Here is a 264137-nt window from a genome sequence, read left to right as displayed (position 1 = left end):
ATGGGAGGAACAGGAATTCTATCCCACAGGAGAGAAAAGGGGGGAAATGTACCTATCCCTCACTCTTTATGCCAGAGGGACAGGATGACTCCCCAAAGGAGTGCCCCAAGGTCAGAGGCAGGATGTGGTGGGTGGGGATGAGGTGTACAGAGCTTTAACCATATCCTCGACTCCACGTGCATGTACATAATTATCATTACAGCATGCACACTTCAGAGTCTGTTTTTTTCCCCTTGGCTTTATTGCTAAAAACCAGGATTTCTCAACTAATTGAGAAATTTGGATTAGATAATTCTCTGTTGTGGGGCTGTCCTGTGCATTACAGGATGTTCAGTGACATCCCTGGCCTCTACCCACTAGATACCTAGCACCACCTCCCCACATTGTGACGGCCAAAAATGTCTCCGGACTTTGCCTAATGTCCCCCAGGACAAGATCACTCCCAGTTGAAAACCACTGCTATAAACTGATCTAAAGTCCTCTTGGCAGCCTGTAACCCGGTTAGCTGGCTCTTCTCCCTTTGCTTTTCTTACAACTAGTTACCTAGGTTTTTCTAGGAGAGGATATATAGTCCCAACATGCCATTCCCTGAGCGTCCAGGTAGGGTTAACTCCTTTCCTTTTTTTTTTTTTTTTTTATTTATTTATTTTAAGAGAGAGAGCATGCCAGGGAAGGGCGGAGAGAGAGAGAAGAGAGAGAGAATCCCAAGCAGACTCCACTCTGTCAGCACAGAGCCTGACTGGGGGCTCAATCTCATGAACTGTGAGATTAGGACCTGAGCCGAAATCAAGAGTTGGATGCTTAACAGACTGAGCCACTCAGGAGCCCTGGGTTAATTTTTCTTACTGGCAGGTTTCCCACCACCCCCCCACCTCAAGTTTATTTGCTGCTATCCTTAGAAATAATTTTGAGAAATTTCCAAATGTAATACATATTTATTGTTGAAAATTGAAAAATACAGAAAAGCACAAGGAAGAAAATTAAAATCTTCCCTCTGGACCCCTTCCATAATCACTGATAACATAATTTTGGTGATTATTTTGACAGCCTTCTAGTCTTTTTCTCTCTCTTCCTCTGTATAGATTGTATGTCTGTCTACATACCTATGTGTGTGCATAAATTTTTAAGCAAAACCCCCTGTTAAGAAAATATGATTAACATTGTAACATGTCTTCTTGCTTTAAGTACCCGGAGTCCTTTGTAATGTCTCCTTATTTGTGCATCCAGAGGGCTCTGCCTTACTGCTCAGGTTCTGATCGCACTGATAAAGAGGTCACTTGCCTGTACCATTGTTGAAATACAGCAAATGACCTCTGTTCCCTGTCAAAGTATAACTTAAAGAACATTACAAACATGGCATTCCTACAACCGAGCACACACCCCAGATACATTTAACTTGTTAATGAGGGAATCAGCAGGATGGTAAAAACCAGTCCAAAGAAGAAGTGGAGGAAAAGAGGTTATACAATCCATCAGGAAAAGCATACTAAAATCAGCATGCTATGTTAGAGGCAAAACTGACTCATATTCTACAGGGTAATAAAACTGTAACCTTTTAGGTTATCATTTTTGTAGACAAAAATCATTTGTATCTCTACCAAACAAAATTCTACACAACCTTATAGAATCAGGGCCCCAGGCAAAAGGAAAGTTCAAATCAAACAGAGGGATTAGATAACAATATAATCCTGGGGTGGTCTGTTACGCAGTGTTTCAGTCTGCAATGAAAGGATGTGCACTTCTCCTTTTGCCTCATTTCAAGTTTGGAATCTCTTTTCTTTTCTTTTCTTTTCTTTTCTTTTCTTTTCTTTTCTTTTCTTTTCTTAAGATTTTATTTTTAAGCAACCTCAACACCCAGCATGGGGCTTGAATTCCCAACCCCGAGATCAAGAGTTGTACGTTCTTCTGACTGAGCCAGGCAGGCACCCTGGGATAATTTTTCTTAATATCCCTTCTTTTCTCTGGTTCCCCAGACAAATTCTATGCAAGATTTTCCTGAGGCAAAGTGGCCATGGTTTCTGCGGTCCCCTGGGCATCCCTCATCTTCCTCCCTTTTAACCTGCATTCTAAACAGGTGAGATCAGTCCCCAGGGACCTGGGTATTTCCAATTAGTCACTGTACCTGGCCAGATATAACTCACATACCACACATTTATTTGAAGTGTACAATCCCATAATTTCTGGTATATTCAAGAGTTGTGCATTCAATTTTGGAACATTTTATTCACCCCAAAAAGAAATCCTATAGCCATTAGCAGTCACTCCCCATTTCCTGCCAGCCCCTAGCAACCAGTGATCTACATTCTATCTCTATGTATTAGTCTTTCCTGGACTATATTTTCTACAAATGGAATCATACAACATGTGGGTCTTTTGTGTCTAGTTTCTTTCATTTAGCCCAATATTTTCAAGGTCCATGCATGCTGTAGCATGCCTCAGTACCTCATGCCTTTTTATGCTAAATAATATGCCATTGGATAGATATACTACATTTTAATCAGTCGATGAACATACAAGTTGTTTCCATTTTTGTCTATTGTGAAAAATACTGCTGTAAACCTTAGTTATAAGTTTTTGTGAGAACATATGTTTTCATTTTTATTGCGTATATACCCAGGAATAGAATTTCTTAGTCATAAGATAACTTATACCTCACCTTTATAGAAGCCGCCAAGCTGTTCTCCAAAGTGACTTTGTCATTTTACATTCCTACCCTCAGCGTAGGAGGGTTCCAGTTTCTCCACGTCCCTGTCAACACTTGTTATTATCTGCCTTTTTGATTATAGCCGTCCTAGTAGGTGTGAAGGGGTATCATTGTGCTTTTGTGGTCTTGCTTTTTTTTTTTTTTTTTAAGTTTATTTATGTAATTTGAGAAAGAGAGAGAAAGGAAGACAGAGAACCCCAAGCAGGCTCTGTGCAGAGCTGGACGCTGGGCTGGATCCCACAAAATATGAGATCATGACCTGAGCAGAAATCAAGAGTCAGACACTTAACTGAACCACCCAGGTGCCCCTGTGGTCTTGCTTTTTAAACTAGTCTTGCACAGAAAACAAATTCGCACACAATCAAGGAACCAAGCACAGTGGCCTCAAGGTTCTAAGCCTCTACTAGTGGGATGAGTCTGATGGATGAGTAAAGACTGTCCCGCTGAACCATCCTATGGAGCTGGCTCCCAAAGGGGCAGGACGTCTATACCAAACCCTACCCACCCAGGAGAGAGCATCTAGAATGCATGATCTTCTGCCCAAACATGGGTCGCAGTATCCTTCTGGTAAAAGGGAGGCGGTAGATGCCCAGGATTGTTGTGTGAGGTGAAAGAAAGGAAAAAGGCAGGCTAGGCCTGGGCCAGGCCCCTTCAACAATATCCCCAACTCTGCAAGGGGTCATTTGTGTGCTGGTGGGAATCAAATGACCTCCTTCACTACTGTCAGTCACACTATCAGGGTTACTGGCACATCCCCAAACTAAGTAAATATGTTGCCGCCTTTTGAAAATGTGAATACCTCCGGGAGGGGTAGGCATCTTGCAAGAAGTCAGTAGCTGGTTGTGAATTAGCTTATCAGATGCCGCCTCACACCCTGATGAGACAGGGCTTGGAGGAAGTGGGAGTTTTGACTCCCCAGACAGGGGAGGGGAGGAGTGGGAGGGAGCTGTGGTGGAAAATGGGTGACTCTGCAAGAGAAGTGACATTCCAGGCGGTGTGGGGGGGGGGGGGGCGGTGCAGAATTGGATAGATGGGGGGGAAGGAGCCTGCTGGGAAAAGAGTTCACCTTCATTCATCAATGATGAACAAAGACTGTGATTAGTTCATTGCATGCCACACGTGCTAAGTGCATTGTGCACAGTTTTTGCTTTATTCATTTAATGAGCACTCACAGAGCCCCATGTACTGTCACCCATCTCTCACAGGCCACATCTCACAGATCCTGTTGGCTCCCCCTAGAAAATGATTCCCCAGTCTGACCATTTCTCACCACCTCCCCGGCCACCCACCTCCTGTGTTGTACTGCAAATCTCCCGTAGGTCTCCCTGCTTCTGCGTTTGCAGTCAGAGCAATCCTTTACGAGACAACGTCCCTCCTGAATTTGAAATGCTCCAGTGGCTTCCTGTCTTTGTCACTATAAAAACCAAAGTCCTTGCAATGGTGTACAAGATGCTGCCTGAACTGCCTACCCTCTCTTACCTGACATCACCTGTCGGCCGGCTCAGCCACAGGGATCCGGCTGCTCCTCAGACATCTGCTCAGGGCCACTGCAATGACTTCAGTGTTCTGCCTAGAATACTGTTCTCCCAGAACCTGCCTGGCTTGTGCCCTCATTTCCTTGAGTCTCAGCTTAAATGTCACCTCCTCAACAGACCTTTCTTAGCACTCTCTCCTCCATCTAAAAGAACCCTGCATGTGCCAGATTGCTCACTGTCAGAAAAGAGGGTTACAAATATAGAAAGGGAGAAGGCTAGAATGAATTCTATGGTGATAGATTGGAATCAGAGAGATGGAGTGAACTCATGGTTTTCAATAGATACAGATATATATAGAAATAAATGCAGATGGAAATGGTGTGTGTGTGTGTGTGTGTGTGTGTGTGTGTGTGTGTGTGAACATACACATATTCTCTAGCTCAGTCCACTGGAGAAGGCCTGGGAGCAACACTCCAATAACAGCGAGCACACCTTATGCCCAGATCTTGACTTGTAAATATTATTCTCCATTAAAAGGAATCGGGACCCCTTGCAGAAATGGTTGATTCCAGGCCTGGGGCAGGAAAAGTACATGAAAAGCCTGGAACATTCTTTGTGCCAAAAAAATAAGAAAATGCTCAAAGTCTAGTGTAACACATCAAAAGGATACAGGAACTAGCTTGAAGGGTTTCCCAGTTGCCAATAAAGGACAGTTTGAATGCTGAAATAACTAATGACAACAATTGATTATAACTCACTGAATAAAATAGGAATCCACGAGTCCCTACCAACAAATAAATACAAAAGTTTGATGAGGACCAGGATAACGACACAGTTTTCAAAATACCTCCCCATAAAGTACATATTTCTTTAAAAAGGTAAAAAGAATCACTTAATGGTGCAGAAATCTGGCAGATGCTACCTTGGTAGTCAAGTGATTGAGGTTGATACTTCAAGTAATAGGACAAACAGAAATTGTCCATCATCTGATACGGTGCAGTGAGAAGTACACAGCATTATTTCTGTGATTATATATGTATTTTTCTGTGATAGAGATTACTTCTGTGATTACACATATATATATATATTTTTTTAATGTTTATTTATTTATTTTGAGAGGAGAGAGAGAGAGAGAGCACTCACCCTCTCCGTGGTGTCAGCACAAAACCTGACATGGGGCTCGATCTCACAAACCATGAGATCATGACCTGAGCAGAAATCAAGAGTCAGACCCTTAACTGACTGAGCTACCCAGGTGCCCTGCTGTATACATGTATCAAATCACTGTGTCATATACCTGAAACTAAGACTCAGTATATCTAGATTTAAAAGAAACATAACAGCTAAATGGCTCTGTGTTTCTGGAGAGGATGTTTTGGCTCTAAAGGACACTACTGGGGCAAATGGCAAAATTAGAATGGGGTCTATGAATTATGGTGTTGGCAGGATAACACAATTATTGCTCTAATTAGGATGAGTCCCTGCTTGACTCCACAATGGTTTCACCACTGCCACAGATGTCTAGTGTGCTTGCAGCCAAGACCACCTTACCCCAACCATCTCTGCCACTGTCACCTGTATTCCCTCCTCCATGTTCTCAGTGAAGTGATTGATCCCCACCTTAGGGGTGTGGAGTTTGGATGTTTTTCTTGGGCTTGGATTGTGCTTTCTGGGGCTGGCAGTTCATCCACCAGGACTTCTGTCGTCCTCTGTGCTCCCATGGGTCAATTTGCTGCCACGCTCACACATTCATAGGGACCTGGGCTTCCCAGGTTGTCTTCCAGTCGGACAGGAAGACTTCTGCAAGCACCCAGAAATGATGCATTTCCTAAAACAAAACATAGAGCTTGCAGGTGCAACATCTTTTGGTTTCATTGTTGTTGTTGTCGTTGTTTGGTGTTTTTTTATTCCTCGGTATAGCAGCTAGTATCTATTGGGGGAAATAAAATGCAGGATACCAGAGTGTATGTATATATTTAGCAGATAAGTTCTCAGGCCCGTGACAAATGCATAGGAAAAGAACTGGAAGGAAATACATTCAGTGCCTTTGAGTCTTTTATATTCAGAAAAAAAAAAAAAAACAATGTTTACAGGCTGTTGACTATCCTAGCCCTTCCCCCAACAACTTGTGGGTTAATGAGGGTTTTTCACCAGTTGGAAAGGGGTAGAGAGTAGGGCAGTAGGGTCTTAAATTGTTTGTAACCAAGGAGTCCACAGGGAATGCTGGATTCTCAAGTCTGGGGGTCTTTAAGGCTCCAGACAGGTGAATAGAATATGTTAATTAGGCTCCCACTGGCTGCACTCAGGCTTAGAATATTTTTTTATATTTTTTAAAAAGTTTACTTATTTTGAGAGAGAGGGCATGCACACAAGTGAGGAAAAGGGGCAAAGGGAGAGAGAGGGAGAGAGAGAGAGCAGTCTCCATGCCCAGCACCTGGCCGATTTGGGGTGTAGTCCCACAAACTGTGAGATCATGACCTGAGCCGAAATCAAGAGTTGGACACTTACCCGAGTAAGCCACCCAGGCACCCTGGGTTCAGAACCTTCTAAACAGATATCCCAAGCTGAGGAAGGATGGGGGCTGGAACATAAGGGGAAAAGCCCAAAATCCGGAGATTCCTTCATATTCTTTGCTTCCAACAATCAGAGCAGCTGGTCCTTCTGGAGAGCAAACTTTCCTACCTTAAAATAACACCACCTGCAAAGTGATAAGCAAATATCTGTGATTTCTAGGGGTGATAGACTCTCAGGTACAGCTCACGTGCTTTGTTATTTTTGTTTTTGAGCGTTTGCTACATCCATAATGGAAGGAAATGCTAAATTTCATTTAGAGGTTTGTGAATAAAGATGTAATTATTTCCATCCAAGTTTATGAACATATTCAGTCCTGAGCCACACCCAGGTCAAGGGTCCTGAGTTTTCACACAGGGAGTCTGATGGCCCAGAAATTACTCCAGCAAAGGACCTGAAGAAAGCCCAAGGAGGAGATGACACAGGCTTAAATCAGGGCAAAGGCTATGGACACCCAGATGGGAGGCTACAAGTAAGCTGCCGTCTAGACGGAAAGCCACCTGGTTTGGTGATGGAGGGGGCGTGAAAGATGATGGTGATTCTGGACAATTTGGAAGAGCAGTTAGGAAGAGATGAATGTTTGCAAAGTACAATGGCCTCACCATGGGTGTTGTACCTGCTACTATAGAGTTTAGCCCATTTCCCTCCAAATGCCTACTGCAAACTTGCAGAGTGGGCATGGTACCCAGATAAGTACCATGTACCCTCCAAAATGCCCCCTCCCCCATCACCTGCAACTCCAGGATTAAGGACCCATTGTGCAAGACCTCTTAGTCTGACCTTCCTTAAAATGCAAATCCCTTCTAGAGAGCTGTTATTCACATTTTAGCCCCAAAGAGTTTATCCATCCTTCCCTGAGAGTATTAGGAGAATTGGAGTTCACTGAGCTTCCAGGAATAGCTGGAATTGAGGGATGGGGGCTAAAAGTGTGCCCCCTTTCCCAGTCAGGCAACGCTGAATAAAAGGGGACCTCATTGACGCACCAGCCAAATATTTCTGTTTCTATCACTTCTAGCCTGGGCAGGCTGTTCCCCAGCCCTCCTGTCCCCTCACAGGCACTTTCTGGGTGAAGGGCAGAGTGGGTCACACTTTAAGAATAATTAAGAAAAAAAATCAAAAAGTGATAGCCCTAAGCAAGTGGTATATAAATGTACTCAGGTGAAGTGCAGTCAGTGGGAGCCTAATTAACATATTCTATTCACCTGTCTGGAGCCTTAAAGACCCCCAGACTTGAGAATCCAGCATTCCCTGTGGACTCCTTGGTTACAAACAATTTAAGACCCTACTGCCCTACTCTCTACCCCTTCCCAACTGGTGAAAAACCCCCATTAACCCACAAGTTGTTGAAGGGAAGGGCTAGGATAGTCAACAGCCTGTAAACATTGGTTATTTTTTTCTGAATATAAAAGAGGGGCACCTGGGTGGCTCAGTTGGTTAAGCGACCAACTCTTGATTTTGCAAAGGTCATGATCTCACAATTGTCAGATCAAGCCCCATGCTGAGCTCTGTGCCGAGCATGGAGCCTACTTAGGATTCTCTCTCCTGTTCTGCCACTCCCTTGACTTGCATGCACGGGCACACTCTGTCTTTCAAAATAAATAAATAAACTTAAAAAAAAAAAAGACTCTAAGGCACTTAATGTATTTCCTTCCAGTTATTTTCCTATGCATTCAGTACGTGCCTGTGAACTTACCTGCTAAATACATATACATTCTGGTTTCCTGCTTTGAAACTAAGCAAAACAATACACAAGAATGTGGGTTGTATTATGTGTCCTGACGGCAAAGGGCCTGGCAGGATACATACCAAACTGTGGGAACGTGGAAGGAAAAGAAGGGCAACTTTCACTCCTTGCCCCTCGGATCTCTGCGTTTCTTGGGAAATGTTTAGTAACTCTATACTACTGAATGAGTTTCCTATTGCCGCTGCAACAAATCACTACAAATTTAGTGGCATAAAACAACACAGATTTATGCTCTTGTAGTTAAGAGCTCAGAAGCCCAACACGGGTCTCCTTGGACTAAAATCAAGGTGTTGACAGGGCTAGCTGAATTCCTCCTGGAGGCTCTAGATGAGATTTCGTTTCTTTGGCTTTTCCCAGCATCCAGAGGCTGCCCACAATCCTTGGCCCGTGGCCCCCTTCCTTCTTTCAGGCAATCACACTATTCTCTGCTTCCATCCCCACATGTACTTCCCAGACTCTCCTACCTCCGTCTTCCTCTTATAAGGACCCTTACAACATTAAGCACACCTGGACGTAATCCAGGATGATCTCCTCTCCTGCATTTAGTCACATCTGCAAAGTCTCTTTTCCCAGATAAGGTAACATATTCACATATTCACAGGCTACAGAGATTAGGAAGCAGATATCTTTGGGGAACAAGGTTGGGAAGGTGGTGTTATTCTGTGTACTGCAATTATTCATGTAACTTAAAAAAATACTTATTAAAAATCTCATATAATAAAAATTTTCTCATCACTAAAAGTTCAGGATAATCATAATTTTTAGTGATGCCTAATGTTGAATTGTAGGGATACACTACAATTTATTTAACTGTTCCTGTAATTTGGGATATTTAGGTTGTTTTATTTTTCACGATTAAAGGTGATTTTCATGACAAACATCTTTGGGTCTTTTGGGAGGGGGTATATAGAATTAGAAAGGGATTGCAGAAATGGAGTTGGTGGCCAGAAAGGCCTTAGTTCAAATCCAGACTCTGCCTCAATTACCCACGTCTTTAGAGTCTTAGTTTCCTTAACTGCAAAAACAGGATCGTTACAACTCCAGTCTCAGGATTTTTTAACAGTTTTCTTGAGATACATTTCACTTACCATATGATTCACCCATTTAAAGTATAAATTGGGGGCGCCTGGGTGGCTCAGCTGGTTAAGTGTCCAACTGTGCTGTCAGCTCAGAGCCTGGAGCCTGCTTCGGATTCTGTGTCTCCCTCTGTCTCTGCCCCCACCCCACTCACTCTCTGTCTCTCTCTTTTTCTCAAAAATAAGTAAGCATTAAAAAAATTTTTTTAAGTATAAATTCAATGGGTTTTAGCCTCAGGGTTTTTGCAGGATTCAGTGATATTGAACACACAAATTGTCACCACTCTTAATAATTCTTTGCTCATAATTTACATTATTTCCTTAAGCTAAGTTCTTATTTTTTTTTAAATTTTTTTTTTTCAACGTTTTTATTTATTTTTGGGACAGAGAGAGACAGAGCATGAACAGGGGAGGGGCAGAGAGAGAGGGAGACACAGAATCGGAAACAGGCTCCAGGCTCCGAGCCATCAGCCCAGAGCCTGACGCGGGGCTCGAACTCACGGACCGCGAGATCGTGACCTGGCTGAAGTCGGACGCTTAACCGACTGCGCCACCCAGGCGCCCCTTAAGCTAAGTTCTTAGAATCAGCCATATAAGATAAAAGCCTATATGGGGGCACCCGGGTGGCTCAGTCAGTTAAGTATCCAACTCTTGATTTCAGCTCAGGTCATGATCTCATGGTTTGTGGAATTGAGCCCTGCTTCGGGCACTGAGCATGGAGCCTGCTTGGGATTCTCTCTCTCCCTCTCTCTCTCTGCCCCTCCCCTGCTCAAATTCTCTGTCTCTCAAAATAAATAAACATTAAAAAATAAGCCTATTAATCTCTCAAATGTTTTAGAAATAGACTTTGTGAAGATAGAAGGTGTTCTGAGGTCTTTAAATTTTTGTGGTGTGTGTGTGTGTGTGTGTGTGTGTGTGTGTGTGTATAGAATTTGGAAGCATAAGAGTTGGTATGAAATTGTTGGGCTATTTGACCCAAGATGCTGTCTTTCATTCCCCCTTGTGTAACCCTGAATCGTACTCAACCCCAAACCCACACCCACAGGGTAAGTAGAAGAAGACGATTCTGGTTCACTGTAACCTAACCCTGCAGAGCCATCCACCTGTACCTCTTCATATCCAAGGGAGACTCAATCCAGTGAGGACTGCATTTTACTAACCTCAATTGCCAATCTTAATTCACACCAAGGACACTGTATGGTGGGCTGGCAGGAAGTCTCCATCAATGCCATGGGGAGCCCAATCTACCCACCAAAAAATCATAAAAACATACTCTGTGTGGCCGTGGAAGTATAGGCTGCATGTTTCAGGGCTGAGTTAGTGAAGCGTCAGCCAAATCCAGGAGTGTGTTGCACCAGAGCGATGTGTGGGTGAACCCTCAGCATCCTGGCAGGTGTGAGAGCAGGTTACGTGAGATGGGTGTGGGTTAGGTGATGAGGGATGAGAGGAAGGTGCAGGGAGGGTGTGTGGGGTCAGAGGTAGGAGGGGGTGGAGGCAACGAATGGGGCCCCTGCAGGGGTTGGACCTAGTAGTCAGACCAGTGGTTTGGAACCATTTTTGGGTCACAGCCTCCTTTGAGAATCTGGTGGATGCTAAGGAAAGAATACACAAACATACACACATACACACAAACACGCAGTGACCCACACATTTTGCCTAGCATGTCAGGGGTTCCTGGAACCCAGGAAGCTTGTCCAAGGGCTAAGGATTTTTTCCCCATTTATTTATTATTATTTTTAAATGTTTTTTTTTTTTTTTTTTTGAGAGAGAGAGAGAGAGAGAGTGCGAGCAGGGGAGAGACAGGAGAGAGAGAGAGAGAGACCCAGAATCCAAAGCAGGCTCCAGGCTCTGAGCTATCAGCACAGAGCCCGACGCCAGGCTTGAGCTCACCAACTGTGAGATCATGACCTGAGCCAAAGTTGGATGCTTAACCAACTGAGCCATCCCGGTGCCCCTCCAAGGGCTCAGGATTAAAAACCTCTGGCCTAGACTGATTCACAGGGACTTGTCAGGAAAAAAATCAAAATGCTGTGTTAAGAGCTTGAGGACGTTTGTGTCTTCTTGTGTGAAAGACATTTAGAGAGGTTTGCAGGTTTTAGACTCAAATTCCAAAGTCCACTTACTCCATAAATGCTTTACGTATCTTCTTCCAGTTTTTGTTTTGAAAATTTTCAAATCCACAGAAAAGTTGCAAGCTCATGTGGTCTTCAACCATATTCTACAACTGTCAACATTTCTGCTTAATTGCTCCCCTCTCCCCACGAATGCTTGTGCTCTTGGGAACCCAGGTTTTTCTGGAGAACCATCTGAGAATAAGTTGCAGATGGTATGACACTTCATCCTTAAACACTTGGCATGCAACTCCTGAGATCAAGAGACTCTCTTGTATAACCACAATATAATCCTCACACTCATAAAATTTAACACTGATGCAGTACCATTATGTAATGTACATCCTATATTCAAATAGCCTCAGAAGTCCCATTCCTTAGGGTCCTTTTTGTTGTATTCTTTCTCCTTCCCTCCTCCCCTTCCCCTGCCTTCCCTCCTTTCCTTCCTACCTTTTTCATTTGGGATCAAACCCAGAATTACATACTTCATTTAGTTATATCTCTCAGGCTCCTGTAATCAAGAACTACTCCAGAGTTTTGTTTTGTATTGTCTTCTCTTGTGACACTCATATTTTTGAAGAGATCCAGGCTTAGCTGTTTCGCAAAATGTTCCCAGTTGGGATTTGTCTGATTGTGTCCTCATAATTAGATTCAAGTCAAGCATTTGGGGCAGATGCCATGTCCCTGCTTGGTGCCTCACATCACAGGGTCAGTCGGTCCCTTATTGATGATGTTAAATTTGACTGGTAGTTAAAGCAGTGACCTCCACTTTGTAATTAGTAAGTGATCTGTGGGGTACCGCTGTATCTGCTGAAAGCCTCTAAATGTGGCAAATGCTGGGTGAGCCAGTGGTGACCATAGAGACTTAGCCTTTGCTCTCATGCTGTTTTTACAGTGGAGGAGACAGAATTACAATTACAAAATATGCAGTTTTCTGAAGGATAGGGTGCTAAGATAGAGAAGTATCAACTCTACCATTTAAAGTGAAAGTGAACTCAAAGGGGCACCTGGCTGGCAGGCTCAATCCATAGAGCATGTGACTCTTGATCTAGGGGTTGTGAGTTCAAGCCCCCATTGGGCATAGAACTTACTTAAAAAAAAAAAAGAGTACAGATTTAAATTTAAAAATCCATTAAAAAATAAAGATTTAAAAAAAACCCTGAACTTAAAGAGAGGTTGGGAAAAATGACAGAGTAGAATTTTGAGCTCACCCTGTCCCACATTTACAACTTGATATAATCCACATCCAAGTAAATAAAGTGAACTTAAAGGTGAGACCGGAGGAGGAGAAAGAAGGCAGACATGGGAAGGTGGGGGTGGAGGAGGTAGAGGCAGCCCCGGCCAAAGAGCGAAAGGAACCAAAACCCGGGTATGTGGTGGTTATCAGGGAGGGAAAAGTGATAGGAGAAAGGCTCTGGGTCTGCTAATAATGATACTGAGCACTTAGTAACTGCTACACACTGTTCTAAGGGTTTTATATGGTTTGCCTTGTCTAAGTCTGTCCATAGCCCTGTGAAGGCCATTATTGGTTTTATGCTGTAAAATCTGTATACAGCACAGAGAGATTAAGTTATTGGCCCAAGGTCACCCAGTGTGTAAGAAGCACAGCTGGGATTCAACCTGGATGGATCCGACTCCACAGTCAAGAAGGAGAAGCAGGGTCTTACCTAGAAAGCAATATAGAAAAGGATTGGAGTCCCAGCAACCTGGGGCCCCGTGGGAAGTGCTGTTGATACAGAGTGTGGAAATGGGAAAGCAAGACAAAAGAAAGGCCCAGAAGATCAAAGAGAGAAGTGTGTTAAGGACTAAAAAGCAACATAATAAAATAGGACAAAGTTTGGTTGGCCACCTCACCCTCAATCCATGCCCAGCCCCTGGCCTGTCCCTTCAGGCAGGACTCACTATTCTGCTCTCTGTCCTCCCCAAAACAGGACATTTACATTGTCTCAAAGTATTTCCCCACAAACTGCTTATTAATTATAAAGGGAAAAACAGGAACTTTGCAGCAAGGAACCTGGCCCACTCCAGCCTAACCAAGTGACAGAAGTGAGCATTCAGAGGGTTTTTAGGGAAGACTCTGGAAGGGAATCTGGGAGAAAGTGTAAAAGAAGGGTTTTGTCAGGAAGGCCCTGGTTGAACAGAGAAGGGGAAATCTTGAGGCTGAGGAATACATGGGTGATAGAGCAGGGTCCACTGGAGAAACAGGGGATGTCTCTGGGAGGGAGGGAGAAACGTTGAGGCGGGGGGATGTTCTCCTTGTTAAGAGTGATTTGATGGGGACGGTTTGGTTAACAGGAGGGTCAGAACGGGGCGGATAAACTCTGGATGACTAGAAGGGGGAGAGCTAGGGGTAGGGGGTCTCCAGGACAGTCCTGAAAGGGCACACGAGGGGCAAGGCCCGAAGGCAGCGGTCGGTGGGTGGGGGAGACCTGGCGGCCAGCGCACCACGCCACACCTAGGACTGGCAGCTTTGAGGGCGGGTTCGGGGCGGCGGGCAGGCGGGCAGGGGCGGGGGCGGCGGGCGGGCAGGGGCGGGGCTGGGGGAGGGATCGGCACCGCCCGGCCGGTCCCCCCGCGCTGCAGGGGGCGCTGTGAGGCTGGGCGGCCCCGGGCCGGGCGGCGGCCGCTCCTAGTGAGCGCGGCCCCTTTTCCGGGTTTCCTCCTCCTCCTCCTCCTCCTTCTCCTCCTCCTCCTCCTCCTTCTTCGCCGCCGCCGCCGCCGCTACCCCTTTCCCGGCCGGCGGCCGCCGCTGCTGGTGCCGCCGCTGCCGCCGCCGCTTCAGGGCCGCGAGCCGAGCGGAGGCCGCCGCGGAGCGCGAGCGCCGCCCGCCCCGCCGCCTCGCCGGCCGCTCCAGGGCCCGGCCGGCTCGGCCGGAGCCCCCCGCGCCCCCAGCCCGCCCGCCCCCGCGGGCCTGGCGTGGCCTCCGGCAGCCGCTCTCTTTCTCCTCCTCCGGCGCCCCGCGGCCCGCCGCCTCCTCCGCCCGCCGCCCCGCGCCCCCCGCCGCGCCGCCGCCGCCCTCTGCGCCCCGCGGCGCCCCCCGGTCCCGCCCGCCATGCCCGGCCCGGCCGCGGGCAGCAGGGCCCGGGTCTACGCCGAGGTGAACAGCCTGAGGAGCCGCGAGTACTGGGACTATGAGGCTCACGTCCCGAGCTGGGGGTAAAGCCGCTGCCGCCGCCCCCCATCCTCGCCCGGCCGCCCCCCCGCCCCCGGCGCAAACCGCACTCGCCCCCCACCCCGCGGTCTGCCTCCCCCGCCGCCCAGCCGCTGGCCGGCGCTTTCTCGGGGCCTGGGGTGGTAGACAGACCCCCCCCCCACCCCCCCGCCGCACACATCCCCGGGTCCCTCTCCCCCCTTCTCCCCCCCTTGCGCACCCCACTCTCCCCCTTACCCCAAGAAATGCTTTCTTACTGAGAAGTGTAGGGTCCAGGGACCGGAGCCTGGTGGTAATGAGGGAACAGCCCTTCCTCCTTACACTTTTGGGTTTCTATTTGGGGTGGGCAGTCAGCAGCTGTCCTCTGGAGCTATTAAAATTCTCTGCCTTTTTAGTTTTTTGAAATGAGGCTGGGTGGGAGGAAACCTTTTAAAGACATCCACATTCTCAAAGCAGGCGCTGGCCACCTTTGGGATGTGAAGTATAATGCAGTTGCTGTGGAGCCCCAGGCAGAGGGGTACCCTCTGAGCCTCCAGGATAGATCCTTTGCTCACCCTTCTAGATTGGCCCAGAGCCGTGCCTTCCTACCTTGGCTCCCCAAGTTGTGACGGACCAATTAGGTTAGGAGCTGTGCGCAGTGAGAGGAGCCAAGTTTATGTTGTGGCTTTCATTTAGGGAATGAGTTGTGTCCTGATGTATGGATGCTTCCAATGCTTGATTAATGGAAACGGCTGGATGGGGGTGTAGAGTGGGCATAGGCTTGGTTAATCCCAAGTCTTGGCATTTATGTGTCACTCTTGCCTTTCACAGTAATCAAGATGATTACCAACTGGTTCGAAAACTTGGTCGGGGAAAGTATAGTGAAGTATTTGAGGCCATTAACATCACCAACAATGAGAGAGTGGTTGTAAAAATTCTCAAGGTGAGTGTCTTTTGAGTGACATTAAAATTTTTCCTCACTGGTTAGGATATAAACTCCCCCACATTCTAGAATGAGCAGTGCAAACTCTGGTTTTACATCTGTTCTGTCTGATGTCCCTTCCCTACTCACTCTCCCACCCATTTTCCTGTGAACTTTGAAGAAAGTATGTGGACCTGTTTCAAACCTAAGGATGATAGTTCAGGAACATCTTTGTTCCAAAATGTCATTTTGGGCTCCCAAAGTGAGAATTCCAAAGGGGCTCCACTTGAAATAGGTATTCAGAAGAAAGAAAAGCTTTTTCATAAAGAATCCATTGATCCAAGGGTTCCTTGAGCAGCGAGTTTGTTACCCTTGATGCTCGGATTACTCCAGAAAAAAAGTTGGGAAAAATGAGAGCAGCTCCAAAGATGAGTTTGAAGCTGATGTCTTTTGGCAATGCACATTTGTCAGGTGGGGTGGATACAGTGAGTCAGTAGTGCCTGGAAGGTTCATTGTTGCTTATCAAATAGTAAAGGTGAAATTGGGAGCAGTAAAAGAGTACATGCTAAAATTATAATTGGAACAAAACAATCTTAGTGTCTGGTTTAGTAGCCTAAGTTGGATAAAGACCTTTTGTCGTCTCTTGGGTGAAGACATGATTTTAATGAGCATGAGGAGTGGCTAAATTCTTTTTCAGATAACTGGTTAGATAGTTTTAATAATGTTTTATAGAGTGTACTAAAAAAGCCTTAGATTCTGTAGAGGGTCCTCATCATTGCCAGATCGTTTAATGTGTTGCACGTCATTTAGCAAAATACTGAAAAGAATGATTAATACAAGCACTTTTGCATATACAAGATTTCCAATGTGGCCATTTTGCAGCTGTGAATAAGGACATGGGATTGAAAAGCTGTTTTTGTGTCTTAAGGCCAGAGTTAGGGCAGCTGTGTCCCTGTTTAGCATGAGGGGTCAGGCTTACATGGTCTGAAAATCCGTTTTCAGGAAAGTGATCAGCTCTGTTTCTCAGTACCATCTGAGCCTAATGATGAAGAGGCAGAGTTGTAGTAGAGAGAAATAGGGAAAGTTGTCTGTGCCATCAGAAACGCTATGGGTGAGAAGTGAGGAATTGATACTGAAGATGTGGAGTTTGACCCCCCTCTTCCCCAAATGTGAATTGGACCTGAAAAGCCACGTGGTCTTTCTTATTATTTTTTTTTCCTTCCTTTACAAGCATAAATATTTAAAGAAATGTTCCCTTCAAAGAAGTTGCCTGGGGAGGCCATACACTTTTTTCCTTTATGCATAAGCATAAATGTTTTTAACATAAGCTGCTTAAAGTCTTTCCGGGAAGTAAGCAAGGAATTAGGAATATTCCTCTGCTATGCCTTTGGAAGAATGAACGGACTCCAGAACAATTTCAGAAAAATAATAACTTTTGTGCGATAGTATTTTTAGAATAAGTGTGTAACTTCCTGTGGTGTCTTTTTCAAAGGAATGGCCTTTAGGTAAATACAAAAGTGGCAGTGCGTTCATGCGAGAGAGAATCACATGATTCTTGAGTCGTCCTTCTACAGAACTTCATAGCATCGGTTGCTGGAGAGTTTTTCCTCTAAAGATTCACAGGATATGTTTAGGGAACCCAATATGTAAGGTGAAGGTTATTTTTACAGACAAGAAAACTTGCCTGCTACCACGATGTTGAAATGACCCTTAGCCAGAACTCTTTCCTATTTTTCTGCTCATTTTAGTGTTGGTTGGTAAGATCTTAATGTTGAGCACAGAATAAGTTCCAGTGTTTGGGAATAAGATTTGGGAGGCTCCTTTGATGCTGTAGCTAATGAAGTATTTCTTGTATCTTTTCCATACAAGTTCTTTTCAGGGTGCAGCCTGAACTACCTCTTTCCCACTGGTGCCTACGACACCCAGTTCTTTCTTTTTTTTCAAAGCCCTGTGGCATTTCTATCCAGATTTTGTTCTATCTGAAGGATGGGGTAAGGAACTACTAATTGTACTGTGCTTTTCTTGTTTTCACAGGCTGAATTAAAGTAGATTAAAAGTATTGTGTTTTAAAAAAGAACAAGGTCTTTATCCAAAGTGGTGCACCCCTATTCAGATAAGTTATGACTGATAATCTGCTGTTACGGTGTTTGGTCATCGGAAATTAGGTTCTGGACAGAGTGCCAGCTGCTCATAATTTGGAGGAATCTAGAAAAAACTTGCGCTTCATGAAAGGCCTACTCTATTTCAGCTGCAGGAAGGAACTTATAAGTGTACACGCAGTGACTGAGATACAGGGTACTTTCCCTGAGGACGGGGCTGTCTTCCTTTTTGGTTGATAACATTTTCCTTCAGTTCTGTCCAACATATGAGAATGGTCAGATGAACGACCACAGAGGAATTCTACCGTTTAATTTGCATTGGTAGATTCTTTCGTAGTTTTTGACCAGAACATATTGGAGCTCTTTAGAGGTTTTAGGAATTTAGAAGTTGGTGAGCAAAATTTCACTGTCTATCTTGAAGTGAAATTCTGAGGTTGAAATCTTAAAACGCTCCAATCAACAGGCGGGCTAAATCTTTTTTGACAGAAATTGTTTTGAGGGGAAGGGGGGAGGGTGGATGGGAAGAGTTGACCTAGAAGGGTAAGAAAGCCACTTCAGTGCTGACAGTTTCATCTTCTGATTCTGAAAAATCCATTTCTCAGTTCATTTGTAGGACTTCTTAGGAAGGTATACACAGAAATAAAAGCATTTGGCCCTTTTGGACAGCTTGTAGCATTTTGTGAGCACCACCTGTGTCTGGATTTCAGCCCTTCTTGGGATCCTTCAAAATAAAACTTTCGTAAATAGAAGTTAAGAGCAATACCAGTTGTAAACAAACGCGGCGTTTTGAACTCATGCTGTACTCAGTTGGAAATTCTCGTATAAGAGAGTAAGTTGGCAGTTTCTTGATGGTCTTATTTACGAAGAGGGGCAAATCCATGTTTTCCCCAGAGGTTAATCCTCAAGATTAAAACGACGACGGTAACGCAAATTTATCTTTGAAGTGTTCCTAGAGTATTTGTAGACGTTGTGAAACTCGTGTGCTATGAGGAGGTAGTGTTAAAGCAAGGATGGGAGGGCTGTGCCTGACACATCTTGTTGGTTACTTCATAGCGAGCGGGTGACTGTGTGGGTTACATGGCAGTGCCGTCTGCTCCATGCTGGTGCCCGGCTTTCTCTTTTGTTTCTGCTTTCTCTGCTGGTAGGTTTCACCCTCCGTGTCCTTTGTTAGGCAAATGTACCAAGACATCATCTTCCTGAAGCAGGACATTGGTATTAGTTTATCTAAGGTTGTTGTGATTTTGAGTCCCACCAATGTCATGGTGTAAAAGTAGTTAAAACAATATTATTAACATGGTACTAAACCCCAGAAATAATATAAATTTTAAAAATGATGTGAACTAATCTGTACTGTTCCTAACGAGGTTGTAGGGTCAGGGATTGAATTTGCAGTGAAACAGAATCATGAAATGTGGGAGCAGAGAAACCTTAGAACCCAAACCCTTTTGAGAGAGAAACTGAGACCCGGAGAGAGCATGAAGTTTGCTCAGGGTCACAGCGTGGAGCGCTAGGGTCCTCTGTTCCTGTCATGGAGTCTTGTAGATGTGAGGAGCAGTTAGGACAGTGGCTAATTATTTCTTGATGTGTTGAACTGTCCTGGAAGGATGGATGGACACTCACCAAAAGTCAGGTGTGGTTTCTAATGATTTGGGGGAGTTATTCCTCCGGAAGGAAATGCTAGACTTTGATGGGTTGCTGGATGGAGTGTGGAATAGCCCAGAGAGCTTTGGGACCCGGACAGGGGTTCTCTGGTTTGTAACTGTAGCTGGGTGTTAGATGCGTAACTGAAATGTTACTTTGCTCTCTTGGTTGGAAGCCACAATAATCAGTGTTTTTACACATTTTTAACCCCTACAGTTCCAGGTCTCATCATGACGACTTGCCAGGTTAGGGGGCCACCAGCTTTATCCCTCTAATACATTGGGGTTTATTGGAGGGTGAGCCGTGTGTAAAAAGAATATCTTGTTATAGAGTACCCATTTGCATGTGTAGAGCGTGGCTCTGGATAGTTTCTAGAGCCTGATTTTAGGATCTGCCACCTTATGATCAGGGTGGTATAGTGTTAAGTGCTGTGTAAATGAAGGTCAGAAGACTTGGATTCCAGAACCAGCTTCTTCATTTATACCCACTTGACTCTGTTTTCTTATCTAGAAGATGGATATACCTTTCTTGTATAAATCACAGTGTTCTTGGGAGAATTAAATGAGATATGGATAGGTGGGTAGGTAGACAGCAGTGGTTTAGTAATCTGCAAAGTGCTTCTTTCCTGAAAGTGGCCCTGGGAGTAGACTACCTGCATTCAGATACTCGTTCCCGACACTCAGATGCTCTGTGACCTTGAGCAGTTATTCAGACTCTGCCTCAGTGTCTTCATGTAAAATTGCACCAGTAGTTCTCATCTCAGGATACTACTAAAAGTGGATTAAATGTGCTTAAAACAGTGCCTGGCACTTAGCAATAAAGTATAGGTCCAATAATAATATTTCACTTGGGCCGCATGAATGATTTTGAAGGGCAAAATCAAAAGTAGGAAGGACTATACCAGTCTCTTGGTGAGATTCAAAAGGCCTGCTGTATGCCTTGCTTTTTTAAATCGACAAAAACAAAAATCCTGAGAATAAACAGTCTTGGGGAATCGATAATGTAATTGGAAAGGTGGGACTTGAAAGATGAAAGGAAGAATTGCTGTGAAGAAACAACGTTGCTCAGATGCTGTTTATATTTGGGTCAATTGCAGTGGATTTGAGAGATGCTCCCAAGGTAGTAAAATAAATGCTGTCATCTGGGCTGCACTTTCTTCCTTACCCTGTCCTGCATCCCTGGCAACCGTTGTTCATTGTGATTGTTTATTGAGGGTGGTGAAATTAATAGCTAAGTTGTGGCTGTGGCACTGGAATAAAAGTAATTCCAGATTTGGAAGTGCTGAGCTATCTTTTCACCTGTCTTGAATTTATTAATTCAGTTGTGCCTAGAAAGAAATTAAAATGGGACTTTGCCTGTTGACATTTGCTGGGATTTTTCGAGGTCCTAATTCTTAGGCCCTTTGTATGTGTTATTTTGCAAATTGAATCACTGTCAGGTGCTAGTAGTTGAAATCATGCTCAGATCTGACTTTTTAAAAATCAGCTTTGCTAAATAGGACAGATTACTGACTTTATTAACTTTTGACTTTCCAAGCGGCTCATCACTAAATTTGTCTTTTAAGTTTCTCAAGTTGGTCAATAGAGAGAGAGAGAAGTATCTTACTCTTGGATCACATTGAACAAGGTTTTCCTGAATAGCCGGCACTCTCCACCATATGGTCAGAAATCTTGGGGAAAGTTTCTTTCTTCCATCCTCTCTTTCTTTCTCTGTTTTTTCCCTCTCTCCTTCCCTTTCCTTCCTTTCCTTCCTTTCCTTTCCTTTCCTTTCCTTTCCTTTCCTTTCCTTTCCTGAGCTCATGCACAGAAAAATTTCAAATTGAGTTTTTTTCCTTTTACACATTCTTTCTAGGCGTGTGCCAACATTCATTTATTATTGAAACTTGATTTAATACTTTAATTGCTTTTTCTTTTCTTTTCTTTTTTTTTTTTTTTTTTTTTTTTTTTTTTTACCTTTTTGCCATTTTTATCTACTAGACTTTGAGTAAAAAAAATTGGTGTGGGGATCAGGAAACAGCTATAATCTGATTCATTTTGAATCTTTGAAACAGATATTCTCTGACTTGGAATAAATGAACCTTAGGTGGGAGACACTTTGTCTAGCAGGATGAAATGATGAGACTGTTATGGAAGTGTATGTATTTTCTCCGCATCATGTAACTGTGGGTGGATGAGTACAAACACTGGACTGCATGGTCAGAGCATTCTAATTTCTGTAAAATCCATGATCTATTTTCCATAGGATGCCAACGGTCTTCCTTTATAAATTCTAACTTTGTCTCCCGAATTCTGTTTGTAGAATTAAAATGATCACTTTCATTCCCTGGGAGCTTGTTGGTTTTTTTAGCTTCTGGAGCATCTCCCAGGTTCAGAAGAGTAAGCTTGAGGCTAAAGAGAGTTACCTATAGCCTGGTTCCTGTAGAGAATAGATGTCTGCACTTTGGAGGGGAGTGTCCTGAGCTGTCGGTCACTTTCCTTTCTTATAATCTCTTCGTCTTTTGTCAGGATCTGAGGACTTTAGGTGCTGTGTGAGTCCATTGTGCCACTTCAGAATTGCCCTGCTGTCCTGTCTCTAGGTGAGGAAGTTGTTGGACAGGTGACAGTTGGGCAGCAAAATATGCTTCAGGGCACCTAGGTGGCTCAGTCAGTTGGGTGTCCAGCTCTTGATTTCAGCTCAGGTCATGATCCCAGGGTTGTGGGCCCCTCGTCCGGCTCTGTGCTGAGAGCATGGACCCTGCTTAGGAGTCTCTCTTTCCCTCCCTCTGACCCTCCCCCCACCCCCCAAATAAAATTAAAATAATTTTTAAAAAATGCTTCACTTGCTCTGTAAGTTACCTTAGGACACAATGAAAAGATCCCTTGGTCTCAGCTGCATTGTCCAGGAAGTGTGCCTGCTTGACCTGTTGCTGAATAATAGAGCAAAGCAAGGCTTTACATGGGGCATTGTCATGAGACAACTTATTTAATGGGTTCCTCCTGTACGAATTGACTGTTAGGCAGAGAGGAAGGTTTTTGGTGTATCCAGATTTCTGGCTGTGGGGTATTTTTTCCTCTGTTACCATCCACAGATCTGTAACTGCTTTCCAGGAGTGGGTGACAACTCTAGAATTTTCTTACATTGAATGTAATGGTAGCATTGGCTGAATTTATAAATATAATTGCTAGCTTCTATTTTTCTTTTAACTTTTTGACAATTTTAGACTTAAAAGTTGCAAGAATTCCCATGTATCTTTCACTCAGATTTCTTAAATGTTAATATTTGCTTTTGCTTTTTTTATATATGTAAACATATGTGTATACGTATGTATATACACACATGATTATGTGCTTGAGAGTAAATTGCAGTGATGCTTATTTTATTATGCATTTCCTAAAGACAGAGACAATTCTTAAATAACCCACAGTGCTATGATCAAAAAATCAGCAATTCACATTGATACAGTGCTGTTAGCTAACTTACAGCCTCTGTTCTTATTTGCCAGTTGTCCATATCATGTTCTTTATAGTAAAAGAAAATCCCAGGTCATGTGTTACATTCGGTTGTCATATCTTTTAAATCTGGAACAGTTGTTCAGTCTGTTTCATGACGTTGACAGTTTTGAAACTTACTTATTTTGTAGTATGTCCTTCTCTGGCTATTCTCTGATCAAGTTGTACTTCATGTTTGAGTGCTTTATTTTCCCAAAGTATTGAGCTCCCTAATGAAAAAGGGAATGAATAAGATCCCTTAGTGGAAGTAGGAGAGACACAGTGGCCAGTTCTACTCCACTGGGAACCCTAACAAAGTGGAGCGGACGTGATTGTGGCAGCTGGCTTGGAAGAATACTGCTAGATTCCAGTCTCTCCGTCAAGCACCCTGTTAGAGGTGATGCAGGTGCTCTGTGTTTCATAATCTCCCGCTGTTTTGTTATGTGTTCAAAGCTGTAGCTTAGTGACCAACAAAAGATGACAGTTTCTCTGGGATATGTATTATCTCTCCCCGCCCCCACCACCCCATACATGCAGGCATTTAAAATCTTATTTCATTGCAAACCCATTTGACTCTGCCTTTGCTTTCATAGTAGTGTCTCCGTGATAGAATACTCCTCTTCCTTAGTTCCCTTTCACTCATAGCCACATTTGAGAAATGAGAGCGCAGTGGCCAGGAGTGAGGCCTGCAGAGTCACTGTCTATCTAGATCTGAGTCCCGCCCTTACTCTTCCCTGTTAGCTGTGGGACCTTGGACAAATGGCTCAGCCAGGCTGAGTCCACAACATAGGCATTTTGTGACTTATTACTAACTAAAAGCGTGAAAAGAGTAAATCTCCCATTTATTGAGTACTTACTACGTGCCAGTGTTCTAAGTACTTTATAAAACATAATTGGTTGTGATGTGTCACTTTTTCCAGAACTACTTTCATTCTTCAAATTCTTTAAGACAAGAAATAACACATGTAATGCTAGTGTTTCTAATTGAGATCTTTAAATTTTCTGTCCAGCAGATGGAAAGGTTAGCAGGTAGAAGTTTCCAATCAGTACTATATCAGAGATCAGTGTTCTCCTTTGCTGATCCGTCATCTTTTTTTTAGGAATGGGATCTGTTGGGTAGTTTTACTGGCTTTGTGCTGATGTCAGATTTTAGATGTTGAGGAAATGGGAGTGGCAACAGGAAATGGGAGCCAGCAGCTGGGAAACAAGTTTGTAACTTGATGTCAGTGACCTGGTCTTCACTCGTGGAAGACAAAATTACACGGAACTCATTGGTAGAGCAGGTGTCTCACCATTTTGTTTCAGTTTTTCCATTTGTGAGCGCATGATATACAGCTGTTCAGAACTATAATGTGTTCCATTTGGCAGTTATCTAGAAAGCATTTTATTTTTAAAGTATGACATGGGTGTTCAAAATTTGTAAGTGCCCTAAATGTAGCTGCTTAAAGATCTGACACATATGCCATATGAGTCTGTATTTAACTTAGTCTTAAATGTTCTTAAGGGCAGGCCCCGTTTTATCTTGATATTTATTTCTTTTCTAATTTAGACACACTCGTTTACATAACACCATGGTGTGCAAGATAGTGCAGCATCCACTTGATTAGCTGACATTGCTTTAAAATTTTATTTATTAACTTCAAAAGGAATCTCACTTCCGATTACTCTTGTGTATTTAAGCCAGTGAAGAAAAAGAAGATAAAACGAGAGGTTAAGATTCTGGAGAACCTTCGTGGTGGAACAAATATCATTAAGCTGATTGACACTGTGAAGGACCCTGTGGTAGGTGCCTGATGGTGGGGGGAGAAGGAGAAAGTGTGTGTGTGTGTGTGTGTGTGTGTGTGTGTGTGTGTGTGTCACACAGAACATCAAAATAATGAGAAACGTCATTACATAGTGGGAATGATCATGTTTTTCTTTACTACTGAATAATTTTGAAAACGAGAAAAAATCATGATGGCCCAGTGATAAAGTAGCCACCACCACTTTTAGGGAACCTAAAAGTGTGTATAGAAAAATCCCTGGCCCAGGTTTATTACCTCCTCCTGATTCAGCCCACAGATGTTCGCTGAATGTCTTCTTTAAGTGCCTACTTTTCTTCCGATTTTGAAAGCTTATTACCACCAATTAGCATTGTTGTACTTCACAATGTCAGCGTGACATTTGAAAATCTGGGTTTGGAGAAGGAAATACCGAATGTCTCCATGCGGACACCTGGCCCGGAGAGCTGGACAGATCACAGCCCCGCAGCCCCTTTGAGGAAGGCACCTTGCTGCTTCTCATACTAAGCTTTAATTCAGCATCCGCCACTGGGGCTCACATTGTACGTGCTGATACAACTAAACTATTTCTGTTAAATATACTTACTTTGTAGCCATTTTAGATGTACTGGTGTTTAATTTTGTTTTCACTTCTTGAGAAGTAACTTAACCCTAAGTGTTTATGATTAGCTAGAGTTTTTATGTTCCACTTCCTGCCCCATTTCTGTTCTTCACCTGTTCTGCCTCACCTGTTTTCCTGTCCTCCCAGGATAGCTTTCTGTTTGAGAGGTAGGTCTTTGCTTCTGTCTGATGAAGACATAAAGAAACAATGTGCTGGGGTGCCTGGGTGGCTCAGTTGGTTAAGCAGCTGCCTTCGGCTCAGGTCACGTCATGGTCTCACAGTTTGTGAGTTCAAGCCCCATGTCAGGCGCTCTTCTGTCTGCGCAGAGCCTGCCTCAGATCCTGTGCCCCTCCCCTGCTCTCTCGCTCTCTGTCTCAAAAATAAATAAGTAAACTTAAAAAGAAAGAAAGAAAGAAATGATGTGCCAACGTGCATTGAGTGCTTGCTGTGTGCAGACACCATTCTGTACGAAGCCATTCAATCCTCACAAGTTGAAGCACATGCCATCACGGGCCACAGTGTTACTTGCACAGATAAGAAAACCAAAGGCTACAGGGGTTCAGTGATTTGCTCAAGATTCCCCAGTGTTATTAAACTGAAGAGTAAGGAAAATTTTTCTTCTTGGACCCTCAAGACTCAGAAGAATGGTTGTCTGCTAGAATCTAATTGGCATTAAAAGTATATCCCAGGGGTGCCTGGGTGGCTCAGTCGGTTGAGTGTCTGCCTTTGGCTCAGGTCATGATCTCACGGCTCGTGGGTTTGAGCCCCGTGTCGGGCTCTGTGCTGACAGCTCGGAGCCTGGAGCCTGCTTCGGATTCTGTGTCTCCCTCTCTCTCTGACCCTCCCCCACTTGTGCTCTGTCTCTCTCTGTCTATCAAAAATAAATAAAAAAAAAAGTATATCCCAGCCTGATCAGCTCAGATTGATTTTATAATGACTCACTCTGAAATCCATAGTCTTTGAAAACGGCCTGCAGTGTGAGCCAGTATGTATTACTGTTACACCAGGAGCATCTTCATTTTGCTGCTGCTTTTTTTTTTTTTTTTTTTAAGTTAGTGATATTTATCTTACTGTTTTTGTAATTTGTTGTCTGAGGCATGTGTGTGTTTTATGTACTATGTAACACAAATCAAGATGGATGAAAATCAACAGGGAGCCCTCCTCCCCAGACCTGTAGGGAAATGGGCTTGCTCCCAGACAGTAAAGAGATCTGGTGGTCTTGATGAAACCCTGTCATCCTTGGGCTATTGAGGAAACCTTTGCCTATGGCTGCCGGGGTTGCTTGTTCTGACAAAGGCTTGTGTGCACGTACTGTGGCCTGTCTCCTAGGTAACTTCCACCTGCTTCCTTGAGCAAAACTTCCTGGCCATAGAGATTTCCAAGGTGACTTTCTTCCTGTAACCCTTTAAGCCTCTGCTTTTCTCCCAGTTTGAAAGCTTATTACTGCTAGTTAGCATTATTTTACCATAAGTAAACCTGACGTTTGAGAAATCTATTTACACAAGGAAATATTGGATATTATGTACTCATTGCATTAACGATTATAGTGCTTTAGAAATACTTGGTTATGCATGAATTTTGGGGGGAACATATCTACTTTGTACAGTCAGACATTCTCCGGTGGTCTCTAGCCAAGGCAGTAATTTCACATTATAGCTTGCTGATAATCATAGATAGTTTCCTTTTGGATCCTGAAAAGGCCTATGATAGATTCCCAAGACGTATGATAATTCTGTAAAATGCATCTGGGTTGCTAAACCAAGATGAAAACATGTCACTCCTTTTGTGGTTGGCAGACTGGAACACTGCAGAGTGTAAATCTTCACATGATGTGCCAGGCCCACTGACAGGTTGGTCAGAGGATTAAAAAAAAAAAAGCAACTTACGAAAAATGTCAACCATTTACAAAAGTAGAGTGAATAATATAATGGACCGCCCTGCGCACATCACTCAACTTTAGCAGTGCCTCAGCTTGTGGCCAACTTTGCTTCATCTGCCTGCCACCCACTTTCCCACCACCCACTGTCCCCACTTATTTTGAAGCAAATTCCAGACACACAGTCTCAAGAGGATACTTTCTTAAAAGGCTCTCCCTGATGAGTAAATCCCTCTTTCATTTAAGTGGGATTTGGGGATGGATGGGTATGACAGAAGCAAAGTACATTTATTGTTTGAATACTTATAAGGCATTACTATTCTCTCTTGCAGTCAAAGACGCCGGCTTTGGTATTTGAATATATCAATAATACAGATTTTAAGGTGCGTATATGCTTTTTCTTTCTGGCATGGGGGTGAGGGGGGGGTGGGGAGGTGGCGATAAATACTGTTGATACTTCAGAACACGAGGGGTTCAGGAAAAGTCATGGTGAGATTGGGAATTAACAAATTGGATTCCTTATAGCAGGAGTACAGGATGCAGAAAGTGGGTGGGGTTCTTGCATTTGGTGAAATTACTCATCACCCTTTGCCTTGCTTACTCTGAGAGTAGCTGCTAGTCTAAGCTAATGCCTCATCTATAATACTCCTGTTTTAGACAACATAGTTTTGGGTAGATACTTGATTTGCATAGGAATCTTCCGTTGCTGATAAGTCATAAACAGATATAGGGCTTACATAAAAAGAAGCAACACATGGGATTCAAGCTGTCAGAGTGTGTGTGTTCATGTACACTGTATACAAAGCAAATGACACAAAAAAGCTAGTTAAGAGACACTGTGCTTTAGAAAAACCTTATCTTGGGTTATTTACATTTCTTCTATTTATAATGCAAATTAATTTAGACTTGAAGTGTAATTCCAAAAGCATGGTTTTAAGCTGGTTTTTCATGAGTTTGTTTTTGTTATTATTCAAACACTGAAGCCTTAACTTCTGCCAAGGTTTTTGGGGCCAAACATTCTGGTCACGGTAGAACAGAATATGAAAACCAATATAAAAACAAAATAGTGGCATTGATTTTGAGAGGTGTTTGGAGAACTTTTAGGTGATTTATCATTCACTGTCAGTGAATGAAAGGGTTGTGGTTTTATTGTGATGGAAGTTAGGGGCAAAACCAAATCAGCAGTTGAAAGATGCTGGTATTAGGAGTGAAGCTTGTGGGTGAAAATAAAAGAGCTTTATCTCACATTTAATTTTTCTTAGGTAATCACTCTAAAACAACTTTCAGGGTTAATTTGTGGAAAATAAGTAAAAGTGGCTATTACAACTGATAAAACAATAAGCAGGTTTTATATACAGTGTAGCTTTTCCATATGTAACAAGTTCCCTTGTTAATGTGACTCTTCAATTTTTTTTTGTTAATTCTTTAATTTAGAAAGAGCCTCTAATGTGACTCCCTAAGGGTGAAATCAATAGTGAACTCATAAAAGTAGGATGTATGGGGCACCTGGGTGGCTCAGTTGGTTAAGCATCCAACTCTTGATCTCAGCTCAGGTCTGGATCTCAGGGTCATGAGTTCAAGCCCCACATTGGGCTCCTACTGGGTGGGAAGACTACTTTTAAAAAAAAAAAAAAAAAAAAAAGGAGGGCTACATTTTCCATTAGCATAGCAGTGCTTAGCTGCTAAAGTAGTACTCTGCTGATCCACAAAGCCAATCACACTTTTGCCATTGAATGACCCAAGTTTATCAAGGTGTACGTATATGAGTGGGAATGTGTATGCATTTCTTAATGAAACCAAACATTTTCCTAAATACAAAAGTTTGAAAGCTGGTCTTAATGAAACTTCATAGCAAAATGCCTAAGTTAAATGCTTCTGCTTCCTTAATAAGTTTTTACCAATTGGCTAGCCATACATATAAAAATTTCACTTCATCATTTTGTGTTTCTTGAATTGATGCCTGCTCTGTTGATTTAACAGCAGAAATTTTTAACTCCCTGGAGAAATCTTATTTCGTTTACATCTCAACTCTCAAAGAGATGTTTTAATGGCACACATTCTCTAGGAGCTTCCTTTAAAGAGATCGTAGAAGATTAATGTTATTTGAGGCTTGCATATCTGAAAACATTTCTGTTTTATGTTTCCAATTAATGTACTTGCCATGGCATAGAATTCTGGGTTGTAATTAATAATTTTCTCAGTTTTGAAGAGCTTTTTCCCTTATCAGCCCTGAAGCCATTCTGGTTTCACCTTATGTGATCTGGTTTTGGTTTTGGTTTTTCCTTTGGAATGCTTTTAGGATTTTCTCTTCAGCCGCAGTCTGTGAAATTTCACAAAGATGTTCCTTCGAATGGGTCACTTTTATCTTTTGTTCTGTGCACTTGCTGGGCTTTTTCAATCTAGAAACTCATGTCCTTTCATTTTAGAACAATATTTTTAACATTCTTTGATTTTCTTCTCTTCTTTGTTCTCACTTTCTAGAACTCATTCGAACGTTAGACTTTATTTCTTAGCTCTGTTCTGTTCTCTGAACTTTTAAAAGTAGTATCCTGTTCTTTTATGTAATATCTTCTATTTTCTCACTGAGAATATGTGGGCTTTCTCCCCCCCTCCCCCCCCCCCCCCCCCGCCCGCATGATGTTTTCTTCTTCATACTCTTTCTCAGTTTTTCTTTCAGATTCCTTTTTTTGTGCATTCTTGTTTTTTGTCTGTTATAGTTGTCTGAAATGGCACGGACTTTGTCTACTCCTGTTTTAGAGGACTGAAATTACTGATGACGGCTTGTCAACTCCTGTCTTGAGGTGGCGAACCTGGCCACGGGCATCTCAGCCTCCAGTGGAGGAGAGCTCTGGGAAAGTTCTGTAGACTTTCACGTAATTCCCTCATTTTTGGTGTGGTGTTTTAAACTTGTTTTCCTGTTTTCAGCTGAATCTGTTTACTCTCTTTCCTTGGTACCTGGGGTCACTGATTCCTGAGCCTTTCTGTAAGTTCTTTCATGTGAGGTGGTTTGTTTCCGGATCCCCTCCACTTTGGGCAGAAGTTCAGCTTCTTTGGTCTGCTGAGTCAGTTGGACATTTTTTTTTCTAGCTTCGAAATGTTGTCATCTCTTCCATTCTCTTAGTTGTGAGTGAATCCCCCCTCCCCCACCAAAAGCCCCATTCCTTTTACTGTTAATTTAGAGGAGCTTCAGGAAGAAGTATAGGGAGGATGTATTTGGTCTGCCGTGTTAAACTGGAGGTCCAGTGAATGTTCAAGCCCTGCCGTTTTAGTCTACTTAGAAGATCACCAAGCAGCAGGTAGCAGAGGTGTATTTCGGAAGAACAGATCATGATGAGACAGTCATTGTCTTTTCCGGGTGGTAGGACAGACCACAGATAGAGAAATCAGTTAGTTTAATGTCCTTTTTATTTTGTCATGTATCTGTCTTAATTCTAAAAGCTTGTTTTGTTTTTTTTTTTTTTCATTTTACTGTTAAGTGTATTAATAACTGGACTTAAGGTATCACCCAGGGGAGTTGGTCCCTGGTTTAGCATCCCAGGTGAATCAACAGGGATACAACCTGCAGCCTGTTGTTTTCAGTATTTTTTGTTAACACATTGATAATAAACTTTTATCTATAATTTCCTTTTATTGCAAACTCTGATTTTGGCTTCAGGATTATACTGACTTCATAAAATAAGTTGGGTAGTGTTTCCTTTCTAGTCTCTGAAAGTTTATATGAAATAAGGGTTATCTAAGTAGATGTCTTTTTGGGAGGGAAGGGAAGACTTTGAACTACACTTTTCCTTTTTACTTATTTATTTTTAAAGCTTATTTATTTTAAGAGCACAAGTTGGGGAGGGGCAGAGAGAGAGAAGAGTTGGACTCTCAAATGACTGAGCTACCCAGGCACCCCAATAATATTTATTATAAAAGTTGACCACTTTGAGTTTTATTTACATAAAGTTAATAGAATTTTCCTAGGGCTTAAAGACTGTAATGTGTTTGTAATTATGTTTTCCTTTACATTTTTGACATTATTTTTGCTTTTTCTCTTTTTTTAAAAAAGTATCAGTGTTGCTACAGAGGTCTTACTAATATTTTCATGGAAATGGCTTTTGGTTTTGCTCAAATGTTTTTGTTTTTTCTACTTCATTGTTTCTGCTCCTATCTCAATTCTTTCTTTCTTTTTCCCTTCTTTGCTGCTTTTCTTTCTTGGGTTTTTACGGTTTTCCCCCTAACTTCTTTTTTTTTTTTTTTTTTTTTTTTTTAATTTTTTTTTTAACGTTTGTTTATTTTTGAGACCGAGAGAGAGCATGAACAGGGGAGGGGCAGAGAGAGGGAGACACAGAATCGGAAACAGGCTTCAGGCTCTGAGCTGTCAGCACAGAGCCCGACGCGGGGCTCGAACTCACGGACCGTGAGATCATGACCTGAGCCAAAGTCGGCCGCTTAAACGACCGAGCCACCCAGGCGCCCCTCCCCCTAACTTCTTGAGTTGAAGTCCGCTCATTTCATTTGTTTCTTTCTTGATTTGTGGTGAGTGGGCTTTACGTGTGTGCCGCCCCAGGCACCACCTTAGCTGCTGCATGCTGTGATCATGGAGCTCATTTCCATGTAGTTTTCAGATTAGAAGTACAAAGTACTTGTGGATTTGAGTTTTTCTCCCCAAACTTTGTACTTGGAAAAATTTTAAACCTACTAAAAATCGGAAGGAGTGGTCAGTTAATGCCCTCATGTTATTCCCCTAGATTCACCGGTTGTTAATATTTGCCACATTTGTGGGCGTCTGAGCGCCTGTCAGTTGAGCTTCGGACTCTGATTATGGCTTAGGTCTTGATCCCAGGTTCGTGGGATCGAGCCCAGTGTTCAGCCCTGTGCTGAACATGGAGCCTGCTTAAGATTCTCTCTCTTTCTCCCTCTGCCTCTTTCCACTGCTGGAGTGCTCCTTTCTCTAAACAAACAAAAACCACCTGGGGGGGAAAAAACACTTAAAAAAACTAAAAATATTTGCCACATTTGATGTTTTCTCCACCCCCCCCCCCCCCCCCGCCCTTTATCTCTTTACTGAAATCCTCTTAAAGTAAATTGCAAGCATCATGATACTTCACTTCTAGATATGCTAGCACTGGAACTAGGCAGGACCTTTTTCCTACATGACAGTACTGTTAGTACAGTTAAGAAATTTAATATCTATGCAATAATGCCATCTAACACACAGTACAGAGTCCCTATTCAGAAGTTTCCCAGTAATTAATTATCCTAAGAATGCCCTTCATAGCTGTATGTTTGTGAATATGATGGAGGAACCACTTGTTTTTTTCAAAAAAATTATTCTTTTATTGTTGATTTATAATTTGGCTATCTTTAGGTCCAGAGGAACATGACCTACATAATGTTGGTTTTTGGAATTTCTTGATGATTGCTTTGTGACTTTAGTACATGGCCATTTTTTTATATCAAGTTTGTTAATTTAGTTCAGATCTTCTGTGGTCTTATTCATTTTCCCCTTGATACTTCGTTTTATGAAAGAGCTGGTTTGGTTGATTTCTCCTTGAAATCCTCAGTTATGCTTCGTATGTGTCAAAGTGATAATAAAAGATACATAGTGACACTTAAGAAAAAAGAATTTCCAAACAAAGGAATAGGAAAGGCCAGTTTCTAAAAGTGGAATGAACAGTTACAGAACACTCCCAAACTCACCATTTTCTCCAGAAAGTTAAAGTACCATTTGTATAAGAAAAAGTTTCTGTTGAGACCTGCTTCTCAGCTTTCTATGCCTTTGGAAGAGTATAAATAAAAACGAATAAAAGGGCACCTGGGTGGCTCAGTTGGTTAAGCGTCTGATTCTTGATTTCAGCCCAGGTCATGATCTCATGGTTCATGATTTCGAGCCCCACATCAGGCTCTGCACTCAGCACAGAGCCTCCTTGGGAATTTGTCTCTTTCTCTCTCTCTGCCCTTCCCCTATTGGCGCTCTCTCAAAATAGAATAAAAATAAACTTTAAAAAAACGAGTATGCATTTTAAGCAAAATCTATCATTTGGACATTTTAAAGATTGATAAGGCCCCCTGAATAGGCTGCCTTTTTTTTTTTTTTTTAATTTTTTTTTTTTTTAACGTTTATTTATTTTTGAGACAGAGAGAGACAGAGCATGAACAGGGGAGGGGCAGAGAGAGAGGGAGACACAGGAAACAGGCTCCAGGCTCTGAGCTGTCAGCACAGAGCCCGACGCAGGGCTTGAACTCACGGACCGTGAGATCATGACCTGAGCCGAAGTCGGCCGCTTAACCGACCGAGCCACCCAGGCGCCCCCTTTTTTTTTAATTTATATCCAAGTTAATTAGCATTGCAACAATGATTTCAGGGGTAGATTCCTTAATGCCCCTTACCCATTTAGCCTATCCCCCCTCCCACAATCCCTCCAGTAACCCTCTGTTTGTTCTCCATATTTAAGAGTCTCTTATGTTTTGGCCCCCTCCCTCTTAAAGTCCTCATATGAGTGAAGTCATATTTGTCTTTCTCTGACTAATTTCGTTTACCATAATACCCTCTAGTTCCATCCACGTAGTTGCAAATGGCAAGATTTCATTCTTTTTGGTTAATAGACTGCATTTGAAAAGGAAGCAGACCTATTTTGCTCTGTAGAGAATTTCTAAGTCACTCCCATAGAGATGGGCCTTCACTAGCTGATATCTTGAGGCCTTGTTAATGCTGTTAGAGTTTGATACAGAGATCTTCTTTATAAGACATTTTCAGATCATTAGTCATAACTTTGATTTGCTTGATCAATGATTTGTCCTGCTTCCTTAAATTTCTGAAAATATTAACCTTGGTTTTTATTCTGGATCTTGGGGTTGCACATTGATGCCAAAACAGGTGACAACTGCATTAAGCACCTTTCACTTTATATCCCACTCCCCCTGCTTTTTCTTCTCCCTACATGGGGACCCCTGGGATTTCTGGATACAGACCAAGTGAGGTGTGTATGTGAGGGAATCTGCCAGCTGTGTGTGCAGCGTGAGTTTGCTGTGTTGCTGATTCCCACCTGTGACTAGGAACCTTCCTAAAGTGTGTAGTCATCCTAAATGACAGTCACTGGGGATGGGGAACCTCGTCATGATAAACCTGAGCTATACCCGCAGTCCAAGGACCTATGGGTATATAGCAAAAGTGAGGCCCACATGGCCATTCCTTTCTGGGCGGTTGTTCTAAACCCAAGGAGATTTGGAGTCTGTTAATCAAATTGCCTTTTATTTTTTTTTTTCCATTGTCCTCCTCAGACCTTCGCAGGTTAATGAAAAGTCCTAGGAAATTTCCACCTTTAGCCCTTTGGGTAGTCCTCAGATAGCCCTGATTTCTAAGAAAATGCCTGTGTTTGAAGCTTTGGAACCAATGTAGGATTGGTGAATAGTCTTCCTCAGCATCTTTGTAATCTTCTGAGAAGCATAGGCCTGCTTTGTTTTTGATAAGTCACTTATTTTATAAAAGTATAAGCAAAGCTAACTTCCTGCTGACAATTTGCCATTGCACACAGCTGGGTAAGAAGAATGGAGGAAAAGTGTGGCTCATGTGAACTTTCCCTTTATAATTTGTCATAGACTCTTTGGACTTGTATTTCCTGGGAAACCATTTTAATTTTGTTCCACCAGTGAACATCATCGAAGACAAATGTTCATCAACTGCCTTCTGGGTACAAGCTGAGAACCACCATTCATGGGGTGGGGTGTATACAGGGTATGCTATTCCACTGTTCGGTTATCTTAGCACTTAGACTGTGGACCAGGTTGTACAGTGGCTTCTTGCATATTTGCGGGAGGGAGAGCAAAGAAGTTGAGTCACCAAGTTGGTGACTACCACCGGCCCCAGAACCCGTTTTTCCCTACCAATGTATGCACCTGATATGTGAGGGCGCTGGCATGAGACTTGAGGTGTGGGCAGACGGGAGCAGCCTCTTGGTGCTCACAGCCAGGTTAGAGAACCTTAGGTCACTGCTAGTATCTGAGTAGGGAGCATCAACTCCGGGGACGCTGCTGCTGTCACTGTCCTCTGAACACCCTAGCGGACATTAAGTAGCACGGGTTCAGAGAAGGAAGGGACCACTGTTAGCTTTGTAGAGACTAGATGGGATGGGCTTACTTATAGGCCAGGGGAGAGGGGCGGGATGTTAGAGATTTGGGAGGAGGTGGGGACACTGGAGAAGGAAGAATGGAGGAGGCAACCAGGTTTATTTGGTCTGAAATGGAGACAGAGCTGTGAAAGTTGGTCAGAGCCAGACTGTGGACCCTACTGAGTCCTAAATTTTAGGCCCAGGTGGTAAAATGTAACATGTAGTTGGGTCTCCTCCTATCCTGAGCTCCTGAGAAATGAGAGTAAATGTCGGCCTGTCATTCAGGACTCTGTAATGTATTAGGCCTAATACATTCATTCATCTAGTGGTTTTTGTATTACATAAAATTGATATTGGTTGGAGTAGCTAGAAGTACTATGTTGGCGGTCCAAGGACATTTATTATTATTATGCCTTATACCATTTGCACAGATGCTTGGTATAGATACCACGTGATACAAGAGGAATGCCTTCCACAGACAAAAATCCAAATGATAAAATAGCCCGTATTTGTTTTCCGGAAATAAAATATTCCAGCCCCCTCTGAGGGTTAGAAAATGCTCGCTTCACTTTCACAGTCTATTTATTGACATGAGGTTCAACTTGGTGTGTCTCTGGGAGGGATCTCCTTAATTCTCGAAGGAGGAGCTGATTTGACACCCAAAGAGATAGTATCTTTAGCCTGTGTCCATCCATACTGGTGCTGGGACACTGCCTGCAAAGTCTTCCCTGCCGTGTGGAGCTGGGGGACAACAGAACGCTTGGGTGTTTAGCTCCTGAGCAGAAGTGGTGGCGTGTTGGTGCCACGTGCCCGGATGCTTTCCTTCCCACCCCAGGTTAGTTTCCAGTAGCGGAGCAGCTCCCAGTGCCGCGGGTGTCCCGGTCCGTGTGTCCTCATTCCCTGTGCTGCGCTGAGCCAGCTGCTCCCGGAGACTGATGAAGTCAAATATTCTTGCCAAGCTGGGGGGGAGAATTACTCTCACTTATTAACAGGGAAAAACAAGTCCTGGTGTTCTTAGATGTTAAATTTGATTCTTGGCAGATTGTTTTTCTTAATCTTTTTGAACAGGGGTTATATTTACGTGGATCTAAAACTATAAAATGGTATGTGATTAAAAGTCTTATTTCCCTGAGCCCCAGCAGTCCATCCCCCACATGCATACATGTGAAACCATGTTTTATTAAGGTCTTCATATCATTCTTATGAATGCAAACAAATAAGGATGTGTAGTTTGGCTTTCCCCTCTTCCACAGACATGTTATATAGGCTTGTCACTGCTCGTTAGAGAGTTTCCCTCCATTGCCTGAGTCTTCCAATAAAGAAACAATAAGTTTAATAAAGGTGCACTGATTAGTTTTATAGACAGTGCTGCTTTGGACTGATGGGGAAAGAGCTCTGCTTGGAATTGATTACCAGAAATAATAGTATAGTTTCTGATGAGGTTCTGTGATGACTCTAATGAACCTGGATGTATAAATGCTACTGTCTCCTAGAAATTGAAATTTTGAAAAAACTCAGAGTGGGTGTTCCTTTGGATTATTGGTAATGAGAACTCTTTCCTGTGTCCTTTTTTGCCTGGAGTCATTTTCACTTCCTGTCACTCTTCTTTTTTTACCTCCAGCATCTCACTCCCCTGCTCCTCTCCTAAGCCTCTTACCATCTCCAAGGGCTATCGCAGTCACTTTCCTCCTGTTTCTGTGAGCAGATGCACTCATGAGATGTACTTACTGTGTTGCCACTTGCCACATGGGCTGATGAAATTCTTCAAGTCCTGCTCTCCACTTAGTTCTCTACAGCACACTGTACTGCTATGCTATGCTTGAAGTGTAGTAAGAATATGAGGACAGTTGGACAACTTGGACTTCGTTTCCGTAATAATGTAATTGTGGGTGTTGAAATCCTGGAGCATTAAACAAGTTTTTAAAAGATCCATGTTGGCTTGAATGTTTCCCTTGGAATTCCTTTTTTTTTCTTCCCCTTAACAAGAGACTGAAGTATTAGACCCTCATCTTTGGTCTTTGTCCCCATTTGTTCCAGATCAGATGGTAAAAATTCCTGGGATTCTTTAGGGACTTAAGTACTAAGTTTATAGAGAATGGTGACCAATGTTTGGGATGACAAGATATGATGAGACTAAATTAACTTTCTGTTTTCTGAAATCTGTTTCAGCAACTATACCAGATCCTGACAGACTTTGATATCCGGTTTTATATGTATGAGCTGCTTAAGGTAAGTGACATTCATAATAAGCAGTGGATTTTTTCAGGTGTATCCGTTAAAAGAGAAGTTTTTGGGGGGACAAAGAGATCTCAGACTCTTTCTTGATACTTAGAGAATTTAGTGAAGTGGGAGTTTTCTTGTTGTTTTTTAACTTACACTGAGATCTCTGTTGCAGGATCTTTACATAGAAACTTTCTCAGTGGAACTGAGAAAGATGGCCAAGTCAAGAGATACTAGGGACATTATACCAGAAATCAGAACCTCCTTCATAGCTTTTATTGGCCCTTGGGTTTTCTTTTTGCTGCTTAATTAATACTATTGGTTTTCACTGTATAACAAATCACCCCAAACTTAATGATTTTTTAAAAAATTGTTTATTATTTCTCACAATTCTGTGGGTTAGCTGGATGAGTCTTTTGGTCTGGGTCACCTTGACTAGAGCACATTGGTCCAGGATGGCCTCGTTCACATATCTGGGATGGCAGCTGGAATACCTCAAGGCTTGTCCTCCAGGGGTTTAGTCTAGGCTGCTTCTTCCCATGGTGGTCTCTGGCTTCTTAATAGCATGAGAGGGCAAAGTTTGATGTGTAAGCACTTCTCAGGCTTCTGCTTGTATAAATGTCTACTAAATGCCCTGTTGGCCAAAGCAAGTCATGGGCCAGGCCTGGGTTCAAAGGGTGGAGAGGTAGACTATTTGATGGAAAGAGCATTGAAGTCACAGTGTGGAGGGAATGTGTACTGGGATGGTAGGCATTTTCGGCCTTCTTTATCTTGCCATCTCTCATAATCCCCTTCCCAACCTACTCTTTGGCCCTGACTAACCTTGACGTGCAAGAAGAGGTGATGGATGGTCCGTCTTTCTAGGAGACTTAGTAATCCCAAGATGGAAATTCTGAAACACTAATGGTTGGTGGAGGAATGTTTTTTTGGTTTGTTTGTTTGTTTTAGTTTTTTTAGTCTAGGTAAACACTTAGGTAAAGAATTCTAAAAAGCTTTGTAAAATTGGATAGATGAATGGTTCCTAAGTTGTTTGGGGTCATGGATCACTAGGAAAACGTATAAAACCTCTCCAAAATGCCTGTATACATATACAGTATTACCTAAAGTCTTATGGGGGTTGTGGGTCTCAATTCAAGACCTCTGAAAGAGTAGAGATGACTGAGTTACTGGCATTATTGAAGAAAATTGCCAAGATTGAGTTTTGATGGGATTGCGAACAGTTGTTTGAACAAAATCCCAAATTAAGGCAAGGCTTTAGGGAGTGGGACTTTGAAGAACTGGCTGTGGGAAGTGAATGTGTTTTCTTATAAGCACTTGCGCAAACCACTTGTCATTGGTACCAAGGTGGTGGACTTAGGTGGATCACTCTTACAACTGATGGGTCTTTCTTTTATCAGTAAGGTCAGAAACATGTGAGGGTAGAGCTGGGTTTATCACACCTCTCTCCATGTCCTCTCCAGACCAGAACGAAGGCCTTGGTGGGAAGAGGTTTGCAGTGTTGTGGTCTTATGAGCTCTCAGGCTTAGCTCCTTTCCTGGAGGCCCTTTCCAGAGAACCCCATGCATTCACCCTATGAGAGCTATAATCCAAATCTGTCACTTGGTTATTTTGTTTAAGTAAGGGGTTAAGATTTTTGTGGTTTTCACTTAGTGCACACCAAAGGTGAAGATTTATAACCCAGCACAATTGTCCTTAGATCGGGTGAAGACATCCCAGTGGCACAGGTCTTCGCAGGCTGGTCATTCAGGTGGTTCTCTGTGTCTGATGTCCCTAGCAACTAGGCAGTAAGGGCTTGCTTTCTGTTAATGTGGCACACAAGCCCAGATGAAGCTTGAAAAATGTCTTTCATGCTTCATGGTCAGATAATATCAGATTCTAAACTGAAATAACTTCCCCAAGGAATCTAAAAGCATGTCAGTAACTCCACAGGGAGTCTGACCAGTGAAGTTGGCAAAAGAATTAATTCTCTTACTGTACTTGTTCAACTTTTGCTTTCCTCAAATATTTCTCACATCCCAGGTATTATGATCCTAATTAGTTCATTCCTTTGGGTGAAGACCAGGCAAAATAACAGAATCAACACTTGCTAAATTTTCTCTTCGGGTAAAAAAAAAAAAATGGGGATAGGGTAGGGGAAATATGTAGCTTCTCCCAAAAATGTAGAAGAAACTGAGGCTGAGGGCTATTGAGTCGTTGCTGGGTACACTGTCTGGTCTCCTGATTCGGATCCAGGGAGGTCTGTCCTCAGGAGCCCTGGTTTCATAAAACATTGCCACAAAGCCACTGTGGAATCTTGCTACAACTGTTGTTGTGAAACAAAACAAAGAAAAAAATTAAATTGAAGTAGAAGCTCCATAAATGAACAATTCTTAAGTGTGCAGGTTTTTGGATTTCACATAAGTAAAACCTTCACCCAGATATATGTGGTACTATGCTGTCCATTATAGTAGCTGTTGCCCACAGGTAGCTACTTAAATTTTCATTTCAATTTAAAGTTCCTTTGCTTAATCACAGTAGCCACATTTCGTTTATTCAGTAGCCTCATGTGGCTAGTAGCTGCCATATTGGACAGTGCAGATATTTAGAATATTTCTGTCATTGCAGAAAGTTCTGTTGGACAGGGCTGGTCAAGAATATTATGAGTACACCAAAAGGTCTCATGTGTCCCTTCTCTTCAGGATCCCCTCCTCTACCACCAAGTTTAGTTTTGCCTGTTTTAAACCTACGTATAAGAAACATCATACCCTGTGTCTGGGGGAAAGCAAGATTTTCTTGTTCCCAGAATACCAATCCTAGGGATCATTTTCTGACTTACGCATTCTCTCCTATGTAAAAATGCCTAGTCCAGTGGTTCTCAACCAAGTCAATTTGGCGATATGTGGAACCACTTTTGGTTGTCACGGTTTGGAGGAGTGCTACTGGCATCTGGTCGGAAGAGGCCAGGGAGCCTCGTAAACATCCTGCCGTGCACAGGACTGCTCCCCACAACCGGGAATTCCCCGGTCCAACACGTCAGTGGTGCTGAGGTTGAGAAACCCTTATTTTGTCCCGAGGAAAACTACCAAGAGCACTCAGTGCCAAGCACATAGTAGGTACCACAAGATGATGGCTGCAAGTATTGTTACCCAAGGAATAACATTTGAGTGGGCTGCAGTGCTTTTTGAGACCAGCCGAAGTGCCCAATTTGAAATTTATGGAAATAGATACTATGTTAGAAAAGGAGATTTAGAGCAAATTTTTGCATTCTTGAACACCAAAAACAAACTGCCTGAAGAAAAAACGGGCAAAAGATTTGAATCAACATTTGTCCAAAGAAAATAGAGGATGACCAGTAACACCTGAAATGTTCAACTTTGATGACTCATTAAGAAAATACAATTCGAATCCACAATGAGATCCCACTTCAAACCTGTCAGAATGGTCGTAATTACAAAGATGAACCAATGACCAGCATTGGCGAGGATGTGGAGAAAGAAGCCTTCATACGTTATTGATGGGAATGTAGAATGGAGCAGGCATTTTGGAAGACATTTAGGACATTCTTGAAAAGTCTGATGTAAACTAACATACAGCACAGCACATCCACCCCTAGAATCTGCATAAAAGAAATGAAAGCCTATGCCCTGTCAAAGACCTGCGCATGAATGTTCATAATAGCTAACGACCGGAAACAGCTCTGATGTCCATCGACTAGTGCGTCCGCACAGTGGAATACTACTCAGCAGGAAGAAAGTAACGGATGAATCTCAGCAACATGCTGAGCGAAAGAAGATAGACAAAGTGCTGTATATTGTATTTTTCACTTAATGAACGTCCAGAAAAGACAAATCCATAGTAACAGCAGGTTTGTGGTTAAGGCTGAGGTAGGGGGCAAATGGGAAATGGGATTGATCACAGGCAAGCTAAAGGAAATTCTTGGGAAGATGGTAAAGACTGGATTATGGTGATAGTTGTACAACTCTATAAACGTGCTAAAAAAAAAAAAAAAAAGTGTTGTACACTTAAAAATCTTACCTGCATACCATTCATCTTTTAGGAAGCAATATCCTCCCTTAGAGTAGAAATATAACGTAGTAATATCCTTCCTTAGAGTAAAAATGTAATGTTTTTTTTTTTAATTTTTAAAATGCTGATTATTTATTTTTGAGAGAGAGAATGAGACAGAGTGGGGGAGAGCAGACAGAACCCAAAGCAGGCTCCAGGCTCCAGGCTCCAGGCTCCGAGCAGTCAGCACAGAGCCCAATGCAGGGCTTGAGCTCATGAACCATGAGATCATCATCTGAGTCGAAGTCGGACACTTAGCCGACTGAGCCACCCAGGCACCCCCAGAATATAATTCTTAAAGGCCAACTGGCTCAGGGATTGTTTTTAAATTATTTTTTTAATGTTTATTTTTGAGAGAGAGAGAGAGAGTGCTAGCGAACAAGTGGGGAAGGGGAAGAGAGAGAAGGAGACACAATTTGAAGCAGGCTCCAGGCTCTGAGCTGTTAGCACAGAGCCCGACACGGGGCTTAAACCCACAAACCTTAAGATCATGACCTGAGCAGAAGTCGACGCTTAACCAACTGAGCCACCCAGGCACCCCTCGGGGATTATTTTTGAAGGAAAATACTAATACTAGAATACTTGTTAATCTCAAAAATCCACATGGGGCACTTGTCTAAAACATAAGCCATGTTGAACAATACGTTTAGATACCATTCTTCGTGTCCACAGGGACTCTTGGCATGGCATTTGAACCCCCTATGAGAAGTGACTCTAGTGGGTTTCCCAGATCTGTTTTTAAACCCATTGAACTAGACTAACAGGCTGATGTATGATTTCTGAGTCTAGGTGGCTGGTAAAGTGTTACCAACTACAAGTAGGAGGAGTGTCCAAAGTGTGTCTGTCTCCTTTTTAACATAGCCCCCTTTCCACCAGCTGCCAGCATAGTGGGCAGAGAGCAAGGGATATCTTCTGAGCGTGTTTATTCTCATCTGTTACAGACAGTAAGCTGCACTTTAGGAGATACTCAAGTCAAGCTATCACAAATAAGAATATGCTTGCATTGGGAATTGGTAGACGGTTTGCTTATTTTTTCTCTCTGCTTTCTTATCTAATAGGCTCTGGATTACTGCCACAGCAAGGGAATCATGCACAGGGATGTGAAACCTCACAATGTCATGATAGATCATCAACAGAAAAAGGTACCGTTGCAGCCAGGCAGCAACAAGTCTTTCCTCGGGAGGCTTACGGCCGAACAAAATGCTGGCCAGTACTGAGGTGGTACTGGAGACCCATGCTGTTTTCTTTGGCGGGCTTCTGTTACTTGTTAGTCTCCAGGGCTGCTTTCCACTTTGCATAAGTATAGTACACAAGGAAAGTAGACAGCTGAACCTAACTATAGTCCCTTGTTTATTTTGGTCATGGTTTTCTGGAGGACCCTGCAAAGAAACTACAGCTGATGGTTTCTACTTCATTTAATGACCCTCAGACCAATCTGCCTGGCCTCAAAAGTACACTTGGGTCCCTCCTTATTTTGATATTCAATTCTGGTTGTCCCTGATAGATGAGTAAATGAATCAGTTACTTAGATTAATGAGAAGCTGGAGCAGTGCTTTGATTCTGGACTGGGGTTGTATGTCCCCTACCCTTTCCCTTGTGGCTGGAACTTATAATGGAAGCTATTAATGATGGGGGAATGTGTTATACATGGAAGTGCTATGGAGACAGAAAGAAAAGCTTAAGTTTTATTGATCTAAAGAGAATGAGAAGCCCAGGATAATTTAAATTTTCAAAAAGAAAAAGCAAATAGGATTTTGAGTGCTCTGCTCTAGAAATGACCTCTTCCACAGTTGCTGAAAGTGTAATTTTTGCCAGTGCACTTGACGTTTTTTATGTGGCCCACGTAATTGTTAGCCAGTGTGATGGGGCCTTGTTCCAAGGCACAGGAGTCTAGAACTGCATGCTTTACATGTTTGATTTCTGTCATGTTTGTAGCTGCGACTGATAGACTGGGGCCTGGCAGAGTTCTACCACCCTGCTCAGGAGTACAATGTCCGTGTAGCCTCGAGGTACTTCAAGGGCCCGGAGCTCCTCGTGGACTATCAGGTAAAACTGTTAGCCAAGCACCTGTGCATTCGGGGTGTATTGCCTTAGTGCTTCTCCCCGTTTGCTGTTTATTTAGCAGTTTGGATATATTGAAAACCCCACCCAAAGTGATAATTTCAAATTTTTCTCAATGACTTTTTTTTTTTTTGCTTCGATTGTAAAATATGTGCAAAGGTCACCCTGAAGACTAGAAATTCAGATCTGAAAAATGCGTTTGTAACACCCTTCCCTGACAGGCCAACCTTATTTTCCTCAGATGTATGATTACAGCTTGGACATGTGGAGTTTGGGCTGTATGTTAGCAAGCATGATCTTTCGAAAGGAGCCCTTCTTCCATGGACAGGACAACTACGACCAGGTGAGCAAACACTAACTAGCCCCTCCCTGTTAGGGCAGAAGCCGAGAAAATGGAGTACTTTGACAGGGGTGATACCCTTGAGCCACTAAATATCGTTGAGTGTCTGCACATAAGTTTTCCTTCAGGGTAAAGAATTTCATGAAATTTTGTCTGTGGTTACCAGGTCCCCAAACATAACAGATAAAGTGACATTATGCCCAACTTCCAGAGTGAGTCTGTGAAGTCACGCACTCCTTGTCTAAATAAAACTAGATTCTAGTCCTTAGGTGATGCCTCTTGTAAACGTCAGCTTCTAGATTATTGTCATAAGTTGTTACCATTTTAAAGGCAGTTTGGAAATTTGCTTTCTGTGAACATCGTGTCCTTGTGTCTGCCTCCTGTCAGCCCCTGGCTCCAGTCTGTATCTGGTGTCTGGAGGTAGAGTGATGTGGAAGTCCCCTAATTCCTTGGGATAGCACCTCACAGGCTTGCAGTGAGCCCGGTGCTCAGTGATTTGGTCAGTTTGTTTTGTGTTTCAGCTTGTTCGCATTGCCAAGGTTCTGGGTACAGATGAGCTGTATGGCTATCTGAAGAAGTATCACATAGACCTAGATCCGCACTTCAACGATATCCTGGGACAGTAAGTAAGAGAGAGGGAGAGAGAAAGAGGGTTTTACCCCATTTCAAAAGTGGGAGTGTTGGCTGAAATCGCTGGCTGATCCTAGCAGAATTGAAACACACTTCTTTATTCCCATGTGTATTTTTTTTAACTTGTTTTTTGAGAGTATTTGGGCAGTGTTTACATGTGTCTTTCGGTTATTGTACTTCTTCAAGAGATAGTCTGTCAATCAGTAAAAAATTGAAGACAAAATCCTGTTACAGAAACCAGCTTTCTGGTACAGCATGTGCTTATTTTAGAAAGCTGTGCTTCTTCTAGGAGTAAGACTGTTACAGTTTTTCTTGTTCGGTGTAATGGATTTTCCACAAGATAGCAAATTTGAAAGCATATTTTCAGGTACAGTGGAATAGTGTTGAAAAGTAAATGTGTTGACAATATTCAAACAGTGGTTTATGGAACCTCTATGTTTCTGAGGCTAGCTCTCTAAATATTTCTGCTGAACAACAAAAATAACTCCCATCACCTCTGTGCCTCACCAAAATTGACTAAAAGCCTGAGGCATAAAAAGCGATCTAGAAAGGTGCCACAAACTAAATCAGATGTAGAAGTTAGAGCTAATTTTATTTATCAGTCATAGAGCACAGTTTTTATTTTAGGATGCTGCGAGTGTATTTGTGCGGGGGTGGGGCAGGTACCAGCGAGAATGAGGTTTCACAAGCTTGGAATCAGTGCATTATTCTAAGATTTTGTTGGCTTTAGCCCTAATGCATCAGGATCCTTGTTGAATTTAATCTCAGAATACTATTGCTTCCCTTTTTTCTCAGACATTCACGGAAACGCTGGGAAAACTTTATCCATAGTGAGAACAGACATCTCGTCAGCCCCGAGGCCCTAGATCTTCTGGACAAACTTCTGCGATACGACCATCAGCAGAGACTGACTGCCAAAGAGGCCATGGAGCACCCGTACTTCTGTGAGTCTCCAGGGACTGTTTTCAGGGGCATAACTTACTAAAGGAAAAATACTTCTCTTCATCTTTGAGATCAGTCAAGAGAATTCTAGGTATTTGTATTGAATCGTCCTTAGAATTTGGCCTCATTAGTTCTAGACCGTTGAGACAACTTTGCAGTTGCTCTGCAGAGGGGTTGCTTGTTCACTGCCTTAGCTCCCTCGAGTCCGGGAGGGACCATTCCCTGTGGCCCTGAGCTTATAGATCACAAGTATCTAAAATTTGTTTTCAAGTGTATATATTTGTATGGAAACCTAACCAAAGGTATTCTTCTCTTCAAAAACCAAGTAGTTAGTTAAAAGTGATAAGGTGACTGTAGTGTATTTTCAAAGAAAGAAATGAGTTAAATAAACAAAAGGAATTTGAGGAAAGGAAAGCAGGTATGGAAGGACTGCACTAAAATCTCACCTGCATTAAAGAATTTTTAGGTCTCGCTTCAAAGTGTGTGTATGTATTCAGTGCATGTGGTTGCTTATCGTCTGCATGCATACAGGCCTCCCCACCCCCCACTGATAAAGATGTCTCCAACAAACTTTCCCCTTAATTGTTGGCAACGTGAGATGATTTAGTCCAGGCACAGGGGAGACTGGGGATGAAGGTTACAGGACCCGTCTCTGTTCACTCTCTGAATTGAGAAGAAAACCTTCAGCCTGTCTGTTGCTTGGCCAGTATGCTGTCTTCCCTCCCTCCTCCCCTCCTCCCCCTAAGATTAAACAAATCTTACCTGAAGAAAATAAATCTTGAACCTCTTGGCCTGTAAGCATTAGTAGACAGCAAATTGGAAAGGTTTTACCCTTTGGTCTTCTAGACCTCAGACAAGTGCAACTCAGATGTCCTCTTTCCAGTTTCTGGCACAGGAAGCCGTTTTTACCCTTTGAGTTAAATTGAACTAAGAATTCCAGTGTTTTATAGTAAGTAATTTGTGATTTATTTGCTTTTCTGAATACACATCTTTTGTAAGAAAAAAAAAATGTTTCAAATGACTGTTGCTTAAAATTGATAGGTCTTCTAATGGCTCTTTCATTCTCCCTTTGCTCCAGAGTACTCATTAGCACACATGATTTGAAGAAATTGGGGGTTGGATATGACAGTATTCAGGGAAAAGAACACATAAGAAAATAAGTAGTAATTTTGAACAGTGGGAAGTTAGTGAGTCTGGGCCTCTGTTTTCCATGGGCCTCAGAGATTGAACTTGCCTTCTGAGGGAAGTGTTAAGAGTTGACTCTAAGAGCAAATTCCCCTGATTATTTTTCAGTGTCTGATTTTTCTATAACCTTAGATCTGTAATTTGTTTTTATTTTTTAATTTTTGAAAAAGTTTATTAGTGCAGGGAGAGGGAGAGAGAGAATCCTAAGCAGGCTCCACACTATCAGTGCAGAGCCCAATATGGGGCTCAGACTCACGAAACTGAGCTCATGACCTGAGCCGAAACCAAGAGTCAGACGCTTAACCATCTGAGCCACCCAGGCGCTCCTAGTTCTGTGATTTCCGTTGCCCTTCTGACTCTGTCTTCCCTGTCAGTCTGTCTATCTCACCGTGGAAGGGGTTTTGTCATGATGGTGTCTCCCACACTCTACCGGCCCTGATTCAGCTGACTTCTGTCCCGTTTCCTTGCAGACCCCGTGGTGAAGGAGCAGTCCCAACCTTGTGCAGACAACGCTGTGCTTTCCAGTGGCCTCACGGCAGCCCGGTGAAGTCTGGAAGGCGACGGGTAATGCGGCATTGATGCTTGCCAATAAAATCAACCAACCAAACACAAATTTTGAAGGAAACTACAATGTGATAAAAAGAAGTTCTAGTCATTCCTTCTAAATGCAAAGAAGAGTAAAGACCTAAATGTCAAAAAGAAAGAAAGAAATTCCCCAGTACTAGTTACTACAGGGAGCCGCCATTCTGGCAGTGTGACGATGCACATAGTTCAGGATTTGAGGGAACACTCCCTTTGGAATGCATGGGAGATGAGAGACTCGGAGTTGTTGTGCATTTGCGTTTATTTAACAGGAGACCGCTGTTGAATTAACCTGTTCAGTCAACAAGCTCTGAATATCTGACTTCCTATCTATTCCACTGTGGTCTGGGTTTCCTTTGGTGAGATTCAGGCTCAAGTTTTAGCAAAATGTCAGCAGTCTATACTGACACACCAGCCTCATTTACGAAAAGGAGATATTAAAACAGTGACAGTATTTTTTTTTTAAGCTCTTTTACAAATTCATGTTTTATGTATTTTTTTATGACATGAGCTCTCTAGGAAATGTACCTCATCCCTGCAGTTTTCTTCTAAGTGTATTCATTTGGGAGCAAACTGCAGTCACTCTCACAAGGGTCCCCTTTGCTGTCAGAAGGCATCACTTTAAACCTTGTGACGCTGTGTCCAGGGCCGTCTGTCTCCTCAAAAGTTCGATGCAAAGTGCATAACTTGGAGCTCACTGTAACCTTTGTTGATTTGCCTAACCATAAAACCTTGTTGCTGTTTTTCTGTGTAGCCTTTTTTTTCCTTTTGCAGCCTTGTAAGGAAAGCCTCACCATTTCCAGCACATACATCCGTGTGTGTGTGTGTGTGTGTGCGCGCGCGCCTATTTTAACACACCTCTCTGAAAGAGACTTTTTGGTCACAACCATAGTGAAAGCTGGAAAGTCAGTCTTCAGGCAGGCTGGGGAGGGAGAGAAACATCCTATTAGAATGTATTTAGGAAAGACCTGTTGGGTCAGAAAAATGTATTCTCCCCAACCCCCCTTTTTGCCTCGTTTTATCCTCATGAGAAGCAGTTTCCCTCTGTAATCAGGGTAACCTGCGTTTTTAAGCTCTGAGAGGTACCACGTGAATGTGATGGCAAAGCTGAGTCTTTCTCACTTGCAGGGACAGGTTGTGTGCAAGGCCAGCCCACTCCCAGGGATGAGCAGAGCATCATGCGAGGGGCTTGGTGAGGATTTGGAGCACATAGAGCAAGTGTCAACGCTTGGGACCCATGGCACTAGCCTTCATGTTAGCAAAGGAAGCTAGATTCTGCTTTAAAAAGTAAAAAATATAGGGCTGATGTCATTTTGGGGACTTGTCACCAGTATGCTTTGCAGGCAGTCCCCCCTCACCCCAGCTGCAGAGCCATGCCACAGCTGTGGGAACTTGACAGCTAGGCCAGAGCTGGAGGTGTCTACCCACATCATACTTTAGGATTTCTTTATTAACTATTTAATAATGCCATACATTTTTATAAGGTTAGATTGATTGTTTGAAAACCTCTGTTTACATTCCATATTCCAATAAAGTCATATTGGTATTGGTAGCAGGTCCGATTTCTACATGTAGATTCTGTTTTTGTTGTTTGGTCGGTGGGGATTTGAAATGCAAATAAAACTCTTACTAGAGTTGAGCTCACGGATTACAACTTAAAAGTAAGACCCCAAAGCCAGGAAATGCATTCAGTTAAGGTTCTCATGCCGATACTACCTGTCTGTGTTGCGCATTCTGTATATTGACGAGTCCATTTGTTCAGCCTGAAAAGCCAAGCCAAGACATGAGCTCTCAGCTGGACCTGTATTGGCACATCAGGCAGCAGAAGCCTTCTGATGTGCCCCTCTAGGCAGCACTGTTGGTGATTATCAGGGAGATGTGCCACTGTGTCTTTTTTGCGCCCCCTACTTCTCTCCCCTTTTCGTCACCCATTCTCTCCCCTTCCACTTTTTTTTTTTTTTTTTTTTTTTTTTTTTTTTTTTAAGTTGTCTGTCTGGACCAGGCAGGGAGAGCATACTGGAGAGTCCTGGTGAAGTAGCAACTCCATTTTTTCCGTTGGGTTCCCCAGAGGCATTGAAAGCATCTGGAGGAGTACAGTCAGGTGATGTGCTCCGGCCTCTCTCCGTTGATGATTTAGTAGATGCAAACACAATAACTTGCCTGTCTTGTGGCTCTGACACAGGAATCGTTCTTCCTTTTCGTGTATGCTTTACTTTTCTACCACCTATGCTCTTCACTTCTCTTCATGCCTTAGCATCGCTGAGTTTCAAATGCCTGCCCCTTTCTGAGTCTGGTCTTGACACTTAGCTGGTGGTTCTTTCCCAAACTGAAGTGAGTCCAGTCCAGACGTTTTCTCTTCTTTCCCATCTCCATAGCCATTCTGTGTCCCGATGTACCTAGCTCCTTCAAGATTTCAGAATGCTTACCTGGGTTAGGAGATGGTCATGGAGAGTTCAGGGTGTGGGGGGCAGGGAAGGGGAGAGAGGGGGCGGGGAGAGAGAGAGAGTGTGTGTGTGAGTCTGTTCTTCTATTTAGACTAAGCCAAGGTAGATTTGCCCACCCACTATCCTTTTTGATCAGCATGTTATTTCTTAAATTCATCTCAGTAATTTTTATTAGGCATTTTTTTTGCTTTGTTACCTTATAACAGGTTAAAAGTGCCTATGATAAGGACTTAGTTATTTCCTAAAGAAAAGCAAAAAATGTGGGGAACAGGGTAGTGTTACACTATCATCTCAGGTACTGCCTGTGTTCGACAACATAGGCCTGGTATGGTGAGAACAGAAAGTTCCTATGCCAAATACAGATTGGTCTGATTGACCGCAAGTGAGCATAAGCGCGAGGCTTTGCTTCAGCTGACGAGTCCCATGGCGAGAGCAGAACTGATGGAACGCCAAGTGATATTTTCATCTGCAGTTTGCTTGCTGTTCACTCTCCCCTGGATCGTATCAGCTGCCTGCTCTTGTCCTGTCCCTGTGGGAGGTGACTGGGTGGGAGAAGCCAAGTGGACAGTGCAGACAAGCGTTCTTGGGTCTTCTCACCAATTAGAGCAGTGCCAGTGGTGGCTCTTGGAGGCGCCTAAACACCGGCTGCTGCACCAGGCCTGACAGACATTCTCTAGCGCATCATTGCTCACAGGGCTCAAAGCTAGTGTGTTCCCTTGCAGAGAAGGAAGGGACTCCGACTGCTTGGATGGAGGAGACAGAAGAGCTTGTAATCCTGAGGGGGCTCAGCAAGGAGGTGGTTAAAGGAAAGGGAACCAATAAGAAAAACAGTCAAGGGATAGGTCTTGAGGAGGGAACATGACTTCTTCAGAGAGTCAGGGGTACCACCTTCATGACGTGGAATGCGCCCTGAGATGGGCACTGCCCCCTGGAGTGGTTCCAGCGCCGCTGAAAGGTGGCGCCCTCAGACAGCTGCTGAGTCCCCGAGAGAGCTGGCGGCCGTGGTCTCGGTCCGCACCTACTCAGGGAAATGACTTAGGTTCTCCCAGGTGCTGCATTGAGGATGGAAGCAAAACTATTTGGGAACACAAGCAGCAATTGGAAGAATTTTTATATATGCATTGAAGTGGTTCTAAGCCCACTTAGCAGTTTCCCTTAATGCCAGTTCAGACTGAGCGATTTGTTTAGAAACCTGTGTTCCTGCATGGGCACTCGCAGGAAAAAGCAAACTTCCCTCCTGCAGATAATAGGGGTAAGCTGGAGTTAAGTTCATTGAAATAGAAACCCTTCTAAAAGCAAAAGCAGGGTGCACAGGAGCACACGAGGAGCCAGAGGTTTTCAGTGAGCTTAATAAGTCTAAGGTGGCATAACATCCTGCTTCTAAAAATTAACCCCAGGGTGGGAATGGGGGAGGGGAGGTGGCAGTGAAACATCTGGCAGAGAAAACCAGTAATAACAAACACTTTTGAGCTCTATGGATGTGTTCATGGAAACGACGACAAGCAGGTGTTGTGGAGGCTGGGGAAAGTGATGTGATGGGTTATACAGCTGATGCCATGAGTACTTTTGTGTAGAGACTCAACAATGTGCTACAAATGTGATACTTAATCCTGAACTGCATGTATTGGGGATTGTTTGAAAAAAAAAAAAAAAAAAACTTTCGTTGAATCAATAAATTAACAGTTTTGCACTTGCTGGCTTTTCTTGCTGTAAATGGTGACTAAGAGGTTGGGACAGAAATCTGGACACCCTGTGGAAAGCTTGGATAAATCTTCAAGAACCGTGGAGCCAACTATTTCCTTCTGTTTGCAGAACAGCAACACTGCCTGGGTTGTGATCCCTTCCAAATGATCACTTCAGACACACTTGGCCACCTCTTTGTATCACTGGATGACTGATGTCTGATTGATGTGCTGCTGCCCTTAGAGGAAAGACAAGTGTCATGTGAAACCTTGTTTTCAAAAATAAAAATGTTGATAACCACCAGATTCCCAAGCGGGAGACAAGCCACTGCTATGAGGCCCTTAAACTTGTATTTCCTGTCTCTTGGGGGAGAGGAGGGGTGCACCTTGAACTGGAAAGATGTGTGTATGGGGGTTGCAGTTCATCACCACCTTCGTGTGGAGCTTTCCTTTATCAAGAGAGGTGGGACTAGAGTGGTGTCATGTGGGGCTTGTGCTGTTTCTTGGTACTTGCTCCAGAATCCCTCTCCTAGGCACCTACTTCTGGGATTGGCCCATTTTAGTGCACAACTTTAACCTTTGTGGCTGAGTGTTCTGCGTTTATGAAAACCTCTCCCCACGCCCATTCCTTGCACCAAGAGCGGGCACACGCTATTGTGTGTCTGCATTTGGCAGATGGTGGTGTCTTTAATTAGTGTGCTTCTCACTGATGGAACCCTCAGTGGCGCTGGACGCTTGGAAATCAGTTGCTGAAGTGCTTAAAGGCAAATAGTCCTTTCTTTCTTGAACCTCACGCACCATGCGGCCTTTCTCAAGAAAGGCCTTTCTTCCTTTACCCAGAGGAAGTTTTCATGAAGCTATGTTTCTGTGACAGCTTCCCAGGGGCACAGTCCTTTTCTCTCGATGTAGTGCCGATCTGTGAGACGTTGCTTCTAGAATTCTGCTGCTGGCATATCACCACCCACTTCACTGTGCTGGACATGGAAGGGAAAATGGGGTTTTTAGGCCATGCCTCACAGCTGCTCCCAGGGGAGAGTTAAAAATATTTGAGCTCCCTTTTTGCTCTTTGTTTATTAGTGGACTGGGCACTTTCCTGGTATAAATACAGTCCTCTGATTATTAGTCCCAAGACATCCTCGGTAAACGGGGTCAAGGCTGATGGGGACCCAGCGTTGGACTGTTGAGCCTGTCACTCAGCTTGCTCAGAACAGTCAAGAGGCCTCGGTGCTCCTAAATCTGCACTCTGAACCCAAGAGGCAGGGAGGAGACTCGGGCACACATGCTGTGTCCGGAGCTTTCCCCTCTTCCTCCCAGGAGCCTGCACCCGAAACCGCCTCTGCTAGTGGTGATCACGAGAGGAAGGAAGAGGGTATTACTCGAAACCCGAGACTGTAGAGTTAGTTCTTACCAGGTTTTCCACACAGTGGCGTGGGAGAGTCAAGCTTGCACACTGTTCCCAGCACTCTTCGAGAGAAGGAAGCCACAGGCAAGTGGAGGCCTGTCCTCACTCCGGGTCAGATTGATTAATGTCGTCTTTCCCCTCCTCCCATCTCTTTCCCCAGGTCTGTTGCGGTTCCTCCCACTTTTCCATAAGCAGAACAAGAACCAAATCAAACGTCTTAACGTGTGTAGAGCGCGATCACGTTCCGTGAGCAGACACAAAATGGTGGCAGGTTTGGCGAGCACGAACCAGACCAACCGAAGGGCAGCCCGCCACCGTATTTCAAACCTCACTTCTGAATGTAAAAGGTTCACACGCCTTTGGCTTCCTGTTGACTTCCTCCTGACCCAGAAAGCATGGGAAATGTGAAGGGTATGCAAAATGGTTGTTGGTTACTGTTGCTCTCCCGTGCCCCTTGACTCGGCCTGTGGCCACCTGTTTTTCCAGCAGACCATGTTAACTAGCCGACCACAGACTCCACAGTGGGGAACGGGGGCAATATATGGCATGACGGGCAGTTACATATTATAATTTTAAAAGTATATATTATTGAATAAAAGGTTTTAAAAGAAACGTATGGAGAGTTTTCAGTGTGGAAGGGGCCGTTAACCAAGACCCGTGGCCACAGAGGACTGAGTGAAAAAGAAGAGCAGGTTCTAGCCAGAGGAAAAGCAGGGGGAGTCCCAGAGGTGAGGAGGGCCGTTTTTAAGGACCCTGTTGACCAGGGATGAGAAGTTGAACAGGTATGGTGAACTAATCCTGGGAATGGGGCAAACCGCAGGTGACTCTAGTAGCCTGGGCGAGCCAGGAAAGCCATGTTTTGCCTTGACCCTTCCTTCTAATCCAATGACTAGGCGGTAAACATCCTCTCTAGTGACCTCCAGAAGATGCCTTAGCCCCTTCTTTGCTTTCCTTTTGCTGGTGTCTCCATAGTTCATTCCACTTCCCCATTTTGCCCCTCTTCCCCATGGTCCCTTCTGAAAAAGCATCTTAGCTTGGAGGCTGGTGGAGTCTGCTGTCCTCCAGCAGGCAAGGGTCAGGGGTCTCAGGGCCAGATCCGAGGGCTGCTTCTGGTGGCATTTGGAAGCTCCCGCGAGCTGGAGGAAAAGCGGCCCACTCCGCTGTGAGAGAGGGTGCAGTGGAAGCACCAGTTGTATTTGTTGAGTGAAAACAAAGGAAACCTGCTTTACACATGAGCCTTCCCTGGCTCCCTCAGGCCTGCCCTCTGAGGATAGCTGTGCCATGGGGAGGTGAAGGCAGCCATAACTGGGTGGCTGGCCAGCTTGGCCTCTGGCTGTGGCCTGCGTCCTCCCACAGCCTGTAGAGAGCAGGAGCAACGGGCAAACCCCGAGACCCAGGCGGCTCAGGGGTGCCCACTATTCACACAAGCCACTTGTTCCCACAACATTCCTTCTTCTGTCTTTGCTGCTTGTCCTGCACAGGTGACTGTGGGAACGCAGGTGTGGACACTCACAGTTTCTGAAGCAATTGTGGGGGGAAAGCAAAGAGGCCCCTCAGGGTCACCACGGCGTCACAGTGGCCCCTGGAGCAGCTTCTGTCGTATCCAAGCAGTTCCACAGGTGTGGGAGCCCGAGACAGTGCCTGCCCCCCCCGGCCCCCGGACACCAGCGAGGAGGGCCCGCAGGCCCACCGCCAGCAGACTTTGTAAGGCCGACAGGACATCGAGTGGATGGACTTGGGACTTTTCCAGCACCATCACTGGCTTGGTCTTCTCAAGCAGGCACTCTCATGCCGCAGCCCTTTTGACTCGAGGCTCTGCAGATTTCTCTTGGTCTCCCAGGTCTCTGGGACAGCATCTCAATACCTCATTATAACGAGCACGTCCCCAAAGCTCCTGAGGACACGGTGCTTTGTGTGCACATGTTTATCTACATAGCACGTTACCTCCGTGGTGACCCACTGGCATTTGAGGGCCTTCCCAGACCAGAAGGGGCTCTTCGGAGTAGATACAGTTGATTGACTTGGGAATTCTTAGATGCCACGCAGAACTCAAATGTTAGCTCCCCATTTTTCTTCCCAGGGTGCTCTCTAACTTCCCAGTGGGAAAGTCTTGTTTTCTGGAAACCCCTCAAGCATATCAGATGTTTCTTTTTTGTGGATGATTACTGTTGGGCGGAAGAGAGGTTGTAGAATGAAGGGAAAGGAGGAATTTTTGCTTAGGCTTTTTTGACCTTGAGAGAAGGGGACAAGGGACCTGCTTACCCAAAAACAGTCTATAAAGCTCATACACAAAGTGCTTGGCAATTCACAACATCAGTTCACATCTTTCAATGGCCCTGCTTATATTTGGATTGTTTAAAGTAACATTTATTTATTCTGATTACCAAAGTAATATATGCTCATGGTAAGAAATTCTGAAAGCCTTCCCTTACCACATGCCGCGCGCCCACACACACACACACACACACACACACACAAACACACACACACACACACACACACACACACACACACACTACTCTTTCCTCCCTTGGAGGTAACCATAGTTAATTTTGGCATATGTCTTGTAATTTACTAACATTTAAAAATCAACGATTTTTATTTTTACAGAAATGTAATCAAACCACACATTCTCTCTTTTTTGCAACTTGTGCTTTCGCTTAGTTGTGACAGTTTTACTGTTAGCATGTATAGACCTACCTCACCCCTTTTTGTGGCTGCATGGGGTTCCATTGTGTGACGTACCACAGTTGAAGCAATCCCTTCCTGATGAGAGACTTTTACCAGTTCTGTTACCAGTATTGCCGCAATGAACAAATCTGCACGTACATTTTTACACGGTATGTTTGTGAGGTAAGATCTTAAAAAGGAAAAACTGTGCTGTATGTTTTGTTTTAGAAAGGGCACTGCTATGATTCAGAGGAAGCAGTCTTCTCTTCCCTTCTCTCACTGGTTTAGGTTGGAACTGGGATGCCTTTAGTCATGGAATTCTTGTGAGGCTCTGTTAGGCACTGGGACATGATGCCCAGAGTCTTTGCGCTTTCCAGGGAAACAGGAATGTTTGAGACCTGAAAAAAAGAAAAGGTGTTGGCGCTAACATAAGAAAGTTATGAAATAAAAAACTAATAAATGTAATTACATGTCTTTCCAATCCTATGAGCTTCATTGTCATTTGCTTTAAAAAAATATTTTTCTTGGGGTGCCTGGGTGGCTCAGTTGGTTGAGCATCCTACTCTTGGTTTTGGCTCAAGTCATGATCCCAGGGTTGTGGAATCAAGCCCAGCACATCAGGCTCCACACTCAGCATGGATTCTCAATGTCTCTCTCTCTCTCTCCCCCCCCTCTGCCCTTCTTCCCCACTCGTGTTCTCTCATGCTTTTTAATACAAAAATTTTTTTTAATATTTTTTTCTTGATGCCTGGGTGGCTCTGCCGGTTAAGTGGCCGACCACCTCGGGACATGATCTCACAGTTCATGAGTTCGAGCCTCGCATCAGCTCAGTGCTGACAGCCTAGAGCCTGCTTCGGATTCTGTGTCTCCCTCTCTCTCTGCCCCTCCCCTGCTCATGCTCTGTCTCTCAAAACTGAATAAACATGGGGAAAAAAATTTTTTTAATGTATATACTTTTCTCTTGGGGCACCTGGGTGGCTCAGTTGGTTGAGTGTCTGACTCTTGGTTTTGGCTCAGGTCGTGATCTCATAGTTCTGTGGGTTCAAGCCCCACATTGAGCTCCGTGCTAGCAGTGCAGAGTCTGCCTGGGATTCTCTTTCTCTCTCCCTCTCTCTGCCCCTCCCCAACTCGCACTGTCTCTGTCTCTCTCAAAATAAATAGAGAAAAAAACTTAGCTTTGGAAAAATATGCATATATGTATTTTTTCTCATGATAATTAGTGAAGAGTCACAATTACAAAATCAAACAATTTCAAAAGCAGTTTTAAAAGATCTTTTCAAAAATTACAGGGAAAAACTTACCTTAAGTATGAAAAATGGCTACTATGGCTGCTATGTTTGAAGTGCTGTAGGGAAGCCTTCAAAAGCACGCAGGGACTGGCAGAGGGGTGGGTGTAGAATGGATGAGCAACACTGAGGAATAAAGAAAAGCTGTTAAAATGTGCATCTCAAACGCATTGTGAAGAAGTCAGACTCAAAAGTATACTTATTCCATTTATGTGACATTCTGGAAAAGGCAAAATGTAGGAAATGGAGAACAGATAAATCTGTGGTTGCCAGGGTTTAAGCATAGGAGGTGATAACACGAGGAAATTTGGGGGTTGATGAAACTTCTGTATCTTAAATGTGGTGATGGTTATATGACTTGGTGCCTTTGTCAAAACTGTACACCGGGGCGCCTGGGTGGCTCAGTCAGTTAAGCATCTGACTTCAGCTCAGGTCATGATCTCGCAGTTCGTGAGTTTGAGCCCCACGTCAGGCTCTGTGCTGACAGCTCGGAGCCTGGAGCCTGCTTCGGATTCTGTGTCTCCCTCTCTCTCTGCTCTTCCCCTGCTCATGCTCTGTCTCTCCCTTCCTCAAAAATAAATAGACACTTAAAAAAATTAAAAAAAACTGTACACCATATATATACACACACACACACACATATGTATGTGAGTTAAAAAATAAATTAAAAAAAATAACAATAATGTGCAAGGGCCCAACAGAGTCCCATTTGAACTTCACTCTCAGATGAGCAGCGGCCTCATCCGCCCACCACTGGCTCTTTCACTGCTATCTTCCGGGCTGAGGGTCGTCTCTGGGTGTAACCACCCAGGCCGGGACGCAGTGGTCCTCCATCTACCAGCTGAACACCCAACTTCAAGGCACTCTTCATCTTTACTCCCAGCTAAGGGGTGATTCTCCAGGCACAACTTTACCCACCTCGTTGCTATACCTTCCCATCTCGATCAGCAAAGAGGGGTGGGGCGTAAATGCTTCCTTGCAGCGTGTGAAGAGTCCCTTGTGTCTCTCGGAGGCCAGGTGCGCTGAGTTTCTGGGCTCTGACTGACCTGAGCAAACACCATCCACTGGGTTTTGGTATCTTTCAGTGCCTTTGCACACTGAAAGGGATGCTTATGGTTACTGGTGTTTCAAATAATATCTTAGTTGTTTTTCTTTTTAATGTTTGTTTATTTTTGAGAGAGAGACAGAACGCGAGCAGGGAGGGGCAGAGAGAGAGGGAGATAAAGAATCCGAAGCAGGCTCCAGGCTCTGAACTATCAGCACAGGGCCTGACGCGGGGCTCGAACCCACGAGCGAGCTGTGAGATCATGACGTGAGCCAAAATCGCAGCTCAAATGAATGAGCGTCCCAGGTGCCCCAATAATATCTTAGTTATTAAAGCTGTACATTTAAAATCTAATTTCTCTTGTGTTCTTAACATCAATTTACAAGTCTTGTTATAACTACAAAGTAGTTGGTTTTATGTATAAATACTTTTGCTAAATCCTTGACTGATGCTCAATCGATTCAAAACTTAATGGGTTAAACTGTAAATATTGCTTGTATGCTTAATCTAGTTTCCTTAGAACCATACATTTAATCACATATTTAATCTGTTTGATTTGTACAAACACTTCCAATATGAAAGACCTAAAATGAGATGAAGTCTTCCTAAGCATTCAAATACTAACATATTTAAGTCTAAATTCACAGATTTAATAAATAAAATCTTTTAATACTTAATACATTTTAAAGTTTAATAAATCAAAATCTTTTAAACATTTAATGTTTACACACTTAAAATTTTATAAGCATTTTAAAATTAAAATCACAGCTAATTTCACATTCCTTCAAGCATTGCAAATTAAATTCAAAGCATCAGGTTCTCCAATACATTAAGGCATCTTAAATAACAAAATATCACAACAATCAGAAACTTATTCCTCTATTTGACAAGGATTACTGGTATCATGGTTTTGATTTACTTGCCATAATCTGTGTGTGACATTCTACCAAGGTAACATTCTATCTGAACTCAGGACTATGATACATTCATAGTCAGAGATTCTGGGGTTGGCCAAGTACAGGTTGCTACTTCTGCAATGGTTATATCCAAATTTCTGGTTAACAAACTAAGCCCCTTGCAATAGTAATGGGATTTTCAAGACCACCCCCAGATCGCACCTCACTCAATGAGGGTCAGGATTTTGTTACCTTTTCTGAAACTCTTAATGGCCTGATACATCAACTAAGCTTCTGCACCCACTACCCAGATTGGAATCACTTCACTGCCTCTGTAAATTCTGCTTCCTTCTTTTCTTCTTTTTTTAACTGACTCGTCCACCTCATTATAATTACAGAAATCACTGAAGGAAGCTACTGATTAGCAAGATTTTTCCTGTATTTTGTCCTTACATAAATTCATGTTGATGAAGGGAAAACAATCTTAAAGAATGATAGTGTAATGCATTTTTCTGTGAGAGACATCTGTGGTTTTAGGTTAAGTTGGTCCACATCACCTTTGAAATGAAAGTATATGTCAGAGGTGATCATTTGACTCTAATCAACTCATTCATTCATCGTACGCCTGCCATGATGGTGGTCCTGTGTAGGTGCTGGGATACATGCACAGAAGAAGACAGTCTGTACCTGAAAAAAGCATGCCAAAATTAAGTCTACCATGGAGTCAACTCACGAATTCATGTTCTCCAAACCTTTGATCAAATCATCTATATTGTAGGGGTGTCTGGGTGATTCAGTCAGTTAAGCGTCTGAGTTCAGCTCGGGTCATGATCTCATAGTTGCTGGGTTCAAGCCCCACACTGGGCTCTGCGCTGACAGTGTGGAACCTACTTGAGATTCTCTCTCTCCTTCTGTCTCTCTGCCCCACCCCCACTTGCACACATGTGCACTCTCAGAATAAATTTAAAAAAAAATCATTCTTACTGTAGCTAAGGCCATGATCGCAATAAACTTTGAACCCCAACATAATAAAGAACTAAACACAGTTCAGGTAGACACTTACTGAGAATGGGTAGTTGGGAGAAACAAGCACTTTCGTTTTATTCATCAGCTTGCTCATTGATTGTCTATCTGTTCAAGGCGCTTAAGCCCATACTTGCTCAAGGTGTTCCATTTTTTTAAGTTTATTTATTTATTTTTTAGAGAGAGAGACAGAGAGAGAGAGAGAGAGAGAGAGAGAGAGAGAATCCCAAGCAGGCTCCACAACATTAGTGCAGAGCCTGATGTGGGACTCCAACTCATGAACCTTGAGATCATGATCTGAGCTGAAGTCAGACGCTTGGTTAAGCAACTGAGCCACCCAAGCACCCCAAGGTGTTCCGTTTTAACTGAGGAGAGTGCATGGTTAATGAGAGACATGTGAATAGGCAGATGCATTAGGTGAGCCCCAATGCAGAGGAGAAGATCTTTATTGGTGGGATGGGTCTGGAGCTGCTGAGAACAGGAGACACAGAACCTGTGCTGGGCCTGCAGTGACCAGGACCCCAGGTCCATGACTGATTCACTGATTCAACACATGCTTACTGCATTCCCACTTTATGCCAGCACGTTAGGTACTAGGAATACAAGGCAGACCAAATTCTTTCTCCCAGAAGCTCAAAACAGGGGAAAGGAGACAGCAATAAGTAACTATATAGACTATGAAGTGGTGATAAGTACTATGGAAAGCAATAATAAAGTGGGGTAGGAGGACAAGAAGTTGGGGTTAGAGGTGCCATTTCATGCTGGTTGTCAAAGAGGTCCTCTCTGAGGAGGTAGTGTAATGAGTTGAATAGTATCCCCTCAAAATTCATGTCCACCCAGAACCTGAGAAATGGGCCCTTATTTGGAAAGAGTGCCTTCGTGGATGCAATTAGTTTAAGGTCTCAAGATGATATGATGCTAGATTCAAGGTGGGCACTAAATCCAAATACCGGTGTGCTCATGAGAGGAGAGGACACGGAAGAAAGGTATGCCAAGATGGTGGCAGAGATTGCAGTGAAGCTCCACAAGCCTAGGAGCACCTAGGGCCATCAGGAGCTGGAAGAGGCAAGGAAGATCCCTGAACATTTTAGTAACAATCAAGGGATAAATTGTTTACCAGCCTAAAGCACAGTCCCCAGCAGTCGTCCAAAAATAACAATTTCATAGAAAAAAACTGTTTTTTACTTTCTACTCTAGTATGATCCACATATCCTCCCACCCCCACCCCCTGCCATGTCTGGAAATTCTGGCTAGATTGTTCACAGGGTTGATGTGAGGATTAAATGATTTAGGAAAGGCTAAGCTCTTAGGATGGTACCTGACACCTGATAAATGCTCGACTGACGCTAGCCATTTGTAGCCTTGTTGATGATGTTAACTGCAAACTCCTTCTCTGTCAGTCACAATACCCAGCACAGGCCTGAGCACAGAATATAATATTTAGGAAGATGCTCAGTGAGTGACTGGTCTCCAACACTTGGGATTTCTTCCACACTTGAAATAGCATAGCTTATTTTGTGTCTTTTTTAAAAATGTTCTAAGTATTAATTGATTTAGAAAAACAGCTCCACCAACTCTATTTTGTTTAATTTTATTAATTCCTGCTGTTACCTTAATGTTCAGGCTTTTTTGTTCGCTAGTGCATTCAAGGTGATTTTCCTGAGAGTACAGCTTTGCATCCCACAAGATACGCAGTATATTCATAGTGACCCTGTTAATGATTAAAGCAATGCTGTACATAAGGCGCTTAGCACAGTGCTCAGTAATGTTTGGTTGCTTTAACCTTACCCTGCACACGGCGGCCAGTCTATTTGACACTGGGGTAAGCAGTTGCTTAGCAAAGCCACCTTCTGCGTCTTTCTCCACTTTACTTCTGCCCTTGTAACTCCTCCCAGTCCTCCAGGGGGCGGGGCCAGGTCTTCACGCTCCTGACCCCACCCCGCCACGTTCCCTTGACACTCTTTGCGTGCTCCACACATTCTATACTCCTGTCTCCCTCCGTTTTCTAAAAGCAGCTCTGGAACTAGGATGAGAAAAATAGTCCCTTGACAACAGAGTTCTTTCCACAAGAAGGCGGGACTGGGGCGGGGCTTAAGACCGGAAGAGCCCGGAAGTCCGTGATCCTTGTGGCAGGATTGGGTCCCGCGTGCTCAGGGGCGGGTTAAGTGGGCGGAGGTATCCATTTTACACAGGGGACTGCCCACCGCCTCCATTTAAGGCGGGGAGAGGAGCGCGGGCGGCAGTTGCTGTGGTTTCCCAGTTGAGGTTACTTGTTTCTTTTGGGAGCAGAAACTCGGGGAGGTAGTGTCTTGCGACCGATTTTACCCGCGAGGGACTACAGATCAGGCGATCAGGAGCGCAGCCTGGCCAGGCCCAGCCCTTACTTTCCCTTCATCCCTTGGTGCCCATATCTAGGTCGGCTCCGGCGCGGCTGAGAAGGCCGCGGGCGAGATGTTCAAAAACACGTTCCAGAGCGGCTTCCTCTCCATCCTCTACAGCATTGGCAGCAAACCCCTGCAGATCTGGGACAAAAAGGTCAGGAGTTGGGGACAGCCGCTGGGCGGGGTGCAGGGGCCGCGCGTCCCCTCCTCGTCCGGAGGCTGGGAACGGGGTGGTGGGTAGTTGTGTAGAGTTGGGGCCTAGGAGTAGGGGAGGCCGGGCGGGCGCTGCTGTGACCTGTCCCCAGGCTGGCGTGACTGAGGTGCAAGGTAGGGGCGTCGTGTAAGCAGTTGGGGGTGCGTGTGGGGTGGGCGTGGCTGGGGTTTAAGTGTCCAGAGGCCATGGTGTGGTTATGACAGTGGTCCCTCTCCGCAGTCTTGATTTGCTCAGTCGGTTCCTCAGAAGCCTCGGTTTCCCTGTTTATATGGTGGGATAGATAGTACCCGTGTCATAGCGTGAAATGCATAAACTTACTTGAGGTTGCTTTGGGAACATGCAGATGAAAGAAGCTGCTGTTCACTGATTTCACAAATATTTACTGATACCCTGTTTTGTGCCAGGCACTGTGCTGGGCACAAGACACAGAGCTTTTGTTCCAGGCATCGTTATAGAGGCACAGCCAGAAGGCAGTTATGTTTGGATTTCATTCATTTGCTCCTTTCCTTCCAGTGATCTCAAACAAGGGAGAATTCGGGTGGCCTTTGGCACCTGCTCCACATTCAGTGCTACTTGGGGTCTGAACTGTGCCTTCTGTGCTTGATTTCTACATCAGGAAAATTGCAAAATGGTGATAAAGTTTTGTTTGGGTTAATAAGTTCAGAGCCAAGTGCAAGCCTCGTTATTTTTATTCCGGTCTCCCCTGGGTAATACTTTCACTGACCCCAGGAGATGATGACCTTGCCCACTTTTTGGAGATGTGGGGTAGGGCCATGTATGTCTAGCAGGCTGTGCGTTGGTCTGCGTTTTATTACTTGGTTATTTCATTGCTCACGTGAATTCCTAGTCCGCTGTACCCTTTTTTAGGGTAAGTTCAGGTAGGCAGTCTCTTGTGGAAGACAGGTGATTTTCTCAAGGGAGAATGGAGAGAAGTGGTATGTTGAATGGTATTTTATAGAGATAAATGTGGAATAATCTAAGTAAGCAGGTTATGGGTAACGAAGCCAAGAATCTTGGATTTCATCTCAGAACAGCTCTTTGTCTTCCTTATCCGCAAATGAGCGTTTGGGGCCACACGAGATTGATAGAGAACACCGATAGGCTTCTGCCGGTCAGGACTAGGGAATTCTGCATTTTGAGAGCAGCTTTGAGAGTGCTGCGTTCTTCATGTCATTTTTATAATAGTTGGCAGATCTGAATATAATGAGTCGCTTGGGCCCTATGCACATGCGAAACATCGAAGTCTCATCTTTTCACTATGCTTCTGTCCACAAGCCCAGTCTCATACCAAGAGTATTACACAGGAAAGCAGTTCCTTAGTTTTGTTCCCTGCGTTATTGAGGTTTTCAGTTCCATGGTTCTGTTCACATTGGAATAAACACTGAAACCTCTGAAACTGCATCTCTACACAGAGAACCTGGCCTGAATGTACCTGGGAACTTTGTAAGGATGATGGCTGCCCACCTGTGGCTGGGCTTAGTTTTGGGCTGTCAGGAGGCATGGAGGGAGTAACCTTGTGTGCTAGCTGAACGTGCAGTTACAACAAAAAGGTCAACATAAGGCTCTTGAAATAGAGAACGGGACCTGATCTAGGAGAGGTTTCTGGAGCAGGCCAGAGAACTTAGTAACACTGAAAGACTTGCAGAGGTAGGGACGCTTCAGCGTTTCGATTAGGTGAAACTTACCAGAGTTGTCCATTTTAACCTTTCTGGGCTTGATCTTTTTGTGTGTTTTATTTTTCAAATGCAGCTTTTTGACCAGTCAATATGTTTACACACGGAATATAAAAGCAAAGTAACCATGGTGCACTGTGTGCCTTAACAACGCCGCTAGAGGTCGGATGGTACCCTAATGACATAAACACGTGTGAAAACATTATTAGAACACCTGGCAGGGTTACTTGGACTAAATTAAACAGACCTTTTGGCAAAGAAAACATTTAGAATAACACTCATTTTAAGCAAAACTCTTATAATAGTAAAAGTTAATTATATTTCTACTTTTTGTATTTTTTTAAGTTTATTGATTTTAAGAGAGAGAGAGCGAGAGAGCGTGTGGGAGTGGCAGAGAGAGAAGGAGAAAGAGAGAGAATCCCAAGCAGACTCTGCACTGTCAGCATGGCTCCCTACATGGGGCTTGAACCCACAAACTTTGACATCATGACCTGAGCCAAAATTGAAAGTCAGATGCTTAACCGAGTGAGCCACCCAGGTGTCCTTCTACTTTCTGTGTTTGTGTCTAATGTTTATTTTTGAGAGAGAGAGAGAGAGAGTGTGTGTGAGCTGGGGAGGGGCAGAGAGAGGGAGACACAATCCGAAGCAGGTTCCAGGCTCTAAGCTGTCAGCACAGAGCCCGATGTGGGGCTCGAACTCACAAACCGCAAGATCATGAGCTGAGCCAAAGTCAAATACTTTTTGTATTTAGACTGAAATGGGTTTAGGGGTGAATCTTTTCCCCTGGGGCAAGGGAAGGAAAGGGAAAGGATAAGTTTGGGGCAGATCCATAGGCTTTGTTGCATGTGTGCCTTTTCTTAGCTATATTAAAGTCCTCAGGAAGTGTTGGGAATCCAATTCAGTTGGGGAAACAGTGGGAATTGATATACTTATCAAAGTATTGAGCAACAGTTAAATCACAGGCATTGTGTAGATTTGGGGAGATAAAAAGTTAGAAGACATTTTCCCTGCTCTTAGGGAGTAAGGCAAAGTTGTAGTAAAGGTAAAGTTCGATGGAGGGAGGGATAGACCATCCACATTTATCTAGAAATGACCCTGAACTCTGCCAGTAGTATATGGCTATTTTTGTTACTATTGTGATTTCACAAACTTTACTATTCTCCTTCCTGAGTTTATGGAGAAGAATTTCTATAGTTTGTTTTTTGTAAAGAGTAATCTTGGAAAAATTAAGTTTGGCTTCTGTTTGGGCTCTGGGTCTCCTTATGAGTGTGAAGAGTGAACGCCATATTCATACTAGTGAATTGACAGGCTCCATTTTTGTGGGTGTGCTTACTAACATCTGTAACATCTGCGTTTATCAGACCCTCTTTGAAGTTCATAGCTCCTGCCGCCCATCTCTTCCTTCAAATCTCAACTTAAACATTGTTACGTTGGGAGCTTAAGTTAGGTCTCCTGTGTATTCCTGTGGCCCTCTACTTCACACTGTATGGCAGTTGCCTATTTATTGTGTATTTCCCACTAGACTACAAGTTCCTTTAGGGGAAGAAAACTTTTTTACCTTGAAACCCCAGGGCTGGAGTTGGGACAGGGTGGATGTGCGCCCTGTCTCTGTCCTATGTCCTGTCTTGTGTAACCTTGGGCAAGCACTTACCTGCCCAGTTTTCTTATTTTGTAATGATGCCACCTCCTTCCATGATTATGGAGATTAAATGAAGGTTTATATAAAATGCTTGGCAACAGAGTTATGGCATACAGTATTAAATAGGGCAGGAAACCCAGGAATTTGCTCAAGAGTAAATAAGTTTATAATTGATGCCTAGGAATAGGAAATACAGTAAAGCCAGACTTCTGAAATTAGAATAATTTAGTCATTATAGCATGGCTTTCCCAGTCCAAAACCCTTAACGTGACTCTAAGGCCACACAGCACATGGTCGGGTGCCTGCTTAACCAATTCTCCAGGCTTGCCCCCCCCCCCCCCCCCCCCGCCCCACACCGGGTTCCCCTCTTAGACCTCCTACTGAACTGAAGGAGGTTGTGTTCTCTCACCTTCAGGCCTTTGTACCTGTCCCTCTGCTGGGACCCACCCTACCACCTCTGTTAGTCTCCAGGTTATAACACAAAGGCACTTCATCAGATTAAGTGAGTCTATATCCACTTGCCCCTCCAGGTTAAGTTCATTTATACCCCCTTATAGAGCCTCTACTTCCTTTTCATCATACCCATCGTTCTTGAAATTCATTCTTGAAATTAGCTTCTTAAAATCTGTATTCCTTGCTAGACTGCAAGCCTCCTGATAAAGACCTCTGTCTTTATCAAACCAACAGCTTAGGAGAAATTAGGGGTTTCTTAATGTTCCCTTAACTTCTGGAACCAGCAAATATTTCATTTATTAAAGGACTTTTATGTTTAATGTCGATATCACTTCTGGTTTGTAAAGAAAATACCAGAAGGTTCTGTTCCCACTTATGCCTGTGTAAAACATAAAATTTTCATATTTCAAAATATGTTTAATATCCTAAAAGTCTACTAGATGAGAATGTTAGTTCATACAAGTTTCTCTGTCTTTCTCACCTCTCACCTCGTCTTTCAGCTGCCGCTGATCCTCGCCTATTCTAAAACTAAATATTAGAAGCAGACGTTTTGTGGTTGTTGTTGGATAGTATTAGATTCCTTCCCTGTTCCTAATTTTAAAAATGAATAATCTCTCTCCAGAAAAGGAGTTTCCACACCCTCATTTTTAATTAGCAAACTTTCTTGGTACATGTTAAACTGCTGCGTTCCCGGTAGTAGGATCGAGGGCATTGGACATGAAGGTAGTATAGCTGGGTTTTTTTCCAGACTTTTACTGGATCAGCCTGATGATGTTTATTATTCTGAGTAATAGCTTTTACTATAATTGGGCGAAGGCATGGGTTTGAGTTACACTTGCCCTTGCAAGGCATTGCTAGGAAGAGACTGGTTAGCACTGCACTTAATTGCCTTTACTGTAACTAAAGGGTTGTTTGTATATGCCCAGAGTTTCCCGTGTGCTATCTGGAGAGTCCCTGTTAAGTGCAGCAAAGGGAGAGAAGCTTTGACCCGTCGGAGCCTGCAAGGCCCAGGCCTTGAGACAGAGCTATGCCCGGCTCTCCCCACAGAGGTCTCCCTCTGCCTGTTTTCTGACTTACATCCCGGCCCCTAGCTACAGGCGAAACTTTCCTGCCGACATGTACAGCTCTAATGGCTTAATGTAAATTGGAACATGTGTCATTATTAAGACTAGGATGCCAGATGGCTGAGGGCTCAGCTGTCTGCCAGGATAAGTGGGTGGAGCCAGAAAAATGAAAAGTGGGGGTAGAGAATGGATACAACTCATGTGTTATTTTTAAAACACTTGAAGAAATATGGAGAGTTGGCTAGCTTTCTCCCTATCCCAGTAGTACTTTTTTCCCCTCAGCTTGACCTTCCTCCCTGGAGCTTACATTGAAAAAAAAAAAAAAAAAATCAGTGTTCTTTATTAGTTGCCCCAGTGACCATGGAAAGCCTGGGAGAGTGATTGCAAGAAGGGCTTGAAGGTTCCTTTCCTGGTGTCCACAGAGGCTGAGAACCTTTTTGATTTGTTGTAGCCAGTAACCCGGGTTCTGCAGCTCCCAAAGTACGTCCATCTCATAGCTTTGGGGGTGGAGGGAGGGTGGGGATAGGGAGTTCTTGAAAAAAAATGTAAGATTGGCTTTGTTTATTTTTTGGAGGAATAAAACACTTGTAACCTACACCTTGATAGCGGGACTGTGTCATGAAGTAAAAAAGAATGAAAAAGTCAAAAACAATTGGCACTGTCTCATTTAGAGAGGGAAGTAAGATAAAACCTATTTCCACCATAAGCAATAAATACTGACCAGTTCACTTTATCTTCATTTCAAAGCCAGGCCTGCTTAGTGACCTCTGAACTGGAAGGAGCTAAGGAAAGGAAGTCAGTGCTTTCTGAGGTCACGTATCTTGTTGTATGTGTTTGTCAGAAGCAGGACTGAGGAGGGGGTTGCTTCCTGCAAGACCTTTACGATTTAAAACAGTGACGGCCAGACTGCCAAGGTGGTTGAGAGGCCTTGTCCCAAATTGTCCACCCCGCTTTCCCCTTGATCCTAGTTTTAGAGCCTAAAGAGGTTTGGGGAGGTGTCCTTTAAGTGCTCATCTCTCTGATTAATTGCACCCCCCACCCCTCTTTCCCAGTGAGTTTCGATTTGCAGCCCTTAAATAAAGGAGAAAAATCATAATTCACTAACCAATCAACTTAATTTGATTTCAGAACTCTGGCAGTTGGTGATAGGAGAATACTTAAAACTCCAGAGAGACCGGTGGGCATTCCTTTGAAAAAGCTGCCTTTTTTCCTGGTTCTCCTGGTTTATGGACTACGTTAATTAATTTTGTAAGACCGAAGTCCTGGAGTGTGGTGGTTGATGTGTTGCTGAGAGAAATTTCTCTGTAGGAAGTTTTTGAAAGTCTAGCTAAAAATGAGCTTGCCTCTGGGGCAGAGGCAGAAGAATACACAAAGTCTGTTTTGGCTTCCAGTCTGTTGGCTTCTGCGTGCTTTGTAAGGCATTGTTTTCTTCTGTATAAAGACTTGAATAGTAGCATTTGCTGGAGTGAAGTCATCTGCTAGAAACTTTGAGATGGGCAGAAGCAAATTTCCTAACATTTCCTCCCTGTGGAATCTGGCCGAGCTTTCTGGAGCGAAGAGAACATTCTCCCTGTGCTCTGAGAGACCTTTGGGGATGTAAGGTTGGAAGTCATGCTTTTAAGCAATATTGGATAAATTGCAACAAGTTGCCTTTTAGCAATAATTAATTGATACTTTCAGGTTAACCATGTCGATTGTTGCATTGTGTATCCTTTAAAGAAAGAATGAAGTTATAAAGAATAATTAGTTGTATGTTATCAAATTAGTGTTTGCATCTTGTTGGAATACCAGCCCCTCTTAGCAACATGACTACATCACGTTATTTGGAAATAATTTCGCATTTGATTCCTCCTTCACCAGCAAGTCCGTCTGTTTTCCACAGCAGCTGTGGGCTAGCAGATCGAGGAGGAATATTGCCATTTGGTCCCGAGTGTTTATGTGGGGAATGAGGTGGGCCGCATTGGCATGTGCTACACAGACCCAAGCCTTTGTGCTCTTAATCTCCCTGGGAAAGAGGCCCAGAACTCGAAGCAGGAGGGGAGCGGTGTCGCCAGCTTTGTTTGAGGAGCACTTCAATGTGACGTTTGTGTCTTAAGAACCCAAGAAATGCTGCATTGGCAGAGATCTGGGGCCCATCCACCCTGCGTTCAGTCTCTGATAATGGGCACCAAAGGCTGATTTGTGGGAAAGCATTCCTCATGCTGGCAGCCTCCCTGGCTTTGTGATAGACCCCAGTCTCTCTGGCTTCCTATAATAGTCCATGGTGGATATGTTATCCAGGAGTTTTTTTTAAATCCTCCTTGAATCTATTCACCCTTGCCAACTCTCAGGGTGACAAATTCCAGAAGTCAGCAAATATTTGAATGCTTAGTTTATGCCTCGCATAGTACTAAGCTTTGTAGAAGATGCAAATGATGCTTACTACTTGATCCCTACCCTTGAGCTTATACTTTTGTAAGGAGACAAGACTCAGTTACATCTCGCAGAAAAAGATAGGCAGTGATATCAAATGTCCCATGGGAACACCAGGCACACCTCAAGTGGATCAAATTCACAGTACCAGAGGTCAGAGACTGATGCCTAAAAACAAAATGCCGTAATATTAATAATCCATTTTGAAAATACAACTCTCAGTCAGACTTGACACCGTGTTCTCTATATGCAAGTCTACTGGAAAGCCAAAGGATTGAGTCAATACGACATGTCAATACAGCCATTTTCACTATGCCTGGAAAAAGATCACATGCTTTAGGTGCATCCTGTACCAAATCTTGTTGATGTTTTTCATGTATTAATCCATTCAGCCCTAATAGTCCAGCCCTGTGTCAAAAATGCCTTTGCGTTTCTCTGCTGTGTCCATATTAGGTGCTTAAGCGCTCATTGCTTGAAGGTAATTGTGCTTTCCTGAATATTTTAAGAGGGGAAATCCATATTGAATATTGATCTCTCTTCATATTGTACCTCCTACGTATGCAGCAGACGACACAGAACCATGTAGGATGAAGTGCTAAATTATATGGTCTAGGCTACATGAGCCAGACAGACAAATCAGAAAGAAGAGAGGTTGGTGTGGGCTGAAACGCTGAAGAAGGGTTTTGTGTGCAGCACCGATGAGACTTGAATTCTTTAAAAATTTGAAATTTAGGGAAAAAATAAGGAAGCAGGAAGTAGGAGCATTGTAATAAGCAGTGTAGAAGATAAAAATGATGCTTGATACTGGGGAGTAGTGCTCTCATTTTCTGGTTGCTGCCCTCCCAGTGGAGGTGCCCTTCCAGTGGCACCCAGGATTGGGCCTTTTTGACCGAAGAAGTATATAAGACAGTGTGGAAAGCCTGGTCATTAATCCTGACTCTGTCACTTAGGGTCCTCATTTGCACTGCCCGGATGTCAGTGTCCACATGTGTAAAATACCACCTACCTTATGATTTTTGTTAGGATTAAGTCAGAGAGTGTATATGAATGTTCCTAGTGCATAGTAGGCACTGAGTAAATGTTAGCTGAATCGAGTTGATTTCTTTTTCTTTTTTATGTTTATTTTTTGAGAGAGAAGGAGAGAAAGATTCACAAGTACACTCCATGCTGCCAGCACAGAACCCAACAGGGGGCTCGAACTCGCAAACTGAGATCATGACCTGAGCCAAAACCAAGAGTCAGACACTTAACTGACTGAGCCACCCAAGTGCCCCTCGAGTTGATTTCTTTGGGAAGAAATTTATCCTAATTTATAGATTGCCAAGTCACCTGCAATTCCTGTGGTGGCTGATGGGACCTTATATAGAGGTAATATCATGGCCTACTTACAGATAAGCTCAGTATACCGTGTCCCAAAGTTCTGTGTTATGCCCCAAGAGCTACTGTGGTTTTCTTTAAATGGTCCCATTCAGGGGCGCCTGGGTGGCTCAGTCGGTTAAGCATCCGACTTCGGCTCAGGTCATGATCTCGTGGTTTGTGAGTTCAAGCCCCGCGTCAGGCTCTGTGCTGACAGCTCAGAGCCTGGAGCCTGTTTTGGATTCTGTGTCTCCCTCTCTCTCTCTCTCTCTCTCTCTCTCTGACCCTCCCCCGTTCATGCTCTGTCTCTCTCTCTGTCTCAAAAATAAATAAAAACGTTTAAAAAAAAAAAAAATGGTCCCATTCAGCCTTCAGAATCTTAACAAAGTTGTTGCCAAATATTTCAGTCCTAATTGGTTTAATTTTCTTCGTTGTAGGTGCGGAATGGCCACATCAAAAGAATCACTGATAATGACATCCAGTCCCTGGTGCTAGAGATTGAAGGGACAAATGTCAGGTAGGTGGCCCCTCTGTTCACCCAGAGACCCGGTACAGCAGGGAGGCAGTACGTCATAGAAGTTAATAAGCACAGACTGTGGCACCGAGCGCCTGGTGTGGATCCAACTCACTGCTTACAGCTTACCTTGGACAAGTTACTTAACCCACAGGCCTTAGTTTCCTCATCTGTAAAATAGGGATAGTAACAGGACACCTTCCTTAGAGGGTTGTTGTGAAGATTAAGTAAGCAAATTGTGTATAAAGCACTTAAAGCCTGCTCAGCACATAGTAAGTGCTGTATATTAGTTATATTATTATTAATAAGTAACCAAGGCTGTGGGTGTGGGCGGAGGGATGGCACCGGTCATAGTAGATGGCGTGTGCCACTGTGTGGCTCTCTGTGCCACAGTGGTCCTAGTTTACGTTTTCTATCACTTGATGCTTCTCTTAGACCAGAATTGAGTCTTCTCTCACTGGAGGAAATTCCTCAGATCGCTGGCCTGGGTTTGTTTTCCAGGTTATTTTTTTGTTGATGTCTAGCCCTGTGTTCAGCTTTTGTTTCAGAGTCCAGCGTTGTGTTTTCTTAAGCATCAGCTGATTCAAGGATTGAGGATTGGGTGAGGTACCTGGCTCTTTTAGATCTGCTTTCCATCTTACCTCTTGGACCGAGTGTTTTTGCTGTGTGTACCACAAGGGAAGTGCTTACCGGTGTCTTCTCTCTCTGCAGCACCACGTATATCACCTGTCCCGCAGACCCAAAAAAGACATTGGGGATTAAACTGCCCTTCCTTGTCATGATTATCAAAAATTTGAAGAAATACTTTACCTTTGAAGTACAGGTTAGTATATGCACATGAATGTGTACACTCTCAGCTATACCATAGGGATAGCTCATCAACTTGCAGGAAAAAAAATAGCTCTGGGAAAGTATCTTTAGTCTTTTGTATATATTTTTAAAAACAAAATTTTTTTTTAATCTTTATTTATTTTTGAGAGAGAGACAGAGAGACAGAGAGAGCAAGGGAGGAACAGAGAGAGGGGGAGACACAGAATCTGAAGCAGGCTCCAGGCTCCAAGCTGTCAGCACAGAGCCCAACACGAGGCTCGAACCAACGAACTGTGAGATCATGACCTGAGCCATAGTAGGACGCTTAACCGACTGAGCCACCCACGCATCCCGTATTTTTTTTTTAAAGTTTATTTGTTTATGTTGAGAGAGAGAAAGCATGAGTCAGGGAGGGGAAGAGAGAGAGAATCCCAAGTAGGCCCTGCTCTGTCAGCACAGAGCCTGACGCAGGGCTCGAACCCAAGAACCGTGAGATCCTGACCAGAGCCAAAGTCTGACACTTAACTGACTGAGCCACCCAGGAGCCCCTGTATGTATTCTTTTCTGCTTCTACTACACACTTGATGCAGCCGTTATTATACGGCATAAATTTGGTATCGGTAGTCAAACTTTAATGCCAAGTTTTTAAAGAAGCAGTAGGCACCTAGGAAATCTGAACAACAGCTGTAAGTTTCAAAGCTTAAAGGTTAGAGTAGTGTCCATTTAGTACTGGTTATTGTTGGTCTCTGTTCTAGTATTTTTGATTTTTGAAATGGAAGAATGTTTATGAAATCATTCTATGGTCTGTGGGCCCTCGGGTGTGTCATGTGTCATAAGCAGCTGGTGTTGTCTTGGCAACGGACAAGATAAACTTGCTACTTCCGGGCCATCTGCGTCCAGTGTGACCTGTATCTGGTCTGTTTATTCTCCCTTGGGTCTCAGCCTTGGGAAACTGGGCTGTGGGAGTTCAGGCCCTTGTCTTATACCCAGGTCGTTTGCTTCTTCCAAGGTAGAGTTCACGTGACTCTTTTTTCTATATGTCTAATAGGTACTAGATGACAAGAATGTGCGTCGGCGGTTTCGGGCAAGTAACTACCAGAGCACCACCCGAGTCAAACCCTTCATCTGTACCATGCCCATGCGGCTGGATGATGGCTGGAACCAGATTCAGTTCAATCTGTCAGACTTCACACGGCGGGCATATGGCACAAATTACATCGAAACCCTGAGAGTGCAGGTGCTGGCTCCTTTTCTTGTGGAGTGCCAAACGGGAGAGGAGAGTGTGCTCTGCCTGTTCCTGGCTTGTGGCCCTGGTGACAGGACAGTGTGGGTTTTTGGCTAAGCTGCCCAAGTCACTGTCCAGAGGGCTCAGAGAGGTCCAGGCCATATTCAGGTGTCTGCTCAGATATAGTGGGAGAACACAGCAAGCAAAATATCCCTCTTGCCAGACTCCATCCCTAAGCCATGCTGAGGAGAGGCCAAAGAGATGAAGCTTTGACAGCCTCGTGGGAGGAGCTCTAGGAGAATCAGGAAAAGAGGAAGGGCAATCCTATTTTGTCTCTTAAAATAAGTCTTGCACCCACAGATCCACGCAAACTGTCGCATCCGACGTGTTTACTTCTCAGACAGACTCTACTCAGAAGATGAACTGCCGGCAGAGTTCAAATTATATCTCCCAGTTCAGAACAAAGCAAAGGTAAGCCAGCCTTCCTCGGAGGAAGGCCAGACGGTGAGTTGGGGGAGCTAGAAAGTGCTCTATTCTGAGTTGGGTTGCAGAGCCTTTCAGTGCTGACGTGGGGTCTGGAGTACCTTTCGTTGTAAGATCTTGGGTCTTCTTCCAACATCAGCACTGAATCAGGATCGGTCCTGGGAAATGTTCTGTGACTGTTGTCTCCACCTCCACAAGGTGGTCCTGCCTCTCCCTGGGCGGCATCCTGCTGCTTCCTGCTCACGGGCCTTCCTTGGAGAATATCTTCCATCCGAACAAATTCCTGTCAGCCCATCGGTCTCCTCTGACACAATGCTGGGTGCTTCTTCCATGCCTGCCTGCTGCTGACATTGCGCATTTCTGCACAGTCCAGTGTCCCCTCCGGTGTCACCAGAAAGGGGAAGGCGGGTCAGTGGCACTGACCATCTATTTTTCTGATGCCTCTTCTCTTTGTTTCTTTTTCTCCAGCAATAACTAGAACGCAACTCAAGGGATGTCAGACCCTGGACGTGGCTCTTAGTTTGAAAAGGAAACTAACTGGAGGACAATACAAAAAACAAATATTTCTATTAGTTTACTGTGCTGTGGTTCTTTTATCTACTACTTGGTGTCCTTTGTTGTGGACACCAGTGACCATGCCAGAATGCCATCCTCGCGTTGCAAGTGCCGTGGGGGGTAGGCCGGGCTCTGGTGCACGAATGCTGGACTTTACCCAGCTGCCTGCCCCAGTGTGTGGAGACACATTTACCAGGAACTATAGAATTAAAGATGTTCCCTAAAGCAATTTCAGACCAATATTTCTTCCTACGGTTTATTCGTTGTTTTATATATTATCTAAATATATGTATATGCTGTGTAATACTCATAATCTGGAAATGAATAAAATGCTATATTCTTGGTTTGTAAATTTGGGTTTTTTGTTTGTTATTTTAGAAGGAGAGAGAACATGAGTGGGGCGGAGGAGGGGTGAGTCGAGGGGGAGGGGGAGAGACTCTTCAGCAGGCTCTGCACCCAGCGTGGAGCCCAACGTGGGATGTGATCCCACGACCCTCAGATCATGACCTGAGGCCGAAATCAAGGGTTGGACGCTCAACCGACTGAGCCACCCAGGCACCCCAGTAAATTTGTTCTTAGTTTATTTTTTTAATGATATTTTTCTTTCCTTTGTGATGTGAACATAGAGCTCTTTCCAAAGCACATCCCATACGCTCATGCTGTGAAATATCTTGCGGTAAGCACTTACAGAACAAGACATCTGTACAGATACTGATTTATAACAACTCCAAGCTACACTAAATGGGGAAAAATGTGAACAGCATATGATCAGTAGAATCATCTTACTAGGCATTGGGGTCCAAGTCAAGCTTAAGACAAAATGGCATCTAGTCCAGATTGCTCTTAATTCCCTTAGGAAGTTGTCACATTGGAGCCCCACATGCTCTTTTGTAACCACACCTACTGTCCCTCAGCATTGGAGCCCATCACCAATGGGCTTGAATTTAGGGACTTCCTTGCCTTGAATTTAGGGACTTCCAGGAAAAGTGTTTCTCTAAACACTCGAATCACATAAGGGAGCTGAAAGCTTACCCCACACTCTCCCTTATACTGCTTCTTGGGCATATGGTCCCTCAGTGGGATGGCCAACCCCGGCACAAATAGTTATATTCACAGAAGTTAAACACCTCCATGATGCGACTACCCTGTGTAAAGTCGCTGGGGGGCGGAGAGGGGTGGGCAGGGAGGAAGCAGTTTAGGGGCAGAGAAGAGCATGGGCGGATGTGCTAGATCTTGAAGGATACAGTTAAACTAGTACAGTGACTACATCTGGAGACAATAGTTATTGTGTCATTTGTAGACTTTGTGTACTATAAAAAAATGTTTTTGAAAAGTAATGTAAGAATTTCAAAGTCAAGAACAAAAGGCCATTCTAGATACTGGGACCTCCCGGGGAATCCCCCCTGGGTCTGGTTTCGTCCCACAGGGATGACGCTGGAAGCGTGGGCACCAGCCACTTAGACTTCGGTGAGACGTAAAAACCGTGCTGACTTTGCTGTTGCCGTCACGGCCTTCTGTGAAAGTAAATGGCAAGAAGCGCTCCTCTCCACAACCCGTACCCTCCAGAGTGCGCTGCGGGTAAGCAGCAGACCTCTGCCGCAGCAGGGCCAGGGGTCTGGAGGGAAAGGTGCTCCGCTGCCACCTTGTGTGACTTGCCGAGTTTGCGTTTCTCCCCACAGTTGTCGAGCGCCTGACATTCGGGTGGGCCCAGGACAGCTCTGCCCTTTCTCTTCCTGCTAACGACTCGACTGGAGCCGCCTCTTTCACGGGTGCTGCCCCTCTGATGGGGTCAACACACAGAGGGCCGTCAGCCCAGGTAACAGGGCCAGCCCCAGTCACGTCTGAATGTTGTCCCCTTGTCCATCCTTAAACATAGTAGCATTGTTGTTGTTAGATCCCGTGGGCCTGTCCCCTGAGCCTTCAGGGTTATAGTTGGAATCCTCAGAGATGGGTGGCGGTGGGGTGGCCAGAGACTTCAACAGAGCTCCCTATCTCTGGTCACTGGACGCTGAAATCTTCCTTCCAACATGGTGTCTATTGTGGCCTGAAAGAAAGATGCTTTTGTGGAGGCAAGGAAACCCGGTTAACTTTTCATCTCTCTTCAGTGCCAGGCCATCAGGGAAGTGCTCCTGGAAGTCCAGAGAAACACAGCAACACACTCTCCTCCACACAGAGCCCCTTTCACCCCAAGGCACTTGTCAGACTATGTATGGGGATTACCTCACCTCCCTCTTTGGGGTGGAAGGCGACAGCTGTCCACTTCCCAGATGCTTTGCATATCCATTTGAGAGGAAGTGAGGGGGCGTTGGGGGTGATGGGGTGTATTATCTAAGCTGGACCCAGGCCAGTGTGAATTGTGGAACCAACGAGTGCATGGCCCCTTGCCCTCAGCTTTCCAGCTCATCAGGAAGACGGCGACAAACCATTAGGAGGCTGAGCACAGGAGGAAGGAAAGGACAGGCTGTGAGGGTTAGCGGCCTCCTTGGAGCTGGGCCCAGAGTGACCTTACAGTGGAGAAATTGAAGTGGGCAGGGTCGCGTTATCAGGCGCCTTGGAGGTCATGGTGTGTTTTAGAAGGAATTGCCTTCCAAGTGAGAGTGTTAGTTAATCGTCGTGAACTTGAAGGGACAGGTGTGCAACCATTCCCAACAGGATTCATCTTGGGTGAGAGCAGATCCATTGTGGCCCTTATTTGCCACTGGCCCACTGAATGATTTTCCTGTAGCCAGACTGGCCCCCTCCTGGGGTGTCTCTCAGGAAAGTCAGGCATGCCAAGGGACAGACCTCCAAGCTGATTTCCCCAGCACCTCAGCAGATTTAGCCAAAAGCCTCACTGAGAATTCACTGAGAAAGATTTTGGCGCTCTCCTTGTCTAAGCCCTCTCTTCCTCTTCCTCCATTTTACTGATGAGGATGCCACAGCCCAGGGAGACATCGGCTGGGACAAGGACCTGGATCACCTGACCAGTCACATGCCATCCCTGTCCTGCTTGCGTGGGCACTCCCCCTGTCCACCAGCATCCTGTGTGTCTGGGTGTGCCCTTTTTGTAGAGAGCAGTGAGATGTGAGAGAATGTCCCCCTGGGTGGCTGGGCCAGGCCAGACCCCACTGCTGGAGAGATCTCAAGGCCAGACTCGGCTCTGCCTCCACAGTGAGGCCTTGCCTGGTTGTCCCCTCGTGGCTGCATGTTGTCTTACCTTCAGCGCTGAGGTGAAGAGTGAAAAGCTTGTAGAGCAAAGGTTTCTAATTTCACTAATGGATCATAAAAGTAGCCTATGTTCATGGGAAATATAAACCACCGAAATAATATAAAGTCAGACAGAAGCCCCAGTTCCCATTTCTGATCTGAAGGCATTTGAAGGGGCTAGGCCAAGTTTTACCTGCTTTACGGGTATTTGTTTTACTGAATTATCGCAGCACTGGAACAGGAACCATTCTCATTTTACAGATGAGAAGACCAAGGCACAGAGATGAGTGTTCCTGAGCTCACACAGTGATGCCCCCCTTGGCGGAAGCAGATTTCAAACTCAGGCTGTTGAACCCCCGTGCTGGGCTCTTAAATCACTTGACTTCTTTGACCTGCTGTTTCCTCCTCAACAAAATCAGCCTGATGGGGAAAACACACGAAGTGTGCCTCAGAGCTGGGCTGGAAGAGATGCCTACGAGCGAGATGTGTTGTTTTCACACAACAAAAAGCTATACAGCAACGAAAAGGGACAAATTGCAGCTACAGGTGCAGCAGCAGAGGAAGCATATGACTCCCGTGCATGGTGAAGACAGCAAGGTACAGTATATCAAGGATGATTCCTTCTCTGTATGACTTAAAAAAAACTTCTTTAACGATTACTTATTTTTGAGACAGAGAGATAGAGTATGAGCAGGGGAGGAGCAGAGAGAGAGGGAGACCCAGAATCCGAAGCAGGCTCCAGGCTCTGAGCTGTCAGCACACAGCCCAACATGGGGCTCAAACTCACGAACTGTGAGATCATGACCTGAGCCGAAGTTGGATGCTCAACCGACTGAGCCACCCAGGTGCCCCTCCATTTCTATATGACTTTTAGATAAGCAAAACAATATATTCCAGGATGCATTTATAAATGACAAGCCATAGTGACAGCAAGGGGACTGGGTATCTCAGAACTCAGGACACTGTTTCACCCAGAGGTGGGGGATGCGGGTGGGAGGACGGGGGCATGAGTGACAGGAGAGGGGCTTCATGGAACTTCCAAGGACCACCAGTGCTTTATTTCCCAACCTGGGGAGTGTTTACACACCGATGTTTGCTTCATTACAATTTGAATTACACTGTGGAGTATATTCTTCTGATTATATTTCTCAAAAAAAAAAAAAAAAAAAAGTCAAATTTCGATTACTTAGCCCTGGCCTATTAAAATGCATACGCTTGAGGCCCAGCTCGTTAAAATGCAGATTTTCTTTCAGGAGATCTAAATCTGGCCGAGAAATCTGCATGTTAACACCTTCCCCTGGTGATTTGTGGTGTTTCTGGCACTGAGAAGCTGTTCCAAGAGCAAGAATCGATGCCATACCTGCAGAGAGGCCAGATGCTGGGAAGAAAGGAAAGCGTAAAGCAAAGCCCCTCTCAGACTTTAAGTTCCTTTGATACAAAATTCTAGTCCGGAACTTCCATCTCTGCACCTTTTCCAGGGCCTGCAAATACGGAGTCCTGTAATGCAAACCACGAGTGCCTCTGAGCTGTGGTAGGCACACTCCAAATCGCAAATCCGCAAGGCATTGCACATCTGGATGGAGCACGAGCCTTGGAAAAATTGTGCCTCTTGGTATCCATGGTGTCTGAAGCAAAGCAAAACAGTATGTGAAGGGTGGGATATGGAAACACGGTGGCTGGAGCCCCTTATTAAGGGGTGTCGAATGTCACTGACAGCCGCTGCCCTTCTACTGCATGAAGGTAATAAATGTCAACAGGGACTCTCACGAGTTCTCTCATCACTTGGGTCTCCCCCAACTCTCTTCCATCAAGTCTTAAGTTATGAATCCTCCTGGCAGTTGGGAGGGAATACAGTAAATTCAGTCGATATAGTAGAATAGGCCTGTACACACAGTAGCCCCTGGGTTCCAAGGCCCCCTCCTAAGCTGCCCCCACCCCAAGGCTGCCCTCATGTTCACTTGAAGTCTAAAGAACAGAAGCCTTCCAAGCCTCTTTTTTTGGTATTGGAAACCTACCTATGCCAACATGTCAGGTTCTTGGTGACTGTCAGGAGCCCCGCCTAGGAGAGGTAGTGGGAAGCCACAGTTCTCCCCCTCCGAGCTGGCTACCGGGAGGTGTGCTGCTGGGAAAGCAAATCTCAGACCCCACGTGCGACAGCGACTAGGGAGCACGTGAGAAAGACTCCTGCCACCGAAAGCTTGGCAAAGCGTCTGTTCGCTCTCTGCAGATGCACGTCCATGGGGAACAGGGGCATGGGTGGCAGGGGAGAGCAGAATCCCATGGGAATCTGCTGCTAAGGGTCTGCGGGTGGGGACGGGGGCAGTGAACTCCCTATAGGAGTTCCAGACTCAAACCTTCTGCAGATCTTAGGTGGTTGGGCCTGCCAAGTTCTCATGCCCCAAGTCTACTGGAGACAGAGGTACCTAGATAACACTTATGGCCACTCACATATTTGGACTGGATTCATTTCACCAACGACGAAGTTATAATGACAGGGAGTAGAGATTCATTCCCGGAGGTTGTGCTCACTTTGGTCCGTGTGCTGGCAGAGGGGAAGGGGAGCGGAGATACTCAACACAAGTTCCTTACCAGCCCCGGGCCGGCCCCGGCCCCAGGGAATCCCAGCAACCCCAAATAAGGGAAATGAAGAACCTCAAGCTTCTTTAGGCAGTGAACCCCACAGGGGCCACCAACCTTTGCTGTGGGAAGAGGGCATTAGCTGTCCCCTTGAGCCCCACTTGCTCGGGGAAGCTGTTGAGGCCTGAAGGGAGCTTCAGGTCATCTCACATTCCCCAGAAGGCTGAGTTTACATGGTGTGGGGAACCCAGGGTGGCTGCCACCTTCCCCTCCCACTGGGGGCTCCGTGAGCCCCAGAGGCACCAGGATCCAGAAGCTCTCCAAACCCCATACTTCAGGGATTTTTATGGAGGCCTTATCATGGGGATGAACCCAGGGGATGGGTGGGGGGAAGTGCTGAACATCCCAGGCTTCTGACCATGCTTGGTCTTTCAGGTCACCAACCCCTGTGCTGAAGGTAGCCAGGAAGGAGCCTGCCAAGAGTCACTTCATTAGAGCAAAAGATAGTCCCATCACCCAGGAAACTCCAAGGGATTTGGGAGCTCTGTGTCAGGAAACAAGGGCAAACAAGAGATGCTCCTAGCACCTTAACGGAATAGGAAATTACAAAGGTTTTAGGAGTTCTGGACAGGAGCTGGGTTCAAACACCAAAATATATAGTTCTTCTGCCATCATAACATCACATTGTAACAAGGAGTTCATGGCTGTGCTAAATCCCCTGGGGAGCCCGGCTGCAATTTTCTAGGTGCACAGACCTTTAAAAAATGAAGTCGATTTAAAATCCATGCTAATACAGTAGCATGAAGCTTCTAGCAGTCTGTGGCTATTTAAATTACATTTCATTTAATTTAAATTTAAAGGAAAATTCAATTCTTTTGTTGTACTAGCCACTTTTCAAGCGCTCTGTAGCTGGCTAATGACCACCATATTGGTCAGTGCAGATAAAGAAAATTTTAATTGGACAATGCTGTTTTAAATGCCTTCACTAAAACAATAAGGCTTTATCACCATCAAAGAAAAAATAGTTTCAATGTAGTATAATCGTGTTTTTAAGAACAGATTTGAACAGGCTTCCCAAATGTAATTGTGCATAAGAATCATCTAGGGAATCTTGTAAAAATTCACGTCTGGGGTGGGGCCCTAGATTCTGCATTTCTAGTAAGCCCACAGGTCATGCTAATGCTGCTGGTCTTTGGACCATCCTTTTGGGCAGTGAGGGATCACTGGATTAATTAAAAAACACCCAGGGTGCATTTTAGTGATGAACCTTGGGAATGGGAAGCAAGTTCGAAATTGCATCATGAGTGATGAGCATCATCTTTCACTCCTGGCCAGATACCTTGGCTGCTGTCGACTTCATTCAGATAGTATGTCTCAAGCCTAAATTTCAGGCCTATTGTTAGGCCCCGCCCAAAGGCCCTTTTCCCAGAGTGATAGGTCCTGGTGTCAGGAACAGCTTCCCTCTTAGGGCCCCATCAGGCCAAAAGGCCCCAGCTCCCCCGGGAATCAAGGCGACTTGCCATGACAGCTGCCGGGGACAGCTCCTCTCAGAACAGTGAACTGGATGCCTTGTTTCAGCCTCCCCGTTATTTCTTGTCTTTTTCTCAAATGTAAAAATAGAGAAGTTCAAAGCCCCCATATTCCCACCGCCCCAAGTTACCACCGTTACAATTTGTCACATATTCCTTCCAGTGTGTCCCGCGTATGTTGTTGATTCAGTGGCCTGAGATGAACATAGCCGCCGAGTGTTCACACCTGGTGTGGTGCTGGCCCCGTGACTTACCTAACTACGGGATGTGGCGGAGGTGATGCTGTGCCAGCTCTGAGGCAAAGTCTTAAGGAAGCCTGACAGTTTCTGGGTTTTCACTGTTGGAAGCTCTTTGTGCCCGGCCACTCTCCTGGAGTGATCATGTTGGCAACTGCGTGGAGAGACAGCCGGACGAGAACTGACCAGGAGGCCCAGCCTACGCGGAGACGCAAGGCCTCGGCTTGCAGCTGAGTGAGGCTACCCAGGTGGCTCCCAGCAAGACCAGCCAAGGGACTGCCCCAGAGAGCTCGGCCAAGGTGGAAGAACCAGGAGCAAATAAAACGGTACTGGTTTGGGGGCACGGGGGTGGTTCATTCAGCTGAGCATCTGACTCTTGATTTGGGCTCAGGTCATGATCCCAGGGTTGTGGAATCGAGCCCTGCGTCAGGCTCCATGCTGAGCTTAGGATTTTCTCTCTCTCTCTCTGTCTCTCTCTCTGCCCTCTCTGTCTCTCTGTCTCTCTCTCTGCCCTCTCCCCCGCTCATACTGTCTCTAAAATAAAATTAAAATTAAAAATACCTTCGTTGTTTTAAACCAGGAGGTTTTGGAGTGGTTCCTAGGTGGCCACAGTTTACCAGAACCTAAGTGACACAGGACATAGGTAATGGAAGCGTAGCCAGCCCATCCCCTGTAGTACCTGCCCCTTCCGGGTGCTGCCCCCTTATCCTCAGACCACAAGTGCCTTCAGGCAAGGGTAGCAAAGGATTAAATGAATTCACAGGAAGAGCAGGTAATATTTATTTACTGGCTAACATATATCTCATGTCAGTCCCGAAACATATATGAGGTGGCTTATCAAAAATATACGTAAAAGGGGCGCCTGGGTGGCGCAGTCGGTTAAGCGTCCGACTTCAGCCAGGTCACGATCTCGCGGTCCGTGAGTTCGAGCCCCGCGTCAGGCTCTGGGCTGATGGCTCGGAGCCTGGAGCCTGTTTCCGATTCTGTGTCTCCCTCTCTCTCTGCCCCTCCCCCGTTCATGCTCTGTCTCTCTCTGTCCCAAAAATAAATAAAAAACGTTGAAAAAAAAAATTAAAAAAAAAAAAAAAAAAAAATATACGTAATGAGGGGCGCCTGGGTGGCTCAGTCGGTTGAGCGTCCGACTTCGGCTCAGGTCATGATCTCACGGTCCATGAGTTCAAGCCCCATGTCAGGCTCTGTGCTGACCGCTCAGAGCCTGGAGCCTGTTTCAGATTCTGTGTCTCCCTCTCTCTCTGACCCTCCCCCCTTCATGCTCTGTCTCTCTCTGTCTCAAAAATAAATAAACGTTAAAAAAAAAATTTTTTTTTTTAAATATACGTAATGGAAGATTGTCTTCAAAGTTCGCAGGGTGAGGTGGAAGGGAAAAGGCCAAGGGCAGGAGGAAAATGCCACTTGCCAGGTGAAGGTCCGTGAGGACATGCCCACTCTTGTGTTTGTGTGGGGCAGGGGCTGTGAATGTGGCCTCGTGAGCCCGTGTGACCAAGACCTGGAGAAAGAAAGCAATGATCAGGCCTGCCCCAGGAAAGGGACGACATGGAAGGAGCCAGGAACGAGCCAGGGACCGCGCGGTGGGTGCGAGGAGCCAGCAGGGTGTAGTGGGCGGTGAGGGTGGCTCCAGGGATGGATGGTAAGTCGAGGCCAGACTCCAGCTCCAGCTCAGCACTGAGGAGCCCCCCTGAGAGAACAGCGGCCACTCGGAAAGTAGCAAGTGCCCTATTCCTGCACAGATGCTCCTGAGGTGGGCACTGCAGTGACAGCCCAGCCTTGGGGACTCAGCTCCGAGCATCCCGGGGCCCTTTCCGGCCCAGTCATGCCTCCCCTTGTCCTTCCGCCTGAACTGGCCCTGGGTGAGAGGTCACTGCTCAAAGTGAGGCCTGGCCAGTCCAGTTCAACTACGGGGTCCAAAAGAGCCCTGCATCTCCTCGAGCCGAGGGTGGTTCTGCCATTTCATGGTGTCATCCTTGCCGGGCATCTGTTCCCGTGAAAAGTACCATCACAGATGGTGTGCGGTCAGGTAGGAGCTGTAACTTCCAGCCTCTGAATTTTGTTAGGGGGTTGGGAGCTCAAGAAAGGCTCTACGCAGGAGGGCTTTGAGGGGCTAGGAGGCGGGGACACCGGGCTGTAAAGGGAAGGGCGGTCTGGGCAGAGGGAACAGCAGATGCAAAGGCCAGAAGTGAGCGTTCTGGCTTCCTATGTAGCAAGAGCATGCAGTTCCTCCACAGGCAGCAACCTCGGGCTTGGGGGTAGGCCCAGGACTGGCCACAGGTGGGCCTGGCTGAGGTCGGGCTGGGGGGGGGTTGCCGCCTTTCAGCTCCCCTGGTGCTCTTTGTTCATGGGGAAGAGGACTTCGTTCCGGGGGGAGAAGGCAGCCCCGGACACTGGGGCAGGTGGGCTCTCCTCACCCGATGCCTGTAGCTCTGGTCTCCAGCTCTGTGGGTTTAGGCCTGAGTGTAGGGCTGAGGGTCGGGGGCTCTCTGGTTCTGTTCCCCACCCCTAATCCCTTGCAGCTGTTGTCCTCCCCAGGAAGGACAGTTGTGTTGGAGGGAAGAGAAATAGTTATTTTGAGTTGGTCACTGGCTTCTGACCAGGGGACAACGGATGGCTGTGTTGGGGCCTGGCAACAGGGTGGGCTGGAGGGGCCAGAGCTGGGCCTGGCTGAGAGGGCAGCCCACATGATTAATTATGGGGGCTGCTGGGGAGCGGGACGTGATCCTCCCTGAGGCTGGGGCTGTAGAGACCAGCGAGGAAACAGGCTCGAGATCGGGGATGCCCAATACGGAGATAGCGTCTTGAGTGTAGTCTGGGTTAGCTGGAGGGGTGGGGAAAGTGGACACAGCCTCCCATATTGGCCCCTGTGCCACTGGCAACAGTGGAGAGGAAAAGGAGGTCCCTGTGACAGAGACTGGGGCTATGGGGAGGGCTGCCTGTGAGGGGCTAGGCTGGCGGGCAGCCTGTGGTCACTGTTCACCCCCTTTCAGGCAGACCTTCCCAGCACCTCCTTCCCAGCAGAAACCACGTTTGGTGGAGACCATACCCTCTGGTGGCATCTACCCTTCTTCTCCGTGGGATCACAAGCAGGTGAGAGCACTTTGGGGCAGAAGGAACCAAGCGGCCAGAGGTTACCCCCCCTTCCCTCTAGGGCTTACCATGGTGGGCTTGAACCCTGGCTCTACCACTTACCGGCCCTGTGAACTCAGGCCATAAAGTGGGCCTCCCTGAGCCTTCCCATTTACAGAAACAGGAATTACGATAGTGATAAGCCCCTCCTAGGGCTTTGGTGGGGATCCCCAGAAAATGGATGGACTGTGCTTAGGGCAGGACCCGGCACCCACGGGCGTTGTCATGGTGACTGTTCTTGCCCTGTTTCATCATCCTCACGGACATCATCAGGGTTGGCCACCCTCTAGGGGATCTGTGTGCCTGCCTTCACAGAGGGCTCCAGAAGGGGCTTCACGAAGAGGAGAAAGGAAGAAATCCTCACCAGGGAGGGAGGTGGAGGTTCCCAGAAGTGCAGGGAGGAGGGAGGAGCCCACTGGACTGTAAGCCCGGAGAGGGCAGGGCCTGCATCCATTTCTTCCCTGCTGTGTCCCCAGCACTGAGGACAGTGCCTGGCACAGGTTTGGTGCTCAGAGCACATTTTTTTTCAATGAACGGATGGACTTTTGAGCGGATCACTGCGTCCCTGGAATGTGAACCTGCCCTGGGCTTCTGGCTGGAGATAATTGGGTCCTGAATTGTTGACTAGTTGGTGATACAGGACTCAGCCTTCAAATTCCTGTGCCTGGAATTTGATCATGGAAATACAGAGAGCAGAGCAGTTAGCAGTAAGGGCTCAGGAAGCAGAAGTGAGAAATGGGGTGGAGTTGGTCCTTCCAAGGGCGAGGCAACCCGGGCCCCCTGGGGGAGAGCGGCTCTCCAGCTCCCAGGCGCCCCTCCATCTTCCCAGCTACTTAAGTGGTCAGAGGAGGGAAGTGAGAGGGAGGAGCAGGGTGCTCCCCCCCATCCGAGAGACCCTCCACCACAGGGAGCTCATTCCCCTTCATCTGCAGGCCCCTCACTGAGCCCTGCTATGCACTGGCCTTGGCACTTGGGGCCGGGCTGAACCACAGCCCTTCAGAGTGGCCTCTGTGGTAGGTAGGAATCCAGACAGGGCAAGAGGAGAGGGAGCACTTCTTGGAGGAGTCCATGTCTACTGTCTGCAGTGGTTGCTGAAGGGTGGAACAAGTTGGCCAGGGAAAAGAACAGGCAATGACTTTCGAGGCAGAAGGAACAACGTGGGCAAAGGCCCAGAGATTGGAGGGGGCCTGGCCAGTTTGGGGAGCAGCAGGACATTCCATGTGGCCAGACCACAAGTGGGGGTGGGGGGCGGTGAGGGATGGGGCAAGAGGGGACACCGGGTAGAATCTCCCCTCCCGAGTCAGAGCCTGCCTGTGCTGGAGTATCCAACCCAGCACTGAGAGGGGCAGCTGCACTCGCGTGACCTGTCCGCGGAGCAGAGCCAAGTGCAGGCCTCAGGGTTCAGCTCTGCCACCGGCTGGTTGTGTGACCCAGCAGCTGGGATGACTCCCCCATCTGCACAGTGAAGGGGCTGCCTTGGTGTTCTCTAAGGCCCTGTCCCTGGCTTAGAGGGTCCCTGGGTTGGGGGAGGGCACTGTGGGCTTCTGGACCTGGGGCAGCAGGATGCAGGGAGGGTGGCCTTTGTCAGGAAGCGCCATCCCAGGGGCCAGCGCTGTCCAGCAGGTGCTGCCAGCATTCACTCCAGGTCCAGGGATCAGGCTCAGAAGAGACAACGTCCCAATGGCTCCTGGCTGGGTGGCTTTGCTCTTCCCTGGGGAGACCCTGTCTACTTCCCCAACCACAGAGGAGGTCTGGGTTCCATGGTGCCGGGCCCTGGGCTGCCTGGCTTTTCAAGGACGGCTGACTCACAGCTTTGGCAGCCCTGGCTCAGCCTTTTCCTCCAGCTGAGGGCCGAGGGGGATTGAGACTTTCTCTGGCATCTTTCCCACCCCTAGCTGCCTGCCAGGTTCAGGCCTTTGCAGATGGGGCGAGGGTCACATTTTTATCTGGGGCTTTGCTTTCCAGATCCCAGGAGCCCTTTCCTGCACAATTTCACCTGTGTTCCTCACAGATGCACCTTCTAGACAGGTCTACTGCCCCACTTTGGTGTGGGAGGTGGGGCACTGAGGTTCCAGAAGGAGCAGGAACCCTGCCTAATGATACATAGCTGGGCAGTGTCAGACTTGCAGCTGTGAGGTGTAGAGAGCAGTTAAGCTGCCGCTCACCCCCCACCCCCACCCCCGTTCTCACAGAGAGGGCACTGTGCCTGAGGACCCCACATTGGATCCCATGCAACCTGCAAGGGAGGGTTTGGGCCACCTGAACTCCAGAGCTGCTTCCCAAGGGCATAGTCAAGAATGTTCCCTAAGGGCTAAGCCTTTCTCTCCTTGGGATCCGGCCAGGCAGGAGTGGGGAAGTAGGGAGCACATAGGTTAAATGCATGGCTTTTGGGGTCCACCGGCCTTGACTCTAAATCCCCAATTCTACCTCTTTCTCAGTGTATAACTTGAGGAAGATGCCTCGGTCCCAGGACAGAGAATCACTGTTCCTCCCTCGCAGGGTAGGAGGAAGGGTAAGTGAAATGAAATGATCTGTTCATGCACTCACAGAAATATTCAGCATCTACCTACAGTGCGTCAGGGGCAAGATAAAGGAAAGAAATGAAGAGAAGTTCCTTCACTGAACTTCCCATCTAGCTGGGGAGACTGACAGAAAAATGCAGATGTGATAAAGGATGAGGCAGGCTGGAGGTGGGGAAGGTGGGGAAGGGCAGGTAGAGCGGCAGAGCAGGCTCTCAGAGAAGGAGGCTGGGAAGAGCATTCGAGGGGGAAGGAATGGCATCACAGAGTCCCCAGGTGGGCTGCCCAGCCATTCAAAAGCCGGGAATGGGGCAGAGCAGGTGAGAAAGCGGTCAGCCATGGTGGGGGGGGGGGTGCTCAGTGAGGTGGGGTGGCTGTCCTCCCCTGTGACAGGTCTGCAGGAAGTTGGCCCTCACAGCCGTGCAAGGTCAGGGCCTGTGTGGACACAGGACGCGGCAACTGTGAGCCCACTTTCGACTGCCACAGTTTGAGCGTGGCTTTTCTCCTTTCCTGCCACTACTCAACCTCTGCCTCAGGTCCTTGGGCCCCGAGGCCTCCCCCACGGTGGCCTCTGACCCCCCCCCCCCCACCGGGAGCACAGCACCCCCCAGCTGCCTGCCACCGCCTCCTACTTGGGGCGGGCCGTGTGTCTGCTCTGGCCGGTCTCGGGGGCTTCACAAAGGCTCCTTTCACCAGAGGGCATCGTTGGGGGACTGGGCGGGGATGTGGTGCCCTCCTGCCCGTGGGCATAAAGACCCTCTTTCTCTTCTGCTGCACCAGCCTCTCGACTGGCGGGCGGAGGGGCTAGTGCGGGGAGATTCTTGTCCTTCCCTTTTAAAGTATGGGCGAGACTGGGGCCAGGCAGACAATGGTGGTGATTTACAGTCTGCTGGGCCCCAGGGCCGCCTGCCGGGGTGGCACTGATCAGCCAGCAACGCCGGGAGCAGAGTCGCGCACTGCAGGATCTAGGGGTGCCTGCCTGGGACCCCATAGAGGGGGTCCTGACTCACCAGCATAAAGTGAAAGGTCTGGGCTTGTAGTTTCAGAGCCCACACCCTCCCCCTACCAACTCTGCCTCAACTGGCCTCTGTTAGGGAGTCCTCCTGGCTAGCATATCCCTGGATTTCCCACCCCTAAGCCATGTCAGGTGTCTCGCAGCTTTGACATTCTGTGCTGGACAGACACCTGCCTTCAGAGGGAGCTGGGCAGGAAATGGGGAGCACATGAGGGACCACACGGGGACCATGAAAGCCCAGGGGGTGGGGAGGGGTCCCAGTCTGGAAGTGACTTGGAAATGAGTTGGGATGGGGCATATGGCTTTGCAGATGGAGGGGACAGGTGCAAAGGCCCAGAGGAAGGACAGACCCTCAGCTGAGATGTGCCAGTAGTGGGTGAAGGCACTCAGTGGGGGCAGGGCCAGCAAGTCTGGTACCACAGAAGGGACTTTATCCAGAAAGCCATGGGCCCTCTCCAGGGGTCTGATGTGAGCCTGCAGGAGGGGACCACAGGGGAAGAGAGAAGCTGGGAGATGGGTCAAGGAGTAAGGGAGGCTGGAAAGGAGCCAGTGGGGACCAATGGAGTGGTGGCAAGGAGGTGGCTGAGCCACTGACCCAACAGAAACAAGAAGGAGAAGGGGGCAAGAAAGCAAAGGAGAAAGCAGGGAAAGGGAAAGTGAGGCAAGAAGAGAGGCACCCAGAGAGAGGGAAATGCTGAGTGAGGAGAGAGCCAGAGAATGGACAGAGGGACAGGGGAGAGGAAGGAGGAGGAACATAGGTAGTAGCAGAGAAAGCAGGAGGCAGAGAGGGAGTGAGGGGGAGGGAGAAAGATCTAGGCCATAGCCAAGCAAAGGAGTGAGAGGCCAGAGGACTTCCCCCAGTCCTTACTGGCCTAGACCTTCCCCTGCCGGTGCCCCCCATGCCCTGCACCCCAAGCCCAGGCCTCGCTGGCTGGGGAGGGGGGTGGGGGCTAGTCTGTTCTCCAGCTCACAGAGGAGGAAATGGGGATGATCTGGTTGGATATAAGCAACAACTTCTTTTTTTTTTTTTAATTTTTTAAATGTTTATTTACTTATTTTGAGAGAGACAGAGAGAGCAGGGGAGGGGCAGAGAGAGGGAGAGAGAATCCCAAGCAGGCTCTGCACTCTCAGCACAGAGCCCTACGTGGGGCTCCATATCACGAACTGTGAGGTCATGACCTGAGCCAAAATCAAGAGTCCGAAGCTTAACCGCAGGCACCCGAATAAGCAGGAACTTCTTGATTACACAACAGAGCAGGCCCACAAGGGAAGTGGTCCCCTCATTGGGCCCCTGGCCTCCCCGAGGCAGGGGATTGGTCACCATGACCCCTCAAAAGACATGAACTGAACCGTGTTCCTCTGGGTTGACAGGACCCAGTTGTGGAGGACGATGGTTTTCAGATTGTCTGCCTCGGTTTCCCTCAATGAGGCAGAGGTGTACTTAGGAGCCTGGGTTCGATGATGGGGTGGGGGCAGGGGCTCTGGAGCCAAAGCTGGGCTGGTGACATGACTGTGTGTGCATCCAGGTGGCCTTGGGACCTTCTCCTCTCCACCCCAAGCCTTCATTCCAGGAAAAGGGAGAGGGGTGGAGGGCAGGACTCCACTGAGTGTTTCCAGGGAAAAACTGATCCTTCCAGAGAACAGGCGGCCACGCCACCTCCCCTCCCCCCTTCCCCCCTCCACTCCCTCCCTTTCTGGCAGAAGGAGCCCAGCAGCTGGAAAAACCATGCTCTGCTCCGGGCTCCCACCCTTAGCTCGGCTGAGCCCAGGCAGTCCTGCAGAGGGTGTGTGTGTGTGTGTGTGTGTGTGTGTGTGTGTGTGTGTGTGTGTGAACTTAAGGTGCAGCCCAAGTACAGGTGGGAAATGGAGGAGCCTGGCCGTCATCACCTGCAACCACAGGGTGGGAGAGGCAGGGTACGTCAGTAGGGGAGAGAACTGAGCCTGAGCTCATTTCCCGGAGCTTCAGTTTTGTCATTTGAGACATGAGTGTGACACTTGCCCTGCTTCCCTAATAGGGGCTGGCGTGAGGATCACAGAAGCCAAGGTGGGAAGAGCAGGAACATGTCCCTGAGCTCCCTGGACACCGGTCATCCTCACACCAACCCTTGAGGCAGGTGCTATTACTGTCCCCATTTGCCAGTGAGGGTCCTGAGGTCCTGGGGGGGTCTAGTGCCTAAGGTTGCAAAGCACAGCTGAGGCAGAGCCGGGATTGCAGCTTCCTGCCTGGTGGTCTAGGCGGTGGCCTGTTTTTCTCTCTTCCTTCCTCCAAGCATGAACTGAACCAGTTCTTGGAGGGGCTATCAGCACAGGCATACTCCCCTTCCTCTCTGTCTTCTGCCTGGCCCAAACCCTACCACAATTTCCCTGCCTTCCCCAGATAGGTCACTCAGTGAGCTAGGGATGCTGAGTGAGGCTTCTGGACACCCCTCCAGCCCCCACCCCGTTTCTGGGCATGGACCCCTCCTCCTATAGGCTGCTCAAAGGGACCCAGTCCTTCCTCAGACCCTCTCTCTGCACCCTGACTCCCTCTCCTCAGTGTAAACACCATTGCCTTGTGGCTGGATGACCTCGGTCCCGGAGATCAGCCCCTGGGTTGGTCAGGCTGGAGACCCAACCACCACCACCAGGGGGCAGGAAGCAGCAAGAATGGTGACCACTCCCCAGAATCACCTTTTCCCTGATCAGTTCACAACTCCCCTTCTCCAGACACCTGTTCATCCTTATCTTCTCTTCCCTCCATACTGATATGCTGCCCAAATTGTGGGGTTGGGGTACCCTAGGAATAAGTATGGAATCATGGTTCTGCTTTTATTTGTCACCTCGAGCAAGTGATACTACCTCTTAGGAACCCCATTTTCTCTATTTGTGAGACAGGTACTTATCCATTCATTCACATCCACCCATTCATCCATCCATCCACCCGCTCACCCACCCATCTACCCAACTACCCATCCATCCATCCATTCATCCATCCATTGATATGTATGGAATGCCAGGTCCTGGTACAGGTTGTGGAGTACTAAATGACTGCATGAAGTATAGATTTGTTATCATTTAGCCCCTATTTCCATAATTAACCATATTTCTGAACATCAGAGACCTTGATTTCCAATGAGCACAGTAAGCATAGAAAGGCAAAGCTTAGGCCAATACATATACTCACTTAGCATCATGCAGACTGTCAGCGGTGGCCACCCACCCAAGCCCATGATAACCCACCAGCACCACACTGAGGGTATCAGAGGACTGGCTGTTGGGACATTGCTGCCACCACCCGACACAGGCCATCAAGACCATCAGGACCATCAGCACGGCCCCTACAACCCAGGCAGGCCAGCCTCACAACCTTATACCACCGCAGCACGTCTGTCTTTGTGGAGGTATGGTTGTAAAACGGGGTGACCTAAAAAAACTCCTTTTTGAAAGGCTATTTTGAAGCTTCTAATATTTAGGCTCTTGCACAAACTATCTTCTATCATATAAATCTCAAAGTTGTCTTTAGGGTAGGGAGTAGAGCTGAGAGGCCCCTTGGCTGGGCTATGGGCAAGTCTGACGAGGCTTCCAGGAGAAGGAGGCATTTGGGATCCTGCTTGCCAGTCTAGAGGGGACTTGTATAGGGATGATGTCCAAGCCAGAGAGAGGAGCGGAAGGTGGACAGAGCTGGGGACAAGTCCAGAGCATCCTCTACACGGAGGCCTATGGCCTTCCCAGAGCCTGCTTGACGTACAGCCAGGCTGAGTAACACAACCACGGGGAGGGAGGTGGGACGCAACCAGGAGATGGGGCCCAGGGGCATAGTCACCGGGCCTGCTGGGAAGGCCTCGGGGCTGGGGGTGGCCCCCACCAACCGGGCTCAGGCCATGGACTCAACCAGTATCAGTCCTGAAGCTGCTGCCCTCCCTGGGCTCAGCTTAGTCTGTCAGATGCTAAGTTCTCTCTGGAGCCCAGTTCTGAGCTCTGCGGTACCTCAAATGCCACACCTGCCCTGGAGCGCTCACACATGGCATGGGTGCTGGACACTCCCTGAGGCAGGTGCTGCTCGTGTCCACCCAGGTCCCAAGGCTGGTGCCCCTTCCCTCAGCTGCTATGCTGTTGGCTGCTCTCTGCTCACCCCCATCCAGAGGCTGCCCTTGGCTGATGGGCACCACATTACCTGGAGATGCCCAGGAGGTTATAAGCAATGACTGACATGGGTGTATAGCAGCCCAGGCCCCGTGTCTCTGAAGTCCACGACATCTTTGGTGCCATTCATGCTCTAGAGTTCCTCGGGGGATCGGGTTGAGGCAAGCTTTCTCCCAAAACCACGTCTCACTCAGCTTCCTCTTCTGCCCTATTCTGCTTCCCTCCCTTTCCTGTGGATGGAAGCTCTCAGTAAGCCACTTGCACAAGAAATCCCCCCTCAGGCTCTGCTTCTAGAGAGCTTGACTTAAGATACCCACAAAACTGATCTGGTGGCCTCTCCTTTAGAATGGGGTATCAAGGTTTCGTGGGGGTGTATGGCCCAGTCTTGGGCCATAGGAGAGCCTTCCAGAAGATGTGACCTTTGAAATGGAGCCTGAAAGGTTGAGTAAGAACTGTTGAACTGAACAGCTAACTGGGGCTGAACATTTGATATATTTGCTATATATATATATATATATATATATATATATATATATATAATATAAATATATATATATATATATATATATATATTTGCCATTTGATATATCTTGCTCAGGGTGAGGGAGGGTGTGAGAGGCCAGAGGAACAATATGAGCAAAGGCCCTGAGACAGAAAAAGGTGGGACGTGTTCCTAGGAGAGAGGACCTGTGGCTGGAGGGGAGGAGCATGGAAGGGAGGTAGGAGATGAGACTAGAAGGGAAGTTGGGCCACAGCAGAGGGTTGCTGTCACCAGGCGGTAAGCGCAAGTCACTCAGCACCACATGGTGAATGGACTGTCATACTCTCTCTTGCTGAATCCAGATACAGCCTCACAATCCTCACCCTGCACCTGGCAGGCTCTATCAATCTACTGAATTAGCATTTGAGGTGACACCCATTTTCTGTCCTTGCCCCAGAGCAAGCCCAGGCTGGGTCTGTGATGTGACAAATGGGCCAAGTCCAGAGGCCGGGAGAGGATGGGCTCAAGTACAGTAGAGGCCTCCCCAGGGAAGCAGCCATTGTGGCCCATAAATAGGTTAGGCGGTCAGGAAACGGGAAATCCTGACAACACAATGAGGCCTGGGGCACAGGGGTTTCCTCCAGGCTGAGGGCTGGACGGAGGCTGCTTCTTGGGCCAAAAGCCTTGCTGAAGCAGGACTCCTTGACTGTTGGTTCCAGATGCCTGGCTCTTCCCACAGTCCTCAGGGGGACTCAGGGCCCAGCCTCACCCAACCCAGCCTAGACAGGGCAGCTGAGGACAGACAGGACAAGCCAGGACAGGCAGCAGAACCCTGAGGGAGAGCCATAATGGGCTCGGCTCTGGGCTGAGCCCAGCAGTGGGCGGTGGGGGGCTGTGGGGCAGCCAGGCCAGGGGCCAGGGGAATGGGGTGGCCCCAGAATCAATGGGTGCCCGTGCCAGGCCCTCTGATCCCCAGGAGCCTGCACACCTCTAACATCTGTGTTGGTGGACCTGTCCATGCCCCGGGTTCCCCAAGGGTGTAGCAATACCAGGCTGACCCTACCGGGACCCCAACAATGGAGAAATAATGTGGGTCCTCATTAAAGAAACAGGCAACCTGTAAAACCACGTCCCAGAAGAATTTTAAGAAAATCAAGTAATAAAACACAATGCCCTATATGATCTCCATTTTGTTAAAAAGCACACAAACATAAAAATCTCTGTGAATGTGTGTGTGTGTGTGTGCACAGAAGAGACGGGGAAGGGCCAACAACATGTCTAAGTGGTAGGTTTTCAGAGGATTTTATTTTCTTCTCTGTTCTTTTTCTGTATATCCTAATTTTTCTACAATGAACTTTGTAATCATAAAGAAAAACAAAAAACAAAAAACACAACACCCAAATCCGACAATGCCTCTTTTCTTTTAAGTACAATGTTTACAAAGACTGTTTAAAGAAGTTGGGGAATGTTGATAATCTAATGCTGAGTAGAAAACAGGATACAACATTGTATACATTGTATGTAAAGGACGAGCCACTCGGGGACAGGAAGGAAGCTCACAGGGCATCCAGGCCAACGGCTTTGACAGGGGCACTGTCATAGTCCCGTCCATCTACAGTATATGAGAATCCCCACACCCTCGCATACACTGGGTATCACTAGTCTTGAACATTTTTGCAATCCAGTGCTTGGAAGACAGTCTCATTGTAATTTGATCCGATAGGTGAAGGATTGAGTGTCATAATCTGCACATCTCTGATCACTGAGCTCTTTTTGCCCCCTAAAACATTTTATTAAGAAAATTTCAGCATACAGAAAAGTAGGAGGAATTGTACAGCGAACACCCATTTACCCAGCATGTAGTCCTACAATTAACATTTTACCAGGCTTGCTTTAGCACATATTGATCTATTCATCCATCAATTCTTATTTTGGGGGGCACATTTCAGAGTAAGTTACAGGCATCAGTACACTTCCTCCCTAAACACTGGAGCATGCATATCATTACCTGGAGTTCAATATTTGCTTAGGATTCTTTTTTTTTTTCTGCTTTCTGTAAAATGCTCGTAGGGTAATGCAAAAATCGTAAGTGTATCATTTGATTAGTTGTGACAGTGCATACATTTGTGTAACCCAGATCTCTATCATGATATAGAATGCAACCCCCAGAAAATTCCCTTTCATGCCTAACGAGTCAATCTCTGCCCCCATCCTCCAGAGGTATTTACATTTCCACCACAGATTAGTTTTGTCTATTCTGGAACTTCCTATCAATGGAACCCTAAAGTTTGTACTTGCTTGTGTCTGACTTCTTTCATCTCATATTATTTCTGTGAGATTTATCTAGGTCATTGCAATAGTTAATTGTTGAGTGGTGTTGAATAAATTCAGCAAATATTGCTTTATTATTGAATAGCATATTCAATATCCATTGTATGACTATCCAAATATATATTCTCTTATTGATGAATACCTGGGCTGCTGACATTTTTGTTTATGAATAAAGCTGCTATAAACATTCATATGCAAGTCTTTTTGTGACCCATTGCTTTCATTCTCCTGGGTGAATACCTAAGAAAGCAACTGAACCAGTCTCTTCCTATGTTTCCTAACCTTGAATATTTCTTTTGCCTATTTTTTTGGTCTTTTCTTATTGATTGGTAGGCCAGGAAACGCCAGGACAGGTATGATTAGTGTTGAACCCTAGGGATACAAAAAAATTTAAGACAGAGTCCCTACTCTCATGTCGCTCATAGCTTAGCAGCATAGACAGGCATAGACATAACCAGGATGTGATATGGTGGCTGCTATGCATTCATTTATTCCTTCATTTATTTAAGCTGTAAGTCCAGTCACGTCACTCCTCTGCTCAAACCATCTCTTGGCTCTGCCTCGCTCAAGGTAAAAGCCAACAAAGCCCTTCATATTCTCACTATCTAGTCCCCTAAACCTCTGACCTCACCTCCCACCATGCTGCCCTGTTCAGTGCGCTCCAGCTGTTCTGGCCCCTTGCTCTTTCATAAACCCACCAAGCCTGGTCCCTGCCTCAGAGTCCTTGTCCTTGAGAGTCTCTCTTTCTGGAACATTCTTCCCCAGATTCCCACACAGTTTATTTCCTTTATGTTTCCTAAGTCTGCTATAGCAAATTGCCACAAATTTGGTGCCCTAACAACAGAGATGCCTTCTCTAACAGTTCTGGAAAAACCTTTTTCCAAATAAGATTACATCTACAAGTTCTGGGGACTAGGACGTGGACATATATTTTGGGGGCCACCATTCAATCTACTATACTTCCCAATCCCCTTCAGGCCTTTGCTCTGATGCTATGTTCGCAGAAGGACTTTCTCTGGCCACATTCCAGCTCTCTCTATCCTCCTTCCCTGCTTGATTTTTCTTTCTAGTACTTACTCTCAGGTATACAGTTTGTAGTTTACTTATTTACTGATTTTTATTGTCTGATCCCCTAATAGAATTTAAGCTCCAGGATGATCGATTTTGGTCTGTATTGTCCTTTGCTGTACTCCTAATGCACAAAACCATTCTGTAAGCACAGAAGATGCTCAGTAGGTAACTGTTGTAAGAATGAGTGAATGAATGATCATACTGAGCACCAGGCTCTGCTTTAAAAGTTATTATTTTCTTAATGTTTATTTATTTTTGAGAGAGAGAAAGAGAGAGATAGACAGAGCATGAGCAGAGGAGGGGCTGAGAGAGAGAGAGACAGACACAAAATCCAAAGCAGGCTCCAGGCTCTGAGCTGCCAGCACAGAGCCAGATGTGGGCCTTGAACACACGAAGTGTGAGGTCATGACCTGAGCGGAAGTCCATCGCTTAACTGACTGAGCCACCTAGGAACCCCTAACTCTGCATTAAATAGAAGGATATAGACAGTAGGAGCACAGGAGGAGGGGAAAAAGCATTCTGTTTGGAGTCTTGTCCAGGCAGGCCTTGCAGAAAAGGGTATATTTGAGCTGGGGCAGGTGGGAATGGGGAGGTATGGGGATCCCCAGAAAGGGCAGGATCAAGACCCAGAACATGAGTGGGAAAGAGTGAGGAGCCTGGTGTGGCCAGGGTGTGGAGAAGGAAGGACAGAACGGAGAAACATGGTGCACTTGAGGCAGGAGCCAGGCAGGAGCCCCTTTAGCCTGTATCTCCCATCTGCTGTCCTGGCTCCCTTGAGCTCCCCACTGGAGACCCAGATTGACGGTCCTCTCCAATACATTCAGGCAAGAGAAGCCCCACAATTATTCTCAATGACATCTGTCAAGGTGCCTTGGTGCCCTGGTTGGCATTCCATTGGCTGTAAGCAACAGAAGGCCCATCTCAAACTGGCTGAAGCTACAAACGGCACTTAATTTGCCCTGGTATCTGAACGGTCCCAGGTGGATCTCATTTTAGGCTTGACTGCATCCAGGGCTCAAGGTGTCACCAATAATCAGTCTCCCCCTCTCTGCTGGGTTTTCCCTGAGTGGCTCTCAGGCAACAACCATGGACACACGCACACACACGCACACCTCTAACAACAGGAGAGTGGCCAGCAGCTCCACACTCACAAACCCAGGAGGAAAAGAGCCCCACCTTCCCAGAAGCAGCAGCCAAAGTCTACAGAAGACTTTCAATGGGGATCCTTGTTACTATCTGATTATCTTTGAACCAATTTCAATGGCCAGCAGAATGGTATCTGCTGATTGGCCAGGCCCGAATCATGTGACCAGCCTTTATCTGAGGGGCGGGGCCAACTCCACCCCAACCGCAGGGAAAGAGGATGGGGCGGGCGTTGGCTGCGATTCCTCCAAGGAAAATCCAGAAGCGGGTGTAAGGAGAAGGCGGAATGAGCTGTGGAAAGGCGCAAGGCCTGTGGCTACAACGAGATGAGCAGCTGAGGTGCAAATTTCCCTGCACCAGTTGCAACTCTTCCTTTCTCTTATTCACTCAAGAGGACACAATGGGGAGACACAGTGACAGGGTGAAGCAGAGGCTGTCAGTCCCCTGGCCTTTACTGGTCTAGCAAACAGGGCCAGCTGCCGGCTGCCGGTTCTTGCGTCTCTTTACCTGAGAACTTTCCGTGGCGCTGCCCACGCACGTAGTAAGTCAGAGCCGTGCTCAACCAGTTGTCCATGGGTGCTGGTGCATAGCGCCCAGCTCTCCACCTCCCAGGTGCTACCCCAGCCCCCGGATTCCTCCAGGAGGATAAGCTCTGGTTAACCCACAGTGGTAAACTAGCTTGATAACGTGCCCTTTACTTGGTCTTCCTTTCCCTTATCCTTTCTTGCTCTCGGACTCGTGTTCCTGGATGGCCAGCGATAGACCACCGTACTTTCCCTGAAATCCCAGTCTCCGGCCCACTTCCGGGGGAGCCCAAACTGACGCACTGGAGTACCCTTGCAGCTGCTTTCATCAGTTTTCAAAAGCAAATCACTGGCGAACTCCTGTTGAGACACAGCACAACGATGGGTGACGTGGAGTCCCCGGAGAGTTCCAAGCCTGGGGAGCGGCTGTTTGAGAAAAATCTTTCCTGCTGACTCTGTGGAGGCCGGTATGGAGGAGAGGAGGATCCTCGGGAGGGGAATCTCAAAAGGGCCTGAAACAAGGCTCAGTGGGGTGGTGGCTCGTGGCCCTGAAGGAAGGGGGGACCAGGGGCACTAGCGGGGAAGTCAGTAGATATGTCCTTGATCACACGCTGGGATGGTGCAGGAGTGGGGAAAGGAGGATGAACTGGGGCAACCTCTAGAAGAGCAATTTGGTGACCTTAAAAATGCACACATCCTTTGGTCCAGAAATGTCACTTCTAGGAAGTTATCCCCAAGGTAGACATGCTTGCACGTGTTGTTAGGAAATAGCACACAGAACAGAGGACAGCCTTCTATTTCCCAAAGAGAACAGAAACAAAAACAACACATCTATTAGGATGGCTATAGTCAAAACTCAGAAAATGACAAGTGTTGGCAAGGACATGGAGAAATCGGAACCCTGTGCACTGTTGGTGGGCAGGTAAAATGGTGTTGTTAATGTGAAAAAAGTGCGGGGTTCCTCAAAAAGTTAAAAATAGTTACCAGGGACTCCTGGGTGGCTCAGTCGGTTAAGTGGCCGACTCTTGATTTCGGCTCAGGTCATGATCTTGAGGTTTGTGAGTTCAAGTCCAGTGTAGGGCTCTGCATTGGCAGTGTGGAGCCTGCTTAAGATTCTCTCTCACTCTCTCTCTGCTCCTCCCCACCACTCTCTCAAAATAAATAAACTTAAAAAAAAAATAGAGTTGGGGCACCTGGGTGGCTCAATCAGTTAGCATCCTACTTCAGTTCAGGTCATGATCTCAGGGCTCGTGCCTGAGTTCGAGCCCCATGTGGGGCTTTGCACTGACAGCACAGAGCCTGCTTCGGATTCTCTGTCTCCTTCTCTCTCTGCCCCTCCCCCTCTCACGCTCTCTCTCAACAATAAATAAACATGAAAAAAAGGAGGGGGATTTGGACACATGCTACAATATAGTTGGAAGTTGAGAACGCAAGTGAAATAAGTATGTCACAAAAAGACGATTACTGTATGGTTGCACTCATGTGAGGTACAGAAAGTATCAAATACACAGAGACAAAGGAAGAGTGGTGACGGCTGGGGGAAGGGGGAGGGGGAATTATTGGGCAATGAGCATAGGGTTTCAGTTTTACAAGACGAACAAGGGTCTGAAGATGGATGACGGTGACAGTTTTACAACAAAGCAAATGGACTTAATACCACTAAACACACTTAAAAATGGTTACGATGGTACATTTTGTGCTATGCGTATTTTTACCACAATTTAAAATAATAAAAAGAAATGAAAAGGAACCAACCACACGTTTGTGGGCCAGCTTAGATCTGTAACTTTTAGGTATGTAGGTTAAATATTCGAATACTTATGTATTGAATAATGTTTTGACTTAGCTATACACATATTTTTAAATCACATATTAGCTAAAACAATACGTCACTTTAGAAATGTAGCTTTGTCTGTCTTATTTCATTAAATAATTGGGTTCTACTTTCTGCATTACAACTTCTACCCATGCATCTCGGTCATTTCTTTATCACTGCCCTGTGATCGCTATCTGTGTGTCCCCCTCCACTTTCCAGGGAGACTGCCATCTAAAAGTGTTTGCCACAGGCACTTAAGACCCTGTCCCCGAAATTTAACCCAGGTCCCAGCTAGCCATTTACAAAATATTAGATCCTGCAGGTATATTTCATTGCTTCATTTACATATAAAAAACCACACACATATTTCAGTGATTTTTCACAAAAAAAAACCCATCCGTGTAACCAGCATCTAGGTCAAGAAACAGAACATGCCCAACCCACCAGAATCCCCCTGACTCCCCTCCTGGCCACTGTCCCCCACCCACTGGCCTGATTTCTAACACTAGAGGTTGGTTTGGCCTGGGGATTTTTTTGTTCATTTGCTTTAAAGATTCTATTTATTATTTATTATTTATTATTTTTAGAAAGAGAGAGCGAGTGGGGGAGAGTGGCAGGGGTGGGGAAGAGAGAGAGAGAGAGAGAGAGGGAGAGAATCTTACGCCCAGCAGAGCTGGACACGGGGATGCAGGGCTCGATCCCACAACCCTGGGATCATGACCTTAGGGGAAATCAAGAGTCCAATGCTCAACTGACTGAGCCAGCCATGTGCCCCTTGACTGTTTTGTTTATCACTCCTCTTGACTTCATTTCTTTTTTTTTTTTTTTAATTTTTTTTTCAACGTTTTTTATTTATTTTTGGGACAGAGAGAGACAGAGCATGAACGGGGGAGGGGCAGAGAGAGAGGGAGACACAGAATCGGAAACAGGCTCCAGGCTCCGAGCCATCAGCCCAGAGCCTGACGCGGGGCTCGAACTCACAGACCGCGAGATCGTGACCTGGCTGAAGTCGGACGCTTAACCGACTGCGCCACCCAGGCGCCCCGACTTCATTTCTTTATTTGAAATATAGGAATCATTTTTTTTAATCTTATTTAGTGTGGTAACACATATATTTTGAAAAAGTTGCCATTGAAACCATTTTGAGGTGTACATTCAGTGCTATTAATTATATTCATGACACTGTGCGACCATCACCACTGTTTCCAGAGCTTTTCCATCACCCTAAACAGACCCTTTCATAAAGCAATAACTCCTTATTTCCCCATCACCTCCAGCCCCTGCTAACCTCTAATCTCTTTTGTCTGTAAATATCTCATGTAAGTGGAATTGTCCAGTATTTGTCCTTTTGTGACCGGCTTATTTCACTGAGCATAATGGTTTCGAAGTTTATCTGTGTTGTAGCAGGGGTCAGAACTCCATTCCTTTTATGGAGAATAATGTTCCATAAAGGAATATATATATGGACGTACCGCATTTTATCTGTTCATCTATTGTTCCCACCTGTTGGCTAGCTTGGCCTGCTTTTGAATTGTATATAAATGGAATGATGCAGCCTTTACTTCTTTATGTCTACCTTCCTGGGTTCAACTTTGTGAGATTCTTCTATGCCTTTACCTGTAGTTCGTTCATTTTCAATAGTTTATAGTATTTGTATGTTTATAACACAAGTATCCATTGTACTGTGGATGGACACTTGGTTTGTCTGGCTATCACAAGTAGTACCTAAAAGAGTACTTAATACTGTTACGTGTGTTTTTCAACACCACTAAACAGCTAACTTAATTCTGATCCCATCTACCCGGAGATAGCAGCAGATCCCAAGAATTAAGGGCTCAGTCCTGCAAGACTGCCCTCCCCCACCCCCTCAGATACTTACCTGTGCTTCTGATCCGTAGGCTATAGATCAGAGGTTCTGACAACCTAATCGGGTTAGATTAATTTGCTAGAGCTACTTACAGACCTCAGAGAAACACTTTACTTCCCAGATTGCCAGTTTATTATAAAAGGATCTAACTCGGGAAGAGATGCATAGGGCAAGGCTTGTGGAGGGGACGAACCTTCACACAGAAGTGCTCAGAACCCTGGCCTGGGGTTTTTACGGAGGCTTCATTATGTAAGCATGGTACGTTAAATCATTGGCGATTGGTGATTGAACCCAATCTCTAGCCCTTCTTCCTTTGCTGGAGGTTGGGGGTTGGGGAGGGTGATGGAACTAAATTTTCCAACCCTCTAAACCCTGATGGGTCCCCTGGCAACAAGCACTCACCCACAGGTAACCTGGGGGCTTTCCAAAAGTCACCTCATGAACATAACAAAAAGCACTTTATGGCTCCTACCACTTAGGAAATTCCAAGGGTCTTAGAAGTTGTGTGCCAGGAACCTTAAAGAAAATCAAACATATTTCTTATTATAAATCACAATAACACAGTGCTGCTATGAATATTTGTACACATGCCTTTTCATAAACAGGTGTATGCATTTGTGTTGAGTATATATCTAGAAGTGAAGCTGCTGGCTCAGGGAGCATGCGTATATTCGGCTTTCACAGATGATGCCAGACAGTTTTCCAAAGTTGTGCTCTTTGTGTCCCCATCAACAGGGTATGAGACTTCTGGTTGCTCCACAACCTGTCAATGCTAGATAGTGTCTTTTTTTTTTTTTTTTCATTTCAGCCCTTCTGGTGGGTAAATAGTGGTATTGCATCATTGTGTTACTTTATTTCATTTTATTTATTTTGAGAGAGAGAGAACGGGAGAGCGAGTGCATGTGAGCAGGGGAGGGGCAGAGAGAGGGGGAGAGATTGAATCCCAAGCAGGCACCGCACTGCCAGCACCAAAGCCTAACTCGGGGCTCAATCTCACGACCATGAGATCATAACCTGAGCCAAAATCAAGAGTCAGACGCTTAATCTGAGCCACCCAGGCACCCCTGGGGTATTCTTTTTTAATGAAGTGCTGACCGAGTTATTTATCCATTTTTCTTTGGATCAAATGCTTTTTTTCCCCTTATTGTTTTGTAGGAGTTCTTTATCTTTTTTGGATACAAGTCTTTTGTGGGACGTGTGGATTTCAAGTATCTTCCACTCTGAAGCTTCCTGTTTATTCTTTTAATGTGTCTGGTGAATGGGTGCTCTTAATTTTAAAGCTTTGCTTTCTAAAGTAAATTTTGAAAAGGTTTGTTTACAGTGTTATTTAACACTTACAACTGTGAAGTCATATCCCCAGGAAAAATACTAAATCTGTGTTAAATGTCTTTGCCTCCTTTTCTCCCCCTCCAAACTAATTCTGTTGGATGTCCACCATAAACATCCAAAATTAGAATGCCCTGAGGTCATTTCAGGCTATTGTGTCTTCTGCAAATAGTACTTCCTTGTTTAAAATAAAGGAATCAGAAAGCTTCAGGTAATGGGAGAGCCTTAATCAAAACCTGTATATAAAAAGACTCCTTTTCTGAGAGATTTGTTTGGAAGGAAAAAATGTATTCAGGCATGGCTGGTCTTCACAGAAGTATTCGCAGTTCCACTGCTGCAAAAGAAAAACATTGAAAATACTCAAATGTCCTAATTATGGTACCTTCATTCAGTGGAGTACTGAAGAGCCATTCAACAAAGGCAAGATGAATTTATGCATAAGAATATAGACCTAAGAAGGAAAAAGGCAGGGAGCAGAACGGTGTGTGTGAGAAACCATCTGCAAGCGTCCCTTGTGCACACACAGTCTGCTGGGAAGGAATCACACTGGTGGTAGGAAGGGAGTTGAGGGGTGCAGAGGTGGGGGGGCGGGTCAAATTATTGGCATTCAAATTGACATTCAAAATATTTTTCTTTTAACTCATGGCTATCTATTATTTATTCCCCCCCAAAAAAAAACTATTTAAAAATTTGAAAAATACAAAATAGAGAAACTTGAAAAGAAATAATACTTCCATCCTAGGAAAATACATGCAGTTGTTTTTGTCTGAGCCCCGAATGGTTCCCTTCCAACCCGTCAAACTTCCCTCTACCCCTTTGCTACTGGAGGGAGGACCAAGGAGAGGGCTAAATATAGGGGTGTCTCCCTTTGGGTTCTACTCTCAGCAATGAGGGACCACATGTGTGGCAAACTCAGGACCGACTTCTCCGTGAGGCACAATGGATGCAGTGCCTGAGGTCCACAGTTATTCTAGAGGCCTATGGAAATGTTTTAATTATTTAAAATCACTAGGAAAAAAGAGAATATAATCCATCTTGGATTATATTTGTCTTTATACCCATACAGTCATAAAATATAATTTTGTACAATTATGTGTATATAATTTTTATTTTTTGACAAGGAAGGGGCTCATGATGGCATAAAAGTGCCTAGAAAGTCGTAATGTGGTCCTAGCTACATAGTAAATACTTTAGGTTTGGGGAACAGATAGTCTCTGTTGTGACCGAACCAAGCCCGTGCAGCAGAAAACAACCATAGACAATACAGTAGAACCCCCACGCGGGAGGATATATATTAAGACCCCCAGGAGATGCCTGAAATCGCTGATAGAACTGAGTCTGCATATACTATGTGTTTTCCTATACATACATGCCTGTGATAAAGTTTAATTTATACATTAGGCATAGTAAGAGATTAACAACAATAAAACTGATGATAGAATAGAACTATTATAGCAAGTATTGAGAGTTCTATGAATGCAGTCTCTCTCTCATACCTTCTTGTACTGTACGCACCCTTCTTCTCGTGATGAGGCGAGATGATGAAATGCCTATGTGATGAGATGGAGTGAGGTGAATGACCCAGGCACTGAGATGTAGCAGGGGTAGGCTGCTGTTGACCTTCTAATAATTCCAGAGGGAGGATCATTTACTTCCGGACCGCGGTTGACCCCGGGTAACTGAGGCTGCAGAAAGTGAAACCACAGATAAGGGGGGACGGCTGTACACAGCCGGCAAGGAGTGGCTGTGTTCCAACAAAACTTTATTTACAAAAACAGGTGGGGGGGCAGGGTTTGGTCGAGGGCCAACCCTCGGCTGTGAGTGCCCAGTACTGCTTCTCGTTTGTTAATGAGTAAACAGGCTGAAGAGGGGGATTGCTATGAGGCCTGACGCCCGTCTGATGGTTGACTTTGGGTGGGTGATGGGGTTTCATACCGGCCTGGGGGTCAGTTTTCACGTCCCCCCTGCCCCTACCCTGTATAGTGACCTTGAGCAAACTGCCGTCCCTTGCCCGGCCCCTGTCTATAAGATGGAGGCAGTGTCTCCCATTTGCTGGACTATGAGGAGACAATGAAATGGGACAGAGGACATGGAAGGGCCTGGAATAGGAAAAGGAGATTCCCACTGGGCAGCTCAGGGCAGGAACTGCCAGCTTCCTGGAAGCCTGGCAGCCTGGCAGCCTAGGGAACGTACTTTGGCAGAGAAAAGAAGGAGGTGGGGGCAGCCAACAGCGTGACCCGAAACACAAACAGTCCCCAAAGAGAGGCCGAAACTCTTAGGTTGGTGAAAACACGCTTGTCAAGTTTTTGTCCGGCCTCAGCAAGATGAGGTGGCGGGGGGGGGGGGAGGGACGTGCCCCAGGCTGGTCTCCATTGGCAGTGGCCAGTAGTGGCTGGCAGGGACCTGGATGTGTGTCCAGCCAGAGGTTCCCCAGGTGCACCCGCGTGCAGTTGGTGATCAACCAGGACTCTGGCTTCAGAACTGGAGCCTGCACCCCAGCGGCCAGGTGCCCAGCCCCAGGGAGGGAGCTCCGCATTCCCATGTCTCTGCAGGGCTGCCCAATGGCCTGGTCAGGCAAGCTCTAACGTGACCTGGAAGGGAAATTTGTAAGCATGTATTAAAATAGACAACACAGGGCTGCCTGGGTGGCTCAGTCGGTTGAGTGTCCGACTTCGGCTCAGGTCTTGATCTCACAGTTTGTGAGATCAAGCCCCACATCGGGCTCTGCAGACAGTGCAGAACCTGCTTGCAATTCTCTCTCTCCCTCTCTCTAAAATGATAAATAAATAAATTAAAAAAAAAAAAATAGGGATGCCTGGGTGACTCAGTTGGTTGAGCATCCAACTTCGGCTCAGGTCATGATCTTGAGGTTTGTGAGTTCGAGTCCAGCATCAGGCTCTCCGTTGTCACCGTAGAGCCCCACTTCGGATCTTCTGTTCCCCTCTCTCTCTGTTCCTCCCCTGCTCATGCTTTCTCTCTCTCAAAAAGAAATGAAACATTAAAAAAATAAAAGACAACATACATTTCCAGGGATCTGGGAATTTGACCTTCTCTCCAGTGTATCAAACAGAGCCCTGGCAGGATACAGAATTCACTCCAGACAGGACAAGTAACATGTCGAGTTTTCATGACTTACAGAGGTGTGGCCAGTGTCACTGGACCCTACGAGGAAAGTTGAGGTACCAGACGAGCCCAGTGGGTTGACATTGCCACCCTAGGCCTAGAGAGCAAGGGGAGGGAGAACATTACCAGAGGCCATCGTGAGGGTCTGCCTGCTGGAAGATGTGTGCTCCTGCCAGAGACTCTGATAAGTGGAGCGGACACAAGCTGAGGAGGTGAAAGTACCCTGACCCCCCTCTCTTCCACCCTTCAGACAACAGCAAGCACCTTCTGTTGGTGCATCGTAACCCGAGGCCAGAGGGCAGGTGAGCCTGCTGGGAATGCAATCCCAGGGGCCAGGCTCCCAGGGCAGGTGGAGCCAAGCAGAAATGCATGTCGAGGGGCAGATGGAGAAAAGCCTAGAGAAATGCTCCTGAGGATGCACAAGGAGGAATGGACAGGAACGGTAACCACACCGTTGTCTGTAATATAAACACATTAGGAGCAACTTATCTGCGGAGGGAATTGTTCTAGAAATCGATTGCGCCCAGACGGTGTCAGTCACGGCGGGTACTGCTAAGCTGCAGAACTAACTTCACCCTTAAATCTTCATGATTTAACACACACAGTTGTGTTTGCTCGGCCTGTGTGTCCAGTGCAGGTTTGGGGCTCGGGGGGAAGGCCAGTCCTCTGCTCAACAAGAGGATCCGGGATCAGCCCTCCAGGAGGAGGGGGAGGGGGTTGAGGCCCTTCTGTGTGAGCTGCCTCTCCCCAACAGTCACACTTGCCACGTCTAACAGCCCTAAGTATGAAGGAGGTGGGCTGCCTTCCTGTCCACTCAGGGAGGACAGGGAAACTTGGCATCCTTGCCCCTAGTAGTCTCTGTGCAAAATGGATAGCAATGAAGAAGAATGAGCTTGATCTGTACGTGCTGACGTGGAAAGGTGTCCAAGACATGATATTGGATGAAAAAATAAGCTGTAGGACATTGCACACAATATAACCTTTCTGTTAAGCAAACAAATCAGTCATGAAACACATACGACCTCAATTATGAATAGATAAATATAGAGTATAAATGCACAGAAGTGGTCCGGGATGATGAACACCACCCTGAAGGAGCAGTTATCTCTGAGCAGTGAGAAGGATCTGGATTCTTGCCTGATCTGCAATGTTTTCACTTTATGCACAGAGAAAGAATGCATATAGTGCACATGAGTAATTGAGTGAGGGCTGGGACCTCTACCTTCCTCCAGGGACCACAGGACCAGGTCTGAGATCAGCTCTGCCACTAATTTGCTCAGGGATCCTGGGAAAAACCATGGTGACTTTTTGGGCCTCAGTTTCCCCACTAGAAAATAGACCACACGCTCTTGAAGGCCCCTTTCAGATCTGCTATAGGGCTAATTTCCCTTCTCCTTTCCCCTCTGTCTTCTGTAGTTTGCAGAAGAGCCCTTCCCCCCGCCCTCCCTCCCTGGTGCTACTGCATGGACGATTTCCAGAATCACCACCTAGACATGGTTGTATGCTATTCCATCAGAGAATATGCCACTTATTTAATCAACGTCCTGTTATTGGGTCCTTTGGGTGCTTCCAGTTACTCTCATTCCAAATACAGGTGAATGAACGTTTTTGTGCACGAAAGTTTTCTCATGTTTTGAAAATAGATTTCCTGGGGCATCTGGGTGAGTTCAAGCCCTGCATCAGGCTCTGTGCTGACAGTGCAGAGCCTCCTTGGGATTCTCTCTCCCTTTGTCTCTCTCTCTCTGCCACTACCCCACCCCTCTCAAAATAAATAAATAAACTCAAAAAAAGAAGAAGAAAGAAAGAAAATAGACTTCCTTAGTATTGATTCCCAAACTGCTCAATCTATTTATGAAACTAAACAAGATCATGTGTTTGCAAAGCCTTTTGTTAACTTTCAAGTTCACACAGATGTTGGGGGTGGGGTGGAGAGGGCTGCACATCAGGTGACCTGGCAGACCTTGGTGAGCAGGGCATTGTGACTGGGGATGGGTTGTCTGGGCTTCTAGAGCTTTCCCTCTACTTCTAAGTTGTATGTGACCTGAGGCAAGTCTGTCCTCACTGAGCCCCAGACTTTCGTGACAAAGAACTTGATTAAGTGACAGTTGTGCTTTGTTGTATTTTTCTCAGTTACAAATCACAGAAATTCCATCTTAAATGACTGACAAAAGTATTTACTGGCTCTCACAAAAAAAGTAAGGGTATTGACATCAGGTCTGGCTACATCCAGGGGCTCGAACAATGCCGTCTTTCTATCTTGTGTCTCTGTTCCCTTGCGTGCTGCTCCTTTGCATGCAGGCTGTTCCCACATACCGACAAAGGCCAGAGATGCCTTGGACCCCTGCCCGTCCCTAGTAGGAATGCAGGTGGGGATAGGGGATTCACTCCTCCTGCTTCCCACCCGCACTTACAGCTGGGGGGAAGGGCGGCCTTTCTGCAAGTTGTAAACTGAGAGTGGGAGAGGGCTGGCTCTTCAGATGAAGATCAAGGCATGCAGCCAAGAAATAGGCGGTGGGCACTGCGGGGCAACAGCACTGATGCCGCAGCAGTAAGCAGGGCCTCCTGTTGGCCCGTATTTAGGTCCACCATTGAGCTGATTTCCCATCTTACAGCAAGGGTTGAGAGCTCATGGAAGTTGCTGGACAGAGCTGGGCTCCGGGCCCTGATGTAGGACTTTTTCTGATTCACCGCACTACCCCTTCTCTGGTGCCCTTTTAAAATGTTCTTAGGACAGCTCCTGCTGTCCCCACAGCCTAGAGCAGACTGCTGGTGCAGGGTGTCTGTGCAGCTAGCCTCCCAATAAAATTATGGGTCCCCTTCTGGTATCTGGGGACAGCGGGGGGACAGGAGCACAGCCCCCTCACCCCCGACACCCCCACCCCACCCAGGAAACTAAGTTCTGTTCTCTGGGACCCGTTCCTCCATGGGTGATATCATCTGCACACAGAATCCCTTGTCTGCTGAATGTCTTCCTCTTCATTAGGAGCTGAGTAAGAGGCTCTGGTGGGGACTTGGGGGTGGGGACAAAGAACTTCATACACATCAGGAGAGGCTGGAGGGGGATTCTCTTTGGGCAGTGAACACAGCTGGCATGGGCATCCTCCTGGAACCAGCACGGGTCTTCAGTTCTACAGAGCTGAGAACAAACACTGACTTGGGCCAATACCTGTTTTTGTCCAGGCCTCAGTTTACCCATCTGTACAAGAGGGGCTTAGGCTGAGAACTCTGTAGCTCTAAAACTCATTGCTTAACAGAGGGCCACCTCCTCTTTGTCAGGCTGCTTGTCTCCTTTCTGTTCCTTAAACACACTAGACCTGGTCCAGCCTCAGGATCTTTGCACAGCCTATCCCCTCTGCCTAGGATGCTCATCTTCCTCAAATGTGAACCCCATGAGGGAGGCTCTCTGTGTTATTCACTGCTGGATCCTTGGCCTGCCTCCTGACATCAGCAGACATTTACTGAATAAATGAAGGGTCAAGAGCTTTGGATTCAGAAGCAAGTGGGGCGTGAGTTTACCACTGATTAGCTGTGTGACCTTGAGCAAATTCCTTCACCTCTCTGAGCCTTGTGCTCCTCTGGTATGAAGTGCAATCAGAAGAACTACCCCGTGGGGTTCTTACCAGGATTAACTACAGTAAAGTATATAATGGCTGGTGCAGTGTGAGCCCTTGAGAACTATTTGCGATAATTCTGGATGTTTCTAAAATATTATCTGTAACTGTTTTGCCACGGGTTGAGAAAACTCCTCTAGGGCATCCATAGAATGCATCCACCAAAAGAAAACCATCTGTGGACACAAAAAGGGGTTCAAGATAGACTGTTTACTTGCTTGTTTCATCATTATGGGCATATAATGCATGCTCATAAAAATTCAAGCAACAAAGAAAGTGAGAGTTTTCTGTATCTTATGTTTCTCATCCAAAGCTCATGCTATATTCAATGGAAAAGGCAGGTGAAAAAACAACATGCCTGGTATGAACTCATGTTTTAAAAATAAAATATGTTAATATATACTCATAAAGGGAAGCCTATAGGGTTTACATTCAAATGTTAGGGTTGTTTGGCAGGAGAGTAGAAATTGCTGGCATTTTTCGTAGTCATCTTTGCTATTTCTGTGATTTCCTTATTGTCCTTGATGGCTGACTATGTATTACCTCTTGCAATCTGGAAAAGCCCACGTAACAGTTAACTGAGCCTCCCCACTCCCCTCGCCTGCCACCATCTGGCTACTTGATTCCCAGGGACTCATGAAGATTCAGGTGTTCCACGTTGTCTTAGGCAGCATTACTGAGGCTTGGGCAGGGTGGGGGTGGGGGTGGCAGTAGGGAGGGGTTGTGTCAGAGAGAGAGAGCCCTGGTTCTCATAAATAGTTAAGGGTTGAAGAGATGGGTGTCTTGTGGTCATGGGGTTTGGTGCTATCCTAAGAAGACTCCTAGATGGGCAAAAAGAATGCGTTAAGCTAAGCACAAGTTTGAAACTCAAGTTTGGAACCCTGGCCATCAGTCGGGACAAAAATTGAAAAAACTAAAACCCAAATCAGTAACAGCTCACCATGTCTTAAAAAATAAAGGGAGTTTATTGATACATGTAACCAAAAGCCTAGGGCCCTAGAGCTTCAGGCATGGCTGGATCTAGGTGCTCAAATGTTGCCTTCCAGAATCTTCAAGGCTCTATTTTCCTCTGTGCTGTCTCTGCTCTGAGTCAGGCTGTCTACATGCGGTGGCAAGATAACCCATTGGCAGCTCCAGGCTCCAGTTCTAGTAGCTTAGCAATCCTAACAGACACAGGGCTTCTCTCTCACAGGGGCTCTAGAAAAAGTCACAGGGAGGCCCTGATTGGCCAGGCATGGCTTTTCTGCCCACCCCTGAACCATGAGCTAGGGTGCTGATTGGCTGGTCCTGGGTCACGAGATCATCTGGCCACCAAGGGGATGGGGTCAGCTCTACCAGAATCTGAGGCCTGAGAGGGAGGGAGGGGTTGTGCTCACAGGACAATGGCGGGGGGGGGGGGGGGGGGGGGGGGGCGCTGTTTGCAGAGGGCACAACTCCTCTCCAGGAGCTGTGCTCCGTGAAGTGCAGAAATGCCTTTTATCAGGAAGGCAGGATTAATCAAAGCACCCTGCCCTCAGCTCTCCCAAGGAGCAGACAAGGGAGGCCGACATGGGGGTGGGATGGGGGCAGGGAGAGGAGTAAAGGGTGTGTGGGGGGGTGACGGTGGTGGAGGAGGGGAGTCCTGTCCTGCCTGAAGACCAGAAGGCAGGGCAGTTCAGAGTTAACAAGGGGCTGTGGCTACATCAGCCCCCCTTCCAGACCTGAGTATCCCCATGGGTACAGAGAGGTTGATCTGACTGAAGCTGACAGGTTTTAGCATGGTGCTGTGTATCCTTGGATGAAATTATCAGGGAATAGCTGCCTCTCCCTTTCCAGTGACTCGGAATGATTTCTTAATGGAAATCTAGTTTATTGCTGTGATCCATGCTGGCAGGGAATGATACCATTTTTTTTCCAGGAGGGGCCTTTTAGCTTGGTTGTAAATGAAGGGGAGTTTGTAGGCTATTTCTGGCAAAGACTGAGGTGGGTGAACAATGTGGGGGTGGGAAATGTCAGGAGCCCTTGGGGAGAAACCTGAGTCAGGGTCTGGGAAGAAGGGCTGGTGCGGACAGCAAGGAGGGGCTGGGCAGCTGGGAGGGGAGCTGGTGGGACAGGAATGTCACTCCTCCCGGCACCTGTCCCCAGGCTTGGAGACCTTTGACCCCATCCCACAAACACTCCTGGAGAGAAAGGCGAGGAGGGAAGCCTCCTCAGTGCCATCAGGTACCTGCGTCTAAAATAGAGATATTAGTAGCAAACTATTGAGAGTCTGACATGGGCTGGGGGCTGTTCTAAGTGTGTACAGGGCTTCCCTCAGTCAAGCCTCACAAGTGTATGAAACAGGCATGGCTATTAGCCCCGTTCTACAAGTGGGGAATCTGAGCTCAGAGACATGAAGCACCTTGCTCAAGGACACTCAGCTGGTGAGCAATGGAATCACGATCAACAACTGGGTGCCTGTAAGGATGGGCAGGCTAGGCTTGGAGGCAAGCGATGGTCAGGACACTACTGCTGGGTGAGCCAGCGGAGGAAGGCAGGAAACTCAACTAACTTGAGGAAGGAGGGTAGGAATCTGGAAAAGGCAACCCTTAATCTGGGCCTTGAAGAATCTATACAATTTAGACAGGCTGAAATGTGCAAGGAAGAGTTTTCCAGTGGGAGGGAACAGCATAAACAAAGGCATAGAGGCAAGCAGGTGCAGGGGACATTTGGGACAGGACAAACAGCCTGGCAGGGTCTCCCCCAGTGCTTTTGGGTCCCAAAGCCACTTGAGCAGTGGGATGAGGGTGGTACTACTGCACCCTGAAAGGACCTTGAGGCCTGGAATCTCCAGCATTTGGGGGGACGGCTGCGGGATGGCTATCCCCAAACCACCGGTAGTTTCAACCCGTGAAACCACACAAGGGGGGAAGGGGGGAAAGCCTTGGGCCCCAGAGACAGGACTGGAGGATGCAGAGGCACAGAAAGCCTTGCTCCCCTTGGGCCTACGTGGAGGAGTCCGCTGCAGTCTGGGAGGCTGTGGATGGACAGGAAGCCGGCCATTCCTTCCGTGAGCCAGAGAATGGCCTCTGTGTGAGCCACAACAAAAAGGCTTTTCTGCCAAGTTGGAGGGGGAGGAAGAGGCCAGTTGGCCCCTGCCCCAGCCTGAAAGGGGGCTCTGTTGGTGGCCCTGGGGTCTTCGATGCCTAGAATGTATGGGGAGGGAAGGCCAGGGTGGGCAGAGGCCTCCTCATCCCTATCTCTGTTCTCCAGCAGCACCAGGGTGAGCTGGGCCTGAGCTGCCGTGCAAGACAATCTGTCTGGGTTCTTCTCCCAGCATGGCCATTTCCTAGCTGTGTGACTTTAGCCAAGTCACTCAACTTCTCTGAGCCCTGCTTTTCTCATGAGTAAACTGTAAGTGGAGGAGTATGCACGGCCACTGGGGTCGCGATTGCACACTGAGCAGTTGCCGAGTGCCGGGCACCATCACCAGCCCTGTGCAGCCATCCATCCTCCCTTCACTCTCCCAGCGACCCCCGGCAGGTCACGTCACTCCCTCCATTGAGGTGTAAGCACCCTCAGCCTCAGGCTGTGAAGCCCAGGATGTTTGGAGACTCAAACTCCAAGCTGTGCAAATGCAGAGGCAAGAAGCCTGGAAGGAACATGCCACACTGTCAACACTGGCCTGGGGAATTGGGTGGCTTATATTTTGCTTCTTTTTGTGTATCTGTTAAATCGTAATTATCTTACTTGGGAATCAGCAAAACGGGGACCGTGGGGCCCATGGTGAGTTTAGGTAGAGCCACATTAAACAAAACCAATGTAAAGATGCACGTTCCTGTTCATCCTGGTGGGGGAGGGGTGTCAAATTGCACCACTGGTCTCTCTGAAGTCACCTCGGAGACCTTCACACTCCTCAGCCCGAGGGACAATAAACGGGGCTCCCCAGATGAGCTGTTCCTTCAGCCGTTGGGTTTCTCTGAGATTTTACCAGAGAGCTCAGGGGTGCAAGTCTTAGGCAATTTCCTGAGGAGCTGAGGCCTCGTCTGCCAAGTCTTCCCTGGCCTGCGCCCTGAGGAAGAGCTCGGTGAGAGGTCTCGCATCCTCTCCTTTTTCGCCCCTGTGCCTCCACACCGCCCTCCACCCGCCTGGTGACCTCTGGGCTTCTGGGTGACCCTAAGGCTTCAGGCTTCGGGCAGACCTGGGTGGGGCCCTGTGGCTTCTGCCACAGAAAAGCTGACGAGATGGCTTCTGCCTTGGCCCTCCATGCTGACTGCCAGGGCCCCTGTGGTGGGGGAGCTCACAGGCCATTTCCTAGCTGAGCCCGAGAGGCCTTTGGGGCTTCTGAGGGCCAGAATTTCCTACTCTCCTCAGCCAGTTTTCAACACAAAGGGAGGAAAGGGTGGGATCAAGGGGGCTGGGGAAGAGGTGGGCAGCTGAGGGGAGGGTGGGGCCTGCAGCAGGTTGAAAGACCCTGTCCCGCTGTCGGTCGTGGAGGCCGGGCCTACTCCCTGGTCGGGGTGGAACCACACTAGAGCTGACCATTGCATTTCTGGAGGTGCAGGCCGGTACCTGATAGCTTGGCCCAGAGGATGGACTTGGGTGCAAGGCTTGCCAGCCACGCCCAGACCCGAGGGGCAGTGACACTCAGTCTCCTGCTGTCCTGGGCATTGTCTGCAGCCTGCCCAGCGTGAGATTTTCTGCTTCTTCAACTATGACAGGGGCAGATATCGGGTGCCCCCTCACCCTCTGAGCAGAGCAAGTGATGAGGGGAGCTTTTCAAGTGCAAAATGGCACCGCGTCCCATCTCTTGCCTCCAAGCTGAGTCTTCAGGCGGCCCAGAACCCAGTCTGGATGGGTGGAAGGACTGGGTGGCCTGGCCTGGTTTTCCCACCCCTCCTGGACACCCAGAGCCTGTGGGGAGCTGGGGTGCCCTTTCTCACCATGAATGAATGTCAAGTAAATGCTGTACTCCTTCTCTTTCCCACCCCGGCAGGGCCAATCCCGGTCCCCTGCCTCACCTTTCTCGGGTCTATGCAAGGCAACCACCCCTTCCTCTGAGCGCTGCCCCTCCCAGGGCCACTGGGAAGGAGCCACCATAGACCTGGAAACAAGGTCCCTTCAGCATGAGGGCAAATTCCCTAATCCCAGCCTGGACTCACTCCTGTCACCCGCAGCCCCTCCAGCTGTACGGTCCAGCCCTGGGCCTCTCACAAAGGAGGCCACACTTGCCGGCTGTACAATTTAATCAGTGCAGATTATTTACAGAAAGAAACATATGAGGGTGGACACTGACCTCCACCCCCCATCCCTTGGCTGGCTCTCCGGTTCTGAGGATGGAGGGGGGAGCAAGCTGCTGGACCTGTGATCCAGGTCAGCCCATGAGAACCCCTCCCTCCAGGGGCCTCGGGGATCTGGGTGGCAGGCACGCTTGCCCCGGGCTGAGGGGAAGCAGAGGGGACAGAGCCGGCTGTACAGTACCATTTCCACAGCAGCCTTGCCGCCTGCTTACTTCGGGAAGGAAAAGAAGGAGGAAGTGTCTCTGCCCTTAGGGCTGAGCCAAGGAGAAGGGGAGTCTCCGAGGCCACAATGGGCTCCTCTTGGGGCTCCACAGCCACATCCCAGTCTGCATGAGGGGATGAGCTGCTGGCCCCTCTCCACATGTCTCCCCCCCCCCCCCACCCCAGTGCCCTGGGGGACAGGGAGGGGAGGGGAGGAACCCCCGAGCCTGGTGCATGGTGGGCTGTGGGCACCCATCAGCCCCCTGTCTCCCTGGGGCCACTGGGACCTTGGCAGCTGGGGCCTGAGACCGGTGGGGTTCTGAGACCCCTGAGGACAGTGGTGTAGATGAGGGTGGGTGGGAAGAGGCCCAAGGAAGGAGCCCAAGTGGGTCATAGCTCAGAGAGGAGTGGACGGGGGCTAGAAGCCCAGCCTCGGGGGAGCGGGGGGGGGGGGGGTGGCGAGGCTCCTGGGTGGAGGGGCCGTGGCAGACCCCCTTTGGTCCTTGGTAAGGCAGGCCAGGAGGTGTGGGCTCAAGCGGTATGTGGGAGCTGGGGCTGTGGGCCCCTTGGCTGGTTGGGGGTGGGGTGGGCGTCTTAAGACACGAGAAGCCTCAGTTACTGGGGTTGAGAGAGGTGGGCTGGGAAGCAACCAAAACTCAACATGACTCATGGCCAGTAGGCTACCTCACCTTCCTGTCTGTCCCCTGTGGCCTGGGGCTGCCCCCGGGGAGTAAGCTCTTCCTAAGTCAGAGATTCAGGTGGGTGGAGACTAGTCAGGTCCCCCCAGTCTCCAGAGCTCGCTCAGGTTGAGGAGGGCCCCTCCAAAACCCTTCAGCTACTTTCCAACTGGGCCTTCTGACCCTCTGGTCCTCTGGCTGTGCCCGAGCCAGAGGCGGTACGGGGTGGGAAGGGGTGGGGTCGGGGAGGTAACCCCCTGTCCAGAGCAGAACTGCATTTAGAAAACTCTAACCCCTGCCCTGATGGACTGCTGCTCCTAGTCGGGAAAGTAGAAACAAATACTCAATTAGTGTGCAAAAAAAAAAAAGAAAGAAAGAAAGAAAAGAAAAAACCCTGGGCATAAATAAACAATGGGGCAGGGCTGGCAGGGATGTTGGAGGGGCCTGGAGGGGCCCCCACCCAGGGGCTGAGGGAGCCATGGAAGGCCCTTGCTGGGTGCCCCCAGGAGCCGTCTCAAAACCACGGGCACCGCCAGCCCCGGCCCCGTTAGCACCGTGAGGAGCCGGAGGGCCGGGCGCGGGGCGGGGTCAGACCCACTCCTGCAGCGAGCGCTTGCAGTAGAGGAGCATGCGCGGGGCGCCCTTGCGCTGCATCTGCACCAGGGCGTAGGTGAGGCCCAGGATGCAGAGGAGCAGCAGCAGCGGTGGCACCAGCACCATCACCATGTTCACTGTCCGCGTGACCTCCTCCATCTGCACCACCACTCGGCTGCCCCCATCCTCACCTGTCCCCTCCCCGAAGTCCCCCTCTCCGCCACCCGCGCCGGCCTCGCGGCCCTCATCGCCCTCTTCGCTGTCACCGTCCGCCCCGGGCTCTGCACCCCCATCGGGGTTGAAGGGCGGACGGGCCACATCGGGCCATCGGGGTCCCGTGTCCACGTGCTCTTGGCAGCCCATGAAGTCCCGCAGGATGGATTTGGGGTAGCCCGGCTCCATTCGCAGGCGCTCGTTGTCAAACTTCCAGTACTTGGTGCCCTTGTAGAAGTACGTGTAGGCTGCAGGGGCAAGCGGGGATGAGCGGTGTCAGGCCGTGCCCCAGCCGCCGGCCGGTGACCCTCAAAGAAGACCAGGACATGCTGAAGGAGCCCCAGCTTGAAAACACCCACCCTGGGGGCGCCTGGGTGGCTCAGTCAGTTAAGCATCTGACTTCCACTCAGGTCATGATCTCACGGTTGGTGAGTTCGAGCCCCGCATCGGGTTCTCTGCTGTCAGCACAGAGCCTCCTTGGGATCCTGTCCCCCCCGCCCCTCGCCCCCTCTGCCCTGCTTGCACACTCTCTCTGTCTCTCTCAGAATAAATAAAAACTTAAAACACCCACCTTCTCACTCGCTTGCCTGAGCATTTTCAGATCTGGCCCCTCTCAACTTATGGGAGCCAGACCTGGCTCAGAGAGGGGCAGGGTTTGGGGAAAGGACCTGACGGTGCTGCCTGTGCTTCCTGGCTGGGGCAGCACGCAGAAGGGTCTTGCAGCCTGCCGCATAAGGGCTACGGTCAGGGGGCCCTGCTACCTTGTCCCAGGACTGGCTCACCCCACACCAGAGAGGTCAATGTCTTGCTCAAGGCCAGCCTTGCACACGGCCAGCCTGCAGCAGACCTGGAGCAGAGTCTAACATTGCCTTGGATGGGCTCTGTGGCTTTGGGTGCTCTGCCCATGTCCCATCAGCCCCACGAAGGGCCAAGTCTGAACTATGAGTGAGTCTATACTCTGCTGATCACAATGAGATCAGAGTAGTTGCATGGCGATGCCGTCACACACAGATGCCACGTGACCTGCCTAAGCACTGGCAAAGTCAGTGGGGTCTCCCCTGAGCCTAAGAACCTGGAACCTGAGAACCAAGACTAATGGTTTTTCGTAAGTTTGCCAGAGACCCTGCTGGAGAAATAAAAGCCACAGCTCCCTGGTGCTTAGTTATAATGACAGAGGTCAAGCTTCCTTTCCAGGCAGGTAAGCGGGCACCTTGGTAGGACTCTTGCCCGCCATTGCTTTGAGCCAAGCTAACCCCCCTCAGGCTTCAGGCTCCCTGTGGGTTGCCCCGGAGGGAACAGGGTAGTTCTGAGTTCCTGCTCTGGACACAGGCAGACCTGGGTTGGACTCTCGGTTCCCCACAACTTTCTTGCTGTGGGGTTTGGGGCCCTTTACTCAAGCTCTCTGGTTTAGTGTGACTGTCTGTAAAGAGGGGATGGAGACAGTGCAGGAGGGACCAGGACGGTCATGCTCTGGAAGCCCCCGGCCCAGGGCCTGCCATGGCTGCGTCCCTCACACCTGCCATCGAAAGGCTGGGCGAACCCTGTGTGTGGAGGAGGGGATGGTGAGTGCTGGGCGGGCTGCAGGGGGTTGGCCCAGTACCTGCATCGTTGCTCAGGAAGGCCCCTTTGGGGGAGGTAGGGATCCCCTGCCACACGCTGATGGGCTTAGGGTAGCCGGGGTCTCCACGCTGTGTATCCTCATTAAAGCGCCAGTACCTGTGAGCAGAAGCACCGGCTGTGGTTCTCTGGGTAGGGGGGTTCGGCTGGGGCCTTCTGCCTTTGAGGAAGGCGGTGCTCACCTGTCCTCTTGGAAGAAGAAGGTGTGACCTGTGGGTTCCCACCAGATGGCCGTGTCGATGCGGTCGTAGGGGATGCCCAGGCCGTAGCTGGTCAGCGGTTGAGGGTAGCCGGGCTCTAGGTTGGCTTCTCGGAAGAGCCAGTAGCGGTCACCTGCAGGAGAAGAGGCGGGTGGGTGAGGACAGGCCTGGGGCAGAGGGGCGTGGGAGGGAGGGGACATGGGGAATGCTGTCCTAGGCTTACACATCCACACACATCCACTGCTGCACTTACCCCCCCCCCCCCCGCCCCACGTCCTTGTACACAAGACAGTGTAGGCACTGACCCCTACACACACACAAGACAACTCACTTGCACATCACACACACTCAGCACTCACGGGCACCTGTGACATACTCATTTACACACGTACAAGTCACTCACTCACACCTGTACCCACAGCACACGGTCACACTATAAATGGCCTGCACTCCCATGTGAACGTCCGCCCCCCCCCCCCCCCCCATACACAGTTCTTGTACAGAGGGAGGAAAGAGGGGGAGCCCTGCCTGGACTCTGAGCCCAGGGGCTTTAAGCGTGGGCTCAGGCCAGCTGGGCTGGGGACACAGCTGATCCACCGGGGGTGCCGCCCTTGAGGCCCTCCCCAGAGAGGCAGGCCGCACAGGGAGGGCCGGTGGCAGGGAGCTCCACTGTCCCTGCAGACAGACCACAGAAATCCTGCCCGGGAAGGCGGGGACGGGGGGGGCTCTGGTCTTATGAGGAGGGGCTGCAGGAGGCACAAGACGCAAGGAAGGAGGAGTCACATGCGGAGCCCCTGTGCTGCAGATGGACGCTCGCCTCCAGTCAGAGCAGCCGCTGGCCCCCAGGGGCCCAGGTCCTCCTGTCCCTAGGTTTCTGTCTCCTCCTGCCCCACCCCTGCCTTGACTCGGCTCCCCACACTGTGGACATGCCATGTAGCCCTATGCTCTCCTCCTCCTTCAGGCCCGCTGGGTCAGAGGCCAGGCCAGAGGTCAGGGAAGGGAGGCCGCCCTGCCCTCCCACCTACCCCGGCTTACCTTTAAAAAAGACAAAGCGTCCATCTTGGCGCTCGTAGGCAGCACTGATGTCACTGGGCAGACCACGCCAGAAGTGCCCAATGGGCATGGGATAGTTGTCCAGGACGCGGTTGTGCCGGACCCGCCAGAACCAGCGGCCCTGGGGAGGGCGTGGGTGTGAGTGGGCAGGGCAAGCTCACTCCCTCATACTGGGAGAGGCCCCTCATCTGGCTGCCTTTTCCTAGGTCAGGGAGATCCAGAGGGGTGGCTTGGAAAGCCAGGGCAGCACCCATAAGTGAGCCCTGGGCGGGGTGTGGACCCCTGCACTCGCTGTGTGACCCTGAGCAAGTCCCGTGTCCCTCAGGCTGGTTTCTTCTTGGTCTAGGGTCTGAGGGCTCCCCAGGGGCTGCTCAGTGAGGGAGGGGTGGGTGTGCTTGGGCAGTCAGGTGGGGCAAGGATGCAGGGGTGGGATGTGGGGGCTGCTCTCCTGCTCTGAGACGGGGCCAAGGGATCAGGGGAGACACGGGCAGGGGCCAGACCTTGAACACGAACATCTCCCCACGCAGCATGGCTACTGTGTCAAAGTCCCCGTCGCAGATGTTAGGGCCATACTGGTCAGGCCGTTCCGTAGCTCGGGGCTGGGCTGGGGGGCCCGGCTTTGGGGGCCGCTCCGGCTTCCCGCCTGGGGGTGGTGGCTGAGGGGGTCTGGGAGGCCGATGGTCTGGCCGGCCCGGTCGCCGGGGAGTCACAGTGGGGAGAGGCCGGGTGGGCTGTGGCTGACCATCCGGGGTGCCTGCAAAGTGGGGTGGGGTGAGTGGGAAGTCAGAAGGTAGCCCCTACTCAGAACCAGGGGACCCTGGGGCACCCAGCCCGGAGAGACATGTGCTTTGGTGGTGGGGTCTACCCAGGTGACGCGCCCCCCTGTCTGTCCACAGCTGACCCCTCCCCCACACCTGCCATCACCCTCAGGAGGACCTCTGTCCTCCATACAGCCCTCTCCTTCACCTCCCCACACTGGACGTGGGTCACTGTGGCCCTGAGGCTGCCCTTTCCTCCACTTCCCCTTGGGGACATTCCCCTCAGGACACCAGCCTGCTTTGGTGGACACATGCAGAGGGAAGAACATGGTTCTGTGTCCTCTGCCAGGGGCCCATCTTCTTACCAGGTTGCCGGGGACAGAGTGAGGAAGTATCTGTCACGTGCCCAGCAAGGCAGGTACCGCCAGCCCTAACAAGGGGCTTGGGGTGGTGCTGAGTGCAAGCCGGGCCCACAGAATCAGTCCTCAGGAGCCCTTACCACTGGAGGCCTTCTCGGGTGGGGCCTGGGCTGAGGGGGGTGCCACCTGCCTCAAAGCCACCGGGAAGTGATAAGCCAACAACACTCGCTGGCGAGCTTGGGACAGGCTTGGGTTGGGACTGAGAGTAGGAGGAACGAGATCTGGGACCAGGGCATTTTCTGTCTAATAAGAGTATCAATGACACTGAGGAGGAGAGGAGCGGTCTGTGAGGGGCCTTGGAGACCCCAGTCTGGAGCCACCATGAGGGCCCTAGAGTCGGCCAGTCCTGCGTGTGACTTCCAGCACCATCACTCACTCCCTGAGCGATGTGGACAAGTCACTAATCCTCTCTGGGCCTGTTTCCTCATCGACACAACAGGGAGAGCAGTGGCACCTATGCCTCGTAGGGCTGGGAGTTGAGAGCTGGAGTGCAGAGCCCGTTGGCCGTGCCCACGCTGCCTGCTCACCGTAGAGCTGCTGGATGCCCCGGAGGTCGTCCTCGGGCAGCTGGAAGGTGTCGGTGTCCATCCACTGGTAGAATGGCGCCATGATGGCACTGGGGTTGCTGGAGTGCTCCAGCCCCAGCGCGTGGCCCAGCTCATGCACGGCCACCAGGAAGAGGCTGTTCCCTGCAGTGGGGATCGGCCGGGGTGGGGGTGGGGGGGATGCACAGTCAGCTTTGCCCTGGCCCAGGCCCTGCGGGCTGAGGCCATCAGAGAGCTGGCCCTTCTGCCATTCTCAGAAGGGGCTGAGCTGCTCTGACTGCTAGGCCTCAAACTTCCCCATCTGAGAGGTGGGTAAAATGATCCCTCCCTTTCCCTACCAGCCCTTGGAGGTCATGGGACAACAGACTGAGATACTGAGGGTCAGTGCTCTGGAAAACTGCCCTGGATGAAGCTCTCCCCTCCCAACCCTGTCTCTGCTCAACTGGGTCAGAGGGCAATGCCCAGCTCCGGCTCTGCCTCCCCTCCCCTGCCCCAGCCAGGTGTTCTCACCATGCAGGTCGGTGCTGGAGAAGGTCCAGGGCTCATCTGCATCGAAATGGGTATCCCCGCCCAGACCAGGGCCAGGGAAATAGGCGTGGGCCAGAAAGCCCCCTGTGCCATCAAATGGTGAGCTGTCGCCGTGGAAGCCAGAGGCAAAGAGTACCATGATGTCAGCCTCCTTCTGCCTCCGCAGCCGGATGTCTTCATAGGGCACCTCCTGGAAGACCAGGGGCGTGGCCTGCTCCCACACACGGAAGGCCCTTCGCACTGCCTCCAGTGAGTGGTACCATCCCAGCTTCTCTGTGTAGTTCTGGATGCTGCAGTGGGCAGGGAGACCAGGGAGTGAACCCAGGGCCTACTGGGTCCGCTGTCCACTGCTAGCACCCACTGGGTGGGGGCGAAGACACATGGTCACAAGGAACATGTGTAAGATCTGAGCTGGTTCGTGGACGGTGCCCATCAATATCAACTACTAGTTTATTCTGATGTGAATTTGAAAAAGACAACTAACATGTCAAACCCAGGAGTTCATTAGGATATGGCTAAATAAGGTTGCATTGTATTCAGTTAGCTTAAATAAGAAAACCACTAATAAGAGTGCTATGGAGCTAAGAGAAAGAACTAGACAGTTTGATACAAATGGCTGAGGTTTAGGAAACACAGGCCAAATGGCTCTGATGATTGCAGGGTCAGGCTGTCCTAAGTTCAAGGCCGGGCTCTAACATAATCTATGTGACCTTGGGCAAGTGACTTAAGTGTTTCTGAATTTGAGTTTCTTCATCTGTAAAATGGGGAAAAGGAGAGTAGCGCTCTCATCTCGGGGGCCCTGGGAGGATTAAATGAATTAGCTCATGTAGAACATGGGCCTGGAGTCTGCACGTGATAAAAGCATGATGAGGCCCATTATTACCCACATAAATCAGATTAAGCTTCTGTGTGCTGGACAGATCTCCTCCCTTAAAAGCTGTTGGAGCCATGAAGTCACTCTGGGGGCCTAGGGTCTAAGTGGCCGCGGGAGCCACTCTTCCTCAGGAGATAGAGCTGCGGGTAGGACTGTGGAGGGACTAAAACAAGAAGGGGAGCCCTCAGGGACTGCCACATGGCTCAAGGCTCAGGAGGCTTTCTTGCCAAAGGACTCAGCAGAAAGGAGGAAGGTGCCTGAACCAGGGTTTTTGCAGGGGACTTGCTGCCTGCACACCTGACAGCTGCCTGGATTCCAGCCCTTTCCACCCTCACCCCCAACCCCTTAGATACCTGAAGCCCCGTGCCCTACACTGTGGGGGCCCCCAGTTTGTACTGGTACAGGAGCTGAGCTGTGAGGCCGGCCCGGCTGCTGGCGGGTGGGGAGCGGGGAGGGAAGGAGGATAGAGCGGAAACAGCTCCAAGGGTCCTGACCTTCACTGGGGGAAGACTGGCCAGGGTGTGCGGCCGATCTTGTCAGCGTGGGAGCAGAGTCAGCTTGTCTATGTTGGGCACCCCGGGGTGGGCTTCTGGGAAAGGAAGCTTTCCAGACAAGCCCACTGGGAAGCCTGAGGCCTCAGCCTGGGAGAGGAGAGGAAAGAGCGGTCTCTGGGCAATGCCGTGGGAGGGACGCTACCACGGACAGCCATGGTCCCTACCTGAAGGTCAGGTGGTGGTTATTCCACTTCCTCCCAGTGAGGGCATAACGTTTCCGCCGTCGCCGCAGATTGGCTTTCACGCGCACCCCGAACTGGTCTGGCACCCCGCAGCGGGGTCGCTTCATCCACCTGGGTCATGGGCACGGAGGGGTAAGCCCAGAGCCTCTCCTCCACACGCCTTCCTGCTTCGGCTCTGCCTCTTCCAGGCAGTCCACCCTTCTTCCACCCTTTTGCCTTGGGCCCCCAGCCACCCTTTGCATGGGTGTGGTGGCAGTGGGAGACTCTCTGCATTTCTATTTCCTCATCAGAAAAACAGGCACACTGACCTCAGCCTGGAAGACTGAGTGCCCGACAGAGGCTCACCTTTGTGGAGTATCACCAGTATCACCCAGGAGTGGGAGAGTTACCCCTGAGGCCCTCTGTCCTTGCTACGTTACGCTCACGTACGCCCAAGGATGTGACTTTGGGTCCCATCACCCCTGTCAGATTCAGAGCAGAGCTGTGGCCTAGTGAGGATGTCCCATCCAAGGCACATGCTGCTGGTCCTCCCCATTCCTGTGCCTGTGGCAGACATCACTAATCAATCCCATCCTCCTTGCTGCCCAGCCAGATTCACCTCAGGAGCTTTCTCAACACGAGTTTTCAGGTAGCCAATCCCAACCAGTCCGAACTAGCATGGAAGATCAAACCACTCGCCATCTCTTATCTAGGTCACTCTATTCCGGAAACTCCACCTGCCAACCCCTTTTTTTTTTTCAACGTTTTTTTTTTTTTTTTTTTTTTTTTTTTTTTTTATTTTTGGGACAGAGAGAGACAGAGCATGAACGGGGGAGGGGCAGAGAGAGAGGGAGACACAGAGTCGGAAACAGGCTCCAGGCTCCGAGCCATCAGCCCAGCGCCTGACGCGGGGCTCGAACTCACGGACCGTGAGATCGTGACCTGGCTGAAGTCGGATGCTTAACCGACTGCGCCACCCAGGCGCCCCTGCCAACCCCTTTTCAGGGCAAGCCGGGAGGGCAGGTGCCAGTGGGGTCTGGGAAGGGCCCCATGGAGGGACTCACGCCTTGGTTTCTTCGTCAAGCACGCCTGTGACCGGAATCCCATAGAAGCGCTGCATCTCGGCGAGGGCTGAGGCCAGGATCTGGGCAGAGCGCATGGTGGACATGTGGCGGCTAGGCTGGGGCAGGTAGCCGTAGAGCCTCAGCCAGTTCTGCAAAGGACAGGCCACAACTCGGTCGGCACGTCTGGCACTGCTAGTCCCAGACACGCACAGCCTGCAGCCGCCCACCGCCCACCACCTCCGCCATCGCTCTGTCGGAGCCACCGCCGCCTCCTGCTAAAGTGACCACATGAGCTTCGGTGCTGCTCTGCCTGCTTCCACCTCCTATGGTCTGTTCTCACACAAGAGCCAGAACAACAGGCCTTTACAAGTCAGGTCTGGTCAACCTTCTGGTTCTGCTCAGAATCCTCCCGAAACTTCCCAGCTCAGAGTCAAAGCCAGTTCTTACAGGAGCTGCCAGGCCCCTCACTACCTGCCCCTGCCTCAGCTCTTAGACCTCACTCCTCCCACCCCCCACAGGCAGTCATGCTCCTGTCTCAGGGCCTTTGCACTTGCTGTTCCTGCTGCCCAAGTGCTCTGCATGGCTCACACCCCCATTTTCTTCAGTCTGTGCTTCAACCCCGCCTTACTGGAGGGGTGTTTCCTGACAACATAATGTTAAAAGAAGACATCCACTACACCCTGCATCCCTTCTCCTTCCCTGTACTTGTGACCATATGACACATTATATATTTCCCTCAGGTATTTATTGTTTGTCTTCCCCCATTGTTTGTCCGTGAGGGCAGTCCACAGTTGCTGTCCTTATTGTCGGACTGGGCACACCAGGGTGGGCCCCCTACCACTCCTGACAGACCGCTGGGGATTCAGAGGTTCAGAACCTCTTGAGGCCTCACCAAGCAGGAAAACCAGCCCCTTGGGCTACTCCCTGACGAATCCTAGGCCTCCTGGAAGCAGAGCAGATGGATTGGGGCAGCCCACCTGGGGCCAACAGGGTGGGCCAGGAGGCCTGAAGTCCAGTCCCCGCTTTGCCACAAACGCTTTGCTCTTTCTGGGCCTGAGTTTTCTCAAGGGACAATGGGGTTATTGGGGTCGTGAGATTTGAGAGAGACAGCCCTGGGAAGTGCAGCTGGCACGCAATGGGGGTACCCGTCCCTTTCCAGAGTCTGCTGGGCGGGCCTTGTCTTCTCCTCCATCTATCCATCTGTCCATCCATTCACCCACCGCACCCCTCCTGCCAAGTCTTTCTGAGTACCCTCTCTGTGCCAGGTACCATGCCAGCTGGGGGCTGTGGAGGACCACGGGAGAGGGGTGCTGACCTCCAGGGGTTCACAAGCTCCCTGGGGAGACCCACTGTACCCAGAGAGGGAGGGATTCACACCTGCAGGCCTGTGAGCAGATAGGACCGTCACAGTTGCAGCTGGAGGATGGGATCCCCGATGAGCCAAGCTGAACTGGGGTAAAAATTCACCTTGGCCATGAGAGCATAGTGACCGCCATGGGAGGCTGGTGGGTACAGAGGCCAGGGACTTCTGTGGGCCTTGGCCACACAGAAGTGTCCTTTACACCTTTCCTGGCCCACCCTGGGGCCTCTGGGGCCTCCCCCTCCCCTGAGTGAGGGCACCTGAGGCCTGCTCTCTGGGAGGCTCTGGAAGGTTAAGACCCCATATCAAAGTCCCATAAGGCAGGATGATGGCCCGATATGGTGGCTGCTGTGGACCAACAGCCATGTGTCAGCTGGCCAGGGCCACGCCCTTATCTGTCTGCCACCAGTGTCACATCCAACTCCTCAAGCACTTGCTCCCTCAGTGCCCCCCACCAGTCCCCGGCACGGCTGGGCTGCCCACATAGCCAGCTCGGCAGTGCCCAGGTTACAGCTGGAGGAAATGGCTGCTGAGTCAACGAGGGTGGCAGACAGACGCCTGGCCCCAGCTTCCAGGCCTCCCGGGCCCTGGGGAACTGCCACAGAATAAGGCAGAGACATGGAGGTGGGAAACAACCGTCCGCTCTGGGAACAGATCTGGGGACAAATTGTGGCCCTGCCACTTCTGCCTCCCGGGCTTCAGTCCGTGGTCAGTGAAAACGGGTGCTGTGCTAGGACCTGCCTCACCTCCTGGGTTTCTGTGAGGGTTAAGCTGGGAGTCCACACTACTGCTTGGCAATGTGCCGGGTTGGGGAAAGTGCTCAATAAATGTAATATTAATGACAGAGGCCTGTCTGGTTGTCCGTGGAGCCGCAGCCTTTTGCCTCCACCAACAGAGCTGGAGGGTCCAGGCTCCAAGGGGGCCTAAGTGCCCGGCAGCCTCAGGTGAGGGCACAGCAGCGGCCTCCCCCATGGCCTCCCCCACCAGCCCTCCTCACTCACCCCTCTGGCCCAGGGCTCCTTCCCTCAGCTCCACCGGACACTGGCGGTGCCGCGGGCACCCTCCCTGTTCTTCCCAAGCACGGGAAGGCTTTCCTGAAGCTGTGTGTGTGAGGGGCAGGGCGGGAGGTCCACACCCGTAATGGACAGTTTCCCTTAAGAGGCATGGGGAGACCTGGAAGGCAAGGCCAGGCCGCTAGCCCAGCTCCAGCAGCCAGAGGAGGTGGGGGGAGAGGTGGAGCTGCCCGCTGACAGATGAGGTCGCCTCTACATCACCTATTTGCATAAGGTAAAAATATCTCACTGGAGCGCAATCACAGGCCACCAAGGGGCTGATTAGCGGTGTCTGCAGAGTGACAGAGGGAGGGCAGGCAGGGGAGGCTCAGGCTGGGGCCCTGGGGAGGGAACGGGAGGGGAGCTGGGCCTGTCTGCAGTGAACAGCTCCAGGGCCCAGCACAGCCGATGGGGCTGAGGGGCCCTTCAATCCTGGAGGCAGCTCGGGGGGTGATGGGAAGGTCCCACGGGTGCCTGCGGACCCTCCTCCGCACAGACAAGCACCCTCTGGGTCTTAGGGAAGCCAAGAGCTCCCATTTCAATATGGGCCAAGCCTTGAACCCTCAATGCCCTCGGCCCCTGCCAGGATGAGAAGCCAGGCTGAGAACCAGCGGCCTGTGAGGGAGGGTGAGCAGATACGCGGCCTGGGCCCAGAGCAGCTGAGCCCCAGATGACAAGGCGAAGAAGCTGACGGAGGCTGCCTGACTCTGGCAAACTTGTGTTCGGGGCTGATTGCCAAGTGCCAATCAGTCTACACCCCCTGTAGGGCTGTGGGCTTCTCCTCTCCCCTGCGTCTGGGAGGATGTTTCTCTCCACCCTACTCCTACTGCTGGACTCAGTGTGACAAGTCCAGGAGGGGAAGATGCAGATGCAGAGGGAAGGGGGCATGGGGCAGGGGTGCACAGGTGGGTGGCAGGGGCTGCTTGTGCCCTGAAGTCCCAGCTTGCTGACAGGCTCTGCTGCCACGGGCCAAAAGTGGGTAGCAATTCCCAGGGTCGTGACTGGCCTCCCAGTCTCAAAGCTGGGGAGAGGCTGTGTTCAAGCCCCTGCCGCCCCGACTGGCGACCGTAAAGACTGTCCTTTATACAAGTTGCCGCCTTTCTTTCCTTGTTACCTAGATTCTCACAGGTGGGGTCAGCCAAGCAGGTAAAACTTTGTTTCTCAGGTGGTGAAACTAAGGCTCAGATGGGTCAGGGAGCGGCAAAGTAGAGAGAGCTCCTCCATGAGAGCCGCTGTCCAGTGGGAGGCCGGGAAGGTTCTGAAGAGAGCTCTAGGGTCCACACAGAGAGACCCCACCCACTCCAGTTCTTTCACAGCCATTTCTTTCTTAAGCTCCAGACCCCACCCCGTGAGTACGTATAGATGCTTCAGGTGCATGTCTAGCCCCAGGTGCGGAAACGTGGGGCCATCAGGAGTCGGAAGGGGGAGATTCTTGGGCCCCTGGCTCCTAGGTGAGGCCGTAAACACAGTAGCAGAAGGTTGAGACCCTGCTGTGGGCCAGGCAGCCTACTCTTATCAGCCCATTCAAAGCTCACAAGTACCCCATCCCATTATACAGACAGTGAGGCTCGGAGACGGTGAGTGGCCCACCCAGGGTCACACAGCTGGTCTGGCTAGAGCTGGAGTCCATAAGCAGTGCAACTGGCCCACTGCCTGTGAAGTAGCACCAGCTCCTCTCGGCCGAGGAGCAGTGCCCAGGACAGCACTGGGGGAGGGCATCTAATCCTCCCCACACCCCACATCTCTGGCTGGGGCTGGGCGCTGGGCCATGTCAGCAGGGCTGCCCACCAGGATGGCTGAGACAATGCCAAGCCAGGCCTGCAGGGAGGGTACGTCTGCGAAGGAGCCGCGGATCAATACTGTGCATTAAGCCGCCGTAGGGGCGGGGTGAGCTCCCCTGCTCTGCTGCCCCCACAGCCACCTCCCCGGGCTCAGACGGCTGGGGCCCCTCCCACTCAGCCTTATCGGCCTCTGTGCGATAAAAGCCAGTCTCCGCTGGGCTCTGCTCCGTTTCTGTCAGCCACAGCTCTCTCTGTAGTCCAGGCTGACCCTGGCAGGGTCGCCAGCCAGGCACAAAAGGCGTCTTGTCAGGGCTGCCAAGGACAGACCCAGACCTTCCACGGTGTGAGGTCCTCATCGTGCCCGTCTCCCTTACCCTGTATCCCAGGCTGTGGGCTCTTGGGAGCAGGCCAAGGCCTCGCTTGGCTCTGCACTCCCAGTCTTGGGCACGGAGCCGGCGCTGAAAGAGATTTGTGGTCCCGGGGAGCCACAGACCCTGCAGACGCAGAGCGTGCACCCTGGGCCCATCGGGCCCCCCCTCTAGGGGATCCGAGCTGGGAACCCATTCACCGGCAAGGTGACCCAAACAAACCCGAGACTCATCCAGCCTTAGGCTGGAGGGGACCTCAGGCCATCAAGTCCGGCTGCCTCCCTGAAGCCTCTAAGGACTATAGCTGGGCCCATGACTCATCCAGCCTGCACCCCGGCAGAGATGGGGTGCCCACCGCCACTGAGGTAGCCCATTCTGTCTTTGGGCATCAGTGACTGTTGGAAAGCTCCTCCTCAGGCTGAGCAGAAATCTGCCTCCCAGTGACACCTGTTCCTTGGTCCTGACTGCTTGTCCACATAACAGGCCTTTGAGTGATGGAGGGGGGCTTATTAAGCTTCTCTAAGCTCCCGTTCTGCTCCTTCTTTGCAAAATGGGGTCGATATTACTCCCCACTGCCACACAGGGATGGCGGCACAGATGACGCAGACCCAAGGCCAGTGAAGAGCGGGGGCACTCCGCCAGCCCCCCTGTCCTTGGTGTGTCCTTTACCCTTCAAGGTAGCACAATTCATACCTAAGCAGTTCCAGAAGAACATACTTGCTTATTTGGGGCTCAAGCTGACCCCCTCCACCACTATGTGAAAGTTGCAGTTGGAGAAGGGGCTCTGGGTGGCTGGGAGAGTAGGAGGGCTGGGGGATTGTCCAGCGAGGCAAGCAGGAAGGAGGTGGCCACCTGAGTTCCTGTGCTCCCTCGCCCTGCCCCTTCCCAGTCTGCTCCTGCAATCCTTAACCTGGAGGAAGAGCCAGACGGTCCTTTGGCCAGTGGGTGGGGTGAAAAAACCCTGTTTGCTAGTGGTTTCGGGGCTGGCTGTGAGCCAGTTCTTAGGGCCTCACCTGGAAACTCTCCTGTAGATGTTGTCCATGTAGATAGGGCTGTTCATGGGGTAAAGCCTGGGTGGCTGGATTGGCGGGGGTGGGAAGGGGTAAAGGCATGTGTGGCCCCATCTCCACCCTCTCCTTCCCACCTGGCTCCAGCCCAGCCGGCTCCCCATGGCATGGCACCTTGCAGCCTTTAACCCAGCCTGCGGGCTGGGAGCTCAGCTCCAAGTCAGACCAACTGGGTTCAGAGCCCAGCTCTGCCACCCCCTGGCTGGGGAATCTGGGGCAACTTCTCTTACCCCCTAGTCTCAGTTTCCTCTTCTATACAGTGGGGTAATGATAGTCCCACATTTGCAGAGTAATAGCAGGATTAAATGTGAAAATGCTTACAGAACATTCATAGGCCGTGCCTAGGATGTAACCAAGTAGGTTGAAGGTGCTCAAAAATAACACCTGATCCTCACTGGGCCTCATGTGAGGACCAGTGGGCACAGCGTTCAGCATTTTACACGCAAATGCACCGAATCTCCCCAGGAACTCCATCCAGTAGATGCTATTAATATTCTCATTCTGTAGACAAACTGAGGCTCAGAAAGGTTTTGTGACTCGCACAACAGCAAATGCCACTTGTTTCTCATCGTTGCTGTGTTTGGCTACCACTTTGCAAGTGCTTCTTTTATGCCCAGTGCCACGCTCATAAATGCTCAATGTGAAGCTGGGCTCTCACTGCTCATGGTGGCAGTCACTCCTGGGAGGACAAGGTAGTTCTCGGGGCTAAGAGCCAGCCTTGGAAAGCTGACCCACACCCTGGTTTCCAGGCTCTGGAAGCTGGAGCATGAGATGGCAGTAGGATGAGAAGCATCTTTGAAGGCTGGCTAATGGCTGCTACCCAGGTCCTCATCTGTCTGTCCAGATATCAGAGATTGGGTTGGGTCTTTTGCTCATTTCTTGCTGTTCCCACAAAGGAAATGGGATCTGGTAAAAGTCATCCTTTTCTGTCTCTCTGACCCAAGCCCAGCTTGCATACCTATGCTGTTCTTGCCTGGGGGTGCAAAATCTGTGCTACCTCCCCCAAAGGGCCCAGCCCACAGCCACTGGTCTCCAGGCATCCCCGGAACCAGTGTCCTTCTGGGGAGCAGCCGGCCTCATTTGTGCCCTGACTCAGGGAGGCTCATCCAGCTAGAAGGTATGTATGGTGTGCTGCAGGCTTAGATAAGTGTTCATGATGCCACCTTCAGGACCCCAGGGCCCCACGTTCACCTGTGGAGTCCTCCCAGGACCCTTTGTAGTGGAGAGACCCCAAGCAGAGAGCCCCTGACCCCTCTCTGCTTCTGCTGACTCAGAGAACACATCTCCATGTCCAAAAGCATAAGCTGGCCATGGAGCTTGGCCCCCGCCTCCGTGGCCAGCTATGCGAGCCACATAAATCTTGAGAGGATACGGAAGATGCCAAACGTCTTAGTCTATCCAGACTGCTGTAACGAAAATACCATAAACTGGAAAGCCTACAACATTTATCTCGCACAGTCCTGGAGGCTGGCAGTCTAAGATCAGGGGGGCAGCCCCGGCGGGTTTTGGTGAGGGCTCTCTTCTGGGTTGCAGACTGCCGACGGCTTGCTGTGTCCTCACATGGCAGAAGGGGCAAAGGAACTTTCCTGGGCAGCAATCTCACTCATGAGGGCCCCATCCTCATGACCTAATCACCAGAGTCCCACCTCCTAATACCATCATCTTAGGAGTCGGGTTTCAACATAATGAATGGGGGGGGGGTGGTGGTGGAAAGTATGCAAACGTTCAGTCTAGAGCACCAACTGTAATCAGTGGTGACCCACAGCAGCCACTACAGCTGGCCTCGGGCAGAAGTCAAAATCCCAGCTGGGCAGAGGTGATGATGGCAGGGAACATGTGGTCCAGGAACAAAAGGGGCCAGAACCAAAAGCTTGGAAGGGAGGGGCTTTTCCATGCCCGGCAGTGTAGCCATTCTGAGTTGGCGTCAGAGAGTATAGGCCGTGAGGGCTGCAATTCTTTGGGGCATCTGGCTGTGTTTCTATGTTTCTTCTGCTCCTTGGGGTGGAGCAAAGGAAGGCCTTCTTGTCCAGGGCTCAGAGAGGCCAGGCCAAGCAGATACACTGCTCAGACAAGCACATGCCAGGCTGTTCTCTGCATGGAGGCAGCTGACTGACTGGACCCTGGGGCGGCCCAAACACAGGGGACCTGACAAAAGGGCTGGAGGTGAAGGGCATGGCCCAACTGGATGCCAGGTCCCTGGCTGCACCCATCAGCCCAGTTCTCTCTGGGTTTTGGAACAGAGTATGGGAGAGGAGTGGTCTGTTAGTAGTCAGAGAAGAGACTGAAAAGCAGAGATGCGAGGGAGGAGAAAAGATTCAGCTTCTGCAGGTTCCCGATGACAAGGCCCTCACATGAACCCCTTTCCGTGAGGGTGGGCACAGGGACCCTCTGCAGTTTCTGTTTCACATTTAAGAGAGGGTACTAAAAAGAGAGCACCAGTAGGGCCCCCAGGGGCCAGCATGGAAGTGCGGGCAGAGATTGGAACACAAGGAGCCTGGGGCTTTGGCTTGCCAGTGAGACCTGAAGGTCAAAACCAGAATTCAAGGTGACCTGCACCCCTCCTTTTGCTCATCTGCTCAGCCCCCACTCAGGGGCAAGGGAAATCTGTGGGAGTCCACCTCTGTTTACCTGGGTGTGTCCAGGTTTTAGTGGCAGTACACCTGTGAACTCTGGCAGCTGAGTCACTCCCATGGGGCGGGGCTCAGAGCCTGAAGTTGTGCCTAAAAGGAAGCAGTCGGGGCATGGGGGGAACCAGAGATTCTCTGGTGAAAACCAAAGGCACTTAAGCAGGCTAGGTGCCACAGCCAGAAACGGCGGGACTGAGATCCATAGGTGGGGGCTGGACTCTCGGGGAGGGAGTCCAGGAGCGCAGCGGGCACCCCACTCAGGCAGGGCCGGGGCCTATGCAGGGCCTGGGTCTATACAGCCATTCTGGGCTGGAGCCTGGGACTTGACATCCAAGGGAGTGAGTGGGACAGGGCAGAGTAAATCAGTGGTGGCTTCCCCAAGAAAGAGCCTTCTCCAGGCTGAGGCCTGGCAGGTGGCAGGTGGCCGGTGGCCGGTGGCCGCCAGCTCCGAGCACATGCCAGGCTCCCTGGTTCCTTAGTCTGGTGAAACTCCTATGGTTTCTGTCCTGGGAGAGGGAGGGGAGGGGAGAGAGGCTGGCCTTGACTCAGTTGCCAGGCTGCTCAAAGAAAGGTCCAGCCATGACCCGACCTGAAGTCTGGAGCTATGGGGGTTCTGGGGTGAGGACCAAGAGCCCTTCTTCAAGGGAAGGAGGCTCTCTGTACACAGGGTGTGGGCCAGGCCCAGGAGTCTCCCCCATGCTGGTGTTCTGATAGCATGGGCCTGGGGACAGTTCTCCCACGGCTTCCTGGCAAATGGGCTGATTGCTTAAGTCATTTGACTTTTTGGTCCCAGATCTGGACAGACTTCACAGACTCCAAAGAACAACCTTGTACCCCAAAGCCACCTCTAGTTGTTGGGACAGCCCACCTGTCTCCAGCCGTCCGTCTACTTTGGCTTCCAACATCGAGGGTCCTTCCACCCTCCAGAGTCTCTTCCAGCAATGACCTGACCCAAGTTTTCCCCCAGGAGAGGGGCTGCAGGCCAGTCACAAATCTCTAGCCAGTGCCACCACAGGCTTAGGGCCATGGTCTGTGGGCACTCAGGCCTGACAGTGCAGGTCCTGGGGTATGGGGACTCCCTCAGCTGGGATAGGAGGGTGTGATGGAGAAGTAGAAGCAAAGAAAGGCCCTTCAAACCATAGGTCCCAGCGCCCCAGCTTCTGGCCAACCAGGATGCCAATTCACAGACATGGCCACCAAATTCCAGCTTGATCCATAACTGCTTCCTGTGCAGAGAAGCCATTCTTTTAATTTTTAAAAATGTTTTATTTATTTGAGAGAGAGAGAATGAGAGCAGGGGAGGGGCAGAGAGTGGGAGACACAGAATCCAAAGCAGGCTCCAGGCTCTGAGCTGTCAGCATAGAGCCCTACACAGGGCTCAAACTCAGGAACCTTCAGATCATGACCTGAGCCAAAGTCGGAAGTTTAATGAACTGAGCCACCCAGGTGCCCTGCAGAGATGCCATTCTTAAATAGACTATAAACTCCTCAAGGGTGGGTCTATGACTTGCAATCCTCTGGTCCTCAGCTCTACAGAGCAGTAGGTGGGTCCAATAAGCACTCTCCACCCAGTACCTGGATGGGGGTCCCCACCAGCAGAAGCTGCATATAAGCCCCTGCCTGCCCGCCTGTGTAAAATGAGGGGCAGCTGGACCAGCCCGGTCTGGGATCCCACTCCACCTCCTGCCAAAGGCCTGGCTCCCTGTGGCTTGGCCAGGCCAGGCCAGGGAGGGAGGGCAGAGCAGGTGGGGAACTGGCTGGAGGTGTAACTTGAGCCGGGAGGAATTCCCTGCCCTTCCTCCATGCTTTTATTAAAGTAGGGCGGGGAAGGGCAGGCTTCCATCGGAAAAATCTCCCAGGCTGCCGGGGGAGGTGGGGAAGCCGCCGGGAGGCTGGGAGGGAGCACCGGCCCGGCTGCAAATAGAAGGCACGCAGCAGCTCCGGCTGCGAGGCTCCAGGCCGGCCCAAGGGCACCGAGGCCCCAGCCTACCGGAGCCAACAAAGAGGCGGGTCTCTCCTCTTACCGTCTCACTCCTGTCCTATCTACCCTCTCCTAGTCCCGGACTGGGAGTGGGTCTTATAAGTCGGGACAGAACAGACCCCGCTTTTGCTGGGGCAACGGAGCTGGTGCCCTCACTGTCTATGCTCAGGAGGACGGCGCTGGGCGACCCACAGAGCCCGCGTGGGGTATTGCGGGGGGATGCAGGTTGGACCTCGCTCTACGCCAGGAGGCCGCGCCTGGTCACCTGCCGGACCGATCCGGAGACGGTTTTATCAGGCGGGCTCCTGGTAAAAACACTTGCGGAGTCTGCCCTCTCCGACGTAGGGGCACTAGTGGGAGGAAGCCCCGGGGGAGACTGGGTCTCTCTTGGACCCACCTGGTCGTGGAGCGGTTTCCGCGTTAAGAGCCCAAGTAAGTCGCCAAAGCGCCCCCGCAACCGGAGACTGCTGTGTCGGAGGTTCTCACCCCTTCGCCCCCTCCGGGCCCGCTGCGCGCACGGCTCGCTGTCACCCAGACCAAGGGCTACCGAGGCGGGAGCGCTGCCTGCTCCGCCCGTGGTCCCCCCAGGGCAGCCCCCTCCCCACTCGCAGAGGACGTCACGGCGCGCCCGCCAGGCTCTCGAGGAATCGGCCGCCCGGAGAGAGGAGAGGAGGAGAGCGAGGGCTGGGGGCAGCAGAAGCGACTCCTGGGACGCGGGCTGGGGCGGATCAGTGTCCGGGGTAGGGGTAGAGAGTGGACACGAGCCCTACGCCCTCCAGGATTTGGGATGAGGTGCGCCGCAGAGGGCGAGCTGGGGAGAGGCAGTTTGCCGGGCCCCATTCTTCCCCGCCCCCCATCTCCCGGACGGGGGCTCGTCTGCGAGCCCTCCACCCCTCTCCCCAGGCTGCGGGCGTGGCTCCCTCCCTCCCAGCCCCCGAGCCCCTAGCCCGCCGCAGAGGGGCCGGGCGGGGGTCCTTACCTCGGCATTGACTTCTGCGTCCTCCGCCGCTGCGCCGCGGCCCAGGCAGCCCAGAAGCACCAGGAGCAGCGGCAGCAGTCGCGGCCGCGCCGCCGCCTCCCGGCCGCCAAGGAGACTGCCCGCCCAGCCCGGCCGTCCGGGCGCTCTCCGGTCGCTGCCCATGCTCTCGGCGCCTAGCCCGGCCGGGAGCGCTGCACGCAGGGCTCGCCCGCTGGCCGGCGCCGGGGCCCCGCACGCGGCTCGGAAACTTGCGACGCTCCCTGGCTCCCCGCCCGGCGGGCGCGCGGCAGACCTCCTGGTCCGGGTCCCCGCCGGAGCCGCTTAGGTCCCCTCGGCAAATTCCCACGCCCAAGGAGAGGCGGGCAGGGCAGGTCCGGGCGCGCGGAGCCGGCCCGCGGGGGAGGTGGCCGGCCGGAGCCGCCCGCCGCGGGGTCCCGCTGCCTCGGCGCCCGGGGCCCGGCTCCCGAAAGCAAGCGCAACTCCTGAGCCTTTGTCTGGCTCAGCGCTCCGGCCGCCCGGTCCCGCGGCGCCCCCTGCGCGCCCAGCTCCCTCTGTCCATGCCCGGGGCCGGGTGCTGCCCGGAGCGCGCGCCTCCCGCCCGGGGACTCTGCTCGCCCCGCGCCCGCCCGGGCCGGGGTCCCCGCTCAGTCCCGGGAGGAGGCGCAGGGAGCCGGTCGGAGCGAGTGAGCGAGCCAGGGAGCCGGCGCCCGACGTCCCCGGCGAGTTCGGCGCAGCTCCGGGCGCTCCCAACCCTCCTCCCCGCGCGCCGCGGCCGCCGCCGCTCTTAAAGGGCCAGTGCTCTCTCTGCGCGCGGACCCGGGCGAGGGCCGGGGGCGGTACCTCAGCCCGGGGCTTCTCTGCAGCAGGTGCCGAAGGTGGAGTCGGACCAGCGGCCCTTTTACTCTTCCAGGAAGGAAGGGATCCTTGCCTGCCCGCCCCCGTCACTCCCACCCTTGCTTTTGGAGAGCAGGTTTGACACTCCCCTCCTCCCCAGCGACCCCGTAGAGAGAGAGAGGGAGCTAGGAGGAAGGACGACTCTTCTTTCTTCCACCTGGCGGGTGTGTGGGGCTATAAGGCTGTGGTGGTCAGGAAGGAGGAAAGAGGGACCCAAGAGTCCTGTCTTGGGGTGGAAGTGGAGGGGGGAGATAAAAATCTAATGGTTTGTTGGCCCAGGTCTCTTCAAATCCTCAAGATGTCTTTGGCCCTTGAGTGACTCTCCTCAAGTTACCAGGTGAGGTTGGGTACCTTGCCTGGGCAGTGTGGTCAACAGAACACAGGTTTCAGAGGGAGGCAGTTGCCCTTTTCACCATTGCCATTTACCTGCTGCCTCCTTATCTGGAATGTGGGGCAAAGGTCGGCTGAGGGTTGGTATGTTTGGGCTGTTTCCACACATTAACTGTCCAAGTAGAGGACACTGTTTTGTGCAAGTGAAATGTAACAGTGTGGTTCCTCAAGGTGATGGGCCAGTGGGCAAAACTTCTACAGCACAGAGCTGAAAGTGCTAGATTTCATTCTATTTCAGGAGCAGCTTGAGATCTACTTGGTTGCAGAAGGCCTGAGGTGGTGCGGGGGCCTTGGAGGTCTAAAGTCCCCAGAGGCTGCGAATCCAGACCAAGGGCAGTCTGGGTCCTAAAACTGGCCCCAGGGACTGAGACCTTCCCTCTCTGCCACTTCCTCACCCTGGAAATGGGAACCTTCCTTACCTGAGGGCAGGTTTCTCTAGAGTAAGCCCTAGGGTGGTCCAGCAGGCCTCACCTCCAGGAACCAGACAGATCAGATCAGATCCCAGATCAGACAGAGATCTGGCTGAGCTTACAAATGGCCTGTTCAGAGACCTTGCGGGTGAAGAAAAAGACCACTGGGAAGGCAAACAGAAGTTAAACTAGCAAAGATAGATTTTATCCAAAAAATTATTGCAATAGGAGAAGAGAGATTCCAGTATAGAACTGGACCCAGTTCCAAATACAACCAGAACAAGGGGGTAGTTTATAGGCCAGGAGCAAGTGGAATGGGAAGGGGTGGGGATTGGTGGATGGGAGATGACTAAAAGGAGACGTGGAGTCTGGGGGATCTGGCTGAAGGCAGCCAGGGTGATCAGATATTACCTGGGGAGTAGTAGGGATGAGAGTGTGATAAGATCTCAAGGGTGGAAAATTCTAGATAAACTAACTTAGCAGAATTCTTGCTAAAACTGGATTCTAGAAGGAAGTACACAGAAGGGCCTGGCTGGAAAGAGGGTTCATGGGATCCTGACAAAAGTTTGGTCAAGCAAAGAATCTTAGAAATTCTTCTTTCCTCATGTGGTCACCTTTATTTGTTTAGAGCCTTGCTGACAATAGATAACTGCTGTCCTGTATGACCCACAAGACATTGAATGAGAGGGATACCTTGAAGACAAATAGATGAAGATTAGAGACGGGACCAGTATGTGTACCCAACTTCACAGATCTTCAGAGATCTACCAGAAGCCCCAGTGCCTGTTGTCCTTGGCAGTGTGAGTGCAATGACAGTGAAACATTTCTTCATTCACCTCTCGGCCCTTCCTGCTTGTGGCAAAGGTGTCAAGCAGATTGCTGGGGATGAAGGCATAGTAGTTGTGTCTGACCACTGTGCAAGTGTCTCCTTCTGTAGCCAGGGTCACATCGAGGGCACTGAAGTTGAGAACAGCCCACGTGGGTTTCTTGTAGTTGGCTAGTCACTGATCCGGAAGCCCATGCTGAGATTATCCAGGGACGAGGTGAATGGCTTCAGTAGCAACGAATAGGTGATTCTGTTGTTGAATCTAACCTCTTGAGCCAGGTGATAGATTTCTGGGGATGGTACCCCAAAAGTGGCAAACGTCTCCCCAAAAAGTCGTGAGGTCCTGGATGGAACATAGGCCCAGTTCTGTAGTTGTTTTTGTGACCTCACCTTCCCTGGAACTGAGCTCACCTATGGGGGGATCTGCAATGTTGTGAATACCTCTTGTTCTTACAGTAAGAGTGAGGTGACCCTGAGGGAGGGGGTGATTGTTTTAGAGATAATTTAAGAATGCAAGGAGATTGTAGGAAATAGAGTAAGATGAAGAGATTGGTAAGATCAGGAAAGTAGCAAGGCGCCTGGGTGGCTCAGTCGGTTGAGCGTCTGACTTCAGCTCAGGTCAGGATCTCATGGTTGGTGAGTTTGAGCCCCGCCTCGGGCTCTGTGCTGACAGCTTGGAGCCTGGAGCTTCTTCAGATTCTGTGTCTCCCTCTCTCTCTGCCCCTCCCCCACTCATTCTCTCTCCCTCTCTCTCTCTCTCTCTCTCTCTCTCAAAAAATAAATAAATAAACATTTAAAAAAATTAAAAAAAAAAAAAAGATCGGCAAGGTAGCAAGATCTGGCCCAGTTGGCAGGTAACACCCAATAAGCTTGGGTTCCCCAGAAAAAATCAGAATCATCGGGAATTAGACAGCGGTCATAGAAATAATTATCTGGTCACTGAGGATAACCAAAGCATGCTAATTTTGAGGATGAGGAAAAAGATTTGTCTGGAGGTGGTTTATGGTGGTTGGGCTCCCTCTGAGAAACTAGGTAAGAGGAGCATTGGGGACATTTTCTTTCATATGAGGGATCTCCAGGGAACCCTGTAGTGGCTGAGGCGGAGGTTATGTTGGACTCAGTGATGGCTAGGTAAGTGTGACAATGAATGTACATTCTCAGAAAGGCGCCCGTGATAAAACTACAATGGAAAGGACAGGACCCTTGTGAGGATAGACTGGAGTAGGTGTGGGGTTTTCTCAGAATGCCTAGTTGCAAGGTTTAAAATGGTGGCGGGGGAGGGGCACCTGGATGGCTCAGTCAGTAAGCTTCAGACTCTTGGTTTCCTCCGGGGTGATGGGCTAGGGTCATGATGATGCCAGGCCCTGCGTCAGCCTGGGGCCTGCTTGGAATTCTCTCTCTAGCCCTCTCTCTGTGTTCCTCCCCTGCTCATGCTCTCTCTCCCTCAAAATAAATACATAAACAAACTTAAAAAAAAATTTTTTTTTTAAATTGCCACACCTTTATGGTTTTTCCAGGCTTATGTTTCTGGCAGTTGAGGTAAGGGGCAAGTGCTTGGTCAAAATAAAAGCCAAACAGTCCAAACCACCGTTTGTCTACTATATCCTGCATTTTGTCCCTTTCCATGTGAGCTGTGTTGTTTAAACCACACACAATGACTCGAGAGATAAACTTGGGGCCTGTGGAGTAGACGTCTTGGTATTTCCAAAGTCCACCCGAATGGCTAAAATATCCAACTCTTCCCCATCCAATTCTTTCTGAGTCTGAAGCTTTCCTTTGGGCCATGTGGATTTCTTTCATGATTTCCTTAGGAGTCATCCTAAAATAGTTTTCTCTCTCACAAGGGAAGGTGAATAATCCTACCAGGGATCTAGGTGCTCAAAGAGGATACAAGGGTGTAGTCCCAAGGCCTGGAAACTGCTTGGATTTCTTGGGTGGTCAGGGAGGAGACTGCTAATTTAGCATACTTATCAGTCAATCTATTTCCTTAGGTCTCCTCTGAATTTTCTGTACATTGTCCCTCAGTTTTTACCATGGTAATCTGCTGGGATAATAACAATGCCTCTAGGGGTGCCTGGGTGGCTCAGTCGGTAAGCGTCAGCCTTCAGCTCAGGTCATGATCTCATGGTTTGTGAGTTTGAGCCCTGTGTCAGGCTCTGTGCCAACAGCTCAGAGCCTGGAGCCTGCTTCAGATTCTGTGTCTCCCTCTCTCTCTCTGCCCCTCCCCTGCTTGCACTCTGTGTCTCTCTCTCTCACTCTTAAAAACAAATAAACATTAAAAAAAAAAACAACCCAAAAAACAATGCCTTTAGAAGTCTTGCTATTTGGGGTCCATTTTTGACTGGGGTATTGGCTGCTGTCAGGAGTCCCGTCTGTTTTGCATACCTGAATCATGTATTACCCCAAAGGCATAGCAGCTATAAGTATATGTTAACCTTTATTCCTTCTGCTCTTATGCAAGCCACAGTAAGAGCAATTAACTCAGCAACCTGGGCTGATCTGACATTTGGCAGGGCTCAGTATTCTAGAGGTTTATGTTGATCAGTGATGGCATATCCAGACTGGAAGGCCACATCCTCCTTCCAGAGGTAGGAGCCATCGAAATGAAGAGTAAGGTCAATGTGTGTGGGGGGGGCGGGGATGGGCGGGGGGTGGGGGGTTCTGATTAACCTCACCTAGGACGGGACCAGGGTCTAGTGTTAAAGACACCATCGTGAGGCATCTCATTAGTGGGTAAGGGAAGAAAGGTGGCAGGGTTTTGATGGTGATGTTTGGTGATGTGAGAGAGAGAGAATAGTAAGATTTCATAAGAGGTAAGTCAAGATGCAGAAAAGTACTATGTGTTTTCATCACGCAATAGGGTCTGTGCAGTAGGAGGAACATGTATATCGAGCAGATGAGCTAATGCTAAATCAGAAGTAGGTCGGACAAACTTGATGGTTGTAGCCACGGCTTATAGGCAAGGTACATATGTCTTAGTCACTGGGTCGAGGTCTTCCATGGCCATTATGCTTTTTGGACAACACTCTGAGAGCATGACCCTTTTGTTCATGCACAAAGAAAATGGCAGGGAGTAATTGGTAAGCCTAAAGGTGGGAAATGAAAGTAGAGAGAGAATCCTCAAGGTTTTCAAAAGCATCTTTGGATAGGGGGCCCCAGACTTCTGGGTCTGAGGATGACTCCTTAGTCATGACATAGAAGGGTGAGGCAATCATAGAGAAGGTAGGTATATCTGCATCCTACGATATCCCACAAGACCCAAAATACCTATCAGTTGTCGTCCTCTTTCAGGGAGAGGAAAATGTTGCATAGGGGCGCCTTGGTCTGTGAAGATAGTTTTTACCCTACAGCTGAAACACCATGACCCAGATGTCAGACGCACAAAGAGCATAGCTGAAGTTTGTCTTTAGCCACTTTGTGGCCCTTTCTTGCTAATGCCTTAAGAAGGTAACTGTCAGAACGTCGAAGGAAGTCATCTCCATACTGGATTAAGGTGGAGTCTTCTGGGAATTTTAGTTCCCTCAAACTGCCATGTGGGGTGTGTGAGAAGTACTAGGAGCCTCCGCAAAGCCTTGGGGCACAACCGTCCAGGTACATTGGTGGTTATTTCCTGGGTAAAGGCACACAAGTATCGGATTCCTTACAAAGGGGAATTCTAAACAAGGCGGAACACAAATTGAAGACTGAAATATTAGGGGTTGGAAGGAATAGCAGACAGGATAGTGTTAGGATTAGGAACCAAGACAAATCTGGGTTTAACTGTTTTATTGACAGATCTTGGATCTTGGGCTGATAGTTTTGCCTATTTGGTTTTTTTTTTTTTTTTTAATTTTTTTTTAACGTTTACTTATTTTTTGAGACAGGGAGAGACAGAGCATGAACAGGGGAGGGGCAGAGAGAGAGGGAGACACAGAATCTGAAACAGGCTCCAGGCTCTGAGCTGTCAGCACAGAGCCCGACGCGGGGCTCGAACTCAGGGACCGTGAGATCATGACCTGAGCCGAAGTCGGACGCTTAACCGACCGAGCCACCCAGGCGCCCCTGTTTGGTTTTTTTTAATGGCCCAAATGGGAGTATTACATGGATTAGAAGTGGGGATTAGAAGTTTTTTTTTGTCTAATAAACCTTGGATTATTGTGTGGGGACCCTCAAGTCCTTCTAGCTTTAAGTGGTATTGAGGAATCCTGGGGAGGGGCATGGAAGGATCTATTTCTACCTTAAGGGGTTCTGTATCTATATGCGTCCCTATTAGTGGAGTTTTGTGGGGTTTTTTGGTTTTTGTTTTCGTTTTTTTCCATAAAGAAGAAGGAATCCTGTCTAATAGTTGATTTAAATAGTCAGTGACACAGGTATTAGTTGAAGGGGGCAAAGGACCCCCGGGAAGTCAGACACAGCTATTAGGGGACATAGACATGAAGGGGAGGAGTCAGGGAGCTGTAGGAGGAGTCCTTCCAGCGCAGGATAAACTTTTATATCCCACCTCATGAGAAGATTCCTTCCTAACAGCCTTCCGCGGCCGCAGAACTGAGAAGAAAGTAATGCTGAGCTTTAAGAGGTCCCATGGAAATATTAAGGGGTTGAGACAGAGACAGTTTATGAGGTAAATTATCAAAACTCACCACTGGTAAAGTTTGGTGACTCCGAGGAAGGGGGGCAGGGGACAATGTGGTGCTAAGGGTAGAATGTGTTGCCATGGGGGGTCAATGAGAAGTGTGGTGGGTGCCCTTTAACGTGGAGGGTTATTTCTCCTTGTGAGTTTGGTGGCAGTTGAGGGCACTGGAGGAGAGTCCAGCGTTTTCTGGTGAGGAAGGGACTTGGGCTTTTTCCCTCCTCTTGAAGCCTGGCACTCCCAGACCCAACAACCTTTTTTTCTTACAATTTCAGCAAGCGTTTTGATCAAAGGGAGATCCTGATTTCAGAATTTGCTGTAGATTAAAAATTTCAGGTCCTCCTGGCTGTTTTAACTGCAATACCATAAGCTTGCTTTCTGGATTTCCCAGTGTTTTTGAACTAGTATGTTCTTAATGCTGGGCTAATGTCTGGCACTTACACATGTCTGCCTTTTACCAGTTAATATTATTTTTCTGGAATGTGTCATGGAGCTCTAGTCTGAGACCGTTTCCAAAGCTTGTGGCCAGAGCTGAGGCTGTTTGGAAAGGCAGGTCCAGCCCCGAGTGCTCTTTCCATGTTGTCTCTGATTGATGGTGATCATTAGGCACATTTAGTTCCTTTGTTTATAACTTTGAATACATGACCAATCAGTTTTGGTGAGAGAGACCTGAGGGATGGCTTCTAGTAATTTTTCTTTCCTCATTTTCTAATGGGAATTAGGGGTAGTCTGAGACCCTTGATGGCCTTCGGGTAGGGTGTTCCTTTGGCCTTTCCAAACCGAGGGGTGGCATCGCCCAGGCCAAAAGATAGGTGGATAAGTTGATGTAAACCAGGGAATCTGGAGAGCATGCTCCCAGAACAATCCTAAAGTATTCAACACATCTTTTCCTTTTCTTTTGGGAATTAAGAGAGTCCTTGATGATGACAGATGACATGTTAATTCTGAGATAAAGGTTTAAATTGGTTGCACCCTGCCTTCCTCCGTAAGAGATGGGCGTGCACCTTACAGTTACAGGGCGTTGAAGGACTGGGGTGGTCTTGGTGAAGAACATTTTGGGAGAGCATGATGGATATGAAGGAGAACTAGGAGGGGAAAATGGGGGTGCTGTGAGGAGTTCTAGGGGGTTTACCGAATCAGAACAAATTTTCTGAAGACATTGTTTAAGAAGTTCTATAGTTTGAATGAGGTTCGAATCATTTAGTTGCTGTTCAGCTTCATACAAGTGAACAAAGCAGACCATTGTGCATCAGAGACTTTTGTTCCTTTTTGCCCTAGGGCTCCCCTTAGGTGGACTAATTTGGTCCTATCCCAAGAGCCCCCCAGAGGGCCCATTGTAGCTCAAGAGAGTTTTTAGTAAAGTTTTGCTAATGAGAAAGAAAGCAGACAGTATTCCGCTGTACAAGCATATAGTCAGCAGGAGTTTGAGGAGAGGTTTCAGTTGGTTGAAAGGCTCCCATATTCTTCTTCTTCTTCTTCTTTTTTTTTAAACATTTATTCATTTTTTTGAGAGACAGAGAGAGAGAGAGAGAGTGAACAGGCATTTGGGGGCAGAGAGAGAGACACACACACACACACACACAGAATCCGAAGCAGGCTCCAGGCTCTGAGCTGTCAGCACAGAGCCTGATGTGGGGCTTGAACTCACAAACCGTGAGATCATGGCCTGAGCCAAAGTCGACTGCTCAGCTGAGTCACCCAGGGCGCCGCCGCCTCCTCCTCCTCCTCCTCCTCCTCCCCTTCTTCTTCTTCTTCTTCTTCTTCTTCTTCTTCTTCTTCTTCTTCTTCTTCTTCTTCTTCTTCTTCCCCTTCCCCTTCCCCTCCCCCTCCCCCTCTCCCTCCCCCTCCCCTTCCTCCTCCTCCTTCTTCTTTTTTTAAATGCTTGTTTATTTTTAGAGAGGGAGAGAAAGCATGAGTGAGGGAGGGGTAGAGAGAAAAGCAGAGACAGAGTCCCAAGCAGGCTCTGTGCTGTCATCAGTGCAGAGCCCAACGCAGGGCTTGATCCCACAAACTGTGAGATCATGACCTGAGCCAAAATCGAGTTGGACGCTTAACTGACTGGGCCACCCAGGTACCCCAAAAGCTCCTATGTTCTTGATTAATGAACTTTATACTTATGAACAGAAATTCCTGGGATTCTAACCCAGCCTCTGTTCCTTACAGAATCTAGCCTTTTATAATCAGAAAAGCCTAGGACTAACCCAGCCTCTGTTTACCCAGGACTCTAACCCAGCTTCTTACAAACAGCTGCTTGGTTGGGACTCTGACCCAGCTTCTAGAGTTTATTCAGGATCCTGAGAATCAAAATCTGGCCTCCCCCTTCAGGGGACGTTTATCTGGAGTGGTGGATTCTAGAGTAGGATTCATCATCAAATACCCAAACCAGCAAACAGACTGGAGACAAAAGGTCTCTGTGTGTACCACGAAGCCTAGTTGTCATGTCTAAGAGTCCAGTGGTAGTTCAGATTTGGGTCACAGCGCCAAAAACCATTAAAGAGAAACCGAATTGGATAGAAGTTAAAGCAGTGAAGATAGATTTTACTGAAAAACAAACAGACAAACAAAACCAACAAAACAAACTATTGCAATAGGGGAAGAGACTTCAGTATAGACCTGGGCTCAATTCCCAATACAACCAGAACAAGGCAGAATTTATAACCAAAGAGCAAGTGGGGAGGGGGGCATTGGTGGATGGAAAATTACTAAAAGGAGACATTAAGTCTGGGGTGGGTTCTGGCTGAGGCAGGCCAGGCAGGCCAAGATCAGATATCACCTGGCGGGGGGGGGGGGGGGGGGGGGGGGGGGGGTAGTGGAGATGGGGAGTTTGATCAGATTATCAAGGGTGGGGATTTCTCACTAAACTGATTTTGCAGGTTTCTTGCTAAAACTAGATTCTAGCAGGAAGTACACATAAAGGCCTTAGTTCTTCAGGGAAAAGGCTGGGACAATTGTGTCCATTTCTACTCCCTTTTCTATGGGATCCCTCCTTTGAGAAATGGATTTCTAAATGGTTTTAAAAGTTGAAGTATAGTGACACAATGCTATATTAGCTTCAGGTGTAGAAATAGTGATTCAACGGGTCTATACATGTACTATGCTCTAAATTTCTAAAGTTTTTACTCTGAAATGTATAGTGGTTGTCAGAAATGGACAACAGGCTTATTCTTGGTTTAACTGAATGCATTGCAATCTTTCACTGTATTTATTGCCAATCAACCAATTAAAAAAGAAGGGTTAGAGGGGCACCTGGCTGGCTCAGTAGATAGAGCATGCAACTCACATTTTAAGTTCAAGCCTCATGTTGGGTGTAGAGATTACTTAAAAAAAAAAAAAATCTTTAAAAAAATAAAAGAGTTTGAGTTTAGGATGTTCTTAGTAAAGAGAGGGGCCCAAGAACCATCTTAGAAGCCAGACAGCTTGGTCATTGTTTTTTCTCCGTTGGAGGTTCCTCTCCTGGGGTAAATCCTACTTAAGGAGGAGGCATCCCTTGTGACTAGACCTTGAAGCTCCTGATATTTGGATTCTGGCCCCTACAGGCACCTCTGGGCTTCCAGGTGGGTTTGTCCATCTATCCATGACATGGGTCTGTGGTTCTGTCAGATCTGGCTAGCACCCAAGGCCTGAGGGGACTGGCAGGACAGACCCATGTGGGCCCTAGCCTTCAGTCACCCAGCTTTTTTTTTTTTTTTTTAATGTTTATTTTTGAGAGAGAGAGAGTGTGAGCAGATGAGGGGCAGAGAGAGACACACATACATAATCCAAAGCAGGCTCCAGGCTCTGAGCTGTCAGCACAGAGCCCAATGCAGAGCTCGAACTCACCAACCAACAAGATCATGACCTGAGCTGAAGTCGGATGCTTAACCAACAGAGCCACCCAGGCACCCCCAGTCACCCAGCTTTAAACATTGCCCACGTTTTGCTAATATCATTTCATCTAGAACCGCCCCCTACTCCTTTTGTTTTCTTGGAAACTTTTGAATTAAAGCACAGACATGTGGTTTCATAGCAGTTTCACTCTGAGACCCTCAGGTGCCATGAGGGTCTCAAACAGCTGGGGATTAGAAGCCAGGCCTGGGGGCTGCCCAAGCACTAATTTACCAGGCAATCTTCAGCGAGCTGTTTCCCCTCTTTGGGTTTGCCTCCCCGTTTGTACAAGGAAGGTTCTGGCTCAGGTAGTGGCTGTGGTCCCTCAAAAAGGCAAGGCGCTGTGGGTTGGAACAAGGCCCAGGCCCCCCCACCCCCAACCCCACCCACCGTGGGCCCTTCAGGCTCCTGGTACCAAGACAAGGAAGAAACAAACAAGCCGAGGTAATTTCCCTCTTCCTTGGAAACAAAGCTGGGGTGGTCTGGAGAGGCGTGTGGAGAGAGCCAAGAGTGCCAGGTGGAAATGGGCCAAGGAGGCCTCGATGATCACTTCCCTGCCCTGCAGGGAACATCTGAGGACACCGAGGCCAGATGTGTTGATTTTGCACTCTCTCTGGTGTGATAAAAGCCCCATCAAGAGCAATCTCTCTATTCCGAGCCAGCCTGGGGAGGGGTGGCCCCCGGCCTGTGCCGGTCTCGTCTTCTGTCTTCGAAGCACATCTCCTCTTATGGAAGAGCCCCAGCTGCTTCTGCACTGTCAGCGGAGCGCTGGTGAGCGGGCGGCTCCAGCAGGCACACTCAGTGTCTGGGCTCCCGCCAAGCCCCTGACGCCCAGCCTTCTGCCCAGCCTCCTGCCTGGCCTGCCGACCCTCCCCCCTCAGTGAGTCTCCTACTTCCTTCCTCTGCCACCACCTGCCATTCCCCACTGAAGAGCCCTTTATTGATCTTGGCCCATTTCTCAAAGTTGCCCTACTGTAATTCCATCCGGGCCACATCCTCCCCTGGGACCAGCCCAGCCAGTCCTCTTGGGTTTGTTCATGGTGGTGGGGCTCTCCTGGGGAGAGCCAGTGCCCAAGATGGGGGAAAATCAGGTGGTCTGTGCCCACAGAGCCTGCCTTGAAAGAGGCTGGCTTCCATGTTGAAATCGGAACGTGCAGGAAACCGGGTGACTCTGCTTGCACTTCCCAGTCTGACAAGTGCGAAGTCAGGAGTGGGGATCCTGCTCTGCACACCCTGCTTGCCCCCTCACCCTAAGCATCCAGACACAGAGCCGGTAGCGGTAAGTGTTGGCTGCACAGCAAATTCGCTGTGTTCCCTGCATGCCAGGAAGATGCCTGGCTTCTTCGGCCTCTCCAGTGTGACCTCAAAATCCAGCACTGACTGAGCAGTCGGAGTTGAATCAGCAGATCAGTGCAGTGGGGTTGGGGAATCACAGGATGGGATTTCCTGCGTGTCTGGGCACTGAGGGGGAACTTGCCTTGGAAAGTCCGGAGGTGCAGGAGGCAGAGCGGGAGCCAGAGTGACAGGTCCCCTTGCCTCAGGCCTGGGGTGGTGGTGGTGGTGGGGGGCAGAGGGTTGTGTGCACAGGGAGAGCAGTCCTGACCAGGAGCCCCAGGGCAGGATCGAGGTCAGGGTGGACCAGCGGTAAGACATTTAACCTGTTTCTCTGTCCAAGTGGAAGAGTCACTCCTCCCCATCTTACTTTTCAGGGTTGTCACTGGGAGAACAGATGACATGACCCTAGAAAGGGCTGCATTAACAGCAGTGTCAGGTCTGAATGTCACTGACGAGGGGTGGCCGCCCCCCACCACAGGCCAAGCCCTGGGCCGGATGTGGTTTGTGCTACTTATAGGCCCAGCAGGCCGGGTGACCCCACTGTCATTTGACTGAGGCTCTGTCAATGCCTCTCACAGCCACCTTAGCAGTCATAACGGATTTCCAAGAGTCCCTCCACACCGTGAAGCAGGCTGGGGCAGGCGGGGGCAGAGGAAAGTCCTCTTTTCACCTAGTTGAACAGAAGCAGTCCCAGACAAAAGCCAAAATTAAAATTGCGATTTTCATTTGTTGAACATAATTTAAGACTACCACATAAAAATATCTCTTTATCCATCACCAGAGATCCAGGTGACAACCAGGGAGGACTGGCCTTTTGCTCTGGTGAAGGCTTGATGAAAAATAAAGGCCCTGGGTGCCCCCTGACCCCACCTCCACGGCCCCCTCGGAACGCCTGCAGCCCACAGCAGGCAGCTGAAGGCAGCGGAAAGAGAACTTTGGGGGAAGGCGCCTCGCTGCCTCTTTGGGAAAGCTGATGAGAAGCCAGAGGTCACAGAGCGTTGGAGGCCTGGCTTAGAGCCACCAGCCAGGCCAAAATGAAACATCTGCTCACGTCTCCCCAGGCACCTGGCTGGGGGTGAGTGGGAGGCAGGAATGGAGAAAACCGATGTAGAACCACAAATTAGCACTCTGTACCTTGGCCCTGAAATGCCCTCTGCTGGCACAGGAGGGGTGAGACTAAAAATAAATAATAAATAAAAGTGACACGCTTCGAGGAGGGAGGGTGACAGACCCATTCAAGCACCCTGTGTCTAGCTTGAGTGGGGAAGAGCCAGGACATGATGGTTTTAAAAGCCCTGGTGGAGGCCAAGGGCATCAAAATCCAAACAGCTGAAGGGGGAAGGGTGTGGGAGAGGGGCCATTTGTTGGAGGGGCTGCAGTGGGGATTCTGGCTGAGTCTGGGCGGGCTCATCGGGTCACCCTACTTTCTTTTGTGCGGGGCAGGTCCACAGACCTAGAACTAGGAGGCCCAGGCTGCCCTCTACTGGTGGTTCCTGACAATGACCACACGTACCAGCGCTGGACCGGCGACCCAGAAGGGCCAGGAGAGAACCAGCCCCCAGGGACCCGGGCACCCAGAGACCGTGGCCAGGCCCCCCAGTGGGAGGCTGGGAGCATCCCCATGGACTGGAGCAGGCTCTTCCATCTCCACCCAGCCTGCAGAGGGGCCTGGGACTAGGGCCTCTGGTGCTCACTTCAAAGGCATCGAGAAGAACTTGTGCCCAGACTTGCAGCGGACCTGCTCGGCGTGCACACGCAGCACCATCTCGGAGTCTTCAAACTCGTCCACAATTGTCTTCCACCAGGAGCCGAGAAAAGACAGTCACGTTAAAGGGAACCGGGGACCCAGAGGGCACTGGAAGCCAGACCAGCCTACTCAAATCCTTCAGAGGTTGGGCCCGGTGGAGGGAGACTGAGGGCCGTGCAGGCTCTAGGCTCTGCGCTTCGGTAATCTTGTGAGGTCAGTCCTATTGCCCCAACTTGGCACAGGAGGAAAAGGGTGCTCAGAGCCCCGGATTATGAACCCAGTAGAACTGGAATTGGGGTCGGATCTGCTGGAGCCTGAAACCAGGGCTGTTTGCCCCCACAGCATGATTAGGCCAAGGGCAGACGTGGCTGCTTGACGATGGCCCAGGGGCTGTGTCCCTCCTGCACATGCTTTGTTTGGCTTGCGACATGTTTTTTTTTAAAAAATACACATTAGTTCCACATAAAAATCTGGACTTCTGGCCTCCCTTGAAAAACAAGTGCTAGCAACACTATGTCCGCATTCCCACACGACAGCCCTTCCCCGCTCTCTCCTCTGCCGGAGGTGGTGTATTAGCAACTCTGAAGGCACCGACGGCAAAGTGAGACACATCACCTACTTATCAAAATACAAAAGCTCCCCGGGTGGACGTTCCCTACGCCTGGCACGTTTCACTCGTTTCCTACACGAGCCAGGCCCCTGTGGGCACCCAAGCCCTTGGCCTCTGGGTGAGGGGCAAGGACTTCGGGAGAGGCTTCTGGCATTCTCTCAGACCAGTGTTCTAGGGTCGTGCTTCTCAAATTTTAACGTGCACGCAAATGCCTAGACATCTTGTTCAAAGGCAATTCTGATTTCTTAGGTCTGGGTTGGGGCCAGAGAGTCTGGATTGCTAACCGGCTCCCAGGTGCTACAGCCACGGGACTGCCCTTCAAGCAGCAAGGAAAGGTGAGGAGGCCCCCTCCCCAGTCAGCTATTTCTAGGGATTCTGGTTTGCACGCCTAACCCTCAGGGCCCGTCAGCTCCCCTGCCATTCCCGGCACGCATCCCGTCACCCTCTCAGCACCCTCTGTGCTCCCGTAGCGGGAATTCACCTGCAGCTCCCGCAGGCACTGCCCTTCCAGCTGGAGACGCGCGTCACCCACACACCAGGCCAGACTGATGTGGAAGGAGGGGTCCTGCGGAGGAATAGCAGGGAGTAGGCGGTCACCTGGATGCCTTGGCAGGTCCGGACATGACCGTAGATCTGTCACAGTGTTGTCACAGGATCCCTGCTGGATCCCTGGCCTGCTTCATGAGAGACCAGACCCTCAGTGTTGATCCCGAGCACCCTCTGCTGATAGAGAAAACAGCCCTGGGCTGGCGCTTGCTATGGGCTGAATTGTGTCCCTCCCCCCCCACCCCCAATTCATATGTTGAAGCCTTAACCCCCAATGTAATGGCATTTGGAGGTGGGGCCTTTGGGAGATAATTAGGTTTAGAGGAGGGTATCAAAATGAGGTGCTCATGATGGGGTTCATGCCTGTGTGAGAGCAGAAAGCTGGCTTCTTCTCTTTCCTCTGTATGAGGACAAAGGGAGCAGACAGCTGTCTACAAATTGGGAAGAGAGTCCACACCAGAAATGGACCATGATGGCACCTTGATTGTGGACTTCTAGGCTCCAGAATTGTGAGAAAATAAATTTCTGTTGTTTAAACCACTCCATCTACAGTGTTTTGTTATGGTGACCTCAGCTGACTAAGACAGTCCTGTTCTGAGAGGCTTTCCTTTACACAGAGTCATTAGATCTGGGACATGGAAGAGAACGCAGGCTCCAGCTCTTTTTTCTGTCTAAAGATTTCAATAGGTGACATACTTTCTAAGATGAAATGACAAAAACTAAAACGTCTAAAGTTATAACTAATAATCTCCACTAACACTCATGCTTCTATACGTCAGCATGGTTTTAAAAGACTGTATCAAACCCTTTAAAAACCTGATACTCCATTTGGAGTTCAAGTACCCCTGGAGGGCACAGGGCGAGGGGCAGGAAGGCATGTGAAGCTACAACTCTTCCTGGTGAGTCAGTTTTACTAAAAAAAATTTGGGAGAATTACTACTTCTTAAAAAATAGATAAACACGGATCCATATGGAGTACAATGGGTAAGTCTTGTGCAAATCTAAGATATAACAAAGATTTGTAAGAAATGTTGGACTTTCCATGGGCTGCACCTGATTACACCTCAGACCCCTCAACCCCCCCAGAGGTGTGTCCCCTGAAGACTGGCATTCGGGACACTTCACATGGGCCAGTTCTGGAGGGCTTGCTTCAGTTTGCCTCCAACAAGGGCTTCTTTAAGGATGGTTTTATTCCAGTTCTAGGTGGGCTGGTGGAGAAGAAAAGGCTGTTACCTGGTAGAAAGTGGTGAGGTCAAATTCCTCCATGACTCTGTCTACCTCTGAAACCAGGTCCAGGAACTGGGCGTGCCCTGAGGTGACCTCGAGCCCAACAAACGTTCTGGGGAAGGCAGAAGTGGAGACAACACGGGCATGAGATGCAGCCTCTGAGAACATAAACCATCCCCGCTGGGGCAGAGGACGTGAGAGAAAGCAGTTAGGTCGGGGCCACAGGTTCTTGCCCCATCTCCTGGCTGGCTCTTTCCTCTGTCTGTAACCCTCCCCCAGGGTCTCACAACCCTTCAGGACCGCCTTCATCTCCCCCTGCCATGTCTACAACCCCCAAGCTTCTGTGGCCCTGCTCTCCGCCATCGCATCACTCCTGAGTCTGGACCCTTGGCTCTTGGGTGCCAGCTACCCTCCCCTCAGCTCTCAACATGCTCTCGTCTTTAAAAACCCTCCTGTGAGGGTATATCTTCAGCCACCCCCCTCCTGGTCTCAGTAAAACTTATTAGTTGACTTGCCTACTGTCACTATCTCTAATCCATTACCTCCCAGCTTCAACCCACTCCACCACTTACGGAACACGGTTGGCTCATTCAAGCTTCATGACTGCCCACTGATGGATGTATCAAGGACAGGCATGTGACAGTGTAGAAATGAGAGGTCACGGAGGTGAAGGTATGAGCTAAACGTTCAACTGGAGACAGAGCTGGGCAGGGGCCCAGGTTTTCTTCCAGTGGCAGGCTTTTGTTCACTTTACCAAGATGTTTTTCTCTACCTCTGTCCCTCCCCCCACGTTCCTCTAGTTATTTTTCTTAATGAATGGTTCAGATTTGGGAACAGATGCTTTTATAGTCATAGAGTTGGTTAAAGCATAAACAAAGAAAAAATTGGGGCAGACAAGGCCAGACCCACCTTGTTTTCTCTTGGTTGGTATAAATCTTTACCCGGTTGGCAATAAAGAAGAATCTGGAATTTAGAAGAGGAAAGACCACATTTCAGAAAGAATAATTTTAAAAAATCAGAAAAAATTTATATTTAAAAAAGAGGATTTTGAAAATACAGTTAATTCATTTCACACTTCATTTTGTTACCCTATTATACAGATGATATAACTGAACACTAAAATATTAGAGCAAGATAAGACCTTACATAATCACCCAGTTAAAGTTAACACATAGCTTCACTCAGATGCTAGCAAAAATTTTATCTTATTTATTTTTAAAATATTTTAATTTTTTTTTTTTAATTTGAGAGAGCATGCATGCAAGTAGGGGAGAGGGGCAGAGAGAGAGAGAGAGAGAGAGAGAGAGACAGAATCCCAGGCAGCTTCCACTCTCAGCATGGACCCCAACTGGGGGCTTGGTCCCACCACTCTGGGATCATGACCTGAGCTGAAATCCAGAGTTGGATGCTCAACTGACTGTGCCACGCGGGAGCCCTTAAGATTTTATTTTTAAGTAATCTCTACATCCAATGTGGGGCTCGAACTCACAACCCTAAGATCAAGAGTCAACTGAGCCAGTGAGGCACCCCAATATATCTTTTTGAAATTATCAAATATATTTTATTTATTTATTATTATTAAAAAATTTTTAATGTTTATTTATTTTTATTTTTGAGAGAGAGGGAGAGAGAGAGAAAGACACAGGATCTGGAGTGGGCTCTGCGATGACAGCAGAGAGCCTAATGTGCAGCTTGAACTCACTACCCATGAGATCATGACCTGAGCCGAAGTCTGACGCTTAACAGACTGAGCCACCCAGGTGCTCCTTTTTTATTTCTTTAAAGTAATCTCTACACTCAACATGAGGCTTGAACTCACACGAAGTAGGAAACGCCATGCACCAGCAGGTGAGCATCAGGGGGAGCCAACTCCGTGATCTAGGCGCTATTCTCTGGTCCCAAAGTGAGCAAGAGGATAACGTTCATCTGTGCCCCCTCAGGGACCATTATCTCTTGTAATGGCCCTTGGGCCAAGTTTCCAGAGGTCCCAGAAAGGGACTTGTCCAGTCAAAGAACCACCGCATGCAGGGAAGCCCAGGGCCACGGCTTCTTGCCAGAAGTTTTGTTCACTCACAGTCTTCACAGCCCAGATGCAGGGTGCCAACAGGTCATTTTTACCACGAGTAACATGGCCCCAAACACAGCTGACATTCCACCTTTATCCAGAGAACAGAGCTGGAAGCAGGGGAATGGTAGCATTCTCACGGAGAAGGGGAAAGGGTTTTGTTAACTGTACTCACAAACGGAGAGCATGTTAGCCAAGTCGGACCAATCAAAGTCATTCCCGTGACTTTTGCTGAAGCCATTAGAAAAAAGGGCTGTCTCCCCCGGCTGGTAGACCAGCAGCCCCAAGTTGCCGGTAGCCTTCTTTGCCTTTGTGAGAATGAAGCCCAATGTGGAGAGGGCCTGAGCTAAAAGATGGTGACAGTCAGGTGCCATCTGACATCTGCTGGTCACCCCAATCCACGCATACATGAAGCCAGCACTATTTTCAGCTTTTTAGTTATAACAGCCTATAAATTCCCCCTCCCCCTCCAGTTTAAGCCACTTTGGGTTGGATTTCTGGTACCTGTGACCAAGAGAGTAGTGACTAATATACATATTGCTCAATAAATTTGGTGGCGACAATAAAAAAGGTCAGGGGAGGGAATCGAATGAGGCAGAGAGGAGTTTTAGTTCTGATTCTCAGGCTGACCTCCTCCCTTCCTCTTCTGGCCCTCAGAAAGGGCTGAACCAAATGGGCAGTTCCCTACCTGGGCAGAGTGCATCTATGGAATCCCTGGGCCTAAGGCCTCCTGCATTGTGGGAGTGAGGCTTGCGCTAGAAGATTTCTGTGCTTCTCTCGCCCATCTACACAACGAGGCTTTTGGTTAACACCTCATTTAAGAAAGGCTCTGCAAATAAAACCACCACTTGGATGGCTTCTTAGGCTCCTTCCAGAACCAACATTTAGAGGATCCCTCTCTCCTCCTGTTCATTGGCTCAGCAAACATCCACTTGATGCCTACAGTCAGCAGAGCACCTGGAGGAGAGATGCAGAGGATTCAGAGAGAAGTCGCATTCCTGGGCCTGCAGGCGCTTGGCTCCATAGAGGGAAATGGACATGGCAATGACTGGGTATGAATGAAATAAGCACAAGGGTATGCGCCGCCAGAGCATGGGATGATCCCTGGGACTGAGGAACTCTGGGGGAGACGCCAAATCGCGGAGCCCCAGTGAAGGAGCAGGGCTTTGAGCTGCCCAAGGGAAGGAGGAAAGGCTCTCTGGTAACAAGAGGAGAGAGATATGAAAAGGTGAGGAAGAAAACTTCTTAGGCTGGCAGACAAAACCGGAGGCAGGGTTCAGTTCTGATCCTTTGCCAAGTGCCATGCTGCTCACAGGTCCCCTTGGAGGCAGCCACTACCGCTCCTGTGACCTGCCCACAGGTAAGGACTCGAGTTTTCCAGAACTTAGGTCACATGCCCAAGGTCGCTCACGATGAGGCATATGGCAGGCGGCTCCAGAAGATGTGCAGCATTCTAACCTTTACGTCTGGCCTGCTGGCTGGGGTAGTACCCTCCACACCTGCCCACCCACAGGAGCTGAGGACAGGAAGAGGAGCGTGGAGAGGAGGTGAGAGGCAGATGAAACACTGGGCACTCACCCCTGGAAGGAGGCCATGCGGTCTTTCAGAGCCTGCACGAAGGGGAGGATCCAGTGATGCCGCAGAACCACGCTCTGGGACAGGCTGAGGTGGAACGCCTCCATCCGAACCAGCCGGGGGACGTAAGTCTGTGCGCGGGGCAGCAACATGTCGAGCATGTCCAGGAACTCCTCCTTGGCTTCATCTGGAGGGAAGAGCGGATAGGGTGGGCCATTCTCTTAGCCAGGGTGGTGTGACTGAATGAAGAATCCCAGAAGGCAGAGGAAGGCCTTTGTTACTCTGCGTTTTAGGAGAAAATGACTTTGAGAGCAGCCTAGCTGTATGTATTTTAATAAAATTTTAATATAATTTAATGGTTAAGGAAGTAATACACATATGCCCATTGTAAAGAATTTAAGTGAAAAAGGAAATATGCAGGGGTGCCTGGGTGGCTCTCAGTCAGTTAAGTGGTAGACTTAATTTTGGCTCAGGTCACGATCTCACAGTTTGTAAGTTCGAGCCCCACATTGGGCTCTGTGCTGACAGCTCAGAACCTGGAGCCTGCTTCGGATTCTGTGTCTCCCTCTCTCTTTGTCCCTCCCCCACTCATGCTCTCTCTCTCTCTCTCAAAAATACACAAATATTAAAAATAACTAAATTACAAATATGTATGTTACAAAATTGTGTGTTGTAAAATGTACACTCTCAAGAACAGAACTTTTATTTTATTTATTTAAAGCATTTTTCTTTCTTTTTTAGTAATCTCAATGTGGGACTTGAACTCACAACCCCAAGATTGAGTTGTGTGCTCTTCTGACAGAGCCAGCCAGGTGCCCCAAGGACAGAAACTTTAAGAGATGAGAAAAAAAGGAATATGTAAAGAGGTTCTAATATTTTTCTTCCAAATGGATCATCTTGACCTCTCCCCCAAGGGGAATACACCCCACTTTCAAGATCACTACCCTAGGTATCCAGATTGCCAAACCTGGATGCCTATCTCCCCAGCCTTTTGTTTTATTTTAAATGCTTATTTTTGAGAGAGAGAGAGAGAGAGAGAGAGAGAGAGAGAGAATGAATGAGCAGGGAGAGAGGGAGAGAGAGAATCCCAAGAAGGCTCTGCACTGTCAACACAGAGGCCAATGCAGGGCTCGAACTCATGAACTGTGAGATCATGACCTGAGCCAAAGTTGATGCCTAACCGACTGAGCCACCCAGGCGCCCCTCCCCAGCCTTTTCTCAGTGTATGTACTAATGTATGTATTTTATTTGTTGAAAAGATGACAGTGTACCATTCAAACTGTTCTTCCACTGGCTTTCTTCATATAACATGATATGCTGGATGGCCTTCCTCTCAGTGCAGAGGGCAAGCTCATGATTACAGCCCCATAGTTAATCCATAATCACAAACAGCACTTTTTATCAAGCCTCCTATTAGATGTTTAGAATCTCCTGATAAACACTTAGAATGCTCCTAATTTTTCACAAAGACAAACATCACTACAATGACCACCATTGTATGTTCGCTTTTTTTTTTTTTAATCAAATGTATGACTAGAGCTGCATGGTTAACAGTCTGCTCACACCCAGTGCGTTACTCGATTTGTCCAAATGGCTTGCTGAGTAGGCAGTATAGGAATCATTCTCATTTTGTGGATGGGGAAATGGAGGCTCTAAGAGTTGACCTGATCTAATGCAAAATACTAAGAGCCATCACTTACTCTGTGTATGGTGCTAAGAGCCTGACATAAACGATCTGATTCAATCTTCACAAAAGTCCTAGGAGATATGTGTTCCCCATTTTAGAGATGAGGAAACTGAGGTTCTAAGAAGTCCAATAACTTACTAACGGGTACCCAGAGCAGTGGGTAGTAAAGCAAGGTCTGACTCCAAAGCCTGGGCATTTTTTGCCTGCCATTCACTCATGAGGGCTGGGAGGAGAGGGGAACTTGACCCCAGCACATCTAGGGCCCTCTTAGAAATAAACTGCCAGCTGCAGCCACACTCTGGGATGGCCTTCACACTCTGTCCTAGACCCTCCCTTGGTCACCTCCTCATGAGTGAGAAAACATACCCAGGGTTAATAAAAAATATTTCAGGCAATGAATTTGAAACTGAAACCGAGTTTACAGAAAAATTCCCCAATTCTTGAAACTTGTTCTCTCTCTGCTAAGTCCATCTCTCTCCTACCATCAATGTCAGAGGTTTCTGGTTTCTTCCTTCTGGTTGGGGCCAGCTTCCTCCCATCAAGAGGCACCTATCAGTCTCAGCCACTCGTCTTTTACACGCTACTCACACGGCACGTAGACGTGGGTGGCCCAGTTGCCCCGCTCGTGGGGGAACGTGCGCACCCGGCCCCCATGTTTTGCACTGTCATCTTCAGGCCCCTCCTCGGTGCCCAGGAACATGTGCAGCACACTGTCAGGTACTGGCAACCTCTGGCTGGGAAGGGGGCTCTGGGCACTGCAAGAGAAAAAAGGAAAACGAGCACATTTATCCTCCTAGAATTCTCTACCGCTGTACATATAAAAGTTGTAACCCCTTATATGGGATGACTGTGTGCACCTACTTCCCACCAGGTGCTGTAAGCAGCTTCCAGATAACCACAAAGCTCTTTCCCCAGGGCTGTCTCACGGGTCGCTCACCAACCCCAGGAGGTGGTTCAGAGGTCACATTCCCTAACTGGACAAGACTGAATTGCGGTAGCACTTCTTAGCTTTGGGGTCTTGAACAGGTCATGTGCACTGTGTGGGCCTCAGTTTCCTCATCGGTGAAGTGTACCTGATAAAGCTATCGTGACATCAACCCAGATACTGCTTGAAAGGCGCTCTTCAAAGCACCAAGCACGGCACTTGAGAACTGAACCTCCACGAAATAAAGGCTTCGACGGTTTTGTTCACTGCCGAATGTCCCAGTCCTGAGCCTGGCCCCGAGCGGGTGCTCAATGAGTATTTACTGGATGAATGAAAACACTCTCCGAATGAGGAAACAGACCCAGGGGTGGTGTTGTGGTGCACCCCAGAGGCGGTGGCTGGACCCGAGCGCATGTTACCTGCCTCCTAATCTTGGCCTAGCCAGGAGGGGGCACTCTGGGGCTTTGTCCAGGGCTGTCCACTGGATCCTCCTTTCCCGCTGCTTCTCTTGCCCTATCCTGGAGAGCCGCCCCGCACCATCGCCCCTTCTCCCCAGACGCTCGGGTCCCGTCGGGGTGTCGCGCTAACCAGCACCCTCCCCCAAAAGACTTCTTCGCTCCTTACCGAGGGCAGCTTCCAGCCCCCGGCCGCGCCTGGGCCCCGGCCTTGGCCTCATCCTCATCCTCCGAGCTGCTGCTGCTGTAGCCCACCAGGGGCGCCGCACTCATTGGGCCTCCTCCAAGACCAGAGGCCGACTCAGCGATCACTCGCACCCGGAATTCCGCTGCGCCGGAAGTGCCCTCCAGGGGCGGGGGCCGGGTTAGCACCGCCTCGGGGCGGGGCCTGGAGGGGCGGGGTCCGGCGGGACTCGGGCGAGACTCTACCACCGACACCACGCTGCCTGCCCGATTGCAGCGCCTGGACCGCTACCTGGAGCCTCCCGGAACCCCACCCCCCAGCCTTCGTGTGCCCATTTCACAGATCGCTCTGGGCCCTGACCTCTCTGTCCGTTGCTCTGTCTGCAGCCATCCGCGACCAGACCTCCCAGCCACGGACGGCCCCTGGGTCAGCGGTCAGTGCCCTAGATCCAACGGAGATGGAATCAGAGGTCCGGGAGCGCCCTCCTCAAGCGGGTCCAAAGGCCAAGCTCCAGGGACCCGTCCCCTAAGAGCAAGCTGAGCAGTCAGTGGCGGGTCAGTTCCAGAAGATCAGAGGGTCTAGGAGGCCTCTCTTCTCAGGTGGTGGCGTCGGGCCCCCGGTCGGGCCGCTGGAGCCTCCTTCCCCTGAGGCCAAACAGGTTGGTCGGAAGAGAGCGCCCTCCCTGGGTCGGCTGAGGAGTGCCGACCGGGTAACTGGAGAGCCACCTCGCACGCCTGACTGTCCGACCCAGCCTGGCCGCGGGGTCCCCAGCAGGGGGCGGCCTCGCTCCGCGCCGCCCGCTCCTCCCGCAGCCGCCGCCGCCCCGGCTGCCGCTCCTCCCCCGGCCCCGCCTCCCTGGCCCCCGCGCCGCCCGCCTGTCCGCCGGTCTCTGCAAGGCCGTCGGTCCGTTCGCCCGCCCTCCCAGCGCTCCTCCGCCCTGGCCCCGCTATCTCGGCCGCGCACGTCGCTTCCTCGGTCCCGGCCACCGCTAGCTGGTTCCCCGCCCCCGGGCCGGCCGCCGCCGCCGCTACTCGAGGCCGGGGATTGGCAGTGCGCGTAGGCCGCGCCGCCGCCGCTGGAGCCGGAATAAAGGGGCAGCCGAGAGAGCAGCCGGACGCCACTCGCCCCGCGCCTGACCCCGCGGGCGGCCTGGAGCAGGTGAGCAGCCGGGGCGCCTGGGGCTGCGTCTGGGGGCTACTCCCGTGCCCGCCGCACCCCTTTCCCAGCCAGTCCGCCCGCCCCCCCCCCCCTACTTCCCCCCCACCTCCGGCCCGACCCGGCGGCCTCCTGGGCCTCTGGGCGCGTTGCTACTAACCGGGCCCAGTCTGCGGCCCTGGGGCCTTCCTCGGGCTCAATCGCCCTCGGGGCCGGCGCTCTGGCCGTAGCGGCCTGGCCATTCTCGGTGAGGGCTGACAGGAGGCAGCCCAGCTGGGCGGGTAGCAGTGCCCGCGGTGGGGAGGTGATCGCCTTTCATTCGGTTTCCCAGGGAGGAGGAAGGGCTGGCTTGGGACGCAGGTGGGGGCCTCCCTTTGCCTCCTTTACACTCGTCTCTCTGCGGAATTATCAGGCCTCCGCGCTGTACCTTCCTGGAAAGGGCAGGGGTGGGCAGTGCAGCTGGGGGCCCAGGACCGGGGATCCTGGTTCTGGCAGCCATTCATAACGGAAAAAAAAAAAAAAATCATCTGGGTTGGCGCATCCGGACCTAGACTGCGCTCAAAGTAGTCCCACTCCCCACTTTCCTGGGGGAGGCTTCCTACCTGCTTGCTCATGCAACCTGCTGCTTCGACCCGGAGCAGCGACTCCTTTCCTTCTTTCCTTCCCGGAAGATGCTGTGGATGACAGTTTTTCCCCCGATTCTTATGTTTCTTTGGCAGAACAGTTAGAAGCAGGGCTGGCCTGTGAAGGCATCCCCCCCTCCCCCCTCTTTTTTTTTTTTTTTTTTTTTTTTCTACTCTTTCCCTCAGGAGAAAACTTAGAAACTTTTTGATGTTTGAGGCAGAGGAGCTGGAAACCTGAAAGTGGGTTGCCTGTAATTCTAAAAGTTCTTCCCTCTCACTGTTGTTACCTTATGCTGCCACAAAGTGGTGAGTTAGAGATTTGCCTGGGCTGGGTGGTCTTTACCTTCCATTGATAACCCAAAATGTTATGTATGGACTTGGAGCAAGGGAACAGGGCTGTCTCTGGAAAGGTTGCCTTTTCCAGGTTGTCCTGGAGAGAGGAGAAATGCTCTGTGGTTAGCATGCTACTTCCCACATTGTAGAGGCAAACTTTTAATTGCTTACCTTTTCCTCTAGGCCTTCCTCAGATTCAGAGGATTCAGGAGTTTTTGGTGCTCAGGCAGATAACTAGAGTGGGGGCATGTTCTGCTGTGGAGACCTCCAGGCTGGGTGGGTCTACAGCCCTATCATCTACCCCCCATCTTACAGTGGCTAAGGTCTCTGCCAGGCCAACCAGACTGTTGTATGGAGAAAGAACAGGCATATCGTCAGGATAGAGGGCCTGGGGAATACTTGAGAGGGATGTGGTTCAGTCCCTCACAAAAGAAGGTTTTTGAGATGCTCTTCGGTTCCTGTAGCTGTTTTAAATAGTGACTGTGAGGCTGTTTGCTGTTGGGCCCTCAGATCTGGGAGGCCTGGTTCTCTGTTCCGGCAGGCTATTATCCTGAGCACCAATGTCCTGGGTTGAGATTGAGGGCTCTCAGGAGCTGGAAGGCCTCAGGGAGTCCTGCACCAGTGCGTCTCTGCTTTTATCTAATATATTGGGCTTCCAAGTAAGAATCTATTTGCAAAAAAAAAAAAAAAAGAAAGAAAGAAGAAAAAAAGAAAAAGTTATGCTGCTAAAATCATTTTGGCTTAACGGGTCAGTCTTCCCCTCCCTCTTCTTTGGAGCATGAGCAGAATTTATGACTTCTTGTATTATGGGAAGATCATCCCAGCCCCTTATCTGTGAGACAGCTGACTGAAGAGGGCTGGTCATAGGCTGGGGAGCTGGGAGGCTCTCTGCTGGAGGAGCTGAGCTGCCAGCAGACTTCTGTGGACTTGTGTGAAGAGAGCACATCTTCCAGCCCTGAACCTCTATCCCTTCCCTGATGTGGCAATGGTATGGCAAGTGCAGGCAGAACAGGGAGAGGGCCCAGGGACCAGCTGTGTATCTCTGCCTTGAGCTCACGATTTTTCTCTTCTCTACAGAACCAATCATCGGGGAAGGGCAGAGCCTTTCTGGCATTGCTGGCATCCTGCCTCGAAGAGCCCCCTGTCCTGCAGGCAGAGCCTTGTAATCTATCTTGGTTAATGACTTGGGCGGTCTGACCAGTCCCTCTTCCGTGCCTTGTCTGAGGTTTTTGTCCATACCTGATCCCAGGCAGCTTCTGTCTGGGTTGGATCACCTTAAGTGGGAAACTGAAGCCATTACTCTCCAAACCCTGTTTCATCCTCCCAAGCATGTCGGAAAGCTGGCAGCAGCCACCACAGACGCAGCCACAGCAGCCTCAGCCACCACAGCCTCAGCACCATGCAGAACCGCCGCCGGCCCTGGCTGAGCACGCGCTGCCCCCAGGCTCAGCTGAGAACCCCCTGGGCTGTGCTGTCTATGGCATCCTCCTGCAGCCCGACCCGGGCCTCCAGCCCCCGCAGCACGCGCCCCTGCAGGCAGCCGGTGAGCCGGGCCCCAAGTGCGGTGTGTGCGGTCACGACCTGGCACACCTGTCCAGCCCGCATGAGCACCAGTGCCTGGCGGGCCACGACCGCTCGTTTCAGTGCACGCAGTGCCTCAAGATTTTCCATCAGGCTACCGACCTGCTGGAACATCAGTGCGTGCAGGCCGAACAGAAGCCTTTTGTCTGTGGCGTCTGCAAGATGGGCTTCTCGCTGCTCACCTCGCTGGCACAGCACCACAGCGCACACAGCGGCACCGGTGGCCTCGTGAAATGTTCCATCTGCGAGAAGACCTACAAGCCCGCCGAGGCCGCTGAGCCCGCAGCCACCGCTGCGTCGGCGCTGCCCCCGGCAGCCGCGCCGCCCACCGTGGCTCCCGCCGAACAGGCCGACAAGCCCTACAGCTGCTCCATCTGCCAGAAGCCCTTCAAGCACCTGTCGGAGCTGTCGCGGCACGAGCGAATCCACACGGGCGAGAAGCCGTACAAGTGCACGCTGTGCGACAAGAGCTTCAGCCAGTCGTCCCACCTGGTGCACCACAAGCGCACGCACAGCTCCGAGCGGCCCTACAAGTGCGCGGTGTGCGAGAAGACCTTCAAGCACCGCTCCCACCTGGTGCGCCACATGTACGCGCACTCGGGCGAGCACCACCTGTTCCGCTGCAACGTGTGTGAGCTGCACTTCAAGGAGTCCTCCGAGCTGCTGCAGCACCCGTGCACGCCGAGCGGGGAGCGGCCCTTCCGCTGTGGCGAGTGCCAGAAGGCCTTCAAGCGGCCGTCGGACCTGCGGCAGCACGAGCGCACGCACAGCGCGGAGCGTCCCTTCAAGTGCGATCTGTGCCCGATGGGCTTCAAGCAGCAGTACGCGCTCATGCGGCACCGGCGCACACACAAGACCGAGGAGCCCTTCAAGTGCGGCCTGTGCGAGAAGGGCTTCGGGCAGCCCAGCCACCTGCTCTACCACCAGCACGTGCACACCCTCGAGACCCTCTTCAAGTGCCCCGTGTGCCAGAAGGGCTTCGACCAGTCGGCCGAGCTGCTGCGGCACAAGTGCCTGCCGGGCGCGGCCGAGCGGCCCTTCAAGTGCCCCGTGTGCAACAAGGCTTATAAGCGGGCGTCGGCCCTGCAGAAGCACCAGCTGGCCCACTGCTCGGCAGCCGAGAAGCCTCTGCGCTGCACTCTGTGCGAGCGCCGCTTCTTCTCATCCTCGGAGTTCGTGCAGCACCGCTGCGACCCAGCCCGCGAGAAGCCACTCAAGTGCCCGGACTGCGAGAAGCGCTTCAAGTACGCGTCAGACCTGCAGCGGCACCGGCGGGTACACACGGGAGAGAAGCCCTACAAGTGCCCCAATTGTGATAAGGCCTTCAAGCAGCGGGAGCATCTCAACAAGCACCAGGGTGTGCACGCCCGCGAGCAGCAGTTCAAGTGTGTGTGGTGCGGCGAGCGCTTCCTGGACGTGGCCCTACTGCAGGAGCACAGCGCTCAGCACAGCGCGGCGGCTGCGGCTGCGGAGGGCGCCTACCAGGTAGCCGCCTGCCTGCCCTGAGTGCGCGCCTTGGCCCCTATCCTGTCCCCGCCCAGACTCCTCGCATTGAGCCCTCTACCTGGCCCGTGGTCTGAGGCCCTGGGCCTTGAGTGACCCTGAGGACAGATGGCACTGGGCAGCCAGGGGGTGGGGGTGGGGGAGTGGGGACCTGGAAGTGGGGGAGCCAGATTGCTGGGGCTGGTCCTGATCCCACAAACCTCTTTCCCATTACAAGATTCCTTTTCTTGAGAGCCATCGGCCTCTCTTGTCTCTGGCGGCCTGGAACCAGGCTGGAAATCAAGTGGCCTGTCTCTACCCTGCGGAGGGATTGGTGCCAGCCCAACCTTCCCAAACTTTTCAGCCTAATTAGAAACCAGATAGTTTCTAGGAAGGAGGATGGCCATCGTAGGGCCTGGGAGAAGGGCCAGACCCCATAGGTGGGTTGGATGTAGGGCATCCTCCTTCAAGTTGCTGTTTGAGGGAGAAGGCCAGCTTTGTGATATGGTCCTGGGGACCAGGAGGTGAGCCACAGGCCTGTTGGTCTGCTCCAGCTAGGGGTGATGTGCCCTTCTGGTTTCTGATCGTGAGACATAACAGGAGGGCTGCACGTCTGTGAGCTGGGTATGCCTGGAGAGAACTGGCCCAGCCCAAAGGGAGGAGGCAGAGAAGTTCTCCTGTGACACATTCAGCCAGGGACAGTGCCATCCACAGGGAAAGGAGGAAAGGCAGCTTTTGTGCTGAGGGCTAATCCTGCTGTTCGAGAAGTGCCCCTTCCTACCTTTGCAGCATAGTTCCAAGCTCTGGGGAATGTGTTCTCGGCCAGACAGGACCGCTGATGTGAAAGAAGGGGATCGTTAGACCACCTTGGTGCCTGGGAGGAAGCAGGGCCAAGTGCATGATCTTACCAGTGGATGCAGACAAGTGTCCTCCCCCTTGAAGGTGTGAACCAAAGTGTCAAGGGCATGGCCCCAATCAGCTTGCCTTTGCTCTGCTTCTGGGCCAAGACCAGGCCTGGGCACCGAGGGTGGGGGAGGTGAAAGGACTCTGATCCCACAGTGCTCTCCCAGCCCGTGGGCACCCTCCCCATCAGTCTGGCTGTTGGCCTGGACCCCAGGGGTCTTGCACTGCCAAGATGCCCTGGACAACATCCAGTGACTTCCAAAGCCAGAGCATTCCCTCCTGGGGTCCCTCTAGGTCTCTGGCTGACCACCAGGGCTCATGGAGTCAAGGGTGTCTGGGGCAATAGGGAGCAGGCTGGGGAAGAGGGTTAAGGGAACCAGTAGGTGGCTGGAGTCGACTGAGATCGCTGGCCAGCGATCTCCTCCCCTCCTTGGGAAGCCCAGAGGACTTTTATTATCAAAATGATTCTTTTGAACCCGGCTGTGCCCCTGTGCTCTACCAGCCTTCCTCCTTGGGTGTGGGTCTTGAAAGACTTTAATCAGTGCTTGCGCCAAGGGCCCAGAGGAGCAGAGAGGCCCCCTTGTCTCACTGTCACCTTGAGAAGGCTGAAGAGCCCACATCTGCCTCTTCTATGAGACTGGGCTCCCTTCCTGTGCCTGCGGAGAGGGGCTGGTCCTTCCCCTCGGTGCTGGCTCTCCGTCACAATGCCTCAAAAGACATGGAACCCAGGCCGACCATAGGCCCAACTGCTCATTTTCCCCCCTTTCCTTTTGCTTTCTAAAAGCAGTTGTTATACTGTTCATAACATTGTATAGTTTAATTTCATGTCATTTTGGATCTTCTATTAAAATGTGAAAATTTGGATTTTTAAAAAGAATGACTCCATTTTAGATAGCCCCTTTTGATGTTAATATATAGTGAGTCCAATGTATGCTTTAGAAGTAAAGACATTGACCATCACAGACCAAAGCACTGCTTATTCTGGTCATTTTTCCATTGGGGGATGATGGGACATGGAGAGGGAGAGAGAGGTGTGCAGGCCTGGGTGGTAGGCTTGGGGCTGTGACATAAGGCTGGGTTTGAATCCCAAGTTTTGAATGCTCTGGTCACACAGCTTTGGGCAAGTCACTACACCTCTTTGGGACTCAGTTGCTGCATCTGCAAAATAGGGAGGTAACCCTTGCCTTGCTCAGTTGCTGTGAGAATTAAAGGGCCTCACGTGTGGAGGCCCTGGTGGGCAAGCTATGAAGGTGCTCACCAGGGCCCCAGGGAATAGGTCTGCAGCCTCTTGGCCTCCCCAGGGGTCTAACTGCAGCTCCTGCAAAGGGAGCTGGGCTGTGAGGGACGGGCAGCTTGTGGATGGTCAGAAGCCAGGAACCTGGCCTCAGAAGCATGAGCGCTTGCTCAGCCCCAGGGGAGAACCAGGGCTTGCCTGGGGCAGCAGTGGCCCCAGGCAGATGCCCTGCCCCAGAGGGTTGCCTGCTCTCACCCTACTTGTACTCACCCTGTCACATGGCCATCTGCATGTCCATGTCCCCTCTCGGCCTTCCAACCCACCTTTCTTCTGTTCCCCTGCCCCAGTGTCCCAGTGGGCCAGCTGTGACTTGGCTCCTTCCATTTCTCAAGGGCAGGGGTAGAAGGGAGAGAGGGAGAAAGCCTGCCCAGGTCTGGGCATCTGAGAGCTGGTGGAGGGTGGCTAGCTGGGTGACCAAACACCCTGCCCTGGAGGTGGGGATGGTGAGGGCACAAAGTCAAGAGGACAAGGAGCTGCCCGGGCCACAGGAGACTCAAAACTGTGTGCAGAAGTCTTAGTAGAAAGGCCAAGAGGAACCTCAGATGTGACCCAGAACTAACACTCCCCTTGTCCCCTCTTTGTGTGCCCATGGGAGGACCTCCCTTGAGGAGCCATGTGGCCCTTCCTGCAGGTGTCCACCTGTCAGCAAGAGGACACCCAGGCCCCTTGTCTCTGTGCCAGGTTTGAAGCCTGGTGTCCTTTCTAGCTGAGTGACCTTAGGCAAAACCCACCCACGTTGCAGAGACTCCTGGAAAGCACTGGCATGTGTTTGGTGCTTAATAGCTTCAGGTTGCCCTTCCTGAATGGAGTGGTCTTCATGTGCCTTGGGGCAGGAGGAAACCTGGCTGGCTATAGCTGAGCTCATGTGGGGCCTATGATGACGTTCTCTTCTTCTGTCCCCACCCCCATCTCTTCACACAAAACAGCAGGTCTCCTAAGGCTCCCACCTGGCCCTCAGCCTCAGGGCTGTGGTGACACCCTGTGTCAAAACCAGGGCATTGAATGGAGCTCGGGAGCCTGGATGTATGTCCAGGTTCAAGTCCTAGTCTTTTGATAAAAAGTGACCCCAGGCGTTTGTTGACTGCCCCTCCTGGGGCCCCAAATCCCCATCTGAAACAGAGGTCTTGACTCTGATCTCTGAGGGTCCTTGGAGATCTGACACTCTGATTCTGGGAAGGTGATAGAATCAACCCGTGTCCTCTTTTCCTCTGCCTGCCTCTCCTGGCCTCCAGCCTGCTGTCCTGCTGCCTCAGTCTGGCTTCAGTCATAAGTGACAGAGACAGGATAGACTGGCGTAAGCAACTGCCCACTGCAGCTGACCGCACCTCCCACCTACTTGCCCAGGAGCCCCACAGCCTCCTGTGTCCCACAGCTGATGTGAGCCTCCCTCTTGTAGAGCATACCGTTTTCGGGAGGGCACTCCAGACATTGTGATTAGGGGTGTGAGCTAACACTACCTCCTTTAGTCTCTGGGCAGTCATTCCCTTTGCCCCAACCACTGACAGGATAGGAAGGGGGTGGTTGCTTGGGGTGAGAGGTGACACCTGGATGACAGAGCTGAGAGGAACAAGAGGGAGAGGCCAACATAAACCCCCCGTTTTGGAATTAGTACCACCCCACCCCCCACCCCCTCCTGGGGACAGATGTGCTGCACTGGTGGGGTGGGGCAGAGGTGGTGGCATTCTCCCAGGTCCTAGAAGTCATTGCCAGGGCAGGCTGGGCCCTCAAAGATGACTTTCGTAGGAAGCCTGTCATCCCAATAGCTTTGTCACTCTCCCACCGAGTGGCTGGCTGTGGGCTTGGCCCTGCACAGGGGTGGGGGGGGGGGGGAGGGGGGGAAGACCCTGCTCTCTGGGGGTGGAGCCTGTGCTCGCAAGCCATGGTGACAGTGGTGTGGTGTTGTGGTGAAGAGCACCACAGTCAGACCTGGCTAGAGTCCCTCTCTGCCACTCAGCAGCAACAAAGCATTGGGCAGGTGGTGGGACTTCTCGAGCCTCATTTTCCTCATCGGTGAAATGGAGCCAGATGCTGCTGTCCTCTGGGTGTAGGGTGAGGGCACAGTGAAATGGCCTGTGTGGAGGGTTTGGCATGTAGCGGCCACTCAGGAAAGCAGAACAGTGGGAGGCCAGAGGCCGAAGGGAGCTGGCCTAACTCTTCCATCTGAATGTCGGGGCTCTCCCCACCCCTACACGCCATGCCACTCATAAGACCCTTTTCTTCTGCCGGCTGGTCACAGCCTCATATCATCTCCATGAGATGGGCAGGATGCACTTGAGTATGCCCTTTGGGCTGACCCCTGAGATCCCAAAGCCATGCATTTGGTGATGAGAGAGGCCTGGAATTGTGGGGTCTGGCCTGGTGGGGAACAGATAGAGAGGCTGGGACAGCCCCCGGCTCTGAACTTCACAGGCCTCGAGCTCTGGCCACTGAAGCCTGGGGCTCTGGTTCCAACCCACTCTTTGTGGGCCAGGAAGCCAGGCACAATGGCTGGGACTGGTGCCGGCACCCGGTCTGGCCAGGGCAGCAGGAAAGCTCTTCACCATCCGGCAGAGGGGGCGGCCGGCCCTCTGGTGGGCCCTTGACTCCCAAAGGGATTAAAGCTGCTGTGTTCTGTCTCCCCATCCGTGCAGAAGCAGCTCCATAAAGAGCCTAGGCCTCCTCAGACGCCTTTGTGGAAACCTCTGTCTCCAGTCCTCCGTCCTGACTTTCTACCTCCCCACCTCATTCCCTCTTCTGGAGCAGGCCTCAGCCAGGACCATGGGCTGCTCAGGCTTTGGACGTTTGCCCGGGGCCTCCCAGCCTGGGCCAGGCTCGCCTGTGATAAGTTCCACATCCCATCCTCAAACGGGTGCTTTCTTTGTTCCTTGAAGGTCACGGCTCCAGGAAAAGCCTTGGCCGCTATTGATTTTCACGAATCTACCAAGATTCCAGGCCCAGAATGCCCAGTCCTCCTCAGGGCCCTGAAAAGGAGGTCAAGGGAAGGGGTGAGGATAGGGGGTGCCCTCGGGGTCTCCCCCTTCGCTGTGTGTGTGCAGCCCCAAACCTAGGTCTGCATTCCTGCCTCTGTTCATCCACAAGCATTACCAGTGCCGGCAGCTTGCTGGGCACTGAGCGGGTGCTGCAGGGCATGAGACTGAAACTTCAGATGAGGGACTTTTGAGGTTTTCATGTATCAAACGGTAGGGTCAGAAATGTCAGAGCTGCTGATTTTTAGCACAAAATATCATATGTGAGTCCTCCCTGACCCTTGATCCATCCCCATTGCCAGCCCCAGGCCCTGGGTGAGGATGTGTATTGTGTTACTTTGTAATAAACACAACTATTACTTTGTAGTAATTGTTTCATTTAGTCCAGATCTGACTGTTGGTGTTGGGGGGCCCCAGGCCCCATTCCTGAGCCCCGCGTTCACTCAGAGAAAAGGAGCCACCAAGTGCAGTATTTCCTTAGAACCAACTGTGGGCCAGAGGCTAGGAGTCAGTCCCCCCCCAAATAGCTACCGTCAGGTCCTCATGGTCTTGGGGAAGACTGGGGGGGGGGGGGGGGAGAGGGGAGGCCTGGAGGGAGCCCTGCTTGGGAGAAATGGTAGGATTTGGTTAGGAAGAAGTGCAGAAAGCATTTCAGGTAGGATGAAGGCTTTGAACAAAGGGCAGACAAGAGCCTGCTGTGTTCAGAACAGCAAGGAGTCTGGTGGGGGGGGGGGGGGATTGTGTTGGGGTAATGCCTTGAGGCCCAGGGCCAGGGAGGTGGGCTGGGGACTGGCCAAAAGACCTGCAGGTGGGGCCATGGAAGCTGGAAAGCCTCCAGGGCAGAGGCCATAGGGAGGATTTCTAACGTGATTGATTGATTGATTGATTTTTTTTTATTTTTATTTTTTAACATTTTTATTTATTTTTGAGACAGAGAGAGACAGAGCATGAACAGGCGAGAGGCAGAGAGAGAGGGAGGCACAGAATCCAAAGCAGGCTCCAGGCTCTGAGCTGTCAGCACAGAGCCCGACGCGGGGCTCAAACTCACAGACCGCGAGATCATGACCTGAGCTGAAGTCGGACGCCCAACCGACTGAGCCGCCCAGGCGCCCCGATTGATTGATTTTTAAATTATTGTTTTCCCAATAGAAATTATTTAAAAAATTTTTTTAATGTTTTATTTATTTTTGAGACAGAGAGAGACGGAACGTGAGCAGGGGAGGGGCAGAGACAGAGCGAAACACAGAATCCGAAGCAAGCTCCAAGCTCTGAGCTGTCAGCACAGAGCCCAACGCGGGGCTCGAACCCACAAACCGTGAGATCATGACCTGAGCCGAAGTCGGATGCTTAACCGACTGAGCCACCCAGGCACCCCTAATGTGATCTATTGATGAGTAAAGAGCCTCCTGAGGCTGAGAGGGCTTTGAGGCCAGGACACAGTGGCCCCAGGTTGGGTAGGAATGGGGCTTTTCCCATCTCTTGGCCTCTGGATGGGGTTAACAAATGTGTTCACCCCCAGGAAGCCCCCTCTGGTTTCTTCCCCATTCTTGGCTTGTATCTCTCTCATCGCAGAAAGGCGGTGGAATGTGGTGGCTGCAGGCTCGAGGGTCAGGGATGCTGGCTTCAATTCCCAGCTCTGCCAATCACCAGCAGTGTGACCTTGGGCCAGTCATTTAACCTCCCTGAGTCCATTTCGTCATTCATAACACGGGTTTAAAATTACCCATCTCATGGTGTCTGCAAAGTGCTTACTTCATACATTATCTTGTGCTTAAAAACTAGAAAGTGCGGGGGTACCTGGCTGGCTCAGTCAGAAGAGTGTTTGGCTCTTGATCTTGGGGTCCTGAGTCTGAGCCCCATGTTGGGCATAGAGATTACTTAAAAAATAAATAAATAAACTTAAAAAAATAGAAAGTGCATAGCGAATCAGGCTCGTTGATGCTCATCTACTCTGTATTTTCTTCATTCTTGGGCACATGTTTTTATGCCTATGGAATCAGGATTCAGTGTATACCTGGTGGGCAAGAACCAAATTAAACTGCTGGTGTGGGTTGCCATTCACAGTGTCTTGGGCTTGAGGAACGTGGCCTAGGTGTGCCCACATTCTCACCTTCTGCTTTCAGGTTTGAATCAGCTGGGCCTGCCTTCCTCCTACTAGGACTAGAAGCACCTCACAGGCAGGGATGGCATCTGGTCTGTGTCTTTCCCACACCCAGCACTGGGTGAGACAAGGCCTCAAATATCTGCTGGGCCAAATTCCTGGAGGGCCTTGCCCAGTCATTCAGTGTCAAGGAAGCAGGGCCAGGAAAAAACTCCCAGGGACTTGATTCTCACTGGAATACTGAAGCATGCCCTCTGGCTGTCCCAAGACCCACACAGGGCAGGACTGTTGTGATGTGAGCTTTGGGCAAATCTATCCATTCTCTGAGCTGTCATGCTGGGGGTGGCACTCAGGGCTGCAGAATGTGGCTCTGACACCTCACGAGGTTCTGCCTGTGGCTTCCCAAGGTTCAAGCCAGGTGGACTGCCCTTTGGGCTTGGAGGAAAGGGTTTCTTCCTGCATGAAATGGCAGGAGGCTGGGTGCCTTCTGAATAGGCCCTCAAGGAGGCAGGGACTCTGTGATCTGCTTACTTCTTCCTGTCTGCTCCTCCCCATGTTCCGGCTCTGTTGTCAGCAGAACCCCACACATGAGGACAGACAGACACCATGGTTCCTTACCTCGGTATAAGGATAGTACCCATCACCTCCACCCCTAAAAGAAATTTAAAAAAGCCTAGTGTCTGTAAGGCAGCCTCTGTCTGCATTATCAGACAACAACACAACTCATCTCCTTGTTTTTTACCCAAGATTGAATAAAAGACTTCCCATTCTGGGAAATAATTTATTCTACAAATCTTGAGTGCAAACTATACATGAATACCGTGTCAAATACTGGGACTTTCTTTGAGTCCTGAGCCCTGGGTTTGGCTGGAGGTGAATGACTTCCTGATCTGGGCCTCAGTTTTCCCATCTGTGATATGGGATAGCGTTGGTTCTGGTCGCTTTGCAGAGTGTTTATAGAGCATGAGGTCTGGAGGAGATAAATGAGCCACATGGCATTGTGTTCGGAATAGTGTAATATAGGCTCCAGAAATAAGAGGCTGGTAGTAGTCTTTAAATTCCTTCCACATGAGACCTGGCCTGCATGCAGTAGGTGCTCAGTAAATATTAGTGGAAGGAGATGGGGAGGGTGTAAGTAACCTAACCTTTGTGGACGCTGACTCTCCAGAAAATCAGATGACAACAAGGAGCCTCTCCATGAGAAAATGTATATGTGGGTGGACACATCATTTTGTTCACAATCTCACAAGGTTCATGGATCCCTGAGGTTCCAGATCCTAGCAGCAGAGTCTTGTTCAAACAGTCTTTGAGCTGGGTGGCTATTTACCTGATTGGGATCTGTCCTTGCACACTGCCCACCAAGTGGGATGTGGATGGGGTATCTAGAAGGTCTGGGAGCTCAACATTTATCTTGGCTCTCTAACCATGCCAGAGACACTCTTCCTTAACCCCTTTGAATTTGGTTATCCTGGCCCTGGCCCAGGACTGCCTATGGCTGGCCCCAGGACATTGTGCTTTCCTCTCTGTAGTTTGGACAGATGAGGGCTAGTCCTGAAGCTCTGTGGATAGAGCAGACAATGCTTGCTCTACACCCAGAGGCTGCCTCTAGGCCACCAGAGCCTGCCAGGCCCAGAGAAGCCCCCCCAGAGTATATTGGTATGGTGGAAGCTTTTGAGAGAGGTGTCTAACAATCCCTTTTGACCCGGGCCCAAGTTCAGCATCTGAAGTGGAGGGAGCCTGGTTGTGAGGCTGCAAGCAGGGGATGGGGCATAGGGAAAACCCATTTTGCAGGCAGGTTATCTCTACACCTCACCCCTGGCTGAGCCCTGGGGCTTAGACTCTGACTCTCTACCTGGGGTCATGAGACAGCTTTCTCCAGGCTCCCACCACTCCTCAGGAGTTGGCAGGAGACAGGTAAAGGTAGGACATCATCATCCTGAGGTACTGACCCTTCTCCCAGTCCGTACAACACACACACACACACACACACGTGCCTGATTCCTTCCTGGGGGAGCATTAGGTTTATTTCCAGTCTGGCTGAACTCTTAGGGAGATGGGTGGTGCCACCATACTCGCTCTGTCCTGCTGGAGAACCGGAGATGGCATAGCCCAGCAGCCTGAGGACTGGCTTCCTTTTCACAGATTAATGCCAGGGGGTCAGGTAGTTGACACGACTGTGGAGAGAAACAGGGGTGAGGCAGGGGCCTCCAGGGTGTCCTGGAAAGTCAGGCTGTCCTTCTCTAGGCTTTTCCCCCAAACCCGCCACCCTGTCCTCGAGGCTCTGAAAACACACTTTCCATCCTGCCTTTCTATGGCTCAAGAGCCTTCAATGGCTCCCTGTTTCCTTTTATTTATATATTTTCAGTGACTCTGCTTGACTTTCAAGCCCCCCCCTCCCCCGCTTTCACTTTGCCTCATCTTTTGTTTCCCATTGATTACGAATAATGTACTGCTTTGCTCATTTTTCAAACATTTAGTGCACCTGCTCTAGCAGGCACTATGTAGCAGTAAGAAGTCAGAAAGCTTTCCCTTGTGTGTGCACAGGGTGGGCGAGAGAAGGCAAGCTCTCCAACGATAAGTATAATGCCATAGTCTGCATGCTGTCAGATATGCGTGCACATGTGGTGAGCGACCCAAGGGGGTTTAAGCTAGAGGGGAGAGGCAGGGGATCAGCAAAGACTTCAAGAAGGATGGAACATCTAGGCTGGGCTTTCAAGGGTGGGGAGGAATTTTCCAGGCAGAGAGGGAAGGATTATCTAGCCCCAGCAACAGCAGCAGCAAAGGTGTGGAGTGCCTGGTTGTGCTGGTCCTTTGGATGATACCCAGGAGTCTGGTACTGCTGCCGTGGAGGGAAGGGGGCTGGGTAGGTGGGAGATGACCAAATGATGAAGATGTCTGAATACCTTGCACACTCCTGCTGGGAACACGAGCCTCAGCCCTTACCACCTATCCACATCCTGGAAGGCAAACTCTCAGTTCTTTCCATCATGTGTCTTACGTGCCTGTTTAGTCTTCCAGCCGCTTTCCTCCCTGGTAAGCCCTCCTCCTTTTGGCCTAGTCTGAGCCAAATCTGGTGAGACAGGCACCCTACTCCCCCCCACCCCCCAGCAGGCCATCCTTTTGCCTGGCGAGGATCTCTTAGGAGGGAGGCAACTCAGTCCCCCAATATCACCCAGGAGGTACCAATCCCTTGGTGCGAGGCCCCGTGGGTGCAGTGGGGTCTGAGAATCCCCAGAGTCCAGAGGCGGCGGAGGCACAGCCCCGACGACGGGCGAGTGGCTAGGTGCGAGCAGGGGCGGGGTCACTCCCCTACCTGTAGATTGAGCCGAAGCGTCGGTAAGCATTCCTGCGAAAAACGGAGGAGGAAGGTAAGCCCGAGGTGGGGAAGGGCGACCCTATCCAGGAACCTCACTCCCATCTCCAGAAGCGCCATCCCACCAGAAGGATTACTAAAGTCCACCCTCGTCCCACCTAAGACCTCCACTCCGAAAGGGTGGGGTTGCCAGGGGGGACTGGGCGACAGGGTGTTCCGCTTGATAGGAATTAAACACCCATTCATTTTGAAACTGCACTTTTTTGGAGGTGTATTGGAGCCCAGCAGTTCTTCCCAGGTCTCACAGTTTCAAGAGTCACTAACTGTACTCTGAAGAAGATGGCCATGTACTCTGAGGCCCATCCTCCTTCCCTGAGGTATGGGGTCCCGGGGTCTGTGCCGTCACTTACAGGGTGTCGAAAGGCAGGGGCTTCTGTCCGTAGCGGTCCAGGCTGGGGTTCTGGTTGAGACAGTACTGGCGCAGGGCCAGAGGAATGGGGGGCCCGTGAATCTAGGGGGACACTGACCCCCGCCCCCGCCCCGCACATTGCTCTCTGCCGGAGATCTTAGCCCTGGGGACTGGGAAACCCTGCCTGGGCGTACTTTCCCCTCCCCGACCCCCGTGTTAGCCTCTCCTTCCCCACCCCCTGGTCCCCAGGGACAGGTCAGCGCGCAGCCCTCCTTACCCGCCAGTTCTGGGTCACCTCGGGCTTCAAGTACCGCACCGCGTAGCCACTGAAACTCTCCACTGCGGAGAGACCGCCCATCTGCAGCCCCCAGCCCGCCGCGGACAAACTCCGCCCCCGCTCTTACCTGAGCCCGCCCCTAGATCAAACCACGCCCACACACTTGTTATTTGAGCCAGTCCCGCCTCCCCTGCCCCGCCAGAACAAGCCCCGCCTCCAAACCCTGCTCCAAGGGCCCCAGACCCAGCCCTGCGCGCAGTCTCCGCCCCAATGGCGTCCTCTGGCCTGGACCTGGCCCCTGCCTCCTCCACAAGACGAACGCCACCTCCCTGTCCCTCAGCCCATTTCGGTCCCGCTCACTCTCTGTGCCCAGCTGCTCCTCAGCTTCCCCGCTGTCCTTGCCACAGCCCACCTGATGCCGCCGCCCGCCCCCCAGCCGCAATTGGCTTCCCGGGTCTCTCCCGCCTTATGGCATCCTCCGCGCCCAGTAGACTGACCCCTCTTGTTCAGGCAGGGCAACTTGAACTCGCCAGCCGAGGACACGAAGCGGGACCAGTCCTCAATGGCGCGAGTGAAACAAGGCCAGTCCACCCGGTTGATGCCCGGCGCGATGGGTACCAGCTTTCCCTCATGGCACCTGTTTTGGAGTCTCCGGCCGGTTTCGGTGATGTCCTGCCGGGCGATGGGAGTCAGGGCCGCGTGGTAAGTGCCGAAGCCTGGGGGGCGACCCAGACCGCCCCATAGACAGGAGCTGACAACTTGGCCCATCTGACCCATGGGCCTGATGGAGGGCCTTGAAGCCCCTAAAGGAGATGGGAAGGGGGAAGGGCCACAAGCAGGCAGCTGGAGAACCAGAGGTACTTGGGGCTGGGCACAGGCAGGGCCTTCACACCGTCTCCCCTGAGCAAACCCAGGGCCAGAAGCAAAGGACACTCACCAAGCACTGCAGGGGTTTATTGGGGACACCGAAAAGTGTGAAGTAGGCGTTGTCAAAGTCATCTGAAGAAGAAAAAGGAGGGAAGAGGTAGGTATCTCCTCTACTTTGGACCCGAGTCCTACTTCTGGGAATTTATCCCACATTACAGGTACACAACTGGGAAATGATAGGAGTAAAAGATCTACCCATTTCAACATTGTTCATAAGAGAAAATCGCCGGGAATAGCTCAAGTGTCTCATGCAAGGACTTGTTAAATACACTCATACATCCTCGCTATGCAGCTACTTAAAATAGGAAATTCTCGATACAAGACCTCCAAGGTGCAGAAGAGTATATGCTGTATGCTACCTTTTGCTTTAAAGCATAAAACTGAGGAGATTGGAGGCAGAGAAGAATATACATTCAGGTCATCACCTTAACCATGTCATCAAACTTGGCATCACGAATAGCAGGATAACAACATTATGTGCCTCCTGCTGAAGCACTATGGCAAGCATGCAAGATTCTGGCCAGCAGTGTTTTACCTGGTTAATCAAGCCTCCCCATCCAGCTTCTCGTTTACAGAAAACAGTCAAGGTAAACAACACCCTAAGGAAACAATCACTCGCATTCACAATGTAGGACTGTCTATCATGTAACTATTTTGAACTCTAAAAAGTCGATATGAGGGAAAAATGGAAAGTGGGCAGACTATTTCAGACTGAAACTAAAGATATGTAACACCCAGTTGCAATGCACAATCCTAGATTGCAGTCTGGTTCCAGAAGGAATTTTATTTTATTTTATTTTATTTTATTTTATTTTATTTTATTTTATTTTATTTATTTTATTTTATAGTTTTTTGTTTTTGTTTTTGTTTTGTTTTTGTTTTGTTTTTTTGAGAGAGAAAGAACACGTGGGGAAGGGCAGAGAGAGGGAGAAAGAGAATCCCAAGCAGGTTCCAGGCTGCAAGCACTGAGCTAGATGGGGCTCAAAGTCACGAAACTGTGAGATCATGACTTGAGCAGAAACGAAGAGTTGGACGTTCAACCAACACCCAGCTGCCCCCAAAAGGATTTTAAAGCTATGAGATATCTTTAGGGGTCATTTGGGACATTTAAATATAGACCACATATTATGTGTTAGGGAATTATTGTTAACTTTCCTAGATGTGATAATGGTATTGTGTCACAGAGGAGGCTGTTAGCAGTAGGAGCTGCTTGTTGAAGAGTGTGGGAGAGTGTGAGTGTGTGTGTGTGTTAGAAAGAGAAGAATCAAATATGGTAATACAGTGCCCGAAGCAGGTGGAAGGCAACCGGTGTTCATAGTATTATCCTTCCAACTTTTCTCTATGTTTGAATACACTCATAGTAAAAAGTTGGGGAGCAGAAGTATATATATTTGTATTTGCATTAATAAACAGTGGAAGGATACATTAGGAACTAGATGGACACCTGTAAATCAGCAGAGGTGGAGAGTGGAGGCGGCGAGGTGTTAAAACGTACATTATTACAGCATTTTGAATTTTGATTACTTTTATTAAAAGCATATACTTGCCATAAAATACATATCTAAATCAAGAGCGTTCCCTAAAAATGTAAATTGCTGGTTTCCAAGAGCCTTCCCACACAGCAGTTAGTGGGAGCCCCATGGCTGATCCCTCATAGAGGGACAGGTGGGGGGGCCCCACTTCACCTTTCATCCCTCCCTCCTCCCCACCTCCCCACCCACCTCTGGCATGTCCCATCTTGGCCCCTGCAGGGCTCTGCACGGGACCTCTGGAGGTCTCCATTGCAGTCTCTGACACCCTCACCCCACCTGTCACCTCAGCTGCAACCTGGGCCTCATTCCAGACTTCCTGCTCTTGCTCGGCACCCACTCTGTTACCAAATCCTGTTACTTTATCTCCTAAATACCTTCCCAAACCCTCTCCTGTGGCCAAGACACTGTCACTCCTTCCTGAAGACTGTGTTCCCTCCCGGTGTCTTAACACCCACCCCCCTTATCCACCTCTGGTCCCTCTGGGCCATCCTCCACCCCCTCCCCACCCCCAGAATGCTCAGACCTCTTTTCTGCTTCAGGTCTTCAGAGGTTCCTCTTTCTCTCCCAAGTCCAGACCCCTGAGCTTAGCAACAGGGCCCTTTCTGAGCTGTGCCCTTCTCCCCTCCCCAGCTCCTACTGTGATCACCAACCTTACCCTTTGGCCCAACCAACCCCCACCCCCCAAGTTCACCCAACACCTCCTGCAGCTTTTCTTTTCCAGGCCCCTGTACATGCTGTTCCCTCTAGCTAGGACACCTTTGCTTCCCCGCCGCCGCAGCTCAGTGTCAGGCACCAAGCAAGTGCTTAATAAATGTGTGGAAATGAATGTGTATTCCTTCCTTCATTCATTCATTTATTCATTCATTCATTCATTCACAGGCACCCCCACCTCCACACCCAAGCCGCTCAATGGATGAAGACTTACTCCTTGGGCCTATGCTGCCTTTTCACCCCAAAGACGCTCAGGTCCTCCTCCCATTCACGGTAAGCGTGAGGAGGCTATTCCTCTTTTCCATCTGGAGAGCAGGTTGGGCAGAAGCTGTCATTATTGCTTTTATTATCACTCCTACTACTACGACAACTGACTTCTGCACAGCTCTCTCTCTCTCTCTGAATAACAACCGCCACATTATTGTTGCGCACGTACTACGTGCCGGGCACTACGAGAAGCACTTGCCGGGTACTAAGTGCTTCTCTTGGCTTGTTTTAATCTCACGATAACCTTGCGAGGCAGGCGCTGTTATCATCCCCGTTTTCCTGATAGGGAAGCAGAGGCTCAGACCTAAGCAGAGCTGGGACTAGCCCTTTTAACGCTTTCATGTGCCACCAACGGCCTTGCCCTCTACCAGGGCTCTCCTTGAAACCCTCCACCCACTCCTTTCCCAAAGGCCCAGAGGGGCCGCGGAAGCCAGCGGCAGCCAGGTGGCCTGACCTTTGCGGCAGTAGGTGGTGGACCGGCAGTGCTCATCCGAAAGACAGGCCCTGACAGAGTCCATGTCCATGCGGCGCAGGCTGGGCAAGGCCGGGTGGTAGAGCTGCCGCTTCACGCCCGCCAGCTGGTTGCGCGTCCGTGCCACCGGCAGCAAGATGGCTGGGGACGCGTACACGTGGGTGGAGCCGTCCTCCCAGGGCACCAGGTCGACGATGCGGGCCATGGCTGGGGAGCAGAGACACCCCGACCAAACACCCTCCTGTGGGGTAGCGCGACCTTGGCCGGTGCGGATTTGTCTACTCGCCCAACGGTTATGGACGATGTACCCTCGGCTAGGAGCTCCCCATGTGGTGTCAGGGACACCCGGACTCACGCACGCATGCGCAAACACACGACGTGCTCAGGGCTCTGGCAGGTGAGCACAGGGTGTGTGTGGTTGGGAACGGTCTAAAAGAGGAGGCATAAGAGTCTTCTATTCTTAAATAATGATCAGGAAGAAGCAGCAGCAAGTGGGTTCAGAATTTAGCTCAGTCTGCCTCTGGGTAGCTAATTATGGACTTCTGGCCTTAGCTAAAGTGCCTGGCATTTACTCAAAATTCTACAGGGAGACACAGGAAAGTTTTAAATAAGGGGAGAGGCATGAACTACAAGAGATATGAACTACAAAAGCATTGCTGGTTACTCAGTGCCTCCCTTTTTTTTTTTTTTTTTTTTTAATTTTTTTTCAACGTTTTTTATTTATTTTTGGGACAGAGAGAGACAGAGCATGAACGGGGGAGGGGCAGAGAGAGAGGGAGACACAGAATCGGAAACAGGCTCCAGGCTCCCAGCCATCAGCCCAGAGCCTGACGCGGGGCTTGAACTCACAGACCGCGAGATCGTGACCTGGCTGAAGTCGGACGCTTAACCGACTGCGCCACCCAGGCGCCCCCCACTCAGTGCCTCCCTTTAAAGAGCGGCTATTCCCACAGCCTTTCGGTCATTTAAACGTTAGGAGAATTTGTTGAGCCGGCTTGCTTTCTTCCTGACCCAGTTACAGGTGCGAGAGGGAGGTGGGCGGTAAGTGGGTAGGAGGAACAAGGACCTTGGACCATGGAGGAGCAGGGAGAGGGCAAGGTGACTGGCCTGAGGAAGCTGTCTTAGGGGGTAGGCCTGCATGGGGAGGATGGGGAATGGGGCAGGGAGAAGTGGGGGGGAAGGGACACACTGCTCCTCACCCACCAACAGTGGCTACCTTGTCTGCAGGGCACAGGCCCCAGATGCACAGGCCTACGAGGGTTTTCTGCTCTTCTGACTACTCAGTGGGGAGAAGAGGCAGGAAGATGGGCTGGCCTCAGAGCCTTATACAGTAGGAGCACAAAGGAACATTCTGCAGAGACAATGCCCACTGCAGCCTGATTGTGAGGACGCCTGCTCCTCGGCAACCCTGGCAACTGTAGGCTCTGAGGAGAGGACCCAGCTAGCAAGGGTGCTGTGAACTGGCCCCCGCTTTCAGCTTTCCTGAAGGTTGCTGTCTCCCAAGCCTTAGCACAAGCCAGGCATGTTGAGAAATGTCCGAAAGGAAGTGGGCTCCCTGGAGGCAGCCATACGAGGGCTAGCCAGGGCAGGCTGTGTGATCCTGGACTAGTCGCTGTCTCTCTCTAGGTTTCAAGGCTCTGTGTTAGGCAAGACCCTAGGTCCTGCCATGCAGGGCGACTGTGGGCTCTCCTGGAAACCTGAGGGCACTGTCCTGCCTGCCTGCCAGCCCTTGGGTCTCCAAGGGTGGTGATTAGCAGTGGCCAGTATCCAGGGTCAGCATAAAGGGATCAGGGAGAGTGGTGGCCTCAGCAGGATAGGGATTAGCAGGTGATATTCTAGCCCTGGCCCACTGGAGTCCTGCAGCCTCCCTCCCTCCTTCTCAGGAAACAGAGGTCATGAGTGCCTAAGCCCAGCACTTGAAAGCCCCGGTGCCTGCCCACCATTCTGGTCACAACCATTGGTGATGGATCCCACATGTGAGGAAACCCTGGGGAGAGTCTGACTTGTTTGCCTGTATCGGCATATGCCCCACATACACCTGTCCAGGTGCTGAGAGTGACAGGTCCAGAGACCCCTCCTGTGAGGTTCACGCAGGATTTGGCTCCCTACCTGCTCCACCTCCAGGGCTCCATACAGCCCCCAGACAGCATCCCCCAAGCCCTACTCCTCAGAGAAGACTTTCCCGGAGTTGAGTCTACTCACCACCCCACCCCCAGTTTATTTTTCTTTTAACGTTATAAAATATAAAAAAATACAGAGAATGCATAAATATAGAATGTAACTAATAATTTATAAAGCGAGAGCTCGTGTACTATTATTCAGGTCAAGACAAGAGGTACTACTTTGCAAAACTGATTAGCAGCTTCTTAAAACATGAAACATAAAATTACCATATAACAGCAATTTTACCCCTAGGAATCTTCCCAAGAGAACTGAAAATATATAGGTCCAGGCAAAAACTTACATGCAAATGTTCACAGCAGCATTATTTCAAACAGCTAGTAAGTGCAACAACCCAAGAGTCCATTGACTAGTGAGTAAATAAATTCCACCATGGAATACTCAAGAATTAAAAATTATTATTGTTTATTAAAATTTTTTTATTGTTTATTTATTTTTGAGAGAGAGAGAGAGATACAGAGCACAAGCAGGGAAGGGGCAGAGAGAGGGAGACACAGAATCTGAAGCAGGCTCCAGGCACTGAGCTATCAGCACAGACACCGACACGGGTCTTGAACCTGTGAACCATGAGATCATGGCCTGCACCGAAGTCAGACGCTTAACCGACTCAGGGCCCCCCAAATTAAAAAAAAATTTAAGTTTATTTACTTATTTTGAGAGAGACAGAGACAGTGTGAGTGGGGGAGGGGCAGAGAGAGAGGCAGAGAGAGAGAACCCTAAGCAGGCTGCATGCCACCAGCACAAAGCCCAATGCAGGGCTTAAACTCATGAAACCATAAGATCATGACCTGAGCCTAAACCAAGACAGATGCTTAACCAACTGAGCCACTCAGGCACCCCGGAATACTCAAGAATTAAAAAGAAATGAGGTATTGATATATGCTCCCATGTGGAAGGTCCTGAAAGACATTTTGCTAAATGAAAAATCAGACAAAAAAACAGTCTGCTTGTTGTATGATCCATTTATATAAAATGTCCAAAAAAGGCCAATTTTAGGGGACAGAAAGCTGATTAGTGGCTGTCAGGAGCTGTGGCTGAGTATGGGGAGTGATTCCCATGAAGCATGAAGGGTCTCATTGGGACAACAACGGCAATGTTCTAGAGCTGGATGGTGCAAGTTGCAAAGCTCAGTCAATTTACTAAAAATCATTGAGCTGTACAGTTAAAATGGGAAAATTTTATGGCTTATAAATTATACCTCAGTAAAGTTGTTTTAAAAAATTGATGCCGGCTAAAGAAAGCAAGAAATGATGCCAGCCCCTAGAAGCTTCCACCTGCTCCTCCCCAGTTCCAACCCCCTGCAAGAGGTAACCGCTCTCTGGCTGCATAACGTCACCACATGACTGCTGCTTTTCTTTTTCCTCTTACTACCTACGTGTGCAGCCATAGACAAGACAGGCTCATTTTGCCCCTTTTGAACTTTGTATATACGGACATTGGGGTCTTTTGAGCCTGGCTTCTTTTCCTCCATACATATGTGCACATGAGGGTCATCCAAACTGGTGTGTGGCCAAAGTTTGCTCATGTTCCTTGCCCTAGAACCCCTTACTCTTCCCCCAGTCACATCTGGCTTTGCCCACTCCCCAGGGGCTCCGCTGCCTCCAGGTTGCTCAGCCCAGGGAGGAGGGCACAGACCAAGCCTCACTCATGCAGGGTCCCATGCCATTACTCCTCCCCCAGTGCCTCATTCCCCTTGGCTTGCAGCATGCTCGCTTTCTTCTCTTCCATGTGCCAGAGGGCTCCAGGGGCCATCTTTGTCCCCTTCTCTTCTTTAGTTGCATTGAATTTCCCAGGGGTTCTGAATCTGTGGAATTGTCTGAATCTGTTCTGAATTGTGGCTTTACGCACCATGTGCAAGCTGAGCTCATGAGTCCAACATTTCTTTTCTTTTTTTAATTTTTAAAGTTGATTTATTTATTTTGAAAGAGACAGAGACAGCATGAGCAGGGGAGGGTCAGAGAGAGAGGGAGAGAGAGAATCCCAAGCAGGCTCTGCACTGTCAGTGCTGAGCCTGACGTGGGGCTCCGACTCACTGACTGTGAGATCGTGATCTGAGCAGAAACCGAGAGTCAGATGTTTAATTGACTGAGCCACCCAGGTGCCTCTAACATTTCTATCTCCCCAAACTCCAGACACACATGCACAGCCCTCGCCAGCTACTGCACATTTCCACTTGGACGTCTCTCAGACATCTTACCAAAGTAAAGTTCATGATTTCCCCTCCCCTCCAAACTCTTCCTCCCACCTCCCAGCTCCAGGCTTCCTCTTTTGGGTAAATGGCACCACCTGCCACCCAGTTGCCCGAGCTGCACCCTCAACACCTCCCTTTTCCTCTCCCTCCCCTTTCTCTCTGCCTCTGCCACCCACCAGCCCAAGCCGTGTCACCTCTGCTTGGGCCTCCGTCCAGCTAGAGGCGAGGGTGAATATCACCGATCTCACCAGCCATTGCTTGGAGGCCGGGCAGAGTTGAAGAACTTGCTGTCCCCAGCCAGGGCCTGGCCAGAGGTGCTGTGGGAGGAGCCCTTATCCCCCGCAGCCTGGCATATTTATGGAGGACACACAGGGGCCACCTTGAGCTCCGTTATTGCTGTTGGCCCTCGCTGGCAGAAAGAACATCCTCCCATGCCAGCCACCTTGGGGAGTTGCATAACAGGGGCCATGCACGAGGCTCTGGGGAGGAGTGATCGCATGGGACTGTGTGTGAGTGAGGCTTGGTCTGTGGCTCCCTCCCTGGGCTGAGCAACCTGGAGGCAGCAGAGCCCCTGGGGAGTGGGCAAAGTCAGATGTGCCTGGGAGAAGAGAAGGGGGTTCTAGGGCGAGGAAAATGAACAAACTTCGGCCATACACCAGTGTGGGTGACCCTCATGTGCATATATATGGAGGAAAAGAATCCAGGGGTCATCCGGTCATAGAATGATTTGTTGCTCTGCAGGCTCCTGACCAGTGCACATGCTCACCGCACATCAGCTGGGCAGGTGGTGCCTGGCCCCTGTTCAAAATCATTATGGGCTTTCCTGGTCCATCCACTAAAACCCAAAGTCCTTACCATGGCTTACGGGCCCTACGTGATCTGTCCTGGCCGACCTCGACCTCATCTCCCACCGCTCTTCATTATACCCACTAACCCTCCGACCCCTCCCTGTTCCTTGGGTGCATCCAGGCTCATTCCAGCCTCAGGACTTTACCCTTGCAGTGTCTTCTGTCTGGAACACGGTCCATTCAGCTCTTGATTTTCATGACTTGGCCCAAATCTCCCCCTCTGGATGGAGGCCTGCCTGCCCTCCTCCCACTGACACACTCGTGTCTCTGCCCTGCTTGTGCACACTGCTGGGCACACAGGAGGAGCTCAGGAGATGGTGTGGGTGACCTAGTCCCCATCCCTTGCTGGCTACCCCTCTCCTCTACTCTCACCCAGTTCTTGTCATCTCGCTGAGCCCTTCTTCACTGGGCTGCCGTCCCTGTCTCCCTGAAGATCTGTCTCCCTGCTAGGGCCGGACCTCAGTTCGCGGGGCTAGCTCACACACAGTCAGCCATCCCTCAGTCCTTGGGTTCTTCCTAAAGGCCCAGCTCTGGGACCACGGCCGACCGGACAGAGCCCAAGACAGGGGCTACTGAGGTCCTGCCAAGCTGCAGAAGACTCTGGGCCAGAGAGACTCTGCCTGAGTCCTGGATCTGGAGCTGGAGGGCTGGGGTGTGCCTCCTGCCACTGCTGACTGACAGTTGACAAGCCTCTGCCACCTAGAGTCTCCCAGGATCACATGGGGACATCAAGCTGTTATTCTCCCACCAGCCACCCTGTGGCTTGGTCAAGGTATGTGGCAAACTGGGCCCCTGGAACCTGGGGAGGTCCCCTGGTGACTCATGGTGTCCCAAGCAGGTCCACGTGGGGCTCCTTCCCTGGGACCTAGATCCCTGCTGGCCCCTGGAGGGTTGCTGCTGGCTGCCTGGGCCTGGAGCTCCTGTCTTCCACCACCACCTCCCCACCCCTGTTCGGCCCCTGCTAATCCTTTGCACACGGCACCACTGCTGCCTATTAATCCCCCCTGTGTCTGAGAGACCGGCCGCAAGTGTCAGGGACAAGGCAATTCCTGGCTGGTGGTTGGCATCCGAGCAGGTAACTCGGGATGAAGTGGTGGCTGGGTGTGGACCCCCCATGTTCTCCTTCTAGCAAGGCATCTAGACTTGGAGAATAGGGCAAGGCAGGAAAACTGGGCTTCCCTCTCTGCCTGTGGGACTCAAACCTTAGTGAATCTTCAGAGGCAGCTTATGACATGCAGATTCCAGGTCCCGCAGAGGGTTTAGAGGGGCATAGGAACCTGTATTTTCCCTAGCTTTCCAGAAGATTCTGAAAAGCTGGTGATCCCAGCATCATAGTTACCCTGGGCTCTGAAGTCACCCTTCCCACCTTAGCCTCCCTTATCAATGTGGAATCAGCAGGGCCATGCAAATATTTCCATCCTGGAGGAAATGACTGGGTCTGAGGGAAGAAGAAAAATTGGGAGTGGGGAAAGCTTCCCTAATCATTTCCAGGAGGTTCAGAAACAAACTGGGAAAAGGTTTGCAGGACTGGCCTGCAGAAGACAACCCTGGGCAAATGTCAATAGCACCGGAGGTGGATGTGAGACACCTGGAGTCCAGCGGACCTGAATGTAACTTGGCTTGGCTGCTTACCGGCCGGGTCACTTTGGGCAAGTCTACTCCTCTCTCTGTGCCTCTGTTTCCTGAGCTACAAAGTGGTAACAATTATTTGCCTGAGGCTGGTGGCAGGCAGGGAGAACGAGGAGGAATGTGATCAAGGGTGGAAGACACGTAGCTCAGTCTTGCCTCAAGGGGCCGGCTGGGGCTGGCTGGGGTCGGGGGAATCCTCCATCCTAAACACATGGCCTTGGGCTCTACCAACCCTGGGAATCACTGTGTCTGTGTCCCCACCCAACAAGGAAATGGAAGGCCGGAGAGGTTCATGTCTGGCTCAGGTTCACCTTTTTGGAGGCGGAGTCAGGGATCTGATTTCCCACCCTGAGCTCTGCCCCTGTAGCACAGCCTCTCCCAGGACAGCTGGTGCTGAGGCCAGAGCGGGGGCAGAAGTCGGGGCTGTGAGCAGAGGGCAGGAGGCACAGCCAAGGGGCTGTGGGGAACGGGCACTGGGGCATGGATCCTGGGCCCTGTGCCTGTCCTTTTCAGCCTGGGGCCAGTGTCCTTGGCAGAGGAGGGACAGAGAAGCACTCTATCATGTTGGGCATCTCCCCAGAAGGGCCCTTTCAAGGGTGGGAGTTTGCACCTACTGCCCTGTGTGGTGCCACTGGGCCAGGCCATCCTGCGGGATTTAGTCATAAGAGCGGAGGCCTCCCATTCCCAGAAGATAAATGTTGCCAGAAACTGTACCCATAGAAGGTAGGGCTGAAATATCACAGTAAATCTTGAAAAAGGATTTAATTGTCATTTTATCTTAAAATTATTTAAATCATGAAAACAGGTTAATTTTTATGTTAAAGCATTTTCCGTTCATATGCTATTCACAATGTGGTTTTTTTTTTTTTTTAACGTTTATTTATTTTTGAGACAGAGAGAGACAGAGCATGAACGGGGGAGGGTCAGGGAGAGGGAGACACAGAATCTGAAACAGGCTCCAGGCTCTGAGCTGTCAGCACAGAGCCCGACGCGGGGCTTGAACTCATGGACCGCGAGATCATGACCTCAGCCGAAGTCAGCAGCTTAACCGACTGAGCCACCCAGGCGCCCCACACAATGTAGTTTTAAAAATCCATGTTGGGATCGTGCTGAATGTGATATTCTACAATTACTGTTCTTGCTTGACACCAAATAATAGTCATAGACATTTGTTAAGTGCTCAGTGTGTGCCTGCCATGTTCTCACCAGTTTATTTTATCCTCACAATGATCTCCATGAGATAGGTACTCTAACATCCCCATTTTACAGACAAGCAAACTGAGGCACAGAGAGTTTAACTGATTTGGTCATTCCTGGAGTCCAGAGTATGTACATCTTTCCATATTAGTTCAAACTGATCCACCTTTTTTTATGGCTCCATGGTATTCCGTATCAGACGTATTGTAATTTATTTAATATGCGTTTCTCTTACAGGTGAACATTTAGGAACTTTCTAATAACCAGATCCCTACAGGTAAATATTTGGGTGTTTTTCATCTTTTGCTATAACACTGTTGTGACCAAGCTTTTTATACACATGTTTTTGGCCTTAGTATCTCTATCAGGTGAATACCTGGAGGAATAATTTGCAAAAATGTTTTTAAAGATGAATGAGAGAAAAGGGAAATGTGTGACCCACCTAAGTGGCGCCCAAATGGTGGGAGCAGCAGCGGACACCCTGGGGAGGCCTAAGAATTCTGTCTCCTACAGGCATCAGGATGTGGAGCTGGGTCCAGAGGGTGCTGCCTCAGCCCCCAGGGACCCCCCAGAAGACAAAGATGGAGGAGGAGGAGGAGGGGGCAGAACCAGAACCGGAGGCGGAGCTGGAACCAGAGCCGGCACCTAAAACAGCCCTGAAGGAGGCCGAGCTAGGGGACGAATCCCTGGTAAGAGGCTGCAGCCATGCTGGCCTTATGGCTCCGGAATTCCCAGCTTGGGTCAGCTGCCCCCACCCCGGGGACCTTCTACGAGGGGACTTGAGCACGTCCAAACTTGCCAGTTCTGCATCCCATCCGTTCAGGAGCCTGATGACAACTAGTTCAGAAGCTCAGTTAAAAAGATTTGATTTAGCATCTGATGGATGCCAGGCCTGTGCACTGTGCTAGGAGCGTAATGGTGAATAAGACATTGCCCATGGGGGTCAGCAGACAAGTACCAGCCAGGTCATTCTACCAGGAGACAGAGGTGATGAGAGAATTTGGGGAGCTCCAACACTGGATTCAGCTCTCCCCTCCCAGGAGGGCCAAATGAGTATATCAGACAGAAGTATGCGAGCTCAGAGGAGGGAGAGAATCATTTTAACTTTGGAGAGTGGAAGCTGGTGGGGTTTGCTCCTAGACACAGAGGGTGAGCCCACTTGTGACTGGAGATGGTGAGGCGGGGCATGCCTCGTAGAGGAAGGGCTTGTCCTGGGCAGCACGGGGTATATACAGGAAACAGTGACCACCCAGGTAGAGAGTTTGTGTGCATATGTGTTTGCACGTGCACACATGTATGTACACATATGTGCATGCCCTGTGTCCTTAGTGGTATGTCTGTGCATACATATGTATTAGCAAATTGTGTGCACACAAACACATGCACGTATTTACATGTATTTGTATGCACACGTGTATGTCACATGCCTTGGTGTGTCTGTAGGGTGTGTGGGGCATGCTATAAGTGTCTGAGTGTGTACATGTATATGTTTCTGAGTTTGTGAATGTATTCATGTGTTTGTGTATGCACGTTTGTGTTTCTGTGCATGCATGTGTGTATGAACATATTTGTATGTAGCTGCATGTTTGTATACATACATATTTTATACATCTGTGCATGCAGGCTCATGTGTGAGTGTTCAGATGCAGACCTTTGTACGTGTAGGCATACATGCATATGTGTGGGCACACATGTTTATTCATCTATGTGTGTATTTGATTGTGTGTTGATGTACATTTGAAATGATGTGTTTGTGAATATGTGTTTGTATGTCAGTGCATGTGTATGCGTGTAGATGCCCCTGCTTATGGAACTGAGCTTATATATACGTGCATGTATGTATACACAAGTATCTGTGTGTGTGTATATATGCAAATGTATGGGAGTGTGCATATGCATGTGTTTGTGTGTCTGTACACTTGCAGGCATTTGCATGTGTGCATGTCTGCATGCACGCACGTGTATATATGAATATTTTGCATGTGCCTCTATGCACATGCATGTGTATTGGGGCATGTATACATATGCAAACGTATATGCACATGTGCTTTGTGTCTTCCATATACACGTGCATGTATGAGCAGATCCACTTATCTGTGCATGTGTATGCACACACCGCTGTGTTACTGCACGTGTACCTATTTGTGCTCATGCATGTATGCATCTAACTGCACATATATGGACATTTATGTGAGCTCATACATTTACATGTATAATGAGTGTGTGTGTGTGTGTGTGTGTGTGTGTGTGTGTGTGTGCATGTTTGTACACGCACATATGTGCACGCAGCACTAGGAGCTGCAGCTACAGAGGCAGATGAGAGGCAGATAGCAAATGCTGAACTGCTACCCAGCTGCTCCAGGGGAGTGGCAGGTTTGGCTCCCCCAGGAGAGGGATAGCTGGTGGGGGGGTCCTCTCCCCTCCCTCTCCCCTCCCTCTCCCCTTCAGTTTGCCTCAAGGCTTCATAAGTGTCTCCAGTGTTCCTCTCTGTTCTCAGACCACTGGAGTGGGCAGCTTCCTGGGGGAGGTGATAGGCTTGGGGCTACCTTGGTAGGGGGGCACCTTGGATGTGGGACCCATGGTGTTGTGAGGGAGGAAGTGTCCCAAGTAGAGGGTGAAGCTGCTGGGATTTACAGGGACGAATGTGAGAATAGAGCTGTTTGGTCCTGTGGGGTGAGGGGGTCCTCAGTGGGTGGGTTGAGGGCTGCCCCTACCTGAACCAGGCTGGTCTCCCTGAGGGCTTACGTGGTCCTGTTTGAACCTTCCAGCCACCGGAGGAGCCATTTGAGGGGGAGGAAGTGGCTGCAGCTGAGCCAGGCCCTCAGGGTAAGTGCTGGAAGCCCAGGCTGGCAGCACCAGCAGCAGGGAGGAGTATGTTCTCTCTCAGGGCTTTGCAGAGTTCATAGGCCAGCAGGCCCATTTCACAGATGAAGAAACTGAGGCTGAGAGAAGTTGAGGATCGGGCTCCTGGGGACTTTTTAGCTGAGCTGAGCTGGAACCCTGGCCTTCTGACTCCCTTGGGGTTCTCCTCTTTCCCCTACCTCTGACTTGACCTCCCTCACAGGGTAGACCTCCCTAGGTACTCTGAGGCTCCAGATCTAAGTATGGGGAATTCTTTTCCAGAAACCCAGGAGGCTGCCCCTACTCCACCCACATCCCTCCAAGCCCAGGTTGCTGTGGTTCCCGAAGTGAAAAGGTACCACACCACCCTTCCCTCTCCTCGGGGCCAGCCCCCACCCCCCAAAAAAACCAGGGAGCCACTTGGGGGTGGGGACCAGCACTGTCTCAGGTCTCCACTCATTCACTGGCAACTGCCCAGAACATCTTGGGAACTGGCTGAAGGGATCCTCAGGCAGAGGCAAGGATCTCCTGGGCCAAATGGGCAATGTGACCAAGAGAAACAGAAAATAGGGGCTGGAGCATTCTCAGTGCTTGGGAGAAATGCAGACCCAGTGTGGCCAGGGCTTCTGATTTTCCCAATGAAGCCAGAAATCCAGACTTTCATGTAAAATCTCCAAGTTGGCTCATTTTAGACCATCAATGCTTATCCAAGTGAGCATATCTTTTGGGGGTTGGGGGGAGCCGCTAGCCTCAGGCAGTGAGTCTGTGACCCTCATATTTAGGCTGCCCAGTCTCAGCCACAAGGAAAACGCCCCACAGGAAATCCTTAACCCTTCTGACCCTTTTGGAGCACATGACGTATGCCTAGTGTAGGATGGGACCTCCTGGAGCCAGGCTAAGCAGGAAGCAGGATACTAGAACTTGGCTGCTTTGGACCAAGCATCTGATGGGAGTGGGCTCAGGATGGTACTGTGCATACCTGCCTTGCCAAGGTTTGGTGTCTGCCATTTTCCAGAGTTGGATGTAAGCCTTGGGGGAAGGTGACATATCTGAAGCCTCACAGTGGGGAGACAGACATTTGGGATTCAACCCAAGTTCTTTAGGACACCAGAGAGTGCCACTCGGATTAGGGAGGGGCCGGGGACCTGAGGGCAAACTCGGATCTTTGTCCCTCAGCACTCCCAGTGGCTGGGTGCTGACCTGGCTCAAGAAAGGCATGGAGAAAGTTGTCCCACAGCCGGTCCTCAGCAGCGGGCCAGCCCAGACCACTGCTGCTGGCTTGGAAGGCCCCACCCAGGTACTTGTGGGGGTGGGAGCTGAGGTGGTTTTGGTGGGGAAGGGCAGGGTGGGAGGCCATTGGGTCTGGGTTCTCTGCCCTCACGTGTCTGTCTGTCCTGGCAGGCAGGAGCACAGATCCCTGGGCAATGCAGCAATGGGAGCTCAGGTAAGGCCAGGAGGCAGGATGGCTTTTTGGGGGTGGGACTAGGGGAGCTCAGGCTGGATCTTGCCCCTGTGGAGAGCTCACAGGCTAGGAACTCTCATCTGCCTGGCTCTGGATTCCAACCCTGGTTTGAGTGAAGCTGACCAGGAGACGGGGTCTGGGCAGGCCTCTTGCTGCTGACCACCTTTCTTTCTTCTGCAGATGGACTCGATGTGGCCCCTGGGGCCCAGGACACTGGGTAAGTCTCCATCCCTGAGCAATGGTTTGGCCCCTGAGCCTCATCTATAGTGTGTGTGGTTGGGGGAGCTGTGTGCCCAAACCTGAGGACCTTGTGTTCAGGACCACATCACCTCAGTGTGTGACCTTGGACTTGCCTCTCATCTCTTCCAGACCACACTCTTCTCATTCTTAAAATGGAGCCAAAGGGCCCTGTGCTTCCCATGGTTTTTTGTGCTGATTTCTGGGAGATGCTCCGGTGGGAGGCCATGGGGAGAAGGCATGGATGAGTTCCTCATAGATGGGCTCGTGTATGTGGGCATTGTATGGAGCCCAGGGGCAGGGCTGGGACCACTGTGGGGGACATAGGGGTACCTAGGTTGGCCTCACAGTTGGCAATAGCTTTGTACTTCTTCGACTTGACCAAGGTAGGTGGCTGTCTTGTTATTAAGGGTGGGTGAGGACTATGGCAAACGGGGAGGCCATGTCCTTCTCTAAGAGGGCCGCGGTCAGCTCCCATTGCCTCTGCCTGGGAGGAGTTCAGGCCCAGTGTGACCAGATTCTCCAGTTTTTTAGGAGAAGCTAGAAATTTAGGGTTTTATGGAATATTTAAATTTTAGATGTTGCCAACTAACTGAAAAGTTTTCAGAATACTATGGGCCCCCCAGATAAGCCTGGAACCTCCAGTTTGCAATCTCTGCTGGGGACCCGGAGTCATGTATTCACCTTCATTCACCCCATTCATTCATTCCTTCCCTTGTTCATTTGTTAGACTGCTGGGTTCTTGAGTGCAGGGACTTTTGTCTGGTCACTGCTGAACCCTGGTGCCTGGCACAGGGCCTGCCATAAGGAGGGGACTCAGCATGGAGGGGATGAATGAATGAGTGTATGTGATTGCACTCATTCATTCATTCATTCATTGTTCCAGTCACTGTAGTCTATCTCTTTTTGTCCCCTGGAGGCTGCCCAGATCAGGGGTCCCCAGGGGCCACTCGGCTGACTCATGAGACCAGTAAAGCAATTTAGGATGAAGTCCCCCAGAGAACTTGCCAGCTTTCTTTTGGGGCCATACCTGGGGGGATGGGATCTCCTGGGACAATGGGTTCCCCCTGAAGAGGGAGGGGCTGCCTGGAGGCCAGATGGATCTGGGACCCATTTGCCCCAGGGCTAGCTATATAATTTGCGGGTCCCAATGCAAAATGAAAATGCAGGACTCCTTTAAAAAAATCACTAAGAGTTTAAGATTGTGACAACCGCATGAATACCAAAAGTGGGCCCTTATAAGTATGGGGCCCTGTGTGACTGCACTGCTCACAGACCCATGAAGCCAGACCTCTCTGTGCCAGGCACAGGGAGTCCCCCATGCTGTGTTCAGGTCCCCAGGCAGCTGCTGTTTCTCACCTGGGGCCCAGGTGGCCAAGGCTGGGCCTGCTGTTCCAGGCTTGGTGCAGCCATAGGTCAGAATTTGGGGCTGGCAGAAGTTGCCCCACTACCTGAGACCCTTCTAGAGTATACAATACAAGGTCCCCACTGTGCAGAATGGGACCAGAGGTGAGGAAGGACTGGTTGAAGCCTGGGATTCCAACAGACATTCAGGTCAGGGTGATTAGGTTGCTTTACTGATCCCTGTCCCCTTTGCAGGCCTGGGCCCTGGCTGCTCAGGTGGCTTGAGCAGAATCTGGAGAAAGTGCTGCCTCAGCCCCCCCAAAGCTCCAAGGTAAGTGGAGGAAAAAGGGGGAGCAGGCAGATGACCACCTGGGAGGGTTTCTGGGTCCCAGAAAGGATGTGTGTAGTTCAGCAGGCTATCCCCAACCCCAGGGACACGTAGAGGGAGTGCTGTCCTCCCTGGAGGGTTCTCCTTGATGGAGAGGAGTGACTGCGAAACAGCAAGCAGATTCGTGGGGAAGGAGGGGGCCCCCTGCTGCCTGCCCTGGGGACCACTGGCTGGGGAGGGAGTGCACAGGGCTCACTTTGCTCTGTGACCTCACTCCCTGTCTCTGATCTAGGCCTGGGGAGATGAGCCTGCAGATGCTGCCTTGGGCCCAGGTACAGGGAGGGGACTGGGGAGGGCTGGGCTGGGGGTGCCACTGGGCCCTGAGGGATCCTGGGGGGGGACCTTAGCCCTCACCAAGGCCAGGGAGGGGTTCAGGGCTTGTGGGGGCTGGGCTGTTGTGGTGGGCCTTGGAACCCCTCCCCAGTGCAGGCTGGGAAGCCAGTGGTGTGGGACCGTCCTGTGAGGTCTTGACAAGCCCCTTGAGCTTCCTGGGCCTCAGTGCCCTGTCTAATGAGAGGCATAGTTGTGGTTCCAAAGGGCTCCTTACTCAGTCCTGTTGGCGCCTGGGATCTGGTCCCCTGTGCCCATGAGCATGGAGCCCTGCTTTGTCATCTTTAGACTCCTGCTCTGCCTGCTGCTTAGAGCCCCCAGGACCCCCTTTGGAAAGGGAGCCCATGCTGCAGGCCCCGGAGAGCCCCAACATGCCCACTGCTGGCCCCCTGGAGCCCAAGGAAGAGCCAACTTCAGAGCCCCAGGCCACCTTCCATGCTTCCTCCTTGCCACCTGCTGGGGACCCTGCCAGGTGAGCCCCCCAAATGTCATGCCTTCCATGGGGAGCAGGATCAGTGCTTTGCCCCAGCCCAACACCCAACACTTCACCGAACATTGTTTGGTTTTTGTTTTGATAGAGAGAGAGAGAGAAAAAAAGAGAGTGTGAGCGGGGGAGAGGGGCAGAGGGGGAGAGAGAGGATTTTTTTTTTAATGTTTATTTATTTTTGAGAGAGAGACAGAGCATGAGTGGGGGAAGAGCAGAGAGAGAGGGAGACACAGAATCCAAAGCAGGCTCCAGGATCTGAGCTGTCAGCACAGAGCCTGATGCGGGGCTCAAACCCATGAACCGTGAGATCATGACCTGAGTCAAAGTCGGACGCTTAACCAACTGAGCCACCCAGGAGCCCCAAGAGAGACAGGATCTTAAGCAGTCTCCATGCTCAGCACAGAGCCCAACACAGGGCTTGATCCCATGACCTGAGCTGAAATCAGGAGTCTGATGCTCAACCGACTGAGCCACCCAGGTGCCCCCAGACTAGTTTTTTAAACTTTCAAAGTAACCCATGCACTGGGGAGAAAATTTAAAGGGGTTTCTGGGGTCTCTTCCCATCAACAGCTCTCTGCCATTCAACACATTTTCTACCTACAAACAAGCTGGGAGGACATTTCTCCTTCAAACCAACACACGGACCAGACAACAGCAAACTACATACCCTGTTCTGCATTTTGCTTCCTTCACCAAAAAGTGCATCTTAGGGGCACCTGGGTGGCTCAGTTGGTTAAGTGGTTCAGGTCATGATCTCAACGTCTGTGGGTTCGAGCCCTGCGTCAGGCCCTGTGCTGACAGCTCAGAGCCTGGAGCCTGCTTCGGATACTGTGTCTCCTCTCTCTGCCCCTCCCCTGCTCGAGTCTCTCTGCCTCTCTGTCTCTTAAAAAATAAATAAACATTAAAAAGTTAAAGACAAAAAACACATAAAAAGTATCTTAGAGGTGGTTTTATCTGGATTGGTCTGCTTCACTCTTTCAACTGTTTCGGAGTACTCTATTATAGGGTGGTACCAGCTTTTACATAGCTTGTTTCTACTCTTTCACTGCAATCAGTGGCTTGTACAAGCATCATTTCACTCACATGCAAGTAAATCTGTAGGGCAAATCTGAGAACCTGGCATTGCTGAGCCAAAGGATGCATGCATTTAAAATCGGGATATGTGTTGCCAAATGCTCCTGCCCTGGCAGTGTGTGAGACACCTGCATGCACTTCCGGGGTGGGGGTGGCAGAGTGGGTGCTGAGCTACCTGCTGGGGTCTGAGCGGTACCCAGAGGGAGGAGGGCAACAGTCTTTGAGGCTAGAGACCTGGTTCTGGTCTGCCTTCTGGTGGGCTTGCTGTCTGCTTTGGGAGGGACCTGACTCTGGTCTCAGTTTCCCCGTGAGCCCCACCACTTAGACATGGCCTGCTTTCTCCCATTTGCAGGTTGATGGCTTGGCTCCGGCACAGGCTGGAGATGGCCCTGCCGCAACCCGTGCTCCATGGGAAGGCTGGTGAGCAGGTCAGTGCTGGGCTGGGGGCAGGGCCCTAGGGAGTGGTGGGAGGGGCCTTGCTGAGGCAAGGACTGATGGGCTGGGGGAGGAGCTCAGGCAAGGATCTATAGTTTGAGGGCGGGGCACCGAAGGCACGGAAGGCACCGAAGGAAGAAGGGAGGCTGCGGTGAGGGCCTGGGGAAACAGCCTGTCTATCTAGTCAGCTCACGTTTATTCCACGCACTTTCCCTGAGGGGCTGCGGCCACGGGGCTGAGAAGTGCTGGCCCAGCGTGCTAACCAGGAGGCCATAATCAGTGGGGGAGATGCTTCCATGGAGGGAGCAGAGAGGATGTGGGGTACAGAGGAGGACCCCCACCACTGCCCCCCAGCATGAAGGAAGGCTTTCTGGTGGAGGTGGCTTGCAAGCTGAAACCTAGGGAGAGGTAGGATGGGGGTGGTGTAGGAAGAGCCCTTCGGACAGAGGATCAGCAGATGCAAAGGACCAGAGACAAGAGAGGCCAGGAATGTTCTGGAAAGAAGTGGGGCTTGGGGCTTATAGGAAGCCAGAGAGCCCTGTGTGCATTTCTGAGAACCTAGGACTCTAACATGGATGGGTGGAGGGAGCAAGTCCTCTGTCACCTCTTCTTCCCCCTCTCCAAGAACCTGGCACCTGGTCCTTCTCTCTTGGGGACAACTGTATATCTTTTTTTAAGCTTTATTTGTTGACTGGTTTTTTGTTTTTTTTAAATGTTTATTTATCGATTTTGAGAGAGAGAGAGAGAGAGCATATGTGGGAAGGGTAGAGGGAGAGGGAGAGAGAAAATCCCAAGCAGGTTCCATGATGTCAGCACAGAGCCCAACATGGGGCTCCATTCCATGAACTATGAGATCATGACCCGAGCAGAGATCAAGAGTCAGACGGCTTAACCGGTTGAGCCACCTGACAATTGTCACCTGGAACTGGGAGGCGAGAGGCCTGGTCCCAGTCCTGGCTTCGGTAGGAGGTGGGCAGAAATCCTCAGGGCCCCCTTCCCTGCAGGCCGAGCCTGCAGGCTCTGTGTCCATGTGGCCTCTGCGGGTGGCTGAGGAAACACAGCTTTGGAGTTTTCCAAGAGGATGAAAAGGGCCTGGTGGCAGGAACATTCTGTGGTGAAGATGCCCCCACAGAGAGGAGGGGCCCCCTCGAGTACGGGGCTGGGGCAGGGGAAGGTGTGGTGCTTTGGGGAGAGGCCTCTCCTGCAGACGGAGCTTTGAGACAACCCTCCGGGGAGGGCTGGGAGGAGGTTTTCCCTACATGGAGAGTGGAGAGTGGAAGGTAGGCCGCTCAGGCAGGGGGCCCAGCCTGGGCAAAGGAGCTGAGGTGGGACCAAGTGGTGACCCAGGGAGGACAGTGCCTGGAGCACTGGGCGAGCTCTGAGAAAGGAGGGGGGGAAGCAGACCAGAGAGGAGCCGGGAGCCACGGGACCTTCTGCCGGTGTCCTGATAGGGGTGAGGAAAGCCCTCTTGCCCCTGTGTGTGCCGGGAGGGGTGGTGGAAGCAGGGAGGCCGGTGAGGAGGACACGGCATTTTTCTCCCCATGCAGGAACCTGATTCCCCTGTGGCGTGTGACGTGCAGACCAGTAAGTGACACCTTAGTGGGTCCTCGTGTGTGTCTCCGGGAGGGTTGCTTGGTCTGAGTGCACAGTGGGGTGGTTGCTGGCGAGGCCTGAACTTACTTGGGGGCTACGTTTGGGGCCTCCTGACCTGGAGCTGAGAGAGCCCATGTCCTGCAGGCCTCATCTCAGGTCAGCCCGGCCAGGTAGCCAGAGCCTGGCCCAGGGCCACTTGGTGGCTGGGGAGAGACGTGGTGGGGACCTGGCTTGCCTTCCAGTTTCTACCCAGAGAAAACAGTTGTGAGGCTAAGTCGGATGGATCCCCTTCCTCTGGGAACACCTAAAGAGAGCTCCCCACTTCCTCCTGGGCCAGTGGGTTTGGCTAGGCAGAGTCCCGGTGGAGGGATGAGGGGAGAGGCGTGGGGGTCTCCCTGGAGGAACTAGATCCCATAAACTCCAGCTCCAGTGAGGCAGGAGGGTTCCCCTTACCTATGGGTGGGGAGGGTTGGGGAGGTGTGTGCCGCCTTTTATCCCAGCCCTGCACTAGTACTGAGGGATCGACTGAGGCTAGGAGGAGAAGGCCAGGGTCCAAAATCTGTTCTTCCTCCATTTCATGGCCTAGGGACAAGCGTGTGGTGTACAGGGCATTCATTCATTCATTCATTCATTCATAAAGGTCATGGAAGGCCAGCTATGTACCAGGCTGGTGATAAGTTCTAGAGGTGAGCAAAGCAGAGTTGAGGGCCACTGGGTGGTGGCCCTATTCCACCCTGGACACAGGCCCTCAGACCATGGTGGGGTCCCTAGGACCCATGTCCTAGGCTAGAAAACCCTAACTCCGCCAGGCTGATGGTGGTCTTTTTGAGCACCCTGAGGGTGAGGATGGCCACCATAGCCTAGAGCACGGACCGACCAGTTAACCATGCAGCGGAGTCTGGCAGAGTCTGGCAGAGTGGCCATGGGAGGAGATGGAATTTGTATAATGGTGACAACGTTGTAAGGGGTAGGCATCAGAGCAGGGTTTGCTCAGCCTCGTGGAGTCTGCGCAGAGCAGGGACCCCCATGGCTGTTGGGGCTGACAGAGGTACAGGGATTTGCCCAAGGTCACAGAGCAAGTTGTCACAGAGCGGCGACTAGCATCCACTGGGCCTGGCAGCAGTTGTCAAGGTTAAAGGAACAGAAAATGTTTCCTGGAGCACAGCTTCTAGAGTGGGGGCCACTGAGAGCTCTGAAGACGGAGCCCCTGGCCCTGTCTCCTCCTCTTCTCTGCTCCTCTGGAGGAGGCAGGGTGCTCAGCTGGCTGTGGACAGGACCTTCCCGTGACCCCGGAGTGTGTGGCTTGTGGGTGGGGACTGGGGCAGTGGGGCCAGGAGCCCAGTGTGTTAGCTCCTCAGGTTCTGACAGAACAAAGGACCACAAACTGGGTGCCTTTGAACAGCAGAAATGTGTTCTCTCACAGTTCAGGGTCCAGAAGCCCTAGCTTGAAGTGCTGGGGGGTCGGCTCCTCCTGGTGCTCTAGGGAGAAATCATCCCATATCTCTCTCCTGGCTTCTGGTGGTTGCTGGCAGTCCTCCGGGTCCCTTGGCTGCTAGCTGGCCTCCAATCTCTGCCTTTTCCTCCGTGTCTGTCAGATCTTCTCTCCTTCCTCTTATAAAGACACCAGTCATGGATTTAAGGCCGGCCCTAAATCCACGATGAGCTCATCTTGAGATCCTTAACTAATGACATCTGCAAAGATCCTATTTCCAAATGAGGTCACATTCACAGGTTGTAGGGATCAGGACTGAATATATGTTTCGGAGGGACACGATTCAACCCACTCTATGGGGTGACCCTAAGGGGCTGGGGCAGGAGTTCCCTCTCCTGCTGCCAGCTCTACCCCCTGCCTCCCTGCCCTTTCATTCATTCACGCACCTGCTCATTCATTCCCTCCGCCTGCCCACCCAGCCACCCACCCTTCTGTCTTGTTTCAGGCGTGGCAGCAGCGGGGGGCCTCTGAAACAAGAGAGAAGGGATCCTGGGAGAGCGCAGATGGACAAACGGACGGATGGATGGAAGGAGACAAGGGTGCCCTGAAGACCTGCAGGGGAGGGGGAAGAGGTGGCTGTTGACCCCATGCCCTCCTTGAACAGTGACCCCCCTGCCGCTCCCCACACTCCCAGGCTAGGTGAAGGGAGCCAGTCCCACAGCTGCTTCTCTGCGACCAAAGCCGGCGCCTTTCCACGGAAGCAAGAAGGGCAGCCAAGGGCAGCCTGTGGGACTCAGGCTAGACAGCAGGAGATTTTCCCACCAGAAGACTGTGGGGAAGCCCATGGAGGACTCTCTTTGAGAGGTCGCCTGCACAGCCCTCAGTGAGGTGCCTGACACACAGGCGGTGCCCCAGTGGGACACAGTTTCTCCCAGAAGAGGATCCCCTTAGGCTAGGCTGTGTTCTCTCCCTCGAAGAGTTTGGGGTCCAGCAGTGGACAACGGCACATGCCTTCGGTGACATTAAAAAGCATAAATTAGCACATCAAAGCTGCGATTGCATGATATCTTTGCTTCAGATGAAGCTAAAATGAGTACTTAGGTTTGAAAAGTGGTTGAGTTAATGTGGCCCGTGGTACTGGGGTAGCAGGAAGGAGGAGTTTGCCAGGGATCCTGATCCCCAGCTGGTCCACAGATGTCTGTGTTTGGGGCAAGGAGTGATTTTAAATATTAGAATTAGTTGCCAACATCTAAAAACAAGGTGGCTTTGCATTGGATAAGTCTGGCTTCTCTATAGCAATTATAATAGACCCATGCTGTGCTTCTGAGGACACTCCTGAGGGCAAGCAGCACACGCCCCCCCTTCACCTATAATACCATCTCCCTGGCTACCTAAGCCTTTGACTTTGAGACCCTTCAGGTCCCCAGTTGGCAGTGAGGGGAGGACAACCCAGGAGAGGGAATAAAGTGAGCAAATGGCTGGAGGTGGGAGAAGGAGAGTGTTGGGTACCTCAGCAAATCCCGAGTTTTTGATGCAGAAGTTAAAGCCAGAAAAACTGGGGCCTGGGATGCCTGGATGGCTCAGTCGGTTAAGCATCCAACTCTTGGTTTCAGCTTAGGTCATGCTCTCACGGTTTGTGAGATTGAGCCCCAAGTCAGGCTCTGTGCTGACAGCTCAGAGCCTGCTTGGGATTCTGTCTTTCTCTCTCTGTCTCTCTTTCTGCTCCTCCCCCATATACATGTGCTCTTTCTCTCAAAATAAATAAATAAACATTGGGGAAAAAAAAGGGTAGGGCCTGATCTTACAGGACTAGGCTATAGACAATGGGGAACCACTGAAGGTGGTTGAGCAGGGGAATGACTTCACAAAGACTACCCTGAGGCTGAGCAAGCATTGGAGGCAGAGAAAGCAATGGAATCAGGGGTTCTTGAGCTTTGGGCCACATCCAAAGCATCTAGGACCCAGGCATGCCAGGGAGGATAAGCCAGAACTTGGGCTCTTCCGGCAACCCAGGGTCTGGTGCGGGCCTTGACCTAGAATTTATGCCTCCCGTCTCCCTGTTTGCTGATCTTGGAAATAGGATCTCCTTCCTCAGATGCAATTGATGACCTTCACTCCTGGAGCCAGAACCCCATTCAGTTGCCCTGAGGGACATCCTAGGCTGGCAGAGATTGCTGGCCAGGAGGTGGCGGGACAATGAGAGACTCCAGGAGCAAAGTTTCAGCCCCAGATGGAGCAGGAGTTTCCGTATGAGCTTGAACACCCACAGTGCTTCAGTGGCCCCATCTGGACCCAGGGGCAGGGCCCTGAAAAAGCTAGGGAGCTCTGACTCCCCCTCCTAACGAGAGGGTCTCAGGGCTCCACCAGGCCTGCAGGGAGCTCTGCCACTGGATCTGTGTGGCCGAGTACCCCGTGCCTGCCCTTCCCCTCTGGTACCCTGGCCACCAGCCTCTTCTCAGAGCCGTAGAATCTCTGGCTGTAAAATGGGGATTGTATAGGGCATGGCTCAGAGGCCTGGCCCAGAAATGAAAGGAGGAAAAGCTTGTAAAATGCTTCCTCACTAAACAGTATTTAAAAAGAAAGCGAGGATGTAAACAAAGACGGCATCAACTCTTCAGGACACCAAAGGCTGGGGTCATGCAGTGCCCAGCACGGAGCGGCCACCCATGCCAGGAGGCACTCGGGCATGTTTCTCGCCTGGGGTAGCACACCAGGGAATCGGGAGTCAGGAGACCTGGCAATGCCTCCGACATCCTTTGTGGCCTTGGGCAAGTCATTAGCCTCTCTGAGCTGGCTCTGTGCTTTATAAAATGGCGAGAGTACTATTGTCACCATGCTGTCACCATGCAGGGTTGCTGTGAAAGCTAATGAGCTCACGAGCCAGGGGATGTTTGTTCTGTCTCCCGTATGCCATTTGGGGACTTGTACCCCAAGTGGCTGCTCAGGGCAGAGATGCTACACCGTTACTGGATGGCAGTCTAGAATGACACGTGTGACATGTCCCACCACTGGATTCGGGGCCACGCTTGGATGAGCCTCCCCGGTCAAACCCCAGGGGTGTTTGTAGGGCTGGAGGGGCCAGGACCCGCGTGGAAAAGCCTAGTTCAGGATGCATGTAGGGGATTTCCCTGGAGGGCAGGCGGGTGCCTCTGTGTGAGGCAGGATAATGTCTGTACCTGGAAGCCAGGAGGCAGGAGCAGGGGAAGACAGCTCTTGGGAAACGGACATCCCTGTGCCTGGCACATGGGACACACCTTGTAACAGAAGCTGTGAACCTGTGTCTCAGTTTGCTCATCTGTAAATGAAGAAACAACATAAAAGAAGGAAAATAAAATGGGGGGATAACAATTATTCCCACCTCAAAAGGTTGGTTTGAGGACTAATTGATTTAATCCATGTATATCATTAAGCACAGGGCTAGGAACATATAAGTGCTCGATAAATGTAGCTGCCATTATATTATTATTATTTTTTCTACACCATGAGCAATACTTTCCAAAGTCACAGGATAAGACTTCAGACCAACTCCCATTTAAAGTCACTATTCATAATTTCATGCTTGGCTTAAGATCACCAAGATCCTGGAGCTTTTTGGGAACATCTGATATCTAGACAATCTCTTCTCTTCTCCCCTTCCTCTTGACTACGGGGGACTTAGGTTCCTGATGGGAGTCCCCTGCACCCACTTCTGCCGAGCTCACAGCCCCACACTGTTTGCACTGTCAGGGACTTGAGTACGTGGAGAAATGGTGAAAATGACAGATCCTATCTGAAGGTGGGACCATCTCTGCCAGAAGGTCAATCCCCGCAGAAGCTGGAGCCTCTAGGCCCAGGAGGGAAGGACTGCTAGAAATGGGTGCTGAGGTTATGAGCATTTGGTATGCTGTCACCAGTGGGTGGCATCTAGAGAACATGCAGGAGGCAAGCTCTCTCTGTGTTCCTCTGAACATGCCAGGTCACCTTGCACCTAGATGTGCCAAGGCAGACCCCAAGCTTGGATCTTCCGTATCTCCTATGATGTTGTGGTTAGAAGCATTATTTCTGCTTCTGCACAAACCTCCAAGAACGGGGGCCCTAAGGAGACACAAAAGCTAACTGTAATTGAAGCTCTATCTCAAAAGGAAAAAAGGGGGAAAATGACCAGAAGGAAACAGGGTGAATGATCATGGGCTTCAGCCTGTCACTTTAGCACTGATCTGGCTGCTAATGGTCCTGTGGATAATGGTGCTATTTCTGCTGCTTGGCTGAGAGCTGGCCCATGGCTGGTGATGGCCAAGGCCCCCTGTGTGGTCCCTGGGACTCAGAAGCCCAAGCCCACTCTCCCCTGTGCCCTGTGTCCCCTGCAGTCTGCATCCTCCCTGGAGGCCAAGAGGAGCCCGATCTTGTCCTAGAAGAGGTTGACCCTCACTGGGAGGAGGATGAGTATCAGGACCGGGGCACCAGTCCGCAGGGCTCAGAGGTGGCTCCAGCTTATGAAGAGGAGAATGAGGCCATGGAGGAGATGCCCAGGTGGGAACCAGAGAAGGCCCTGGAACAAATGATCGTTTGGAAAGATAACAGGCACATGGTACAGAATCCCAAAGGTATCAAAGGACATAGAACAGGAGCCAAACTTGCCTCTACTCCTTCCTCCTCCTCCCTCCCCCAGACATCCAGTCCTGTCCCTGTGAATAGAGACAGTAGCTGCCAGTTTCTTCTGTGCTGGTCCAGGGAGTATCTGAGCATTAACAGGCATGATTCCTTTTTTTTTTTTTCCACACAAGATAGCATATCACATGCACCTATGTATCTGCAACTTGCTCTATTCATTCAACAATATACCTTGAGGCGTTTCCACCTTCAGTGCATAGAGATCATCCACAGATTTTTTTTTTTTTAACAACCGCATAGTATTCTATTGTGTGGATGTGCCAGGATTTATATACATTTGTGATTGCGAAATTTTGTTATTGTAAACAATTTTGCAACAAACACTCTTGCACATGCACGTGAATAGGCCTGCAGGATAAATTTGCAGAAGGGGGGTTGCAGGGTCATTGGGCATGGGAATGGGTACCTATGGTAGTGATTACCCACTTGCCCTCCGTAGGGACATAATGATCTTTGTTCCCTCTAGCGATCTTGGTGATAACCCCTCAAGCTGTCAGGTCCTCAGGCCCATGACATACGTTGTAAAGGTGGGGAAACTGAGGCCCAGAGAGGCTCAGAGGCTGACCCAGGGTTGCCACTAGGATGGTGGAAGCTGGGCCAGGCCCCTCATGCCGTGGAGAGGCCTTGCTGCTAGAGGGAGCCTGAGGTTGCTCAAGTGGGGTTCCCCAGGTCAAGTCTTGGTTGAGATTTTCGGGTCTGGTTTCAGGGGTCATGGGACCTGAGGTGGACTGGGGGTGGGGCTGCAAGTGGGCTCACCTCCTGCTTCTGACCTCAACTCAGGGAGCTGCCCCAGATTCAAGAGGAGAGAGAAGATGAGGAGGAAGATGGAGAGGAGGAGGAAGAAGAGGAGGAGGAGGAGCCTAAGTAAGGCACTTGTGTGTTCTCAGCCTCCCCACAAGGGATGGCCCAGGGAGGGGTTACAGTGTGGGACGGGGGGCTTTCAGGGTGGGGGAGCTCCTTCCTTTGTTCTGTGCTGTGTGCTGCTGCGTACTGACCAGGGAGGCTGGGGAAGCTGGGGGTCCCCCCCAGCATTCATAATGACCCGAGACTCATATTGCCCACCCCTTAAGACCCTCCCAGATGCTTATACACGCACACAAACACCAGAACACAGCCTCCTCGGGGTGGGGGTGGGGGTTGTTGTGCTCACTCCCATGTCCCTAGATCCTACAACAGTGCCTGCTATAGCAGGCGCCAAATAAATGTCGGCTGAACGCGTGGATGGATGAGTGAATGGGCCCATGCGGGAGGCTCACAGCCCCTGTAATTAACCAAACCAAGGCATAGGGCTGTGTCTCCCTCCACACTGTCCATGACGGTCCCATGGATGCCTTTGAAGGCTGTTCTGGATTCTGCTCTTCTGCCCATTAATGGTTGATTCTCCACCCACATCCATAAAGATTTCAACAGGAACACACAGAGAAGTCAGTTAAAAGAAAGGAGATCAGAAACCACTAATAGTTATAATCATCAAACTACATCTTAATTATTGAAACCACTGACAATCATTCTGTGACACAATAGAGGTGCTAATTAGCACAGTGGCAATCATATCATAATATATAAATTCATCAAACTGACATGCTGTATGCCTAAAGTTCACACAATGTTATATGTCAAACGTATTTCAATAATTAAAGACTGAGAGGAAGGTGTTCAGCAGTGCGGGACAGATGGGGAGGGCGGTGCGTGGGGAGATGAACAGCAAGCAGGCAGTGGGGCCTGAGCGTGGAGTCGGGGGTGAGAGGTTGGAGATGGAACGTCGGGAGTCTGGTCGTGTGGATGGAACTGGAAACCGCGGGGCTGGAGGAGATGCTGGGGGAGCCAGTGTGGACAGAGGAGAGGCCCAAAAGCCAGAGCAGAGCCAGGGAGATTCGAGGAAACAGAAGGGCCTGGGGAGGAAGTGCCCGTGAGGAGGAGGGGGTACCAATGAAGAGAGTGGGGGACAAGAAGAGTGTCCTGGGGGTTTCGAACAGGGGGGAGTGGTTTGCTGCCTTAAAAGCAGCCTGCATGTCGGGGGGACAGTGACACTGCAGCTGGTGGACATGGTGGGGAGATGATGCTTCAGAGGCCGGGGGCCAGATTGTGAAGACCTGGGACTTGCTTTCTCAGGAGCAATGGGGAGCCATTGAAGGTTGCTGAGTGGGGAGATCCAGACGTGATCTGGCAGCTGCACTGTGGGGAGACTGAGGCAGGGAGAGCCGTGAGGAGGCTGTCATCATGGGGCAGGCCAGACTGATTGCATCTGTGCCTTGCATTATTCCCTGTCCCTGTCACTCTGCTCTCTGTGGTGCCCCCTGGCCCACACCCTTCTTCGCTGACTTGTCCCTCTGGCCCTGGCCTGAGGCACGGGCTCTGCTTCTCCTGGCAGAGTGACCTGGGCAAGTGCACACTGCACAGAGCTTCTGCCTCCGAGTCTGTGGAACGGGGATACTAACACCCCTGCGAAGCGGTCACGGGCCAGCTGTGTATGGGGCATATTCGGACCTTGGTCACAGTGAGCGCCCCATCAAAGGTCATTGATGTTCTCATCCCCGCGGAGGGTTACTCTCAGTCCCAGTCGGGAAATAGTTATACCACGAGACAACACAGGACTTCAGGGCTGGAGGCCTGCTCCGTGTCATCTGCTTTTAGTCCACCTATCCCTTGTTCACATGGAATTTTTTCATCCTTGGCAGGAGACCACATGGCTACTTGTTTGCCTCCAGTGATGGGGAGCTCATGACCTCTTGAAGGCTGTCCATTCCATCCATATACACCTCTGATTATGAGATGATTTCTTCCACCAAAAATAAACGTGCTTCCCTATGGTTTCTGTAATGTGGTCCACATTCTGCCCTCTGGGCCCCCCAGAGCCAGGCTGCTCTCACTGACCTGTGATAGCCCGTCTCCTGGGTGAAGACTTAGGTGCTGCCTAGATTTGTTAGTGCTGGTTTGTTAGTGCTCATGGTGGGGAGTTGTCCCCTGACTAAACCTGTGTGCCCAACACAGAGACCTGAAAACCCCTTTAAATGCCACTGCTCCTGAACTGAAATACCCCCCGAACACCAGTGATTTAGTGTGCTCGCACACATGCACTAACTACATGCATGTTCTCAGTGCACGGTACACGCAGGTACATGCACACATATCTGCACATACACACCTACACGGACACAGACACACGGGCTGGGCTGGGCACACACTTATATGTGTGGGTGTGCACACAGTCATACCCACGCACAGCCTGCATATGTGCACAAGCACATTCAGCACACTTGTTCACGTGTCCACATGCACAGGCACATTGGTACATGCTTGCACATAGGCACGCTGTGCCCTGTGTGCACGCCCATGCACACAAACACACGTGTACAGTTACCCACAAGTGCTGCACACACATACATATTCATACAAATGTTTACCCAGAGTTTCAAACTCAGGGGACTTTTGGGCTCCGGGGCCCTAGGTAGGGACGCGGGCACTAGGTGAGAGGGCTGAGTGATCCCAGGGCCAGGGCCAGAGGGTGTCAGGTGTGGGCAAGTGGACTGGGCTGTCACTGACTGGGGAAGGATGCTCTTGGCCAGCTTTGCAGAGGCACAGGGGTTACTGATGACGTGCGCGCGGGCCCTGGTAACAGGCAGATGGTCGCCTAGCGACCTGGTCTCTGCCGGCAACAGCTCGGCTTTTCCTAGCAACCGCAGCCTTTTGGTCCCCACCTGCCCTCCCTGGGGGCATTTCTGCAGAGTTCCCCACCGCCTTCACACTCCCTCAATCTGATTAGAAGCAGGAAGGATCAGTAGCTCATCTGCTACCCGAGCCACACTGGCTCCAGAGCTGGCCTGGCAGGCTCGGGGGCTGGACCGGGGCTCTCCAAGTTGTCTACCTGTGGGCACCCGACATGGGGCTTGGGATGAATACCATCGCCCCCAGCTGAACTCCTGCGTCGTGGGCATTCTTATCGGCCAAGACAGCGAGACCCAAGTAGGTGGCTGCTTTGTCCTAAGGGCTCCCCTTCTTTCTTTCAGGGTGGGGGTGCCTGGTGAGGACCTTAGCTTAGGGGCACAGCCTGCCGGGGAACTTGGGGGAGGAGGAGCAGGAAGGGCAACTCTTGGCTACTCCCTGCACTTTTAACTTGGATAGCTGGGTGGGGAGGTTCTCCGGGATGCCCACCTCAGTGAGTCTGTGTGATCCTCCACTTGGAAATCTCTGGGATTTAGGAAGTTTCTAGAAGTTGATGGCCTGCTGCTTCTGGGATGGGCAAGAGGGGGCCTTGGGCACATCGCCGACCGGGAACAACATGGCTTTGGGTACATAGCTCCCAAACAACCCCTGGTGGTCCTGACAGGGCCACAGTAGGGCTCATTAGGTATCTTGATAGCTGGAGATGTTTGTACAAGAGGCTCCCCAATCCACGTGGGTGATTCATAACCCTGCAGGACGCTCCCTTCTCTAGTTTTAGTAGCAATCATGGCAAGAACAATCATGACAGCAGCTGCCATTTGAGTAACACTTGTTTGCTATGCCAGAGTCTGGGCACCTATTATTAATCCCATTTCACAGATGGGAGAACTGGGGCTCAGAGACAGTACCCTGTATGTCCAGGGGTGCACTGCCAGCAAGGGCAGAGTTGGTACCGAAGCAAACACTTGGTGGCCCAAACGAGGGGAATTGCTCGTTGGTGTTGATAGATGGAGGACCAGGAACAACACCAGATATGGGAAGTCTTTTCTGACTTTCATGAGACTCTCACTGGCCCTTCTGACCTCACTCAAATCTGTCAGGCCGTGCAGCCTGGGCAATTCCTCCCTATTTGACAGATAAGCAAACAGAGGCAGCCCGAGGGCTTCCCAGTGATGTGTTCAAGGCCATACAGTGATTTCCTGGCCTGATTCTGGAATGAGCAAGACCTCCCTGGACTGTGGTAGTTCACTTCCCGGGCCTCTGTGTTCTGAGAACTGGGAAGGGCGTAGTTCCCACCATACTTTTAGGGGCCTAAGCACATTTTAATTTTTTTTTTTTCAACGTTTTTTTGTTTTTTTTTTTTAATTTATTTTTGGGACAGAGAGAGACAGAGCATGAACGGGGGAGGGGCAGAGAGAGAGGGAGACACAGAATCGGAAACAGGCTCCAGGCTCCGAGCCATCAGCCCAGAGCCTGACGCGGGGCTCGAACTCACGGACCACGAGATCGTGACCTGGCTGAAGTCGGACGCTTAACCGACTGCGCCACCCAGGCGCCCCATAATTTTTTAAAAAATCAGACACCAAAATGAACTTTTCAATGGAAGAGAATGTTTGAACATATGAATCTTCATATAAATGCAGTCAGAGAATATGATTTTTATTTTACTTTTAAGGAGGAAGGAGCCCACAAAACCTTAAAGTGCCCAGGCCCTGTGAAAGTCATCATGTGCCTTGCTTTTGTGACTCAAATCTCTTTAAGAAAATCTGTTTCTTCCTGGGCAGAGTGGGTAGTATGATTCTGACAGTTGAGGCCCCTTTTGATGGAAAGAGCTATGTAATGAAGGGAAATGAAGTGAGTTGGGTGCTCAGGTCTCAGGACCCTGGGCTTATTCCTCCGTGTCACGTGGAGCAGAGGCAGGCAACCAAGTATTACGGACATGGCCTTGAGGGTCAGAGACACTTGTGTTTTATCCAGGCTTGCCTTGTGCCAGCTGTGTGACCGTGGACAGGCCATCTGCCCTCTCTGTGCCTTTGATTGCTAAGCTAGGACCAGTCACAGCCCCGGCCTCTCAGGGTTGTTTGGGTGAGGATATGGGGAGCGACAGCCCATGGGGGCTGCTGTGACAATGTGATTGCCGACTGATTCCTGCTGCGGTCTCCAAACCGACTGGGGCTGCAGTTCTGTCCCCACCTCCTCACCCACTTCAGGAGGGCTGAGGCTTGGCCCTCTGGGGAGAAGGTAGTGAATCCAGGTTTTCTGGATGCCAGAGAGAACACCCTCTGTGAGCCCTCGCTGACAGAGGTTGGGTAGGGTGGGCCACTAGGAACCAGGATCCAATTCTAACTACAAAAGTCACATTGGCTCCTGGTTCTGAGTCACCATTTTAACCCAGAGGCTGCACACAGGCATCTAAGGGTCCAGTTTCGCTTGTAGACAAGCTCTTTTATCTATATATTGCTATGAATATATTAATTTGGATTAATTATCAGCACTTGAAGATTGGAGATTCTACCTTTAAAACATGTAGTTCAGGCTCCTCTTGAAAATCAGAAGATTTTTCTAAGCCAAGTGGGGTTGCTGACTCAGATGAGCACAGATTCTCTAACCATAGCCCTCTCTGCACCCCTGGCCCCTGTCACCCATGTACACCTGGAGCCTGGGCCAGGGACCCCAGAAACCTTCAGTAACGGTAGTGTGGCTCTGATCTCATGGCATGGAAAGAACCAGGGTCCGCATTCGAGGTTTGTGTGGTATAAGACAATCTGCAGTGTGATTTTGGCCGGGTCACATTACCTCTCTGGGACTCACTTTTCTCGTACTCCTTGCCCTGCCTGTGTCACCAAAGTTTCCTGGAGACTCACAGAGGGGAAGTGCCTTTGTGCCCTTTGGTCACACCCACCCAGAGGACAGTTCCTCAAACCATCCACCCCGCTTTTCCTTGTACGTGCTATTCCCCCTTCCTGGACCCCCTTCCCTATTCCTCATGGTCAACTCATCATCCCTGAGGTCCAGCTCAGAGGCTACCTCCTCCGGGCAGGCCTCCTTCCTAGGCAGAACTGTGGTCAGCCTGTCCCGTGTGGGGAGCCTCATGAGGGTGAGGACCTATTCTTGGACATCTTTGTGTACCAGCTCCCAACACAGGGCCTGGCTCTCAGCAGGGCTCAGGAAATGTCTAACACTCCTAATACTAGCCCTTTCCTCCCCCTCGGTCGCAGCATCCTGCTGGATAGCTGTCTGGTGGCACAGGCTGGCGAGCACCCGAGCGGAGTAGGCAGGACCCAGCCCCAGGAGGCCGCCCACCAGGTATGGAGCCACACCAGGCCGGGTACCCAACTACCTCTGAAGCCTGGGTGGGCATCAGCAGAAGGGGCTGGGGCTTTGTCTACTTTGTTTACAGGCGGAGTTTCAGCTGGCGAGGTGCCCGCTGGACCGGGGAGCAGGGTGGTGGGTACGGAAGGCCTTGCTTATGCCGGAGGTCACTGGTATCAGGAAGGGCCTGGGGTGACAGGCCCGTGGGTGGGGAGCAGCTGGACCTGGACGCCGAAGTCCTCACATGGTTGTGTGACCCTGGACAAGTCACCTCCCCACTCTGGGACTCAATGGCCACCTTTGTAAAATGGGGTTAACATCCCCTCCCCGGGGTGTCGCACACAGTTGTATACTGTAGAGTGCAGCACCCAGGTGGGGAGTGCTGTTGGTGGCTGCTTTAGTTGTTTGGGCCCCACCTGCACAGGGCTGCGTGAGAAGGCCCCCTGTTATAAGTCACCGATCCAGGTGTTGGGGCCCAGGGCTCCTGTATGCCCTACTCTCCACACAGTAGAGGCCACCTCCCAGGATGCCCCAGAAGGTGGGGTGGCAGGGCCTGATGGGTCAGGCAGGGCAAGGAGGGGAATCGGGGCCCATGAAGACTCTTGAATACAGATCTCCCAACAGGGTCTGGGAGGGCCGGGAGGAAGGTTGATGGTCACAGCTTCTGTTTCCACTTCCCTGTTTGCAGGAGCCACAGGAGGAGGCCGTGGCTGCCAGCCCAGAAGGTAGGTGTGTGGTGGGGGTGGGGCACACAGAATGTTGAGGATACTTTCAGGCTGGGACGGCCTGGCCAAGGGCACCCATCCCTTCTCCCTCCATTCCTACACCTGTCTCACCTCAGGCCACATTAGCAGAATTTGGTGATGTACTCCAAAGGCCCAGGGGCGTTGCCAGAGGCTCCCAGGACTCCAGGAGGCCTGCAGAAACCCCGCTTCTAGTCAAGCCCTCCTGCCACACCTCGCTGGGAATGCAGCTCTCTGAACTGCCATCTAAAGAGGGTTTGGCAGCAACGGAGCATGTCTGAGTGGGAATCGGGACCCAGGCTTGCTAAGGGCCCATCCTAGACTCCACGTGTCTTGATGAGCTTTTCTTTCCTGCTAAGATTCCCAGGCTGTACCCAGCACTTTGCTATTATTTACCATCCCCACCCCCAAGCCCGAGAACTCCAGGGAGGGTGGGGCAGAGTGTAGAGGACCCGAGGATAGCCAGGCTGGGAAGCCCAGGGCAGACAGACATGGAGCCCTGGCCTCATAAGGCTCCGTGTTTCTCAAGCCAGCCTGTGAGGTAGACAGACCATTTTACAGATGAGAAAACTGAGGCTCCAAGTGCTCAGGACGTGGCTGAGGGACCACTCAGACCTGCGTTTCACTCTTGGCTCCCCCCTCTTCCTTGCTGTGTGACCCGGAGCCAGGTGTGTGACCTCTCTTAATTGTGGCTCCAAATCAAGAAAGACAGGGCAATAATAGTACCCACCTCACAGGGCATTTGGGCAGAGTAGGGTGGACAGTGTGTCGAAGGTCCCCAACACCGTGGCTGGCACTGAAGCAGGTGGCCATAACGGGGACCATGATGCTTGTGTCCCAGGCAGCCAGTGACTGACACGGGACTGGACGCAGGTGTCCCAACCTTGCTCCCCACCTGGTCTTTGAAAAACTTCTTCTATTAACTTCAACACATTATCCGTAGGAAACCTACTAAGTCCGCAGCCCACGTGGATGAATAAGACCAGGGTCACCCAGGTGCAGACTCAGGTTCTGTGGGGCTTGTTCGGCCCCCTACCCCCAGTCATCTGGAAGCAGGTGGCCTGGGAACCACACTCTGAGAAACACTGAGGCATGGCCATCTGTCTGTCGCTACTCATAAGTGTGGAGCTGGAACCGGCAGCTTTGGAGTCACGAGGGAGCTGGTTGGAAATACAGAATCCCAGGCTTCACCCCAGACCTGCTGAACCAGAATCTGTGTTATAACGAGATCCCTGGTGGTTTGTTTGCACATCAGTGTTTGAGAGGCAATAGCCTTGAGCCCTGGTTCTCAAACGTGTCTGCACATCAAAATCATTCAGAGAGATTTTAACAATCAGACATTTCCAAATGTCCCCAAGTGATTCCAATGTGAGGCCCAGGAGAAGTTCCTGCTTCTGGATGGAAGTGAAATTCATTGAGCTCCAGAGTTTCTTTGGGATGGGAAATCCTACTGGGCCAAGAATGTTTGGCCAGTCCAGGAGGCCTGGATTCTTTGATTTTAACTTTTTCTGTCTGAGGTGGGAAATGCTACTGGTGGTTGGTTAACAGAGAGAGATAAGAAGTTGGGGGAGGCTAGGCACTGTCCCTTAGAAGTGTCACGTAGACCAGCCACATGACTTGATGACGTTTTCGACGTTGGGTCCAGGGACACGAATGATGTTCTCGGCTTTCGGTGTAGCTGCTACCAGTGCAGGCGGGCACCGGGCTGGTGTGAGTTGGCGCTGGAGGGTAGGAGCCTACCTACGTGCCTTCTCTGACCCTGTGTTCGTTGTTGCAGTACCCGGGGTCCCACATCTGCCTAAGCCCCTCTGGCCCCAGCACCATGGCTAAACCAAGGCAGGATGTGGAGCTGAATCTCCTGGTCCAGGACCAGCCACCTGGTCAGATGGCCCCAGGGCTTGCTCCCCCTACCCTGGCGGAGCACCTCCCCAATGTGCCCAGCTACCGCCCCTCAGTCACCCGCATCCCTGTCCTCATCACCCGGAGGACGGCCTTGTCCAACTCCAGCTTCGCCAAGGAGACCAGGAGATCCATCCGTCGCCTAGGTAGCGTGATCTCGTGCAGCCAGCATGCTTGTGCCCGTGATGTGTGCTTCCGCATGGCTTGGGCTGTTTCCTGCATGGGTGCCACGATCAAGGTGTGGGACTGCCAGTTGAATTCATGGAAAACCACCCTCTTTTCCTGTTGATCATTGCCTTCATCTTGCTTTGTGGTGACTGAAGGGGTATTTAGTCCCCTTATCTCTGTGCCTAAAATCCCACAATTAGCAATTCATTTCTTTGGGTTAAACTTTGCATTCTGTAGATCATCATATATATATATTTTTTTACAGGTAGTCAATCACAACCTAGTTTAAACAAGTTACTAAGATCTCTAGGCCAGGAGACCTGAGTGGAGGAAGAGAATAAATTGAGGGGGATGGGGCATAAAAGGAATGTGGGGGCCCATTTCAGACAGAATTCTACTGAGCTTGAGGATTTTCTGGGAGCTGGACTTTCTGAGGGTTGTTGATATCTGCCTAGCAAATTCCATTTCAGGAAAGGAGAGGCCCCCAGGTGTCTGCAGGCAGACCGGGAGGAGAGGCATCCTTAGGGGCCAGCAAAGAAGGAGGGCCTGTCTGGATCTGTTTAATTGTGATGAGGTTCCTGCAATGGCCTTTGGGCTGGGCTCCCGTGGCTTGCTTCCTGATGACAGAGCACTCAGAGACGTCCTGGCGCCTCTGGACCAACCCCTGTCACTTTCTGCCTTAACTCAAGCCAGACCTGCCCACTTTCCCTTTCCATTTGTTTATTTTTGGATGATACTGTGCAAGGGCACCTATGAGGTCAGTAGACAGGTAGAACTGGACATTTCACAAGACTAGATCCACCACTGTCCCTCTCTCTTCCTGGCTTGTGATGGACAGAGAGTGGAGGTGAGGTGGCATGCAGACCATCCCCACCGCCAAGGATGACACCCCCCAGGAAAGACCGACAACATCTACTCACTCCAAACCATCCCCCATCTTTCCCCCACCCCCGACGGATCCCTTCTCAATGTTTGCTACATTCTGTGCCAATTCTACTTTTATTGGCTTGCTAATTTTCTTGCAGTGGATTCATTTTTTAAAAATTTAATTAAGTCTATTTAATCAGGAACCTTTACATTACTATTCCAACGGGAAACCAGCATCGCTTGCCATCAGTAGAAGGTGTAAATAGAAATAACCACGAGTGACCTGAAAACAGAGTCGTGTTGATAGTTGTAGTCGATAGATCTGTGGGCTGAGGGCTCACAGCTGAGGCCCACTCTCTTTGCCGCAGACGGGAGTTAGGATGTGTCAGAGAGGGGTTAAGGCCATGGGAGCCCCAATCTGAGACTTCCTCTCTGTGCATTCAGGATCTCAAGAGAATTGAAATGGGAGGGATGTCTTCATTCTCCGTTTCCTCTGCCTCGTCTGTGCCATCCCAAGTCATCTTGTGTCCTCCCTGGTCCCTGGGAGCCCCAAACTTGGGGAAATAGTCCCCCCTGACACGTTGGAACAGTGGACTGATCCAGCTGTGGTGAGACCTGGGATGATTTTAGATGCTGCAGACAAGACATGGCAGGGTGTAGCAAGAACATTATTCTCATCTCAATGATGCTGCTTGGCATGGAGTGGGGTTTTGTTTAAACAGAGGCCTGTATGTGTGTGCTGGTCACCGACCTCAGGAGGAAGTAAGTCTAAGAGCTAGAGCCAGGCTGCCTGGGTCCAAATCCTGGCTTGGCAGAGGGTTTCTTAACCTCTCTGTGCTTCGGTATATCCACAAAGTGGGGATGGTGATAACAAGGGCCTCCCAGAATGGCCAGGAAGGAGAAAAGAATTAATGTATATAAAGCAGTGGGGCACCTGGGTGGCTCAGTGGGTTAAGCATCCGACTCTTGATTTCGGCTCAGGTCATGATTTCACGGTTCGTGGTTTTGAGCCCTGCATCAGGCCCTGTGCTGACAGTGTGGAGCCTGCTTGGGATTCTCTCTCTCCCCACCTCTGTCTGTTCCTCCCCTACTTGTTCCCTCTCTCTCTCTTTCTCAAAATAAATAAATAAACTTACATATATATATATATATATATATATATATATATATATATATGTATATATATACATATATAAACACTAAGAGTTTACTAAACAAATGCCTGGCAGGCACATAGGAAGAGCTTCATAGTAAATATTACTCTTCTCTACACCAATTTAATCATACCATATTATTCTTTCTATTTTTAAATAATATTACTCTATAAAAATGAAACACTAGGGTTAGGGGTTTCCCCTCCTTTCCCGGGGCCCACTGAGGGTGCAGAGTCCTTCTCAGGGTGAGGCAGGGGTAGGGGAGCATCTGCCCCCTCCCATGCTCCCCGAGACAGCGTTGCGGATGCCCAGGCCAGGGCACTTTCTGCGGCCCAGGTGCCATGCTGGAGGCAATCTGGGGCCCTCATCATCCCTGACAGACTGCCCTGGTCCTGGCTGCCCCCCATACCCTGCCCCACCCCCAGCTCACCTCTAGAGGTCTGTGGGGAAGCAGGGCGAGGCCTCTCCTCATGCTCTCTCCTGCTTTCCATAGCCTGGAGTATCTCTTGTTAGTCTGACAAAACTTCTTCCTTGAGTTTTTAAAAACTTCTTCATTCTGGCTCATCCTCTTCCTCTGAGGGCTTCATTTAAGGCTTTAGTGGAACAAGTGCCAACTGTCTTGCTTAGGTCCCCTCTGCCAAATTTGGGGCACCTGGGTGGCTCAGTTGGTTGAGCATCTGACTTTGGCTCATGATCTCATCGTTCGTGAGTTTGAGCCCTGCATCGGGCTCGCTGCTGTCAGCACAAACCTGCTTTGTATCCTCGGTCCCCTCTCTCTCTGCCCCTCCCCTGCTCATGCATGCACTCTTTCTCTCTCTCAAAAATGAATAAACATTAAAAAAAAAAAGAATAGGTTCTGTCTGCCAAATTCCACAAGTGCTGTCTTTTCCCATGGTGGCCATTTAAAAAGAAAGTCATCCAAGCGTTTCAACATGCAACCTCTCTCCACTTTGGGTGGTATACACCTGCCTTGCTGGTGCCCAGGCTTGTGGGGCTGCTATTAAGTGGTCCGACCCAGGGGTGGTGGGGAAAGGGCACACCATCTCAGCCCCTCAGCATCCTCTGGGCTTCACCTCAGGTAGACCTGTCCTCACAGTCTCCGGGTGGGTGATGAAGCCTGAGGTAGGGCCACACCCAAACTGGACAGGGAGGACCGGTTCTGGGGATGTGAGACATGGCACGAGGCCTCTCAGAGGTCAGGAGAGGGGTTGGGGTGCTGAATTTCAGGGGCTCCTGGCCTGTACAGAAACAAGGAAATACCAAAACAGATTTCCAAACAGGGGTAGCATACACTATAAGGACAAACTGTTATCCTTGATTGTAAGGAATTTCCAAATATCTCCATTTGAGGCCCTTCAAGAGTGTGAGGCCATGTGCCTTTATCACCCCTACCTTGGGATGGGGAAACTGAAGCCCAGAGAGGGGAAGCAGCTGAGGCTGTGCTAGGCCAGGCCCTGGGACTTGGGCTCTCCTGGCCTCCCCATGCCCTCTCTGGGTGCTGCCACCCAACTCCCCGCCCCCCAACCTCCCCACCAAACCCCAGGTCCTCGATGCTTTCTAAGCAGTCTGAGCTTTGGAGAGCTGGACTCCAGGCAGCTCTCAAGAGCTTCTGTGGCTTCTATGGTGTCCTGGCTTCTTTTGCAGCTGCTGGGCTGGTGTTTGGGGTGGCCAAGGCCCTCAGAGGCCCCTGGGCTCTGCATTCTTGGACCCCCTGCATGGAGCTCTCCTGTGGGCCCTGTTGGGCGGTGAGGCTGCCAGAGGCCCCTCCAAACTTGCTTTCTGTGCCTTTATTCAAGAACACTGAAAGGCCCTTGGAACCTGGCTCTCTCTCTCTCTCTGACTGTCTTCTCCTTCTTCTCTCCAAGTGCCTGCTACAGAAGAGCACCCGGAAGTGCAGGTGGAAGATGCCGATGCTGACGGCCACCCCGTCATCTTGGAAAACCCTCCCTCACCTGAGCTGCCGCCACCTTCTCCTGCCAAATCGGACACCCTTATGGTCCCGGGATCTGCCGCAGGGACCCAAAGGTCACCTTTTATGCTTCGCTTGGGCTTTTCACTGCACTGTGCCATCTGTCCATTTGGCAGATGGGGAGACTGAGGCCAGAGTGGGAAAGCAGCGGGCACAAAGTCACTCAGCGAGTTGGTGTCAGAACTAGGACTATGGCCCCACTTCTGGGTCCTAATCCCTGGCTTCGGACTCTATAAAGAGTTCTCCAAGGAGCTCCTCTCCCAAGTGCCCTCAACTGTAAGTTAGAGGGGGTAATTAATGTAACAAGGCTAATTTCCACCCCCTCGTTTTAGTATCAAAATAATGGAATGGAGATACCAAAACACGCTAGAAAAACAAGCATCCATAGTACCACTGCACTAGAAGGTGATTTCATTTTGCTTCCTTCTCTTCCATATCTTGTTTGTGGGCCCATGCTTTTGCGTGGTTTCATCTGAAGGGGTGACTTGGATCACATCTCATTTGAGACCACGTCTCATTTAGTAACCCCTTTTCCATAGTGTTAGGCTGTCTCCCTAGCACTCATTTATGGTTACTATGTGACATTCCTCCTGCTCCTTGTGCCAGAACGGACTTAACAAATACCTCTTGTTAGGCACTGCCCATATGGGGCTCTGAACATCTATGTGGGCTTCTTCTCTGTGTCCTGGGGCTCCTTTCTCAAAAGTGGGAATCCTGGTCAAGGTTGCGCACGTCTTTATGCTTCTTGATAGAAATTTGTTGCATGATTAGAGTTGGTTTTGAACAACCTGAGCCAGGTAACTGAGAGAGGTCTTGCATTCAGCTGTAGGCAAACTGTGAAGTGCAGTACAGTGCTTTGTGAACAACTGCATTTAAGTTACAGGGGGGCTGCCCGTGCTTCTCCTGCAGTGGTTGGATTGGGAGACAGTTCCTTTTTCTTGGTTAATCTTGCTCTCACCCATGGGTCCTTGAGTAAATTTCTCAGCTAAGGTAAAAAACCTGCCATAAGAAAGATGGCTAGATGTGACCAATTGAGGGCTCTCTGATTTTAATGTAAAGAAAAGATTCACGATCTCATAACGCCTTGGAACACAGCTCACCATCCCATCAATCCTCATGTTTCATTCATTGAGCCATGTGCAGAACACAGATAGCAGAAGAAATAGAGCCAACATTGTTGCAGACATCTGGTCTACCTCCCTCTGTTCCCTTTATACAGGCTGGATTGGGGGTTGGATACCTGGGAACAGAGAGGGGACTAGGCTCACTTGGGGATAGAATCTAAGCCCCCTGCCTTCTGTTTATGAGCTGGGCCTGTGAGGCTCCTCTTGTCCCTATCATTCATTCATTCATTCATTCATTCATTCACAAACATTTACTGAACATCTTTATGTGTCAGACTCTGTTCTGGATTTTGGAGATGCATCAAGGAGAAGCCTGACAGGGGCCTGCTATCATGGAGCTGACATTCTGCTGGGGCTGAGATAGACAATTAACAGGGAATTGAATAAACAAACAAGATCCAGAGAGCACTAAGTTGAATATGACTGCGAGAAACCAGGGGAGTCTCTGCCTGAGTTGGCCCCGAGAGGGGAGAATTCTGATACCTGACTTGAGAGGCCAGTGGGGCTGCCTCTGGTCAAGGGTGGAATGAGCATTGTGCAACCAACAGGCACCAAAAAGCCATGGAAACCACAGACCCTGCCGGAGGGGCGCACAGGCAAGGCCCTGCCTCACAGCTTAGTCTTGGTTTGGGGTGAGTCCCAGCTCACCACTTACCGATGTGAGGCTTAAGGCAAGCCATGTAACATTCCTAGTTCTCCATGTTCCTACTATAAGGTGGGGATAAGCATACCTCCTGTCTACTAGATTGCTGGAAGAATTCAATAAGCTGACTCATGCCAGGTGCTGTGCACAAGGCAGGACTGGGGGAGCCTGAGATCCACACTCTGGGGTCTTGTGCAGCATGTGCTCTCCTGGGCACAGGAGAACTGAATTTGGGTCCCACCTGTGCAAATTCTGGCCTTTGTCTTATTGGGTGTGAATTTTAATTAGAGTGTGAAAGAGGTGAATCCATGAGTATTGTCATCCTCAGTGAGCTGGCAGAAGGTAATGGGATAGTTTCAGAGCCTTCTGAAATAAAGGCAAATACTGCACACCCCTCCGTCCGTATCCCTCTAGAAGCCTCTGGAATCTGAGTTGCAGTGGTTGAGGATGGGAAGAATGACAGGTAGATTCAAACCCAGACACCATCAGCCGGGACTCCAATGGCTCCAAATGCAGTGCCCTGTGGCAGACTTGGACTGAATGACAGGGGGCCTGGGGATGACTTAGTCTTCCTTCCTCAGACAGGGAGCCTGGAGCCTGGGGCTCGCTCCAGGTCACTCCATGGGCTGGAGACCAGACTCCATGGCCCATGGATGTTTACTGTTCTGGCTGGTGGCCCAGCTGCAAAGGGAGGGAGGTGGGGCTTCCAGGAGAGTTAAGGCCTTCTCTGGCAGCTGAAAGGGTGGTGTGAGAGAGAATGCAGGGGATGTGCTGGGGACGCGGTGACTGTGGACTGGAACGGGAAGGCAGAAGAACATTTAAGCTGAGGCCCCACTGAGTGCTAAGTATCTCATTGAGTTGGATAGATCTAGTCCCATTTTACAGAGGGGGAAACTGAGGTGGTTCAGAGAGTTTAAGTAACTTGCTGAGGTCACACACTGGTAGGAGGCAGGACTGGGAGGCAAGCTCGGGTTTGCCTGATACCAAGTCAGTGTTGTTACTTTTACACTAGGCCATTGAACAGATGTGGGGACTGAGGTCCAGAGAGTGGCTGCTCCCCTCTCTTCTCCCTTTTTGTCTCCCTGCAGGCAAGTGGGGACACTTTGGCAGCACCAACCACCCCCTCCCCATTCCATTCCCAGGGTTGAGCTCTGGGTGATCTGCGGGGGTCAAAGTCGGTCACTTCCCCCTGTGGCCCCTGCCCTTGCCGAAGGCCCCTTCCATTTCCGTGTCCTTGCAGGAAGAGGCTGCCCTCCCAGGATGATGAGGCTGAAGAGCTCAAGGCACTATCGCCAGCTGAGTCTCCCATGGTCGCCTGGTCAGACCCGTCCAGCCCGCAGGGCACCGAGTGAGTCCGGGGTTTCAGAGAGTTGGAAGTCTGGGTGGGGATGACCAAGAAAGAGGAAGTGAGTGGTGGGAGAGAGGGTATGGACATTTTTAAAACCCTCCACCATAGCTTTGCCAGTGGCTTCCGAACAGTAAGACAGGGCTGGGTCTCCTGTCCTGGCTGCTCCTGGCTGGCCTAAGACTTCGGGAAAATCTGCAGAATGCACTCGGACTCTGGTCCCAGCTGTGTTCACAGCCAGCAGTACCCAGAGAGGCAGGTGTCTCTGCACAGACACCTCATTGTAAAGGAGAGGTTGGCTGCTGGCAGGAAACTCCTGAGAGGGTTAGCGGGTACAGCAAGGACCACAGGGACCTCCAAGAGTCTGAACACAAGGAGCTTGTTAAAAATACAGATTCCCAGACCCTGGCCAGACCTGCTGGATCAGAACCTCAGACAGTGTGCCCTGGGGGATTCACATCTTCACAAGCCTCCGGGTGATTTGGATGCACTGACCTGTGGGACAATGTTTAGAGGCCATGGTAAGGGCATTGGGACCTGGGTCTCTGACATCTAACTATTTCAAGGACTGGGACAATGGGAGATGTTTTCCTGAAGAATCTGAGTTGTCTAGTTGATGATGAGTACCCTGGCCCCAGGCTCTGGCCTGGAATCTCCAGCCTGTCCCACCACAGCTCCTGGAAAGGCACAGGAGGCACTGGGCTTGTCTTCCAGCCTTTTTTTTTTCCACCCACAATTTTATGGAGTTGGTTTCACAGAGTTGTGGAAAGTTCAGAAAAGTTAAAACAGGAAAAAACCCCCAAACCTCATCCAGAGTTCAGTGGTCCATTTTAGTACGGAGTCACATCTTATGCAGTAGGGTAGGGGTAGGGTTAGAGTTTAGTATCAGAAAACAAGGCGGAAACCAGGTATAATAATAAAAATTACTCTTGAGGTCTCTTAAGAAGTTCAATGTGGAGATCCATGTATTAGCTAGGTAGGCTAAGCTGCTGTAACAAATAGACCCCACAGATTCAGTGGCATAAGTAACAAGATGTCTCAGAAATCATAATCATGTCACTAGACACATGTTTCAGGTCAGTGGACCTGAAACCCCCATGCAGTCATTTAGGGACCCTGCCGACAGCAGTTTTGCCACCTTCATGTGGCTTCCAAGACCCTGCTGGTCACCCCTAGAAGGGGGGAACACCAGACAAGAGGTCCAGGAGACCCATGTAGTATGTGCATCACATGCCCCCGATGGGAGCTCGCCTGGCCACACGTGGGAAATGCAGTCCCTGGCCGGGTGTCTACGTTCCAGCGACTACTCTCCGTGGGAGAGAGCAGAAGTTGGCAAGCAACCAGTGTCTCCACCATACCTGCACACTGTCTATTGTCAGGACCTTCACACTGCCTGTCTCCAGCCTGCTTCCTCCAGGGAGCACAAGGGGAGTAGCTGGCTTGAGTTCCGGGGCCTCAGTGTATGAAAACAAATAGAGGTGAAAACACTCGTATTACACTCAACTCAGCAAGATGGTCACAGTGAGGCTACAGCCGATTCACGGCCTGTCTCAACTCAGCCAGGGTGCTTGCCTCACCCGATCACCCGAGGGGGCTGTCAGGCAGCCTCGCTCACGTTCATTCCCTCTCTGCCTGTCTCTCTGTCTCTCTTGCTGCAAGTGCATACAGTTTAAATTCCTGTAAATTAAAAGGATATCTAATGTATCTGCACCATTTTTTCCACCAATATTTCCTACGCCTAAAAAAGTAGCCCTGTCCCCTCTTTGATCTGTCCCAGACACGAATCTCATGTGAGCCCCAAACTGGTTAACAGCCCTGACCTGAGTTCCAAGAGTTTCCCCCTCAATCACGAGTGGAATCAAACTTTTCTCAGAACTGCTCATCTGAGGCAGACCCTGCGTGGTACGTTCTCTAGAAGCTGGGCACTTGGGGGGTAGCCCCAGACTGAATTTCCTCCCCGGAGCCATTAAAGTGGATTCGATGTTTCTGATGTCATAGGGAAGCTGGGACAGTCTTTACCTCCTCCAGGCCAGGTGGGATACAGATGCTGTTCAGTTCTCGCCCAGAGGCACAGGGGTCCCGTCCCGTTCAGCCCACTCAGCTTTGGGTGGTGTTTCCACAGTGGCCAGGACCGCGCAACCTCCACGGCCAGCCAGAACAGCGCCATCATCAACGACCGGCTCCAGGAGCTGGTGAAGCTTTTCAAGGAGCGGACAGAGAAGGTGAAGGAGAAGCTCATCGACCCCGATGTCACGTCTGATGAGGAGAGCCCCAAGCCCTGTGAGTCCAGAGCTGGGATGGCTCACTCGGCCAGAAACAGGCCCCTCTGTAAACTCATGGGGAGGGTGGCCCCAGGGAATGGTTGGGCTGCTCAAGAGAAGCCCAGATCCCCACTGTCTGGAATTTTGAGTCCTTATATACAGGTTTAGCTATGTACCCAGGGGAGGGAGTAAGGTCACAGTTCTGTCCGATGATCCAGTTGTACTTGGCTCCCCTCCCACAGGGCAAGTACCTTCACTGCCCCTTTCCCGTTGGTAGGCAGGTGGTTCAGCCTGGGACGCATCTCATGGCCTTATACTCAGATAGTGTCCACAACCCACTCTGGAACCAGTCTTCTTTTTCAGAGGCCCCAGCTGCAGTATTCTCATGGGGCTACCTGAAGGTTTCCTGTTTTCAGGATTTCAGGAGTGAGAACTCTCTTGCCAGGGAGGTTTTCCAGGTCTTCCAAAAGGAGGACTGTGCCTCAGAACTCAGGGTGCCAATGATGGACCTCACAGGGCCTGACTCCAGTCCAAATGCTAGAAAGGCACATTGCACTTAACAAAAGTCAATCCCTGGGTCACCAATGACATTACCTTCGATGCACAGGGAGACTTGGCCTCATTCAGTGTCTGGTTTCAGAGATGTAGGAGCTGAGGTTCCTGCTCTGAAAAACCCAGAACAAGGTTTCTCTAGTCTCTGGCTCCGGGTGGCAGGAGGCTGGGGGTATTAAATGCCCCCAACCCTCCAGAGGGACCCAAGGGGGTCTAAACACAGATGCCTAGACACCTGGTGGAAACATCCAGCCTGCCCAGAAACACCTCATTCTGGGCAGCTCCTGGGAGGCAGTTCCAGACTGGTAGCTGGTAAGAGAGTCTGGGCGGGTGCCCAGGGTGCCCTGATCAGGAGCTGTGCAATTTGTTGCATGCAGAGCTGACAGCAGGCTGTGGGGTGGGGACAGGGTCCCCTCGGCTCCAGTCCCGGAGTCTGCAGTGGGGAGCTTTCTCTCTGCATCCTCTGCCTGAGCCTCAGGGCTGGGGTAGATGGTCACTGGTGTCATTCCACAGCTCCAGCCAAGAAAGCCCCAGAGTCGGCCCCGGCGGTAAAACCCACCGAAGCGGGACAGGCGGAGGAAGAGGAACACTATTGTGACATGCTCTGCTGCAAGTTCAAGCGCCGCCCCTGGAGGACGTACAAGTTTCCCCAGAGCATTGACCCGCTGACCAGTGAGTCTTGGGTGTGCCCGGGAACTGCCACCACGTACTGTGTGAGGACAGGAGAACAGGAGGGAGAAGGGGGCAGGGGAAGGACAAGGGCAAGAGCATGCCAGAAACAAACAAAAAGCCCTGAAATAGGAACCTACAATCACACCCACCTTACAGACAAGGAGACTGAGGCACAACTAATTAGTGGCAGACCCAGGAGCCCTGACTCTTAGCCGAGTCTACTCTCTACTTTGCTCTTGCTGGCTCCTCCTTGGAGCTGCTGCTCTAAGCAGAGAAGGGCAGAAGTTCCTCTGACATCTAAAGTGACTTCCCCTCACTTCCCTTTCAGCCCATGTGCTATTCCTCAGGAATGACAACCCTTCCTGTGGCGCAGCACTTTACAGTTTACAAAGAGTCTCCTGGCCTTTCTTAGCTGAGTTCCCTGGAGAGGCAGGCAGGTGCCGGAGACAGACTTTCCCAAGGTCACACAAGAAGTCCTGTGGGCGCAGGACTCCAACCCTGGTGTCCACTGGGCCTCTAAAGTGACCGGGTGACCTACGGTATCCATCCATCCACCCATCCATCCACCCATCCATCCACCTGTTCATGTGTCCATGTGTCCATCTTCTATGCATTATTTACTATGGTGTATTTACAAGCAGCAAATACATTTTTGGAAATTTTTCAGCAAGAATGAGAGCAAAAGTATTTTCTAGTTAGCTGCCTATTATGAAATAATGCCCCTATAGTCCCCCCTCCCCCTCACTGAGTACTCTGATTTATTAGGGCCTAGCAGTGATTTATGTTTAAATCAAAATAGTTTTACACACACACACACACACACACACACACACACACCAGTTATAGAAGCACCACATCTAGTACTTGTGAGAATAGACAAGTGGAAAGGGAGAAGTCCCACCCTGAACCTACTGTGAGGAGCCCTTCTCCAACTGACGTTCTAGCACGTTCCTGCCCCCTCACTCCCCTGCAGACCTGATGTACATCCTGTGGCTGTTCTTCGTGGTGCTGGCGTGGAATTGGAACTGCTGGCTGATTCCCGTGCGCTGGGCCTTCCCCTACCAGACGCCAAACAACATCCACCTCTGGTTGGCGATGGATTATCTGTGTGACCTCATCTACTTCCTGGACATCACCGTGTTCCAGCTGCGCCTGCAGTTTGTCAGAGGGGGAGACATCATTGTGAGTCCCGGGCAGGTGGAGGGGGCGGCCGGGGCCTCAGGAGAAGCCCTGCCCCCTGCTGCTGTGGTAGGCGAGATAGATGAACGAGATCTCAGAAACGTCCACCCATGCTTGTTCAAATCACATGCTTCAAATACTGGTCATGGGTGAAGTGGTTACTGGGCCACCCGATAGAATTAAAGATGGAGAAGCGGACCAGAAAATGACCTTCAGGTGGACCTGGTTCAGATCCCAGCTCTACCACAACCAGCTGAAGCACCCCTCTGAACCTCAGTTTCCTCATCTGTAAAATGGGGGTAGTAACTGTTCCCACCCCATAGCGTTGCTGTGAGGGTGGATTGAGATGATGTACGCAGATTGCTCAGAGCCTAGAACTGCTGGCAAATGACATTTCCTGGGGGTCCCGCAAAGAGCATGCCGTTTGAACCGGCTTGAGACCCTGTGCACTGGCGCAGGCCCCATTACCGGGGAGGAAACTGAGTCCCGATTCTAACTTGGCGAAGGCAGGGGGCCCAGTCCCTGTCTCCCTGTGCAGGTCACTTTCCAAAACGCCACACTGGTGGTGCCTGCTCCTCTGTGTGCAGGCAGGTTAGGGTTGTGTCTCTTAAACGACTTAGAGGAAAAAGAATTCCATGGGCAGTCTTTTTCCAGGCCTGATCCAAGCAGTTGTCAGTTTCTCGGTAAACAGGGTTGCAAATGGTCCAGTTAGGACCAACATGCTAAGACAATAAGCCTGATACTGACTTTCCAGCTAGGAAATGGGAGTCTATCTGGGTGACCTTGGACAACTCCCTCCTTCCAGGAGCCTCCACCTCCCTACCTGCAGATGCCAAGGCTTTCACGGGAGCTCCCAGCGGCTTCTCTGAGAGGAAAGCTGGAGGCTCTGCAGGCATTTCCAAGCTGCTCCCACGGGGTCAGAGATTAAGGTCTCGGGCCATTTCATGGTCAACATTCCATTTCTTTCAGACGGACAAGAAGGAGATGCGCAATAACTACCTGAAATCTCGTCGCTTTAAGGTATGTGCCAGGAGTGCAGATCCCAGTGGGTCTCGGAAGGTGGTTTCCGGGGGCCCTGGATGCTTTGGGGCTTGTGTGACGCGATTCCTGCCAGGATCGCTCAGGGCAGGCAAATGGGCTTGGTGGCGGAATGCTCTCCGCCCCTTCCTGGGGCAGTCTGACCTCACCTTCCCACTGAAGGTAGAGACCCTGTCACTCACCTAGCCCCAAACCCTGGGGCTGCCTGTTTTATACACCCTGTGCTGTCCCACTGGGATTGCAGATGGACATGCTCTGCCTCCTGCCCTTGGACTTTCTCTACTTGAAGTTCGGTGTGAATTCCCTCCTGCGCTTGCCCCGCTGTTTGAAGGTAGGCTTCCCGTCCAAGGCCTTCAGCCCCTCCGTGCTCTGCGCTGGCACTGACATCTTAATGTCTGCCCTGAGCGACACCGGGGAGGGGGGTGGGGGTCGGGGAAGGAAACCAGGGTGGTCCGAGGGGAGATGGGAATTTCCTTACAATGGTTAGAGCTTCTTAGTTGTGCTGTGTGTTAGGTATTGTCCTGGAACTTTAGAAGTACTTACGCCTCAACCCCATGAGGTGAGTGTTGTTAGTACCAGTGTTTCACCAGAGAGGTTACGTAACTTGCTGTAGGTCACACAGGTAGGAAGGAATGGCGTCCGGGTTTGAACCCAGGCAGCCTATCTCCACCGTCTATGCTTTCAGTAATTACAGAAACACAACAGAGGAACTTCCGCTTTATGAGGGCCTGCATCTGAAAGATGGGAGCACTGAAGCTTGAAAAGCTTGAGTGACTTGCCCAAGGGCACAGGAGCCAGGAAGTGCCCAGGGTGGGTTTGGATTTGCAGCCCTATACCTGTTTCCTTGGTTGTTGCTCAGGGTCATTACAGCCGTCCCTCCTGCCACTGGGGCAAAGCGCCCTGTGTCCCAGTGAAGGTGACACAAGGTCAAGTAGAGACCTGGTCGCTGTCCTTTAATGTGACCGGGGTAGACAGCCAGAGCACTTGGGATCCCCAAATGGGTTTTCCTGGCAGACCCATTAAATTCAGCTCTCTCCTTACGTGATACTATGGCCTCTTCCCCAAAACAGTAATGAGGGAATTTACAGAAGAGGCAAACACAATGACCTCAATAACTTGGAGAAACAGGGCAGAGGAAAATAGGAAGCGTGCAAGTCCTCTGATGAAAAGAAAGCACATCTTGCTGGGATTAAGCACGGATGCCGCTACTGAGCTTCCCGGCTGCCAAGAGGCAGGAGGAAACTGGAAGTGGCACCAGTCCTCGCTGACACATGCCAGCCCCCTGGGGCTGCAGAGGCAGGTTGCTTTAGAGCTAGACACCAGAGCAAGGAAGGCTGGATCCACAAGCCAAGCTTTCCTCCACATGTGGCAGCGGGATCCATCCCTGGGTTCGCACGGTGCTTGTGAGTGTGCGTCACTCGGCTGCCTGATGTTTACCACGACTGCGGACAAAACTCTGAGCCTAAAGGGAGAGAGATCCAAGCCCACAGCCCCCTGCATCCAGTGCAGACTCCGGAGGGACACTGGAATGACCACCCGGAGGATGACCGGCACATCCCTCAGGGAATTTCCCTCACTGCCATTTTCCAGTGTCAAACAACATGTGTGCAGTGTAGCGTAAGGGAGGGAGCTTGCGGCTTTGAGTATGATCTGGGTTCAAATCCTGACTGTCACCCAGCAGCTGTGTGCTTTGGCCCGGTGGCTCAACTTCTCTAAGTACCAACTTCCTCTCTGTAAAAGGAGAATGACAACACATACCAATAAGTAAAGAAGGTGATGCATATAAAGTGCAGTCGTCGAAGGTGCTCAGTAAAGAAGAGCAGTTACTATTACACTTTTATTGTTATAAACAAGTCTTTGAAGGATCTAAGTCAGGGGCGTTAGAGATGCTGTTTCTTTATAAAATGTCTTCCTTTATAGGTAAATGTTGAAAACAGGGTCCTTAACCTGAGATGCGTGTATCCCTAAAAATTTCATGGCAGGCTTCAGAAGTCTGGGAGTCCCCTGACCCCCATGCAGACTGTGAGAGCATGACTGGGTGTGATTTCTAGGGGAAGAGGGGCTATTGTTTCCAGCAAACTGGTACATGGAGTTCTTCGCCCCCACCCCTCAAAGGGCTGAGGACCCCTGGTTTTGAATGCTCACTCTCTGCCCTCCTCCGGGGGGCACTGCAGAGACAGCCCTCTGTTCTGGGGAACAGACCAGGAGAGTAGAGGGCCACCCCCACACATGGGCTGTCCTGATGTTTTGCCTTCTTCCCAGTACATGGCCTTCTTCGAGTTTAACAGCCGCCTGGAATCCATCCTCAGCAAAGCCTACATTTACAGGTGAGATGCCCTACACAAACAACACACACACACACACACACACACACACACACACACACACACGACACAGGCCATTTGCAGCAACTATAGAGCTAGGCATTCTCTACCCACATTTCTTCTCCTTTCAAGGCCCCCTAGCCGTGCAGGCCCCAGCACTACCGGAAGCCAGGCCTTTTCCTGGCCCTTCTCTGAAGGGATGTTTGTTTTTTTTTTTAGAGAACCAGGAATGTCCCGTTTCCCCCAATTGTGAGGAGGGCACACGTAGGTTGAGATGCATGGCTCACCCGTGTTTCCAGGGAGCCGGGCCTCATTTTGGTCTCAGCTCAGGGAACTGAGCCCTGCAATCTAACTCAAACATGGGGGAATGGTGGCCACCTCTTGGATGTCTGAGAACGGGGCACAAGATCAGCCAGGCCACGCTCAGGGACAAAGCTTCCCCACATTGCTCACGGAGTGGCACTTCTCTGCACACATCTGTCCCTTCTCTGCCCCTCTCCAAGGGTACATCCCCGTCTGGTCCTTCACTCCCCCAAAACTGTCTGCACATGGAATTCGGGGTCGTTCCAGCCCCCGGCCTTGATAGCTGGCTGTTCACACACCACCGGCCCTAGCTGGCGCAGTCTCAAAAGAGCATCCGCTTGGTGCAGTCCGGCCACTGGCTGGGTCCCCGCAGCCAGATGTTCATCCTGTCAGGCAGCGGGGCAGGGCTGTGAAGCTCCAACAGGGCGATGTCTGAGGTGGGCGTTGGGGGAGGTGAAGGTGGACTTGTTCCCAGCAGTCCCTACCCTTGGGGTGAGGTGTCATGGCCGCCCTTCCTGCCACTGTGTTCATGCTTTTCCTTCTTTCACAGGGTGATCAGGACTACGGCTTACCTGCTCTACAGTCTGCATTTGAACTCATGTCTGTATTACTGGGCGTCAGCCTATCAGGGCATCGGCTCCACTCACTGGGTTTACGATGGCGTGGGAAACGGGTGAGCCACAGTCTTCTTCCTGGGCTGTAATTCACAGTCCTAAAAGTCCCGGAAGGGAGTCCCATCGCCACCACGTTACTGAGGCCACCTTGCTCCCAAGCCACCATTGACATGATAAAGCTTGAGGACCACGTTTCCGTGTCCTCACTGAGCTCACATTTCCTGAGCACCTGCCACGGGCCGGGCGGAGGCGAGCACAGACGTGAACAAGGCTTGCTAGAAAGATCCTTTCAGCCTCCCAAAGTGTAGTAGAGTTGGCAAATTCACTTCACATGTGCGTCTACCCTTCTACCCCATGGTCACGTCCAAGTGGGAAGGAGGCCGGAGCACACTTCTCCACATTGCTTCCTGGCTAATCACCAGCCGTGCAGAAGCTGGCACACAAGGCGAACCTTCCTGCCAATCCAGAGAGCTGCCTTACATTATGGGACGTGCTCAAATAATGATGATGGCAACGGTACTGCTACTAATAATAGCGACAAGCACTTAGAACAGACAACGCTTACTAGGTACTGTTTGAAGTACTTAACCTAGCAATTCACTTAATCCTTCCAGTAATCTTCCAGGACACGAGGTAGGTACCGTCATCATCTCTGTTTCACAGATGAGGTAACAGATGTGAAATGATCTCCCAAGGTCACACGGTGACTTCATAAGTTCAAGAGCTGGGATTTTAACCCCGGCAGCGTGGCGACAGTCTACACTGGCGTACCATCTGCCCGGTGCTGGAGAGGTGTGGAGAAGGTGGCATGGGACAGTCAATTCCAAAAAGTTACGTTTGATTTTGGCCTCGGTAGGTGGAGAGAAGGGACAGAGAACCCCTGGGGGAGGGAGCGGCCCATAGAAAGGTGTGGAGGTGCAAAATGGTGGCATCAGGGCACTGGGAGCCATCTTGTGTGGTAGAGAGGATGGTCCAATACTGTGGCCACTAGCCACATGGGGCCACCAATTACTTGAAACGCGGTGTGACAGATGTGAATTACACGCAGGTTCGGAGGACATGAAGAAAAAGTCAACTGCCTTATTGCTAATGTCTAAAATACTGGTTACGTGTCAAATATTGATTTTGATATTTTGGGTTGACTAAAAAACATTACTGAAATTAATTTCACCTGTTTCTTTTTACTTAGCAAAAAAGTAGCAACTAGAAAATTTTAAATTACATTTATATGGGTCGCATCATATTTTTATTGGATGGTGTGGTTCTAGGCAATGGAGAACCAGTAGAGAGTTCTTTTTTGCTGTTCTTTGTTTCATATATCTTTATTCTGACTATAAAAGAAAGATCAGGGAGCGCCTGGGTGGCTCAGTCGGTTAAGTGTCTGACTCTTGATCTCAGCTCTGGTCTTAGTCTCAGGTTTGTGGGTTCAAGCCGTGCTGGGCATGAAGCCTACTTAAAAAGAAAGAAAGATCAGGAACATACTTCACTATATTTCTTTGATTCTAAGAGTCAGTTAATTATATGATACAATATTGAGTCAACACAGCCTTTTGGAAAAAAAGAAATATTACAATAAATGTACACATATTGTAAGATACATCCTAATTTTAGAAATGTGAAAATGTGGAAAAGTATGTAGCCCACAGGGATATGCATTATATCATGCATATTTGCCCATCACTGAATTGTTTTCAAGCCACTGTCTACACCCGCCCCCCACTGCCCCGCTGTACAGAGAGGCCAGCATCCCTTCAACCATTCCATCATCATTGGGCGTGGAAGGTGTTTCCAGTTCTTCTGTCTGACACGTGATATCGCAGTGTGCATCTCTGTATATGAATCTTTGTCCTCTGGCCCGATTGTTTCCTCACACTGAATTCCTAAGGGGAGACGGCAGGGCCAAGGATATGAACATTTTTAAGATTAAAAAAATTATTATTATTTTAATTAGTACACTATGTTCTTAGAGCAATTCTAGGTTTACTGAAGAGCCGATAGGAAAGTACAGGGAGTTCCCATATGCTGCCACATTTTTTTAATACTTAAAAAAATTTTTTTTTTATTTTGGGGACAGGGAGGTACAGAGAGAGAGAGAGAGGGAAAGAGGGAATCAGAGAATCCCAAGCAGGCTCCACACTGCCAGCGCAGAGCCTGATGTGGGGCTTGAACTCACAAATGGTGAGATATGACCTGAGCTGAAGTCAAGAGTTGGACGCTTAACGGAGTGAGCCACCCAGGCGCCCCTGCCACATTTTCAAAGGTCGGATGGATATGGAAAGCTAACCCAGTTACCCTCTCACCTCTTGCCTCAAAACCTTTTAAGCAGGGGGATGACAAGACCCTGGGGGATCTCAGAAAGGGGACTCTGCTGGTATTGGCGGAGGTGGGGACAGACATAGAGGACAGGAGCAGAGGAGCCAGTTAGGGGGAGCAACAAAAGGCCCAGACAAAGTGTTTCTGTGATCGAGAGAAGGGAGGGCAGTGTGGGAAGGAAACCAGAAGCACGCGAGGTCCAGACCAGGGGAGTGAGCCTGGAGATCCAGTGCACAGGCTTTAGGGACAGGAGGCCAGGGTAGGAAGAATAGAAGCTGTTCATTGAAATTAGCTCAGTGACCTTGGCTGAGGCCCTTCCTTTTTCAGAGACTCAGTTTCTCCTCTACAACATGAGAATAGTCTTGTATTCAGATTTCTTGTGAGGAATAATAAACTAATGTGTGTAACACGTCCAGCTCGTGCCTGGATGGGAGTCAGTGACCACCTCCTGGCTACACTCATTCTTATGGGGAAGCCGGCATACCAGGAAAGGGGTTCCCAACCTGGGATCCAGAGATATAAGGGGGTCCCACTCCCAACCCTGGAAATTGGAGCCCAGTTTTGAGGACTTGCTGGCTTCCCTAAGGAGAAGATTGCTAGCTTTCCATATCTATCCATCAAAGGGGTTTGTGCCCCAACAAGCTTAAACCCAAGTCCCAGGAGCAGGCCTGGCAGGCCCATCATGGGAAGGCCCAGGATGGAATGGCAAGCAGGGAGGGGGAGGGCAGGGGACAGCTGTCTGGGACTCCCTTCTGCAGGGACCTTGGAAGGGGCACACTGTCTTGGCCACACTACTCTTCTCCAAACGAAATCCTACAGGGAACCCCCAATATGTGCCACAAAACCACAAATGGTAAAGGATTCCTCCAGAAGTCCAATATCATGGGTAATAATCACTTTCAAAATAGTGACCATTTGTTGAGTGTCTGCTGTGAGCCAGGGGCTTGAGGACCCAAGTTCCCACAGAGCTGGGTCCTTTATCCTGCTCTGCTTCTGCCTGGCCTGGAGCATGTAGGGGTCCCCACAGGACACAAGGACTTCAGGGAGGCCTCAGAAATGCCAGGCCAACAGAAGATTCCTCCAATCAGAAAGAGTGTGGGGAAAGCTCTGGGGACGTTGCTCATGTCGCCTTTCTGTCGGGTGGCCTGGCAGCCCCCCCCCCCCCCCCCCCCAAGCTCCCAGCCAGAGGTCAGCTGTGTCTGTGCTTATGGCTGCGCCCTCTGGTGGCTGGGACCAGTATGATGGGGGACTTAACAGGGGAGGCCTGTGTTGTCCTGGGATCTCTGTGTAGGGGGGGGGGGTGGCGGGCAGCCCTGCCCCAGGCCTTGTAGCTAGTAGTCAGAGGCAGAGCACCCCCCTCAACTTCCCAACAACCTCTGCTTCCCCCTCCCTGTGCTCATTGCACGATTTCTTGCCTGTCCCCACCAGGGGGTGAGCTTCTTGAGGACACAGGCAAGCCTGTTCCCCACCGCAGGCATGTGGCAGGCACCAGTAACAGTGAAGGCTGTGGTCGCTGACGTGTACTGACAGCCCGTCAGTTCTAGCACCTCATTTCATCCTCACGATCACCCTGTGAAGGATGTTTCACTGCCATCATGCCCATTTTAGGAGAAAGAAGCTGAGGCTTGCTGAGACTGAGTAGTTCGTCCGCATCACGCAGCTAGGAAGTGGCAGAGCTGGGTTCGAGCTGGGGCAGTCCAGCTCCAGGGCCTGTGTTCTAACTATGACTCTGCATAATTAGCTGGTGAATGGAGCTCAGGGGAGGACCCGTTTGGGGCCATCCTCGCTGGATTATCTGCTAGCCGGATCATGTTCTTGATTGTGGAGCTGTGCAGGGACCTTGAAAGTGTGCGTGTGTCAGGACACGGGAGCCAGGGCAGGCTCTGGATGCCTCCTGGGTGCCCTGGTAGGAAGACAGGAAAGCCAGCTGGGATTGTCCTGTCTTTAAGCTCTGTTGACCTCACCCATTGCTGACCCCTGGGAAGGCACAGCCTGAAGGCGTGAACAGGTATATGAGGGACTCTTATTTCTTTGTGATAATGAGATCAGCTTGGGGCATCTATTATTCCTTTTACCACCGAGTGGGACCCCATCACCCATACCTCCCTTCCCTGGATCATGTGCCTGTGTAGAGTGATTACCAACAGTGGGGTGACAGCTCAGAGAAACGTATGGCAACCTGAGTTCTGATTCCAGCTCCAGACCTTGCCAGCTGGTGACCCTGAGTGTTTCCTTTCCCTTCTGGGGCCTCAGGTTCCCTGTCTGGAAAATGGATGGGCAAGGGAGAGGGTCAGAAAAGATAGCCCTCAAGGTATCTTCCAAGTCTGATGTTGCTCTTGCTTTCCATGAACCAACATGGTGGGATGGCCAAGGGAAGTTGGTGGAAATTGAAAGAATATTGAGGGAGCCCAGGCATCAGGAGTCAGAAGACCCTGGTCTATCCTCCTGCCAAGTGTTTTGAGCAGTTTCCCAGAGCCTCAGTTTCCACATCCGTAAATGGGGGTGATAACATGCCCCTTCAGGGTTGGGGCAGAGCCACAACCCAGCAAGACAGCATCTGTGAACACACTCCAGAAAGTACAGAGCGCTCTATGCACGTGCAGCTGTTTTCCTTGCACTTAGAAGGTATAAAGGTTTTCTTTTTTGCACAATGCACATCTGTCAGAGCAGGACACCCAGGCTCAGCACGGTGGGGCCTTTGCTGACCGCGGTCCCCTTCTTCTCTCTCCAGCTACATTCGCTGTTACTACTGGGCTGTGAAGACCCTCATCACCATTGGTGGGCTGCCCGACCCCAAGACACTCTTCGAAATTATCTTCCAGGGGCTGAACTATTTCACCGGTGTCTTTGCTTTCTCTGTGATGATCGGACAGGTACCTGGGTCCCTGGTCTGGCTTGCCACGCACCTGCCTGCGGGGCCCGTCTCCTTCCCACCGCTGCCACAGATGTCACCGTCTGTGGCCATTTCTTTTGAACTAAGCCTGGGAAAGAGCACAGGACCTCGAGTCAGGAGGCTGGAGCCCTGGGGCCTGCCGGGTGAAGAGGATGGTGCAGAGGTCTGGGTCCAATTCTTCTCTGCCGTTGCTTCCATTTGAAATGTCAGTCCCTTTGGGGTGTCTTTGGAGAGCTGGGCCTAATGGCTTTCTGCAAAGCCTGGGAATTTGGGCTGTTCCCTTGGAGAGAAACCTTGAGAGTATCTAATATGCTGGGGGTGCATCTCATGTTCTAATCAGCACATGGGGCCGCAATCAGCCAGCCTCAAAATTGCCTCTAGGGGCCCTGCCCTGCAGGGCAGTACACTGAGTTATTTCCTCCAGTAAGTTCAAAGTGGCCTCTGGCACCAAGGGGCCATGTCGTACCAGAATCAGCCCAGCCCAGCGAGGCATCTCCTCCTGGTGGGGCCCCAGGGGCCCTCACGTCCCATGTCCACCTTGGAGATGGAGTTTCCCTTGTCAGACAGTCCCCTGTCTCTGTGTGTAGACATGGAATTCCCTGTCTCCTGATCCCCCTTCCTCGAGCACCCCTGGTCACTGTAGAGTAAACATGCCCATGACATGTCCCCAGAGCCCCACTCTGATCCTTGACTTTTCCTCCCCGGCCCTAGATGAGAGACGTGGTGGGGGCCGCCACTGCAGGGCAGACCTACTACCGCAGCTGCATGGACAGCACAGTGAAGTACATGAACTTCTACAAGATCCCCAGGTCCGTACAGAACCGTGTCAAGACCTGGTACGAATACACCTGGCAGTCCCAAGGCATGCTGGGTAAGACCAGTGCCCCGGCTGCCAGGCAGCTACCCCCTGGCCACCTCCTCCCGGGGCCCTGCCTTTTTGGTCCCAACCTTTGACCCTGTATCCCTGGGGTCCTGAACACTTACTTAAGTGAGAGGGGCCTAGGGAGGTCTGTGAGGTGCCCCAGGCTGGGCCGTCGAGAGACCCCTGAAGACTTGAGAGCCGTGTCTTCTGGATGCCCTGCCCTCTCACTTCACCTGCCTTGAAATACATCCCCATCAGAGATGGAAGTACAGTTGAAATCAGGAGAGAAGGAAGACCCCCTCTCGCTTTCTCTTTCCATATACACACATACACATATATTGTTTGTCAACTTTTTGATGTTATGCTTTCCTTCTGAAATTATTTGGCTACAACCATGCATTTCATTCACCACTGTTTCTGCCTTCTTGTCAGAAGAACTGGGGTGTGCCCAGGAATTCTTGCAAAGTGGGAGAACCTTAACCTGTACGTTGTTTTCAAATGTAGTGAAGTTTTTGTGAATTCTAAACGGAACCCTTCATAAAATTTGAATATGCTATTTATATGTTGATTTATTTACAGTTATGTTTTTTCCAGTTTCCTTTTTATCTTTGGGAGCTAGTAATTTCGTTTTCAGAGCATAGACATCATTTTGGAGCCCTCTGACAAGCCTGTGGTCCACTGACTGTGTGCCTTAGAGCCCCCTCAACTCTCTCAGCTAATTAAGGAGCCCCCTCACTGCTTCCATGGGCTTCCCTCTGGCCTTGAAGAAGCTACACCTCAACTCCAAGCTCTCCTGAGCTGAAGGTGTTGTCAAATCTGTGAGTGTAGAATCTTCATTAGCGTCCGTTGCTACTGTGCTCACTCTACACAAGGCACATTCACGTGCATTGCCTCGTCTGTGCCAGTGATGGACTTGTGACATCTGAATCATTGCCCCCTTTCACAAGGGCGCACATTAAGGATGAGAGAGGGCTCTGACCTGCCCAGGGTCATACACATCAGCTCTTGAGCCCATAAATAATTGTGGTGGAGTAGAAGGGAATCGGGATTGGGGTCAGGTTGTGCCTTTCTTGTCCCCAGTACTGACATTCATTCTGTGCCAGGCTCCCCATTCATTCAGTGCCAGGTCTGAGCACTGCAGACCCATCACGGGGAAAAATAGACAGGGCCCCTACTCTCCTGGGACTGGCCTTGGAGCCCCACGGCCTGTGTGGGATCTGATTCCATCCCCCTGGGCTGCGAGCAAGTCACTGCCCTCCTGAACCTCCCTTTCTGTAAGGTGGGGGTTATAGTAGTGGGCACCTCTTGTGTTGCTGGGAGATTTAATAAAACCATCTCTGTAAAGCTCTGTAAAACAGTGTTTGAAATACCTCAGTTCTTGCTAACATTCTTAGAGCATGAGGAGGACAGACTAGTATTAACAAACCATTGCAATAAAGAGTGTGATCAGCGCTACAGCACAGAGACTGCTAACATAATAGCGGGTGGGGGAATCTCAAGAGAAGGCTTCTTGGAGGAGTACTGGGTTCTGAAGGATGAATGGAAGTTAACTACGGGGGTGTTTCCTGCAGAGGCAATAGCATCCAAAAAGCCCAGAGAGGGTACTCTCCCAGTATAGAGTGGTTCTAGATAACAGAGGAATGGCGTGGCTGGGGTCCCATGTGGGGGGAGTGGGGGGTAGAGGCCTGGATGTGTCTCTGACCATTGCCAGGGTCTCCTTTGCAGATGAGTCAGAACTGATGGTGCAGCTTCCGGACAAGATGCGGTTAGACCTCGCCATCGATGTGAACTATGACATTGTCAGTAAAGTGGCTCTCTTCCAGGTATGGCCCACCTAGCGCCCTCATCCCCAGGGTTCTGGGAAGCCCCAAGCCCCCACCCTCCTCTAAACGGGCATTCTTTCCCCCTCCTCCTGGGGACAGGGCTGTGACCGACAGTTGATCTTTGACATGCTGAAGAGGCTTCGTTCTGTCGTCTACCTGCCCAATGACTATGTGTGCAAGAAGGTGAGTGGCCCGAGGCAGCTGCAAGGCAGTCTGGGATTTACAGCGCATCTCCCTGCTAGGAGCTGTGCTGAAGGGGGTGCCTCTGAAGGCCCAGGGGGTTTGCAAGCCCAGGGAGAGCAGAATTGCTGGGGAGGGACAGAGACTATAGCACCAGTGAGCTGACCCCAGGGCTCCTGGGTTGTTTGGCATTGAACTCAGGTGTGCCTCAGGCTTTGCTCCTTTTGACACAGGACCAGGGGAATCAGGACGAGGAACCCCACTTTCCAGAAAAGGAAAGTGACCAACCTAACGAGAAGTAGGTCCTTGACTGTGTAGATGAAACTGCTCCCAGGGTCTTGGGCTTCCTTTCAGAAAAATGGGGCAGCAGAAGGGCTGGGATAGGTCAGAGGTTGCAAACTGATGGCCTTTGCATAGCAGCCAGCCCATTCGTTGTTTTGTGTTTTTTTTTTCCTAATCCTAAAAAAATGTTGAAATAGTCCCCAACCTTTAAAAACTTGAAGGTTTTGGGGTACCTGGGTGGCTCAGTTTTATGAGCATCCAACTTCAGCTCAGGTCATGATCTCACAGTTCATGGGTTCAGGCCCTGCACCAGGCTCTGTGTTGACAGCTCAGAGCCTGGAGCCTGCTTCGGATTCTGTGTCTCCCTCTCTCTCTCTCTCTGCCCCTCCCCTACTAGCACTCTGTCTCTGTCTCTCTCTCTCTCTCAAAAATAAATAAACATTAAAACTTTTTTTTTTTTAATTTGAAGCTTTGCATAGAAAGTCAGATTTCTGGCTGAAAACAGAAAAAAATCTGTTAGCACTGAGCCCTCCTTTCCTAAATAGCAAGAGTCCCCTGAAGGGGAACATTGCCCTCCCTCCTGATGCCACAGGCCCCACCCCTCCCCACTGCCCCATACCAGGCCCCCCTCACTCCTTAAACCACCCCTCTGATCCTGGAAAACATTTGGATTTGAACCCAGGGCTCCACATGTCTAGGGCTTCTGCTTCCATTCTTCAAGGTGAGACCAAGGTCACCTGGTGAGTGAGTGGTTAAGGTGGAAGGACAGGAACTCAGGTTTGAGTCCTCTTGTTCCCAAGCTGTCAAGACAGGGGTGAAAAAAAAAAGCCCAAGCAACCCCTGTAAGACTCAGGAAACCAGCCCAAGAAGGCCCCCATCTCCAAGTTGTATGCTGTGCAGCAGTGAAGTTTCTGGAAGCAGAGAGCCCAGGGAAATGGGGAAACAGTGTTACAGATGGTTGAGAATTTAGAGAGGCAGCCCTAGAGGCCAAGGGGTTTGGGAGCAATAGAGTGATTTGTCTGATGCTGGAGCTGCTTCCTAGCTGTGCAGCCTTGGGGCACTGGCTTCCCCTCTCTGACTCTCTCTCTTCTCATGGGTAAAGTAGGGATATTGAGGGTACCGCCTCATGGGATGGTTGTGAAAATTGAGTAAGTTGTGCCTACAGAGTTTGGCACCGTGCTGTCACAGAAGAGGTACCATTGCTGCTGTTATTATCCTTGAGGGTAATGTAGAATCTACTGCAAATGAGGAAGCGTCAGCCAGGTGGTTGGAGTCGGCAGGTGGAAGTGAGCCCTTGATGAGCAAGTGCGAATGGCACCCTCTGCTGTCCAGTTTTGCTCCGCGATGATCTCTCTGAGACACCCCTGGAGCACCCCGCCCTCACCGCCCCCCCAACCAGGGCTGGTTAGTGAGGTGAGGGTGAGCTCTTTAGACCCTTCAGTCCGTGTCAAATTGAACACAGAATCAGGGAAATGAAACTTCTCGTTTGTTAAGAAGCTCATGCACGTGTGAGATGTCCAGGAAACGTTTGTCAGATGAATCAGAAGTGTAATCAGTTTACCTGCCCTTGATCTCTGTCCTTTCAGGCGTGACCCACAGGAAGTAGGGGTCTGTTGGGGGCATGAGGATCAGAAGGTGCATAACAGACAGGGTTTCTGATGGCAGTCCAAAGCAAGCTATTCATTCATCATTTGTTTTAATTTGGGGCTAAGACCATTGAAATAGTTTGCTACAGCTTCTGTAACAAAGGACCAGAGATTGGGTGGCTTAAACAACAGAAATGTATTGTGTCACCATCCTGGAGGCTGGAAGTCCAAGATTAAGGTGTCGGTAGGGGTTGGTTCCTTCTCAAGGCTGTGAGGAAAGGATCCGCTCCTCTCTCCTTGGCTTATAGATGGCTCTCCCCTCCCTGGGTCACTTCATGTTGTCTTCTCTGTATGCCTGTCTCTGTCCAAATGTCCCCTCTATAAGAACACCAGTTATGTTGGGTGAGGGGCTCACCCAACTCCAGTTCGGCCTCATCTTAATTTAACTAATTATATCTGCAATGACCCTCTTTCCAAAGAAGTCATATTCTGAGCAACTGAGTTTAGGACTTCACCAAGTGAGTTTGGGAGGGACACAGTTTAACCCACAACAACCATAAAGTCTGGAACCAGACCGTCTGGGTTCAAATCCCTGCTCTCCCCTGGCCTAGCTTTGTGCCCTCGGGCAAAGAGTTCGTATCCCAGTGCTGTTGGGGATTAAGCAGGCTCAGACACATAAAGCACTTAGAACAGTGCCTCGCACAGACGAACATTATACAAGGGCCAGACAACATGATTGATGTTGTTTTCATTCCTATTTCAATCAGCCAATGCATACCAAGCTCCTGAAGTGGTATGTGGTAGGCACAGGTATCAGCTTATTGTATGAACCACTGTTGGACTTTCCATGCCTCTGGGCCCTCCACTGGAGTGTATCAATGGGAGTTTGCAGAATGCATTGCACCCGCACCTCCTAGCTTACCTCGAATTTTGCTTTCCATCACACCACTAACTCCCCATATAACCCTGTCAGGCAGGTTCGGGGTGGCCACTCTCCCCAATCCACAGATGGGGAGACTGAGGCCCCAGAGGGGAAGCGACCAAGTTGGTGGTGGGGCTGGATGCCGGCTCACGTTCCTCTGTGCTGTGCCACCAGCCTCTGGGCCCAGCCCTGCTGCCTTTATGGTCATTTTGGGAAAGGCCAGAGGGGCTCACCCTTTCTCTGTTTCAGGGGGAGATAGGCCGAGAGATGTACATCATCCAGGCAGGACAGGTGCAGGTCTTGGGTGGCCCTGATGGGAAGGCCGTGCTGGTGACTCTGAAGGCTGGATCTGTGTTTGGAGAAATAAGGTCAGAGGGACGCTGGGGTGAAATGAGGAGACGTGGGCCCCAGCTGGAGGGGCGGGTGGCCAGCGGGTGGGACTTCGTCCTCAAGGGCTGTGGATGCTGACATATGCAGGGTCGGCCCCGGCTCTGCGCCGTGTGGGGCCGCCACCGTGCTCCAGGCAAGAAGTAGAGAGGAGCACTTTAGTGGGATCACAGCCACAGCCTGCCACATCTCACCTCCCTCCCTTTTCTGCCCCAGCTTGCTGGCTGTTGGTGGCGGGAATCGTCGCACCGCCAATGTGGTCGCCCACGGGTTCACCAACCTCTTCATTCTGGATAAGAAGGACCTGAATGAAATTTTGGTGCATTATCCCGAGTCTCAGAAGTTACTCCGGAAGAAGGCCAGGTACATTATTTTTATTAAAAAAAGTCTGTATACACTTCAGTGTGCATTTCGTAAAGACTAAAACTTTCGCTTATATAACCGTTGTACCTTTATCAAAATCAGGAAATTCAGTATTGAAACGATGCTATTATCTCATCCCTAGTCCATCTTCAAATTTGATTAATTGTCCCAGTCGTGCCTTTTATGGACTTTCCTATCTTCTTTTCTATTCCTGAATCCAGTGGAGGACCACCTGTTCATTACACTGCCTCGTATCTGCAGTCTCCTTCGATCTGGGTTCGTTCCTCAGCCTTTTTCCATCTTTAGTGACTTCGAAGAGGACAGGCCAGTTATTTTGTAGAATGTCTCTTCATTTAGATTCAGCTGATGTTCTGATATTTTCTCATGATTACCTTCAGGTTCTGCATTAGGGCAGAAATTACTCAGAAGCGATGTTGTGGGGGCGCCTGGCTGGCTGGGTCGGTAGAGGATGTGTCTCTTGTTGTTGTTCAAGCCTCATGTTGGTTGTAGAACTTACTTTATTATTTTTTTTTAATTTTTTTTACTTTGATTTATTTTTGAGACAGAGAGAGACAGAGCATGAACGAGGGAGGGTCAGAGAGAGAGGGAGACACAGAATCTGAAACAGGCTCCAGGCTCTGAGCTGTCAGCACAGAGCCCAATGTGGGGCTTGAACTCACGGACTGTGAGATCATGACCTGAGCGGAAGTCGGACGCCCAACCGACTGAGCCACCCAGGTGCCCCGAGCTTACTTTAAAAAAAAAAAAAGGGATGTTGTATTCTTCTTAGAGCAGCATATCGAGAGGCATGAGATGCTGGTTTCTCCCAGTATTATTGATGATTTTCCTTTCCATCACTTGGTTAATTAAGCCTTCTGGACTCTAAAGTTAACATTTTTCTCTTCGAAATTGATAAGTAATTAGTGGGGAGTCACTCTGAGGCTATCTGGACCTCCTGTTCCCCATCAAGCCTTCACTTGCTACTTCCAGTGCCCATTGAGGGTTCTTGCTAAATCAGTGATTGCCGCAGTGGTTGCCAAATGGTAATTTTCTGACTCCTACGTATTGTGCCTTCTACATTTATTAGTGAGCATTCTACTTTAAGGAAGAGCTTTCTCTTTCTTCCCATTTATTGGTTTATTCATTTATCTATATCAATATGGATTTGTTTTGTTCCATAAATATCACGTTACACTCATTGTTTTGGTGTCAAATTGCACTACCTTAGGCCAGCAGGCGCCTCTTCAGGCTTGCTCTTGTGACTCTTTGTAACGTCCCCAAAACGTTTTAGCACTTTCTTGCTAACAGCCACAATAAGATGCTCTGGGGTCATCTTGTGCTTTCCCTGCCACATCCCTGGAAATGGCCATTTGATTCCTTGTAGGTGGAAATGGTTTTTAGAAACCAACATTTGAGCACTCCGTGTGCTCATTGCTACTGGGGTGCTACTAGGCTCTGAAGTGGGCAGAGCTGGGAAATACACCCACATGCAAATATGCATAAATAAGTGTAGGAGCACCTGGGTGGCTCAGTCAGTTGAGTGTCCGACTTCAGCTCAGGTCATGATCTCATGGTTCATGAGTTCAAGTCCCGCATCAGGCTCGCTGCTGTCAGTGTGGAGCCTGCTAGGATTCTCTCTTTCCCTCTCTCTCTCTCTCTGCCCCTCCCCCACTTGTGTTCTCTCTCTCAAAAATAAAACAGTAAACATTAAAAAAATACGTGTATCTATATATGTGTATATATCAACATCTATTTTTCTGTCTGTTTCTGTGTCTGTACCTAACGATTTCAGTCCAACACCATGGAAATCCTTCTAATCTGTTCCTTTCCCATATTTGGTAAATTTCTTCTCCAACCCTGAGAAATTTAGCTCTCTTTACCCTCATTACATTAACTCCTTTGTTCGGTCCTACCATATAGAGAAAGCAGTTTCAGAATTGCTCTCCCATACCACTGGGGTGGGGGCTGGGGAGAAGCCTTCTCAGCAGAATTCAACATTTGGTGCATTTCCTTTGGTCTTTATCCTGAGTGTCTACGATGTAAGTGTTGTGTTCAGAGTTATTTGGATTCATTTCTTTTTTCTCCCTTTAGTGTGGGTGTTCTGTTCATGTGAAATACACCCAGGTTTGCATCCCATTTTTTATGATTCCTCTCACCCCCAATCCTTGTTGATTTTTTGTTGTTTTGAATATGTCAAACATTAACATGGCACCCAAAGTCATAATGCAACAAAATGGGATGCCCGGAGACTGTCCCAGCTACACCCCCCCCCCCCCACCACCGGTTGCCCCTATACAAACCCAGGCTCATTAGTTTCTGCTGCTTCCTCAATGTGTTTCCTTCTGCAGAAATGGGCAGATGGGTGAATATTTTCTTTTCTTTTCTGTCTCACACAAAAGGTAGCATACTGTAGACTTTCTTTTGCACTTTGCTTTTTTTCACATGACAACAAATCCTGAGAAGCCTTCTCTATCAGGCCATAGACCCATCTGCATGCCTCTGATGCTTGCAGACCATTTCTATGAATGGGCGTTTAGGCCATTTCCAATATTTTGCAATTCTCAACAGTGCTGCAGCGAACCACCTCGCGTATCTGTGTTTTGTACTGTTGAAGAATAGGTAAGTTTTTAGAAAAGCAGTTTTTTGTTGTTGTTGTTTTCAAACCCTTCAGATCAGGTTTTGAGTTGAGTGATGGAGGCAGCAGCATGTGGTAGAAAATCCACAACAGGCTTGGGAAGTTACAGGTCTCAAACCCTGTCCGTGTGAGGTATTGGATGTGTGGTTTTAGAGAAGTTACTCAACTTCTCGGGTCTCAGTTTTCTGCAGTTCTATAAAATAAGGGTAATCCCCGCTACTGTGTTGTTGGGAAGATTAAATAAAATAGTGTGTATGAATGTCTCCAGCAAGATACCTGGCATGTGGGAGAGCTCAGTGAACATTAATAATGGTTCCTCTTTATCCATTAAATCCTCTCTATAATTTTCTCATTGGATAAAGCCTTTTCAAATCTATCTATCTGGTCTTCTGGTTTTGCCTCCCTTGCCTTTTATCATATATTCCTATTTTCTACCTCATTCTATGAAATGACACCATAAATAAACTGCCTCCATTCACAGCACACAATAATTTATTGAGTACATAGTTCTAGGCCCTGGGGACACAGCAGGGACCAAATAAAGCTTGAATTCTAATAGGGGAGACCAACAATGGAGAAATGAATGGTTATGCGATATCCCCAGCTGGGCACAGGGCTGTGAGGGGACACAAAGCCACATCGTGGAGACAGAAGTGATGGAGGGAGTTACTTGAGATAAGTTGGCCAGGAAAAACCATTCTGAGGAAAGTGGTATTTCAGCCGGGACCTGCACAGAATAAAAGCATGAGCAGGACTGCTTGCAGGGAAGAGCATTCCAGCCAGAGGGAACAGCATGTGCAAAGGCTCTGCGGAGGAGCAAGCTCAGTGTGTGCGTGGACCAGCAAGAAAATAAGAGTAGCTTGATATGGGATGGGAGAAGTCAAGAGGATGAGCTTGGGTAGGGCCTCGCAGGTGACGCCTTGCAGTGGCTTTGGGTTTTATTCTGAGGGAGATGGCAGCTGTGTGGGGTTTTACACAGACGAATGATTTGACATGACTTAAGTTTTAACAAAACCCCTTCGGCACCCCCAGGTGAGTGGAGGCTGTGTTGATGTTGGCCCATAATACATGCAGGATGCTGGGGTCCCCTGAGGAAGGAGGCCACCCTGTAACCCAGCTTCCCTGTTTGCTCTTAGGGAAGCTACTGGGCCCTTCCAAAGGCCGGTCTGTCTGAACTTCTCCCACAAAATTTGCCCATTTCCTCCTGCTCTCCTGAGGAACAGGGAAATATAGCCAATCCTCATTAGTCGCGTATTTGCGATTCTGTGTTTGCAATTCACCTACTCACTAAAATTTATTTGTAATCCCGAAATCAGCACTCACGGGCGTTCCCAGTAATCCGTGGATGTGTGCAGAGCACTGAAAACTTTGAGTTGCCCGAAGTGCACGTCCTGGGCAGAAGTTGAACAAGGTGATGCTCTGCTCTATTGTTTCAGCTTGTAAGCGTCTGAAGACTTGGAAGCAAACGTCCTTTTGTGGTCTGTTTAGTGCCACCTTTTTCACATTTTTGTGATCCTTATTGGTGATTTTGCTATTTAAAATGGCCCCTAAGTGTAGTGCTGAGGTGCTGTCTGTGTTCCCAAGGGCAAGAGGGCTGGGATGGGCCTTACAGAGAAAACACGTGGGTTAGACAAGCTTCGTTGAGGCATGACTTTCAGAGATGTTCGTCGTGAGTTCAATGGTAATGAATCAACTGTGTATTACATAAGATGTCTGTAAACAGAAACACACACAAATATTGATCAGTTGATGAAAATGTTGTCATGAGAGGCTCGCAGAAACCTAAGCCTGTGTTTGCCCCAGAAACAATGACTCGGTGTTCACTAATTCGGTGTTTGCAGGGGTTCTACAGAGCGACACTACCAGGTATAGTGAGAATCGACTGTTAATGTCTGAGAGCGGGCTCCAGGTCCCCCTACCCTGCCTTCTTCCCCCAACAAGAGGAGCAAGGCCCAAGAAAGCCACCCATTTCTTTGGCTAGGTTAGGTGAGGGTGTGGCAAATCAACTAGCATCCCGCAGAGGCTCCTGACCACGTGTGGTGAGCCTGTGCCTGGCACTGGAGGAGGCCGAGGGGCTGAGGTGATGGCCCGGGGTGGGGAGCAGCCAGAGAAAGGAGTTGCTGACGGGCCTTGCAGCACAGAGGCCCTGGGACCAGAGCTGTGGCATGATTCATCAGAGAGGTGGTTCTCTGGAAAGGCAAGCTTGAGGACAGAGGCAGGGGATCATGTGGGAGCTCTGCCCATCAAAGGAAAAGACACGATCTGAGAGCCACAGAGCCTGGGGATGTCTGAGTTGGTGACAGCCACGTGTGGGATTCTGTCTAAACTACCTGCTTTACAGATGGAGGACCAGAGGCCCCGAATAAGTGAAGTGCTCAGCTCTCTGGCTTGGCCACTCCAAGAAATGGGGCAAAAAGGTCTCATGCATGCTACTTTCTCCAGGGATGAATGTGCGATCCTACTTATAGGAAAATGCGTCATCGGAAAATGAGGCTGAATTTCCTTAATCTGGCAATGTCCCAGAAGCCAGCTCAGTGTCTCAAAAGAGAGACAGCCCCTTAGCAATCAGAAAAGGTCCCATAGATAGATCTTTTGTGTCATTTTTGTACCACGCCGAGCCTTCCCACAGACTGTCATGCTGTGAGTTATGGACTAAATGACACAGGTGACAGTGCCAGGCATGGAGAGGCCGCTGATGAATTATCATGTTTGTGTTCTCCTGGGGGAGTCCCAGCCGGAAAATGCAAGTCTTGGGCAATTAATATCAATATGCACAATTTAAATCCATTGCCTCTGATTAGATAAGCAGCCAGTAATGGCCTCATTTTTAAACAAACAAGTTTTGCTGGAGCCCTGGTGAATGAATTTGCCAATTAGGAGTCTAGGCCCACTAGACTGCAGACACAATTCATTTGTTCTTGAGCCAAACCACTCATCACATATCTGTAGCGTGAAATATTCCTTATCAAAGGCTGGGGCTCTGTTCGATGGAAGATTGTCTCCTTATTTAGAGAGCAGGGTGGCAAACTGCATTTACATCTGGGTTTTAATTCTGCCCCTGTGATTTCCTCACTGTGTGACCTTGGGAAAATTACTTACCCCTCTGGCCTTGCATATCTTTATTTGAAATGAGGGAGAAAAATAGGGCCTACCTGTGAGGAGGATTCTGTGAGATTTAAATGACAGAATGTGTATCAGTTATCTGTTGTTACGTAATGATATTACCACACATTGAGCAGCTTTTAAAACCACACGTATTGATCACCTCAGAGTTTCCGTGGGTCAGAAGTCTGGGGTGGCTTTGGTGGGTCTGCTGCAAGGCTATAATCAAGGTGCGGGCCAGGGCTGAGTCCCATCTCAAATGTCCCCTGGGGAAGGACCTGCTTCCAAGGTCACATGCCTGTGAGCCGACTTCAGTGTCTTATGGTTGTAGGACTGGGGGTCTCACTTCCCAGCCAATTGTTGGCCGGAAGCTGCCCGTGGTTCTCGCCACGTGGGCCTCCCCCAACATGGCCACTTGCTTCATCAAAGCCAGTGAGGGAGCGTCTCCTTGCAAGACAGAGATCACGATCCCATGTGACATATTCACAAAGGTGGTATCTGATCACCCTTGCTGTATTCTGCTGGTTGAAAGCAAGTCACATGTCCCACTCACCCCTCAAGGGGAGGGAACACCAGGAAGGGGGATCTCAGGGGCCACTGAAGAGGGTCTGTAAAGGACTGAGCATAGCACCCGACACATACAGACACTCAGTAAGTGTTGACAGAGGTGATGGTGAGGATGGCAAAATGACAGCGAAGCAAAAGGAAGAGAAGGGAAAGGCTTTGGGTCTTTTTTCAGCGGAGCATCCTATTTCTGAGTCCATATGTTATAGTATCATTCAGCATTTCCCGTGTGACCTCAGAAAAGTTCTTGACCCCTCTGAGCCTGCATTCCTCCTCTATAAGGTACAGACTATAAACCCACGTCGTCCCGGTTGCTCCCATCACTTACTGAGATGCGACGCATAAAGCACTTCGCGCCCTGCTTACTCACAGTTCGCCAGCCAAAACCACCACCGCCACACCACAACCCCAGTGGATTCTACGTGAATGATGCTTTCTTCTCTCCCAGAGCATGCTTGTGATGTTCACGGGCGCTGCTTTCTTTCAGGCGCATGCTAAGAAATAACAACAAGCCCAAGGAGAAGAGCGTGTTCATCCTTCCTCCCCGGGCAGGCACCCCCAAGCTCTTCAACGCCGCCTTGGCCGTAGCAGGAAAGATGGGTGCCAAGGGGGCAAAAGCCGGCAAGCTTGCCCACCTGAGGGCCCGGCTCAAGGAACTGGCTGCGCTGGAGGCGGCAGCGAGGCAGCAGCAGTTGCTGGAACAGGTAACGCGGTTGGTTCCCCAGCCTCCCTGTCCATTTCAGCCTCGTGCCAGAGAGAGGGCCAGGGTGCCTCAGAGAGTGGGGAAATCTCTCCCCCTTCTTCACATCAGTCAGGACTCATTTGGTTGCAAGTGACAGAAATGCAAGTCACGGTGCCAGCTCACGTTAGCTTAAAAAAACAGGGAATTGATGGGGGTCGGGTAGCTGGGCAGTTCAGGCAAGGCTGGATCCAGGAGTTCAGACGATGCCCAGGGGACTGGTTTTGCCATTCTGTCATTCCTGCTTTCCTCAGGGATGGCGTCCCATCACAAGGGCACTAGGGTTACATCCTTCTGGTTTAGCAACTCCCAACGGAAAGTCCCTCTTTCCCCATGATTCCAGCAAAAGTCCCAGGGCTCACTGTCACTGGACAGAATTGGATCGCGTGCCACTTCCCCAGCCACCGACTGTGGTGGTGTGGAGAGACCAGGCTCCCCTGCCTGGGCTGAGGGGGGCAATCCTCCTACGGGAAGTCCTCCTGCACTTGCAGAGGTAGGAGCAGTGGGTGTGGGCAGGGAATGTCCCTCCCCAGATGGCAGTGATGTCCTCATATTTTATATTTGTGTCTGTGACACTTGAAAAGATTTGAAGAGAAAAAACTCTGCAGCAGGCACAGTGCCAACTGTCCTACCCGCCCCAGTCCTCGGAAATCTGAAGGGAATTTTAAAATTAGTTCTGGGATTCTTTTCTGTGACTAATGCCAAAAATGCCAATTAGAATGATTGCACTAATTATGACTATTCATGACTGTCCTTTAGGGAGGCTGTTGGGAAGGAGGCCGTGGTTAGGCAGCAGCTCCGTGGCAGGGAGGGGACTGCAGTCCACATGACAGAATTCAAAGGGGGCACCTGGGTGGCTCAATCGGTTAAGCGTCTGACTTCAGCTCAGGTCATGATCTCGCAGTTCGTGGGTTCCAGCCCCACACCGGACTCACTGCTGTCAGCGCAGAGCCTGCTTTGGATCTTCTGTTTCCCCTCCCTCTTTGCCCCTCCCCCACTTGCGTTCTCTTTCTCAAAAATAAATAAGTCTTGGGCGGGGGGGGGGGGGGGGGGGAGTGCGGCAGGAAACGAGCCTAGTGAACTTAGTCTCAATCCAGGCTGGTGTCAGAGTCTGGGGGACCTGTCCAGAGATCATTTGATATCTGGAGTCTGGGAGTTGACATCAAAGCTCCCTGGGGTTCCAGTATCTTCTCAAGATACAGCCACCCAGGGCCTCAGACTGAGGACAGATATGATTGCCTGGCTCACAAACTGTCAGAGTCAAGGTCGAACCAGCAAGTTGGGGTCCTTAGTGCCGGCTGCTGCGTGGGACTGAGCAGACGTGAGCTCCAAGGCTCTTCTCAGGACAGTGAAAGGCTTTATCTGAAATGGGGCTTATTGCTACTGAATATTAGCTCTTTACCCAGGCAGCTTGGAGATGTGAATTAAATTTGCATGAGAATTCTAATAAAAGTCAATTTTAGAACAATCAGGGCAGAATGGCAGAGTGCAAGGAGCTCTTAAATAATAATCCAAAGATACGGGTCTAAATCCCAGCTCTGTCACCACCAGGTCTGTGATCCGGGGAAGTTCCTCAAGCTTTCTGAGATGCAGATTACTCATGGTTGCCACATGGCATTGTATAGATGAAGCAGGATACCTTGGATGTCTTTTTTTTTTAATATTTGTTTATTTTTGAGAGAGAAAGAGAGAGAGCATGAGCAGGAGAGGGGCAGAGGGAGAGGGGGACAAAGGATCTGAAGCAGACTCCAAGCTGTCAGCATGGACCCTAATGCAGGGCTCGAACCCACAAACCATGAGATCATGACTAGAGCTGAAGTCAGATGCTTAACTGACTGAGCCACCCAGATGCCCCTTGGATATCTTTTATAAGGCATTTTGAACATGGCGAAGCACTTGACCAACCTTCCCATGATTCTTCTGGATCCATTCACAGCAGGATGCTTCAGGAAGCCCCATCAGGGCACCATCTTGCCCTGGAAGAGTGTTGTCAGAGTTTAGGGCAGATAGGGGAAGGTGGAACAGGTGTACCAAAACATGCAGGAACACTGAGACAGAGGGAGTGGTTTGTCCCCAGAGCTGCCTTGGGTTCTTGGAGTGGGGTTCCCTACCCCACTTCCCTTCCTTCAACACCCTATGACTTGAGCAAACTTCAGACGTCTCTGTTCCTCACGAGCATGCTGACCGCCTTCACTTTAATTCACATGTGGGTCTTGCACAGCTGTGGACCATTCAGGCCTCCTTTTCTGGGGGCCACTCTCTCCCATTTATTTTCATGCAGAGATGGGTCAGGCAGGGCAGGTGGGGTCACGAATATCCATGAAGGCTTGGGTTTTTACTGATACACAGACCATGGCCAGTGTCCATAGGAACCACAAAGGCTGGGGTTGGAAGTACCCACCAAGTCCCCAAGTATGGGGGCTGAGCCCAGCCTAATGCCAGTGGTATCCTGCCCATTCTTCTCCCGGGGGAGGAGAGGTCTCAACCTTTGAGACCTTCCAGAAAGGGGGACAGCCCACAGCTACTTCTGCCATCTCAGCCTTTTACCTTGTTTGCTTAGAATTTGTCTCATTCACCCAGGAGCACCCAGCCCTGGTAACTGGACAGTGGACAGGGCCACTGGTAAGTGGACAGGGCCGCCGGCTCAGCTTTGCAAAGGCTTGGTGGTTCTCCCTCTTGGTCTCAGCCTCTCTTCCCTCAATGGCTCAGGGGCAGGCTTGAACCTGCAGCTCCACTCTGGCTTCTAGCCCTGTCCATCAATAGAGACCCAAAATATCCCCAAGACCTTCCGCTAAGTCCAGCCAGGACTTTTTAATTCCTAAACTTCACCATAATATACTCTGTGTCTACCAAATAATCCTGATGCCTTCCAACCCCCCACTTCTCATCCATTATATTGAACCCCTGAGTGCTCTGCCATTCTCCTCCTTGGGGGTATGAGAAAGGGGAACAGGGAGGTGTGCAAGACCCCTCTAAGACCCCTCCAAGAAATGTCCGATGTTCTTTGCCTCACCAATCACCCTTTCCGGTTTCAGGCCAAGAGCTCGCAAGACACTGCAGGAGAGGCGGGATCCGCCGCCCCAGACCAGCCAGCACCGCCAGAGCCCCCAGCCCGCCACTCTCCGCCACCTGCCTCCCCTGAGAGGCCGGAGGAAGGCAGGGAGGGGTCGGCTGGGCCGGAGGAGCACTCGGTGCAGATCTGCATGAGCCCAGGCCCAGATCCCGGTGAACAGATCCTGTTGGTGGAGATCCCGGAGGAGAAGGAGATCCCGGAGGAGAAGAAGGAGATCCCGGAGGAGAAGGAAATCCCCGAGGAGGAGGAGATCCCGGAGGAGAAGGAGATCCCGGAGGAGAAGGAGATCCCCGAGGAGGAGGAGATCCCGGAGGAGAAGGAGATCCCGGAGGAGAAGAAGGAGATCCCGGAGGAGAAGGAGATCCCCGAGGAGGAGGAGATCCTGGAGGAGAAGGAGATCCCGGAGGAGAAGAAGGAGATCCCGGAGGAGAAGGAAATCCCCGAGGAGGAGGAGATCCCGGAGGAGAAGGAGATCCCGGAGGAGAAGGAGATCCCCGAGGAGGAGGAGATCCCGGAGGAGAAGAAGGAGATCCCCGAGGAGAAGGAGATCCCAGAGGAGAAGCAGGAGGCCGAGTGAGGCTGCCGCCAGCGAGCCACTTCCGGCAGGTGCAGGCGCGTCCCGAGCAACACTCCCCTCTCCTGCAGGCCCAGACTCCCGGACTCAGTAGCGTCTGTCATTCTGGCCCAGCGGGCTTCTGCCAAGGCTGGTTTTGAAGTCAACAAATGTCGTTAGTGTCCCTGAGTTCCCACCATCACCTGAGAACCCTACCTCTTCCGACTGTTATTTTTAAAAACAAAATTCTTTTCTATTTAAAAAGTTTGTGGGGAAAGGCTAGACAGAATGGGACTCCAACCCTCCGGGAAGCTTTGTTGGAGACTAAAGGGTTAGTGAATGTTTGGGTTTCAACCTCCCACATTTCAAGGATAGAAAACCTGCCAGCAGGTGGGAAGCCTGGCTGGCTCAGTGGGTAGAACATGGGACTCTTGATCTCAAGGTTGTGAGTTCAAGCCCCACATTAGGTGTAGAGATTAAAACAAACACAGCCTGTCAGCAGAAGGGTAGTTAGGCTCTGCTGCTCATTTGACTAAATGGGAACTATGGCTCACCTGACGACCTGATTAGGGACATGATGCCCATTAGGGTAGTTAAGCATGGATCTGTCCCCGGGTTGGGGACATGATGCCCATTAAGGTAGTTAAGCATGCATCTGTCCCCGGGTTGCATTCAGTTCTGAGTCCGATGCCATCACCTAGTTCTGGTCTGCAGGGATTCATGCTTGCTTACTTTAACACCCTTGCCATAGAGATGATGGTGGCAACTTCCATTAATCCTAGAAGACAAAATTACAGCTGACACCACTGAAGTTCTTGATGCTTCCCCAGATCAAGTCAAGTCATGTTGCTTTAATGATTCAAAATAAAAGGGGGGGAGGTGGGATGGGGAGGAGTCCTCAGTCACTGAATATTGGGAGGATGTCATTTGCATATCTAATGGCTCATGGGGGAGTGGGTGATTAAACACAAAAACCCGTCCTGGGCCATTTGTTTCCACCAGCAACAATGAACACAAAAAGCCCCGGAATTCCAATAGGTACTGCCCATTTTATATAAAATTGCAGGACATTGTGAACTGCTGAAGAGGCCTTTGAGGGCTTACAAATGTGTGTATTTGTCTATCGGACTAAAACCAGAACATTCATTTCCCCTGTGAAAAAAATGAAACAATATGGGAGTTCTCAGCCTGGTCTAAACACTTCCAAATCCCAGGGTAACAAACAGATTTCTCTAGTTGATGACATACCATGTGATCTGAGTAATCACATTGTATATAGTGATGAGCAGCATTATTTTAGCCTTTTAAAAAGCTTTTATTAATTTATTTTAATAAATTTTTATGGGTATGAAAGGCTACCCAGTTAAAATGATCCCTCCTACCCCTGGTGCCCAACCTCCCTGGTCCCCTTCCTGGAAGCAACCACTATTATCAATTTCTCATGCTCTTCCTTTTTTTTTTTTTTTTCTTTCACAAATAATAACATACTAGAGCTGCTGTTGTTTTTCATTTGATTTATTCTGAAGATTCTTCTTACTATATAGAGGGGATGCTTATTTTTCATGCCTACAATCTAGTCCATTGTCTGCAAGTATCATAACATTTAATGGCTCTCCAATTGACAGGCATTTGCCATGTTTTCAATCATGCTGTTAAGAAATAGTGCTTCAATTAAAAAAAATCATATACATAACTTCACTGGGAAACACTGTTTTTAAATAGGGGAAATCTGGAGGTTTGGGCTTATTTTTGCTTTACCATTCCCAATTATCATATTCATATTTACACTACATATTCTGTTTTCTTTCTTTTTTGAGAGAGAGAGAGAGAGAGACAGAGCGTGAGCGATGAAGGGGCAGAAAGAGAGGGAGACACAGAATCCGAAGCAGGCTCCAGGCTCTGAGCTGTCAGCACAGAGCCCGATGCAGGGCTCAAATCCACAAACCAAGAGATTGTGACCTGAGCCCAACTCAGATGCTTTACCGACTGAGCCTCCCAGGTGCCCCCACACTTCATGTTCTAAATCCAAGCATAGAGAATGCTTCCATTTTTGGCAAGTATTTCAGATATATCAATCAAGTCAGTGTGTTACCCTTCAGTAGATGGCAAAATGTTTTGAAGGCACCTTCACTGTGAGATCCTATTTTATAAGGAATCTTTTTTTATATGAACATACTCATTATTTTAGATATCAACTCTTGAATGTATACTGCTTATTATATAAAGCGAGAGATTCTTGAGGTTTTCCAAGAATTGTCCTGGAAAGAAAATTGATTTCTTTTCTTTTTCTTTCTTTTTTTTTTTTTTTTAATTTACATCCAACTTAGCATATAGTGCAACAGTGATTTCAGGGGTAGATTCCTTAATTTCCCTTACCCATTTAGCCCATCCCCCCTGCCACAACCCCCTCAGTAACTGTTTGTTCTCCATATTTAAAAGTCTCTTATGTTTTGTCCCCCTCCCTGTTTTTATATTATTTTTGCTTCCCTTCCCTTGTGTTCATCTGTTCTGGTCTTAAAGTCCCCATGAGTGAAGTCATATGATATTTGTCTTTCTCTGACTCATTTCGATTAACATAATACCTTCTAGTTCCATCCATGTAGTTGCAAATGGCAAGATTTCATTCTTTTTGATTGCCGAGTAGTACTCTATTGTATATATATACATCTTCTTTATCCATTCATCCATCGATGGACATTTGGGCTCTTTCCATACTTTGGCTATTGTTGATAGTGCTGCTATAAACATTGGATGCATGTGCCCCTTCAAAACAGCACACCTGTATCCCTTGGATAAATACATAGTAGTGCAATTACTGGGTCATAGGGTAGTTCTATTTTTAATTTTTTGAGGAACCTCCATACTGTTTTCCAGAGTGGCTGCACCAGTTTGCATTCCCACCAGCAGTACAAAAGAGATCCTCTTTCTCTGCAACCTCGCCAACATCTGTTGTTGCCCAAGTTGTTAACGTTAGCCATTCTGACAGGTGTGAGGTGGTATCTCATTGTGGTTTTCATTTGTATTTCCCTGATGATGAGTGATGTTGAGCATTTTTTCATGTGTCGGTTGGCCATCTGGATGTCTTCTTTGGAGAAATGTCTATTCATGTCTTTTGCCCTTTTCTTCACTGGATTATTTGTTTTTTGGGTGTTGAGTTTGATAAGTTCTTTATAGATTTTGGATACTAACCCTTTATCTGCTATGTTGTTTGCAAATATCTTCTCCCATTCCATCGGTTGCCAAAAGTTTTGCTGATTGTTTCCTTCACCGTCCAGAAGCTTTTTATTTTGATGAGGTCCCAGTAGTTCATTTTTGCTTTTGTTTCCATTGCCTTTGGAGACGTGTTGAGTAAGAAGTTGCTGCAGCCAAGATCAAAGAGGTTGTTGCCTGCTTTCTCCTCGAGGATTTTGAAGGCTTCCTGTCTTTCATTTAGGTCTCTCATCCATTTTGAGTTTATTTTTGTGTATGGTGTAAGAAAGTGGTCCAAGTTCATTCTTCTGCATGTTGCTGTCCAGTTTTCCCAGCACCACTGGCTGAAGAGACTGCCTTTATTGCACTGGATATTCTTTCCTGCTTTATCAAAGATTAGTTGGCCATACTTTGTGGGTCCATTTCTGGGTTCTCTATTCTGTTCCATTGATCTGAGTGTCTGTTTTTGTGCCAGTACCATACTGTCTTGATGATTACAGCTTTGTAGTATAGCTTGAAGTCCAGGATGGTGATGCCTCCTGCTTTGGTTTTCTTTTTCAAGATTGCTTTGGCTATTCGGAGTCTTTTCTGGTTCCATACAAATTTTAGGATTGTTTGTTCTAGCTCTGTGAAGAATGCTGGTGTTATTTAAAAAAATTTTTTTTAATGTTTATTTATTTTTGAGAGAGAGAGAGACAGATTCAGAGTGGGGGAGGGACAGAGTGAGAGACACACAGAATCTGAAGCAGGCTCCAAGCTCTGAGCTGTTCAGCCCGACACGGGGCTTGAACTCACGAACCGTGAGATCATGACCTGAGCCGAAGTCAGATGCTCAACCGGCTGAGCCAGCCAGGTGCCCCATGGTGTTATTTTGATAGATACTGCATTGAATATGTAGATTGCTTTGGGTAATACTGACATTTTAACAATATTTGTTCTTCCTATCCAGGAACATGGAATATTTTTCCATTTGTTGGTGTCTTCTTCAATTTCTTTCATAAGCTTTCTATAGTTTTCAGTGTATAGATTTTTCACCTCTTTGGTTAGATTTATTCCTAGGTATTTTTTGGTGCAATTATAAATGGGATTGATTCCTTGATTTCTCTTTCTGTTGCTTCATTATTGATGTATAGGAATGCAACAGATTTCTGTGCATTGATTTTATATCCTGCCACTTTGCTGAATTCATGGATCAGTTCTAGTAGTTTTTTGGTGGAATCTTTTGGGTTTTCCATATAGAGTATCATGTCATCTGCAAAGAGTGAAAGTTTGACCTCCTCCTGGCTGATTTGGATGCCTTTTATTTCTTTGTGTTGTCTGATTGCTGAGCCTAAGACTTCCAATACTGTGTTGAATAACAGTTTTGAGAGTGGACATCCCTGTCTTGTTCCTGACCTTAGGGGGGAAGGTCTTAGTTTTTCCCCATTGAGGATGATATTAGTGTTGGGTCTTTCATATATGGCTTTTATGATCTTGAGGTATGATCCTTCTATCCCTACTTTCTTAAGGATTTTTATCAAGAAAGGATGCTGTATTTTGTCAAATACTTTCTCTGCATCTATTGAGAGGATCATATGGTTCTTGTCCTTTCTTTTGTTGATGTGATGAATCCCATTAATTGTTTTGTGGATATTGAACCAGCCCTGCATCCCAGGTATAAATTCCACTTGGTCGTGGTGAATAATTTTTTTAATGTATTGTTGGCTAATATCTTGTTGAGGGTTTTTGCATCCATGTTCATCAGGGAAATTGGTCTATAGTTCTCCTTTTTAGTGGTGTCTTTGTCTGGTTCTGGAATCAAGGTAATGCTGGCTTCATAGAAAGAGTTTGGAAGTTTTCCCTCCATTTCTATTTTGTGGAACAGCTTCAAGAGAATAGATGTTAACTCTTCCTTAAATGTTTGGTAGAATTCCCCTGGAAAGCCATCTGGCCCTGGACTCTTGTTTTTTGGGAGATTTTTGATTACTAATTTGATTTCTTTACTGATGATGGGTCTGTTCAAATTTTCTATTTTTTCCTGTTTTCGTTTTGGTAGTGTATATGTTTGTATGAATTTGTTCGTTTCTTCCAGATTGCCCATTTTATTGGTGTATAATTATTCATAATATTCTCTTATTATTGTTCCTATTTCTGCTGTGTTGGTTGTGATCTCCCCTCTTCCATTCTTGATTTTGTTTATTTGGGTCCTTTCTTTTTTTCTTTTTGATCAAACTGGCTAATAGTTTATCAATTTTGAAAATTCTTTCAAAGAACCAGCTTCTAGTTTCATTGATCTGTTCTACTGGTTTTTTTTGTTTGTTTGTTTTTTGTTGTTGTTTGTTTTTGGTTTTGATAGCATTGATTTCTGCTCTAATCTTTATTATTTCCTGCCTTCTGCTGGTTTGGGGTTTTATTTGCTGTTCTTTTTCCAGCTCATTAAAGTGTAAGATTAGGTTGTGTATCTGAGACCTTTCTTCCTTCTTTAGGAAGGCCTGGATTGCTATATACTTCCCTCTTATGACCACCTTTGCTGCGTCCCAGAGGTTTTGGGTTGTGGTATAATCATTTTCATTGGCTTCCATGTACTTTTTAATTTCCTCTTTAACTTCTTGGTTAGCTCATTCATTCTTTAGTAGGATGTTCTTTAGTCTCCAAGTATTTGTTATCTTTCCATTTTTTCTTGTGGTTGATTTTGAGTTTCATAGTGTTGTGGTCTGAAAATATGAACAGTATGATCTCAATCTTTTTGTATTTGTTGAGGGCTGATTTGTGTCCTGGTATGTGATCTATTCTGGAGAACGTTTCATGTGCACTGGAGAAGAATGTATGTTCCACTGCTTTAGGATGAAATGTTCTGAATATATCTGTTAAGTCCATCTGCTCCAGTGTGTCATTCAAAGCCATTGTTTCCTTGTTGATTTTTCTGATTAGATGATCTGTCCATTGTTGTAAGTGGGGTGTTGAGGTCCCCTACTATTATGGTATTCTTATCAATGTTTGAGTTTCTTTATGTTTGTGATTAATTGATTTATATATTTGGGTTATTCCACATTTGGAACATAAATGTTTACAATTGTTAGGTTCTTGGTGGATAGACCCCTTGATTATGATATAATGCCCTTTTGCATCTCTTGGTACAGTCTTTATTTTAAAGTCTAGATTGTCTGATATAAGTATGGCTACTCTGGCTTTCTTTTGGTGTCCATTAGCATGAAAGATGGTTCTCCATCCCCTTACTTTCAATCTTAAGGTGTCTTTAGGTCTAAAGTGGGTCTCTTGTAAACAACATATAGATGGGTCTTGTTTTCTTATCTATTCTGTTACCCTATATCTTTTGATTGGAGCATTTAGTCCATTGATGTTTAGAGTGAGTACTGGAAGATATGAATTTATTGTCATTATGTTTCTTGTCGAGTTGGAGTTTCTGGTGGTGTTCTCTGGTCCTTTCTAGTCTTTGTTGCTTTTGGTCTTTATTTATTTGTTTTTTATTTTCATCTTTTCTCCCCCCAGAGAGTCCTCCTTAAAATTTCTTGCAGGGCTGATTTAGTGGTCACAAACTCCTTTAATTTTTGTTTGGGAAACTTTTTATCTCTCCTTCTATTTTGAATGACAGCCTTGCTGGATAAAGAATTTTTGGCTGCATATTTTCTGATTCAGCACATTGAATATATCCTGCCACTCCTTTCTGGCTTGCCAAGTTTCTGTGGATAGGTCTGCCACACACCTGACCTGTCCTCTCTTGTAGGTTAAGGACTGTTTTTCCCTTGCTGCTTTCATGATTCTTTCCTTACCTGAGTATTTTGTGAATTTGACTATGATATACCTTGTTGATGGTCGGTTTTGTTGAATCTAATGGGATTCAACACTAGATGAATGTGCTCTCTGGATTTTGATGTCTGTGTCTTTCCCCAGGTTAGGAAAGTTTTCAGCTATGATTTGCTCACATAACCCTTCTACCCCCCTTTTCTCTCTCTTCATCTTCTGAGACCCCTATGATTCTGATGTTGTTCCTTTTTAATGAGTCACTGATTTCTCTAATTCTTAAATCATGCTCTTTTGCCTTAATCTCCCTTTTTTTTCCTGCTTCATTGTTCTCCATAAGTTTGTCCTCTGTATCGCTGATTTCTCTGCTCTGCCTCATCCATCCTTGCCACCATGGCATCCATTTGAAATTGCAGCTCAGTTATACCATTTTTTATTTCATCCTGGCTAGATTTTACTTCTTTTATCTCCACAGAAAGGGATTTGAATCTATTTTCGACTCCAGCTGGTCTTCTTATTATCGTGCTTCTAAATTCTGGTTCAGACATCTTGCTTGCATCTGTGTTAAGTCCCTGGCTGTCGTGTCTTCCTGCCCTTTCTTTTTGGGTGAATTCCTCCATTTCATCACTTTAAAGGGAGAAAAGGAATTAATGAGGTAAAAACATTTTTTTAATTAAAATAAAAAAATTAAACTTAAAAAATTGAAAACAACACACACACACACACATACACACACACTAAAATTAAATAAATTATGCTAGATCCTAGGTGTGTTTTGGTCTGGGTGTTGAAAGGAGCTTGATTAAAGGAAAAAAGGGAAAGAAAAAAAGGAAATCCTTTGAAAATTTGAAAAAAATGAATACACTGCAATAGAAATAAAATGAAATGATGGAAGTAAAATAGAACTTGAAAAAATTTACACAAAAGTAAAATATATAGTAGAAAAAAATATTTTTAGTAAAAATTGAAAATAAAAATAAAGCTTTTCTCTTTCTGTATTCAAGAAAAAGAAACGAAAAAGAGAAAAAAAGAAAAAGAAAAAAAATTGAATAGATGGACCAGTGAACAGACTGAAATACGATTGAACTTACTTTGTTTTCCCCTAGAAGTCAAACTATGAATCTCTTTATAGTCCGCAAACTAAGCAGGCAGAGAGACTAGTGTTCCTGAAGAACGAGGTTGGCCCCATTGGGTGGGGCTTGGTGTAATGGCTCCGTTCTCCACTAGATGGCGCTGCTTAGCTTACTGGGGTGGATTGTGGTGGTGCTTGTCGGTGGGTATGCGCATGCGTGAGATTGGTGACAATGGCGGCACCCAGGTACCCATTCTCTAGGATTGGAACTCTGTTCTACCCGATAAGCAATCCCGCACCCATCCTTTGTCTCTGGCTTCCATCCACTCCCCACTTTTACACTGTCCATGACCAAGCTGTCAGGTTCCCAGGCGGTACCTCCCTCCTGAGTTTTATCTCAGATGCTACTGTGTTTCCTGATCCCTTGTTTCTGAGGGACTGTGGTTTGACTTGCTCCGTCCCTCTGCGGGAGGGTCTCACCGAGAGATGGCCGAGATGGCCGGGTGTGGGTCTGGAACGTTTGTGGGTCTGTGCTGCCACTGATGCCCAGACTGCGGCCGGGTGCCAGCCCGACCCAGAAAAAGTGGCAGCAGCGTTTCAGGGGTTGTGGCAAATCACAACACCATCTGGCACCAGGCTTCACCCCCAACGACCTTGTTCCAGCACCAGCGAATGTGGTTGTTCTCCGGGGTCCGCTGACACCTTTGCCTGTGGGGGGGAGGGGCACACAGCCTCTACCCGATGTCTTGCCAGCAGGGGAACCACCACTCCCCATGTGGCCCGAGGGCCGCCCAGACTTCACTCTGCTCCTGGTGACTCGCCCTTCCCACCAGAGCACCGCCAGGTATCAGCTGCGCAGTTTCCGACTCTGCGCTCCCCCTGTTACAGAGTCTTAGTGGAATTGAAACCCTCTCCTTTCTCCTTTCTCTCTTTTTAGTTCAGTCCCTGCAGCTGTTTCCACGTTTCCACTTTCTCTCCAGCTGCTTTTGGGGGGGTGCTTTTCCCATATTCCACCCTTCCCCCCCCACCCCCCCACCCCACCGCCATCTCCTACCTCTCTCTGCAAGCAAAAACAACTCCCTACCCTCCATGGCTTCTCTCTCCCCCAGTTCACCTCTCCGCGCCGTGTACCTGCTGAGTTCTGTGGTTCAGGTTGTGCAGATTGTTGTGTTAATCCTCAAATCAGCTTTCTAGGTGTGCAGGATGGGTGTTGATCTGGCTGTACTTCATGGACGCAAAAAAAAAAAAAAAAATTGATTTTGAAATGAGATTAGCAGTGTCTTAATTTAACTGTGATATTTCATTAAACTTGACGCTTTCACAAAAGTTGGATATTAAATAAATTGAATTTGAGGCTAGCATTATTCTCCAAGCAGAATTAGACTGGGTGATTGCCAAGGTGTGGATGGCATAGCTCAGAATATTGTAATTCTGCAGCTGAAACAGAATCTTTATTTATGTGTGTTGAATCTCTACTAATTTAAAATGTCTCAGCGTTCCCTGTACTGTGGTAGAAAATGAATAGCAAGCTATTTTTTTTAACTATATAAATATTTTAAATAAAATTAAAACCAAGAGGCTGTTTAAAATTCCATTATCAAAATATATTTGGCTACCTGGAGTATTTTCATCTGTTTTCTTAGCAAACATGAACACTGCCTTTAAACTCCAGCTTTTATCCTATGACAGTGCATTTTAATTAAAGTATTTAGACAAATGTTCCGGGCTCATGGGTTCCTTTCAGAAACTGTGTGACAGACCCTTTTGTGAGGAAAACTAAGTTTATTTCCTGGCTCAGACTCCCTAGCTTATTTGTGATCGACATCCTGGGAGCTATCATCCACCCTGCATTCCTGTTTGTGGAGGGATGTCCTTGGACACACCTGTCCATGGACCCTAGGACTCTAAGACCTTGAAAAACAGTCTGGTCAAACCTACTGCTTACAATGACCCCAACTCCAGCTGATAAACATGGACTCTGGATTCACACTGCCCAGCTTCCAATCCTAGCTTGACCACGTACCACAGATGACCTGGAACTCTCTGAGCCCCAGCAACCTCACCTAGAAGACGGAGATAATACGTTACACTGCACGGGGTCATGCTGATGATCAAAGAACACACAGCAGTGCCAGGTCTGAATGGGCACGCGGGGTGAAGCTGGCTTGCCACCCCCCCCCCTTCCTCTGCTGCAGGTGGGGTACAGTGGAAGCTCCCTGAGAACCTGTGTTCCCTGAATTCTGCCTCTGTCCGGGGTTATACACCCAGAAGAGGTGTGATCACCTCTTCCTTTGTTCTTTAACTGAGAGTTTGTACAAATGCCTGGACATATGTTAATTATACCAATACAAATCACAGTCCTCCCCACCATCCACGAATGTATTTAATCCAGTTTCATACAAACACAGACCCTAGGGGCACCTGAGTGGCTCAGTCGTTCAGCATCTGACTTTGGCTCAGGTCAGGCTCTCATGGTTCGTGAGTTTGAGTCCCACATTTGATGAGCTCGAGCCCCACTTTGGGTGAGCCCCACTTCTCTCTCTCCCCCTGCCCCTCCTGGGATTCTCTCTCTCTCTCTCTCTGTGCCCCTTGCACACTTGTACCCTCTCTCTCTCTCTCAAAAAAACAAAAACAAAAAAATAGACCCTACAACACCACACCTCAGGCTTGCTCTCCTAGGATGATGGCCGCTTCCATTCTGGGCTAGGCCCAGGGCAGGCCTTATGGTTGTGTGACCCGCACAGTCACACACGGCCCCATGTTCAGAAGTGTCTCATGTTTGTTTAATGATCTTCTACCCACCATCTTGAAATTCATAACAGTTTTTGAATAAGTCATCCCACATTTTTATTTTTACTGGGTCCCCCAAATTATAGAGCCTGTCCTTGCTAGGCTGGAGTACCTCCTGATATCTGAAAAGGCCAATGGGAGAGAGAGGGAGAGATGTGTCCTTTTTGTACTCAGCTTTCCTCCCCCTTCTCCCAGCCATAGGGTCCTGCTCCTTTTTGAAACAGTACCTTTCACTCATGCCTTCTGACTCAAACATGGTGACCAGAGCTATGTTGGCTGCCTTTCCAGGGAAGATGAATCCTGAGAGCTACTGCCCCTTCCTTCTTGCTAACAGAACTCTGATTTAGTTTTGTGCAGCAATATGCCAAGCCCCAGGAGATGAAGCCCTGGTGTAAGCCTATCACTGCTCTTCTCATCACTTATGCCAGCTACTCACTTTCCCAGCCTTCCTTGTGGCCAGAGGTGGCCATGTGACCCAGTTCCAACCAAAGGATTATAAAGGGAAGGGTGATGGGAGGCTTCCTTAATAAAAAGGAGCACCCCCTATTTCTGCTATTTATCTTTCTTTCTGCTTGCAATATTGGGGAAAGAATACATTTGGAGCTGCAGCAGCCATTTTGTGATGGAATGGCCAAAGAATCAGAGATGTAGACTGTGACTTGGTCGACCAACCACAAACCACTCATCTCCAGAATACTTGTTACATGAGGCAATGAAATAGCTTTATTATTAAGCCATTCTTAGTCATGATCTCTTATCTGCAGCTGAAAACATCCAGCTAGGAGGGCAATGAGACGGTGAGGAAGAGAGAGAAAACAGAAACAGGTGCATCATGGTCCCGACACCCTGACTGCACACACCCTTTGTTCCCGTTGCTCAGATCCCTGTTACTGTCGTGTTCCTGTCCTTCCTGTCCTGGTCTTCAGCTTTTCCTTAATTACATGGGCTACCTTGTGCATTTTGAATAAATTCACCTCAGCCTTAAGTCAGCCAGAGCTAGATTCCATTGCTCACAATGAAAGAAACCTCCCCAATGCAGACAAAAATACCTTGGGGAGTTGTCTGGATGTTAAAAATTCAAGATCTAGGCCACCCACCCTGGGGGTGATTCTTTGGTCCAGTACAGGCACTTGTGGTTTCTAAATTCAAGCACCAGGAA

General features: G+C 49.8%; 7 protein-coding genes and 2 long non-coding RNA genes across 21 annotated transcripts; 5 read left to right on the top strand and 4 right to left on the bottom strand.

Moving 5' to 3' along the window:
• The first annotated feature begins 14366 nt into the window (after positions 1–14366).
• On the top strand, positions 14367–55971 carry CSNK2A2 (casein kinase 2 alpha 2). 5 transcript variants are annotated; one of them, XR_009615346.3, is made up of 13 exons: positions 14638–14837; positions 15643–15754; positions 24621–24722; positions 27531–27581; positions 37458–37517; positions 42611–42694; positions 43488–43598; positions 43855–43956; positions 44475–44575; positions 45379–45527; positions 47181–47274; positions 52981–53231; positions 54302–55971. XR_009615346.3 is itself a non-coding variant. In XM_078438835.2 (12 exons), exons 5-11 carry the CDS (start codon positions 37500–37502, stop codon positions 47255–47257), a joined length of 642 nt encoding a protein of 213 aa, XP_078294961.1. In that variant the 5' UTR covers positions 14367–14778; positions 15643–15754; positions 24621–24722; positions 27531–27581; positions 37458–37499; the 3' UTR covers positions 47258–47274; positions 52981–53432. The 5 variants fall into 5 exon arrangements, 4 of the variants coding, with proteins under 4 accessions (XP_078294961.1, XP_060506623.1, XP_060506621.1 ...); XM_078438835.2 differs by lacking the exon at positions 54302–55971 and having other exon boundaries at positions 14367–14778; positions 52981–53432; XM_060650638.2 differs by lacking the exon at positions 54302–55971 and having other exon boundaries at positions 52981–53432.
• On the bottom strand, positions 55647–61828 carry LOC144614616 (uncharacterized). Its single transcript, XR_013552492.2, has 4 exons — positions 61529–61828; positions 59343–59404; positions 56792–56902; positions 55647–55888 (listed from the first exon to the last, which is right to left on the bottom strand). It is a non-coding gene; the product is annotated as an uncharacterized LOC144614616 (long non-coding RNA).
• Positions 61829–61920: 92 nt separating this feature from the next.
• Positions 61921–74871, top strand: CFAP20 (cilia and flagella associated protein 20). Of its 2 annotated transcripts, XM_060650644.3 has the most exons (7): positions 61921–62041; positions 62156–62275; positions 71370–71449; positions 72158–72269; positions 73305–73493; positions 73842–73952; positions 74433–74871. In XM_060650644.3, the coding sequence occupies exons 2-7, from the start codon at positions 62192–62194 to the stop codon at positions 74436–74438; spliced, it is 582 nt and encodes a 193-aa protein (XP_060506627.1). In that variant the 5' UTR covers positions 61921–62041; positions 62156–62191; the 3' UTR covers positions 74439–74871. The 2 variants fall into 2 exon arrangements, with proteins under 2 accessions (XP_060506627.1, XP_081647676.1); XM_081791550.1 differs by having other exon boundaries at positions 61933–62275.
• Positions 74872–115320: 40449 nt separating this feature from the next.
• On the bottom strand, positions 115321–136884 carry MMP15 (matrix metallopeptidase 15). Its single transcript, XM_078438830.2, has 10 exons — positions 136066–136884; positions 124851–124999; positions 123790–123918; positions 122180–122487; positions 121652–121813; positions 120448–120701; positions 119930–120068; positions 118877–119027; positions 118678–118793; positions 115321–117325 (listed from the first exon to the last, which is right to left on the bottom strand). Exons 1-10 carry the CDS (start codon positions 136225–136227, stop codon positions 116859–116861), a joined length of 2037 nt encoding a protein of 678 aa, XP_078294956.1. The 5' UTR covers positions 136228–136884; the 3' UTR covers positions 115321–116858.
• On the top strand, positions 135115–151155 carry LOC132690337 (uncharacterized). Its single transcript, XR_009615350.2, has 6 exons — positions 135115–135518; positions 136929–137035; positions 137239–137296; positions 138388–138559; positions 149837–150353; positions 151000–151155. It is a non-coding gene; the product is annotated as an uncharacterized LOC132690337 (long non-coding RNA).
• Positions 149096–159593, bottom strand: USB1 (U6 snRNA biogenesis phosphodiesterase 1). The gene is made up of 7 exons (XM_060650647.2): positions 159400–159593; positions 158439–158605; positions 156167–156350; positions 153433–153486; positions 152530–152635; positions 151232–151315; positions 149096–150188 (listed from the first exon to the last, which is right to left on the bottom strand). Exons 1-7 carry the CDS (start codon positions 159501–159503, stop codon positions 150084–150086), a joined length of 804 nt encoding a protein of 267 aa, XP_060506630.1. The 5' UTR covers positions 159504–159593; the 3' UTR covers positions 149096–150083.
• Positions 159594–159982: 389 nt separating this feature from the next.
• ZNF319 (zinc finger protein 319) lies at positions 159983–170117 on the top strand. Of its 2 annotated transcripts, none has more exons than XM_060650646.3 (2): positions 159983–160572; positions 162603–170117. In XM_060650646.3, exon 2 carries the CDS (start codon positions 162855–162857, stop codon positions 164610–164612), a length of 1758 nt encoding a protein of 585 aa, XP_060506629.1. In that variant the 5' UTR covers positions 159983–160572; positions 162603–162854; the 3' UTR covers positions 164613–170117. The 2 variants fall into 2 exon arrangements, with proteins under 2 accessions (XP_060506629.1, XP_078294958.1); XM_078438832.1 differs by lacking the exon at positions 159983–160572 and adding an exon at positions 161395–161498.
• Positions 170118–173858: 3741 nt separating this feature from the next.
• SPMIP8 (sperm microtubule inner protein 8) lies at positions 173859–181106 on the bottom strand. 3 transcript variants are annotated; one of them, XM_078438829.1, is made up of 8 exons: positions 180977–181102; positions 179743–179967; positions 176789–176850; positions 176349–176523; positions 175852–175913; positions 175576–175640; positions 175166–175198; positions 173859–174026 (listed from the first exon to the last, which is right to left on the bottom strand). In XM_078438829.1, exons 2-8 carry the CDS (start codon positions 179963–179965, stop codon positions 173996–173998), a joined length of 651 nt encoding a protein of 216 aa, XP_078294955.1. In that variant the 5' UTR covers positions 179966–179967; positions 180977–181102; the 3' UTR covers positions 173859–173995. The 3 variants fall into 3 exon arrangements, with proteins under 3 accessions (XP_078294955.1, XP_078294954.1, XP_078294953.1); XM_078438828.1 differs by lacking the exon at positions 175576–175640 and having other exon boundaries at positions 179743–180001; positions 180977–181106; XM_078438827.1 differs by lacking the exon at positions 175576–175640 and having other exon boundaries at positions 180977–181106.
• A 4888-nt stretch (positions 181107–185994) lies between these two features.
• CNGB1 (cyclic nucleotide gated channel subunit beta 1) lies at positions 185995–261905 on the top strand. Of its 5 annotated transcripts, XR_014136247.1 has the most exons (35): positions 185995–186055; positions 188320–188495; positions 190575–190632; positions 190930–191002; positions 191824–191944; positions 192049–192091; positions 192290–192326; positions 193946–194021; positions 194311–194350; positions 194697–194880; positions 196322–196397; positions 197952–197988; positions 203776–203938; positions 204860–204943; positions 210961–211048; positions 211743–211779; positions 217751–217910; positions 220862–220969; positions 223089–223246; positions 224293–224451; positions 225425–225633; positions 226600–226650; positions 226913–226999; positions 228931–228995; positions 229846–229968; positions 234954–235095; positions 235827–235986; positions 237703–237800; positions 237900–237983; positions 241020–241138; positions 241374–241520; positions 248309–248525; positions 251596–251802; positions 251896–252775; positions 252826–261905. XR_014136247.1 is itself a non-coding variant. In XM_081791549.1 (33 exons), exons 2-33 carry the CDS (start codon positions 188328–188330, stop codon positions 252208–252210), a joined length of 3987 nt encoding a protein of 1328 aa, XP_081647675.1. In that variant the 5' UTR covers positions 185995–186055; positions 188320–188327; the 3' UTR covers positions 252211–252799. The 5 variants fall into 5 exon arrangements, 1 of the variants encoding a protein (XP_081647675.1); XR_014136245.1 differs by having other exon boundaries at positions 251596–252775; XR_014136246.1 differs by lacking the exon at positions 185995–186055 and adding an exon at positions 187871–188083 and having other exon boundaries at positions 251596–252775.
• The last annotated feature ends 2232 nt before the right edge of the window (positions 261906–264137 follow it).

This window comes from Panthera onca, chromosome E2 (assembly GCF_046562875.1).
Source record: "Panthera onca isolate mPanOnc1 chromosome E2, mPanOnc1 haplotype 2, whole genome shotgun sequence".
Lineage (NCBI taxonomy): Eukaryota > Metazoa > Chordata > Mammalia > Carnivora > Felidae > Panthera > Panthera onca.
Note: the sequence above shows the minus strand (reverse complement) of the source record. Positions and strands in the feature narration are given on the sequence as shown.

Bases quoted from the DNA above. Each gene is read 5' to 3' on its own strand.
- CSNK2A2 (XM_060650638.2), top strand. From the start codon at position 14,734: ATGCCCGGCCCGGCCGCGGGCAGCAGGGCCCGGGTCTACGCCGAGGTG. The intron at 27,582-37,457 runs GTGCGTATATGC...AATCTGTTTCAG, and splicing joins TCAATAATACAGATTTTAAG to CAACTATACCAGATCCTGAC. The intron at 42,695-43,487 runs GTACCGTTGCAG...TCATGTTTGTAG, and splicing joins TAGATCATCAACAGAAAAAG to CTGCGACTGATAGACTGGGG.
- CFAP20 (XM_060650644.3), top strand. From the start codon at position 62,192: ATGTTCAAAAACACGTTCCAGAGCGGCTTCCTCTCCATCCTCTACAGC. The intron at 71,450-72,157 runs GTAGGTGGCCCC...CTCTCTCTGCAG, and splicing joins ATTGAAGGGACAAATGTCAG to CACCACGTATATCACCTGTC. The intron at 73,494-73,841 runs GTGCTGGCTCCT...TTGCACCCACAG, and splicing joins TCGAAACCCTGAGAGTGCAG to ATCCACGCAAACTGTCGCAT.
- MMP15 (XM_078438830.2), bottom strand. From the start codon at position 136,227: ATGGGCAGCGACCGGAGAGCGCCCGGACGGCCGGGCTGGGCGGGCAGT. The intron at 125,000-136,065 runs GTAAGGACCCCC...TGTCCTTTGCAG, and splicing joins ACGCAGAAGTCAATGCCGAG to AACTGGCTGAGGCTCTACGG. The intron at 120,069-120,447 runs GTCTGGCCCCTG...CGCCCTCCCCAG, and splicing joins GGGAGATGTTCGTGTTCAAG to GGCCGCTGGTTCTGGCGGGT.
- USB1 (XM_060650647.2), bottom strand. From the start codon at position 159,503: ATGAGTGCGGCGCCCCTGGTGGGCTACAGCAGCAGCAGCTCGGAGGAT. The intron at 158,606-159,399 runs GTAAGGAGCGAA...TTTCTCTTGCAG, and splicing joins GGGGCTGGAAGCTGCCCTCG to TGCCCAGAGCCCCCTTCCCA. The intron at 151,316-152,529 runs GTAACAGCCTTT...ATTCCTCCGCAG, and splicing joins ACCTCACCACTTTCTACCAG to GACCCCTCCTTCCACATCAG.
- ZNF319 (XM_060650646.3), top strand. From the start codon at position 162,855: ATGTCGGAAAGCTGGCAGCAGCCACCACAGACGCAGCCACAGCAGCCT.
- SPMIP8 (XM_078438828.1), bottom strand. From the start codon at position 179,965: ATGGCCCGCATCGTCGACCTGGTGCCCTGGGAGGACGGCTCCACCCAC. The intron at 176,851-179,742 runs GTCAGGCCACCT...TTTCTTCTTCAG, and splicing joins CACCACCTACTGCCGCAAAG to ATGACTTTGACAACGCCTAC. The intron at 174,027-175,165 runs GTAGGGGAGTGA...TTCTCTCCACAG, and splicing joins CGCTTCGGCTCAATCTACAG to TCGTGTCAACTACCTGACCC.
- CNGB1 (XM_081791549.1), top strand. From the start codon at position 188,328: ATGTGGAGCTGGGTCCAGAGGGTGCTGCCTCAGCCCCCAGGGACCCCC. The intron at 211,780-217,750 runs GTAGGTGTGTGG...CTTCTCTCCAAG, and splicing joins CGTGGCTGCCAGCCCAGAAG to TGCCTGCTACAGAAGAGCAC. The intron at 241,521-248,308 runs GTACATTATTTT...GCTTTCTTTCAG, and splicing joins TTACTCCGGAAGAAGGCCAG to GCGCATGCTAAGAAATAACA.